General features: G+C 45.3%; 1 protein-coding gene across 1 annotated transcript; it reads right to left on the bottom strand.

Annotated features, from left to right (window-relative positions):
* Positions 1 to 8,772: 8,772 nt before the first annotated feature.
* Positions 8,773 to 149,131, bottom strand: FBXO41 (F-box protein 41). The gene is made up of 13 exons (XM_077478121.1): positions 148,966 to 149,131; positions 112,788 to 113,763; positions 66,173 to 66,398; positions 60,359 to 60,441; positions 56,124 to 56,455; positions 51,735 to 51,967; positions 49,019 to 49,134; positions 41,390 to 41,542; positions 38,984 to 39,079; positions 26,545 to 26,663; positions 24,002 to 24,160; positions 17,538 to 17,653; positions 8,773 to 12,159 (listed from the first exon to the last, which is right to left on the bottom strand). The coding sequence occupies exons 2-13, from the start codon at positions 113,522 to 113,524 to the stop codon at positions 12,097 to 12,099; spliced, it is 2,433 nt and encodes an 810-aa protein (XP_077334247.1). The 5' UTR covers positions 113,525 to 113,763; positions 148,966 to 149,131; the 3' UTR covers positions 8,773 to 12,096.
* Between the last annotated feature and the right edge of the window lie 77,664 nt (positions 149,132 to 226,795).

Below are 226,795 nucleotides of genomic sequence, written 5' to 3'. Positions count from 1 at the left end.
CGACGGATTTGAACGTGATGACCTATGACCGGACTAGAATAAAGAAGTTCATAGCCAGTAGCCAATAGCTGCCCTAGCGTTGGTTTTCGTCCGTCAGACTAGCATACAGATGAATGGATTTTTCGAATTGAGTCCTTCGGAAAGATTTGAAAAATTTTATTTCTAGGTCCATCTGACTTTTGGCAAAAAAAAAGTCCACTGGAGCCCATGCACGATCGTAATATCTGACAGATTCATTCAGTCGGACCTAGTCCATTGAAAAGTCGCGGCATATGGGTTGTTGGACCCGCAACTCTTTTCCTGACCTGGTGATGTAGGGTTGTCAGTCCCTGCAGCTCTTTTCCTGTCCTGGTGACATAGGGTTGATGGACCTGCAACTCTTTTCCTATCCTGGTGACATAGGGTTGTTAGACCCGTAATTTGTTTCCTGTCCTGGTGACGTAGGGTTGTTGGACCAGCAATTATTTTCCTGCCCTGGTGACGTAGGGTTGTTGGACCCGCAATTTGTTTCCTGTCCTGGTGACGTAGGGTTGTCAGTCCCTGCAGCTCTTTTCCTGTCCTGGTGACATAGGGTTGATGGACCTGCAACTCTTTTCCTATCCTGGTGACATAGGGTTGTTAGACCCGTAATTTGTTTCCTGTCCTGGTGACGTAGGGTTGTTGGACCAGCAATTATTTTCCTGCCCTGGTGACGTAGGGTTGTTGGACCCGCAATTTGTTTCCTGTCCTGGTGACGTAGGGTTGTCAGTCCCTGCAGCTATTTTCCTGTCCTGGTGACGTAGGGTTGTCAGTCCCTGCAGCTATTTTCCTGTCCTGGTGACATAGGACTGTTGGACCTGCAACTTTTTTCATGCCCTGGTGACGTAAGGTTGCCGCTCCCTGCAGCTCTTTGCCTGTCCTGGTGACATAGGGTTATTGGACCCACAATTTGTTTCCTGTCCTGATGACGTAGGGTTGTTGTACCTGCAACTCTTTTCCTGCCCTGGTGACGCAGAGTTGTTGGACCAGCAACTCTTTTCCTGCCCTGGTGACGTAGGGTAGTTGGACCTGCAACTCTTTTCCTGCCCTGGTGACGTAGGGTAGTTGGACCTGTAACTCTTTTCCTGTCCTGGTGACATAGGGTTGTTGGACCCATGATTTGTTTCCTGTCCTGGTGACGTAGGGTTGTCAGTCCCTGCAGCTATTTTCTTGTACTGGTGACATAGGACTGTTGGACCTGCCCTGGTGACGTAGGGTTACCGGTACCTGTAGCTCTTTGGAGGTCATGGTGATGTAGGCTTGTCCGTCCCTGCACCTCTTTTCATGCCCTGGTGACGTAGTGTTGTCACTGCCCCACTCTTGCAGCTCTTCTCTTGTCCTGATGACTTAGGGTTGTCCACCCCTGCAGCTCCTTTCCTTTAAATACGTTTAGTTATCCAGCCATTCTGCATAGCTCATTTCTGCTTTCAGGCTGACAACTCTAGATTGCCATGGTTTGAATGCTATTTCTTACTAGCAATTTCATCCCCCACAGCTCTTTTCCCACCCTGGTGACATAATGTTGTCAGCCCCTCATCATTCTTTTCCTGTCGACTCTTTTCCTGTCCTGGTGACATAGGGTTGTCAGTCCCCGCAGCTATTTTCCTGTCCTGGTGACATAGGGTTGTTGGACCCGCAATTTGTTTGCTGTCCTGGTGGCGTAGGGTTGTCAGTCCCTGCAGCTATTTTTTTGTCCTGGTGACATAGGACTGTTGGACCTGCAAATGTTTTCATGCCCTGGTGACGTAAGGTTGCCGGTCCCTGCAGCTCTTTGCTTGTCCTGGTGATGTAGTGTTATCACCGCCCCATGCAGCCCTTTTCCTGTCCGAGTGACATTGTGTTGTTACCCCCCCACAACGCTTTTCCTGTCCTATTTATTTCCGCTTTCAGGCTGACAACTCTAGATTGCTATGGTTTGAATGCTATTTCCTATTAGCATTGTCTTCCCCCCACAGCTCTTTTCATGTCCCGATGATGGAGTGTTGTTGCCTCCCTCAGCTCTTTTCCTTTCCCGATGATGGAGTGTTGTTGCCTCCCTCAGCTCTTTTCCTGTTGTGTATTTTTGATAGCTCCTGCAGCTCTTCTGCTATCCTGGTGACACAGCGTATTCACCTCACAGTCCTCAGGTCTTCTATAGCATTGTTGCCCCCCCCCCCCCCCCCACAACTCTTTTCCTGCCCTGACGATGTGGAGTTGTTGACTTCTGTAGCTCTTTTCCTGTCATGGCCGACACATGCGTGTCAGATGCAAACATCCGCTGCTGTTAGAGCTGGCGTTCTGTTGCATCAGAACTGGGCATACACCCACTGGCTGCTGAGGGAGTCTGATCTCTGGGAAATTATGGTTAAGTGACCATTTGATAAAATCTTATAAAAAGCTATCAGTACAAATTATTTTAAGTATTATGGTCTGTTGGATGCATTAAAAGGAGTTGTAAAGGCAGAAGGTTTCTTTTTTTCATCTTAATGCATTCTATGCATTAAGATGAAAAAAACTTTTTGTGTGTGTAGCAGCTTCCCCAGCACCCCCCTAATGCCACGTACACAAGATCGGACATTCCGACAACAAAATCCATGGGATTTTTTCAGATGGATGTTGGCTCAAACTTGTCTTGCATACACACGGTCACATAAAGTTGCCGGAAATTCCGAACGTCAAGAACGCGGTGATGTACAAGACGTACGACGAGCCGAGAAAATTGAAGTTCAATAGCCAGTGTGGCTCTTCTGCTTGATTTCGAGCATGCATGGAACTTTGTGCGTTGGAATTGTGCACACACAATTGGAATTTCCGTCAACGGATTTTGTTGTCGGAAAATTTGAGATCCAGATCTCAAATTTTGTGCGCCGGAAATTCCGATGGAAAATGTCTGATGGAGCCTACACAGAATTTCCTACAAAGGGCTCCCATCAAATATTTTCCATTGTAAAATCCGACCGTGTGTATGCGGCATTATATTTACCCTGAGCCCCTTCTCTATCCAGCATTGTCCACGATTCTCTCGGCCGTCTGAGACTCTCCTGATTGGCTGGGACACAGCCGTGCCCCGATTAGCTCCCGTGGCTGTCAAAGTTAGTTAACCAATCAGGGGAGGATGGGGCCGGGGCTCCGTGTCTGAATGGAAACACGGAGCTGCGACTTGGCTCGGGTGCCCCCCATAGCAAGCTGCTGGCTGTGGGGGGCACTGCACAGGAGGGAGGGGCCAGGAGCAGCGAAGAGGGACCCGAGAAGAGGAGGATTCCGGGCTGCTCTTTGCAAAACCATTATAACAGAGGAGGTAAGTATAACATGTTTGTTGTTTTATTTTATGTTTTTAAAGCAAGACTTTACAATCACTTTAAGGCTTTCATGACAAAGGGCTGTGTGCATGATTGCGGTTGACTAACCGTATGCATGATTAATAATGCAACAAATTCCCCGAAACAACCCCCGATGTCTTGTCCTGCAACCGAAGCATACATCAAACCTCAGGACGCTCCAAGATTGTAATCAATTATTCTTTATGCCAGTGCTCTCCAAACTGAGGTTGGATGTGGTCCTTTGCCTTTAGCTAGCCACTATTCCACCAACTGACACCAATGATGGGACATCATTCTTCCCACTGACATCATCAATGGCATTTTTTTTCCCATTTACACCAACCACGGGGTCTTATCCCCCCCCCCCCCCAATTAAAGCCAATGGGGCATTGTTCATGCTCACTAATGACGAGGCATTTTCTACTCCCACTGGCTACCCCCCAAAAAGCCTGAAGGAAACTGGCCCTTTGCTTAGAAAGTTTGGAGACCCCTGCTATATACCATCCTGTCTTCCAGCAATACCATTATCAAATCTACTCTTGTTAGGTATCTGTTGTAAGTAAATTAAGTATTACAGAGTATTAGAGTCAAGAGAGAACATTTTCACTTTGCTGTCTCTTTTATTCTCATCACCACACGGAAGGCTTTGTCCAGTTTGATGACCACTTCTTAAACCAATTACAAGCAGTCACCAATTTTATTGCATTGGGGTTAGAGAATATTTCATGATCAGGCATTTGTTTAGTGGTCTAAATCCTCAGAATGAAGGCACAAGTGATGCTGATAGGCTTGAGCTGCCTGCCCACGTACATGCAGGAGCAGTGTAAACAATGCAAGTAGAGGCCACCATTTTGCCAACTAGGCCTAATTCACAAAAGCATTGCACGTGGACAGGAGGTATGTTCTAGAGGCAGTCGTCCACCAGGAATGTATGGGAACAAGGCAGACAGGTACTCTTACGGACTCCTACCCCATGTAAAAAAAAAAAATTAATAAAGTAATTTTGCAGGAAAAAAAAATACCCATCTTACACCGGCTTCTCAATTAAATCACACTACTTACTGCCTAATGCAGGGGTGTCCAAACTACGGCCCTCCAGTTGTTCAGGAACTACAATCCCCATCATGCCTAGTCATGTCTTTGAATGTCAGAGTTTTACAATGCCTCATGGGATGTGTAGTTCTGCAACAGCTGGAGGGCCGTAGTTTGGACACCCCTGGCCTAATGGAAGCAGCTCTGGTGTAAGGGGAATTTTTTTTTTTTTTTTTACTTTTTATGCAATTTATACCTATATGTGTTTTTTTTTTTACATGGGGGAGGGATCTAAAACAGGGGTCTCCATACTATCTTCAGCAAAAATCCTCCGCCATCACAACTTTGGCTTTAATACATTGAAATCTATTGGACACCAGCTCTTCACTCAAAACTGTAGATGGGAACATGACTACTGGCTTTCACATGCCATAACAACACAGCACATCATGCTGACGTTGCTTATGGCAATCTCCCAACTGATGTTCATATCTGAGCTCATGCTACACACATACATAAGCTTGAAGGAAATCGGTTTTCATAAATTTCATTAATATGGAAAACAATTACAAATAAAATAATTGAAAGCAGTTTTTTGGTATCAATGGTGTGGAGCAGGTTCTGGATTTCTACCAACCGATCTTGGACAAACAAAATATTTCTATCTTGAAGTGAAGCTATCATTACCATTATTCCAGCACTGGGGGGTGCCTGAAATCTCGGGCCAATGTAAGATGTCAGTTTTAAAACTGCCTGATAGTGGAAACTATCTACCAGGCCTCCCTTTCCGACTTTTCATATGTCCCTTTTTGCTTATCACTATAGCAAAGTTGGCATCCATTGGCATATGGTTTGGTAGATCACTGACACTGAAGGGGTCCAGGTAAATACCATGTGGACACCTGAGCAGCACACGTCCCGATATGGCCAAAATGATGTGGACACGCCTCCAAATGGTTCAGGTGTTTCTAGTGAAGGGTACTGTTAATAACACAGCATACAAAGACATTTTAGACAGTTTGGCTCTTCCAATTTTGTGGCAACAGTTTGGGGAAGGTCTTTCCCCCCCCCCCCCCAGTATGACTGTGTACAGGGACACAGTCATACTGAAAAAAAAGACCTTCCCCAAAGCCAGCTCCATAAAGACATGGTTTAAATAGTTTGATGTGGATGAACTCAAATGACGTGCATAGGGCCCTGATCTCAACCCTACTGAACACAGAGCCCTGACCTCAACACTACTGAATACAGAGCCCTGAGTCCAAACCTACTGAACACAGAGCCCCAATCCCAACCCTACTGAACACAGAGCCCCAATCCCAACCCTACTGACCACAGAGCCCTGACCTCAACACTACTGAACACAGAGCAGAAAACAAATACTCTTGCGCACAAGTGAGTTAACCAAGTGGACTAAAGTTCGTAGTGGACAATGGCTCAGGCCTTGCTGTCCTCAAGGATAGGGGTATCCTAGCAGTCAAAAGAGAAATGGAAAAAAGAGGGAGCACCAACCTTGTGCATTATCCTTGGATATATTTTATTAAAAGAGTAAGGCCTCTTTCACACTAACGTCCCGTTCAGGCCCGCCTGTCAGTTTTTCAGGCGGACCTGAACGGGTGCTCCATAGAGCTCTATGGAGCGTCGGATGTCAGCGGTGACATGTCCGCTGACATCTGACCCGCTCCGATCCGAAAAAGTGTAACGGAGGAAAAAGCTATTTTTCCATCCGTCTGCGGATCGGGTGACGACGGGCACTGCGGTCCGTCGTCATCCGATCTCCCATAGGGGAGAGCGGCGCTGTGACAGGTCCTTCCCTGCGCAGTGTGCAGAGACAGACCTGTCATCTCCCTGCTCAGCGGGGATCGGCGGAGTGATCCCCGCTGAGCAAACGGATATCCACGGGGCGGATCAGAACTGATCCGCCCCGTGTGAAAGGACCCTAAATTAAAAACTACTCACAAATATGTGAAAGAAAACCGCAATATAAATAGCCTTCAGATAATGGAGAATATTTCACTGCCTTCTGACTCCTTTCAAAGGGATACCTTCTTCCTCAGAGCCCAGAGCTGTGGCCCTCAAAATCTTCTCCATTACCATTTGGAGTCTGTTGTCATCAGACTGATTGCCCCATCATCTGAAGTCTATTTATATTGTGGTTTTCTTTCACATGTTTGTGAGTAGTTTTTAATTTACTCGTTTTATAAAAATATACTGAACACAGAGCCCTGACCTCAACCCTACAAAGCGATGGCCTCAATCTTACTCAACACAGAGCTGTGACCTCAACCCTACTGAGCACAGACCCAGGAATTTAACCCTACTGAACACAGAGCCCTAACCTCACCCTACCGAACACAGAGCCCTGACCTCACCCTACCGAACACAGAGCCCTAACCTCACCCTACCGAACACAGAGCCCTAACCTCACCCTACCGAACACAAAGCCCTGGCCTCAAACCTACCGAAAACAGAGCCCTAACCTCAACCCTACCGAACACAGAGCACTGAACTCAACCCTACAGAACACAGAGCCCTGACCTCAACCCTACTGAACACAGAGCCCTGACCTCAACCCTACAGAACACAGAGCCCTGACCTCAACCCTACTGAACACAGAGCCCTGACCTCAACCCTACTGAACACAGAGCCCTGACCTCAACCCTACTGAATACACAGACCTTCGCTTAACCCTACTGAATGCCCAAGTGTCCAATATCAGTACCTGACCTCACAAATGCTCCTTTTGGCCTAATGGGCACAAATTCCCACAAGCACACTTTAAAACCATGCAGAAATCTTTTCAGAAGACTGGCAGACGAGTGGCCCTGTTAAAGCTGCAACAAAATGCAAAAAAAAAGTGGGGTCTTTGGGATGTCCATAAGGCTCATTTGCTGTAGATGTGATGGACAGGAATTTACATACTCTTGCCATTATACTGCACATGAAGGCACCAGCTGCTCCTGTGGTCTGTTCACGCTGGCAATTTTTTTTAAGCAGAAGTTCCACGTAACACTAAAAACCATTCATGCATAAAGGGGTGCAGACACTGCAGCTTTTCTCACTACAACACCATGACTGCTCAGGTAATGATAATGAAGGCTGACCTTTCCATTTAGCACATGATAAAACAAACAAAAGATTCTTTAGAACTGAGAAAATAAAAAGCCTCAACAATGTTTGCTAAAACCTTTACAATTTCGTAAAAATGTTTTTCTTATTCCAATAAAACTGGAGTTACCCTTACTTACAAGTTTGGTCCAGGACCAGAGCAATTTGTACCATACGAAAGCTATGATATTGGAAGGTCTGGGAGTATAGGATGTCACTTACACCCATCATGATGTTATCTGTCTCCTGGTATCCTTAACTAAGCACCATTACACCTGCTTCTCAAAGAGACTCTGCCACTTTTCTCACTCAGGACAAACATTAATGCCGCGTACACACGACCGGACTTTTCAACATCAAAAGTCAGACGGAATGATTCCGGCAGACCATTCGATCGTGTGTGGGCTGCAGCGGACTTTTGATTTGCAAAAGTCTGACAGACTTTAGAAATGGAACATGTTTAAAATTTTTCCACCAGAACTCCACCGGACTCAGTTCCTACCGAGAAATCCGCTTGTGTGTATGCTAGTCCGACGGACAAAAACCTACGCGAGGGCAGCTATTGGCTACTGGCTATGAACTTCCTTATTCTAGTCCGGTCGTACGTCATCACGTTCGAGTCCGTCGGACTTTGGTATGATTGTGTGTGGCCAAGTCCGTTCATTCGGAAAGTCCGTCAGAACTCTGTCAGAACTACGTCGAAAGTCTGTCGGACCTAGTCCCTCGAAAAGTCCGGTCGTGTGTATGTGGCATTAGAGCTCACCCCCAGACCATCTAAACCTATCTTCACAACACTCCCCCGATGCTCCTTCCTCCATTGCAACCTTTGCAAAATACCTGTTGTTAGCAATCTGACCTACTACGCTTGGAGCTCTGTTGATCTGGCACTTTCCCAAATCACGTGACTTCCTGTCTGTCCCATAATCCCTTGCTCCTAGCCCATAATATGCATACGTGTCCACTGTAGATGGCCTTCTACAAGCTCATTCCAGCCCAAAATACACATGCAGGCCCACTATAATACAATTATTTGGCTTCTTATGTCCTTCTGCCCAGCCCATAATTTGTTTGGTCTCCCACTGTAATACAATTGAGTGGGCTCCTGTATCCTTGCACCCATAATGCACATGTCTGCCTGATATAATAGGACTTCAGCAACCTTCATCATCTCAGTTCAGATCATGCCAGGATTGTGGACATCAGAGGAGTTCCAAGGAGACCCTGCATGCAAGTCTGGCCACTTTATAAGCAGAAATACAGGGGCCATAGATTTTGCTGCAAAAACAGGCTGTAGAGACAAAGGAGACAGTGACAGTAAACTTACGAGGTACTTTGTTTTAACATTTTAGGTCTCCTTCCAAGGTTGTTATACCTAATCAGCAAGCCAGTTTACATAAACAGATTTATAAATGACACTTGCAGGCATCTATTAAATAACTACAGGCATTTTTGTAACCAATATGACGTTTGCCACAATATTACTATTGTAGAGACAATGTTCCTGCGTACCATTCTTCTCCCAATTGGGGTGCAAGATGCTGCTGTTCTGAGCCTGTAATGGCACTCGGCTAGCGAAATATTAACGGCATTTTCAAACATTTGAACCACCATCTAAGTAGGGGGCATTTACTTCTGCTAAGACGAACACTCATGGTTCATTTTATTAGGTACACCTATACAGCACCCATAAAGGGGCGTTGTACTTGGCAAGGATGTTGTGATATTTAAATTACGCTCAATCATTGGTAATGTGTACCAAGAAATAATCCGCACAGCTCTGTCTCTTGTACCAGTACCACCAGCCTAAAACCCAGACACATGACAGGACACGTCCATGGATTCATGCTGTAGACCCCAAATTCTGACCCCGTCATCTGCCTGTCATGGTAGAACTTTGGACTGGTCAGTCCAAGTAGAGCTTCACCTGTTATCATTGATCCATATCAGGTGCCCCTGTGCCTACTATTGGCTCATTTTCCTGCTATGAACTTGTACTTCTATGGTTGGTCCTTATCGAGGATTGATGTGTTGAGCATTCACATATGGCCAGGGTCAAAGAAAACTCATAACAGCAGAACCCCAAGTAAAGCTAACAAGATAAAAATGAAAAACTCAACTCAACTCAACTCAACTGAATCCAGACATTTCCCCAACAGTTTTTTTTCTGTCACTAGAGGCCCCTGGTCTGATGGCCATTATTCTTCAACCACTTCCTCTGGGCCCATGTCATCCTGGACAAGCCTCCAGCCTATGCCCCTGTACACACGGTCGGAGATTTCAACAACCAAATCCGTCGGATTTTGCCTGTCGGATTGTGTCCAAAACTGTTGCATACACAAAGTCGGACTAAGTTGTCGAAAAATCCGATCATTCAGAACGTGATGACGTAATTTCATTATGATGGGACTATGTTCAGGCTAGTAGCCAATAGCTTTGATGTAGGAATTTGATCTGAGCATGTGTGGCACTTTGTCCGATCAAAATTCTCTACACATGATCGGAGTATGGCCGATCGAACCAGTTGGTCGGAAAATATTTCCAACAAGTTGGAAAATTGGGTCCGACGGATATTCCGATGGAATCAGTCCGATGCAGACCACACACAGTCGGATTATCCGACAACACGGTCCGATAGGACACATTCCGACGGATTCCCCGACCGTGTGTACAAGGGCTATGACTGGACAGTGAAAGGAGAAGCAGCACAGTGATGATTTCATCTCTCTGCTTTCTCCTTCTATCAATATGCTTCTTGTCACCACATGAACTGCCTGACTGCTTCTTCTTCTTCTCACACTAATGATTATGCACTAATGATTACAGAGCTGTATTCATGTATCTTTCATATAAGCCTAGAGTTCAGCTTTAAAGGCTCCCCTGCCACTCTAACCTCCATCTCAAAAACAATGTTTCTAATGACCAAGAAAAGGGTCCATAAGGATTGGGGCACCATGTATGTAGAGAGAAAGAGGTGCTGTGGACGTAGGAGGAAGGGGTGCAGTGGATGTAAGGGGATTAAGGTGCAGTGGATATAGGGGGAAGGGTGAGGGGGTGCTGTGGATGTAGGGGCAATGGGGTATAGTGGAAGTAGGGGCTTCAGTGGATGTAGGGGCAGGGGTGTTTTGGATGTAGGGGGAAGATTGCTTCCATTGCAATCTTCTAGAGGTTTTCAAACTGCATACACTCTTTTTTGCCAAGGGCAAATTTTTATCTGCATATAAGGCTGTGTAACCAGGCAGTTCTGGGCTCCCTCTTCTTCTGGGGTCTATGGGGTCTACACACTTGGATGTAGCCTTCTGCTCAGTAAACTGTGCTGTAAACAGTGGTTGTTGGTGCAAGTCTAGATTTCTTGCCAGCTTAACCCAGTTCAGGTGTTGTCCTCTCTCACTAACAGAACTACTGCCAGCCGGGTGCTTTCTTCACCACTCTCTGTAAACTCAACTCTGGACACCACAATGCCTGCAGTCTCAGAACATTATCTAAGATGTCTCTGACTCCAACAACTATTCTCCAATCAAGGATACTTAAACTGCACACCTTCCACTTGTGGTAGAACAAAAGAACCTCTTAACCATCTACTGAACCTCTAGGTGTACCTAATAAAGAAGCCAATGAGTTTACGATTATTCATGGCTTTTTCAGAAGTTTTGAAGGTTGGTGGTCCTTTCCAACTTCATGAATGGTTCACCATAAAGTGCTAATGTTTCCATCTGTCACTTGGACCCCAACTATCTGACCAACAGAACACCGTCTGCCATCTATGAAAAATAAATTGGATAATGAAGAAAAGAGGTCTGTTATAGCACCATGTACATACGAAGGCCGCTAGAGTCCTTGTAGAGAGCTTGACAAAACACTGGATGTATGCATGCTTCATGAAGGCTTCTTGAAAAGTTAGTAAACTGTTTTTCTTGGCTTGTGACTCCATGAAGACCGTGGCTGTAGCTCATGTGGATACACAGGATTCTTGAGGGTAATACATTGTATTATTATAACTGCCAACGGGTCTTACTGCCTTTCCGAAGATAGTCGGGGCACTTTGCACAGTGGACAGCTGATGGCCTTCATCCAAAACAAGGCTTCCTCTCTATATACTCTACCTCTGAACATAAATTAACTGGAATACCAACTGGCTTCCATTGATGCTTTTTTTTTTTTCTTAAATAATAGCATATATTTATATATTTATCTTTAAAATATTGATATATATTAATATACAGATTTATAAGTATATCTCACGTGACAGAAACACAAAGAATACGATCCACACAGACATTAGGAAAATCTCGGAATCGCCTGCAGTGCTACATATACCAGGGGCGGACCCGTCGGACGCCGCTCAATATTGGGCTGCTGCAGAGAAGTTACACTGAAAATGTATGATAAAGACTCTGTCTGAGAACCCTGGAGGTTAGTGTTACCCTTTTCGGCGCCAAGGGAGGGGCCCTGTCGGTGGGCGTGTCCCTCTATTGCACTGCTGTAGTCAGATGTTCCAAAGACACTTTCTTGGAAGCAGGTTTTTTTTTTTTTTTTTTTGGCAATTGGTCTTGGTGGCACTTTCCATGATGAGACGGCACGGTTCAGTCTAGGTGTCGGAGGAGACTTGAGGATCACAAAGTCTATTTCCTATGAAGCGGGATTAGCAGCCTTCCTCCACCTTAATGTGTAGAATCTTTGAGAAGCCCGGCCTCTTCTTAAGAGCCTAAAACACAGGAAAATAAAATTACTACACTGCTACCCGTAATTCAAGGCTCCACGTATGGAATCTGTCAGCTTAAAGTATATGTAAACCCCAACACTTAATTCTGTTAATTGTTCCATTGAGGTACGATTAATATACCATTCAAATAGCCGTTTGTTATCTCTGTTCTATAAATGCAAGGGAATACTTGCTGATCCTGCCATAAATCTTGTGAGCTTCTGCATTACCATTGTTTCTAGCTACCCATGAGAACTACAGAACAAGGTGGGGGGGGGGGGGTTTCCCCTGCAACTACGGAATGCAGAAAAGCAAATTGCTCGGATCCCCCATCAACCCAGTCAGGGTTTATGGGGGAAACCCTTCCGCAGAGCTATTATGTTCTCCTGACGGGGAAGGGGAGAGGACTTGGGGCGTGGGGAGCCCTCCCTGCTGGGGGAAAACAGTGATTACTGCTAGCGGCTATAGCCACTGGCAATAATCGCATGCTGGATGGATCGACATGGGGACAATCAGCTTGCCCGCAGATGGATCAAATCTCGGTTGGTCCGTGCTGAAATAGCCTAAATTTGATCCATCTATGGCCGGCTTAACAACGTTGCTCCTCGTAATTCCAGCACAGTGAAAGAATGTCAGAAAGTGTGTTACTGGAAGGACCACCAGGTGAAAAGCCTGTAAGAACAAACAAAATGATGAAGCCTTCACATCTGGATAGAGCTGGTCAACTGCAATATAATAGGGTTTTGGTAGTCACTATAAAAATTTTTTTTTTGGAATCCATCAAGGGACACACAAACACACAAAATATTATTCTGGTGGTTAATATTTACCTTGATATGGGCTTTATTGAGGTGGACACGTGTAAGCCCTTGTACACACGGTCGGAGATTCCGACAACCAAATCCGTCGGAGTTACTCCGACGGATTAATTCCGGACCAGGTCCGGAAGTGATGTTGCATACACGCGGTCGGACTAAGTTGTCGGAAAATCCGTTTGTACATAACATGATGACGTTATTTCATTACAACGGGTCTTCGTTCGGGCTAGTAGCCAATAGTTTTGGTCTAGGAATTTGATCTGAGCATGCGTGGCACTTTGTCCGTCGGAGTAGGCTACACATGATCGGAGTATGTCCGATATTTAAATATTAAATATTACCGGCAAGTTGGAAAAGTTGGTCCGGCGGATATTCCAACGGAAACAGTCTGATGCAGACCACTCACAGTCGTAATATCCGACAAAACGCTCCGATAGGAAACATTCCGACGGAATCTCCGACCGTGTGTACAAGGGCTAAGAGCTTTTCTCAGGGTGGCCTAACTGTTTTCCTATAATCTGTCTACATTTCACCAGATTTTCTTCACTTCCACGCTACAACTTTTAATTTAGAACTTTTATAAATTGCAGGACAACTGAGCAGTGGAAATTCAGTAAAGTGCTGCAAAATGAGAAGCAATTATATCCAACATGCATATAGCTGGGGAGAAACATGAATACGACTAGTTGACCATGTATAAGGGCTGCCAGGTGTCCAGTGGGAGTTTCCATTCCTATTTACATCTAGGAGTTCAGATCCGTATTTTTTGGTCCCACACACTTATTGTCAGGTCACCTGAGCCCAGTTGGGGTCAGGCGCACACCGCTAAGGTAGTGGACCCTACAGCTGACTGCTGCAGATGGAGCTCTGGGTGGTTCAGGAAAGCAGGTACTCTGGAGCACCAACACGGATCACACCGGCAGCTAGAGCATGAGATTTCCCAGGGTGCGGAATCTAAGAGCCAGCAGGTGTTCACCAGTAGCCCATGTAGGTGGGGATGGATTTCGCTACAGTCTGGCTCCAGCTTGTGGCTCCCAGGGTCTCCCAGCTCACGCTCACAGTAGGCTGCTGGAGGATAGAGGAAGCAGCAGCTTGGGACAACAAGGAATAGTCAGAAGATAGCCAAAAGGTCAGGGCAACAAGCAGATAAGGATAGTCAAGAACACGCCAAAGGTCGGGATATGAAGCAGACAAGGACAGTCAAGAACAAGCCAAGATCAGTAACCAGAATCAGACATAGAGCACATGGCGAGACACACACGCAGGAAGCCAAACACACAATATTGATCAACAAGGCTGGCTTGCAGTGCACAGGTTAATGTAGTGTTCCCAGTCGGAGGCTGGGGTGGAGCCATGCTCGAGGGGAGATTACTTAAGCAGCCAGGTAAAGGGCGGATGGTTGCTGAAGCTGAACACACAGAGAGGTAAGCAGACAGACATAAACATTACTGCAGATCCATGACACTTATTTGCTGACCCTGTGTAGTGCATCTGCGGCTCCCCCCCCCCCCCAAAGGCCGGGTAGACTTGTTTAAAGCCCCTTCTGGTTTCCACCTTTGGATTCCAGTCTGGCATAGGCACTGGAGGACAGGCAATGAGTGATTTTGTTATTAAAATTCCTTCTGATAAATATATGAAACCGGAAGAGTCCTGAGGAAGCGGCAACTTACACGAAACACGTAGACTGCAGTTCCCAAGACATACAACTTTGTATAAAAATTTGGCTTTTTTTTTTAAATTACTAAATGGGATGTTTTTTTAATTCTGAATATGTAATAAAAAATATGGTAATTTTTTTTTTAATATTCAGTAGTTTGTATTAGAAATGGACCAAAATTTTGGCATCCAAAACATATTGTCCGAAAATTGAGTATTCTGCATTTTGCCGATAAAGAAAAAGGTGCTGATAATGGCGGAGAAAATTAATGTGAATCTTCAGCGATTTTACTGTGCTTATGGTGTGTTTTTTCATAGGCCATGTAACTCAAAAACCACATCAAAAACGTAACACAGGTGCGTTATTGATGTGTTCTTGCTGCGTTTTCAAGTCAAAAATAGAAGGGACCCAGTGTAAAAAAATATATAACAAAAATAAAAAAATCGGGCTGACTTTACTGTTTTGTAATTTTTTTTAATTCGTGAAACCGTTTTTTTCCCCCAAAAAAGGCATTTGAATAATTATTGCGCAAATACCGTGTGAGATAAAAAGTTGCAATGACCGCCATTTTATTCCCTAAGGTGTCTGCTAAAAAAAAAAAAAAAAAATATATATATATATATATATATATATATATATATATATATATATATATATATATATATATATATATATATATATATATATATATATAATGTTTGGGGGTTCTGAGTAATTTTCTAGCAAAAAAAAATTATGATTTTTACATGAAGGAGAAAAGTGCCAAAATAGGCCCGGTATTGAAGTGGTTAAAGAGGGATTCCACCTAAAAAAAAAAAATATTAAAAGCCAGCAGCTATAAATACTACAGCTGCTGACTTTTAATAAATGGACACTCACCTGTCCCGGGTTCCAGCGATGCCGGCAGCCGAGGCCGATCGATCGCTCGGCCCTCGGCTGCTGCCGCCACCATTCTAGGTGAGGGAATCAGGAAGTGAAGCGAATCGGCTTCGCTTCCCGGTTCCCTACTGCGCATGCGCGAGTCACGCAGCGCAATAGGAAATCTCTGCGCTGTCTCTGAGACCCGTGTGTGTCCCAGCAGACAGTGTGGCAGGACAGGAAATGGCGTAGACTCCCACGGGAGTCTATGCCCGGAAGTGGGTGAAAATACCTGTCTTTGACAGGTATCTCCACCCCCCTCCCCCCTGAAAGGTGCCAATTGTGACACCGGAGGGGGGGGAGGGATCCGATCAGCGGAGGTTCCACTTTAGGGTGGAACCCCACTTTAAAGTCCTACCTCAAGGGGAACCCCTTTCTTTTCATATTCATATATTTGGATGTTGGCACTGTGAAACAATCACTGCTACCCTATTATATTATATTTAAATTTATGACATTAATTTAAAAATTGAATATAATACAAATATATATATAAAAAAATATATACCGTATTTGCTGGCGTATAAGACGACCTTTTACAGTAAAAAAAAATTAGCAAAAAGCTGGGGTCGTCTTATACGCCGGATATAAAGCCGAATACTCGCTGAGTGTGCGGTAATACTGTATACATACAATATACACCGCTGAGCCAATCCCGGCTGTATTCTATTAATGAATACAGCGCCTGCTCGGATTGGAGTAACAACCTCTGCAGCCTGCTCGGATTGGCTGTGAGAGTCAGAGGCGCGGGCTGATGATGTAACAGCCTCTGCCAATCCGAGCAGGCACTGTATGCAATAATAGAATGCATAGCTTTCCGTGATTGGCTCAGGGCGGTATACTATATGTATACTGTGAGACAGCATGTTACCCGGCGCCAACTTCGTTTCTGAACATACGGAATTCCTGCACAAGGGGGTCGTCTTATACAGTGAGTACAGCACAATACCAACTTTTTAAATTGAAAAGTAGGGGGTCGTCTTATATGCCCAGCCGCCTTATACGCCGGCAAATACGGTATATATATATATATATATATATATATTTTTTTTTAAAAGTAATTTTCGGTTTCGTTTTTCAGCCAAGTGCATGCTGAAATTTCAGGTTTTCGATTTCGGCACCTCAATTTCCATTTGGTGCACCTCTATTATTAAGGTCACTTATCAAAAACATAAAGCCCCATTTTTCTTGAGACATGGAGACGCAATTTTTTCCCCTCTCCATAAAAAGGACATAATAAGACTCAATTCACAAAGCTAACACACATGGACAAGTATCTCTATTTCCGAGATAGCGAGCTATTTTGGGTGGCGCCCAATGAAATATAAAATGACAGTCACATGGCTATAAATCAGATTGGTCAACAATTGCTTGACTTGACAATAGCTTGACCTTAAGGCATGTATGACACAACAGTGCCATCTAGAGGTCGAATTGGAGAATGCTTCTCTCATTGAAACACAGTATTGCGAAAGGGGCCTCACCCATGTGGGAATGGTAAAAACTTAACAAATAAAAAGCCAACAATCAAGACTAAAAGGGGGACTCTATAATAACTTTAAAAGTTGAATTTAATAAAAATATATAAAAAAAAATATATATATTTTTTAAAAAGTAATTTTCGGTTTCGTTTTTCAGCCAAGTGCATGCTGAAATTTCAGGTTTTCGATTTCGGCACCTCAATTTCCATTCGGTGCACCTCTATTATTAAGGTCACTTATCAAAAACATAAAGTCCCATTTTTCTTGAGACATGGAGACACAATTTTTTCCACTCTCCATAAAAAGGACATAATAAGACACAATTCACAAAGCTAACACACATGGACAAGTATCTCTATTTCCGAGATAGCGAGCTATTTTGGGTGGTGCCCAATGATATATAAAATGACAGTCACATGGCTATAAATCACGTGATTGAAGCATTGTTGAAACAAGACTATAGGCTTCACATAAAGAAAGAGGTTCACCGATGAATTAAGTAGCTACCTGCAACTTATTGACCATCTCCTCAAACAGCTTTCGGGCTTCAGGACTGCTCGGGTCCTTAAAATAATCCGCGATGCCCACCTGTACCACAATGGACTTCAGGTTGCGACAGACACCTGGAGACATACAGAGGGAGATGCAGAGGTCAGTCGCTGATTAAGAGATGCCTATTAAAAAGACTTACCAACTTCATAAGACCTCTGACTGGCCAAGTTCACCCTCATGGTCTCCAATGCGTCTCTTCTTCCATGGTTTGTCCATCCTCTGCATTTCCTCGTTCTTCAATGGATGATCCAAGTACAACTTTCATCGTTTTTACAAGGCCAGTATTACATTTGGCAGCTCCAACCACTTTAGAACCATTCAAGTCCAGGCAAGAACCCACCACTTTATTGTCACAAGGCATACTCTGCTTCTATATTGCAAAACACAACTACCTTAAAATCTTCCTTTCTACAGCACCTTCAAAAAGTATTCACACCCCTGGACATTTCCCACATTTTCTCATGTTACAACCAAAAACGTGAATGTGTTTTATTGGGATTTTATGTGATAGACCAACACAAAGTGGCACATAATTGTTAAGTGGAAGGAAAATGATAAATGGTTTTCAAAAATGTTAACAAATAAATATGTGAAAAGTGTGGGGGGTGCATTTGTATGGCGCCCCCCGGAGTCAATACTTTGTAGAACTGCCTTTCTCTGCAATTACAGCTGTAAGTCTTTTTGGGGACGTCTCTACCAGCTTTGCCCATCTAGAGAGGGACATTTTTGCCCATTCTTCTTTGCAGAATATCTCAAGCTCTGTCAGATTGGATGGAGAGCGTCTGTGATCAGCAATTTTCATGTCTTGCCACAAATTCTCAATTGGATTTAAGTATGGACTGTGACTGGGCCATTCTAACACATGAATAGGCTTTGATGTAAACCATTCCATTGTAGCTCTGGCTGTATGTTTCGGGTCATTGTCCTGCTGAAAGGTGAACCTCCGCCCCAGTCTCAAGTCTTTTGCAACAGGTTTTCTTCTAAGATTGCCCTGTATTTGGCTCCATCCATCTTCCCATCAACTCTGACCAGCTTCCCTGTCCCTGCTGAAGAAAAGAATCCCCACAACATGATGCTGCCACCACCATGTTTCACGGTGGGGATGGTGTGTTCAGGATGATGTGCAGTGCTAGTTTTCCGCCATACATACTGTAGTGTTTTGCCTTTAGGCCAAAAAATTCAATTTTGGTCTCCTCTGACCAGAGCACCTTCTTTCACATGTTTGCTGTGTCCCCCACATGGCTTCTCGCAAACTGCAAGCTGGACTTTTTATGGCTTTCTTTCCCCAATGTCTTTCTTCTTGTCACTCTTCCATAAAGGGCAGATTTGTGGAGAACACGACTAATAGTTGTCCTGTGGACAGATTCTCCCACCTGAGCTGTGGATCTCTGCAGCTCCTCCAGAGTTACCATGGACCTCTTGGCTGCTTCTCTGATGATTGTTCTCCTTGCCCGGCCGGTCAGTTTAGGTGGACGGCCATGTCTTGGTAGGTTTGCAGTTGTGCCATACTCTTTCCATTTTTGGATGATGGATTGAACAGAGCTCCGTGAGATGTTCAAAGCTTGGGAGATTTTTTTTATAACCTAACCCTACTTTAGTCTACTTCACAACTTTATCCTTGACCTGTCTAGTGTGTTCCTTGGCCATTCATGATGCTGTTTGTTCACTAAGGTTTTCTAACAAACTTCCGAGGGCTTCACAGAACAGCTGTATTTATACTGAGATTAAATGACACACAGGGGGACTCTATTTAATAATTAGGTGACTTCTAAAGGCAATTGGTTGCACTAGATTTTAGTTAGGGGTGGCAGAGTAAAGGGGGCTAAATACAAATGCCCCCCCCCCCCCCACTTTTCACATATTTATTTCTAAAAAAATGTTAAATCCATTTATCATTTTCCTTCCACTTCACAATTATGAGCCACTTTGTGTCTATCACATAAAATCCCAATAAAATACATTTACGTTTTTGGTTGTAACATGACAAAATGTGGAACATTTCAAGGGGTATGAATACTTTCTTAGGGGACAGTATATGCCAGCATATAAGGATCAGTTACTGCCATGTCGTTTTATTTGGCACCCCGTTGCAGACAGTCTACCCAAGCTCTGCTGCCGACGCATTTCACTGTGTTGCGTTTGATATACATATATGTCTGTTTTATGATTTTTTGTTCTCAGACTTTACTGTACATGAAAGAATCTGTTTGTTTAGTAGTTTGTCTTAGAAACAGAAATCAGGTTACTTGTGAATGAGTGGACTTCTCAAACAAACGCCTTGGTAACAATTACAAAAGCTGTCCTCAAACAATGGGAACTTGGATACCTATGTAATGTGGCTATCTAACTGATATCAACAGTTTATCAATGGTCAACAATTGCTTGACTTGATAACAGCTTGTATGACACAACAGTGCCATCTAGAGGTCGAATTGGAGAATACTTCTCCCATTGAAACACAGTAATGCGAAAGGGGCTGCACCTATGTGGGAATGGTAAAAACTTAACAAATAAAAAGCCAACAATCAAAACTGAAAGGGGGACTCGATAATGACTTAACACCAAGGAAGGTCTGTACAGCCAGAAGAAACTATACCCGAAGATGATCTCCAGCAACTGCTTAAAGATTAAGCCTGGGATCCTTGTTGCCAACGGAAATCGTGAACGCACAGTAACCTGAGTTAAATAACTTTTAAGCATCTTATTACTGTTTATAGACCATAGTTTCTGCTTATTTGCTAGGAAGTAGGTAGCATTTTGTTTGTTGTATGTATATCTACTAATCTTGTATAGTTTTTCCTATAATTGTAGCAGTTTATATGTACAGTATTTTTGTGTAGTAAAAGCACATTAACACACTCAAGAGGTCTAAGCTTCCTTGCTTTATTGCAACGTGACCTTAATAGATACCGTAGCAAAACATTCACTCATTAGGCGCTTACACCTTGTTGTGTCAGAGGAGATGCTTGGGTGCAGTGTCACCAATTCGGTGCAAGATAAAACTACAAGCCAGCAGGGGTGACCCATCCAATAAAGGGCGCATGGGTGCCGCCCCCCTCTATCCACACCATCCCCTATATGAATAATGGATAGATTCATGCATAGCATGAAACTATCCACGGCCACCGCGCTCACCCCCTCTTCATGCGTTTGGCCGCTTTCAGGACGCGGGTGCATGAATTACAGCTAGGGTATTTTTTGAAGCACCTGATTAGAGCCATAGGCTCTAATAAGCTTCAAAAGAGGGTGGACTCATGGCGCAGAGCATTGCGCCCGAAGCCCACCCAGGTGTGTTAGAAAAAGATAATGAATATTCGCTTTTCTAACAATGAAACTCCTCTCCACCAATTAGAACGCGCCAGCCTGGTACCCGTCACCTGATTGGCTGAAAGAACAGGCGATCCTATTAGACGCCTAGCAGGATGAAAGAAGAGACGCGTGGCAGAAGTATGGAGGACACAGCTTGCCGCTGCCTGACCCGCTGCCCCTCCCACAGCTCGGCGCTGCCTGACCCGCTGCTCATCCTGCAGCTTGCCGGCGTCACCCGCTGCCTGACCCATCACCAAGATGGAGAAAGTGCCGTGCAGACAATGAGCAGGCGGGCGGGATACTGGTTAAATGCCACTGGTGGGGTGGTTTAGGGTTGTGCTGGTTAAGTGCTGCAGGGGAGTTGTGCTGGTTAGGTGCAGACGGGGAGGTCACACAGTGAGGCTGCAATTGATGAACACAATGAGGTTGCAATTGACGTGCACAGTGGCTGCAATTGACGTGCACAGTGGCTGCAATTGATGTGCACAGTGGCTGCAATTGATGGGCACAGTGAGGTTGCAATTGATGGGCCCAGTGGCTGCAATGGATGGACACAGTGAGGTTGCAATTTATGGGCACAGTGGCTGCAATGGTTGGGCACAGTGGCTGCAATTGATGGGCACAGTGGCTGCAATTGATGGGCACAGTGAGGTTGCAATTGATGGGCACAGTGAGGTTGCAATTGATGGGCACAGTGGCTGCATTGGATGGACACAATGGTTGCAATGGATGGGCACAGTGGCTGCAATTGATGGACACAGTGAGGTTGCAATGGATGGGCACAGTGGCTGCAATGGATGGACACAGTGAGGTTGCAATGGATGGGCACAGTGGCTGCAATTGATGGGCACAGTGAAGTTGCATATGATGGGCACAGTGGTTGCAATTGATGGGCAAAGAGAGGCTGCAATTGATGTTTTTTTTTTTTTGATCACCAGCCGCCACTGCGACTCTTTTCTTTTTTGTTTTTATCAAGTTACTTGGGCAGTCGGGACAAGCTGTGATGTCAGCCAGTACCTGGGACTGAGTAGCTAGAGGAAAAAAGTTATCTGCTGGAACAGAAGAGTGTAACTGCATACTACAGGACCTTTTGTCAGGAATCAGCAGCAGAGACGGACAGATCTGTGTGGCTACAGACCAAACCATATATGTATATAATATATATATATATATATATATATATATATATATATATATATATATATACATATATATATATATATATATATATATATAAACTCCTTGACACCAACAGCACGCAGATATGCGGCCTCACTGGACTGGACTTTTTTGCCCGTAGGGCCGCATATCTGTGTATCTGCCCTTGTGCTGGGAGCGTGCCGCACAGTGCACTCCCAGTACAGAGACCGGAAATCTCATCGAGAGCCCTGGGTCCCTTACTAACGATCAGGACATGGAAATTCCGGCTCCAGGTCACCTGATCGCTGTGATAACCTCTGATTGGGGACCACAGTGATCAGTCCCTGTGAAGCCTGCCCCGTGTTTTTCTATCTGTGAATGGAAAGATACATTGCATCTCTCTCTCTCTCTCCTTGCAGAGAGAAAAAAAAAGTGTATGTAAAATAATAATAATAATCATAATATTATAAAATTAAAAATAAAGACAAAATACATAGATCACAGGTCATGGTCAGTATATTTTGAACAGGATTAAAAAAAAAAATAATAATTAAATTAGTATCAGTGCCAGTGTGTTTAAGGCAGGATAAAAAAAAAACGCAAAATGCGTACTAGTGTTCTGGGCTGTACTATGGGTACAAACAACAACTAACATACACATATGTCGGTATCACTGCGATCGTTGGGAGCAGGAAAATTTATTTTGGGTTGTTCTTTAGTGGAAGGTTCTGGTAGTAAAAAGAAATATACAGCTAAAACTGAAAATAAAGATTTTTTACTATTTTGGGCCAATTTTCCATTGATAATAAAATAAAATCAGGAGATATCCATTACTATTTACCACCGAGTGAAAGTCCAATTTGTCATGAAGAAAAACGTGGTGTACTCCCCCTGGATGACCCAAAGTAGTTGTGATCATATGTACCGTTTTACTAACACGTGTCACAGTTGCAAAATTGTGCTTAGGCATTATGATTTGTTTTACCCATAGGCGCGAAAGGGGTTAAAGTGAATTTATTAATAGTAAACACCAGCAAACAGCTAACAAAGATATAGGTGAACAATAACCCGAATTACAAAATACCCAACCACCTAACAATAACACAATATATACAATTTGTACTAGCAGAGGAGAGACTAAATACCTTCCCAACAACCAGCATCAGGAGGAGACTGATAACTAAAATCTGATCATGGTCTGCTGTGACATGTTCCATACTTATGATTTGTTTTACCCATAGGTGCGAAAGGGGTTAAAGTGAATTTATTAATAGTAAACACCAGCAAACAAAGATATAAGTGAACAATAACTGAATTACAAAATACCCAACCACCTAACAATAATACAATATATACAATTTGTACTAGCAGAGGAGAGACTAAATACCTTCCCAGCAACCAGCATCAGGAGACTGATAACTAAAATCTGATGATGGTCTGCTGTGACATGTTCCATACTTAGGGCTCATGCACATAGGAGCTTTTCGTCATACAACGTAAATTGCAGGCATATTTTTGTGCCTGGGATACACATCTGCTGGGTACAGCTACCCATAGAAACGAATGGCTGAATGTGGCTGTAGATAGGTTTGCACTACTACTTCCGTAAACCTGTGCCAGCGTACTTCTTTACGCATGCGCGTGTTTACACAAGTAGGGACATAAATCCTGCCACAGCTATGTACGGCCATTCATTACTACGAATGTATCGGTATACATCCCTGGCGTATTTCCAGAATTTACTTTGTATGCCTAAAAGCACCCAAGAACATGAGCCCTTACTGGTAAACAGGAGAGGAGAGCACCATTTCAAACCCTCCAGCCAATAACCGTGTCTGTACCCCCTACTTCCCAAACCTACGGCTACCACTGCACTTGCCACGACCTCAATCAGCAGCCTACTGTCACCATCCCAACCTACCCCATCCCCTTGCCAGTTCTGGAATGGACACAGGTCTGCTAGTACTTACTGTTGAAATGTAGAAGAGCTTTTGGCGTGACCGGCGTGGATGTTAAAACCAACATCTCCAGTCCCTTCAGGCCCTCCCTGCAGACCTCCGCAGCCACCTCTTGGTTGATCTCCGTCACGTGATCCAGCTCGAGCACCTGCAGGCGCATGCAGTTCCGGGCTGTGGGATCACATGATTAAAAGTAATGTACTTTGTACAAACTGTATAGCACTGAAAACAAATTGCACTGAATGGATTATCAGCAGGCATATTCTGCCTTAGTTGTCACCTCTTATGTGGCCACTTTTACTATGCAAATACATGAAGTCAACGGATACTGGGTGAAATAACAGACTTTCCTGGTGCCCACATGCGATATTCTGAGAAAAGAAAACCAAAATATGGCGCAAACGAGGACACCGAGCAGCCAAAATTCCAAAATTTGTACTAAAAGTCAATAAACATAAGTAGACCCTCAAAATAAGGATCAAAGTCCACTGTTTGAGTCCATAAATATAGATGAGGTCACTGAATTAGTGGCTTGCCCTACAAAGAGACAGGAGAAATACTAGCACAATACCCCGTGTTCTCCACTGACAGCTGAAAGTAAAAATAAAAAATAAAAATGTTGACACTAAAAACTAAGAAAAAAAAAAACAGCGTGCCCCCCCAGTATATACCAGGCCCTTCGGGTCTGGATTTTGAGGGGGAACCCCACACCAATTAAAAAAAATGGCATGGAGTCCCCCCCAAAATCCATACTAAACCCTTATCCGAGCATGCAGCTTGGCAGGTCAAGAAAGGGAGGGGGTGAGCGAGCACCCTCCTCCCTCCTGAACCATGCCAGGCCAAGTGCCCTCAACATGGGGTGGTGCTTTGGGGCAGGGGGGCTCTGCCCCCCTCCAAGCACTTTGTCCCCATGTTGATGGGGACAAGGGCCTCTTCCCACAAATCCTGGGCAGGTGACCCTGCCTCCTTGTGCTGTCTTTGGCCGAGGCATGCTGGGTTGATGAAGGGGGCGGGGTCACTTGGTGATGTCACCGGGTGGCCCACCCTGTAGTTATTTAAGACCTGTCAGATGACGAAGCTGGAAGCCTTTCGGCCGGAGCATACCTTTTTTTTCCAGGTAGGCAGTGGCGGCGGGCGGCGTGATTGACAATGGATTTACACCAGGGGACATTTTTTTTTTACCCCTACTCATTCACAAGGCGGGTGGGTTTAGGATCTGGGGGCTTTCAGATTCCGATAAGCCCCCCATCTGTAGACCCCCACAACCATAGCCTAGGGTTGTGGGGAAGAGCGCCTTGCCCCCCCCCACGCTCCACACCACCGCCCCCATGTTGCGAACATGGTATGGTTCAGGGGGGAGGGGTTAAGAGGCGCTCGCTCGTCTTCTTCCTTTCATAACCTGCCTGGCTCCATGCTTGGATAAGGGTCTAGTATGGATTTTGGGGGACACACCACGCCATTTTATTAAAAATGTTGGAGTGGGGGTTCGCCTCAAAATCCATACCAGATCCGAGGGGCCTGGTATGGAATGGGGGGACCCCACACCGTTCTTTTTCTTAATTATTATTGCTGCCATTTTTTTTTTACATTCAGCTGTCAGCGGTGTGACAGCTGTCTCATACTCATCTCATACTCAGATGCGCCAAGATACCCCTTTGTGAATGGAGCCCAGTATCTTTTGGCGAGTTGGTTGATCATGGGAACAGAAGTTTTATAATGGAAACTCGCGGTCATTGTAGAGATCACTTATAACATGCAGACCTGTCCCTCAGTGTTGTGCTGATACCAAAACACTATATAGCCTGGGGTTGGTCTTCTGGGTCAAAATAGATCATATAACACTCTCAAGCTCACTCTGTCAAGAAATTACTTAAAGCGGAGGTCCACCCTAAAGTGGACCTTCCACTCATTGGAATCCTCCCCCCCTCCGGCGCCACAATTGGCACCTTTCAGGGGGGAGGGGGGTGCAGGTACCTGTACAGTACAGGTATCTGCACCCACTTCCGGAGTAGATTCTGCAGAAAGGAACGCCCCTTTCCGCAGAATCTACGCCCCTTTCCGAAAGTCCCCCGCTGCCTGCTGGGAAACACACGGATCCCAGAGACAGCGGGGACCATCCTTATTGCGCAGCGCGACTCGCGCATGCGCAGTAGGGAACCTGGAAATGAAGCCGAAAGGCTCCACTTCCTGATTCCCATACCCAAGATGGCGGCGGCAGCACCCGAGAGACGATCGAGAGATCGGCTTCGGGTGCCGACATCGCGGGCGCGCTGGGCGGGTAAGTGTCCTTATTTTGAAAGTCAGCAGCTGCAGTATTTGTAGCTGCTGGCTTTAAAAAAAAAAAAAAAACGGCGGAACTCCCGGCGGACTCCCGCTTTAAAGGGTTGCCATATAAAAATGGCATTTACCCAGGAGTCATTTCTTCTCTATACAAGATTATGTATACGTTTTATTGTCAGGATTTTCCAAATTTACGTTAAAATGCCCATAAATAAAATAGCAAATACAATATCTTTTTTTTTATTACTAATATCAGAGAATGAAAGGTTTCTCACCCAGTGAGGACAGCCCTTGCACTCCGCAGCCTGCTCCCCCGACGCCCAGCGCCCTCAGGTGAGGCCAGCATCGTCCTATCATCTGCAGGCACCGGTTACTGAAACGCGTAGGCTGTTGGCTGTATGCAGAGGGAAGGAAACAGAGACATTATCAATGATGGCTGAATTTGTTTTCTTTTTTTTGGAATTTTAACCTGGGGATCTAGCCATTCACACTCCCACTGTCTTAGGGTGTCTCCAGTCTGGATGAAGGAGCAATGGAGGCACCATTGGACAGCAGCAATGTCAGTCTGGAGGGGAGGGGGGTAGTGTTAGATGTACTAGCAGATTTAGATTTGCCCCCTTCTATGCCACCCCGCCCCCCCTGTATCCCCTCCATAAACCTGCTTTATCCCCCCCATACACCTCTTGTATTCCAATATACTCTTTGTATCTGTATCTCCCCATACATACCTTTTATCTCCCATACACTCCCTGTATCCACCATACACCCCCTTATCCACCCATACACCCCTGTATCCACCCATACACCTCCTGTATCCACCCGCACACCCCCTGTATCCACCCATATACCCCTGTTTACACCCATACACCCCCTGTATCCACCCATATACCCCTGTATACACCCATACACCCCCTGTGTCCACCCATACACCCCTGTATCCACCCATACACCCCCTGTATCCACCCATACACCTCCTGTATCCACCCACACACCCCCTGTATCCACCCACACACCCCCTTATCCACCCATACACCTCCTGTATCCACCACACACCCCCTTATCCACCCATACACCCCCTGTATCCACCCATACACCCCCTTTATCCACCCATGCACTTCCTGTACCCACCCATGCACTTCCTGTATGCCTCTCATACAATCCTCTGTATCTACCTCATACATTGTATCCTCTATACATTGAATGTATACACCCCCTGTGGCCCTCTAATACACCCCCTATATCCCCTCATACACCCCATCATATCCATTATTACCCCCTGTACACCCATTGTATCCCTCTATACACCCCCTGTATCCCTCTATACATCTATTGTTTCCCACTATACACCCCCTGTATTCAGCCATACATCCACAATACACTTCCTGTACCCACCCACGCACTTCCTGTATCCACCATACACTTCCTGTATGCCTTGTACACTCATTGTATCCCCAATACATTGACTGTATACACCCCCTGGGGCCCTCTAATACACCCCCCATATCCACTCATACACCCCATCATATCCATTATTTAACCCTGTACACCCATTGTATCCCCCCAATACACTCCCTGTATCCCTCTATACATCTATTGTATCCCTCTATACATCTATTGTATCCCTCTATACACCCTCTGTATCCCTCTATACATTTATTGTATCCCTCTATACACCCCCTGTATCCCTCTATACACCCCCTGTATCCCTCTATACACCCCCTGTATCCCTCCATACACCCCTGTATCCCTCCATACATCTATTGTATCCCTCTATACATCTATTGTATCCCCCAATACACCCCCTTATATCCCACATACACCTACTGTATCCCCTCTATACATTTATTGTATCCGCCCATACACCCCCTAAATTTCCTCATGCATCCACCATACATCCCACATACACTTTTTGTACCCCCCTCCCTCACGTGATACATATACCATATACGCATAACAGGTATTTAACACAATGCTCGTTGCTCAACATTTTTCGCTTGTTTGCTTCTTCAGGAGCTGTAAAACACGTGCAACTACAAAAGAATGGAGATAATCAATATACTGGGAAACACAATAAATTAATACAGGTGTAATAAAAATTACCACTGAATGGATATTCATATATGAAAGGGTATAATAACAGATAAAAATCTGAATATATCACATACGTCAACATATCCGATAAAAAAAAAGTGTGTTTTTCAACCAATTTTATTGATGAAAGTCTGAACGCAAAACAGGAGGCAGATAATGTAATTTTGCTTACCATATGCATAAATGTGTATAGAATCAATTGAACAAAATTGGAGGTCCTGCAATAGACATAAGGAGGGGTGCCAGCAAAATACGGCAACCGAGGATCTCAGGGGAAGCAGAGCGGGTGCCAAATGGGACTATTGGAATATCAAAGGACAATATGTATAGTATCTCACAAAAGTGAGTACACCCCCTCACATTTTTGTAAATATTTGAGGGGACCATGAATGCCAACATGTACTGTGACATACTGAAGCAGAGCATGATCCCCTCCCTTCGGAGACTGGGCCGCAGGGCAGTTTGCCCACATAATGACCCCAACACACACCTCCAAGATGACCACTGCCTTGCTAAAGAAGCTGAGGGTAAAGGTGATGGACTGGCCAAGCATGTCTCCAGACCTAAACCCTATTGAGCATCTGTGGGGCATCCTCAAATGGAAGGTGGAAGAGCGCAAGGTCTTCAACATCCACCAGCTCCGTGATAGAAGAGTGAAAGAGGACTCCAGTGGCAACCTGTGAAGCTCTGGTGAACTCCATGCCCAAGGGGGTCAAGGCAGTGCTGGAAAATAATGGTGGCCACACAAAATATTGACACTTTGGGCCCAATTTGGACATTTTCACTTAGGGGTGTACTCACTTTTGTTGCCAGAGGTTTAGACATTAATGGCTGTGTGTTGAGTTATTCTGAGGGGACAGCAAATTTACACTGTTATACAAGCTGTACACTCACTACTTTACATTGTAGACGAGTGTCATTTCTTCAGTGTTGTCACATGAAAAGATAGAGGAAATATTTACAAAAATGTGAGGGGTGTACTCACTTTTGTGAGATAGTGTATGTACTGTATACATGTGCAGACAAAATACAGAGACAACCACATGTATATGTACCCACCTCACAGTGGAATACAAAATCAATTAAATTACCTGAGATTAAATAAAGGAAAAATCTTTCCAAAACAATAGGAGCCCGGCAGACAAAAAGGGAGCATTTATATCCAGGCCTCCAAGGATAATCAGCAATTTGCAGCCAAAGATAGAAAAGCGCCCGTTAGATAGTCAGCCAATCAATATCCCATGTGGATCCGGCAAGGCAAAGTAGATAATCACAATTACTGCTTAATAAAAAGGTTCTTACATCATTTACAGTGCCTTGCAAAAGTATTCACCCCCCACCCCCCCCTCCCCTCGGCATTTTTCGTATTTTGTTGCCTCAACCTGGAATTAACATGGATTTTTTGAGGATTTGCATCATTTAATTTACAGAACACGCCCACAACTTTGAGGATGTTTTTTTTTATTGTGAAGCAAACTACAAATAGAACAAAATAACAGAAAAAGTCAATGTGCATAACTATTCACTCCCCTAAAGTCAATACTTTTGTAGAGGCACCTTTTGCGGCTATCACAACTCCAACTCCACTTTGGATAAGTCTCTATAAGCTTGTCACATCTCACCACTGGGGTTTTTGCCCATTCCTCCTCCTCGCAAAACTGCTCCAGCTCCTTCAAGTTGGATGGTTTTGCGCTTGTGAACAGCAATCTTTAAGCCTAACCACAGATTTTCTATTGGATTGAGGTCTGGGCTTTGACTAGGCCATTCCAACACATTTACATGTTTCCCCTTAAGCCACTTAAGTGTTGCTTTAGCAGTGTGTTTGGGGTCATTGTCCTGCTGGAAGGTGAACCTCCGTCCTAGCCTCAAATCACACACAGAGTGGTACAGGTTTTGCTCAAGAATATCCCTGTATTTAGAACCATCCATCTTTCCCTCAACCCTGACCAGTTTCCCAGTCCTGACTGCTGAAAAACATCCTCGCAGCATGATGCCGCCACCACCATGTGTTCACGGTGGGGATGGTGTTCTTTGGGTGATGCGATGTGTTGTGTTTGCGCCAGACTTAGCGTTTTCTTTGATGGCCAAAAAGATCAATTTTAGTCTCATCAGACCAGAGCACCTTCCTCCATACATTTCGGGAGTCTCCCACATGCCTTTTCGCAAACTCAAAACGTGCCAATTAGTTTTTTGAAAGTAATGTCTTTCTTCTGGCCACTCTGCCATAAAGCCCAACTCTATGGAGCGTACAGCTTATTGTGGTCCTATGTACAGATACTGCAGTCTCTGCTGTGGAACTCTGCAGCTCCTCTAGGGTTACCTTAGGTCTCTGTGCTGCCTCTCTGATTAATGCCCTCCTTGCCCGGTCCGTGAGTTTTGGTGTGCGGCCGTCTCTTGGCAGGTTTGCTGTTGTGCCATCTTCTTTCCATTTGGTTATGATAGATTTGATGGTGCTCCTAGGGATCAGCAAAGATTTGGATATTTTTTGATAACCTGACCCTGACTTGTACTTCTCAACAACATTGTCCCTTACTTGTTTGGAGAGTTCCTTGGTCTTCACGGCTGTGTTTGGTTAGTGGCGCCTCTTGCTTAGGTGTTGCCGCCTCTGGGGCCTTTCAGAAAGGTGTGTCTATGTAATGACAGGTCATGTGACACTTAGATTGCACACAGGTGGACATCATTTCACTAATTATGTGACTTCTGAAGGTGATTGGTTGCACCAGAGCTTTTTATGGGCTTCAAAACAAAGAGGGTGAATACATACGCACATGGCAATTATCAGTTTTTTATTTCTGAAAAATAGTTTTATGTATATATTTTTCTAATTTTACTTCACCAACTTAGACTATTGTGTTCTGATCCATCACATATAATTCAGATGAAAAAAAATATTGAACTAAAGGCTGTAATGTAACAAAATAGGTAAACAACCAAGGGGGGTGAATACTTTTGCAAGGCACTGTACCATAGCGGCTCAAACCACAATTTTAAATACTGCTAAATACTCACCAAATAATTCGCTCAGTGTCCATAATCACGCAATCCAGGTTCCAGATAAGCATCAAGGCAGAGTTAATCTGCCTAGCTTATATGCTTCCCCCAATATGCCAGCGTCTGACGTAACCGGCAAATCGGGGACAGGCTTTTTCCCGCCGCCCATGCGTGAGCATCAAACGGTGATAACACAATGGCGCATGAGTTGCGGCCCCCCGTGGCCATCTTGGAACACCGAGCAGTGAAGCCAGACACCCTACAGACAGGAGGTGTCAACATGGAAACACCCTCGGACAGTCAAGGAGGAGATTGATGCAGGACAAGTCCCTACCCACCTGTCTGCCTATCTGCACATTCCTGGCCAGGGCTGGGGGGGGAGGGCCCTGCACCAGCGTGATGGGAAATGGTGCCCACCTCAGACAGGGATGGAGGTACAACAAAGGCAATGTAAGGCCGCGTACACACGGGCGGACTGTCTGCCCAACTTAGTCCGCCGAAACACATTTCAGCGGACAGTCCGCTCGTGTGTGGGCTTCAGCTGACTTTTTCAGCGGACTGTCTGACGAACAAAGTCTTACGGAATTTCCGTAAGATTGTCCGTCCAAACTTGGTTTGAGCGGACAGTCCGCCCGTGTGTGTGCCAGTCTGCTGTACTTTCGAAATGAGCGGACTTTTCCCGCCCGGAGAAAAGTCCGCTCATTTCGAGCGGGTATCCAGGTAGGCGGGGCCCGCGACGGAGACGACGCGGGCCCCGCCGCCTGGTATGGACTTAAAGGGGAACCCCAACGCCGAAAAAAATCGGCGTGGGGGTCCCCCCCAAGTCCACAACAGACCCCTGTCCGAGCACGCTACCCGGCCGGCCAGGAAAGGGGGGCGAGCGAGCGCCCCCCCGTCCTGAGCCGTACCAGGCCGCGTGCCCTCAACATGGGGGGTGCCTTGGGGAAGGGGGGGCCGCGCAACACAACACAGGGTTAAAATATTTTATTGCACAGCTCCGGGGGTCTTCCGTCTTCGGGAGTCTTCTCGCCGGACTCCTCCGCTATTTTCTTGTAGCTCTTTTACTAGCGGAGGAGTCCGGCTTTCTTCCTCCCCGCCGCCGGCCTCTTCTCCCGACTTCGGGGGTCTAGTCCCCCTCTTCGGTTCTTCTGCCGGGCCACCGCGCCTTCTTCTAGCTCTTTTACAGGCGGTGGCCCGGTCTTCTGTCGCCGCTGCCGCCTTCCGTTCTTCTTCTTCTTCCCCAGGAGATGTTGCCTCGACGCTCTCTCCGGCCGGAATGCCAGAGCCGCGCTGCGCGGCCACTTATATAGTGACAATGGGGCGGTGTCACATGGTATATGTCACATGGGTTGGTCACATGGGTTGATGTCACATGGGGACTATGACATCGTAAGGGGGCGGGGTCACCATGTGACACCAACCCATGTGACATATACCATGTGACACCGCCCCATTGTCACTATATAAGTGGCCGCGCAGCGCGGCTCTGGCATTCCGGCCGGAGAGATCGTCGAGGCAACATCTCCTGGGGAAGAAGAAGAAGAAGAAGAAGAACGGAAGGCGGCGGCGGCGACAGAAGACCGGGCCACCGCCTGTAAAAGAGCTAGAAGAAGGCGCGGTGGCCCGGCAGAAGAACGGAAGAGGGGGACAAGACCCCCGAAGTCGGGAGAAGAGGCCGGCGGCGGGGAGGAAGAAAGCCGGACTCCTCCGCTAGCAAAAGAGCTACAAGATAGCGGAGGAGTCCGGCGAGAAGACCCCCGAAGACGGAAGACCCCCGGAGCTGTGCAATAAAATATTTTAACCCCTCATTCACATAGGGTGGGGGGCCGGTATCCGGGGGCCCCCTTATTAAAGGGGGCTCCCGGATTCCGATAAGCCCCCTGTCCGCAGACCCCGACAACCAACGGCCAGGGTTGTCGGGAAGAGGCCCTTGTCCTCATCAACATGGGGACAAGGTGCTTTGGGGTGGGGGGGCCGCGCAGCCCCCCCTTCCCCAAGGCACCCCCCATGTTGAGGACACGCGGCCTGGTAAGGCTCAGGAGGGGGGGCGCTCGCTCGCCCCCCTTTCCTGGCCGGCCGGGTAGCGTGCTCGGACAAGGGTCTGTTGTGGACTTGGGGGTACCCCCACACCGATTTTTTTCGGCGTTGGGGTTCCCCTTTAAGTCCATACCAGGCGGCGGAGCCAGCGACGTCTCCTTCGCGGGCCCCGCCTACCTGGAGACGCGCTCGAAATGAGCGGACTTTCCTCCGCGTGTGTGGGCGAGTCCGTTCATTTCAAAAGTTGAGCGGATTGTATGGCGGACTTAGTCCGCTGTATTAGTCCGCTCAAAAAGTGCCGTGTGTGGGCAAGTCCGTTCATTCAAAAGTTTGGACGGACTGTCTGTCGGATTGTCTGACAAACTTAGTTGGGCAGACAATCCGCCCGTGTGTACGCTGCCTAACCATACTGTGAGGGGATACACCCCCACGTGCCCGTACGAGCCAAACTCCCCCACATGCAGTGAAAACAAGATAGAAAGACAAATACCCAAAAAGGATAAAGAAGGTTAATATTAAGAAAATAAAACTGCATAAAAGCAATTATTATAGTATCCGGACAATATCGGAACACCACAAAGTAAATATCTAGATGAATTCCAAAATGCCCCTCGGATGATCGATCAGACATTCAACAAAATACATTTTATACATATGGCAGAGGTTATGCCAATACACACATGGCAAACTGCAAAACAACAAATAATTGTATTTTAGAGATATGGCTTAAAGCTCATGGCCTCATTCAGGCCAGGATATTTGGTGGCTGATAATTTATATATCCATCTCGCCTCAATCTGTAGGTCTTTTTTTTTTTTATCAATGTTACCCCTTTCTTAGGGAGGGACATGATCCAAAGCAAAAAAAATAAACTTTGGATAAGTCAAAACCATGGTACAATCCTAGTAAGACCGATTTGCTCAGAAAAGTGGGACTTTGAATGGATCACAGACAAAGAGAATATAGAAAAATAATTGGATTTTTATTATTACATAAATAGACAACTCATGGTGAAAAGCAACAACAAAAACTGGCCACTGCTCACACCTATAACTGGCCTTCACAGCGAGAAGCCCATGGAGGGCATATACATATAAAACAAAGACAATTCCATAGCTCAACTCACCAACCAGTCTGCTGACCAACCAAATTAACCTGCCTAACTGTCTGTTAAAAGCAAGGGTTTAGTTAGCACACATTTGCACAGTATGGTCACACTGCCTTTGGTGTGCCTCCATCCCTATCTGAGGTGGGCACCGTTTCCCATCACGCTGGTGCTGGCCAGGGGTGTGCAGATAGGTGGGCAGGGACTTGTCCCGCATCAATCTCCTCCCTGATTGTCCGAAGGTGTTTCCATGTGTAAGCTGCAAGGCCTTGTCTCGGCACCCTGTGTTGCTTGCAGTCCTAATGCCTCGTACACACGTTCCGATTATCGTACGACAGATCGTTCACATTTTGTTGCATACAACTAAGATCGAATACAACAGTGCAAAATGTGTGTAAGATTTTTGTCGTACGATTCTGGAAAAATCTTCCGTTGTGCGTAGCTATGTATTTTAAATGATGTCAAATACGTGTGACCCGTGTGTACTTCTGGTTTATTTTTGTGTTTGTGATCATGCGTGGTGTTTATTGAACTACTTTTATCGGACGCATACTGTACTGACTACACGATTGTCGTACGATGGGCTGTCATCCGACCAAAGTTTTCCTTTTTGTCCCTTCGGATTTGGTTGGACGGACTGTCGTGATCGGCTGTCGAAAGCTGCGTACTAACGATCAGATTATCGAACGATCTGTCCGAAAGCGACTTTTGTGGTCCGATAATTGGAACGTGTGTACGGGGCATAACACTACACATTTATAAGTGTCTCTGCAGTGGAAGCACATGCATGGAATGGATAGATGCAGACAGGTGAGCCTGGAGACTGCCTGGTCAAGGTGAAAAGCACAATACAATGCATTGTATAAAACCAAGACATATTGTCAGGGAACCTCTGCAGCAAACGCTCCTTCCTGTGCACTGATCACCAACCTTCATCCCTCCGATGCGAACACGCGTGCGCCAAGTCGCAAGCAAGTCCCAGATCCAGTACGCACACTGGCGCATCCACCTGAACAGATATGCGCATTGGCGCATTCCATCGGAATAGATATGCACATTAGCGCATCTATCGGAACAGATATGCGTATCGGCACATCTATTGGAATGGATATGCACATTAGCGCATCTATCGGAACAGATATGCGTATCGGCGCATCTATTGGAATGGATATGCACATTAGCGCATCTATCGGAACAGATATGCGTATCGGCGCATCTATTGGTATGGATATGCACATTAGCGCATCTATCGGAACAGATATGCGTATCGGCACATCTATTGGAATGGATATGCACATTAGCACATCTATTAGAACAGATATGCGTATCGGCACATCTATTGGAATGGATATGCACATTAGCGCATCTATCGGAACAGATATGCGTATCGGCACATCTATTGGAATGGATATGCACATTAGCACATCTATTAGAACAGATATGCGCATCGGCGCATCCATCGGAACTGATATGCGTGCTAGGCACATCCTCTGGCTGACTTTATCTAACGGGCGCTTTTCTATCTTTGGCTGCAAATTGCTGATTATCCTTTGAGGCCTGGATATAAATGCTCCCTTTTTGTCTGCTGGGCTCCTATTGTTTTGGAAAGACTTTTGCTTTATTTAATCTCAGGTAATTTAATTGATTTTGTATTCCACTGTGAGGTGGGTATTTATACGTGTGGTTGTCTCTGTATCTGGTCTGCACATGTACATATTGTCCTTTGATATTCCCATTTGGCACCCGCTCTGCTTCCCCTGAGATCCTCGGTTGCCGTATTTTGCTGGCACCCCTCCTTATGTCTATTTCAGGACCTCCAATTTTGTTCAATTGATTCTATATAAATTTATGCATATGGTAAGCAAAATTACATTATCTGCCTCCTGTTTTGCGTTCAGACTTTCATCAGTAAACTTGAAAGTTGAAAAACCCTATTTTTTATCAGATATGTTGACATGCAGTGCCTTGAAAAAGTATTCACACCCCTTGACATTTTCCACATTTTCTCATGTTACAACCAAAAACATAAATGTAGTTTATGTGATAGACCAACACAAAGTGGCACATAATTGTGAAGTAGAAGGAAAATGATAAATGGTTTTGAAAATGTTTTACAAATAAATATGTGAAAAGTGTGTGTGTGTGGGGGGGGGGGGGGGGCATCTGTATGGCGCCCCCCAGAGTCAATACTTTGTAGAACCTCCTTTCACTGCAATTACAGCTTTTTGGGGATGTCTCTGCCAGCTTTGCACATCTAGAGAGGGACATTTCTGCCCATTCTTCTTCTTTGCAAAATATCTCAAGCTGTCAGATTGGATGGAGAGCGTCTGAACAGCAATTTTCAAGTCTTCCCACAAAATCTCAATTGGATTTAGGTCTGGATTTTGACTGGGCCATTCTAACACATGAATATGCTTTGATCTAAACCATTCCATTGTAGCTCTGGCTGGATGTTTCGGGTCGTTGTCCTGCTGGAAGGTGAACCTCCCCCCCAGTCTCAAGTCTTTTGCAGATTCTAAAAGGTTTTCTTCTAAGATTGTCCTGTATTTGGTTCCATCCATCTTCCCATCAACTCTAACCAGCTTCCCTGTCCCTGCTAAAGAAAAGCATCCCCACAACATGATTCTGCCACCACCATGTTTCACGGTTGGGTTGGTGTGTTCAGGGTGATGTGCAGTGTTAGTTTTCCGTCACACATAGCATTTTGCTTTTAGGCCAAAAAGTTCAATATTGGTCTCATCTGACCAGAGCACCTTCTTCCACATGTTTGCTGTGTCCCCCACATGGCTTCTCACAAACTGCAAACAGGACTTCTAATGCCTTTCTTTCAACAATGGCTTTCTTCTTGTCATTCTTCCATAAAGGGCAGATTTGTGGAGAGCACGACTGGTTGTCCAGTGGACAGATGCCGCCTGGTCCTCCGTAACACCCAGTCCAGGTTGCAGATTGTAGACACAGTTTTACTGGCTGTTGTACTGACAAGCTTTCTATCACGTCTGTACGTGAGTATGATCATTGCTGTTGCCCTGTAATAAATGTTATCTTTGGTAATGCACAAGGTCGGCGCGCCCTCCTTTCTTTTCTATATGTTTCAGTTCCAAGGATACTCATTGTTCTGAAGAGGGCAGCAAGACTAGTATCAACAAGGGTAGACTGCACCACACATTTATAGACTAGGCCCCCCAAACGCAGGAGATTGTGTTGTATGTTGTTTGGACAGATTCTCCCACCTGAGCTGTGGATCTCTGCAGCTCCTCCAGAGTTACCATGGACCTCTTGGCTGCTTCTCTGATGAATGCTCTCCTTGCCCGGCCGGTCAGTTTAGGTGGACGGTCATGTCTTGGTAGGTTTGCAGTTGTGCCATACTCTTTCCATTTTCGGATGATGGATTGAACAGAGCTCCGTGAGATGTTCAAAGCTTGGGGTATTTTTTTTATAACCTAACACTGCTTTAAACTTCTCCACAACGTTATCCCTGACCTGCCTGGTGTGTTCCTTGTCCTTCATGATGCTGAAAGTTCACTAAGGTTCTCTAACAAACCTCTGTGGGCTTCACAGAAGAGCTGTATTTATACTGAGATTAAATTGTACACAGGTGGACTCTATTTACTAATTAGGTGACTTCTGAAGGCAATTGGTTCCACTAGATTTTAGTTAGGGGTATCAGAGTAAAGGGGATTTAGAAATACAGAGGAATACAGATGCACGCCACCCTTTTCAGATATTTATTTTTAAAAGTAATTGAAAACAATTTATCATTTTCCTTCTACTACTACTACTACAAATATGTGCCACTTTGTGTTGGTCTATCACATAAAATCCCAATAAATTACATTTACATTTTTGGTTGTAACTTGACAATATGTGGAAAATGTCAAGGGGTATGAATACTTTTTCAAGGCACTGTATGTGATATATTGCGAGGTTTATCTTTTGTGATACCCTTCCATATATGAATATACATTCAGTGGTAATTTTTATTATACCTGTATTAATTAATTGTGCATTTCCCAATATATTAATTATCTCCATTCTTTTGTAGTTGCACATGCTTTACAGCTCCTAAAGAAGCAAACAAGCGAAACGTGTCGAACAATGAGCATTGTGATTGATACAGTGTTAAATGCCTGTTATGCGTATATGGTATATGTATCAAATTCTTTTATGAACGGCCAGTAATAAAACTGACCTAGCACTGGTTTTAACATGTTAAATATCAATAAAATATTCATGTTTTAACATATCTATCTTTGTGTTTTTTGCACCATTAAAATCCCCTTTCTTACGCTTTCCAAAAACAAATTACTTTTGGGATGAAGGTGCCTTTTGATCAATGGATGGTGGTGACCTTTCCAAGGTATAACTCATCTTAATACTTATTCCTGGTCTGTATCAAAGCCTGAGGCTCAGCATAATAGTCAAGCAACTAAGCATTATCAGGTGAGCAGTGGCAGCCCCTATTTATGGTGGTGTTAGGTGACTTCTCTTACCACGGATGTAATGGTGCCACCTGGAGGGAGATGATGTCTCTGCAGCCAGCTCCAAGTGCCCAGATCACCTCGTGGCCCACCGGATCTGTGGAGCTTCTGGAAGTGTGATGAACATACCAATAAGAACAGAGACCAGACAACAAATCTACCAGAGCACTGTACAGGAACTGAATGTACTAAGAGCCTCCAAATGTTCTACTACCATTAATGGAGGTTGTTGGGACTGGAGATCTAAGTTGAACTCCAGCAGATACTGAAGACATAAATAAATGCAACTCTGTAATCACTAATACATGACTAAATGTATTTTTAAATAAAAGTGTAAGTAACCGACTATGTTCTGGTTTCAACCTCTTGCAGTCCCTGTAACAGCAGAGCTCAGAATGGAGGAGGGAGAAGCAGCACATGGAGTCAGACTGACAATTGAGATGAGCTCATCAATCTGCTGCTTCTCCATTCTGTATTTGTATATGTCCCCTTCTTCTGTACCTGTATGTGTCCCCCTGCTTCCATACCTGTATATATCCTTTTGTACCTGTATGTGTCCTCCTGGTCCTGTACCTCTATGCATCCCCCTGCTTCTGTACCTGTATGTGTCCTCCTGCTTCTGTAGTGTATGTGAACTCCTGCTCCTGTACCTGTATGTGTCCTCCTGCTCCTGTACCTGTATGTGTCCTCCTGCTTCTGTACCTGTATATGTCCTCCTGGTCCTGTACCTCTATGTATCCCCCTGCTTCTGTACCTCTATGTGTTCTCCTGCTCCTGTACCTGTATGTGTCCTCCTGCTTCTATACCTGTATGTGTCCTCCTGTTTCTCTACCTGTATGTCTCCCCCCGCTTCCTTACCTGTATATGTCCTTCTGTACCTGTATGTGTTCTCCTGCTGCTCTACCTGTATGTGTCCCCCTGCTTCCGTACCTGTATGTGCCCCCCTGCTTCTTTACCTGTATATGTCCTTTTGTACCTGTATGTGTCCTCCTGCTCTGTACCTGTATGTGTCCTCCTGGTCCTGTACCTCTATGTACCCCCCTGCTTCTGTACCAGTATGTGTTCTCCTGCTCCTGTACCTCTATGTATCCCCCTGCTTCTTTACCTGTATATGCCCTTTTGTACCTGTATGTGTCCTCCTGCTTCTGTACCTGTATGTGTCCTCCTGGTCCTGTACCTCTATGTATCCCCCTGCTTCTGTACCTGTATGTGTCCTCCTGCTCCTGTACCTCTATGTGTCCCCCTGCTCCTTTACCTGTATGTGTCTCCCTGCTCCTTTACCTGTATGTGTCCCCCTGCTCCTTTACCTGTATGTGTCCCCCTGCTCTCTTACCTGTATATGTCCTTTTGTACCTGTATGTGTTCTCATGCTTCTGTACCTTTATGTGTCCCACTGCTTCTCTACCTGTATGTGTCCCCTAGTCTTGTACCTCTATGTGTTCTCCTGCTTCTGTACGTGTTCCCCTTCTTCTGTACCTCTATGTGTCCTCCTGCTTCTCTACCTCAATGTGTCCTCCTTGTTCTCTACCTGTATGTGTCCCCTTTTTTCTGTACTGTATGTGTGCCCTCGTTTATGTACCTGTATATTTCCTCCTGCTTCTGCCCCCCTGCTTCTGTACCTGTATGTGTCCCTCTTCTCTTGTACCTCTATGTGTCTTCCTGCTTCTCTACCTGTATGTGTCCCCTTGTTCCTGTACCTGTATGTGTCCTCCTGCACCTCTAAGTGTCACCCTGCTTTTTTACCTGTATATGTCCTTTTGTACCTGTATGTGTTCTCCTGCTTCTCTACCTGTATGTGTCTCCTTGTTTCTGTACTGTATGTGTCCCCTCATTTATGTACCTGTATAATTCCTCCTGCTTCTGCCCCCTGCTTCTGTACATGTATATGTCCGCCTGCTTCTGTACCTGTATGTGTCCCCTTGTTTCTGTACCTGTATGTGTTCTCCTGCTTCTGTAATGCATGTGTCCCCCTTCTTCTGTACCTCTATGTGTCCTCCTGCTTCTATACCTGTATGTGTCTCCCTGTGTCTGTACCTGTATGGTTCCCTCTGCTTCTGTACTTGTATGTGTCCCTCTTCTCTTGTACCTCTATGTGTCCTCCTGCTTCTATACCTGTATGTGTCCCCCTGCTTCTGTTACTGTATGTGTCCCCCTTCTCTTGTACCTCTATGTGTCCTCCTGCTTCTGCACCTCTATGTGTCCTCCTGCTTCTGTACCTGTATGTGTCCCCCTGCTTCTGTTACTGTATGTGTCCCCCTTCTCTTGTACCTCTATGTGTCCTCCTGCTTCTGTACCTCTATGTGTCCTCCTGCTTCTGTACCTGTATGTGTCCCTTTCTTCTGCACCTGTATGTGTCCCTTTCTTCTGCACCTGTATGTGTCCCTTTCTTCTGTACCTGTATGTGTCCTGCTTCCGTACCTGTATGTAACAGCTTGTAGTGCCCGGCAGTAGCAGCTGGCCAGCCAGAGGGAGCGATCGGTCAGGATGTTGGGACAGTGGGAGATCCGCAGGATCAGTAGGTTTCCTCCTGTGGCTTTTAGTAGAGCTTCTAGTCCGGCTTCCAGGCAGCCCCTGTAGAGCAGCACACACAGATACACCAACATGGAATCACTATGGCCGGTCATACTAGTGTGTGTCACATTGGGGACAGAGGAGTCTCTGCAGCCAGGCAGAACTAATTGTTTTAGAATAAGAGGTCAGTCAAACTATTTTTGGAGGGAGTAGGAAAGAGTCAGAGCTCCTATTAGGTTTTTAATCTAGACACCCCAACTGGGTATCTCCGCCAAGTAGGTGCTGAAGCAAGTGACTATAGCTTTGGCTACCCCACATAACTAGACAACACAAATTTATGGAGTAAACAACAAGAACGGCTGTACTTTAGAAAAAAACACTGAATTTATAGAAAAAAAAAAAGCCATCAAATAAGAGCTTGTGACGGAGCAATTGGCACCCCTCCTGGGTGATTCTGTCAGTATACAGCTTCCTCCAGTCTGGAACCAGGAACAAGGTATTATAGCGAAATATTGCATCCAAGATCTAGACAACACTAGCTTAGGTGCAAACTGGGACTGAATTTATTGCAAACTCACACAGAATAAATAACACACAAAATCAGGTAAGAGCTTGATCACATTATCCTAAACAATGCAAATTGTAAACAGTAAGATTATTAACATAGTTAACCACTTCGCATCCAGGCCAAATCTGACATTTCTCTCTTACATGTAAAATTCATAATTTTTTTTGCTAGAAAACTACATAGAACCCCCAAACAATATATATTTTTTTAGCAAAGACCCTAGAGAATACAATGGCGGTCATTGCTTTTTATCTCGCACGGTATTTGTGCAGCAATTTTTCGAACACGTTTTTTTTTATAAAAAAAACTGTTCCATGCTTTAAAAAAAAAAAAAAAAACAGTAAAGTTAGCCCATTTTTTTGGAATAATGTGAAAGAGGAAGATACGCCGAGTAAATAGATACCCAAATCGTCAGGCTTCAAAATTGCACGCGCTCGTGGAATGGCGCCAAACGTTGGTATTTAAAAATCCCCATAGGTGACACTTTACATTTTCTTACTGGTTACATGTTTTGGGTTACAGAGGAGATCTAGGGCTAGAATTATTGCTCTCGCTCTAACGTTCACGGCGATACCTCACATGTGTGGTTTAAACACCGTTTTCATATGTGGGCCGGACTTACGTATGCGCTCGCTTCTGCGTACGAGCTCACGGGACAGGGGTGCTTTAAATTTTTTTTTTTTTTTATTGTTAATTTTATTTTTATTTTTTAGTTTGACACTTAAAAAAAAAATATTTGATTACTTTTATTCCTATTACAAGGAATGTAAACATCCCTTGTAATAGGAATATGGCACGATCGGACATATTTACAGTGAGATATGGTGTCAATAAGACCCCACATCTCACCTCTAGGCTGGGAAGCCTAAAAAAAAAAAAAAAAAAATGATCCTGGCTTCCCAGCCAAAACGGCGCCGTTAATTTGAATGTAGAGGCCGGGTGTGACGTCATAACATCGCACCCGGCTTCCGAACGATCAGAGACTCCGGGGACGATCTGTTCCGCCAAAAATCTCTATGGTATCACCCGGGGGCCGGCGGATCTTGTGACCGACTCACAGATGGAAGCGTGAGTTGGTACAAGCACCGGAGGGCGGCGGGACGCCCCCTCCCGCTGCCCGTAAGAACGATCAAACGGAGGAACAACAGCTATGATCATTCTTATGATGCAGAGAATCGCCGGCTGAAAATGCCGATATCTGAATGATGTCTGTGGCCTCAGGCATCATTCAGATATTAAACCACAAAGCCCACGACGTCATATGACGTAGTATGGGCGCCAAGTGGTTAAGGAACAGCCAATATAAACAGCAAGCTAATTAACAACTAGGGGTGCGCCGAATGTTTTTTTTTGGTGCCGAAACTTATATGTAGAAAATGAAAAATACACTAGGCCGAAAAACCGAAACTGACCGATACTGAAACTTATTTAAAAAAAAAATATTTTTATACAGGAGATGGTCAGAGACTTGGGACATGGTACAGGAGATGGTCAGAGACTGAGGACATGGTACAGAAGATGGTCAGAGACTGAGGACATGGTACAGGAGATGGTCAGAGACTGAGGACATAGTACAGGAGATGGTCAGAGACTGAGGACATGGTACAGGAGATGGTCAGAGACTGAGGACATGGTACAGAAGATGGTCAGAGACTGAGGACATGGTAAAGGAGATGGTCAGAGACTGAGGACATGGTACAGAAGATGGTCAGAGACTGAGGACATGGTACAGGAGATGGTCAGAGACCGAGGACATGGTACAGGAGATGGTCAGAGGCTGAGGACATGGTACAGAAGATGGTCAGAGGCTGAGGACATGGTACAGAAGATGGTCAGAGGCTGAGGACATGGTACAGAAGATGGTCAGAGACTGCGGACATGGTACAGAAGATGGTCAGAGACTGGGGTCATGGTACAGAAGATGGTCAGAGACTAAAGACATGGTACAGAAGATGGTCAGAGACTGAGGACATGGTACAGGAGATGGTCAGAGACTGGGGTCATGGTACAGAAGATGGTCAGAGACTGAGGACATGGTACAGAAGATGGTCAGAGACTGGGGTCACGGTACAGGAGATGGTCAGAGACTGAGGACATGGTACAGGAGATGGTCAGAGACTGAGGACATGGTACAGAAGATGGTCAGAGACTGGGGTCACGGTACAGGAGATGGTCAGAGACTGAGGACATGGTACAGGAGATGGTCAGAGACTGAGGACATGGTACAGGAGATGGTCAGAGACTGAGGACATGGTACAGGAGATGGTCAGAGACTGAGGACATGGTACAGAAGATGGTCAGAGACAGGGGACATGGTACAGGAGATGGTCAGAGCCAGCCTGTGTCCCCATTGCAGCCAGCCTGTGTCCCCAGCGCAGCCAGCCTGTTTCCCCAGCGCAGCCAGCCTGTTTCCCCAGTGCAGCCAGCCTTCCAAAAGTCCTCTGTCCTAGTTGGGTCTCTTGCAGAGCTAATCACATTACCACAGACAATGCCCACCTGAGACAGTCCGGCACACACATAGGAATACATTACACATAGGAAGCCATATGTTACAATGATAGTTCTCCCAAGTCTGTGTGAGGCCCTGTTGGGGGAAGTACCCTATACTTCCTGTCCCAGTGACAACACTATTCCTCAGAAAGGAAGTGAGGGAACATCAGAGGAGACAGAGTGCCTTAATTAGTACCATGCAGCTGTCTATAGATGGGATGCTACAACTGTAAACAAAGCCCAAAAAAATGTATTGTCTTAAGTGAGCCTGGCGAACTACCTTCCAGTCAACCACACTTCTATTACGAGACCTCTTGGGCGGGGGGGGACGGGGGGACCTGAGTGTTAGCATCTTCAGCGGGGGGAGTGGCTGCCAAGAGAGGAGTAGGAATCAGTTTTGGCTTTCGCCAAACCCAACAGGTCTATTTTCAAGAAAAACTGTAGTCCCTCCAAGGCTGATTCTGCTATAAAAATGAAAGAGAAGTCAATGCCGGTGAAGGCTCTCACGTATTCAGGTCGTGGTATGTGTAGTAGACACATTTACCTGGATTTGTTCTGTAAAGTTGAACAGCTTCTCCAAGCCACTTCTTCAATTCTAATGAGTGTCAGGAACATACCACAACATTTATATCCACACAGGGTGGAGATCTACCGGACCAACATAAAAGAGATCAAAGATCATGGGGATTCAGGGCTCTTTTTTTTTTTTTATCTACTTAAGGCGTAAGTAAATATTAAGGAAAAGTACAAAAATATACTAAAGCCCCATGCACACTATCAGTTTTTCTGCTGAGTTTTTCCTTCAGATTTACCAAAACCATATAATATGAAGTCAAACCTTAGGAGTTTAAATTTGTATGCAATCAGGCAGGCCCTTCTACTACATGGTTTTGGTAAATCTGAAGGAAAAACTCAGCAGAAAATCTGATAGTGTGTATGGGGCTTTAGACACATGTCACTGTAAAAATATGAATTTAGCCTACCTTGTGGACAGTGTCAGTCAGTAGGGCAGTGGGTGGTGTCAGTAGGACCAGTGGGCGGCGTCAGTAGGGCAGTGGGTGGTGTCAGTGGTGTCAGTAGGACCAGTGGACGGCGTCAGTAGGGCAGTGGGTGGTGTCAGTAGGACCAGTGGACGGCGTCAGTAGGGCAGTGGGTGGTGTCAGTAGGACCAGTGGACGGCGTCAGTAGGGCAGTGGACAACGTCAATAAAGTAGAGGACAGTTATCAGTTCTAGTAAATGCCTCCCTCACCACCCCTCCTCTCTGGGTTCCAGGGTCAGCAACCAAGGGATGTGATCTACCTGTTACCTGTTTGCGATCAACGAGTAGATTTGCAATCGACGGGTTGCTGACCCCCAGCCTAGGTAGATGTTGATGGTCCAAGAACAAGTTGTGGAACCACCCTGTCCATGTTGCACAATCCCATTCTTGATCTTCATAGGTTTTAATTAATCAATTACATGGCTGAAGGTGTAAATTGTTGTCAGATTTCCAGGGTTAACGTGGTAAAACACCATTATAGGTAGAAGTACAGTCCTAAATCTCCTTCAGGGATGATTGTTCCAGTTTGAGTTAGATGACCTCTTTCACACTTCTTGCGAATCAGTTGTCCTCTGTGTCCAAAATGTGCAACCAGGGGCGGACTGACCATTGGGCAACTTGGGCACTGCCCGAGGGCCCCGAGCTACTAGGGGGCCCCATCAGGGTTGCCAGCCTTAGTAAAACCAGGGACAGTATGTAAAAATCTGTGTTTTTTTTACATCTGTCTCTGAAATGTACCTTACTGACATCCTTTAGGTGTAAAAATCCAGAGATTATAGCTGCCCCACCTCTCCAGAACCTTCTCAGCCAATAGAAACATGTCTGTGTATACTGTGTGGTCCCATAATCTCAGATTGCCTGGGGGCCCCATAATCTCCTATTGTCCAGGGGCCCCATGAGTTGTCAGTCCACCCCTGTGTGCAACTGTCTGTCCTCAAGAATTTCCCCTTCCCATAAGTCCTAACCTGTAGACTTTGCTCTTCTATGTTGGTCTGATTGTTAAGAGGGAATTTTCTTTCCTCAATGTTCAGGTCTTTGCATTCCTCATACACTGCTGCACTGAATATACCAAGATAATTCGCCCATATTTTGGTGTTGGGTCTTAAGGATGTACAAGCTTCTGTCTCAATGTATTGGTGGGCTTGAAGGACATCTATGTAGACTTACTCAATCAGAGTGCTAGGTTTGTGTGGCTCGAAAAGAGTGGTTCCAATACTTTCGAACCTCCTACCCTTTCCTTGGACAATCGTCATTTCACACATTAGATTAAGGCTCCGTTCACATCTCCGTGATCTGAATCGTGGGCGGAATCGCTGGGATTTGAAATAGTGAAATAGCGGCAAATTGGCCAAAAGAGCTTCTTTTGGGCAACAGGCGTCAACTGCCGAATCGCGGTAAAATAGCGCCGCAATTGGGGTGCTATCGGAAGTCACAGAGAAGGTACGGGCGTCCCGCGATTTGGAATTTGCGGGCAGAATTGCCGCAATTCAGAACGCGGAGATGTGTGAACGGAGCCTGAAGGGCTGTGCTTGGCCTCTCCCCAGCCTGTCTGAAAAACTCCTCGTCTTACATAGATGGCAAGATGGGCCAACCGCTGGTAGAGTGACTTCTACGCTGCAGGAACAAGCTCCTGGCTTCTCTCCTAATCTGAGCATACACAATGTGTTCTATTTAGCGGCTGAAGTGTGCAGCAGTGAGCTCATTACTTAAGCACAGGGAACACGTTTCCAATGGTCGGGGGACAGGCCATCAGACTAGGAGTTTTTCAGATAGACTCAGGAGAGGCTGAGCACAACGGACAGGTATGCAAGACAGCAAGCTTCCTTTGCACAACGAACAGGTATGCAGGACAGCAAGCTTCCTTTGCACAACGGACAGGTATGCAGGACAGCAAGCTTCCTTTGCACAACGGACAGGTATGCAGGACAGCAAGCTTCCTTTGCACAACGGACAGGTATGCAGGACAGCAAGCTTCCTTTGCACAACGAACAGGTATGCAGGACAGCAAGCTTCCTTTGCACAACGGACAGGTATGCAGGACAGCAAGCTTTCTTTGCACAACGGACAGGTATGCAGGACAGCAAGCTTCCTTTGCACAACGGACAGGTATGCAGGACAGCAAGCTTCCTTTGCACAACGAACAGGTATGCAGGACAGCAAGTTTCCTTTGCACAACGGACAGGTATGCAGGACAGCAAGCTTCCTTTGCACAACAGACATGTATGCAGGACAGCAAGCTTCCTTTGCACAACGGACAGGTATGCAGGACAGCAAGCTTCCTTTGCACAATGGACAGGTATGCAGGACAGCAAGCTTCCTTTGCACAACGGACAGGTATGCAGGACAGCAAGCTTCCTTTGCACAATTTAAAATATTTGTTTTTATTTTAGTGGGGATACATGAATGCACAGGTAATTGTAGCGGAAAGGTGAGTTATCCTGTTAAAGTGTCTGTTCTCCCTATGTGGATGTAAATCTGGGGGAATTTCCCTGACACTTATTAGGACTAAAGAAGTGGCTTGGAAAAGCTACAAAATGTCTTCAGCATCACAGAACAAGTCTGATTGAAAGTGACAAACTAGTACTAGCTAAAGGTAAGTCATACTTGCTGTTCCATATTTTCATCACTTACAGTGTTACTAAAACCCAGACCCTGCAGTCACTATATCTGGTCTCCCACAGTACACAGAACATGAAAATGCAATTATTTTATTAAATATAAACTGATAAATACCTTTTCTCATCAGCAGTATATAGCAGTCTTTGTGACTTCTATCAGTGTCCGGCCCAGCACTGGTTAAAGCTTGTAGGAGGAGTTTTCATTCTACGCTGACTGTCCTATGAGGCTGCAGGACCCCTGATCCTCTGGACAGTGCTGATTGGCCCTGTGCCAATGACATACACCCCCCCCCCCCCCAAAAAACTCTCTAGCAATACACTCCAAACGGAGCATGTGCAGAGTTCCCCCAAGGCTCTGTGCTATCAGGAGATGGATTGGGGACTGTGTAAGAAGGGGAGGATCAGAGAAGACAGCTCAAACAGCCTTTTTACACACAATGTGCAGGATTAACCCCTTAGATTCAACAGTGAGTATAACAAGCATGTTTTACTGCCTATACAGACCAATTTTACTGTTGTGGGTTTAGTAACACTATAATAATAGCTATAGTTTCCAACACTATCCCTCCTGTGATCTGCCTATCACATAAGTTCAATCAGCACCTTTGCTGAACACTGTTCGGGCATATGGTTACTTTTCCTTGGTCTAATTAACTGTCTTTATTAATATCACTTTACCATAAAATTTCCAATAATGCTGGCAATGCAGCTGAAACCACAATCATATTTCAGGCACTGGGTGCGATTACGGTAGGTGCGTTGAACAGTCAACATATTTGAGACACTAATTGAAAAGCATATGGGGGAAGTGGAGGCTCACCTTGTGCTTTTCATGTACTCCTCCTTGGTCTCTTTCTTCCCCCTCTGGCGAGGTTTGAGGTTCTGCAACGTCAGGGAGTGAGTCTGTGTGCACCACTGAGACAGAGTGAGCAGAAACTGCAGAAAAAGCAGGAACGCGTCAGAAAAGGGGTGGGGGGGGGGTGGTGTACAGAGGATATACCTACATGGTTATCAGAGACAAGTTTACAAGCCTGGTAGACCCAGGCTGTAGTGCACACATGTGCAAGTAGACCGCAATATTCAGCAAGCCTCTCCCCTCCAATCAGAACACAGCTACACTATATTGTCAAAAGTATTGGGACACCTGCATTTACACACACATGAAATTTAATGGCATCCCAGTCTTAGTCCATTGGGTTCAATATTGAGTTGGCCCGCCCTTTGCAGCTATAACAGCTTCAAATCTTCTGGGAAGGTCGTCCACAAGGTTTAGGAGGGTGTCTATGGGAATGTCTGACCATTCTTCCAGAAGAGCATTTGTGAGGTCAGGTACTGATGTTGGACAAGAAGGCCTGGCTCGCAGTCTCCACTCTAATTCATCCCAAAAGGTGTTCTATCAGGTTGAGATCAGGACTCCGTGCAGGCCAGTCAAGCTCCTCCACCCCAAACTCACTCATCCATGTCTTTATGGACCTTGCTTTGTGCCCTGGTGTGCAGTCATGTTGGAACAGGAAGGGGCCGTCCCCAAACTGTTCCCACAAAGTTGGGAGGATGAAATTGTCCAAAATGTCTTGGTATGCTGACACCTTAAGAGTTCCCTTCACTGGAACTATGGGGCCAACCCCAACCCCTGAAAAAAAAAACCTGACACCATAATCCCCCCCTCCACCAAATGATTTGGACCAGTGCGCAAAGCAAGGTCCATAAAGACATGGATGGGTGAGTTTGGGGTGGAGGAACTTGACTGGCCTGCACAGAGTCCTGCCCTTAACCCCCATAGAACACTTTTGGGATGAATTAGAGAAGAGCCTGGAAGCCAGGCCTTCTCGTTCAACATCAGTGCCTGACCTCACAAACGCGCTTCTGGAAGAATGGTGAAACATTCCCATAGACACATCTCCTAAATCTTGTGGACGGCCTTCCCAGAAGAGTGGAAGCTGTTATAGCTGCAAAGGGCGGGCCAACTCAATATTGAACCCTACGCACTAAGACTGGGATGCCATTACAGTTCATGTGTGTGTAAAGGCAAGTGTCCCAATACTTTTAACAATATAGTGTACCTCTTCTTTGTACAGTGCCTTGAAAAAGTATTCATACCCCTTGACATTTTCCACATTTTGTCAGGTTACAACAAAAATGTAAATGTCTTTTTTTGGGATTTTATGCGATATACACCAACACAAAGTGGCTCATAATTGTGAAGTGGAAGGAAAATGATAAATGGTTTCCAAATTTCTTACAAATAAATATCTGAAAAGTGTGGCGTACATTTGTATTCAGCCCCCTTTACTTTGATAGCCCTAACTAAAACCTAGTGGAACCGATTACCTTCAGAAATCACCTAATTAGTAAATAGAGTCCACCTGTTTAATTTAATCTCAGTATAAATGCAGCTGTTCTGTGAAGCCCTCAGAGGTTTGTTAGAGAACCTTAGTGAACAAACAGCATCATGAAGGCCAAGGAACACACCAGACAGGTCAGGGATAAAGTTGTGGGGAAGTATAAAGCAGGGTTGGGTTATAACAAAATATCCCAAGCTTTGAACATCTCATGGAGCTCTGTTCACACCATCATCAGAAAATGGAAAGAGTATGGCACAACTGCAAACCTACCAAGACATGGCCGTCCACCTAAACTGACCGGCCGGACAAGGAGAACATTCATCAGAGAAGCAGACAAGAGGCCCATGGTAACTCTGGAGGAGCTGCAGAGATCCACAGCTCAGGTGGGAGAATCTGTCCACAGGACAACTATTAGTCGTGTTCTCCACAAATCTGGTCTTTATGGAAGAGTGACAAGAAGAAAGACATTGGTGAAAGAAAGCCATAAGAAGTCCCATTTGCAGTTTGTGAGAAGCCATGTGGGGGACACAGCAAACATGTGGAAGAAGGTGCTCTGGTCAGATGAGACCAAAATTGAACTTTTTGGCCTAAAAGCAAAGCGCTATGTGTGGCGGAAAACTAACACTGCACATCACCCTGAACACACCATCCCCACCGTGAAACATGGTGGTGGCAGCTTCATGATGTAGAGATGATTTTCTTCAGCAGGGACAGGGAAGCTGGTCAGAGTTGATGGATGGAGCCAAATACAGGGCAATCTTAGAAGAAAACCTGCTGCAAAAGACTTGAGACCGGGGCGGAGGTTCACCTTCCAGCAGGACAACGACCCGAAACATACAGCGAGAGCTACAATGGAATGGTTTAGATCATGGGTGCTCAGATGTTTTGGAACTACATTTCCCATGATGCTCCACTATACTGCAGAGTGCATGAGCATCATGGGAAATGTAGTTCCAAAACATCTGGAGTGCCAAGGTTTGCCATCACTGGTCTATCACATAAAATCCCAATAAAATACATTTACGTTTTTTGGTTGTAAGATGACAAAATGTGGAAAATTTTAAGGGGTATGAATACTTTTTTTTAAGGCACTGTATGTGCAATGTTTTTATTGAACACTTCTGGTAATTGAACTATAGTAGCTGTGGCGCACCCACACTTGACGATCTTGCAGCCGTGATCGGAGGTGTTTACCTTTGTAGACACCCTGGCGTTCTCCAGGAAAACCCGAGTCCAGACCGCCGGGTGCCGGGCCACGAACTTCCAGTCGCGGCTGACCTCAGCCGCCCGCAGCAGAGTTTTAGTATCGAGGTAGGTGAATATACAGAACAGCGCTGCCCTCATCTTCAGGATCTCCGGGCTGATGACCTCATTGGTACGAGATGGACTCCCCTTCTCCGGCCTCAACATCCTGCCTTCGCAACGGCCTAAAGAAGGTGTACAAACAAAACCTTTTACACTCCAATGAGAATAGATCGGTCTGTAACTGTTATTGCCTGCAGTATTGGAGTTCTACCTATCCCAGATAAGCTGGCCAATTTTTTAAAATTTCGGGATCCTGGATCTGGGTCATGTTCCTCCTCAGATCTATAGGGAAAGTACACTTCCCTATAGAGTCCCAAGCAACTCCTATCACTTCCCTACGGCCTACGCAGACAGTCATAAGGTCACATAAGAGGGCGGGTGCATTATTACTATACACGATTTATATTGCGCCAATAGTTTGTGCAGCACTTTACAATGTAGAGGGGGGGACAGTACAATTACAATACAATACTGCTCATAAAGCTTATAATCTAAAGGGAGAAGGGAGGTGGTACAAAAGGTAATAGCTGCGGGGGATGGTCTGATGGAGGTGGCTCGGGTACAGATCTTAGGTGGGCGTGGGGTAGGCTTCCCTGAATAAAGGAGTTTTCAGGGATTGCCTAAAGGCAGACAGGCTAGGGGCTGACCGGACATACCAGGGCAGGGAGTTCCAAAGGATGGGAGAGGCCCTAGAGAAGTCCTGGAGGCGAGCATGGGAGGGGGTAACAAGAGAGCTAGAGAGCAGGAGGCCTTGCAAGGAGCGGTGAGAATGATATCTGCAGATGAGGTTGGTGACATAGATGGGGGTGATGTTGTGGATGGCCTTGTACGTTGTGGTTAGTATTTAGAATTTTATGTGGTGGGGTAGTGGAAGCCAGTGAAGGAATAGGCAGAGAGGGGCAGCAGTCACGGATCCGTTAGTAAAGTGTATGAGTCTAGCAGTGGCATTCATAATAGACTGGAGAGGGGATTGCCTGTGTAAGAGTAGGCCAGTGAGGAAGGGGTTCCAGTAGTCGAGGCGGGAAATAACCACGGAGTGAAATAGGTTGTTTTGTGGTGTCGTTAGTCAGGAAGGGGCAAATTCTGGAGATGTTGCGGAGGTCAAGGTGGCAAGATGTAGCCAGCGATTGGATGAGGGGGGCTGAAGGAGAGGTCAGAGTCCAGGATTACACCCATCACCCTGGCGTGTGTGGAGTGACCAATGGTTGTGCCGTTAATCTTAATGGTAAAGTCATGGGGGAGTGAATCGAGGAGAAGGAAATATTACAAGCTCAGTTTTAGAAAGATTGAGTTTGAGGAAGTGGGGTTATATACATACCGATATGTCATTCAATAAGTTTGTGATACGTGAGGAGATCAAAGGGGGGATATGAGGAGTGGAGAGATAGATCTGGGTATTGTCGGGATAAAGGTGGTACTGGAAACCATGGGAGGTTATGAACTGGCTCAGGGAAGAGGTATATAGAGAGAGCATAGAAGAGGCCCAAGGACGGAGCTTTGGGGTACCCCAACAGAAAGAGGAAGAAGAGCGCAGGAGATGGTGTTGTATGCAACAGTGAAAGATAGGCAGATAGGTAAGAGAACTAGGTTAAATCAGAATCATGGAGGCCAAGGGAGTGGAGTTTGTTTAGAAGGAGCAGGTGGTCAACTGTATCTAATACCGCGTACCCACGATCAGACTATCCGGCAGACTTAGTCTGGTGGGCAAACCTCCATAAAGTCCGCCGGACTGTCCGAACGAGCGGACTTGCCCACACACGTGACTTTTCCGGCGGACTAGATCCTACATAGTCCGCCGGATTATCCGCTGTACTTTTAAAATGAACGGACTTGCCCACACACACGAAGGAAAGTCCATTCATTTTGAGCGCGGCTCCAGGTAGCCGGGACCAGCGAAGCGTCCTCTGGGACTGTGACATCATAATGGGCGGGGACATCATCCGGCGATGTCCCTATATAAGTCGCCGCACGCCGCGTGCCTGTCATTGTGGCCAGAGACAGCGACGAGGCAACAGCTCAAGAAGAGAAGAAGAGAAGAACAGAAGGCGGCGATAGAAGACCGGGCAAACGCTTGTAAAAGAGCTAGAAGAAGGCGCAGAGCCCCAGCAAGAAGAACCGAAGAGCGGGAACAAGACCCCCGAAGAGGGGGACAAGACCCTCGAAGTCGGAAGAAGACCCCCGGACGGCGGCAAAGAAGAAATCCGGGCTCCTACGCTAGTAAAGGAGCTAACAAAAGAGCAGAAGATAGCGGAGGAGTCCGGCGAGAAGACCACCGAAGACGGAAGAAGACCCCCAGAGCTGTGCAATAAACTATTTTAACCCTTGTGTGTTGTGTTTTTTTTTTTTCACAGGTGAATGGGTAGGGGTACATTGTACCCCATACTCATTCACATAAGGTGGGGGGCCGGGATCCGGGGGCCCCCTTATTAAAGGGGACTCATGGATTCCGATAAGCCCCCCACCCGCAGACCCCGACAACCAACGGCCAGGGTTGTCGGGAAGAGGCCCTTGTCCTAATCAACATGGGGACAAGGTGCTTTGGGGTGCGGGGGCTCGCTCGTCCCCACCCCCTTTGCTGACCGGCCGGGTTGCGTGCTCAAATAAAGGTCTGATATGGACCTAGGAGGGGACCCCCACGCCGTTTTTTCGGCGTAGGGCTTCCCCTTTAACTCCATATCAGGTGATGGGGCCAGCGAAGCTTCCTTCGCTGGTCCCGGCTACCTGGAGCCACGCTCAAAATTAACACACTTTTCTCCGTGCGTCCGTTCAATTCAAAAGTACGGCGGACTAGCACACACACGGCCGTATTGTCTGCCGGACTCGCAGTCTGGCGGACAATATGGCCGTGTGTGTACTAGTTCGCGTACTTTTGTATTGAAACTTTGGTGCAAAACTACTTTCTTAGTCCGTCGGACTTTTGGGTAAAAAAAGTCCGCCGGAGCCCACACACGGGGGGATTGCTGGACTTTTCCACCGGATTGTTTGATCGTGTGTACGCCGCATTAGAGAGGTCCAAGAGTATGAGTATGGAGTACTAGCCATTGCTTTTAGCAGTTAGTAGGTCGTTGGTGAGTTTCAGTAGGGCAGTTTTAAGTGGAATGTTGTGGGCGGTAACCCGGACTGTAGGTTATGAGTGAGGTAGCAACTCATATGGTCATGGACAAGGCGGTCAAGAAGCTTGGAGGCAAACAGGAGCAGGGAGATGGGTCTTAGGTTATTTAAACAGGTAGGGTCCAGTGAGGGTTTTTTAAGTATGGGGGTACCTAGTGCATGTTTTTAGCAGGGAGGGAAAGGTTGAAAATGTGGGTTAGAGAGTTTAGGATAGACTAGGAAGATGGTTTCAGTAATTGTGAGGGGACAGGATCCAGGGGACAGGTGGTGAGGTAGGCCATGGAGAGGAGTTTGGCAACTTCCTCAATGGTAACAAGGCTGAAGGAGGAAAGTATCGAGTATGGTGTTGGATGTGTTGGTGGGGGGGAGGAAATTGGATGCTGGATATCTCATCAGGAATTGTGTCGATTTTGCTTTTGAAATGATTGGCAATCTCCTGGGCAGCAAGCAAGTTGGTGAGTGGGGGCAGTGGGGGGGTGAAGTAAGAAAAGAGTTGACGAGGTTTGGATGAGAGGATTTTGATGAGAGTGTTGTAATAGGTTTGTTTAGCAGTGTGGAGGCAGGAGTTGTATTTAAGAAGGGCAGATTTGTAGAGGGTAAAGTCTCTCAGGAATTTAGAATTATGCCAGGCTCGCCCAAGAGCATGGCTGCGTCTCTTGAGACTTCTGGTGTCATCTGTTTGCCAGGGGTTGTAGCAGACGAGGCCTGGTTCTGCGTATAGAAATGGGGGGCGCTCGTGTCCAGGGAAGATGACTATGTGTTGTTGTAGATGGCAGTAGTCAGGTCTGGGCAGGACAGAGGTGCGATTTTATCATAAAGGCCATCAGTAGCAGAATGAAGAAGGGAAGGGTTGAGGTGGCGAAGGTTCCTGCAAGTAACGGTTTACAGGTTGGCAGCATGGGAGGTAGGAGACAGGGAGAGTGTAAAACGGATAAGGTTGTGATCGGAGAGAGGAAAGAGAGTGTTAGAGAGATTGCGGGGAGTGCAGATGTGGGAGGATAAGAGGTCAAGAGTGTTACCATTGGAGTAGTGGTTTGTGTCCATTGCATTAGGTTAAAAGAGGAGGTTAAGTTGACTAGTTGGGTAGTAGGGCGCATGCCTGAAATTATGCCAATACAGACTTTCAGAGAGTCCGATATTTTGTATAAACCGATGCCCGGGACCCACCTTTCGGTCTGCAGCCCCCAGAATTGAGGTCTCCTGAGCCGATGCTCTCCTGCTCCCAGACCTCGGCCTCAGATTCCGTGGTCCGGGACCCAACGTCCGAGATGTCCCCTTCTTCTCCCTCTGTGCTATTATTGCGGTACGGCCGGCGGTGCCAGTTCTGGATGGCTTGGCGCCGCAGCCCTGAGCTGCGGCTATTGTTCCTCTCGAAGCTGCTGTCTCCCTGGTGGTTGTTCCCGGGATAATGGGGATCTAAGGTCTCGTCAATGGCCACCGGTTCCACTCCATCGCTGTCGTAGCAGCCGGAGCTCTGAGAGACGGTCTTCACTCTTCCTCTGCAGGCGAGACATGGAAAAAAAAAAAGATATAAAGAAACAACTGGCAACTGTTCTCAACACAATATCTTTGCTATAAACCATACGTCTGGATTGTTGACAATTACCCAATACACAGAGGGATCAGCATTTTATAAAAGCACCACGTCCTAATTTTGTATCCATTAGGGAAGACCCAAAAAGGACACTGTGGACTTGGTGTGTAAGGATGAAGAAACTAAAAACATTTTTTGTAACCTTTATTCACATGTAGTTAATCATCGAACACATGTATACATCATTATTAAAATGAGCACAATAAAAATCCCAATTAACATAGTGGACACCCCTTTCCTTTATCAGTATCATACACACAGTATTAGGTATGTTTTGGGGGTCCTTATCGACATTGTTACCGCCTCTACGCGTTTCACATTTCGGGGGCATCCCGTGAAACGTGAGGCAGTAACAAGGTGGATAAGGATCCTCGGCACACACCACAAATTGTGTGTATGATACTGATGAACAGTGCTGGGCAAGTGGTTCGCACCGAGCATAAGTTCGGCCAGAACCTTGCCCGTTCACCTACTCGGCGAAAACACCCGAATCCCGTTGAGCGCCCCACAATGCATCACGTGCTGCACCATGCATTCTAAGCCCCGATTGGCTGAAGAAATGCACCTGACCGCAAATTTGTGAAGCGTTCCATTTTTTTTTTTTTTATTCTTCTATATTATTCTTTATTTTGTGTAGCTTATACAAGAATTGAGTGTATAACCACTTCAGCCCCCCGGAAGAATGTACCCCCTTCCTGACCAGAGCACTTTCTGTGATTCGGCACTGCGTCGACTTAACTGACAATTGCGCGGTCGTGCGACGTGGCACCCAAACAAAATTGACGTCCTTTTTTCCCCACAAATAGAGCTTTCTTTTGGTGGTATTTGATCACCTCTGCTGTTTTTATTTTTTGCGCTATAAACAAAAAAAGAGTGACAATTTTGAAAAAAACACAATATTTTTTACTTTTTGCTATAATAAATATCCCCAAAAATATATATAAAAAAAAACGATTTTTTTCTTCAGTTTAGGCCGATACGTATTCTTTTACATATTTTTGGTAAAAATAAATTGCACTAAGCGTATATTGATTGGTTTGCACAAAAGTTATAGTGTCTACAAAATAGGGGATAGTTTTATGGCATTTTTATTATTCATTTTTTTTCATTAGTAATGGCGGCCATCTGTGATTTTTATCGTGACTGCGACATTATGGCGGACACATCGGACACTTTGACTCTATTTTGGGACCAGTGACATTTATACAGGGATCAGTGCTATAAAAATGCACTGATTACTGTGTAAATGACACTAGCAGGCAAAGGGTTAAACACTAGGGGGCGATCAAGGGGTTAAGTGTGTCCTAGGGAGTGATTCTAACTGGGGGGGGGTGGGCTTCCACTGACATGACAGCGGTCCCTGCTCCCAATGACAGGGAGCGGTGATCTCTGTCATATCACTAGGCAGAATGGGGAAATGCCTTGTTTACAAAGGCATCTCTCCGTTCTTCTGCTCTGTGACGCGATCGCGGGCACCCGGCGGACATCCAGTCCGCAGAACACAATGCCGTATCTTTAAGGGGACGTACCTGTACAACTTTTTGCCCACCCGTGCCATTCTGCCGACGTATATATAAGCATGCGGCAGTGGGGAAGGGGATAATGACTGAATAATTTTGAACAAATAATCAGATTAAATGCAAGCTAAGAAATAACGTTGATGATAGGTCAGGTTAGAGACAGTTTATCGATTGAATTAACAACCTACATTACATTGATTATTGCCTAACAATTGCTTTGGTGAATTCATGTACTCATTATCACACTTATGTCGCAAATATGTATTTGTACAAATGCTATTATCTTTTTCTCTTGCAATACATTTTTTTATTGAGAACATTTTTTTTTTTTCATTTTACAAAAAATCGTGACCACAAAATTGCAATCTCAAAAAATTAGCCATGCCTCTTACAAAATACCCCAGACTGTCTACTTTCCAAAAATGGGTAATTTGTGGGGTAATTGTACTGTCCTTGCATTTTAAAGCGGAATCCCGCCCACATCTTTCACTCCTCACCATGCAGCACTAATATGCATCCTTAAAATGAATTGGCAATTTATTTTATTGTTTTCTGTTCACTTACCTGATTTATGCCTATATCTAATTTCACTTCCTCCTTTAGGGGCCGCGGTGCAGTACGCTATTTCCAGTTTTGCATTGGCTCCTGGGAGATCTTGGTCAGCTTGGCACGGCACTGCTCACCTAACATTTAACATTGGCGTCTATGGAAAATCGCGGTCAGCTTGGCATGGCACAGCTCCCGTAACATTTAACATTGGCGTCTATGGAAAATCGTGGTCAGCTTGGCATGGCACTGCTCACCTAACATTTAACATTGGCGTCCATGGAAAATCGTGGTCAGCTTGGAATGGCATGGCTCAGGTAACATTTAACATTCGCGGCTAAGGAAATTCTTGGTCAGCTTGGCATGGCACGGCTCCTGTAACATTTAATATTGGCGTCTATGGAAAATCTTGGTCAGCTTGGCATGGCACGGCTCCTGTAACATTTAATATTGGCGTCTATGGAAAATCTTGGTCAGCTTGGCATGGCACGGCTCCCGTAACATTTAACATTGGCGTCTGTGGAAATTCTTGGTCAGCTTGGCATGGCACGGCTCCAGTAACATTTAACATTGTCGTCTATGGAAAATCCTGGTCAGCTTGGCATGGCTGTGCCATGTCAAGCTGACCAAGATTTAAACCGCACTGCAGATGCGTGAGATCGGCAGCTGCATGCTGGCTAGCCAGCATGCACGGAATCCAGGAAGAAGGATACTCTGGCTTCAGATGCCCACACTGGAGATGGCCGCGCTGTGCAGGGACTTCACAAAGTAAAAAAACGATGCTGCGCAAATAGAAAACTTGGCACAGTTTACATCATACCTTTGTTACATTGCACGAGGCATAAGTATTCTAGGGATATTTTTAACTTATTTATTAAATTATTATTTATTAAATAAATGTATTATTTTTATCATATTTCAGCCGGAACTCTGCTTTAAGGGCTCCAGGAAACGAGATAGGCCGTCGGTATATCAGACAGATCAATTTTTAAATATATCGACCATAGTTTGAAGACGCTATAACTTTCACACAGACCAATTCATTTAAACTTATTGGGATTTTTTATTTTTATTTTTACCAAAAACATGTACCAAAATTTATAAAGAAATTTGATTTTATCAGATATGTTTTATAACCGAAAATAGAAAATATAATTTGTTTGTTTTTCAAATTTTTTTGTCTTTTTTCCATGTATGTTGCAAAAAATAAAAAACACAGTAGTGATCAAATATCCCCAAAAGAAATCTCTATTTGTGAGAAAAAAAATTATATAAATTTAATTTGGGTACAGTGTTGCCTGACCGCGCGATTTCCAGTTAAAGCCACACAGTGCTAAATAGCAAAAAATGCCCTGGTCACGAAGGGGGTAAAACCTTCCGGAAGTCAAGTGGTTAACTAACTACATCTGAATAAAGGTTAGGAAAAAAGATTTTTAGTTTGTTCGGGCTTGCGCGCCAGTAAAAAGTCCACAGCGTCCTTCTCTTTTGAGTCTTCTCTATTGGGATAGGTGACAACACTAGAGCAAAATTCAAAGGCTGTTCCTGAGTGTTGTCACAAATCCAGAGCAGCCATAATGAACTTTATGGCAGGAATGACTAATGTGTTTGGGGTGAAAGCATTCTGAACAGCAAGGTTTAATGCACGGTGCACATATCATACAACATTCACATTTTTAACCGTGTGCACACTTTAGAAACATCTGACGAGGCTGCTGTTAATAAATAATAAATAACAAACTCACCCAACACAGGAGGAAGCTCGCTGATTGGATGCAGGATATGAACCATGGGTGGAGGAACCGGGGCCCTGGTGCCTGTCTATCCTCTAGGAGAAGAGAATAAACACTCAGATCAATAATATAGATTGATATTCCACACTGGAAGAATAAAAGAAAAATATATGATTAATTAGAATTAGTTATACCTCTGCATATGCAATTGAAGTATCCACTGTGGCCAAGGAGGGAATGCTGGCTCCATAAGTGCATGATTTTCTTACTGCTAGTCCACCTTAGCAATTCAGGTGCCACCGATGCCCACAATATGGATATTAAACTATTTATATATTAACACATGGTAAAAGAGCTATAAAAACAACCCCTCACTCACCTCTCTACCTGCTTGTACTGTGAAGTAATTCATTCTCAAACATCCTTAAGGATGGTTGGTCCTAAGGTTGGCCCCATGGCCAATTAGGAGAAGTTATTCATGGGTTTGTGTTCAAGCAACGTGTCACTATGCTTCAGCTGTGCCCTCCTCCAGCTACAGTACTCCCCTGTACATGCCTGCTTCCAACTGCCCTATTCACCTGTACTCTCTATGCTTGCTTCCAACTGCCCTATTTACCTGTACTCTCTATGCTTGCTTCCAACTGCTGTATTCACCTGTACTCTCTATGCTTGCTTCCAACTGCCATACGCACTTGTACTCTCTATGCTTGCTTCTAACTGCTGTACTCACCTGTACTCTCTATGCTTGCTTCCAATTGCCCTATTCATCTGTACTCTCTATGCTTGCTTCCAACTGCCGTACACACCTGTACTCTCTATGCTTGCTTCCAACTACTGTACTCACCTGTACTCTCTATGCTTGCTTCCAACTGCCCTATTCACCTGTACTCTCTATGCTTGCTTCCAACTGCTGTACTCACCTGTACTCTCTATGCTTGCTTCCAACTGCTGTACTCACCTGTACACTCTATGCTTGCTTCCAACTGCCCTATTCACCTGTACGCTCTATGCTTGCTTCCAACTGCTGTACTCACCTGTACTCTCTATGCTTGCTTCCAACTGCCCTATTCACCTGTACTCTCTATGCTTGCTTCCAACTTCTGTACTCACATGTACTCTCTATGCTTGCTTCCAACTGCCGTACGCACCTATACTCTTTATGCTTGCTTCCAACTGCCGTATGCACCTGTACTCTCTATGCTTGCTTCCAACTGCCGTACTCACCTGTACTCTCTATGCTTGCTTCCAACTGCTGTACTCACCTGTACTCTCTATGCTTGCTTCCAACTGACCTATTCACCTGTACTCTCTATGCTTGCTTCCAACTGCTGTACTCACCTGTACTCTCAGTGCTTGCTTCCAACTGCCCTATTCACCTGTACTCTCTATGCTTGCTTCCAACTGCCCTATTCACCTGTACTCTCTATGCTTGCTTCCAACTGCCCTATTTACCTGTACTCTCTATGCTTGCTTCCAACTGCCCTATTCACCTATACTCTCTATGCTTGCTTCCAACTGCCCTATTCACCTGTACTCTCTATGCTTGCTTCCAACTGCTGTACTCACCTGTACTCTCTATGCTTGCTTCCAACTGCTGTACTCCCCTGTACTCTCTATGTACTGCTGTACTCCCCTGTACTCTCTATGTACTGCTGTACTCTCCTGTACTCTCTATGCTTGCTTCCAACTGCTGTACTCCCCTGTATTCTCTATGCTTGCTTCCAACTGCTGTACTCACCTGTACTCTCTATGCTTGCTTCCAACTGCCCTATTCACCTGTACTCTCTATGCTTGCTTCCAACTGCTGTACTCACCTGTACTCTCTATGCTTGCTTCCAACTGCTGTACTCACCTGTACTCTCTATGCTTGCTTCCAACTGCCGTACACACCTGTACTCTCTATGCTTGCTTCCAACTGCTGTATGCACCTGTACTCTCTATGCTTACTTCCAACTGCCCTATTCACCTGTACGCTCTATGCTTGCTTCCAACTGCTGTACTCACCTGTACTCTCTATGCTTGCTTCCAACTGCCCTATTCACCTGTACTCTCTATGTTTGCTTCCAACTGCTGTACTCACATGTACTCTCTATGCTTGCTTCCAACTGCTGTACTCACCTGTACTCTCTATGCTTGCTTCCAACTGCCCTATTCACCTGTACTCTCTATGCTTGCTTCCAACTGCTGTACTCACCTGTACTCTCTATGCTTGCTTCCAACTGCTGTACTCACCTGTACTCTCTATGCTTGCTTCCAACTGCCGTACACACCTGTACTCTCTATGCTTGCTTCCAACTGCTGTATGCACCTGTACTCTCTATGCTTACTTCCAACTGCCCTATTCACCTGTACGCTCTATGCTTGCTTCCAACTGCTGTACTCACCTGTACTCTCTATGCTTGCTTCCAACTGCCCTATTCACCTGTACTCTCTATGTTTGCTTCCAACTGCTGTACTCACATGTACTCTCTATGCTTGCTTCCAACTGCTGTACTCACCTGTACTCTCTATGCTTGCTTCCAACTGCCCTATTCACCTGTACTCTCTATGCTTGCTTCCAACTGCTGTACACACCTGTACTCTCTATGCTTGCTTCCAACTGCTGTATGCACCTGTACTCTCTATGCTTACTTCCAACTGCCCTATTCACCTGTACGCTCTATGCTTGCTTCCAACTGCTGTACTCACCTGTACTCTCTATGCTTGCTTCCAACTGCCCTATTCACCTGTACTCTCTATGTTTGCTTCCAACTGCTGTACTCACATGTACTCTCTATGCTTGCTTCCAACTGCTGTACTCACCTGTACTCTCTATGCTTGCTTCCTACTGCTGTACTCACCTGTTCTCTCTATGCTTGCTTCCAACTGCCGTACACACCTGTACTTTCTATGCTTGCTTCCAACTGCTGTATGCACCTGTACTCTCTATGCTTACTTCCAACTGCCCTATTCACCTGTACGCTCTATGCTTGCTTCCAACTGCTGTACTCACCTGTACTCTCTATGCTTGCTTCCAACTGCCCTATTCACCTGTACTCTCTATGTTTGCTTCCAACTGCTGTACTCACATGTACTCTCTATGCTTGCTTCCAACTGCTGTACTCACCTGTACTCTCTATGCTTGCTTCCTTCTGCTGTACTCACCTGTTCTCTCTATGCTTGCTTCCAACTGCCGTACACACCTGTACTTTCTATGCTTGCTTCCAACTGCCGTATGCACCTGTACTCTCTATGCTTGCTTCCAACTGCCGTACTCACCTGTACTCTCTATGCTTGCTTCCAACTGCTGTATTCACCTGTACTTTCTATGCTTGCTTCCAACTGCTGTACTCACCTGTACTCTCTATGCTTGCTTCCAACTGCTGTACTCGCCTGTACTCTCTATGCTTGCTTCCAACTGCTGTACTCACCTGTACTCTCTATGCTTGCTTCCAACTGCCCTATTCACCTGTACTCTCTATGCTTGCTTCGAACTGCCCTATTCACCTGTACTCTCTATGCTTGCTTCCAACTGCCCTATTCACCTGTACTCTCTATGCTTGCTTCCAACTGCCCTATTCACCTATACTCTCTATGCTTGCTTCCAACTGCCCTATTCACCTGTACTCTCTATGCTTGCGTCCAACTGCTGTACTCGCCTGTACTCTCTATGCTTGCTTCCAACTGCTGTACTCACCTGTACTCTCTATGCTTGCTTCCAACTGCCCTATTCACCTGTACTCTCTATGCTTGCTTCCAACTGCCCTATTCACCTGTACTCTCTATGCTTGCGTCCAACTGCTGTACTCGCCTGTACTCTCTATGCTTGCTTCCAACTGCTGTACTCACCTGTACTCTCTATGCTTGCTTCCAACTGCCCTATTCACCTGTACTCTCTATGCTTGCTTCCAACTGCCCTATTCACCTGTACTCTCTATGCTTGCTTCCAACTGCCCTATTCACCTGTACTCTCTATGCTTGCGTCCAACTGCTGTACTCGCCTGTACTCTCTATGCTTGCTTTCAACTGCTGTATTTACCTGTACTCTCTATGTACTGCTGTACTCACCTGTACTCTCTATGCTTGCTTCCAACTGCTGTACTCCCCTGTACTCTCTATGTACTGCTGTACTCTCCTGTACTCTCTATGCTTGCTTCCAACTGCTGTACTCACCTGTACTCTCTATGTACTGCTGTACTCCCCTGTACTCTCTACGCTTGCTTCCTACTGCTGTACTCACCTGTTCTCTCTATGCTTGCTTCCAACTGCCGTACACACCTGTACTTTCTATGCTTGCTTCCAACTGCTGTATGCACCTGTACTTTCTATGCTTGCTTCCAACTGCCGTATGCACCTGTACTCTCTATGCTTGCTTCCAACTGCCGTACTCACCTGTACTCTCTATGCTTGCTTCCTGTATTCACCTGTACTTTCTATGCTTGCTTCCAACTGCTGTACTCACCTGTACTCTCTATGCTTGCTTCCAACTGCCCTATTCACCTGTACTCTCTATGCTTGCTTCCAACTGCCCTATTCACCTGTACTCTCTATGCTTGCGTCCAACTGCTGTACTCGCCTGTACTCTCTATGCTTGCTTCCAACTGCTGTACTCACCTGTACTCTCTATGCTTGCTTCCAACTGCCCTATTCACCTGTACTCTCTATGCTTGCTTCCAACTGCCCTATTCACCTGTACTCTCTATGCTTGCTTCCAACTGCCCTATTCACCTGTACTCTCTATGCTTGCTTCCAACTGCCCTATTCACCTATACTCTCTATGCTTGCTTCCAACTGCCCTATTCACCTGTACTCTCTATGCTTGCGTCCAACTGCTGTACTCGCCTGTACTCTCTATGCTTGCTTCCAACTGCTGTACTCACCTGTACTCTCTATGCTTGCTTCCAACTGCCCTATTCACCTGTACTCTCTATGCTTGCTTCCAACTGCCCTATTCACCTGTACTCTCTATGCTTGCGTCCAACTGCTGTACTCGCCTGTACTCTCTATGCTTGCTTCCAACTGCTGTACTCACCTGTACTCTCTATGCTTGCTTCCAACTGCCCTATTCACCTGTACTCTCTATGCTTGCTTCCAACTGCCCTATTCACCTGTACTCTCTATGCTTGCGTCCAACTGCTGTACTCACCTGTACTCTCTATGCTTGCTTCCAACTGCCCTATTCACCTGTACTCTCTATGCTTGCTTCCAACTGCCCTATTCACCTGTACTCTCTATGCTTGCTTCCAACTGCCCTATTCACCTGTACTCTCTATGCTTGCTTCCAACTGCCCTATTCACCTGTACTCTCTATGCTTCCGTCCAACTGCTGTACTCGCCTGTACTCTCTATGCTTGCTTTCAACTGCTGTATTTACCTGTACTCTCTATGTACTGCTGTACTCACCTGTACTCTCTATGCTTGCTTCCAACTGCTGTACTCCCCTGTACTCTCTATGTACTGCTGTACTCTCCTGTACTCTCTATGCTTGCTTCCAACTGCTGTACTCACCTGTACTCTCTATGTACTGCTGTACTCCCCTGTACTCTCTATGCTTGCTTCCAACTGGCGTACTCAGCCTTGCTCCCTACTCCATCCTCATTCTCAGGAAATCAGATTTTTATAAGTACCAAGGTATGCCTATATGTATTATAACAGTTTTTTTAGCTCATTGCCTAGAGCTCAGCTTTAAAGTTTGCACTTTTTTTCTGCCAACCACCACTTTACACATTTGTGCACTTGCAGAACTTTTTGCAGTGAAATAGGTTAGACTAGTAATACAGCAGCAACTTTCAGTAATAATACAGAGCGTGGTGTAGACTCTCAGTGTGTCCGTCTACATGGCCATACCTGCCTGGGTCCCTGGATGCGGGGCTCCTGTGCTTTGTATCCAGGGATGCTACACCTCCCCAAGCTGCCATTCGGAGTCGACCCGCAACTACTGATAATCTGCAGCTGCTTCTCGGCTCGGTCTGCTCGGTCCAGGAGCTCTTCGATGAACTGTTGCAGGCGCACCTTGGCGTTGGCTTCTCGGCTCGCCGTCTCTTTCAGGAACAGGTCGATCTCTACCACCTCCCTGCATGACAGGGCCAGAAAAGAGAGGAGCTGTAAGGATGGTAATATTTAGGGCATTGGTTGGTAACTTTCTCCTCGCCTCAAGTGTGAACCCTGTCACCACCAAAAGGCCACACATAATTTTCGGTAAATATAATGCTACCAAAAAGCTCTCAGAGAATGCATACATGCAACAAAAGCTAACCAGAGCCTGCAGACAGGCTACAGGAGTTGTTGGAGACTGGGACACATTAGATGGGACTGCTTGAGATCCCTGATATGGCATTTCCCTCAGTACAAAAACATAAAAAGGCAAAATAGATGAACAGTACAGCAAAACGTAAGAGAGTGAGAAAGAAATAAACCATTTACCCACCAGAACTCAGTCTAAAGAATACCTAGGTAAGGAAAACACAAACTATTGTCTACAGGAACCTTGAGGGTCACACAATATAAAGGGCCACAGGTTAGGCTCTAGGGATTTAAGGTCAGTCCACTCAAATCTGAAATTTCAATCCAATGTTTTTTTTTCTCTTGTGAATTCTATTGGTGAAATCTCTGCACTGAGTTCTGGCTCTGCACTTCTGCTGTGATCATTACAAAGGGTTCCCACCATCCCTGTGCTAAGTTCCTTGGTCTGTACACCTGCTGTGCCCATTATGAGGGATTCCCACCATCCCTGTGCTAAGTTTCTTGGTCTGTACACCTGCTGTGCCCATTATGAGGGATTCCCACCATCCCAGGGCTGAGTTTCTGGGTCTGTACACCTGCTGTGCCCATTATGAGGGATTCCCACCATCCCTGTGCCAAGTTCCTGGGTCTGTACACCTGCTGTGCCCATTATGAGGGATTCCCACCATCCCAGGGCTAAGTTCCTTGGTCTGTACACCTACTATACCCATTATGAGGGATTCCCACCACCTTTGCGCTAAGTTCCCGAGTCTGTACACCTGCTGTACCCATTATGAGGGATTTCCACCATCTCGGCACTAAGTTCCCGACTCTGTACACCTCTGTGCCCATTATAAAGGGGTTTCACTAAGTATTTTGGATTTTAAATCATATTATAGGATGTAAAATGCAGCTGAAGTTGTGAAAGCACCCAAATGTTAATAAGAACAGTGTCAGGAGCTATGGACAAGAGATCTCATTGCTGTAGTCCACAAAACACAGAAGCCAAACCACTGACTCAACTCATCAGTTGAAATGTAACTTTCAGATGGATTCATCCTTTAAAGCGGAGGTCCACCCTAAAGTGGACCTTCCGCTCATCGGAACCCTCCCCCCCTTCCGGCGCCACAATTGGCACCTTTCAGGGGGGAGGGGGGGTGCAGATACCTGTACAGTACAGGTATCTGCACCCACTTCCGGGATAGCTCTCTGCGGGAAGGGGCGTAGATTACGCCCCTTTCTGAAAGACCCCGCTGCCTGCTGGGAAACACACAGATCCCAGAGGCAGCGGGTCCATCCTTATTGCTCAGCGCGACTCGCGCATGCGCAGTAGGGAACCGGGAAATGAAGCCGAAAGGCTCCACTTCCTGATTCCCATACCCAAGATGGCGGCGGCAGCACCCGAGAGACGATCTAGAGATCGGCTTCGGGTGCCGACATCACGGGCGCGCTGGACAGGTAAGTGTCACTATTTTAAAGGTCAGCAGCTGCAGTATTTGTAGCTGCTGGCTTTTTAAAAAAAAAAAAAACGCGGAGTCCCGGCGGACTCCCGCTTTAAATCAGCCTTTCTCAATCTTTTTACCTCAGAGGAACCCTTTAAATAATTTATATATTTAGGGGGAACCCCTGCTGTAAAACAGTTTATTGGTGGTCAGTAGAGCTGCACGATTCTGGATAAAATGAGAATCATAAGTTTTTTGCTTAGAATAACGATCACGATTCTCGACGTAACATCATCTTTCACATTATACAAAAACATTGGGCTAACTTTTCCGTTTTGCTTTTTTAATTCATTGAAGTGTATTTTTTCCAAAAAAATTGCATTTGAAAGACCTCTGCGCAAATACAATGTGACATAAAATATGGCAACGACTGCCATTTAATTCTCTATGGTCTCTGCTAAAAAAATATAAAGAATGTTTCTAAGTAATTTTCTAGCAAATAATAATGATTTTATCTTCTAAGCAACAAGCATCAGAAAAAGGCTTAGGCTAGCTGCCAGGGGAAGAACTCCTCCAGTGAGAGTAGGGGGGGGGGGGGGAGCCAAGGGAAAGGTAAGACAGATTCTGGTGGTAGGGGACGTAATTCTTAGAAGGACAGAGAGGGCAATCTATAACAAGGACCTGAAGTGCCGAACTGTATGTTGTCTACCGGGGCGATTGGGTTCAGCACATCACGGATCTGATGGACAGATTACTGGGAGGGGCAGGGAAGACTCGGCTGTCATGGTGCACATTGGCATGACAAAGTCAGAGGAAGATGGAGTGTCCTTAAAGCGGGAGTCCGCCGTTTTTTTTTTTTTTAAAGCCAGCAGCTACAAATACTGCAGCTACTGACTTTTAAAATAGTGACACTTACCCGCCCAGCGCGCCCGCAATGTCGGCACCCGAAGCCGATCTCTCGATCGTCTCTCGGGTGCTGCCGCCGCCATCTTGGGTATGGGAATCAGGAAGTGGAGCCTTTCGGCTTCATTTCCCGGTTCCCTACTGCGCATGCGCGAGTCGCGCTGCACAATAAGGATGGTCCCCGCTGTCTCTGGGATCCGTGTGTTTCCCAGCAGGCAGCGGGGGACTTTCAGAAAGGGGCGTAGATTCTGCGGAAAGGGGCGTACCTTCTGCAGAATCTACGCTGGAAGTGGGTGCAGATACCTGTACTGTACAGATACCTGCACCCCCCTCCCCCCTGAAAGGTGCCAATTGTGGGAGAACTAGAGACACTGTTGTATGAGGAGGATTTCGATTTTGTAGAAATTCCAGAGACTTGGTTCAACAGCTTTCATGATTGTCTGGCAATCATTCAAGGGTATTCCTTATATTGCAGGGATAGAGGGGGGAAAAAGGGGGGAGGGGTATGCCTGTATATCAAGAATGATATACAAGTGAATGTGAGAGATGACATCACTAAGGGAGCAAGGGAGGAGGTGGAATTCTTATGGGTAGATCTACAAGGGGAGGAAACTAAGGGGAAAGTAATACTGGGAGTAGACTGCCTATCACAATCTGGATTAGCGACAAGGATGGGAAGTGTCATCATAATGGGGGATTTTAATTATCCAGACACAGACTTGGTGGAAGGAACCGCGCATTCGTCTAAGCCCTTGTACACACGGTCGGAGATTCCGACAACCAAATCCGACGGATTCTGTCCGTCGGATTTTGTTCCGACGGATCTTGTCCGAAACTGCTGCATACACACGGTCGGACGAAGTTGTCAGAAAATCCAATCGTTCAGAACGTGATGATGTTATTTCGTTATGACGGGACTACATTCAGGCTAGTAGCCAATAGCTTTGGTGTAGGAATTTGATCTGAGCATGCGTGCCACTTTGTCCGATCGGAATTCTCTACACATGATCGGACGAAGTCAGATCGGACCAGTTTGTCGGAAAATATTTCCAGCAAGTTGGAAAATTTGGTCCGACGGATATTCCGACGGAAACAGACCGATGCAGACCACACACAGTCGGATTATCCGATAAAATGGTCCGATAGGACACATTCCGATGGATTCTCCGACCGCGTGTACAAGGGCTAAGACTCACCAGTTCCTAAATGTCTTGCAGGACAATTTCATGGGTCAGAAGGTAAACACATCAACTAGAAACAAAGCGTTACTAGACCTACTGATTACCAACAATACAGACCTGATCACTGATGTGGAAAACGGGGCAATTTAGGAAACTGAGGTCAAACGTCAATTAGTTTTAATTATAAATCACACAAATAGGGAAATACAAAGACACTGAATTTCAAAAGAGCCAACTTCCCTAAACTACAAGCCTTGCTAGAAGATGATAAATGGGATAAAATCCTAGGAACAAAGAACACAGAGGAAAAATTGGTGTGCTTTAAGGACATATTAAATAAGGGTGTTAGCCACTGCATCCCATTGGGAATAGATTTAAAAGAGCTAATAAATGTCCTGAGTGGCTTAACTCCAAAGTAAAAATGCATAAAAAAACCAAAGAAGAAAGCCTTCAAAAAATACAAGGCTGAGGGATCATCAGCAGCATTCCAACATTACAAAGAATGCAACAAAAAATATAAGGGTGAAATCAGGGCGGCTAAGATAGAACACGAAAGGCACATAGCGGAGGAGAGTAAAATAAATCTCAATAAATTCTTTAAGTACATAAATAGTAAGAAAGGGAGGTCAGTTCATATTGGTCCCATAAAGAATGATGAAGAAAACCTGGCTACTAAGGATGGAGAGATGGCGAGGGTATTGAATTTATTCTTCTCCTCAGTCTTCACAAGGGAATCGGGGGGCTTCAGTAACCAAAACTGCAATGTTTAGCCTCATGAAACATCACTGGATGCACCCTCATGGCTTACAGAAGACGGAATTAGAAATAGACTTGAAAAACTTAACATTAATAAATCACCAGGACCAGACGGCTTGCACCCGAGGGTCTTTAAGGAACTCAGTCAAGTAATTGCCAGACCATTTTTCCTAATTCCTACAGACAGTCTACTGACTGGAATGGTACCAGCTGATTGGGGAAAATTCAATACAGCACCAATATTTAAAAAAGGGCCAAGATACATCCCTGGGAATTACAGACCAGTTAGCCTAACATCAATAGAATGCAAGCTCTTGGAGGGGATGATAAGGGACTATATACAAGATTTTAGTAATGACAACAGTATCATTAGCAGTAACCAGCATGGATTCATGAAGAATTGTTCTTGTCAAATCAATTTATTAACCTTCTATGAGGAGATGAGCTGCCATCTAGATAAGGGAAGGTTCGTAGATGCGGTGTACCTGGATTTTGCAAAGGCGTTTGATAAAGTTCCCCATAAACATCTACTGTACAAAGTAAGGTCTGTAGGTATGGACCATATGGTGAGTTAAAGGATTGAGAACTGGCTACAGGGGCAAGCTCAGAAGGTAGTGATAAATGGGGAGTGCTCGGAACGGTCTGGGGTGGAAAGTGGGGTCCCCTAGGGTTCTGTGCTGGAACCAATCATATTTAATTTATTCATAAACGACCTGGAGGATGGGGATGGGATAAACAGCTCAATCTCAGTATTTGTGGATGATACTAAGCTAAGCTGGGCAATAACTTCTCTGCAGCATGTGGAAACCTTGTAAGAAGATCTGAACAAATGAATGGGGTGGGCAACTACATGGCAAATGAGGTTTAATGTAGAAAAATGTAAAATAATGTATTTGGGTGGCAAAAATATGAATGCAATCTATAGACTGGGGGGAGAACATCTGGGGGAATCTACGATGGAAAAGGACCTGGGGGTCTTAGTAGATGATAGGCTCAGCAATGGCATGCAATGCCAAGCTGCTGCTAACAAAGCAAACAGAATATTGGCATATATTAAAAAGGGATCAACTCCAGAGATAAAACGATAATTCTCCCACTCCACAAGACTCTGGTCCGGCCGCACCTGGAGTATACTGTCCAGTTCTGGGCACCAGTCCTCAGGAAGGATGTACTGGAACTGGAGAGGGTCCAGAGAAGGGCAACAAAACTAATAAAGGGACTGGAGGATATTAGTTATGAGGAAAGGTTGTGAGCACTGAACTTATTCTCTCTGGAGAAGAGATGCTTGAGAGGGGATATGATTTCAATATACAAATACCGTACTGGTGACCCCACAATAGGAAGAAAACTTTTCAGGGAAAGGGAATTTAAAAAGACACATAGCCATTCAGCAAAATGAGAAGAAAAACTTTTTTTTCCTTAAACTGCGTAGAGGGTTCTTTACTGTAAGAGTGGCAAGGATGTGGAATTCTCTTCCACAGGTGGTGGTCTCAGCGGGGGGCATCGATAATTTAAAAAAACGATTAGATAAGCACCTGAACGACCGCAACATACAGGGATATACAATGTAATACTGACATAAAATCACACACATAGGTAGGACTTGATCGACTTGTGTCTTTTTTCAGCCTCGCCTACTATGTAACTATGTACTATGAAGGGGTTAAACTGACCTCATTTACAGACCAAAAGTTCACCCCTTTGTTCTAAAAGGACAAAATTATACAATGTTTCATTTTATCTCAGCACTGAACAATGTTGTGATAGTGGTAGCTGTCACTTGTGACCAGAGAAGGCTCTGCACTGTTTACATTGAATGGTGGAAATGATGAATCGAGAGCGCAATTTTTTAACCCATGGATAATTTCCTCAATTTAGGCTGATATGTATTCTTCTACATATTTTTGGTAAAAAAAAAATCGCAATAAGCGTTTATTGATTGGCTTGCACAAAAGTTTTAGCGTATACAAAATAGGGGATAGTTTTATGGCATTTTTATTAGACATTTTTGATTTTTAACTAGTAATGGCGACGATCAGCAATTTTTATCATGACTGCAACATTATGGTGGACAGATCGGACACTTTTGACGCTATTTTGGGACCATTCACATTAATGCACTGATCAGTGCATTTAAAACTGCATTGATTACTGTGTAAATGTGATTGGTAGTGAAGGGGATAACCACTAGGTGGCACTGTAGGGGTTAAGTGTGTCCTAGGCAGTGATTCTAATTGTGGGGGGCTATGTGTGACATGACACTGATCACCGCTCCCGATTACAGGGAGCAGAGATCAGTGACATTGTCACTAGGCAGAACGGGGAGATGCCTATTTACATCAGAATCCAACAGGCTGCGCTTATCTAAATAACGTATTAAAGTCCATAATCTCATAAAGTCCCAAAAACGACATTGCTCAAATAATCGCAGGGAAAGAAAGGGTTGTTGAAACCACTAATTTTTGATACCACAGTGCGCATGCATAAACTCCAGTAGGTGTAAGTTATGCTTACCGGATGGCAAGCAAGAAAGGCAGTTGGCTAAAGCCAGCCTAGGGCATTTATGCTTGCAGATGTCCACACCAGGTGTAATTGCACGCTAAATCCGTCCGGGTGTCCGTATGTTTTCACATAATACTCAAAGGAAAGAGAATGACTGCCATAGTGTAGTATTTTAAAAAGTAATAATTAAATTTATTTAAAAGTTGCACTTACAATTTTCATAAAAGCAGAATGCATGTAAACAGAAATGCCGGCCGGCATATGCGAACGGAGGCTGTCCTCCTCAACAAGCGGCGTGGTGATTTCACTGCGTTATCTGCATCAGCATTTCCCTGTTCTTCCTCTCCGTGAGAGAATCGCGGGTATCCCCACGGACGTCGAGTCTGCGGGACCCGTGATCACACTCACGGAGCTCACGCGCCCGCAGGCTGCTTCTTACAGGGCAAAGTACAGGTACGTTAATATGCCTGTACGTGCCCTTCTGCTGACGTATATCGGCATGAGCCGGTCGGCAATCAGTTAAGATGTTTCTTTCTATGTTATCTTGTCAGGAAACGTTTTTCTTTATTTGCTGATTTAAGCACACTTGTTTTTGTTTAGTTGTTTATTTTTTTATGTAAATATGTTTTTTTTAAGAGTCCGTTCACACAGGGGCAACACGACTTCCAGCGCGACTGTTGGAGGCAACTTGGACATGACTTGAGTATGAATAACAGCGAGACTTGGACCGACTTTAAACCGACTTGGGGCGACTTACAACGCGACTTTAAGTCGCCCCAGGCCAGGCGACTTTGGCCGTAGCCAATCAGAGAATAATCAGCACTCGAGGGGGAACTCCATGCCAAATTTTAAATAAAAAACGGTCATGGGTTCCCCCTCCAGGAGCATACCAGGCCCTTAGGTCTGGTATGGATTTTAAGGGGAACCCCCCCCCTACGCCGAAAAAAAACGACGTGGTGGTCCCTCCAAAATCCATACCAGACCCTTATCTGAGCACGCAGCCCGACTGGTCATGAAAGGGGTTGGGGACGAGCGAGAGCCCCCTCCCCTCCTGAACCGTACCAGGCTGCATGCCCTCAACTTGGGGGGTCTGTGCTTTGGGGAAGGGGAGTGCCCTGCGGCTCCCCACCCCAAAGCACCTTGTCCCCATGTTTATGAGGACAAAGGCCCCTTCCCTGCAACCCTGGCCGTTGGTTGTCGGGGTCTGCGGGCGGGGTCTTATAAGAATCCGGGAGCCCCCTTCAATAAGGCGGCCCCATATCCCGGCTCCCCATCCTATGTGAATGAGTATGGGGTACATCTTACCCCTACTCATTCACCTGGGGAAAAAAAGTGTCAATAAAAAAAAAACACAACACAGGTTTTTAAAGTAATTTATTAATCAGCTTTGGGTGTCTTCTTCTGACTTCGGGGGTCTTCTTCCAACTTCACTGCTCTGTTCAGCCTCTTCTCCCAGTGTCTGGCCTCTTCTCCCACTCTCCGGCGTCGTCTCCCGCACTCCGGTTCTTCTCCTGGCTCCTCCGCTATCTTCTTCCAGCTCTTTTACTAGAGGAGGAGCCCAGTCTCCTCCATCCTTCTTCCCTCTTCTCTGTTCTCTGTTGACACGACGCTCTCTTCCACTGTAATGGCTTGTGCCACGTGCGCGGCGACTTATATAGGTATGGGGCGTGCAACCCGGGTGATGTCACACGGTGACCCCACCCCTTATAACGTCAAGTCCCGGGGCATGCTGGGACTGTGACGTCATAAGGGGCGGAATCACCACGTGACATCACCCGGTGACCACGCCCCATTCCTAAATAAGTCGCCGCGCACGTCGCACAAGCCATTACAGTGGAAGAGAGTGTTGTGTCAACATCGGAAGAAGAAAGAAGAAAGAAGAGAGAAGAGGGGAGAAGAAGGACGGAAAAGACTGGGCTCCTCCACTAGTAAAAGAGCTGGAAGAAGATAGCAGAGGAGCCAGCAGAAGAACCGGAGACCGGGGGACGACGCCGGAGAGCGGGAGAAGAGGTCGGACACCGACAGAAGAGGCCGAACAGAGCGGAGAAGTCGGAAAAAGACCCCCAGAGCTGATTAATAAATTACTTTAAAAACCTATGGTGTGCTTTTTTTTTTATTGACACTTTTTTTCCCCAGGTGAATGGGTAGGGGTACGATGTACCCCGTACTCATTCACATAGGGTGGGGGGCCGGGATCTGGTGGCCCCCTTATTAAAGGGGGCTCCCGGATTCCGATAAGCCCCACGTCCGCAGACCCCGACAACCAACGGCCAGGGTTGTCAGGAAGAGACCCTTGGCCTCATCAACATGGGGACAAGGTGTTTTGGGGTGGGGCCCGCAGGGCGCACCCCCTTCCCAAAAGCACCCACCCCCCATGTTGAGGCCATACGGCCTGGTACGGTTCAGGAGGGTGCTCGCTCGTCCCCACTCCCTTTCCTGACCGGCCGGGGCTGCGTGCTTGGATAAGGGTCTGGTATGGATTTGGGGGGACCCCTTAAAATCCATACCAGACTTAAGGGCCTGGTATGCTCCTGGAAGGGGAGCCCATGTGTTTTTTTTTATTAAAATTTGGCGCAGAGTTGCCCCTCGAGAGCTGATTATTCTGTGAGAGGCGACATTGTCGCTTTAATATACAGTGGTGTGAAAAAGTGTTTGCCCCCTTCCTCATTTCCTGTTCCTTTGCATGTTTGTCACACTTAAGTGTTTCGGAACATCAAACCAATTTAAACAATAGTCAAGGACAACACAAGTAAACACAAAATGCAATTTGTAAATGAAGGTGTTTATTATTAAAGGTGAAAAAAAATCCAAACCATCATGGCCCTGTGTGAAAAAGTGATTGCCCCCTAAACCTAATAACTGGTTGGGCCAACCTTAGCAGCAACAACTGCAACCAAGCGTTTGCGATAACGTGCAATCAGGCTTTTACAGCGTCCTGGAGGAATTTTGGCCCACTCATCTTTGCAGAATTGTCCTAATTCAGTTACATTAGAGGGTTTTCGAGCATGAACGGCCTTTTTAAGGTCATACCACAACATCTCAATAGGATTCAGGTCAGGACTTTGGCTAGGCCACTCCAAAGTCTTCATTTTGTTTTTCTTCAGCCATTCGGTGATGGACTTGCTGGTGTGTTTAGGATCATTGTCCTGCTGCAGAACCCAAGTTCGTTTCAGCTTGAGTACACGAACAGATGGTCGGACATTCTCCTTCAGGATCTCTTGGTAGACAGCAGAATTCATAGTTCCTTTTATCACGGCAAGTCTTCCAGGTCCTGAAGCAGCAAAACAGCCCCAGACCATCACACTACCACCACCATATTTTACTGTTGGTATAATGTTCTTTTTATGAAATGCAGTGTTCCTTCTACGCCAGATATACTTGGACACACACCTTCCAAAGAGTTCCACTTTTGTCTCATCGGTCCACAGAATGTTGTCCCAAAAGTCTTGGGGATCATCAAGATGTGTTGTGGAGAAATTGAGACGAGCTTTGATGTTCTTTTTGCTCAGCAGTGATTTTCTCCTTGGAACTCTGCCATGCAGGCCATTTTTGCCCAGTCTTTTCCTGATGGTGGAGGCATGAACGCTGACCTTAACTGAGGCAAGTGAGGCCTGCAGTTCCTTGGACGTTGTTGTGGGGTCTTTTGTGACCTCTTGGATGAGTCGTCGCTGCGCTCTTGGGGTAATTTTGGGCGGCCGGCCACTCCTGGGAAGGTTCACCGCTGTTCCATGTCTTCGCCATTTGTGGATAATGGCTCTCACTGTGGTTCGCTGGATTCCCAAAGCTTTGGAAATGGCTTTATAACCCTTTCCAGACTGATAGATCTCAATTACTTTCTTTCTCAATTGTTCCTGAATTTCTTTGGGTCTCGGCATGATGTGTAGCTTTTAAGGATCTTCTGGTGGACCTTACTGTGTCAAGCAGCTCCTATTTAAGTGATGCCTTGATTGTGAACAGGTGTGGCAATAATCAGGCCTGGGTGTGGCTAGAGAAATTGAACTCAGGTGTGGACAACCACAGTTATAGTATAGAAATAAATTGGTCCACACTATCCCAGAAACACATTACTCTTATAGGTACCTCATCCCCTAATAATTCTGCAAATATTGTATCCAAAAGTAGGAAAAAAGGGGAGCAGGGGATTTTTATACGGTACACTTTATAAAGAAACAGAGATTTCTTATAAAAGAATTCATAGCTTTAATATTTAGAAATATATTAAAAATATTTTGTAAAGACAAAAATAGAAAATACACTATTTATACAAAACAGTACATGACATAAGGCATAGGGGATCCTGAAAATGTTAGTTGCTGAGAATGATCATATTTCCTCCCGACATGTTTCGCGTTTTTGCTTCTTCAGGGGAGTATGCAACTAACATGAACATAAACACAAAGAAATAGTTTAAGAATACAGAATGTACATCTATGCCGTACAATTAAGTACACATACAATTCAGGACATTAAATATGAAATTGGTCTCAATGTGCTTAGTCCGAGGAGGTACAATGCTTACCCAGGTATGGTCATTCCCAACATCGCAACACACAAGCCAATAGATGGTGGAATAGGTGGCAGAAATTATGGGACAGGATCAAGTGCTAAAAAATGCATCATGCCTTTGACCCCAACTGGATTCGATTCTCAGCCCTGGCCCATATACCTCTAAACTCAAGAGGTGGCTCAGTGGATAAGCTTCTTTTACAAACTGAAGCCAAGTGGATCTTTACCCTAAAAGCCACAAAATATCCTGGTTTCAATGAAAATATAAGCTACAGATCCTTTTTATAGCTAATTTTTGCTTGTCTGTTTCATGGACCCTCCCGCCTCAGCTGTGAGCCCCCGTGGAACCTGGCATGGAGAGAGAGAAGTGACATCCCTTTTTCCCTTTCTGTTCATCCTTTCCCCCCCCCCTTCCCCTTTTCTGTCCCCTTCCCTTACCCCCTTCCCAATTTATTTTATGTTAATTATTATTTGTTCAATTTTTATTTTTATTTTCTTTATTGCCATGTCTATGTCATATTTAAAAATACTTCTTTATATCAACAAATGTCATTTCTAAGTACTATTATTGTTTTACATGCACTATATGCTTCTTGATGTCTCGCTGTGCTTGGCCCAAGATGGGTTTCATGGTCTGCACACTTAGGGATCTCTGTTGCTCTCTATGAGTCCCATCCACATTGAGGAGCTTTGCTCTCTCCCTTCTTCCCTACACCGCATTCCTAAGCCTTACTATCCTGTGGTTTGGGACTGGATCCTTTGTTTTTTTCTCCTCTGGCTCCAAGTATGTAAGGGCATATGGACACCCAAGGGCGCCGCTGGGTTATTTCCCCAGGTGGCTCCCGATTTGAGGTGGACGGGGACATGTAATCCGCTTTTGGGTTAGAAGCCATGACAATCGTCGCTTTATCTGCCCCTTATGCTGGCCTTTGTCTTCCCGCCCCTTTAAGGGCGGAGAGCCAGCGCAGCCCCATCTCCATCAGCATTTATCCAAACAAACCTCGTGTCAGCACTGAGGCATTATGGGGTTGGTAGTTTAAATGCCGATTCGAAAGGCTTTGCACATGCTCACTGCTTCCACCTATGGCTGTCCGCATCGAGCCGGTGACGTCAGACGCCGGCTCGATGGATGGGGGATTTAAAAGGCAGCGCTGTTATTCCACCTGTAGTGCAGGTTCAGCACAGACACTGCCGCCACGCTGACCCTTTCTGTTTGGTAAATATATTTTTCAGTTGAACTCTATACTGCTGTAATATCTTTTCCTACTCATACATACCTATATCTATTTCATCCTTTCCCTTATCTGCTTGTAGGTTCAGCAAGCTTAGAGTGGCAGCATAGTGCTGCACTCTGTAACTTACAAAACACTACAATGAATCGATTGATTTTTTCATTGTGACCTGTTGCACCTGTACTGCATCAATATTATCATATGGAACTCATTTTTTCATCTTTGACTATAACTGCAGGTAAAAACAATTTTTATTCCTCTTTATTATTTATAACAGCATACAAGCTATATATCCCAAACAGTTACCTTTTATGACCTATATACTAATTAGGTGTAACCCTTATTATAATTACAATCAATTGTTTCACTCCTCTGATAATCAGTATTTCTTGTCTTAATATGGAGGCATGCTCTTCAGCCCCAATTCCCTCTTATAATTGAGGGAATGTTATCGTTTACCCTTTCTGTTACAAAGTAACACTTTTCAATGCCTGTGCTGGATTTGTAAATTCAGCACTTATCTCTGGATTTTGTTTTTGATTTTTTTAGCGCTTGTCTACCTCCATCTATGCCCTGCATGGGGCTGGGTTGTTTTTAGCACTTGATCCTGTCCCATAATTTCTGCCACCTATTCCACCATCTATTGGCTTGTGTGTTGCGATGTTGAGAATGACTATACCTGGGTAAGCATTGTACCTCCTCGGACTAAGCACATTGAGACCAATTTCATATTTAATGTCCTGAATTGTATGTGTACTTAATTGTACGGCATAGATGTACATTCTGTATTCTTAAACTATTTCTTTGTGTTTATGTTCATGTTAGTTGCATACTCCCCTGAAGAAGCAAAAACGCGAAACATGTCGGGAGGAAATATGATCATTCTCAGCAACTAACATTTTCAGGATCCCCTATGCCTTATGTCATGTACTGTTTTGTATAAATAGTGTATTTTCTATTTTTGTCTTTACAAAATATTTTTAATATATTTCTAAATATTAAAGCTATGAATTCTTTTATAAGAAATCTCTGTTTCTTTATAAAGTGTACCGTATAAAAATCCCCTGCTCCCCTTTTTTCCTACTTTTGGATACAATATTCACAGTTATAGTATGTTTTAACAAGGGGGGCAATCACTTTTTCACACAGGGCCATGATGGTTTGGATTTTTTTTCACCTTTAATAATAAACACCTTCATTTACAAATTGCATTTTGTGTTTACTTGTGTTGTCCTTGACTATTGTTTAAATTGGTTTGATGTTCCGAAACACTTAAGTGTGACAAACATGCAAAGGAACAGGAAATGAGGAAGGGGACACACACTTTTTCACACCACTGTAGATGGAGATCCGACTTGGAGGCGACTTCCATTGAAATCAATGGGTACAAGTCGCCTAGAAGTAGGATTGAAGTAGCACAGGAACCTTTTTTGAAGTCGGAGCGACTGCTGTAGTGTACATTAAGACGGCTCCATTAACTAACATTGATTTTCTCAACAGCGTGATTTGGGACGACCTGAAGTCGGATCTTATATTATAGTTGCCTCTTTGTGAACGGGCTCTTATAAGCTGCATGTTTGTATGATTTTTTTAATAAACAAAAATTTACACTCTAATGTCCCCATCATTATTATTATAGAATTGTGTAGCTCCAACATGCTTTGTAGTGCTGTACAGAGGATGCTAAGCCAGTCATATTCATCTCCAGGAATCGCATTACAGGGTTAATGCTCCTCCGGTATAAAATGGCAGCAACAGTTGTGTATTTTTAAACCCGTGAAGCACGCGCTCACAACACACACTACAGGAACACTCTGCCACCTAGGTTTCTTAGTGATATTTTATTCAGACGTAATGAGTAATAGATTCCTCAGTCACCTTCCCTATCTCTTTAAAGGAGAACTCTAGCTGAGCAGTAATAACTTCTAATAAGCATGTATGGACAGGAAAGAATTTATTGTGCTACAGGCCTTGGGCTGCTTTCATCAATTACCCACCTCACACCGTTCCCATGGGCTCCCCCTGTTGTGTGGATCTCTGGGCAGACACCCATTGTACCCTTGTTATATTCCACTACTACATGTTAGCCAAAATGGCTGTGCTCCATATCTGCCAGTTAGATTTCCCAAGTGGCTTCTGCAAAGAAACGATCTCAATCGGGCTCTAGAAACTCCAGCTTAAAAGGGGACCAGGAAACCCAGCTCTAGGTGACAACAGAGACCCGTATTCTACTGTAGCTCTCTACAGAAACCCCTAACCATCCCAGTTCTAAGAGGTTCTAGAAACCCCACCACCTTAAGCTTCAGAAACCCTAACTCTGGAAGGTTTCACAATAAAACTCTGTTCTAGGTGCTTCTAAAGCTCTAGTTTGGGTGGCTCCATAAACCTCAGCAATCTTGGCTCCATTAACATCAGCAATATTAGGCATTTCTAAAAGATCCAGGTTCCCCTCTAACCCCACCACTAGGGCGTTCAGAAACCCCAGCACCAGGTCATTCCAGAAACCCGGGATTTAAAAAAATATAGTAATCCCAGCTCTAGGAAATTCCAGAAACCAAAGATCCAGGTTCTCCAGTAATCTCACCACTGGCTGCAGAAACTCCAGTGCCATGTGAGTCTTGATAACCTAGGCTGAAATTAACCCAGCTTCAGAAACTTCAGTCCCAGGTGGCTCCTGAAACCCTAGCCATCCTTGGTCTAAGCGGTTCTAGAAACCCCACCACCATAAGCTTCAGGAATTTCATCTCTGGGAGGTTTCAGAAGCTCCTGCTCTAGGTGCTTCAAACTCTCGCTATAGGAGGCTGAAAATAACCAAGCTCTAGATCCTTCAGAAACTTCAGTTCCAGGTGGCTCCAGGAATCTAGCCATCCTTGTTCTAAGCGGTTCTAGAAACCCCACCACCATAAGCTTCAGGAATTTCATCTCTGGGAGGTTTCAGAAGCTCCTGCTCTAGGTGCTTCAAACTCTCGCTATAGGAGGCTGAAAATAACCAAGCTCTAGATCCTTCAGAAACTTCAGTTCCAGGTGGCTCCAGGAATCTAGCCATCCTTGTTCTAAGCGGTTCTAGAAACCCCACCACCATAAGCTTCAGGAATTTCATCTCTGGGAGGTTTCAGAAGCTCCTGCTCTAGGTGCTTCAAACTCTCGCTATAGGAGGCTGAAAATAACCAAGCTCTAGATCCTTCAGAAACTTCAGTTCCAGGTGGCTCCAGGAATCTAGCCATCCTTGTTCTAAGCGGTTCTAGAAACCCCACCACCATAAGCTTCAGGAATTTCATCTCTGGGAGGTTTCAGAAGCTCCTGCTCTAGGTGCTTCAAACTCTCGCTATAGGAGGCTGAAAATAACCAAGCTCTAGATCCTTCAGAAACTTCAGTTTCAGGTGGCTCCAGGAATCTAGCCATCCTTGTTCTAAGCGGTTCTAGAAACCCCACCACCATAAGCTTCAGGAATTTCATCTCTGGGAGGTTTCAGAAGCTCCTGCTCTAGGTGCTTCAAACTCTCGCTATAGGAGGCTGAAAATAACCAAGCTCTAGATCCTTCAGAAACTTCAGTTCCAGGTGGCTCCAGGAATCTAGCCATCCTTGTTCTAAGCGGTTCTAGAAGCCCCACCACCATAAGCTTCAGGAATTTCATCTCTGGGAGGTTTCAGAAGCTCCTGCTCTAGGTGCTTTAAAAGCTCTAGCTGAAACCCCAGCAATCTTAGCTCTGTGGATTTCTAAAATCCCAAGATTCAGGTTCTCCTGTAACCTCACCACTGGGGGCTTCAGAAATCCAAGCACCAGGTCATGCCAGAAACCCCAGCTCTTGGAAGCTGCAAAGACTCCAGCTCTGGGTGCTTGAAAACCTCAAGCTCTCAGGGCCCAATAAAATCCAGCAACCCCAGCTCTAGAACAGTCTAGAAATCCAAGATTCATGTTCTCCAAAAACCTCACCAACAGGGGCTTCAGAGAAACCAATGCCAGGTGACTCCTGAAAACATAACTGTAGGTGTTGAGAAGACCCCAGCTCTAGGTGCCTTAATAATTCCAGCTCTTGGAACTCAAGAAACCCCACAATGCCAGCTATAGTCAGTTCTAGAAACCCTAAATCCAATTTTTCCGTAATTTTACCACCAGGGGCGTCATAAAATTCTAGCTCCAGTTGACCCCAGAAGGCTCTCTGAACTCCATTAACCCCATCTCTAGAGGTTTCAGAATCCCCAACTCCAAATGGCAACAAGTAGTTCCAGAATCCACTAGATGAAGGTGCTTAAAGTGGAGGTCCACCCTAAAATGGACCTTCCGCTCATCGGATTCCTCCCCCCCTCCGGCGCCACAATTGGCACCTTTCAGGGGGGAGGGGGGTGCAGTTACCTGGATAATCCAGGTAACTGCACCCACTTCCGGGCTAGCTCTCTGCGGAAAGGGGCGTACATTACACCCCTTTCCGCAAGTGCCCGCCCCCTTCCGCAAGTGCCTCGCTGCCTGCTGGGAAACACACAGATCCCAGAGGCAGCGGGGACCGACCTCATTGCGCAGCGCGGCTCGCGCATGCGCAGTAGGGAACCGGGAAATGAAGCCGAAAGGCTCCATTTCCTGATTCCCATACCCAAGATGGCGGCGGCAGCACTCGAGTGTCGATCTAGAGATCGGCTTCAGGTGCCGACATCGCGGGCGCGCTGGACAGGTAAGTGTCACTATTTTAAAAGTCAGCAGCTGCAGTATTTGTAGCTGCTGACTTTAAAAAAAAAAAAAAAAACGCGGAGTCCCGGCGGACTCCCGCTTTAAGGTGGTTCCAGAATCCCCAGCTCCAAACAGTTCCAGTTGACATCCAGAATGCCCAGTTCCAGGTGCATCTCCGTAATCCCTGTCTCACCTTATGCAGGCCATACACGGTCGAATTTTCAAACAAATTTTCTTTTCAAAATCAGAAAGTTTGTTTTTTTTGTGATCAGATGGTGCCAGAATTGATTTTCGAAATTCGGCCGACCAAGCCTTCAATTTCACCTCATGTTGCTACAGAAAAGAATTTTCTTTTCTTATTACATTTCTCGCACGATTCTCCCATCATTGATTAGAATATCGTTCATTTTTTCAAAAATTTCCAACATGTGCGATTCCTCAAATTTGATTTCCGCATGAAAATCGGCTGTTGCTGCAGCCCACTAATGGTGCGAAATTCATACGAAAATTCTTAGATACGATTTTCGAAAGAAAATTCTTTCGAAATTCGAACCGTGTACGGCCAGCATTAGTCTTATTTTTGTTTATATAATTAAAAAAGTGGTGATCAAATGCCACTAAAAGAAAACTCTATTGTTGGAAGAAAAATTATATAAACTTTGTTTAGGTGCAATGTTACACGACCGCGTCATTGCCAGTTAAAGTAACGCAATGAATAGCAAAAAATGGCCTGGTCATGAAGGGGGTAAAACTTCCAGAGCTGAAGTTGAAATGTGCATACATTGCATAGATTTTTTTTTTATCTTGTCCTGACATTTATTTTAAAACTTATAAATACTCAAATAAAATAGACAACATTCCTGGATATATACTTGAGAAATTTGATTTGAATGAAATAAAAAGGGAACATAATATTTATTTGAATGACAAATTCGATCAGAACAGGCTGTAGAATGAAGTAGTACCATATTATGTGCACTAGATGGCAGCAGCTGTCACAAAAAGAGTATATACCAGTTCAATACAGAGTATTGGAGCTTATTGTGGCTCTCTTGGGACTGATATGATCCCAATGTTCTTCAACCTGTAAATCAAAATTTTAATGTCAGCCGCTACAGACACTGGCGAGGAGGAAAAGCAGAACTTCCCCTTTTGGACAAAGTTCTATCTTAACCACTTTCAGACCGGACCAATTTGCTGGTCAAAGACCAGACCACTTTTTGCGATTCGGCACTGCGTCGCTTTAACTGACAATTGCGCGGTCGTGCGACGTGGCTCCCAAACAAAATTGACTTCCTTTTTTTCCCACAAATAGAGCTTTCTTTTGGCGGTATTTGATCACCCCTGCGGTTTTTATTTTTTGCGCTATAAACAAAAATAGAGCGACAATTTTGAAAAAAACGCATTATTTTTTACTTTTTGTTATAATAAATATCCCCCAAAAATATATAAAAAAAACATTTTTTTCCCTCAGTTTAGGCCGATACGTATTCTTCTACATATTTTTGGTAAAAAAAATCGCAATAAGCGATTATTGATTGGTTTGCGCAAAAGTTATAGCGTTTACAAAATAGGGATAGTTTTATAGCATTTTTATTAATAATTTTTTATTATTTTTTTTTTTACTAGTAATGGCGGCGATCTGCGATTTTTATTGTGACTGCGACATTGTGGGGGACCCATCGGACATTTTTGACACATTTTTGGGACCATTGTCATTTATATAGTAATCACTGCTATATAAATGCAGTGATTCCTGTGTAAATGACACTGGCAGTGAAAGGGTTAACCAGTGGGTGGCAGTGTAGGGGTTAAGTGTTCCTAGGGGTGTGTTACTAACTGTGGGGGGGTTGGGCTTTCATTTAGTGTACACTGATCTCTGCTCCAATCACATGGAGCAGAGATCAGCGTCACTAGTTGCTAGGCAGAATGGAAAAATGTTGTTTACACAGCATTTCCTCCATTCGGCCGCTCCGTGAGACGATCGCGGGGATGCCCGCGGCGATCGAGTCCGCGGGTCCCGCGACCATACTCACGGGGGTCCCGACCAGCGTGGGAGCGCGCCACCGCCGGCGTGCTCCCGATGGCAGGGCAGCATCGAATATTGGACGTACCTATACGCCAATATGCCTGCCCGTGCCATTCTGTCGACGTACATCGTCGTGCGCTGGTCGGGAAGTGGTTAATATGGCACACACATGCATTGGAGTGCTACTGACCAATCATATTTTCACCCCAGGTCTTGATACGTTGTAAGATAGTGAAAGACCTATGCCGAGTATACACGACGAATCGGAATTTCCGCCAACAAATGTTTGAGAGCAGGTTCTCAAATTTTCTGACAACAAAACTTGTTGTCGAAAAGTCCAATCGTGTGTACACAAGTCCGTCGCACAAAAGTTCACGCATGCTCTGAATCAAGAGGAAGGAGCTGCACTGGCTATTGAACTTCCCTTTTCTTGACTCGTCGTACGTCTTGTACGTTACCGCGTTCTCATGCTCCGAATTTTTGGCCAACGTTTGTGTGACCGTGTGTATGCAAGACAAGTTTGTGCCAATATCCTTCGGAAAAAAATCCACGGTTTTGTTGTGGGAATGCCCGATCGTGTGTATGCGGCATTAGAGTTCCACTGGCCAGTGGTTGGCTAGGGTCTGTGCTTAGTACTTAGGTATTGGTATTACTGTTGTCAATCAAAGTCAGTGAGCCAATGAGGAGAGAGAGGGGGCCGGGCTACAGCTCCGTGTCTGAATGGACACAGGGAGCTGCAGCTCGGCTTGGTGCCCCCAGAGCAAGCTGGTTGCTGTGGGGGGGAACTCAACAGGAGGGAGGGAGGGTTCAGGAGCACCGAATAGGGACCCAAGAAGAGGAGGACCTGGGCTGCTCTGTGCAAAACCATTTCACAGAGCAGGTAAGTACCATGTTTGTTATTTTATAAAAAACAAGACTTTAGTATCACTTCAAGTGTAGCCCATGCAGATCTGGCCAGATCTGCTGTTGATTCCTGATAGATAGACCCAGTCAGCTTTGCGGGGTAGTGTGCAGATCAGATCAGAAAATCTGAGTTAAATGAGATGATAGACATCTCAGGTGACAGATGGACCAAGAATCGGATTTGCAAAGCAGCTAGTGATGGATCACCAAGTGATCGCCTCAGTCACTTTTCACCCCTACGCACTCCTAGCGTTTGAGAGAGGCATTGCAGAGTATTTTGAGGGCACAGATTTCAAAGCCCAGTGGATCCAACTGGGACAGCCAACAAGCAACTCAGAGAGTTCAAGTCCACCATCTTCAACACAGGGAACTTCTGTGCCAGCACCCATGGCAAGGCCAAAATTCATTGCCACCTTGGGAGACTGCAGAAGTTGGGAACTTCCTTGGGAATTCCCATGACTACAGGGGAAGAGAGCTTTTAGGAATGGATGAAGCAGGATGTTCAAGCATTGGATTATTGGATGCCCCTGAGGCCCAGAACAAACAGGGAATTACAGAAAGCTTAAGAAGGGCAGTGCCAGTTTGAGCACACCTTCTCTCTATCAGGACCAGGATCTGAACTCACAACCTCTGCTGAGTCCAGCAATAGCTCTCATTGGTGAGCCACTCGAGATGCTGGACAACAGCCTGTCTGAAACCTTGGATAATCTTCCCATATACCTTGTCTTTGGTGAACCTTGAACACCTTGTTCCTCCCGTGAACTTCCTATTTAAGCCATGCCTTTGCACTTCCTGTTTGCCAGATTATTGTTCCCACTCAGGCCAATATTTTCCTCCTTTGTGTACCTGCAGCTGTCCTTATCTCCACTAGCACTCATTAATGGCCTTTGGCTTGTTTAGTGGCTACGCTTCCGCTTGATCCCTACCTTCTATATCTGCTACTGGACCTCTTGGTGGGTCAATCTCGAGGACCTTGATCTGGTACTAACACATTGCAAAATCCATCTCCACCATCAGAAGCTCTGGTGAACACCAGTTAGTGTTAAGACTCCGCACCTCAGGTGAGCCCACATCCTCTGCCAGGGTGACCTACTTGTGTATTTATCCAGCTGGTTGGTGGAAGCCTCTCTACTTCTATAGCTACTGGTCTTTGAGCCTGCCCCCTGACCATGACACTCTCCTAGATAAGGAAAGAAGCTGTCCAAGTACATCAGATGCCTTTAAAAGATCCTACACCCGTCGATGAAGAACACCCTACATCCAAAGACAGTAGGCACAGTCAGAGTGCAAAAGGGGCTAAGAGGAACACAGTCTTTAGAGCCCATCATGATCCAGTTGAAAACAGGAGGCGGTAGTGGGAACCTGAAGTACCCTGAGTTGATAAGAATGATTCAAGAAGAAGCCAAGTTAGAAGAAAAGGAAAAAGGCAAAGGGCAGGAACTATCAGGGGGAGTTAGGACTGGCAAGTGTAGCTGATGTGAACTCAGAAATAGATGTGATAAAATTATGGTGACGATGACCCTACTAGCAAAAAGGACACCAAGCAACTTGGAGAGAGGTCAAGAACTACTCCAACTGAGCAGTCTCCAAATTTATGGACTTGCTACAATTGCAGAGTTGTAGAACAGTATAAGCGTGAATGCCCAAGTCAATCAAGGGATAAAGAGAGCCAGTAAAGGTTGCAAATTTTTTTGTAAGAGACAGTTAGGTGCCTGACAACTTTAGCCAGATTCTGATCATGTTGTGATGCAAGAAATAGGTAGAGGTCTGAGCCTTTGAGAATAACCTTACCTGATGGGTTTACTTCCTCTTTCATTCCCTGCAAAGGCAAAGCATAATGGACTACTATGCATCGCATAGTAGCCCATTATGTGTCACTTACCTGACACAGGAGCCAGCGATGTCACCGCTGTCCCATGTAGTCCGGAGCATCTATCTTCTCGGTGAGTCTCGCTGCTCCGCCGCTGTCATTCGGCGAAGCCGCGATGACATCACTCCCGCGCATGCGCATGGGAGCCGACACTCACAGCATATCGCCGTTGACCGCGGCGCGCTCTGTGCGCCGTAGACAGAGGTGCCTGTCTTTCAGCAAATATCTCCTAAATCGTGTAGGTTTAGGAGATATTTCTTGGACCTACAGGTAAGCCTTAATTTAGGCTTACCTGTAGGTCAAAGTTGGTTGTAAGGGTTTACAACCACTTTAAAGAGACAATTGAAGATACCTGACTCATCGTGTGTTGTCCACCAATCTCTAAAATGTCATCTGAAACATTGCTTTACACACTGTGGAAGAAGAGAATAGGTCCAGTCAACTACTACATCAACCAGTGCTACCAAAGTCCCTGTTGATTTGGTAGGAACGTAACCTATGGTACCTGTTCAAGGTGAAGGAATTTACACAAGAGCTCTTGGATTCCTACAACAAGCATCTGAAGTAGATGCCTCTATGAGAGCTCAATGACTTTAGGTTTAGGGCCTTATCTTTAAGAAGAACCTCAAAGAGACAATTGAATATGGCTGTTTCTGTACTGACTTATCAAGTATTTTTCACGATCTCTAAAATGGCATCTAAAACATTGCTTTAAGCACTCTGGAAGAAGGGAACAAGTCCAGTCAACTAGACCAGCTACATCAAATAATATTTCCAAAGTCCATGTTGATTTTGTAGGCCCTTCCACTGTGGTACCTGTTCAAGTTGAAGGAATCTACACAATCTCTTCTCAATTCAGGCGCACAATTGACTTTTCTGACTTCTACTACGACAAACACTTGAAGTACCTACATGCTTCTGTGGGAGCTCACTGACTTAAAGGTTTAGGGCAGTGGTCTACAAACTGCAGCCCAATGGATGAATGCCTTTATCTGGCTCTTCGGGCACTATTCCTTCCACTGATTTGAGGCACTATTCCTAACCCTGATACCAAATGTGAGGCATCATTTCCTAACTAACACCAACGATGGGACACTATTCCTCTCACTGACACCAATGAGGTGAGGGCACTATTCTTTCCGGTAATACCAATGACGGGGCACTATTTCTCCCACTGACATCAATGGTGGCGCACTATTCCTCCCACTGACACTAATGAGGGGCAGAATTCCTCCTGGTAATACCAACAATGGGGCACTATTCCTCCCACTGACACCAATGATGGGGCACTATTCTTCCCACTAACACCAATGAGGGGGGGGCATTATTCTTCCTGGTAATACCAACAATGGGGCACCATTCCTCCCACTGACATCAATGATGACGCACTTTTCCTCCCACTGACATCAATGAGGGGCACTGTTTCTCTCGGTAATTCCAATGACAGGGCACTATTTCTCTCACTGACACCAATGATAGGGCACTATTCCTCCCACTGACACCAATGATAGGGCACTATTCCTCTCACTGACACCAATGATAGGGCACTATTCCTCCCACTGACACCAATGATAGGGCACTATTCCTCCCACTGACACCAATTATAGGGCACTATTCCTCCCACTGACACCAATGATAGGGCACTATTCCTCCCACTGACACCAATGATAGGGCACTATTCCTCCCACAGAGACCAAGGATAAGGCACTATTCCTCCCACTGACACCAATGATAGGGCACTATTCCTCCCACTGACACCAATGATAGGGCACTATTCCTCCCACTGACACCAATGATAGGGCACTATTCCTCTCACTGACACCAATGAGGGGCATTGTTTCTCCCGGTAATACCAATGGCAGGGCACTATTCCTCCCACTGACACCAATGATAGGGCACTATTCCTCCCACTGACACCAATGATAGGGCACTATTCCTCTCACTGACACCAATGAGGGGCATTGTTTCTCCCGGTAATACCAATGGCAGGGCACTATTCCTCCCACTGACACCAATGATAGGGCACTATTCCTCCCACTGACACCAATGATAGGGCACTATTCCTCCCTCAGAGACCAAGGATAAGGCACTATTCCTCCCACTGACACCAATGATAGGGCACTATTCCTCCCACTGACACCAATGATAGGGCACTATTCCTCCCACTGACACCAATGAGGGGCATTGTTTCTCCCGGTAATACCAATGGCAGGGCACTATTCCTCCCACTGACACCAATGATAGGGCACTATTCCTCCCACTGAAACCAATGATAGGGCACTATTCCTCCCACAGAGACCAAGGATAAGGCACTATTCCTCCCACTGACACCAATGACTTGCACTATTTCTCCCACTGACACCAATGATGGGGGACTATTCCTCCCACTGACACCAATGATGGGGGACTATTCCTCCCACTGACACCAATGATAGGGCACTATTCCTCCCACAGAGACCAAGGATAAGGCACTATTCCTCCCACTGACACCAATGACTTGGCACTATTCCTCCCACTGACACCAATGATAAGGCACTATTCCTCCCACTGACACCAATGACTTGGCACTATTCCTCCCACTCACTTCAATGATGGGGTACTATCCCTTCCACTGACACCAATGACCCGGCATTATTCTTCCTCCCACTGACCACAGGCACTATGCAACTGAACACCGCATCTGAGACATTATTTACTCTCTTTGTCCGCTGAACAGTGTTTCAGCGGACAGTCCGCTCGTGTGTGGGCTTCAGCGGACAGTCTGACGAACAAAGTCTAACGGAATTTCCGTAAGACAGTCCGCTGAAACTTGGTTTTGTCCGTCCAAACTTGGTTTCAGCGGACAGTCCGCTCGTGTGTAGGCCAGTTGGACGGACTAAGTATCGCGCATACTCAGAAAGGGTTTACACAGCAGAAGGTTGCATTGCAGTGTATAGGACGTCGTTTTTCTAGTGCCGTCATACGTGCCGTTCACGTCATCGCGCACGCTTTCAGCGGACTGTTCGTTCATCGTGTGTGGTCAAGTCCGTTCATGCAAATTTTGAGCGGACTGTTTGTCGGATTGTTTGACGAACAAAGTTGGGCGAACAGTCCGCTCGTGTGTACGCGGCCTTACTGATACAAGGCCTGGAATTTTTTATACACCCGCTGACCACAATACGCCCCCCCACCCCCAAAAGTATGAAGGGCAGTAAATTGGCCCTTTGTTTTGAAAGTTTGGAGACCCCTGGTTTACGGCCCTCAGAGCAGAGAGGTTCTCCCATGACGATTACCTACAGATCAAGCTATCATTTGTCCCTCTCAATGTGAGACATCCATCCTTTATTAGAAGCTTCAAAAGATCAGTTCTGTTTAAAGCCCTGATGCAATATGATCAGGTGGCAGTCCCAAAAGAGCTTGTCCACAAAACACTGTAGAGATAGAGCAGAACTACGCACTGACAGCGTCAAAGAGTAAATCTTTTTTCAGCTATACCTGCATTCCTACAACAGTGAGCAGCGCCGCTAAATCAGGAACCCTTGACACACCGGCCATTGTGTGTTCTCGGCCACCATGATACTCAAGAAATTCTATGATCATGGGGACCAACATGGTTCTGGTGAAATGACTATTCAATTCTGTTGCCTACAGATGTGATTCACCAAAAGAGAATGTTTACCCCCCATGCTGTGGACAATGTACAGGTACAAGAGAAATATACTTCAACGGAGAAAGTGTCACAGAGCGAACAGGTGATCCGCAGACCTGACAGAACTCCCTCATCCATGTCTTTATGGACCTTGCTTTGTGCACTGGTGTGCAGTCACGTTGGAACAGGAAGGAGCCGTCCCCAAACTGTTCCCACAAAGTTGGGAGCATGAAATTGTCCAAAATGTCTTGGTATGATGACGCCTTATAAGTTCCCTTCACTGGAACTAAGGGGCCAAGCCCAACCCCTGAAAAACAACCCCGACACCATAATCCCCCCCCACACCATAATCCCCCCTCCACCACAAAATGATGTGGACCGGTGCACAAAGCAAGGTCCATAAAGACATGGATGAGCGGGTTTGAGGTGGAGGAACTTAATTGGCCTGCCTGACCTCAACACAATAGAACACCTTTGGGATGTATTAGAGCAGAGACTGCAAGATTAGCCTTCTCGTCCAACATCAGTACCTGACCTCACAAATGTGCTTCTGGAAGAATGGTCAAACATTACCATAGACACACTGCTAAACCTTGTGGACGGCATTCCCAGAAGAGTTGAAGCTGTTATAGCTGCAAAGGGTGGGCCAACTCAATATTGAACCCTACGGACTAAGACTGGGATGTCATTAAAGTTCATGTGAGTGTAAAGGCAGGCGTCACAATACTTTTGGCAATATAGTGTATATATATATATATATATATATATATATATATATATATATATATATATATATATATATATATATATATACTCTCTAAAATTGTTTCACAGTTTGCAGATTGTAATTAAAGATTCATTTTTGACAGAACGCTGGCTGTAGGCTTATACACTATCACTATTCCCATTATCAGGCTCAGGATGGAATTACTGTCGGTCTCAGTAATAAGGAGGAAGATATTCTAATTCTGATTAAATAATATTTGATTCAAGCTGAGTCAGCAGCCTCTGTAGATGAAGCAAGAAAAGACAAGAATCTCTCCCTCGGAATGGAGCCAACTACAGTGATCCCAGGACAAGATGGCGGCTCCACTATTGTCTGCTCTAATAAAGAATGGCAGAGCCGCTCATATGATAGAGGCTCAAATCCGCCATTTCCCCCATGATCACTATTGGTGAATGGATATGGGAAAGATTAGGCCTTTTTTACAATCCGCTTTTTAACTCCCAACCCTTTAACCACAGAGGAACCCTTAAAAAAAATCTGGCCATACAAAACCCATGTAATGGGGGTTAGTTGGAAAAATGCTCCTTGCATTGGTGGCCAATGGAAAGAAAGCCCATTATTTGGTAGCCAATGGAAAGAAAGCTCATTACTTTGGTGGTCAATGGAAAGAAAGCTCATTACTTTGGTGGTCAATGGGAAGATTCCTCAATACATTAGTGGCCATTGGGAAAAATATCCCTTACATTGTTGGATCAGTGGGAAGAATTCTCCTTACATTGTTGGATAGGGGGAAGAATTCTCCTTACATTGGTGGTCAGTGGGAAGACTGATCCTTACATTGGTGGGTAATGGGAAAAATGCTTCCCTATGTTGCGGTCATTGGGAAGAATGCTCCTTACATTGGTGGTCAGTGGGCAAAATGCTCCTTACATTGGTGATCAGTGGGAAGAATGCTCCTTACATTGGTGATCAGTGGGAAGAATGCTCCTTACATTGGTGATCAGTGGGAAGAATGTCCCTTACATTGGTGATCAGTGGGAAGAATGCTCCTTACATTGGTGATCAGTGGGAAGAATGTCCCTTACATTGGTGATCAGTGGGAAGAATGCCCTTACACTGGAGGTCAGTGGGAAGAATGATCCTTACATTGGTGGTTCATGGGAAGAATGCACCTTACATTGGTGGCTAATGGGAAGAACATCCCTAACATGCTTCCCTATGTTGCGGTCATTGGGAAGAATGCTCCTTGCATTGGTGGTCAGTGGGCAAAATGCTCCTTACAATGGTGATCAGTGGGAAGCATGTTCCTTACATTGGTGGTCAGTGCGAAGAATGCTCCTTACAATGCTCTGGATGGTGGTCTGAGGAGGCTTGTAATGCACACAGTGCTCTGGACATGGACAGTTTGAGGAGGAGGCCTGTAATGCATTGCACGCCATGCTCTGGACATTCTGAGGAGGCTTGTAATGCACACGGTGGTCTGAGGGGAGACCGGCATTGTAAACACAGTGATCTGCTGTGGACGGTCGTGAGTCGGGGCTCTCGTCGGGAGGCCTGTAATGCACAGAAAATGTGGAGTACTTTTCGTTTCATTTTTCGTCACTGGTTAGCTAAAGGACCTTAGGCAAGCCATACTTTAACTCCTATTCAATAAAGTTATTAATAAAGGGTTATGAAGGGTTAGGGTGGGTTGGGTTAGGGTAGGTTAGGAGTTTGAGTTAGGGTTTGAGAAAGAAACACTACATCCAAGTCTTGCATTGAAGCTCCCACAAAGCTGAGGCCTTTTTCCACACTAGAATGTGACAGTGCTTGAACAATCACCAAGCACCAGCACCCATTCTACGACTAAGATCTATTGCATAGTGGAACGCATCAGATAAAGGAGCCTAGGCAAGCCATGCTTTGACTCCTATTCAATAAAGTTGTTTATGCAGGGTTATGAAGAGTTAGGGTGGGTTAGGATAGGGTAGGTTAGGGTTTGAGATAAGGTTAGGGTTCAAAGAAACACTGAGTAACATCCAAGTCTTGACTTGAAGCTCACAAGAAGCTGAGGACTTTATCCACACTCAAATGTGACAGTGCTTGACCAATCGGCAAGCACCAGCGCATATTCTATGACTAAAATCTATTGCAGAGTGGAACGCATCAGCTAAAGGAGCCTAGACAAGCCATGCTTTCACTCCTATTCAATAAAGTTGTTTATGCAGGTTTATGAAGAGTTACGGAGGGTTGGGTTAGGGTAGGTTAGGGGTTTTGGTTAAGGTAAGTTAGGGGTTAGGGTTAGGGTTTGAGATAGGGTTAGGGTTCAAAGAAACACTAAGTAACATCCAAGTCTTGACTTTAAACTCACACGAAGCTGAGGACTTTATCCACACTCGAATGTGACAGTGCTTGACCAATCATTGCAGAGTGAAATGCGTCAGTTAAAGGAACCTAGGCAAGCCATACTTTGACTCCTATTCAATATAATTTTTAATGTAGGGTTATGAAGGGTTAGGGTGGGTTGGGTTAGGGTAGGTTAGGGGTTTGGGTTAAGGTAGGTTAGGGTTTGAGATAGGGTTAGGGTTCAAAGAAACACTACACTATGTAGGGTTATGAAGGGTTAGGGTAGGTTAGGGGTTTTGGTTAAGGTAGGTAAGGGTTAGGGTTTGATATAGGGTTAGGGTTCAAAGAAACACTAAGTAACATCCAAGTGTTGACTTAAAGCTCACAAGAAGCTGAGAACTTTATCCACACTCGATTGTGACAGTGCTTGACCAATCACCAAGCACCAGCACCCATTCAACGACTAAGATCTATTGCAGAGTGAGTTGCGTCAGTTAAAGAAACCTAGACAAGCCATACTTTGACTCATATTCAATATCATTTTTAATGTAGGGTTATGAAGGGTTAGGGTGGGTTGGGTTAGGGGTTTTGGTTAAGGTAGGTTAGAGTTTGAGATAGGGTTAGGGTTCAAAGAAACACTACACTATGTAGGGTTATGAAGGGTTAGGGTAGGTTGGGTTAGGGTAGGTTAGGGGTTTTAGTTAAGGTAGGTTAGGGGTTAGGGGTTAGGGTTTGAGATAGGGTTAGGGTTCAAAGAAACACTAAGTAACATCCAAGTCTTGACTTGAAGCTCACACGAAGCTGAGGACTTTATCCACACTCGATTGGGACAGTGCTTGACCAATCACCAAGCACCAGCACGCATTCTACGACCTATTCTACAACCAATTCTTCACTATTGCAGAGTGAATTGCGTCAGTTAAAAGAGCCTAGGCAAGCCATACTTTAACTCCTATTCAATATAATTTTTAATGTAGGGTTATGAAGGGTTAGGGTGGGTTGGTTTAGGTTAGGTTAGGGGTTTAGGTTAGGGTTAGAGTGCGTTAGGGGTTAGGGATAAAAGTTAGGGATTAGGGTTTACGTTTGGGTTAGGGCTAATGCTAGCGCTAGGGTTCAAAGAAAATCTAAGTACCATCCAAGTTGCAACTTGAAGCGTACACAAAACTGAAGACTTTCTCGGCACTCCAATGTGACAGTGACTGACCAATCACCAAGCACCCATTCTATGACTAAGAGCTATTGCAGAGTGAAACGCGTCAAATGGAGGAGCTGAATCATGCAAGGTTATGAAGGGTAAAGCTGGTAAAAGCTAACATTTGCCTTCATCTTTATCAGCATGGTCCCCCCTGGTGACCCGAAGGTAGGTTCCCAACGCGGAAAGGTCTCAGCTTCGGTGATGCTGGGTTATTATCAGAGCCACCGTGCCGCTCTCTATAATTATAACTTTGATCAAAGGAGGGAATTAACACCTCTGAGCCTCCTGCGTCATGCAAATGAGGTGAAGTCGCGCTCGCCTCGGCTGGAAGGAAATGCCTGGCGTTTATTAACTGTTTCGCGGGAGCAGCCGGTGGCCGGGGTTATCTGTTGGCATACAGGTAGGGCAGGTTAAAGGCTCATTCACACCTCCTATGTCATACACGTGTTGGCGTGTCGAGATCGCATTCATCTTCAATGGCACACCAACGCCCGTGTGTTGCAGCACAATGCATGGTACTGTACATTGGTGTGTGTTACAATGATAAAATGACGCATGCTCATTTTTTGGGGTTTTTGCCGACTTAACAAAATGAGTGAGGTGAAAGTGCGACAAACAACGGACCAGAACGGAAAGGTGTAAATGTTCCTTTAAGGCCGAATCACGTTGCACTGGAGTACCCAGTGTAATTTACACTATATTACCAAAAGTATTACCAAAAGTATTGGGACACCTGCCTTTACATGCACAGTCTTAGTGCGTAGGGTTCAATATTGAGTTGGCCCGCCCTTTGCAGCTATAACAGCTTCAACTCTTCTGGGAAGGCTGTCCACAAGGTTTAGGGGTGTGTCTATGGGAACATCTGACCATTCTTCCAGAAGAGCATTTGTGAGGTCAGGTGCTGATGTTGAAAGAGAAGGCCTGGCTCGCAGTCTCCACTCTAATTCATCCCAAAGGTGTTCTATCAGGTTGAGGCCAGGACTCTGTGCAGGCCAGTCAAGTTCCTCCACCCCAAACTCGCTCATCCATGTCTTTATGGACCTGCGCAGTCATGTTGGAACAGGAAGGGGCCATCTCCAAACTGTTCCCACAAAGTTGGGAGCATGAAATTGTCCAAAATATCTTGGTATGCTGATGCCTTAAGAGTTCCCTTCACTGGAACTAAGGGGCCAAGCCCAACCCCTGAAAAACAACCCTGCACCCAGGGGAGTTGCTAGGTGTCAAAAAGACCACGGGCTTCAGCCCAAAGTCCAAGGCCGGCACTGCCCACACCATAATCCCCCCTCCACCAAATGATTTGGACCAGTGCACAATGCAAGGTCCATGAAGACATGATGAGGGAGTTTGGGGTGGAGGAACTTGACCAGCCTGCACCTCAACCCGATAGAACTCCTTTGGGATGAATTAGAGCTGCCTATAATGCAATGCAAAATGCAGATGGAACCTCAAAGCTGAGCTCCAGGAGTATGGAAAAAACAAACAAAGTCTAAGGCTGACGGGAAGGGGGGTTGGTTTGGGGGAGGCGTTTGGGTTATGCGGTAGTGGCGCAGGGTTCTTTGGCTGGGCGGTGGGGTTGTGTGGTGAGGGGTAAGCTCACTTGCTGGCCCTAGCTTAGCAGTGCCCATCAATGCTGACCACTAAACTCACTGACATACACAAACTGACCTACCTGACATACACTGACCTACCTGACATACTGTACACACAGTGACCAACCTGACATACACTGACCTACCTACCTGACATACACTGACCTACCTGACACATAAACTGACCCACCTATCTGACACACACTGACCTACCTGACATACACTGACCTACTTGACATACACTGACCTACTTGACATACACTGACCTACTTGACATACACTGACCTACTTGACATACACTGACCTACCTACCTGACACACACTGACCTACTTGACATACACTGACCTACTTGACATACACTAACCTACCTACCTGACACACACTGACCTACCTGACATACACTGACCTACATACCTGACACATACACTGACCCACCTACCTGACATACACTGACCTGCCTACCTGACATACACTGACCTACCTGACACATACACTGACCTACCTACCTGACACACACTGACCTACCTACCTGACACACACTGACCTACCTGACATACACACTGACCCACCTACCTGACATACACTGACCTACCTGACACATGCACTGACCTACCCACCTGACATACAGTGACCTACCTGACACATACACTGACCTACCTACCTGACATACACACAATGACCTACCTGACCAGGAGACAGACTTCATGTGTCCTGCAGCAGCAGCTCAGTTCAGCCGTGGTGTGCGAGGTAGCCAGAGTAGAGGAGGAGAGCCGCCCGCCCGAGCACTGAGCGGGGATCGATTTAGCGCGGCGGCCGCACTGTAATTCCCGCCTCCTATTACGGACGCCACGTGCCCCGCGGTCCCGCCATTGGACCAGCGGGACATCCATCATAGGCGCCGCAGGCTCCAGAAGGCGGGACCTGCTATGTGACTCGGCTGAACTCTGAACCAGATCGGTCCCTGCTCGGCAGTGGGCGGCAGCGCTTGGGGCTAATAATAGAACAGTGCCCACCCAAGACCGGGGGCTTTTTGGGGACCCACTCGGGGCTTCAGACACTGTCAGACACCATATAATCCCCCCTCCACCAAATGATTCGGACCAGTGCACAACACAAGGTCCATGAAGAGTTTGGGGGTGGAGTAACTTGACCGGCCTGCACCTCAAACTGATAGAAAACCTTTGGGATGAATTAGAGCTGCCGATAAACGTGCAACAACCCACGTGCCTTTATGCAACGCACAATGCAGATGGAACCTCAAAGCTGAGCTCCAGGAATACGAAGAAGCCATAGGTCTCCCTCTACACTGCGAGGAGTCATTTGATGGATTTGTGCAGGCAGCCCGTGTAAGTGTGTGAGGGCACATCGGCTGAACAGACACATTCACTCATCTTAATGTGACAAGCGTGCGGGCGAGCAGCCCCCCCCCCCCCCGGGGGCGCAGACAGCGTTCATTTGCTTATCAGCACGCCTGTCGAATTAGGATGAATGACACGTTGTACGTGCGGCCCCCTACGTCCCCATACACTTTACATGGGCTGCCTGCACGCAGCGACCTGATGGCTCACGCTGAATACACAGATGGCCCATGCCCGGGCCTCCGCGCCCACCTCCCCCCCCCCCCCCCCCCCGGTGTGAATGTCTACAGGTCCTTATACCAAAAAAATTGGGTTATCTCTTGTGTTTCCTGGCCTTCAATGAATGAAAGTGTATTTTTCTCCCAAAACAAATTGCGTTTGAAAAAAAAAAAAAAAGCGTGACGTAAAAAGTTGCAACGACCGCCTTTTTTTTACCCTCTAGGGCAGGGATCCTCAAACTACGACCCTCCAGCTGTTGTGAAACTACACATCCCATGAGGCATTGTAAAACTCTGACATTCACAGACATGACTAGGCATGATGGGAATTGTAGTTCCTGAACAACTGGAGGGCCATAGTTTGAAGACCCATGCTCTAGGGTCTCTGCTAAAAAAAAAAAAAATAGAATACAGTCTATAGGACTCGGTAATAATGTTCACCCCTTGCCACCCGAACCAATTCTGGCAATTCTCTTCTACGTGTAAAAAATATATAAAAAAAATTTTTTTGATAGAAAATGAGTCAGAACCCCCCAAACATTATATATCATTTTTTTTTTAGCAGAGACCCTGTTTTGGGGAAAAAAAATACACTTTCATTCACCTGCTCAGTAGTACTCCCAGCTCTGCCGATCCCCCATCATTCAGTAGTAACCCCCAGCTCTGCTGATCTCCCCACTTAGTAGTAACCCCCAAGCTCTGCTGATCTCCCCACTTAGTAGTAACCCCCAAGCTCTGCTGATCTCCCGCTTTTTAGTAACCCCCAGCTCTGCTGATCCCCCGTTCAGTAATAACCCCCAGCTCTGCTGATCCCCCCTTCAGTAATAACCCCCAGCTCTGCTGATCCCCCGTTCAGTAGTAACCCCCAGCTCAGTAGTAACCCCCATGAACTGCTTCATGGTCCCCAGCCATGAACCTATAGACAGGTGCAGTCTAGTCTATTTGTTCTGCACACTGCTTCATGGTCTCCAGCCATGAACCTACAGACAGTTGCAGTCTAGTCTATTTGTTCTGCAAACTACATCATGGTCCCCAGCCATGAACCTATAGACAGGTGCAGTCTAGTCTATTTGTTCTGCAAACTACATCATGGTCCCCAGCCATGAACCTATGGAAAACTGCAGTCTACTCTATTTGTTCTGAAAACTACTTCATGGTCCACAGCCATGAACCTATAGACAGTTGGAGTCTAGTCTATTTGTTCTGCAAACTGCTTCATCATCCCCAGCCATGAACCTACAAACAGTTGCAGTCTAGTCTATTTGTTCTGCAAACTACTTCATGGTCATTTGACAATAGGCGTGGCGGGAAGTGGTTAAAAGGTGCTGCACCTGTGGACTGACCCTGTTCCTGGAAAGTCTCATATCTGTTCTATTTCATGGTCCCCAGCCATGAACCTATAGACAGTTTCAGTCTAGTCTATTTGTTCTGCAAACTGCTTCATCATCCCCAGCCATGAACATACAGTTCCTTGAAAAAGTATTCATACCCCTTGAAATGTTCCACATTTTGTCATGTTACTAAAAACGTAAATTGATTCTATTGAGATTTTATGTGATAGACCAACACAAAGTGGCACATAATTGTGAAGTGGAAGGAAAATGATAAATGGTTTTCAACATTTTTTTTACAAATACCGGTAAATATCTGAAAAGTGTGGCGTGCATTTGTATTCAGCCCTCCCCGCCCCTTTACTCTGATACCCCTAACTAAAATCTAGTAGAACCAATTGCCTTCATAAGTCACCTAAATAGTAAATAGAGTCCACCTGTGTGTAATTTAAGCTCAGTATGATTACATAATTACAGCTGTACTGTGAAGCCCTCAGAGGATTGTTAGAGAACCTCAGTGAACAAACAGCATTATGAAGGCCAAGGAACACACCGGACAGGGCAGGGATAAAGTTGGGGAGAAGTTTAAAGCAGGATTAGGTTATAAAAAAATATCCCAAGCTTTGAACATCTCACGCATCACACGCACGGTTCAAACCATCATCTGAAAATGGAAAGAGTATGGCACAACTGCAAACCTACAAGACATGGCCGTCCACCTAAACTAACAGGCCGGGCAAGGAGAGCATTCATCAGAGAAGCAGCCAAGAGGTCCATGGTAACTCTGGAGGAGCTACAGAGATCCACAGCTCAGGGGGGAGAATCTGTCCACAGTCTTTTTGTTCTGCAAACTACTTCATGGTCCCCAGCCATGAACCTATATATGCAGTTGCGTTCTAGCCTATTTGTTCTGAAAACTGCTTCATGGCCCATAGCGGTGAACCTATAGAAAGTTGGAGTCTGTCTAGCCTATCTGTGTTATGCAAGTTAACCAGCCATGAATCTGAAGACTGTTCCAGTCTTGCTGCATCTGATTTACAAAATATCTCACGGTCCCCAGCTGTGAGTGAAAGGGAAACTGTTGTTTGAAGAATTGTCCTCCAAAGACTTGTGTCCAAGCATTTTTGAGTATTTCGCGCCACACCTAATCCCATCCCCAGTTCCTTTAATCAATAAAATACAGAAAAGACTATTGCTGTGTGCCTGGCTGCCTTTGTACTGCAGTGGGAATAACCTGTCACATCTAAGTGGCCTTTGCGGGGAGGGGTAGCACTACATAAAGTTGATCTCTTACATTGATATCTAAAAATCGTTAAGCATTAAAATACATTTGCTTGAAGAGGTTAATGGACATTCTGTACATCTCCAAGCTAAAGTGCATTTGTCCTCACTTTAAAATAAATAAATAATAAAAAAAAACACCCCGTGGGAATGTCAGCTCCTCAAGTTGAGCTCTTCGTATTTATAGACATGCCAGGCAATGGTGGTATCTTGGGGCAGTCGGGTGTCTCGGAAATCTACTTTATCATGCATGGCTAGCTCTAAAATATTAAAAAAAATAAAAAATAATTCCCTGCAAAGACACTGAATGCTCATTGCTCCTCCTGCTGCCAAAAAAGGAACCACTGGGTGAAGTGCACTGTATTTCCAAAAGTATTGGGACACCTGCCTTTACACACACATGAAATTTAATGGAATCCCAGTCTTAGTCCGTAGGGTTCAATATTGAGTTGGCCCACCCTTTGCAGCTATAACAGCTTCAACTTAAGTTCCTCCACCCCAAACTCCCTCATCCATGTTTTTATGGACCTTGCTTTGTGCACTGGTGCACAGTCATGCTGGAACAAAAAGAGGTCATCCCCAAACTTCCCAGAAAGTTGGGAGCATGAAATTGTCTTGGTATGCCCTTCACTGGAGCTAAGGGGCCAAGTGCAACTCCTGAAAAACAACCCCACGCCATAATCCCCCCTCCACCAACTGATTTGGACCAGTGCACAAAGCAAGGTTCATAAAGACATGGATGAGCGAGTTCAGGGTGGAGGAACTTAATTGGCCTGCACAGAGCCCTGATCTCAACCCGATAGAACACCTTTGGGATGAATTCGAGCGGAGATTGCGAGCCAGGCCTTCTTGTCCAACATCAGTACCTGACCTCACAAATGCACTTCTGGAAGAATGGTTAAACATTCCCCATAGACACACTCCTAAACCTTGTGGACGGCCTTCCCAGAAGAGTTGAAGCTGTTATAGCTGCAAAAGGTGGGCCAACTCAGTATTGAACCCTATGGACTAATGCCGCATACACATGGTTGGATTTTGCGATGGAAAATGTTCGATGGGAGCTTTTCGTCGGAAATTCTGACCGTGTGTATGTAGGCTCCATCGGACATTTTCCATTGGAATTTCCGACACACAAAATTTGAGATCTGGATCTCAAATTTTCCGACAAACAAAATCCGTTGTCGGAAATTCCGATCGTGTGTACACAATTCCGACGCACAAAGCTCTGCGCATGCTCGGAATCAAGCAGAAGAGCCGCACTGGCTTTGGAACGTCAATATTCTCTGCTCGTCACACGTCACCACGTTCTTGACGTTCAGAATTTCCGGCAACATTTGTGTGACCGTGTGTATGCAAGACAAGTTTGAACCAACATCAATCGGAAAAAATCCCATGGATTTTGTTGTCGGAATGTCCGATCGTGTGTACGTGGCATAACACTGGGATGCCATTAAAGTTCATGTGAGTGTAAAGGCAGGTGTCCCAAGACTTTTGGCAATATAGTGTATATGTACTCTCTAAAATTGTTACAGTTTCACAGTTTGCAGATTGTAATTAAAGATTCCTTTTTGACAGAATGCTGGCTGTAGGCTTATACACTATCACTATTCCCATTATCAGGCTCAGGATGGAATTACTTAATAATTAATTCCCAGAAGAGTTGAAGCTGTTATAGCTGCAAAGGGCGGGCCAACTCAATATTGAACCCTACGGACTAAGACTGGGATGCCATTAAAGTTCATGTGTGTGTAAAGGCAAGTGAAGGGAACTCTTAGCCCTTGTACACACGGTCAGAGATTCCGACAACCAAATCCGTCGGAGTAATTCCAACGGATTAATTCCGGAAGAGGTCCGGAAGTGATGTTGCATACACACAGTCGGACTACATTGTCGGAAAATCAGATTGTACATAACGTGATGACGTTATTTCGTTATGATGGGACTACGTTCAGGCTAGTAGCCAATAGCTTTGGTCTAGGAATTTGATCTGAGCATGCGTGGCACTTTGTCCATCGGAGTAGGCTACACATGATCGGAGTATGTCCGATAGGAGCATTTTGTCAGAAAATGTTACCGGCAAGTTGTAAAAATTGGTCCGTCGGATATTCCGATGGAAACAGTCCGATGCAGACCACACACAGTCGGAATATCCAACAAAACGGTCTGATAGGACACATTCCGACGGAATCTCCGACCGTGTGTTCAAGGGCTTAAGGCATCACCATACCAAGACATTTTGGACAATTTCATGTTCCCAACTTTGTGGGAACAGTTTGGGGGTGGCCCCTTCCTGTTCCATCATGACTGCGCACCACAGCACAAAGCAAGGTCCATAAAGACATGGATGAGGGAGTTTGGGGTGGAGGAACTTGACTGTCCTACACAGAGTCCTGACCTCAAACCATTATAACACCTTTGGGATGAATTAGAACAGAGACTGCGAGCCAGGCCTTCTCGTCCAACATCACTGCCTGACCTCACAAATGCACTTCCCGGAAGAATAGGCAAATTCTGAATGCTGGACTCGGGAGCGCGCCCGCAAGGTAACCCCCCTCAGGGAAGCGCTTCTCCTAGGGGGTTATCAGATGTGGGGAGGAGCCGCGAGAGCCGCCGAAGGACCCCAGAAGAGCAGGTTCGGGGCCACTCTCCAAAACGAGATGCACAGTAGAGGTAAGTATGATATGTTTGTTATTTTTTTATTTACACCTTTACAATCACTTTAAGGCTAGGTTCACAATCTATGCAGGTTGTGGTCGATGCGTTTTTCTGGCACGTTTTGCGGTGCATATTGCACTTTTTGAACATGTTTTTGATACGTTTTTATTTAGCCAATCAGTGCCTCACATGATCAGCTGTGTCCAATGACAATCAGCCGGTTATTGGCAGTCCTTTTCTTATGCTGACAGCACGAGGAGAGGAAAAGAGGAGCCATCTTCTCTAAAAGGGACATGTACAGTACACTTATTATTACTGCAGTCCCAACAGTGCCCACCAGTACCTCCAGTGTTGCCCATCAGTGTCCATCAGTGCAGCCTATCAGTGCCACCTATTAGAGCTGCACAATTAATCGTTAAAAAATCGTGATCTCGATTCAACCCCCCTGACAATCTCTATTGCAGAGTTTGCCAATTCTTTCATATAACAAGTGGAGAGACTTATCTGCTCACTCAGCTGTCAAAAGAAAATATCTGGGCAGTCTGCCAAGTTTTTAACATGAAACATTGTAACAAACTCTTCCTTCTTAGATCAAAGGGATAACCTTCTGTGTGTAAAGAAAAAATCCAGGCAGTCTGCCAAGTTTTTAACAAGGTGAAAATGCAGGAAGTTTCTCAAATGATTCTCATTTTAGCCAGAACAGTGCAGCTCTAGTACCTATCAGTGCAGCCTATCAGTGCCCATCAATGCCCATCAGTACCGCCTCATCAGCGCACATCAGTGAAGGACAGAAATTACTTGTTTGCAAAATTTTACAACATAAAATATTTTTTTTTATGTGAAAACGGGCAGCCCGCCGTTTAATAAAATACCGGGGGGCTATGGCAGCTATCTGCTACCATTACCCCGGTATTTAAAGGCAAAGTAGTGACGTAAATACTCGGTGGGCGGTCCCGGAAGTGGCAAAGTAATGGCAAAGTTGTTGCCGAATAATCAGGCCCATTGTGGATATGTAAAATTTGCTCCGGTCCAGAAAAGCTACAGTAAAGTAAAGTTTTAACATTGTTAGCAAGCAAGTCATTTGTATCTCTAATAAAACCCGCAGAGACGGGAGCCGTGACTCAGACTCTGATGAAATGATACATTATGTGTTCAGAGCATTGTACACGGGGCGCGCTCTGTGACTGGTACCCACCGCCGGGGTACAGATCATCCCAACGTGACTACAACTCCCCATTGTCTCCTTACAGAGTCACTCCGAGAACGCCACTGAGATCACGACCCCGCTGGTTCTATTGTTTCTGTAAGCCAGCTGAAAGTGTATTTTACTGCAAAAAATTGGAATAATGAGAATTTGGAGTGCGGTGGGGGGGGGGGGGGGGGGGTCAATTTTCTGCATTCTGCTATCAACTATCAATTTGCAGCAGCTAGAGGATGCAGACAACCAAGTCGGGCCTCAAGGTACACAACCTTTGGTGCCCAAAGCAAACCCCCACTGCTAGCATCATCTTTTATACTCTTGTTTTACTGGTTCTATTCTGGTTTAGTAGACAGCAAAGTATACTGGGGGGGAAAGGTCTGAACTAGAAATAGAGATCTGTATTGGTGGGGGGAAAGGTCTGTACTGGGGGGGAAGTTCATACTAGAGGGATAGGTCTGTATTGATGGGGGGAAAGGTCTGTACTGGGGGGGGGGGAGGGTTCATATTAGAGGGATAGGTCTGTACTGGGGGGAGGGGAGTTCATACTAGTGGGATAGGTCTGTATTGATGGGGGGAAAGGTCTGTACTGGGGGGAAGTTCATACTAGAGGGATAGGTCTGTATTGATGTGGGGGAAGGTCTGTACTGGGGGGAAGTTCATACTAGAGGGATAGGTCTGTACTGATGGGGGGAAAGGTCTGTATTGGGGGGGGTTCAGACTAGAGGGATAGGTCTGTATTGATGGGAGGAAAGGTCTGTACTGGGGGGGGGGGGGGGGGTCATACTAGAGGAATAGGTGTTCTGTACTGCGGAGGAAAGCTCTGTACTAGGGGAGAGGTCTGTACTGGGGAGGAAAAGTTGTACTAGAGGAACAGGTTTGAACGGGGGGTGTTCGGTACTGCAGGGGAAAGGTCTGTCCTGAGGGTGGTGAAGTCTGTATTGGTTGGGGGGAAGGTCTGTACTGGGGGGAAGTTCATACTAGAGGGATAGGTCTGTATTGATGGGGGGGGGGAGGTCTGTACTGGGGGGAAGTTCATACTAGAGGGATAGGTCTGTATTGATGGGGGGAAAGGTCTGTACTGGGGGGAAGTTCATACTAGACAGATAGGTCTGTACTGGGGGGGGGGGGGTTCAAACCAGAGGGATAGGTCTGTATTGATGGGGGGAAAGGTCTGTACTGGGGGGGGGGGGGGGAGTTCATACTAAAGGGATAGGTGTTCTGTACTGCGGAGGAAAGCTCTGTACTAGGGGAGAGGTCTGTACTGGGGAGGAAAAGTTGTACTAGAGGAACAAGTTTGAACGGGGGGTGTGTGTTCGGTACTGCAGGGGAAAGGTCTGTCCTGAGGGTGGTGAGATCTGTATTGGTTGGGGGAAGGTCTGTACTGGGGGCCTGTGTTTGTGTTTTTGTTTTTTATTGGGTGTGCTGTGGTCTAAAAAAAGGAAGGGGGGGGGGTTCAAACCAGAGGGATAGGTCTGTATTGATGGGGGGAAAGGTCTGTACTGGGGGGGGGGGGAGTTCATACTAAAGGGATAGGTGTTCTGCACTGCGGAGGAAAGCTCTGTACTAGGGGAGAGGTCTGTACTGGGGAGGAAAAGTTGTACTAGAGGAACAGGTTTGAACTGGGGGTGTGTGTTCGGTACTGCAGGGGAAAGGTCTGTCCTGAGGGTGGTGAGGTCTGTATTGGTTGGGGAAAGGTCTGTATTGGGGGCCTGTGTTTTGTATTGGGTGTGCTGTGGTCTAAAAAAAGGAAGGGGGGGGGGGGTAAAGGTCTATACTGTGTGGGTCTGATTTTTGCATTGGGAGGAAATGTCTGCACTTGCAGGATTGGTGGTCAGTACTGGGGAGCAGGTCTGCATTGGGAGAGGGGGGTCTTTACTGGGGAGGAAAGGTCTGTACTAGAGGGAGAGGTCTGTATTGGTGGGGGGAAAGGCCTGAAATGGGGAGGAAATGTTGTACTATTGGGATAGGTCTGAACTGGGGGTCTGTGTTCTGTACTGTGGAAAAAAGCTCTGTACTGGGGGGAGAGGCCTGTACTGGGGAGGAAAAGTTGTATTGGAGGAACAGGGGAGGGTCTGTGTTCGGTACTGCGGAGGAAAGGTCTGTGCTTGGGGTGGGAGGGGGAGAGGTCTGTATTGGTGGGAGGAGAGGTCTGTACTGGTTGGGAAAAAGTCTGCACTGGGGATCTGTACTGGGTGTTCTGTGGTCTGAACAGGGGAAGGAGGGGGTTGAAGTTCTGTACTGGAAGGAAATGTCTATACTTGCAGGATTGGTGGAATGTACTGGGAGGCAGGTCTGTAATGGGAGGGGTCTTTACTGGACAGGAAAGCTCTGTACTGGAGGGACAGGTCTGTATTGGAGGGGGGGGAGGTCTGTACTGGGGGTCTGTGGTCTGTACCACTGGGGAAGGATGGGGGGGGGGGGGTGGAGAGGTCTGTACTGTGTGGGTCTTTTTTTTTGTACTGGGAGGAAAGGTCTGTACTGGGGGGGAGGTAGCACTACATTTTTACCGGGTTTTGTTTCCCTTCCACAGAATGACCTGATGATCCTATCATTACCACTTACTGCCCTAGGGTGACAACGTTCACTCATTGCACTGTATCTATGGAGGGAACAGAGCATCAGTGTCACCCTAAGACGGGACTACAGACGACTCCCTTATCTTATCATCTCTGTAAAAATATGGGGAGGTGTACTGGGCAGTGTTGATAACTTCATTTGAGTTAACACAGCAGAGTACACAGGACAGCACTGGATTTCTGTCAGGATCAACATGTATTTCTCGTGTCAGGTATAACAAAACACTTTCAGTGGTATATTTAACAGACTGAAAAGGAGCAAATAAGAAAAGCTCCTTATTAGGGCTTACATACGCTTTCAAGATACAACAGGACACAAGCTCAAAGGCAGACCATATCAAATATAAGATACTTCACAAAGCCGTCTTATGTTTTCTGCATGGAAAGGATGGAGACCTCCATACAAAAGGAAATACAGGTCCACAAATGTTTTGGTGCTTGGGAATCTTCCAGTCAAACCTTGCTATTGACACCCAACAATCCACGGAACAATATTTCCCATAAACTTAAAGGTATCCGACCAGACTATTAACTAATGACCCTCCATTTGATCTTCTACCCCCCCCCCCCCCCCCACCTAAACTTAATTTTTAAGTCTATTGGCCAAGGCTCCACCCCAATTCCTTCAGCCGCTAGATAACAGACCAACTGCCATCCATCCAACAAGCACCGTCTAAGGCCGCGTACACACGGGCGGACTGTTCGCCCAACTTTGTTCGTCAAACAGTTTCGGCAAACAGTCCGCTCAAAATTAGCATGGACGGACATGGCCACACACGGCACTTTTTGAGCGGACTGTTTCAGCGAACTGTTTGCCAAACAGTTCGCTCAACTTTTGAAATGAACGGACTCGCCCACGTAAGGCGGAGGCAAATCCGCCCATTTCGAGCGCGTGTACAGGTAGGCGGGGCCCGCGAAGGAGACGTCACGGGCTCCGCCGCCTGGAATGGACTTAAAGGGGAACCCCAACGCCGAAAAAAATCGGCGTGGGGTCCCCCCAAAGTCCACAACAGACCCTTGTCCGAGCACGCTACCCGGCCGGCCAGGAAAGGGGGGCAAGCGAGCGCGCCCCCCCTCCTGAGCCGTACCAGGCCGCGTGCCCTCAACATGGGGGGGTGCCTTGGGGAAGGGGGGGCCGCGCGGCCCCCCCACCCCAAAGCACCTTGTCCCCATGTTGATGAGGACAAGGGCCTCTTCCCGACAACCCTGGCCGTTGGTTGTCGGGGTCTGCGGGCGGGGGGCTTATCGGAATCCGGGAGCCCCCTTTAAGAAGGGGGCCCCCGGATACCGGCCCCCCACCCTTTGTGAATGAGTATGGGGTACAATGTACCCCTACCCATTCACCTGTGAAATAAAAGTACCCAAAAAAAAAAACACAACACACGAGAAAAAATATTTTATTGCACAGCTCCGGGGGTCTTCCGTCTTCGGGGGTCTTCTCGCCGGACTCCTCCGCTATCTTCGTGTAGCTCTTTTGCTAGCGGAGGAGTCCGGCTTTCTTCCTCCCCGCCGCCGGCCTCTTCTCCCGACTTCGGGGGTCTTGTCCCCCTCTTCGGTTCTTCTGCCGGGCCACCGCGCCTTCTTGTAGCTCTTTTGCAGGCGGTGGCCCGGTCTTCTGTCGCCGCTGCCTTCCGTTCTTCTGTCGCCGCCTTCGGTTCTTCTGCCGGGCCACCGCGCCTTCTTGTAGCTCTTTTACAGGCGGTGGCCCGGTCTTCTGTCGCCGCTGTCGCTGTCGCCGCCTTCCGTTCTTCTTCTTCTTCTTGTTCTTCTTCTTCTTCTCCAGGAGATGTTGACACGTCGCTCTCTCCGGCCGGAATGCCAGAGCCGCGCTGTGCGGTCACTTATATAGTGACAATGGGGCGGTGTCACATGGTATATGTCACATGGGTTGGTCACATGGGTTGATGTCACATGGGGACTATGACATCGTAAGGGGGCGGGGTCACCATGTGACCAACCCATGTGACATATACCATGTGACCCCGCCCCATTGTCACTATATAAGTGACCGCACAGCGCGGCTCTGGCATTCCGGCCGGAGAGAGCGACGTGTCAACATCTCCTGGAGAAGAAGAAGAAGAACAAGAAGAAGAAGAAGAACGGAAGGCGGCGACGGCAACAGCGGCGACAGAAGACCGGGCCACCGCCTGTAAAAGAGCTACAAGAAGGCGCGGTGGCCCGGCAGAAGAACCGAAGGCGGCGACAGAAGAACGGAAGGCAGCGGCGACAGAAAAACCGAAGGCGGCGGCGACAGAAGAACGGAAGGCAGCGGCGACAGAAGACCGGGCCACCGCCTGCAAAAGAGCTACAAGAAGGCGCGGTGGCCCGGCAGAAGAACCGAAGAGGGGGACAAGACCCCTGAAGTCGGGAGAAGAGGCCGGCGGCGGGGAGGAAGAAAGCCGGACTCCTCCGCTAGCAAAAGAGCTACACGAAGATAGCGGAGGAGTCCGGCGAGAAGACCCCCGAAGACGGAAGACCCCCGGAGCTGTGCAATAAAATATTTTTTCCCTGTGTTGTGTTTTTTTTTGTACTTTATTTCACAGGTGAATGGGTAGGGGTACATTGTACCCCATACTCATTCACATAGGGTGGGGGGCCGGTATCCGGGGGCCCCCTTCTTAAAGGGGGCTCCCGGATTCCGATAAGCCCCCCGCCCGCAGACCCCGACAACCAACGGCCAGGGTTGTCGGGAAGAGGCCCTTGTCCTCATCAACATGGGGACAAGGTGCTTTGGGGTGGGGGGGCCGCGCGGCCCCCCCTTCCCCAAGGCACCCCCCATGTTGAGGGCACGCGGCCTGGTACGGCTCAGGAGGGGGGGCGCGCTCGCTCGCCCCCCTTTCCTGGCCGGCCGGGTAGCGTGCTCGGACAAGGGTCTGTTGTGGACTTTGGGGGAACCCCCACGCCGATTTTTTTCGGCGTTGGGGTTCCCCTTTAAGCCCATTCCAGGCGGCGGAGCCCGCGACGTCTCCGTCGCGGGCCCCGCCTACCTTCACACGCGCTCGAAATGAGCAGACTTTCCTCCGAGCGGGAACAGTTTGCTCATTTCGAAAGTAGCCTACACACGGGCAGACTGTTCGCTCAAACACAGTTTCAGCGGACAGTTTTTCGGAATTTCCGAAAGACTTTGTCCGTCAAACTGTCCGTCAAACTGTCCGCTGAAACTGTCCGCTGAAAGCCCACACACGAGCGGACTGTCCGCCCAAACACTGTTCAGCGGACAAGGTTGGGCGAACAGTCCGCCCGTGTGTACGCGGCCTAAGCCCTTGTACACACGGTCGGAGATTTCGACAACCAAATCCGACGGATTCTGTCCATCGGATTTTGTCCGATGGATCTTGTCCGAAACTGTTGCATAGACACGGTCGGACGAAGTTGTCGGAAAATCCAATTGTTTGAAATAACGTGATGACGTTATTTCGTTACGACGGGACTACGTTCAGGCTAGTAGCCAATAGCTTTGGTGTAGGAATTTGATCTGAGCATGCGTGGCACTTTGTCCGATCGGAATTCTCTACACATGATCGGAGTATGTCCGATCAGACCAGTTTGTCAGAAAATATTTCCAGCAAGTTGGAAGATTTGGTCCGACGGATATTCCGACGGAAACAGTCCGATGCAGACCACACACAGTCGGAATATCCGACAAAACGGTCCGATAGGACACATTCCGACGGATTCTCCGACCGTGTGTACAAGGGCTAAGATCTACCACTAGACCCAGTACCACCAGTTCAATCTTAACTATACTATCAGAAAAAATACTGTTATTCTTTTATCGTTATATTGGCCAAATGTTGTGGTTACCTTCATTGTCAACTGCATTATCACTTAAAAAAAACAAAAAAAAAAAACAAAGATATAGAATTGACCACAGTGGCCAAAGAAAGATAGAAAATTAAAGTTGAACTGAAAAACAAAAACAAGGGCTGCCATAGTTGAGGCCTCTTTCTGATATTGACAACTGCTTGGCTGTCATGCTGACCCAATGACTTCAGTTTCTGAGGCACTGACCTAGAATGAAGTCAGATCTCTGAGTTTCTAATCTGCATGCTTGATACGAGTCAATGGCTCAAAAAGTTCTTAGAAGGTCAGCAATGGCAGCCATATTTTTCCCCCCTACAGGTTTCCATCGCAAAGATATAGAAACAACTATTCAGATAAATACTCACTGCTGTTTCTTGCCCAGTTCCTGCTCCTTTTGGACCAGGTCCTGCTTGAGGGACGCCAACATTTCCACACTAACGTCCACCTGCCTGGTGAGCTCCGAGGCCCGGTCCTCCAGTTCTTGCTTTTCCCGCCCCAGCCTCAAACTCTCCTGCTTGGCCTTTTCCAGCTCCGAACTTTTCTTCTCCAGCTCCACCTGCAGCCTCCCAACCTGCGTGGCGATCTTCTGCTCCACCTCCTCCGTCAGCTTCTCCAGTCGCTTGTCCACCTCGAGCTTCTCGAAGGCTCTCACCTTCAGCCGCGCCAGGCCTTCTTCGTAGGCCGCATCCACGGCGGCGGAGGCCGCGGCAGCAGCCGCCACGGCTGCTGGCGGTGGGGTGTGAGAGGTTGCCATGGTGGTTTTGGTGAATATCTCTCCAAGGGGGATCTCCACCTCCTGGGTGTATCGAGGGGACGTCGGGCTGAATTCCTCAGACTGAACTAAGTCCTGAGTGAACCTCTGCTCCTTGCCTTGGAACGATGTGCTTTCAAAGACTTCCCGGCGGTGGGCTGGGGTCAACAAAGCGGCCTCGCTGGTCAGTGGGAAGACGGCAGCATCGCAAATGCTGTTGGTCTTGGACAGAACGTAAAGGGTCTCATAGGTGTGGTTGTATTCCAGGTGGGCCCTCAACGAGGACAGGCTCCTGAAACGCTTGTGCTCTCCGCACCTCGGACACCGATAAGGCAGGTCCAAAGAGGCCATCCCTCAGCTCCTAATATGGTGACTGTCCCTTAGCCCTGAACAGAGCAGGCAGATGGTGAGGGTCATGGCGTGCCAGGGACTCGGGAGAAGTCAAAGATCGGGGGCAAACACTCTTTTAGAAGGCATTGGGTCAACGGAATCATCTTCTGTGGTCAATGGTCAGATCCTCTATACCGATATTGGGAAAGATATTAAAGCTGGTAAAGTTCTGAGGCCGTATCATCCAAATGGTCACCAGACTGTGGAGGAGAAGAAAAAAAAAAGCCACCATCAGATACAATGTAGACATCTATATATGCAGCAATATGCAACGATAAGTTTAAATTTATAGAAGTTTTTTTTTTTTTTTTTTGCAGAAGATCTAAGCCAAATTTGTGAAATCTCATATAAATTTTACATAACATGTTAAAAATAAAAAATAAAAAGTCTTTCTAAATCTGCAGCTTTGCCTAAAATAAAATAATAAAATTGCCCCTTCCTTTTTAGATTGTAAGCTCTAACGAGCAGGACCCTCTGTTTTCTCATGTACCAAATTGTAATGTAAATGTAATGTCTGCCCTCATGTTGTAAAGCGCTGAGCAAACTGTTGGCGCTATATAAAACCTGTATAATAATAATAATAATAAAAAAAAATAACACTAGGTGATCAGGCCATGAAGATCCTCGTGCAGGCCCTTATGTGACAACTGACACTATGGTGTGACAATTGCCTCCTAACCGTGCCCCATGTTGTTACCCTATCTTAGGCATTACTGGTGAAGAATACAAGCAGCCAAGACACACATTACTCAACCATGGTCCACCGTTGTCACTATTAGGTAGCTGTTACAGAGTAAAGAATTACTGGAGCTCTACTTTAAACAATTAAAAAAAAATTTTTTAAATTATTTTTATTGATTATTTTCGCATTTGACATAACAACAAGGTGGCGACAATACAATAGGGTTCGCCATTGAGTTGGCCATGCATAGCCGTACAACAAAACAACAATTGGTAGGCATTCTAGAAAAAAAACAGGGACCTACTATCTAACTGATATAGGGCACTTTCCTATTTTAACCACTTAAGGACCGGAAGAATTTCTCCCTTAATGACCAGGCCATTTTTTCGTTACGGCACTGCGTCGCTTTAACTGACAATTGCGCGGTCGCGCGACATTGTACCAAAACAAAACTGATGCCCTTTTTTTTCCCCACAAATAGAGCTTTCTTTTGGTGGTATTTTATCTGCAGATTAATTTTTTTTTTGCGCTATAAACAAAAAAAAAAAAGAGCGACAATTTTGAAAACAAAAAGGAAAATTTTTCACTTTTTGCCATAATAAATTTCCCCCATTAAATATAAAAAAACAAATGTCTTCCTTAGTTTAGGCCGATATATATTCTACATTTTTTTGGTAAAAAAATAAAGATTTTAAAAAATTCGCAATAAGCGTATATTGATTGGTTTGCGCAAAAGTTATAGCGTCTACAAAATAGGGAATAGATTTATGGCATTATTATGGCATTTTTATTATTATTATTTTTTTTTTACTAGTAATGGTGCGGTCTGCGATTTTTAGCGGGACTGCGACATGGACAGATCGGACACTTTTGACACATTTTTGGGACCACTGACATTTATACAGCGATCAGTGCTATAAAAATGCACTGATTACTTTGTAAATGTGACTGGTAGGGAAGGGGTTAACACTAGGGGGCGATCAAGGGGTTAAATGTGTTCCTTGCTAGGTGTTTCTAACTGTGGGGGGATGTGACTTACTAGAGGAGGAGCCAGATTGCTGTTCCTACTTAGTTAAACACACAAACGGTCTCTCCTCTCCTAACAGAATGGGGATGTGTGTGTGTGTTTACACACACACACACACACACACACACACACATCTCCATTTTGTCTCTTGTGCCTGTGAGCACATGTGGTCGGTAGACATCCCAGTACTGCATCTTTTAGCCCCTGTACACACGGTCGGAGATTTCGACAACCAAATCCATCGGATTTTGCCCGTCGGATTTTGTCCGTCGGATCTTGTCCGAAACTGTTGCATGCACACGGTCGGCCTAAGTTGTCGAAAAATCCGATCTTTCAGAACGTGATGACGTAATTTCGTTACGATGGGACTACATTCAGGCTAGTAGCCAATAGCTTTGATGTAGGAATTTGATCTGAGCATGTGTGGCACTTGATCCGATCAAAATTCTCTACACATGATCGGAGTATGTCCGATCGAACCAGTTGGTCGGGAAATATTTCCAACAAGTTGGAAATTTGGGTCCGACGGATATTCCGACGGAAACAGTCCGATGCATACCACACACAGTCGGATTATCCGACAACACGGTCCGATAGGACACATTCCGACGGATTCTCCGATCGTGTGTACAAGGCTTTAGAGAATAGAAAACCAAGTATCATTTTGCTGTGCTAATTTGTATGTAATTTGTTAATGATAACAGGAAAGGCAGTAAAATAGATCCTTAGCAGCTAGCAACAATAGACCCCCCAACAACAATAGATCCACCCCAACAAGAAAACAATAGACTCCCAACAGTCAGCAACAATAGACCCCCCCAGCAACAATGGACCCTCCCCCCAGCAACAAGGACCCCCCAGCAACAATAGATCCACCCCAGCAATAATATACTCCCAACAGCCAGCATCAATAGACCCTCCTGCAGCAACTATAGATCCCCTCCTCAACAGTAGACCCCCTCCAGCAATGACTGACCCTCCAGTAACAATAGACCCCCTCCAGAAACCATTGATCCTTCAGCAGCCAGCATCAATAGATCCTTCAACATCACTTGCCATGTCATACATTCAGTGATGGAGGTACCAGAACTGGGTTCTCCAGTTTCCCCCAGTGAAAAAAGCCCTGATTATAACCCAATTCAGTCCTTATGTGTGTTGAAAGTAGAAAGTACAGAAGAAGACGAGAGAGATAGAGAAAGAGAGAAGGAGAGAGAGAGAGATAACCTACCAAGACCAACCCAAAATAGACTCCAGCTTTGCCATTTTCAACCAGATATCTGTGGAACCCTAATATTCCTCCAAAGGTTTTTAGGGATTCACTAAGCTGTGACTGACCGACCTCCCATCTGATGGTACCTGCTAGTTCCAGGACCAACAAAACTTGGCAGAACCTACAGCCTGAACCCAATGATCCCATTCTGAACACCACTATAGGGGATTTATTATTCCTACAGACCACCAATATAGGCGACATATTTTGCCATTGACCCTTAATGCATTGGTTTTAATAAGAGTTCCCAAGACCTGAAAATTATATTAGGGGTTCCTCTGGGGGGCAAACATGTTATGAAAGACTGATCCAACTCAAAGAAATGGTCTATCTGGAATGCTGTCAACCTAAATGAGATGACAGCTCAACTATTCTTAACCAGGGATCAGCGGAATCCTAGGGTTCCTCCAGAGGTTTTTAGCGAAAGGGACTCTGGCTTACAAATCTCCAGCTATTAACAGAAGGAGGAGAGAGAGAGGAAGAGGTATGGAGCCTGCTCACCAACCCAGACCAACCCAAATAAGACTCCAGACTAGCCATTCTCAACCAGGTTTTAGTGGAACCTTAGGATTCCTCCAAAGGTTGTTAGGGGTTCTTGGAGGTGTTGCTGATTAACCTCCCATAGGATAGTGCCAGCATAGCTCCAGGGCCAACCCCACTTGGCAGAGCCAGCAGCATGATCCCAGCTATCCTTTTAGCGGTCTGTAGAGTGGCATTTTGAACACCACTATAGGGTTTTATTTTTCTTCCTTCCCTGAAAGCTGAAAATTTTAGGGGTTTCTCTGGGGTAAATAGGTTATGAAAGACTGATCCAACTCAACAGAAATATTCCATCTGGAATTCTGCCAACCCAATTAAGACACCGCCTCAACCACTCTCAACCAGGAATCAATGGAATCCTAGGGTTCCTCTAGAGCAGGGGTCTCCAAACTTTTTAAATAAAAGGGTCAGTTTACTGTCCTTCACACTTTAGGGGGGCCGGACTGTGGCCATCGGGGGTTGGAAAATGACCTAGTGGTAGTAAACGGTTCCCCGTCTTTATTATTAGTGGGAGGAATACTGCTTCATCATTAGTGTCAGTTGGGGTAATAGTTTCCCATAGCTGATGTGCCCCTTCACTGGTGTCAGTGGAAGGAATAGTGCCCCATCACTGGTGTAAGTGGAAGGAATAGTGCCCCATCACTGGTGTCAGTGGAAGGAATAGTGCCCCATCACTGGTGTAAGTGGAAGGAATAGTGCCCCATCACTGGTGTCAGTGGAAGGAATAGTGCCCCATCACTGGTGTCAGTGGAAGGAATAGTGCCCCATCACTGGTGTCAGTGGAAGGAATAGTGTCCCATCACTGGTGTCAGTGGAAGGAATAATGGCCCATCACTAGTGTCAGTGGAAGGAATAGTGCCCCATCACTGGTGTCAGTGGAAGGAATAGTGGCCCATCACTGGGGTCAGTGGAAGGAATAGTGCCCCATCACTGGTGTCAGTGGAAGGAATAGTGGCCCATCACTGGTGTCAGTGGAAGGAATAATGGCCCATCACTGGTGTCAGTGGAAGGAATAGTGCCCCTTCACTGGTGTCAGTTGAAGGAATAGTGCCCCATCACTGGTGTCAGTGGAAGGAATAGTGGCCCATCACTGGGGTCAGTGGAAGGAATAGTGCCCCATCACTGGTGTCAGTGTAAGGAATAGTGCCCCTTCACTGGTGTCAGTGGAAGGAATAGTGCCCCATCACTGGTGTCAGTGGAAGGAATAGTGCCCCATCACTGGTGTCAGTGGAAGGAATAGTGCCCCATCATTGGTGTCAGTGGAAGGAATAGTGCCCCATCACTGGTGTCAGTGGAAGGAATAATGCCCTGTCACTGCTGTCAGTGGAAGGAATAGTGCCCCATCACTGGTGTCAGTGGAAGGAATAGTAGCCCATTGTTGGTGCCAGTGTCACAAAAAAACAAAAGGCCCTTTAACAAAACAAAAAAATACAGCGCACTATGGGAAGCGCGGTATCTATGCAATCACGTGATTGCAGAGGAGGCGCTTCACTTGCAGTGTCTTGACCTGCATTGTGGCGCAATTCATTGCGCTAGAATATTTCCGCCCCGTACTATTACTGTTTGCTAGCCTTGCAGGATGTCCCTGCACTGCTGGACATGAAGAAGAAGGGGGACAGGGTGCTGGACAGTACAGACTCAGGACTCCCCCCAAGTCCTTGTCCCAGCAACTGGCTCCTCAGCCCAGCAACAGCAGACAAGTCCTCTGATCAGGAGGTGTCCGGGCAGACAGTGAAATGGTTCTCCAGTCTCAGGGAACCACTGCAAAGAATGTGAAATCTACAACTCATGATACATTAGTGTGATGGTCAGTGGGAAGAATGCTCCTCAAACTTGTGGTCATAGGGAAGAATTACCTCCTTACAGAGAGCTAAAAAGATGAATGGTGTCAGTGGAAACTTATCTGAGAGGCAGAAATTGCCCAAAGCTGAAGGAACCCCTACAACCTCTGGAGGAACCCTGGTTGAGAATCACTGTTCTGGAAGGTTCTCCTCTTTCCACAGAGAAATACTGGAGCTCTGTCAAGAGTGACCATCAGGTTCTTGGTCACCTCCCTGGCTAAGGCCCTTGGTTCATGTTTGCCCAGGGGAGGTCCACTCTAGGAAGAGTCCTGGTGGTTCCAAACTTCTTCCTTTTACAGATGAGGCCACCTTACCTTCATTGCTGCAGAAATGTTTCTGTACCCTTCTCCAGATCTGTGCCTCCAAACAATCCTGTCTCGGAGGTCTACAGACCGTTCCTTGGACTTCATGGCTTGGTTTGTGCTCTGACATGCACTGTTACCTGTGGGACCTTATATATAGACAGGTTGTGTGCGCCTTTCCAAATCACGTCCAGTTGACTGAATGTACCTCAGGTGTGGACTCCAAACAAGTTGTAGAAACCGGAGGCACCTGAGCTCAATTCTAAGCCCCCTGTACACACGGTCGGAGATTTCGACAACCAAATCCGTCGAATTTTGTCCGTCGGATCTTGTCCGAAACTGTTGCATGCACACGGTCGGACTAAGTTGTCGAAAAATCCGATCGTTCAGAACGCGATGTTGTAATTCCGTTACGACGGGACTACGTTCAGGTTAGTAGCCAATAGCTTTGATGTAGGAATTTGATCTGAGCATGCGTGGCACTTGGTCCGATCGGAATTCTCTACACATGATCGGAGTATGTCCTATCGGACCAGTTGGTCAGAAAATATTTCCAACAAGTTGGAAAATTTGGTCCGACGGATATTCCGACGGAAACAGTCCAATGCATACCACACACAGTCGGATTATCCGACAAAACGCTCCGATAGGACACATTCCGACGGATTCTCCGACCGGGTGTACAAGGGCTAAGTGTCGTGACAAAGGCTGTGAATACACGTAGGTTGGACTTGGTGGACTTGGGTCTTTTTTCGACCTCACCTACTATGTAACTATGTAATACTTATGTACATGAGATTTATTTTTTTTTTTTTCATTTTTAATAAATTTGCAAAGAGTTCAAACAAATTTCTTTCACGTTGTCATTATGGGGGATTGTTTGTAGAACTTTGAGAAAGATAATGAATTTAATTTATTTTGGAATAAGGCTGTAACATAACAAAATGTGGAAAAAAAATGTGGAATCCACGTTCATCACGTACTTCACGTGTTTTCCTCCAGCCCCACGGACGGAGAACGTGTCACGCTGTGTCGGTTGCTAAGCAGCGTGCGTTCACCTGAATCCTCACGTACCATGGCGGAGCGCTTCTCACACACGCTCCCGCCTGTGATTGGATATCATTACAAGGAGGTCAAGTAAGTAATTGCTGCCGCTGCGGCTGATCTGGGATGCCTTGTCGATCAGAGCCGCGAGAGCAACTTCCTGACGCCGCGACGGAGGCTTTCATGTCTCGTTAGTCTACACCGAGCATCATGGAGGGGGTCACGCCTGAGGATGACAATCGGCGCACGCCGCGCACCGCTCGACTAATAAGATCCCTTTACTGCATTTCTCTTTTATGCTGAGTGCAGCGAAATTGCGTATTTTTATTTTTATTTTTTGAGGGGTTGGAGTGTTTTTCGCTCGTCGTTTTTCGCTTATCGCGCCCGGGGCAGCCCATCCACTTTGAAACGCCCCGAGGAAGCTTCAAAACCTTTTTGGACCCATTCACACCTCAGCGTTGTGGAGCTTTAATATGTAGTTAAAATCGGGCAAATTTTTAAATTTTTGGCGCACTTTTATTTCCATAGAAATTAAAGAAGATGCGCCACGCACAGGTTTTTGTGCGCTTTGTTACGCGTTTTTGCACGATTTTCTGCTCAAATGATTAATGTATAAAAAATATATGAAGAAATAAATGTAAAATAAATACACAAATATCTAAAATTTATCATAAATGAATAAAATGAATTGATAATATATAATGTATAAATAAATAATAATTAACCCCAAACTTACATTTTTTAAAAATAAATGAGTATTAAAATTATTGTTATTAATAATAATAATAATAATAAAAATAAATAAACATCCAAACCCCCTCCCCCCCCAATTAATAATAATAATAATTATTATTATTATTTCTGTAACTGTTTGTTATGTGTTATGGTTAAAGGTTTAGATATTTTTTTTATTATTATTTTTTTTAAGGGTTAGAGCTTAAGGTTAGGGATTAATTATTTATTTCTTAATGCTCAATGTTAATTTATTGAATGTATTTATGATTTTTATTATTTGGGTATTATTTTACATTTATTTAGTCACATATTATAAATTTAAAATAATGTAAATAATAATAAATAATGTAAATAATGTAAAATAAATAAAAATAAATAAACATCCAAACCCCCTCCCCCCCCAAATGAATAATAATAATTATTATTATTATTATTTCTGTAACTGTTTGTTATGTGTTATGGTTAAAGGTTTAGATATTTTTTTTATTATTTTTTTTTTTTAAGGGTTAGAGCTTAAGGTTAGGGATTAATTATTTATTTCTTAATACTCAATGTTAATTTATTGAATGTATTTATGATTTTTATTAATTTGTGTATTATTTTACATTTATTTAGTCACATATTATAAATGTAAAATAATGTAAATAATAATAAATAATGTAAATAATGTAAAATAAATAAAAATAAATAAACATCCAAACCCCCTCCCCCCCCCCAAATTAATAATAATAATAATAATTTTTCCAAATGAAAAAAATATAAAAAAAAATAATAATAATAATAATAATAATATATGACTAAATAAATGTAAAATAAATACACAAATAACTAAAATGTATCATAAATGAATAAAATGAAATGATAATATGTAACAATACATAAATAAATAATAATAATTAACCCCAACCTTAAAAAATGCAAATAAATGAGTATTAATATTATTAATGATAATATCAATAATAATAATAATAATAATAATATATAATAATACATAAATAATAATTAACCCCAACTTTAAAAAAAAATGTAATAAATGAGTATCAATATTATTAATGATAATATCAATAATAATAATAATAATAATAATAATAATAATAATATATAATAATACATAAATAATAATTAACCCCAACTTTAAAAAAATATTAAATAAATGAGTATTAATATTATTAATAATAATAATAGTAAAAATAAATAAACATCCAACCCCCCCCCCCCAAAAAAAACATATTAATAATAATAATAATAATAATAATAATAATAATTTATGTAACTATTTATTATGTGTTAGGGTTTAGATATTTATTTTATTTTTTTAAGGGTTAGGGCTTAAGGTTAGGGATTAATTATTTATTTGTTAATACTTAATGTTCATTTATTGAATTTATTTACGATTTTTATTAATTTGTGTATTTATCTTACATTTTTTATTATTATTATTATTATTAATATTATTAGTATTAGTATTAACACCCTAACCCTAACAAAAAATAATTAAAATAAATAACTCTAACCACTAATCCTAACCATAGCCAAATCAAACAAAAAATAAAAAATAAATGAATAATAATAATTAAAAAAGAAATAAATGCTAAGGGAAAAGCTAAAAAAGTTGAAATACCGAGCAACAAATGATGCAACGGATGATAGTTTTCTCTTTTGGCTAATAAAAAAAACGCCAAAGCTCAAAAGCGCTCTGTAAAAATGCGCAAGTCACACATAACAATGTGCCAAAGTCGCATATAAAAACGCAAAAAAAAAGTCAGTCAGGGCTCTTGAGAGAAATGCTGAGCCCCTCCCACAAGCCGTGATCTGCCCGCATTGCATAGAGAAGCACAGAGATCCAGTGATGATGTCACTGGGGTTAAAATAAGGAATCTAATGAAAATGGAAAGATTTTAATTAAAAATGTCATTATCATATTGATGGGGGTGGGGCAGGGAAGGCAAAAAAACTTCAGCTTTAATAATCACAAATCCTTTTCTCTGATTACATCCCCAGAGGACATTAAAAACATACATCACACTGATGATCCTCTGTACTGATGGCGTCTCGTTTAGTAAGGCCCCCCGGGGTATGATATTTCCAGGACCCGAGGGAGACAGGATCCTGCCGTTCATCCTGCAATGCGTCGGTGACAGATCACTCATTTTTATTTCCAGAGCCGTGTACAGTGAGGCAGGAATGTGCCGATCACTCCCTCCGGGACCCTCCGGCACAACTGCCAGTTACAAAGCATGTGACTCCACCAACGTGACTCCACCAACGTGACTCCACCAATGTGACTCCACCAATGTGACTCCACCACTGTGACTCCACCACTGTGACTCCACCACTGTGACTCCACCAACGTGACTCCACCAACGTGACTCCACCAACGTGACTCCACCAACGTGACTCCACCAATGTGACTCCACCACTGTGACTCCACCAACGTGACTCCACCAACGTGACTCCACCACTGTGACTCCACCAACGTGACTCCACCAACGTGACTCCACCACTGTGACTCCACCAACGTGACTCCACCAACGTGACTCCACCACTGTGACTCCACCAACGTGACTCCACCAACGTGACTCCACCAACGTGACTCCACCAATGTGACTCCACCAATGTGACTCCACCACTGTAACTCCACAGATGTGACTCCACCAATGTGACTCCACCAACGTGACTCCACCAATGTGACTCCACCAATGTGACTCCACCAATGTGACTCCACCACTGTAACTCCACAGATGTGACTCCACCAATGTGACTTCACCGACGTGACTCCACCGACGTGACTCCACTGTGACTCCAGCGACGTGACTTCACCAATGTGACTCCACTGACGTGACTCCACCAACGTGACTTCACCAACATGACTCAACCAATGTGACTCCACCAACGTGACTCCACTGTGACTCCAGCGACGTGACTTCACCAATGTGACTCCACAGATGTGACTTCACCAATGTGACTCCACCAATATGACTCCACTGATGTGACTTCACCAACATGACTCCACCGATGTGACTCCACCAATGTGACTCCACCAATGTGACTCCACCACTGTAACTCCACAGATGTGACTCCACCAATGTGACTCCACCACTGTAACTCCACAGATGTGACTTCACCGACGTGACTCCACCGACGTGACTCCACTGTGACTCCAGCGACGTGACTTCACCAATGTGACTCCACTGACGTGACTCCACCAACGTGACTTCACCAACATGACTCAACCAATGTGACTCCACCAACGTGACTCCACCGTGACTCCAGCGACGTGACTTCACCAATGTGACTCCACAGATGTGACTTCACCAACGTGACTCCACCAATATGACTCCACTGATGTGACTTCACCAACATGACTCCACCGATGTTTCTCCACCAACGTGACTTCACCAACATGACTCCACCAACGTGACTCCACCGATTTATTATTACTCTTTCCAGAGCCATGTACAGCGAGGCAGGAATGTGACGATCACTCCTTCCGGGAACCGCCAGTTACAAAACATGTGACTCCACCAATGTGACTTCACCAACGTGACTTCACCGACGTGACTCCACTGTGACTCCAGCGACGTGACTTCACCAATGTGACTCCACTGACGTGACTCCACCAACGTGACTTCACCAACATGACTCAACCAATGTGACTCCACCAACGTGACTCCACAGTGACTCCAGCGACGTGACTTCACCAACGTGACTCCACCAACGTGACTCCAGCGACGTGACTCCACCAATGTGACTCCACTGATGTGACTTCACCAACGTGACTCCACCAACGTGACTTCACCAACATGACTCCACCGATGTGACTTCACCAATGTGACTCCCCCAACGTGACTCCACCGATTTTATTATTACTCTTTCCAGAGCCATGTACAGTGAGGCAGGAATGTGACGATAACTCCTTCCGGGGACCCTCCGGCACAACCGCCAGTTACAAAACATGTGACTTCACCAACGTGACTCCACCGACATGAATCCACCGACGTGACTTCACCGATGTGACTCCACCAATGTGACTCCACCAACATGACTCCACCAACATGACTCCACCAACATGACTCCACCAATGTGACTTCACCAATGTTACTCTATGATTAACATCCAATATCAGAATAAGAACAGATACTGAGAATTACACCCGGCATACAGGACAAGAGAAGTGGTACTGTGCAGAGTCTTTACATATAGAAGTGGGTGGTAGTGTGGCGGGCACTGTGACGTGCTGGTATATCTCAGGTGAGCGCAGTGTGTGGATGGCTGGGTCCGGGCTCTGGACTGTCAGGGTGGATTCCTCCAATCTTCACATGATAACCTTCTGAGACGGGCGCAGAGCGGGGGATGGGGGGCCTCGGGGAGAAGATATTGTGTGTGACAAGCGGGGAGAGGAGACATGAGAGAGCAGAATACAACGATTTATGGCTCTGTCGTTCCTCATCAGCCACAGGGGGGTCCTGTCACCTCGATCACACCGGCCTGGCCGTGACTTAGCACTACCTGGGGGCCCCAAACCAGTCAGAGCTGCTTGTCTGTACAGCATGGTGGCTATGGGGGGCTCCTACCGGACTATAGAGAGCGGGGAGACCTGATCATAACAATACACTGTTCAGAATATTTTATACATCCCCTGCACCCCAATATCTCTCACATTATCCAGTACAAGTATCCCCTCCACCCCAATATCTCTCTCATTATCAGTACAGGTATCCCCTGCACCCCAATATCTCTCACATTATCCAGTACAAATATCCCCTGCACCCCAATATCTCTCACATTATCTAGTACAGGTATCCCCTGCACCCCAATATCTCTCACATTATCCAGTACAGGTATCCCATGCACCCCAATATCTCTCACATTATCCAGTACAAGTATCCCCTGCACCCCAATATCTCTCACATTATCCAGTACAGGTATCCCATGCACCCCAATATCTCTCACATTATCCAGTACAGGTATCCCATGCACCCCAATATCTCTCACATTATCCAGTACAAGTATCCCCTGCACCCCAATATTTCTCACATTATACAGTACAAATATCCCCTGCACCCCAATATCTCTCACATTATCAGTACAGGTATCCCCTGCACCCCAATATCTCTCACATTATCCAGTACAAATATCCCCTGCACCCCAATATCTCTCACATTATCAGTACAGGTATCCCCTGCACCCCAATATCTCTCACATTATCTAGTACAGGTATCCGCTGCACCCCAATATCTCTCACATTATCCAGTACAGGTATCCCATGCACCCCAATATCTCTCACATTATCCAGTACAAGTATCCCCTGCACCCCAATATCTCTCACATTATCCAGTACAGGTATCCCATGCACCCCAATATCTCTCACATTATCCAGTACAGGTATCCCCTGCACCCCAATATTTCTCACATTATACAGTACAGGTATTCCCTGCACCCCAATATGTCTCCTATTATACAGTAGAGGTATCCCTGCACCCCAATATCTCTCACATTATCCAGTACAGGTATCCCCTGCACCCCAATAGCTCTCCCATTATCCAGTACAAATACCCCCTGCACCCCAACATCTCTCCCATTATCCAGTACAAGTATCCCCTACACCCCAATATCTCTCCCATTATTCAGTACAAGTATCCCCTGCACCCCAATATCTCTCACATTTTCCAGTACAGGTATCTCATGCACCCCAATATCTCTCACATTATCCAGTACAAGTATCCCCTGCACCCCAATATTTCTCACATTATACAGTACAGGTAACCCCTGCACCCCAATATCTCTCACATTATACAGTACAGGTATTCCCTGCACACCAATATCTCTCACATTATACAGTAAAGGTATCTCTGCACCCCAATATCTCTCACATTATCCAGTACAAGTATCCCCTCCACCCCAATATCTCTCTCATTATCAGTACAGGTATCCCCTGCACCCCAATATCTCTCACATTATCCAGTACAAATATCCCCTGCACCCCAATATCTCTCACATTATCTAGTACAGGTATCCCCTGCACCCCAATATCTCTCACATTATCCAGTACAGGTATCCCATGCACCCCAATATCTCTCACATTATACAGTACAGGTAACCCCTGCACCCCAATATCTCTCACATTATACAGTACAGGTATTCTCTGCACCCCAATATCTCTCACATTATCCAGTACAAGTATCCCCTCCACCCCAATATCTCTCTCATTATCAGTACAGGTATCCCCTGCACCCCAATATCTCTCACATTATCCAGTACAAATATCCCCTGCACCCCAATATCTCTCACATTATCTAGTACAGGTATCCCCTGCACCCCAATATCTCTCACATTATCCAGTACAGGTATCCCATGCACCCCAATATCTCTCACATTATCCAGTACAAGTATCCCCTGCACCCCAATATCTCTCACATTATCCAGTACAGGTATCCCATGCACCCCAATATCTCTCACATTATCCAGTACAAGTATCCCCTGCACCCCAATATTTCTCACATTATACAGTACAAATATCCCCTGCACCCCAATATCTCTCACATTATCAGTACAGGTATCCCCTGCACCCCAATATCTCTCACATTATCCAGTATAAATATCCCCTGCACCCCAATATCTCTCACATTATCAGTACAGGTATCCCCTGCACCCCAATATCTCTCACATTATCTAGTACAGGTATCCCCTGCACCCCAATATCTCTCACATTATCCAGTACAGGTATCCCATGCACCCCAATATCTCTCACATTATCCAGTACAAGTATCCCCTGCACCCCAATATCTCTCACATTATCCAGTACAGGTATCCCATGCACCCCAATATCTCTCACATTATCCAGTACAAGTATCCCCTGCACCCCAATATTTCTCACATACAGTACAGGTATTCCCTGCACCCCAATATGTCTCCTATTATACAGTAGAGGTATCCCTGCACCCCAATATCTCTCACATTATCCAGTACAGGTATCCCCTGCACCCCAATAGCTCTCCCATTATCCAGTACAAATACCCCCTGCACCCCAACATCTCTCCCATTATCCAGTACAAGTATCCCCTACACCCCAATATCTCTCCCATTATTCAGTACAAGTATCCCCTGCACCCCAATATCTCTCACATTTTCCAGTACAGGTATCTCATGCACCCCAATATCTCTCACATTATCCAGTACAAGTATCCCCTGCACCCCAATATTTCTCACATTATACAGTACAGGTAACCCCTGCACCCCAATATCTCTCACATTATACAGTACAGGTATCCCCTGCACCCCAATATCTCTCACATTATACAGTACAGGTATTCCCTGCACACCAATATCTCTCACATTATACAGTAAAGGTATCTCTGCACCCCAATATCTCTCACATTATCCAGTACAGGTATCCCCTGCACCCCAATATCGCTCCCATTATCCAGTACAAGTATCCCCTGCACCCCAATATCTCTCCCATTATCCAGTACAAGTATCCCCTGCACCCCAATATCTCTCACATTATACAGTACAGGTATCCCCTGCACCCCAATATCTCTCACATTATACAGTACAGGTATCCGCTGCACCCCAACATCTCTCCCATTATCCAGTGTAGACATTTCCTGCACCCCACTACCTCTCTCATTATCCAGTATAGGCATCGTCTGCACCCCATGATCTTCCTCAATATCCAATATGGAAACAATGTTCCCCCCTTGGGGAGATGGGACTTTAAAGGCACATGAGATCTAAACAAGATTGGTATTTAAATCTCTGTGCCTTTTAAAGTCCCATCTCCCCAAGGGGGGAACATTGTTTCCATATATTTTGGGGATTTTGGCCCATAAAAGCAGATAATATTACCTCCAATTGTTATATTCATTATCCAATATAGTATACAGCACAGGCATCCCCTGAACCCCAATATCTCTCTTCATATAGTACACATTATCTAGTACAGGAATCCCCTGCACCCCATTATCTCTCCCATTATCTAGTACAGGAATCCCCTGCACCCCTTTATCTCTCCAATTATCCAGTATAGACATTTTTTGGACCCTATTATCTCTCTCATTATAGGTATCCCCTGAACCCCATCATCTTACACTATCCAGTATAGGTATCCCCTGTACCCCATTATCTCCCTCATTATCAAATATAGTATACAGTACAGGCATACTCTGCACCCCATTATGTCCCTTATTCAATATAGTATACAGTCCAGGCATTCCCTGTGCCCCAAAAGGCAACCCCAGCAGCCCATTATGTCCCTCATTATCCAGTACAGCATGCATTTCCAGTATCCTCTGAACCCCATTATCTCACGTTATCCAGTACAGACATCTCCTGCACCCCATAATCATATTCATTATCCAGGACAATATAATATTAGAGGCATTCCCCGCACCCCATCATCCATTTCATTATCCAGTGTAGGTATCCCCTGCACCCCATTATCACCCTCGTTAATGCCAGCATTGCCCCTGATTTCACCTGGAGTCAGCCTATTCCAATTCCTGCACAGCAGAGCTCAGACTGGAGGAGGCGGAAACAGCACAAGGAACCGAACCGTTGTGCTGCAGCGCTGGGCCGGGGCTTAAGGCCGCCCTAGTGGGGACCCTGTGGAACTGCACTCACTAAGGCCTAAACACTAGGCAGCAGTTTGCGCTCATGTGAAATCAACATCGATGCAAAACTCCAGACTTGCAACATTAACTTTTTTGTAACCCGTGGCCAAACTCCTAAAGCAGGGATATGCAATTAGCGAACCTACAGCTGTTGCAGAACTACAAGTCCCATGAGGTATAGCAAGACTCGGACAGCCACAAGCATGACACCCAGAGGCAGAGGCATGATGGGACTTGTAGTTTTGCAACAGCTGGAGGTCCGCTAATTGCATATCCCTGTCCTAAAGAAATAAACCTCCCAGTAATGCTATTTCCAGGCTGCAGCTAGGGGGAGCTCTAATGATTTGTAGTGTGACCTTAGGAAACTGAAAGTAATAGGTGTCTGGTGAGCTAAATAAAACTAATAATCAGATATGTTATAAAAATGTAAGCAGCCAGCGCAATATTGGTGAACGACAATAAAACAATATATAGAATAGGTGCAATAAAAGTGTCCATAGACCCTCCGATCATCAAATGTGGAATATAGTAGAAGAGTATAAAGGAGAGGATAACCACCACCAGCAACCCAGACACTCTGCCTCTTACCCTCCTCTTCGGACCCTTATTAGAGGGGTCAAATAGGCATTGAATAAGAAAGGAATACTTCGATCAGCCACGATCAATCAGGTACTAGCAGGTATAATAAGATGGAAACAGGATCGCCACACCAATTTCCACACTCGATCTCCGTATTCACAACATTGATTCTACACACATAGTATAGCCCATGTAATAAAGATAAATATATATGGTGCAGTATTCTTTTAAAGTAAACGATAATGCACTCACATGTTCCAAGTATAAAGAAAGCTCACATCACAAGCTCATCCCTACGCGTTTCGTCATAGGTTGACATCATCAGTGGCCTCATGCCATTAGGCATATTTATCTTTACTACATGGCATTTTGCCATTTTTGAAAGACTCAGCCAATTGTTTTCTTTTACATGTTTTGACATTTCTGTGGCACTAATACAAGTTAAATTTTTATCTCATCAGTGTGTATATGTGTTTATCCTTTGTGTGACACCTAGGCAGTAACCTGGCCAAGGTATTTCGGTGCTGTCAGAAGGGACAATACTCTGCTCAGGGCTCAGTAGTGATCAGGATATGCAGAATACTCAGCGGCTCCTAAGGGGGTAGCGCTACATACAGTACACACCACAAATACTCTTGCATAGGTTGATTTTCATCCAACACGTTTCTCTGAACAATGTTCACTGCTTCAAGGACGCACATGCAATACAAATAATGAGAATAAAAAAAAAATAAAAAATTGATAAAAATAGAAATCTCATAGAACAGATTTTTGGAGAACAATTCTGCAAGTATCCATTGATGAGATTCTCATTACGTAAATGGCATGTGCATCCTTGAAGAAAGTGAATGTTTATTCCACGGAATGCGTTGGATAAGAGCCAGCTTATGCAAGACTATTTGTGATATACACTGCCTAGAGGCGATTCAGTTCGCATTGTGCGCTATACAAGTATTTCATTCATTCATTCATAACAATGATGTTACAATGGGCTTTGCAGATAATAGGAAAAAGAGCTGCGCCAAAAAAACATATATAAAAAACTACACCAATAGAAAAAAACAAATAAATAAACCAATACTATAAATAAAAGTCCATAAATAATTTTGTGTATTGAAGAGAAAGAAGTCGATCGCACCACAGTGATTCCACACTTCCTTATCACTACTGTGCCCAGCCACCGACAAATAAATGCGCTTACCAGACGGTAAAGCATAAGGAGCGTTTATGATATCAAGGTTTAAAGTGAATGTAAAGCCTTACATATACCCAGAGCAGTGACTGGTCTGTATCTGGTCTATAAACCAGAAGCTATAGATAGTTGGATATATGGTTGTATATTTAGAATGTATCTGGTCTATAAACCAGAGGCTCTGGATATACAGTTGGATAAATGGTTCTATATTTAGGATGTACCCAGTCTATAAACCAGAGGCTCTGGATGGATAGTTGGTAAAATGGCTCTATGTTTAGGATGTATCTGGACTATAAACCAGAGGCTCTGGATGGATAGTTGGTAAAATGGCTCTATGTTTAGGATGTATCTGGACTATAAACCAGAGGCTCTGGATGGACAGTTGGATAACTTGTTCTGTATTTAGGATGTATCTGGTCTATAAACCAGAGGCTCTGGATGGGGACTTGGATAAATGTCTCTATATTTCGAATGTATCTAGTCTATAAACCAGAGGCTCTGGATGGATAGTTGGTAAAATGGCTGTATATTAAGGATGTATCTGGACTATAAACAAGAGGTTCTGGATGGACAGTTGGATACATGGTTCTATATTTAGGATGTATCCAATCTATAAACCAGAAGCTCCTGATGGACAGTTGGTAGAATGGCTCTATATTAAGGATGTATCTGGTCTATAAACCAGAGGCTCTGGATATACAGTTGGATAAATGGTTCTTTATTTAGGATGAATCCGGTCTATAAACCAGAGGCTCTGGATGGACAGTTGGATAAATGGCTCTATATTTAGGATGTATCCGGTCTATAAACCAGAGGCTCTGGATGGACAGTTGGTAGAATGGCTCTATATTAAGGATGTATCTGGTCTATAAACCAGAGGCTCTGGATGGACAGTTGGATAAATGGTTCTATATTTAGGATGAATCCGGTCTATAAACCAGAGGCTCTGGATGGACAGTTGGATACATGGTTCTATATTTAGGATGTATCCAATCTATAAACCAGAAGCTCCTGATGGACAGTTGGTAGAATGGCTCTATATTAAGGATGTATCTGGTCTATAAACCAGAGGCTCTGGATATATAGTTGGATAAATGGTTCTTTATTTAGGATGAATCCGGTCTATAAACCAGAGGCTCTGGATGGACAGTTGGATAAATGGTTCTATATTTAGGATGAATCCGGTCTATAAACCAGAGGCTCTGGATGGACAGTTGGATAAATGGCTCTATATTTAGGATGTATCCGGTCTATAAACCAGAGGCTCTGGATGGACAGTTGGTAGAATGGCTCTATATTAAGGATGTATCTGGTCTATAAACCAGAGGCTCTGGATGGACAGTTGGATAAATGGTTCTATATTTAGGATGTATCCGGTCTATAAACCAGAGGCTCTGGATGGACAGTTGGATAAATGGTTCTATATTTAGGATGAATCCGGTCTATAAACCAGAGGCTCTGGATGGACAGTTGGATAAATGGTTCTATATTTAGGATGAATCCGGTCTATAAACCAGAGGCTCTGGATGGACAGTTGGATAAATGGTTCTATATTTAGGATGAATCCGGTCTATAAACCAGAGGCTCTGGATGGACAGTTGGATAAATGGCTCTATATTTAGGATGTATCCGGTCTATAAACCAGAGGCTCTGGATGGACAGTTGGATAAATGGTTCTATATTTAGGATGAATCCGGTCTATAAACCAGAGGCTCTGGACGGACAGTTGGATAAATGGTTCTATATTTAGGATGTATCCGGTCTATAAACCAGAGGCTCTGGATGGACAGTTGGATAAATGGCTCTATATTTAGGATGTATCCGGTCTATAAACCAGAGGCTCTGGATGGACAGTTGGTAGAATGGCTCTATATTTAGGATGAATCCGGTCTATAAACCAGAGGCTCTGGATGGACAGTTGGATAAATGGTTCTATATTTAGGATGAATCCGGTCTATAAACCAAAGGCTCTGGATGGACAGTTGGATAAATGGCTCTATATTTAGGATGTATCCGGTCTATAAACCAGAGGCTCTGGACGGACAGTTGGATAAACAGGTCTATATTTTGGCTGTATGTGGTTATTATAGCAGATCAGAAAGGACAGTTGAGCCCTCCTCACCCTTTGGATATTGCAGGGATGTGATGATTCATGAATTCCTCTACTTCTAAGCCTGCACTGCTCTACTCAGCTCGTTCTATCCCACGGCACGGCATGAAGTTTGCACAAAGTGTGGAGGAAAAATATATAAGTATATATAATAAATTTGATGGAAAAAAAAAAACAGCGTGACAAATAAGCCATGTTCATGTATAATCCAACATAAGCCTGTATGTATTAAGAGCCGAGCAAATCTTCCATATCACGGTTCTCCATTACCGGGAGAATTATGAAGGATTTGGAAAAAAATGGCCTCAGCAGTGGCCCGGCCTTTCATGCTATTAATAGATAATGTAATATGTTCATTTTCCGAGGTGAAATCATTTCTGAATGTGATTTCTATAAAAGTTCCAGGTTATTAATACTGCGGGTTGCCATGGATAGTTATTACAGATCCTTCTATACAGAGAGTTTCCAACAGATTTCACAAGACCGTTAAAAGAGAGCGATAGATATATATACAGAAAAACTATTTTTCAGAAACAAAAAACTGATAATTGTCATGTGCGTATGTATTCACCCCCTGTGTTATGAAGCCCATAAAAAGCTCTGGTGCAACTAATTACCTTCAGAAGTCACATGATTAGTGAAATGATGTCCACCTGTGTGCAATCTAAGTGTCACATGACCTGTCATTACATATACACACCTTTCTGAAAGGCCCCAGAGGCGGCAACACCTAAGCAAGAGGCACCACTAACCAAACACCAAACACTGCCATGAAGACCAAGGAACTGTCCAAACAAGTAAGGGACAATGTTGTTGAGAAGTACAAGTCAGGGTCGGGTTATAAAAAAATATCCAGATCTTTGATGATCCCTAGGAGCACCATCAAATCTATCATAACCAAATGGAAAGAACATGGCACAACAGCAAACCTGCCAAGAGACGGGCGCACACCAAAACTCACGGAGCGGGCAAGGAGGGCATTAATCAGAGAGGAGCACAGAGACCTAAGGTAACCCTGGAGGAGCTTCAGAGTTCCACAGCAGAGACTGGAGTATCTGTACATAGGAGGACAATAAGCCGTACGCTCCATAGAGTTGGGCTTTATGGCAGAGTGGCCAGAAGAAAGACATTACTTTCAGAAAAAAACTAATTGGCACATTTTTGAGTTTGCGAAAAGGCATGTGGGAGACTCCCAAAATGTATGGAGGAAGGTGCTCTGGTCTGACGAGACTAGAATTGAAATTTTTGGCCATCAAAGAAAACGCTGTGTCTGGTGCAAACCCAACACATCACATCACCCAAAGAACACCATCCCCACTGTGAAACATGGTGGTGGTAACATCATGATGTGGGGATATTTTTCAGCAGTCAGGGCTGGGACACTGGTCAGAGTTGAGGGAAAGATGGACGGTGCTAAATACAGGGATATTCTTGAGCAAAACCTGTACCACTCTGTGTGTGATTTGAGGCTAGGACGGAGGTTCACCTTCCAGCAGGACAATGACCCCAAACACACTGCTAAAGCAACACTTGAGTGGTTTAAGGGGAAACATGTAAATGTGTTGGAATGGCCTAGTCAAAGCCCAGACCTCAATCCAATAGAAAATCTGTGGTCAGACTTAAAGATTGCTGTTCACAAGTGCAAACCATCCAACTTGAAGGAGCTGGAGCAGTTTTGCAAGGAGGAGGAATGGGCAAAAACCCCAGTGGTAAGATGTGGCAAGACTCATAGAGACTTATCCAAAGTGACTTGGAGCTGTGATAGACGCAAAAGGTGGCTCTACAAAGTATTGACTTTAGTGGGGGTGAATAGTTATGCACATTGACTTTTTCTGTTATTTTTTGTCCTATTTGTTATTTGCTTCACAATAAAAAATAAAAAATTCAAAGTTGTGAGAGTGTTCTGTAAATGAAATTATGCAAATCCTCAAACAATTCATGTTAATTCCAGCAACAAAATAAGCCAAGGGGGTGAATACTTTTGCAAGGCACGATAGATAGATAGATAGATAGATAGATAGATAGATAGATAGATAGATAGATAGATAGATAGATAGATAGATAGGTTCTACAGATAGATAGATAGATAGATAGATAGATAGATAGATAGATAGATAGATAGATAGATAGATAGATAGATAGATAGATAGATAGATAGCAATATTTCATGTCTACCACTAGATGTCCTCAGTCTTCCAGGTTAACTGAAAGGCAACCTCAATCTACCCACTTCCTCTGTGCCAAGGCTGTCACGGACCCGCCCCCAGCCTGAGAATGGGCAGTGAAGGGAGAAGAAGCACAGTGATGAGCTCCTCTCACTGTCACTCACCTCTTTCCTCCAATCAGCATGCTTCTTGCCCAATAAAATATCCAAAAAAAAGAGCATCTTTCATTGCAATACTCATTTTCAATCTGGAGCTCTCCCCAGCAATACTTCCTGTCTGCCACTAGATGCCCTCAGTCTTCCTAGATAAAATAATGGTCAACCTCATTCAACCCACTTCCTCCGTGCCAAGGCTGTCATTGACCCGCCCCCCAGCCTGAGAATGGACAGTGAAAGGAGAAACAGCACAATTGTAACCTCAAACTTGCTGTCACTCAACTCTTTCCTCCAATCAGCATGCTTCTTGTCTAAAGATCAAAAAAAAAAAAGGAGCAGCTTTTATTGCAATAACACCTTCCAATCTGGAGCTGCCCCAGGCAAAACTTCATATCTGCCACTAGATGTCCTCGGTCTTCCAGATAAAATAATGGTCAACCTCATTCAACCCACTTCCTCCGTGCCAAGGCTGTATTGACCCGCCCCCAGCCTGAGAATGGACAGTGAAAAGAGAAGAAGCAAAATTGTGAGCTCAAACTCGCTGTCACTCAACTCTTTCCTCCAATCAGCATGCTTCTTGCCTAATTAAAGACTGAATACAAAGAGCAGCTTTTATTGCAATCCTCATTTTCAATCCTGGGCTACCCCAAGCAATACTTCATTTCTGCCACCAGATGTCCTCAGTCTTCCAGGTTAACTGATGGTCAACCTCATTCAACCCACTTCCTCTATGCCAAGGCTGTCATTGACCCGCCCCCCCCCCCCCCGCCTGAGAATGGGCAGTGAAAGGAGAAGCAGCACAGTGATGAGCTCCTCTCGCTGTTACTCAACTCTCTCCTCCAGCACATGAACTGACTGGACCCTTACGCTGCTCCTCTCCCATTCTGAGCTCTGCTGTACAGTGGATTGCAAGAGGCTGATAAAAATGTAAAATTCAGATACTTCTATAAAAAATAAAAACGAATACATTTAATGAATGTCAAGAATAATTTGTGTCTTTCCGGAGCTTTAAGCGGCACCCCATGTCACAGCCTTTCGTTGGGATTTTGTTCTATATCCTAGGCGGGCTGACCCCCTCACCTCTATAATACACACATAATACTCTCTGCCTCGCTCATGGAGGGAATATTGTTCCGATGTAGTGTTTACACCTTCTTCATTGGTTGACACACTTTCCCTTTGTCGCCGTGGAAGTTATTACTTGTTTCCATGGATACGTGCGCTACATGAAATCTGAGGGGTTTTTTTTTTTCAGATGTATTTTTCAAGTACTTTTCCTTATTCATGGCCTATTTACATTGTGATCAAAGCCAGGATCGCGGGAAAGGAATGCTTAAAGAGGTTCTTTGCCCATGAAATGAACCTCCTCGCCTCTCTTCTTCTTCCCTCACTATTATATAATCAGATACTTTGTATATTTTGGGAGAAATTGATTATATACTGTTTATTTTCTCTTTCTTAGGCTGCATTCACACCTGACCGTAGCATCTTTCCGTTTTTTTTTTGCGCGTTTTAATGCGTAAAAAAACAAAAAATCAATAAATTAATACTAATAATAATAAATAAATAATGAACCCCTAATCTTAACCCCTGACCCTTAAAAAAAAATTAAATAATAATAATAATAAATAACTAAATAACTAAACTATTTAACCCTAATACAAAATAAATAAATACATTATTATTATTATTATTTTATCAGGTTTGTGTGTTTATTATTTTATTATTTTTTTTTTAATTAATAATAATTTATTTTATATTTTTTAAGGTTAGGGGTTAATTATTATTTATTTTTATATATTATATTTTTTATGATTAAACCGTCCTCTCTCCGCTCCTCCCAAGATCTCCTGTTCTCTAGCTCCCTTGTCTCCTCCCCCTCTCCCATCCTCTGAAACTCCTTACCCCAGGGCAATCTATCTGCCCAGGGAGGAGGGACAAAGACAGGAGAGCCACAGCTCTCATGCTAGACATGTGCACTGCCGAAAAATGTCTTTGTTTTTCATTTTTTTTTTCCACTTCTTGGGTCATTCGTTATGATCGCAATTCGAAAATTTATTCGTAAATTCAAAAGTCCATAAATTCAAAAATCCGAGAACCCGAAAATAAGAAAGAAAATCCAAAAATTCGAAAGAACTAACTAATAATAACTAACTAATAACTAACTATTAAAAATATAGGTATTGGAACGGAACAAATTAATAATAAATAATAATAAAACATTTTTATTATTATTTATTATTAATTAGTTACATTCCATTCACTTAGATACGGCATGCGTCATTTTGAATAAATTCGTATTCGTCACGTTCACTAACAGCCAAATTTGAAAGGAAATTCCAATACCTATCATTTAATAGTTAGTAATAGTTAAGTTATTATTAGTTAGTTATTATTTCAGATTCAAATTCGGTAAACGGGTTTTCGCTGATTCGGATGTTTCTGAATTAAGGAATTTGTCGAAAATTCGGAACTAAACGTCTATCTTATGCACAATGCTGGACCATGATGGGGCAAGCGAGTATAAGTAAAGAGGGGGGTGAGGGGGCAAGTCTGTGACACTTGAAGACCAGGCTTTTTCTTGCACCTTTTGTTTACAAGTTTAAATCAGTATTTTTGGCTAAAACATTACATGTAACCCTCAAACATTATACAGTATATATATATATATATATATATATTTTTTTTTTATTATTATTATTTATTTATTTTTTCCATATATTTTTACAGTATATATATATATATATATATATATATATATATTATACATACACACACACACATATATATACATATACATATATATATATATATTTTTATTTATTTTTTTTTTTTTTTTATATTTATTTATTTTTTCTACTATATATATATATATATATATATATATATATATATATATATATATATATATATATATATCGATAAAATGGCATCGATCGCCATTTTATTCCCTAGGGTCTCTGCAAAAAAATAATAATAATTTATATATATATATATATATATATATATATATATATATATATATACACACACACACACATATATATATATATATATATATATATACACACACATATATACATATATAGATATATATGTATATATAATTTTTTTTTTTTTTTAAATTTGCAGAGACCCTAGGGAATAAAATGGCGATCGATACAGTTTATTTATGTCACGCGGTATTTGCGCACCGGTTTTTCAAACATAATTTTTGGGGATAAAATACATTTGAATAAATAAAAAAAAATAAAAAAACATAATATATGACCCTTTTTTTGTATAAATATGAAAGATGAAGTTACGCCGAGTTTAATATTGCACACACACTTGTGGAATGGCGACAGTCTACGGTACTTAAAAATCTCTTTTTTTTTTTTTTTTGGTCTGTGTTTTTCCTTTCTTTCTTTTCCCCTTTAATGTTTTGTTAGTGTGAAAATGTACCAATAATTTGTGTGATGAAATGACCATGACCATTCTATTTATGCTTGAACTTGTTCATGTCTGAACTTTGTACAAAAATTTACAATAAAATTAGAAAATCTCCACAGGCGATACTTTAAATGCCTTTGCAGGTTACCAGTTTAGAGTTACAGAGGAGGTCTAGCGCTAGAATTATTGCTCTCGCTCTACCGTTTGCGACGATACCTCACATGTACATGGTATACGTTCGCTTCTGCACGCAAGCACAGAAAGATGGGGGCGCTTTACATTTTTTTTCTTATTTATTTTATTTTTTATTTTAACACTGTCCCTTTTTATTTGTTTATTCTTTTTTTTTATTTAATCACTTTTATTCCTATTGCAAGGAATGTAACAGAAATAAAGCTGACAGGTCCTCTTTATAGAGAGATCTCTTGGGTCAAAAAAAAACCCCCATCAAAAAGCCTAGCGCTGGAATTATTGCTCTCGCTCTCACGATCGCGGTGACACCTCACATGTGTGGTGCGAACGTCGTTTATGCGCGAACTTATGTATGCGCACGAGCACAGAAGGATTGGGGCGCTTTACTTTTTTAATAAATTTTTTTTTTTTTTTTTTTTTTACTGTCACTTTTATTTTATTTATTGATCACTTTTATTCCTATTACAAGGAATTGAATCACTTTGTGATAGAAATAAGGATGACAGGTCCTCTAAATGGGTCAAAAAGACCCCAAATCTTTAATCTTCCTTAATCTTTAAAAGGAAAAAAATCAATGAAAAAAATAACAATTTTTTAAATGATTTTTTTAAATTACAATTTTATTTTATTTTTTATTGCATTTTAGTGTAAATATGAGATCTGAGGACTTTTTAAAATAAAGGATGCAAAGCAGGCGAGGAACGAATATGCTTTTTCTGATAGGTGGACCTCGGGAGTTCTACCTCCGTTGGAAGCCACGTGGAAGTCACGGCGGGCTGCGCAGAGAAGCAGATGGAGCCGCGGAACAGACTGCCGTTTGTGCCAATAACAATTCTAGCAATTGACTCGTCTGCAGAACTTCATTCGAGTGATTCACGGCCGCCATTGTCACCTTATCTGCGCTCCTCTTACTCAAAACGCAGAGCGGCTTTAACAATCGCCGGACGTTTATATTTATGAGCCGAAATAAACTCACCGAGGAGCGTGGCGGGAGCTAGACAGGTCCGTAAAGGGTCACTCCGACCAAAACTGAGGTCTCTGTATCCGGTCTTTCCGTTGGAACGTTAAACCCCATGATGGGTTTCTTCTATGTGGTCTATCTGGTGTTCCATTGGTGAGATGCACCACCAGACCCATGGGGGGGGAAAAAGGAATATACTGTATATTGTATTTGTCAGAGCCAGTGCACATACACTATATTGTCAAAAGTATTGGGACACCTGCCTTTACACGCACATGAACTTTAATGGCATCCCAGTCTTAGTCCGTAGGGTTCAATATTGAGTTGGCCCGCCCTTTGCAGCTATAACAGCTTCAACTCTTCTGGGAAGGCCGTCCACAAGGTTTAGGAGTGTGTCTATGGGAATGTTTGACCATTTTTCCAGAAGTGCATTTGTGGGGTCAGACACTGATGTTGGACAAGAAGGCCTGGCTCACAGTCTCCACTCTAATTCATCCCAAAAGGTGTTCTATCGGGTTGAGATCAGAACTCTGTGCAGACCAGTCAAGTTCCTTCAGCCCAAACTCGCTCATCCATTCTTTCTGGACCTTGCTTTGTGCGCTGGTCCAAATCATTTGGGACCATCCCCAAACTGTTCCCACAAAGTTGGAAGCATGAAATTGTCCAAAAATGTCTTGGTATGCTGATACCTTAAGAGTTCCCTTCACTGGAACTAAGGGGCCGAACCCAACCCCTAAAAAACAACACCACACCATAACACCAGTGCACATAGCAAGGTCCATAAAGACATGGATGAGCGAGTTTGGGGTGGAGGAACTTGACTGGCCTGCACAGAGCCCTGACCTCAACCTGATAGAAGACCTTTGGGATGAATTAGAGCAGAGACTGCGAGCCAGGCCTTCTCATCAAACATCAGTGCTTGACCTCACAAATGCACTTCTGGAAGAATGGTCAAACATTCCCCATAGACACACTCCTAAACCTTGTGGACGGCCTTCCCAGAAGAGTTGAAGCTGTTATAGCTGCAAAGGGTGGGCCAACTCAATATTGAACCCTATGGACTAAGACTGGGATTCCATTAAAGTTCATGTGCGTGTAAAGGTAGGTGTCACAATACTTTTGACAATATAGTGTATCTGCACAGGTTATAACAAATAGAATATACAGTATATTCCTTTTTTTCCCATGGGTCTGGTGGTGATATCAGGGCCTCCTTCCTCTCATGTGTGGGAAGGTGCTGCTGTTATGAGGACTGGTTAGTGCAGTGATACCTGAGTCCATTGTACACCCCTAGGGGGAGGGTCCTGGATAGCCCCGCCTCCGAGGAAATGGGCTGTTTGGTGCTGCCCTTAATTTAACCATCTACTGGTGGAAAAGAAGTACTGCAGGCAACAGGCCTAGATTGCAGGGGCGAGGGGGGGGGGTGTTGCATTTGTGTTTGTAGAATACGATTTACTTGAATGCAAGATAGATGGCGCCGGCTATAATTCAACCTGGGAGACTGAGGACATCTAGTGAGGGAAAAGAAGTATTGCAGGGGACAGCGTTGGATTGAAAGTGTCGCAAAATGCCCGGTGTGAAGAAGCGTCTCTTCCAATCATATAAAATAGAAAAAAAAGAAATCTCACACACAACATAAAACATTGCTTTATGCTTTAGTACAGAAGACTCAAAACTACAGGCTGCTGTAAGATTTTATGCAGCCTTCTGATGTGGATGGGACTCTGTTGGGGACTTTGAAGTAAGGGGTGACTCTGGTGGGGACCCTGATGTGAGAGTGGACTATGATAGGGACTGTTATGTACAGGAGCAGGGAAACTCTGATGTGAGGGGGGACCCTGATGTAAGAGGGTGCTATGATAGGGCCTCTGATGTAACAGGGAACCATGATGTAGGTAAGGAGGAACTCTGATGTAAGGGGGGATTCTGATGGGGACCCTGATGTGAAGGGGGACTCTGATGAAGACTGCAATGTATGGAGGCAGGGGAACTCTGGTGGGGACCCTGATGCAAAGTGGGACTCTGATGGAGATCCTGATATAAGGCGGGACTCTGATGGGAACTGTAATGTACGGAAATGGGGAAACTCTGATGGAAGAGGGAACCCTGATGTAAGGGAGGACTATGATAGGGGCTTTGATGTAAAAGGGGGACTCTGTGGGGACCCTGATGTAAGGGGGGACTCTGATATAAAAGGTACTCTTTTAGGGACTCTGACATAAGGTGGGGACTCTGATGGGGACCCTGATGTAAAGGGGAACTCTGATATAAAAGGTACTCTTTTAGGGACTCTGACATAAGGTGGGGACTCTGATGGGGACCCTGATGTAAAGGGGAACTCTGATGGGGACCCTGATGTAAAAGGTACTGTGTTAGGGACTCTGACATAAGGGGGGACTCTGGTGGGGACCCTGATGTAAGAGGGGACTATGATAGGGCCTCTGATGTAATGTGGGACTCTGATGGGGACCCTGATGTAAGGGGGGACACTGATGGGGACCCTGATGTAACGTGGATGACTACCTAAAGGTCACTCTGCGCACTCACCGTCCAATCCAGATTGTTGTTTTACAACTTTTAGGCCAGGAGCTGCAGCCATTACAGCCTTACATCAGAGTTCCTAACAGAGTACCTTTTACATCAGGGTCCCCATCTGCAGCCCCACCACTGCCATGAATGCAGCCCCACCACTGCCATGAATGCAGCCCCACCACTGCCATGAATGCAGCCCCACCACTGCTATGAATGCAGCCCCACCACTGCTATGAATGCAGCCCCACCACTGCCATGAATGCAGCCTCACCATTGCCATGAATGCAGCCCCACCACTGCCATGAATGCAGCCCCACCACTGCTATGAATGCAGCCCCACCACTGCCATGAATGCAGCCCCACCACTGCCATGAATGCAGCCCCACCACTGCCATGAATGAAGCCTCACCACTGCCATCAGTACAGCCTGATCGATGCCCATCTGCAGCCTCGGATGGGAAAAGGGGGGGGGGGGGGTTGGGACAAGCGCCAACAGATTACATACCGGAGAATCTCCTGTTTACTCAGTGGCCTCTTTAATACAAAGTCCCACCTCCTATGATAGACAGAACAGTCATCCAATGGCAGCCCAGGAGACGAGACCTCCTATTACAGATGCCGCAAAGTAAACAGGAGATTCTCCTGTATGTCATCTGACAGCGCTCATCCCGCCCGCTCCCTGTCCCCTCCGAGGCAGTGCCGATAAATACAGTATATATCTATATCCAAATCACCACGGGGCCATATTAAACTGGGCAGCAATTGTCCCGCGGGCCGGACTTTGGACAGTGTGGGAGGGTCTAGTTTGCAGTGTGGAAGGGTCTAGCTTTCAGTGTGGGAGGGTCTAGTGTGCACTGTTGGAGGGTCTAGTTTGCAATGTGGGAGAGTCTAGTTTGCAATAGGAGGGTCTAGTTTGCTGTGGGACGGTCTAGTTTGAAATAGGAGGGTCTAGTTTTCAGTGTGGGAGGGTCTAGTTTTCAGTGTGGGAGGGTCTAGTTTGCAATCGGAGGGTCTAGTTTTCACTGTGTGAGGGTCTAGTTTTCACTGTGGGAGGGTCTAGTTCGCACTGTGGGAGGGTCTAGTTTTCACTGTGGGAGGGTCTAGTTGTCACTGTGGGAGGGTTTAGTTTTCACTGTGGGAGGGTCTAGTTCGCACTGTGGGAGGGTCTAGTTTGCAGTGTGGGAGGGTGTAGTTTGCACTGTGGGAGGGTCTAGTTTTCAGTGTGGGAGGGTCTAGTTTTCAGTGTGGGAGGGTCAAGTTTGCAATCAGAGGGTCTAGTTTTCACTGTGGGAAGGTCTAGTTTGCACTGTGGGAGGGTCTAGTTTGCAATCGGAGGGGCTAGTTTGCACTGTGGGAGGGTCTAGTTTTCAGTGTGGGAGGGTCTAGTTTGCACTGTGGGAGGGTCTAGTTTGCAATCGGAGGGTCTAGTTTACACTGTGGGAGGGTCTAGTTTTCAGTGTGGGAGGGTCTAGTTTGCACTGTGGGAGGGTCTAGTTTGCACTGTGGGAGGGTCTAGTTTGAAATAGGAGGGTCTAGTTTTCAGTGTGGGAGGGTCTAGTTTGCACTGTGGGAGGGTCTAGTTTGCACTGTGGGAGGGTCTAGTTTGCAATCGGAGGGTCTAGTTTTCAGTGTGGGAGGGTCTAGTTTTCAGTGTGGGAGGGTCTAGTTTGCAGTGTGGGAGGGTCTAGTTTGCAGTGTGGGAGGGTCTAGTTTGCACTGTGGGAAGGTCTAGTTTGCACTGTGGGAGGGTCTAGTTTTCAGTGTGGGAGGGTCTAGTTTTCAGTGTGGGAGGGTCTAGTTTGCAATCGGAGGGTCTAGTTTACACTGTGGGAGGGTCTAGTTTTCAGTGTGGGAGGGTCTAGTTTGCACTGTGGGAGGGTCTAGTTTGCACTGTGGGAGGGTCTAGTTTGAAATAGGAGGGTCTAGTTTTCAGTGTGGGAGGGTCTAGTTTGCACTGTGGGAGGGTCTAGTTTGCACTGTGGGAGGGTCTAGTTTGCAATCGGAGGGTCTAGTTTTCAGTGTGGGAGGGTCTAGTTTTCAGTGTGGGAGGGTCTAGTTTTCAGTGTGGGAGGGTCTAGTTTGCAGTGTGGGAGGGTCTAGTTTGCAGTGTGGGAGGGTCTAGTTTGCACTGTGGGAAGGTCTAGTTTGCACTGTGGGAGGGTCTAGTTTTCAGTGTGGGAGGGTCTAGTTTTCAGTGTGGGAGGGTCTAGTTTTCAGTGTGGGAGGGTCTAGTTTGCAGTGTGGGAGGGTCTAGTTTGCAGTGTGGGAGGGTCTAGTTTGCACTGTGGGAAGGTCTAGTTTGCACTGTGGGAGGGTCTAGTTTTCAGTGTGGGAGGGTCTAGTTTGCAATCGGAGGGTCTAGTTTGCAGCATAGGAGGGTCTAGTCTGCAGTGGGAGATAGGGCTAGGGAAAAAATTTATCTAAATCTTGAATCGAGTTGAGAGATCAATTAGATAAAAATTTCAGCAAATCGATTTTTTTTTTCCACCAGGACCGACGCGGTGTCAGGTGCTGCGGGCAGGAGTTTTTAGGCGAGGCCGCGGCCTAGTCTGCGAGGACGGACGCCGCAAACTAGGCCGAAGCCGGAGCCTTGCCTAAAAACTCCTGCCCGCAGCTCCTCAGGACTGGAGCGGTGTCCATCAAAAAAAAAAATTTGAATCGTGAATTGAGTTTTTTTTTTTTTTTTTTTATCGCAGATGGTCTAGTTTGCTGATAGAACGTATAGATAGACCAGATCAATAGTCTAGTTTGCAATAGATCCCTGCAACAAAATACCCACAATAGCAAACAATAGACCCAAACCTCCCCTCATAAAAATAGATCTCCCAGCGGTCAGCAACAATAGACCCCTCCCTCAACAGTAGATTCCTCCCAGCATCAATTGACCTCCCAAGAAACTAAGATCCACCTGCAACATAAAACATCACCCAGAAACAATAGATCCCCAGCAACAATAGATCCATGCAACCAAATACCTATACAGGGACAATTCATCCACCCTAGCAACAATAAACCCCCCCCCCCACTAAAAATAGGCCACACACAGCAACAATCTCTGAAACAAAATACCCCCAAGCAACAATAGATCCCTGCAAAAAAATACCCCCAGTAACAATAGAGCCCACAGTTAAAAAATACATCTCCCAGGAGCCCGCACTGATAGACCCTCCAGCAACCAGCAACAACAGACCCCTCCCTTAACAGTAGATCCCTCCCATCAACAATTGACCCTCCGGAACATAAGATCTACCCAGCAACAAGAGACCCCCAGAGACAAAAGATGCCCTCAGCATGTCCATTACATTCATACAGAAGCCATGTACTAAAACAGGCACAGGATCCCTACTGAGACATGTACTTGTATGGGGCGTATATATATATATATATATATATATATATAAAGCAGTGAATGTGGCACTTGCTGTGTGTGAATCTTGGTGGTACATGCGGTGAATGTTTGGTGAATGTCACATTCGGTGCTCTATGGTGAGGTGTTGTTCTGCACGTTCCCCGCTGGTGAATGATCACTTCTGTCTCCAGCAGAGAGCCGGTACTTTATTTCCAGGGAAGGATGTCCACCTGCATTTATCTTCATTTATGACCTCTCAGCAGCGGTCCCTGTGCCCCCCCCATCCCCCGCCATCACTAGCAGTGCCCCTTTGGGCACCATAAAAACCACCATCGCCTCTAAGGCTAGGATCACATTGAGCATTTCCTGAACGAGTATTTTTTGTGCCGCATGCCTAGGGCAACCCATTCATATTCATACGTGACAAATGCACCAAAGTATCTCATTGGGCATTGAGCTTCACGCCCCTTTTTGTGTAAATGACATATTTTTGATGCATCTGTTGCAGAATCGGATGCGCACCAAAAAGCGCCATCTGCTTGATGCATGTCGGGTGCCGTTAACAATGAGTGCCACTGCAAGCATGACGTGTATTTTTTGTGCGTTTCAGGAATGCGTTGCAAAAAAAAAACCATGCACTTCTGCATCCATTCGTGAAATGTGAATGCAGCCTAAACCTCGCCATACAACCTCGCCATACAAGATTTGTACAATCAACATTTACCACTTGCCTACTGGGCACTTTCATCCCCTTCCTGGCCAGGCCAAGTTGAATGACAATTGCGTGCACCGATAGGCAGTACTGATGGGCACTAATGGGCACCGATAGGCGACACAGATGGTGGCACTAATAGGCAGCACTGATGGGTAGCACCGATGGGAACTGATAAGCAACAATGATGGGCACTAATAGATGGCACTGATAGCTGGCACTAAAGGGCACTGATAGGCAGAACTAATAGGAAATGATAGGCAGCACTGATGGGCACAATAGGCAGCACAGATGGGTACTAATAGGTGGCACTAATAGGCAGTACTGATGGGCACTAATATGTAGTTCTAATGGGCACTAATAGGTGGCACTGATAGGTGGCACTAAAGGGAACTGATGGGTAGCACTAATGGGAACTGATAGGCAACACTGATGGGCACTGATAGGCGGCACAGATGGGTACTAATAGGTGGCACTAATAGGCAGTACTGATGGGCACTAATATGTAGTTCTGATGGGCACTAATAGGTGGCACTAAAGGGCACTGATACGTAGCACTAATGGGAACTGATAGGCAGCACTGATGGGCACAATAGGCAGCACAGATGGGTACTAATAGGTGTCACTAATAGGCAGTACTGATGGGCACTAATATGTAGTTCTGATGGGCACTAATAGGTGGCAATGATAGGTGGCACTAAAGGGCACTGATGGGTAGCACTAATGGGAACTGATAGGCAACACTGATGGGCACTGATAGGCGACACAGATGGGCACTAATAGATGGCACTGAAAGGCACTGATGGGTACTAATAGGTGGCACTGATAGGCAGAACTGATGGGCACTAATATGTAGCACTGATGGGCACTGATAGGCATCACTGATGGGCACTAATATGTAGCACTGATGGGCACTAATAGGTGGCGCTGAGAGGTGGCACTAAAGGGCGCTGATGGGTAGCACTGATGGGAACTGATAGGCAACACAAATGGGCACTAATAGCTGGCACTAAAGGGCACTGACAGGCAGCACTGATGGGCACTAATGGGCACCGATAGGCAGCTCAGATGGGTTCTAATCGGTGGCACTAAATTGCACTGATAAGCAACCCTGATGGGCACTAACAGGTGTCACTGATGGGCACTGATAGGTGGCACTAAATGGCACTGATAGGCAGCACTGATGGGTGGCACTAATAGGTGGCACTAAAGGGCACTGATAGGCAGCACTGATGGGAACTGATAGGCAGCACTGATGGGCACTGATAGGCGGCACAGATGGGCACTAATAGGCAGCACTAATGGGAACTGATAGGGGGCACTAAAGGGCACCAATTGGCAGCACTGATGGACACTGGTAGAGGGCACTGATGAGGAGGCACTGATTGGCAGCACCAGTTGGCACTGATTGGCAACACTGATTGGCAGCACTGATGGGCACTGATTGGCAGCACTAATTGGCAGAACTGACAGGTGACACTGATGGGCACTGATTGGAAGCACTGAATGCTAGCAATGGTGGGCAGTGATTGGCAGCACTGGTGGGCACTGTTGGGACTGCACTAATAATCGGGACACTGATAATAGTGCCCTGATTATCAGTGTAGATGTCCCTCTCCCACAAGCCGGCTATCGGCCCTCTTCTCCTCACGCTGTCAGTGTGAGGAAAGTAATGCTGATAACCGGCTTGCGTTTGTATGATGATCAGCTGTGATTGGACACAGCTGATCACATGCTAAAGGGCCCCTGTGATTGGTCTTTTAACCTGATCTGTGATCAGCTGTGTCCCAAGGACCCACCAATCACAGAGTGTGCCACGGCAGGGGTGATCACGGAAGGACGTTATATGACGCCCTCCCAGAACTGGCTGGCCACACTGTAGCCGTCATTCGGCTATATATCGCAGTCGGCAAGTGGTTAAAGCAGTATTAATCCCAAAAGAGAACATTTATTATATTGCACCTTACCAAATCTTAGGTGTGGTGGCTGCATTCGTTTTCTTTTTTTGTCTTTCTATCTTCTATTTTCATCGGGTGATGAAAGCTCTTTTGCAGTTACAGGAATGGGACAAAGCAGTTATGACTGGTAGGAGTGCTTACAACGATCAGCTTTTATTTATTTATGTAAAATCTTTATCCTAAAAGTAAAAAGAAAAACAGTTTGCTGTAACTGTATATAAAGTATTAGCCAGGTAGTACGTCTAACCCTTCCCTCCCCCTCCAGACTGACAACGTTCCTGTCCAGAAGTGCCACCTGTGCTCCTTCCTCCAGAGTGGGGTGCTCTAATACAGATGTGTTACTGGCCAGATCCCCAGGTGAAAAGCAGTAATTTATTAATGCTTTAAGGGCAACATTTAAATTGCAAGATTCCTTTAAAAACATGGCTGGGTGTCCTGACACCGCCCACTATCGCAACACTGACATGTGCAAAAAAAAAATGCTGATAAAGTTGCCGATCGATGATGACAGATGACAGATGAGCACAGATGATGACAGACGAGGACAGACGACAACAGATGTAAGGAAGGGAAATGAAAAGGAGGAAAGGGAATGAATGGAAATGAGTGAAGGAAGGAAGGAAAAGGAAAAGAATTAAAAACGAAAGGAAAGGAAGGAAGCAAAAGGAAGGGAAATGAAAGTGAAAGAAGGAAGGGAAATGAAAGTGAAAGAAGGAAGGGAAATGAAAGGCAGGCAAAGAAGGAAGAGAACATGAAGGAAGAAAGGGAAATGAAGGGTAAGGAAAGGGAAAGGTGGAAAGGGAATGGAAGTAGGAAAGGAAAGGAGTGAAGGGAAAGGAAAAGAATGAAAGGAAAGGGAAGCAAGTAAGGAAAGGGAAGGGAAAGGAAGAGAAAAGGAAGGGAGGAAGGAAGGAAGAAAGGAAGAGGAAAGTGAAAGAAGGTAGGGAAATGAAAGGCAAGGAAAGAAGGAAAAGGACACGAAGGAAGAAAGGGAAATGAAGGGTAAGGAAAGGGAAGGAAAAGGTGGAAAGGGAATGAAAGTAGGGAAAGGAAAGGAGTGAAGGGAAAGGAAAAGAATGAAAGGAAAGGGAAGCAAGTAAGGAAAAGGAAGGGAAAGGGGAAAAAAGAAAAGGATGGAAGGAAAAGGATATGAAAGGAAGGAAGGAAAAGGAAGGTAAAGGAAAGTGAAAGAAGTAAGGGAAATAAAAGGCATGGAAAGAAGGAAGAGGACATGAAGGAAGGAAGAGGAATGAAAGGAAAGGAAAAGAAGGGAAGGGAATAGAAGTAGGAAAGGAGTGAAGGGTAAATAATAGAATGAAAGGAAGGGGAAGCGAGTAAGGAAAGGGAAGGGGAAGAAAAAGAAAAGGAAGGAAAGGATAGGATAGTAAAGGAAGAAAGGGAAAGCAAAAGAAGGAAAGGAAAGTGAAGGTAGGAAGGCAAATGAAAAGAAGGAAAGGAAGGAAAGGAAAGTGAAAGAAGGAAGGGAAATTGAAGGCAGGGAAAGAAGGAAGAGGACATGAAGGAAGGGAAATGAAGGGTAAGGATAGGAAAGGAAAAGGTGCAAAGGGAATGGAAGTAGGGAAAGAAAAAGAATGAAAGGAAAGGGAAGCAAGTAAGGAAAGGGAAGGGAAAGGGGGGAAAAAAGAAAAGGAAGGAAGGGAAAGGATAAGGAAGGAGGGAAGGAAGGAAAGAAAAAGAAGGAAGAGGACATGAAAGAAGGAAGAGAAATGAAGGAAAGGAAATGAAGGGAAGGGAATGGAAGTAGGAAAGGAAAGGAGTGAAGGGAAAAGAAAATAATGAAAGGAAAGGGAAGGAAGTAAGGAAAGGGAAGGGTAGGGGAAGAAAAAGATAGGATAGGAAAGGAAGAAAGGTAAAGGAAATTGAAGGAAGGAAGGCAAATGAAAAGAAGGAAAGGAAGGGAAAGGAAGGAAAGGAAAGGAAGGGATGGAAGGAAAGGGAAGGAGGTTTTCAATGGATTTCGATGTTGGATATCAATCCCAGATCAATCGGTGTATGGCCACCTTCAGCCCTTCTCCCTGGCCCGCCCTCTGCCATCTACATAAGAATTAACCATCTTCATCTTCCGCTTCTCTGATTTTTATATAACACACTAATAGACATTTAGGGAAAAGAAATGGATTCTCTGTGAGAACCTTGTAATGAGCGGCGTGTACAATCCGGCAGGAAGGAGTAGGTGTCCGAAAAGTGGCGTCACGCCTCTGCGCTCACACTGGGCTCCACGCCCCGAGAACACGGCTGTACAGTAAGATCAATACCGGAGCGTACAGTAAGCGGGAAATTATGATTGGCTCTAATCTTATATAAGAGGCAGAGTCGCCGTTAATGCATCTCAGGTAGGTGATTCATCAGGCCACGAGCTGTTAATTCCGCCGGTAAGGAGCTCTTAACCCCTCCCCCCTCCATACACTGAGATGGGATTTGTGAGTTGAACACGGGGCACGTTGCAGAGTTGATGGATGATTCACGGCGCTGAGGCTTCGCTCTGCATATATTTATCACATCACCAATGATGTTTTATTTATGACGGAACTTCACCATCCGAATCAGACGGTTTGGGCCGCTAAATAAACGTTTGATATGCACATTTGGTATCAGCCTGACCTGCCAAAGAATTCAGTCCATCCACACCTGAGGTTTACACTGCTCCGCCAAGCCGGTGACCTGCCTCTTCTATGCCGGAGATAAGGCAACACAGCCTGGTCACCTCCCCACCCCCAGCCTAGGACTAGCTGGTTGCCAGTGGCCATAAGCATAAATGTTAATAATAATAATAAAAATAATAATAAAATTGACCCCTCTCCATAAAGTTAACCTGTCATGCTTATTTCTATTACAAGAGATGTTTACATTCCTTGTAATAGCAATAAAAGTGCTAAATAATATATATGTATATATAACAGGGACAGTGTAAAAACTAAATAAATAATAATAATAATAATAATACAATTGACCCCTCTCCATAAAGTTAACCTGGCATGCTTATTTATATTACAAGAGATGTTTACATTCCTTGTAATATAAATAAAAGTGCTAAAAAAAATTATAATAACATGGATAGTGTAAAAACAAAATAAATGAAAATAATAATAATAATAATAATAATAATAATAAAATTTACCCCTCTCCATAAAGATAACCTATCATGCTTATTTCTATTACAAGGGATGTTTACATTCCTTGTAATATAAATAAAAGTGCTAAAAAAAATAATCATAACAGGGATAGTGTAAAAACAAAATAAATGAAAATAATAATAATAATAATAATAATAATAATAATACAAATAATACAAATAATACAAATAATAATAATAATAATAATAATAATATTGACCCCTCTCCATAAAGATAACCAATAATCCTTTTTTCTATTACAAGGGATGTTTACATTCCTTGTAATACCAATAAAAGTGCTAAAAAAAACAAAACAAAAATAACATGGACAGTGTAAAAACAAAATAAATAATAATAATAATAATAGTAAAATTGACCCCTCTCCAAGAAAGATAACCTGGCATGCTTATTTGTATTACAATGGATGTTTACATTCCTTGTAAATGAAATAAAAGTGCTAAAAAAAAAAAAAGAAATAACAAGGACAGTGTAAAAACAAAATTAATAATAATAATAATAATAATAATAAAATTGACCCCTCTCCAAGAAAGATAACCTGTCATGCTTATTTCTATTACAAGGGATGTTTACATTCCTTGTAATAGAAATAAAAGTGCTAAAAAAATTAAAAAAATAAAAATAAAAATAAATAATAATAATAATAATAAAATTGACCCCTCTCTATAAAGATAACCTGTCATGCTTATTTCTATTACAAGGGATGTTTACATTCCTTGTAATAGCAATACAAATGCTAAACAATCAATAAATAACATGGACAGTTTAAAGTGGAAGTAAACCCACTTTTTTAACTTTTACCTACAGGAAAGCCTATAATAAGGCTTACCTGTAGGTAAAAAAAATATCTCCTAAACCTGTACGGTTTAGGAGATATTCCCCTCGGTATGCGCCGCTGACTGCAGCGGCGCATGCGCACAAGGGGGTTCTCTCCGCGAAAATCCGGCAGCGCTCGTCCGGCCGGATTTAAATCTCCCGCGCGCATGCGCGGGAGTGACGATATCGCGGCTCCGGCCACTCACAGCGCCGGAGCCGCGATACCCGGAAGAGACGCCGAGGGAGCATGTCGGCTTCCTCGGCGTGGATCGGGCGAGATGTCGGGGCCTCGTTCTAAGGTAAGTATTTCATAATGCGCTAGTATGCGGTGCATACTAGCTCATTATGCCTTTTGCTTTGCAGGTTTTTAAAAAAAAAAAAAATGCGGGTTTACTACCGCTTTAAAAACAAAATAAATAATAATAATAATAATAATAATAATAAAATTGATCCCTCTCCAAGAAAGATAACCTGTCATGCTTATTTCTATTACAATGAATGTTTACATTCCTTTTAATATAAATAAAAATGCTAAATAAAATAAAAAATAATAAAGGGACAGTGTAAAAATAAAAATAAAAGAAATAAATAATAATAACAATGATAATAAAAAAAAAATGCCCCTAAATTTTTGTATATACCCTAAATACAGTGAATGTGAATTGTATCCATTCAGGATGAATGTCGCGGGCAGTGTGGGGGTCAGGGGGCGATCTGTCGGTCTGTGGGGGGGGGGGGGGGTCTGACTGTACTATAATTAGTAAACAGCCCGTAGTGTACTCGGCGTCTGCTGGCACCGCGCTCGCTCCTGTCAGTATGGATGCTTTTTAAGATCTCCCAGCTCTCCGCCGCTGCCATGGCAACCATTGTACTGCCATGCTTACGAGAGTTAACCCCCTCCTCTCCGCCGGCCATCTGCTCGGAGAGCACAGGCACACAGCCCGGCACCGGTCGTCGTTTTGTGTGCGGGCGCACGCCAGAGCTGGCGCCGAGAGCACAGCGAAATCCAGGCCAGAAAACTCTGCCGTATCGCAGAAAAAATGATATTAGCGAAAGCACTTCGTCTGCCAACAGATTTCTAACGTAACACCGGAGGGTGACAACTAATTTTTTTTTTTTAGAAACTACCGTTCTGTGTCACTGACCCGCCTCCTATGCCTGCTGTGTGCTACCTCCCCCTCCCTCCTTGGTACCTCCCGTGCCTGCTGTGTGCTACCTCCCCCTCCCTCCTTGGTACCTCCCACCTCCTATGCCTGCTGTGTGCTACCTCCCCCTCCCTCCTTGGTACCTCCCACCTCCTATGCCTGCTGTGTGCTACCTCCCCCTCCCTCCTTGGTACCTCCCACCTCCTGTGCCTGCTGTGTGCTACCTCCCCCTCCCTCCTTGGTACCTCCCACCACCACACCATAGAGAATAAAATGGCGTATTTATAAATATTATTATAATAAAAGATTTTTTTTTCCAAACACCCTAGAGAATAAAATGGCATATTTATAAATATTATATATAAATACTAGGATAACATATTTTTTTTTTCAAACACCCTAGAGCAGTGATGGCGAACCTTGGCACCCCAGATGTTTTGGAACTACATTTCCCATGATGCCCATGCACTATGCAGTGTAGTTGAGCATCATGGGAAATGTAGTTCCAAAACATCTGGGGTGCCAAGGTTCGCCATCACTGCCCTAGAGAATAAAATGGTGATCATTGCAATACTTTGTCACACCGTATTTGCGCAGCGGTCTTACAAATGCAATTTTTTTGGGGGGGGGGTGATACACCTTTTTTCATTAAAAAAGAAGAAAACAGTAAAGTTAGCCCAATTTATTTTTAGATTGCGAAAGATAATGTTACGCCGAGTAAATTGATACCCAACATGACACGTCTTCATAATTGCGCCGGCTCGTGGAATGGCGACAAACTTCGGCACTTGAAAATCTCCATAGGCGACGTTTAATCATTTCTACAGGTTACCAGTTTTAAGATTCACAGGAGATCAGAAACATTTAAAAAAAGAAAAGTCTTTTTTTTTAAAAAGTCTTTAAAAAAGCAATAAAAAAAAAGTCTTTAAAAAAGAAATAAAAAACAAATGTCTTTAAAAAAGAAATGAAAAAAACAAATGTCTTTAAAAAAGAAATGAAAAAAACAAATGTCTTTAAAAAAAGAAATAAAAACATATGTCTTTAAAAAAGAAATAAAAGCAAATGTCTTTAAAAAAGAAATAAAAACAAATGTCTTTAAAAAAGAAATGAAAAAAACAAATGTCTTTAAAAAAGAAATGAAAAAAAACAAATGTCTAAAAAAGAAATGAAAAAAAACAAATGTCTTTAAAAAAAAAGAAATGAAAAAAACAAATGTCTTTAAAAAAAAGAAATAAAAACAAATGTCTTTAAAAAAGAAATGAAAAAAACAAATGTCTTTAAAAAAGAAATGAAAAAAACAAATGTCTTTAAAAAAAAGAAATAAAAACAAATGTCTTTAAAAAAAAGAAATAAAAACAAATGTCTTTAAAAAAGAAATAAAAACAAATGTCTTGTAAAAAAAAAATTAAAAAGTATAAAAAAAAAAGAAAAAAATAATAATTTCCCCTTTGAGACCATTGGGCAGAAATGACTTTTGACGTTCCTGCCATCATCCAATGGTATGGAGTTGAGTGGGGGCAGCTGAGACGACCTGAGGGCAGTGATCTCGCAGCGAATCTGCCACAGAGACCACTTTTATCTTAAAGCTGACTTTAAAAAAAAAAAATATCGGGGTTATGGCAGCTTTTTTGCTGCCATAACCCCGGTATTTAGCATCAAAGTACCGACGAATAACGACGGCGGGCGGTCTCCGGAAGTGGTTAAGTAGTTATACTGACTGTGCTGATTACATTTCATGAGACTTTAAGGGCTTGTTCACACCCAATGCGTGCCTGCGGGTGTGCTCTGTGTACAGCTGGTAAGATTCGTTCATAAACATGCTGCGGTTCGTTGCATTCCGAATTGAAATTGGGACAGATTTTTTCGTTGTTCGCAAATTCCGATGTATCCAAATGACAACAGTAACAAATTTAAACTAATCCAATATAACAAAGCTAAATTCGTCCGAAATGTTAATTTAATTTAATTCAGTTTTTGGGGAGACCAAGAACAGATACCGAGAATTACACTCGGGATACAGGACAAGAGAAGTAGAACTGTGCAGTCTATACATACGGAATAAGAACAGATACTGAGAATTACACCCGGCATACATAACAAGAGAAGTGGTACTGTGCAGAGTCCATACATACAGAATAAGAACAGATACCGAGAATTACACCCGGCATACAGGACTAGAGAAATAGTACTGTGCAGAGTCCATACATACAGAATAAGAACAGATACCGAGAATTACACCCAGCATACAGGACAAGAGAAGTGGTACTGTGCAGACTCCATACATACGGAATAAGATCAGATACTGAGAATTACACCCGGCATACAGGACAAGAGAAGTGGTACTGTGCAATCTGATTGTATGCTATCTATACAGTCTGATCAATGTTTTAGGTTTCAATAGCTTGGGGAAGTGGTTGAACCCTTCTCAGAGGTTGTGACTGCTGTCTGAGGCCTTATTTTGGAGCTTTTGATCCTACTTCCTGTCTCGGTGACAACGCTGTCCCTAAAACAGAAAATGAGTTCAAATCTAGACTGGGGACAAGGACAATAATGAAAATCTTGTGAGCTGCTACTTCCCATGCTCCCTGCTTGTGCTGCATTGTCATCAATGCTCTTAGGTCTCTATGTGGGCTACATGTTTTGGAGATGAGAAAAGTGGGAGGTGTGACGGCAGGCACTTTGGGTGGGGCTTGTGGAGCCCAGCTTACCTTGGAGAACACTGGAGACGCCTTGTCCAGCTCCCCTGCCCCCTCCCCCCATGTGTAAGTAACCCTGTGTCTATTAGGAGCACAGGGTGACCGAGAACCCCAGTCAGGTCTGCCTAACCAGACTCGCCATAAAACCACACCGGACTCAGCATTTCCTTTTACCCCTGTTATCCAGGGTTCTATATATGTGTGGTTTGTGCTGAAATAAGGAAAGGGCTCTTTCGTTCACTTGGGGCATTAATATTTCTGAGCAATGTCCCTCAAGAAATATGAAGATAAATAATTTCACCTTTCAGACTGCTGGATTGTTTGAGGTGTGGCTGTATCCCAGCGTTCTATTGTTTCTGTCTGCCTTGGGAGCAACCTATTATGGGATGTATATGTGTATGTGGATTATCTGGGAGAGGGGGGGTGGTTCTCCTGCAGCCCTTCCTGTCTGTGTGTCTCTTTAACCACTTGCTTACTGGGCACTTAAACCCCCCTCAGTCCCAGACCAATTTTCAGCTTTCAGCGCTGATGCACTTTGAATGACAATTGCGCGGGCATACAACACTGTACCCAAATGAAATTTTTATCATTTTTTTCCCACAAATAGAGCTTTCTTTTGGTGGTATTTAGTTACAGCTCGGAGTTTTATTTTTTGCTAAACAAACAAAAAAAGATGCAAAAAAAAAAAAAAAATCATGTTTTAATAGTTTGTTATAAAATTTTGCAAACGGGTCATTTTTCTCCTTCATTGAAGTGCGCTGATTAGGCGGCACTGATGGCTGCATTGGTGGGCACTGATGGGCTGCATTGGTGGGCACTGATGGGCTGCATTGGTGGGCACTGATAGGCTGCACTGGTGGGCACTGATAGGCATAGTTAAGGCGGCACTAATAGGCACAGATAAGGCGGCACCGATGGGCACAGATAAGGCGGCACTGATGGGCAAAGATGGGCACAGATAAGATGGCATGGATGGGTAGCACAGATAAGTGGCACGGATGGGTGGCACGGATGGGCACTGATAGGTACCACTGATAGATGGGACTGATGGGCACTGATAGGTGGCACTGATAGGTGGCTCTGATAGGTGGCACTGCTGGGCACTGATGGGCGGCACTGCTGGGCACTGATGGGCGGCACTGGGGTGCAGCACCTTTGAGGCACATTGTGGGCACTGTGGGTGGCACTGTTGGTGGCACTGCTGGATGGCACTGTGGGTGGCACTGTGGGTGGCACTGTGGGTGGCACTGTGGGCACTGCTGGGGGGCACTGATGGGGGGCACTTACTTTTATTCAGGATGGCACTGCGGTGGGCAGGTGGGCACTGGCAGGGGGCAGGTGGTCAGCTGTATTGCTGGCCGTGATCGGGACTGATGTCCCGATCACGGCCGCCGGTGATCGGCTTTTTTTTTCTCTCCTCGCGCTGTCAGCGCGAGGAGGAATAATAGCCGATTACCGGCTCCGTTCTATCACATGATCAGCTGTCATTGGCTGACAGCTGATCACGTGATAAGGGGTCGGGATCGACCCCTTGCACGGATCGGTGATCAGGCGAGTCTCACGGACTCGCGATCACAGAGCGCGCCGCGCGCGCCCCTCAGGCCGCTCGTACCCGGGAAGACGTCAATAGACGTAGTCCCGGAAAAGTAGATCCGCGCTAATGCCGTCATTTGGCAATAGCGCGGATCCCAAGTGGTTAAAGTTTACCCCACCATTATGCAAAGAGGAGGGAATGTCCTTCTCAAGTGTATAAAAGCCTGTACTCTTGTTCAATTAAACAGTTCCAGCTTTGCAGCCAAACGAGTCCTGCCTAGTTCTTGTTTGTAATATGCGGCTATAATATCTGATATCTATGTTCAGACTGGAGGAAGTGGTATATGACAGAAGCACTCAAGCGGAGTGTGGGGCGTTCCGTTACAGGAGGTGTTTGTAGTCATAGGGTGACAACACTTTTCCCCCATAGATACAGTATGGTGGGTGTTGTCACCCTAGGAAAAGAAGTGTAGGGTCCCCAGGAGAAAATAAAGGAAACATTTGGAAAAGTAATGCAATGCCCCCCCAATGTAAAGACTGGTGATCTGAAATAGGCAGCATTTGTGTCCTTGGGTGTGGAGACACTTTAAGGGAGCTTTTCTGGAGGCCTATAACTTGGTTCTCACCAGACTGTTGACATTCAGGCATTGGTAGCTTGAGTCAGATGACAGCCGTCATGACAGGTTCTCTATAATGAATAATGATGGAGACACTTTAAGGACTCCTGGTCTGCGGGACAGCAGAGAACACCTATGGATTAGTGGGGTGGAAGGATTAGCCGTATTGTCCCAGGATTCCTCTGGACTGGTCAGGTCTGTAGAGTGCGGTGGAGTGTCTGAACACCATCTAATGACCGCAGGGCTGTGATGAGAAGACATAATCACATTATATAAGTCCCCGGTGAGCCATTCCTCTAATACCTGACAGGACGCCGACCGCTGCACTCCGCATAACGCTGAGCAAGCCTTTCCCCGACCCGGACACTTCACACTTCATACACCTTATAGTCTCATATCTTCTGCTGGAGACGTTTATTGGCATATCTTATTATGTTATATCTCACATTATTATATCTTATATTATTATGTCTCACATTATAACATCTTATTATGTTATAGCTCACATTATAATATTTTATATTATTATATCTCATGTTATTATATATTATATTATTATTATTACTATACAGGATTTATATAGCGCCAACATTAATATATCTCACATTATTATATCTATATTATTATATTTCACAATATTACATTTGATATTGTTTCATATAACTGTTCATTGTTTACATTTTACTTTGTATTATTTCAGATGCTGTTGTGTTTTCAATGCTTGTTATGTTGCTTGTATTTTAAGGTGTTGGTTGGGGGAGGGAGGAAGGAAGAGAAAGAAAGGGGAAAGGAAAAAGGGAAGAGGAAAGGGGAAAAAAAAGAGGTAAGGAAAAAGGAAAGGAAAAGGGAAAGAGGAAAGGAAACAGGAAGAGAAGGAAGGGGAAGAGGAAAAAGGAAAGGAGAAAAAAAAGGAAAGGGAAAAGGAAGAGAAGGAAAGGGAAAAGGAAGAGAAGGAAAGGGGAAAGGAAAAAGGAAAGAGGAAAGGAAAAGCGAAAAGGAAAAGCGAAAAGGGAAAGAGGAAAGGAAAGGAAAGGAAAGGAAAGGAAAAAGAAAGAGAATGAAGGGGGAGAGGAAAAAGGAAATGAGAAAGGAAAGGGGAAAGGAAGAGAAGGAAAGAGGAAATAAAGAGAAGGAAAAAGGAAAGAGGAAAGGAAAGAAAAAAGGAAAGAGGAAAGGAAATAGGAAAGGAAAAGAGGAAAGGAAAAGAAAAGAGGAAAGGAAAAGGGAAAGGAAATAGGAAAGGAAAAGAGGAAAGGAAATGGGAAAGGAAAAGGGAAAGGAAATGGGAAAGGAAAAGGGAAAGGAAAAGGGAAAGGGGAAAGGAAAAAGGAAAGAAAAAAAGGAAAGCAAAGAGGAAAGGGAAAAGGGAAAGAGGAAAGGAGAAAGGAAAGGGGTAGGGAAAGAGGAAAGGGAAAGGGAAAAGGAAAGGGGAGGGGAAAAAGGAAACGAAAGGGGAAAGGAAAGGGGAAGGCAAAGAGAAAAGGGGTAGGGAAAGAAGAAAGGAAAAGGGAATGGAAAAAGGTAAGAGTAAAGGAAAGGAAAAGAAAAAGGAAAGTGAAAAGGAAAGGGGAAAGGAAAAGAGGAAAAAAGAGGGGAGGAAATGAAAGGGGAAGGGGAAGAAAAGAATTCCAGTTGTAATTTGTTGCTTAGCATCAGATTGTTGAAGACATTATGAAAAACTCAATAAAACGTTATTGTGTATATATAAAAAAAAAAAGTTAAGAAAGGAAGAAGGTGATAAGGAAGGATTGAAGGAAGAAGAGAAGGGAGGAAGGGAAGACGGTTTGAAGGAAAGAAAGAGGTAAGGTGAGAAGGAAAAGAAGGGGGGAAGGGAGGAAGAAAGGAAGGAAGGAAGGAAGGAAGGAGGGGCAAGGAAAGAAGGAAAGTTAGACAAAGGCAAGAAGAAAAGAATGAGGAAGGATGGAAGGCTAGAAGGAAGGAGGGAAGAAAGGGATGGGAGAAGAAAAGATGGGGGGGGTAAATAAGGAGGGGAGGTAGGCAGAAATAAAGGAGAAAAGGAAGAAAGGAGGGTGGTAGGGGAGGAGAGAAGAAGAGAAGGAAGAGAAGAAGGGAAGGAAGAGGAGAAGGAAGGAAGAGGAGAAGGAAGGAAGAGGAGAAGGAAGGAAGGGGTGAGAGAAGCAGGGAAGGAAGGAACGGAGGGATTCTGTCCCTGATGAGGGCCATGCACACCCCTGACTCTCTGATGCCGTGTTTGGTGTCACTCTCCTCGGTGATCTCATGAAAGGCTCTGTCATGTCCCCGGCATCTGGTTGGATCGCTTTGAAGAGATTCTGTTTAATTATTCCTAAAGAATAAGTGATGTTTGTTCTTCGCAGACACAGCACAACAACTTATTTTTAGCATTTGTTAATTAAAGCATGTGACAAGGAAGATCAGCTCTGGAGACCCGCTGATGGTTTATTCTGAGTCACTGGGTGCCCCCTTCCCCCCTCCGCTGTGCAGTCTGGTAATAAACATTCCAGGGGGTACGGGGGGGGGGGGGGAGATATCTTAGACATCTTATCACTGTTGGGATCAGGATCTGGGGTGGGGGACAATGGCTGCATTGTGTATGGGGCACAAGACTGGGGCCATCACTGAGGCCTAGCCTACCATTCTAGGGTCTGGGACTGAAGTTACCACCTATTCTGGGAGAAAATACCAGCCTTCCACCACATCATTTACAACCAATAAAAACCCCAAACTTCAGATGATGACATCAGAGGCCCCAGGAAGGGAAGAGCCGCCCTATCGGGTGGTCAGATCTCAGGCTCCTCGCTCATTGTTGGAGAATTTGCTGCAACACGCCATTGTATATCAAAGCACTACAGTACGATAAATAATGGAAGAGCGCAGAGGATTCCACCTTCCTATAGAGACACATACAGTATATACTCTACGCAGAGATAATAAATACTCAGCAAGGAAAACTCCAGGTATAATGGTGCACACCCCACTACAACAAATCCCCATATCCTTCCTTTATAAAAATAAACTAAAAAAAATCACCAAATTCAGTAAAGTGTTCAGAAGACGAGCATTGAAACCAATCCATGGTGGGAGCGACCCGAGACCAATAATCCATGCCTGTCCGTCCATATATCACCACATTATAACCTAACTACCCCTTTACTACCTCACTACATTATAACCTAATACCCCTCTACTACCTCACTACATTATAAAATAACTACTCCTCTACTACTTTACTACATTATAACCTAACTACCCCTCTTCTACATTATAACCTAATTACCCCTCTACCCCCTTACTACATTATAACCTAACTACTCCTCTACTACTTTACTACATTATGAACTAACTAACACTCTACTACTCTACTACATTATAACCTAACTACCCCTCTACCCCCTCACTACATTATAACCTAACTACCCCTCTACTACTTTACTACATTATAACCTAACTAACCCTCTACTACTCTACTACATTATAACCTAACTACCCCTCTACCCCCTCACTACATTATAACCTAACTACCCCTCTACTACCTCACTACATTATAACCTAATACCCCTCTACTACTTCACTACATTATAACCTAATACCTCTCTACCTCCTCACTACATTATAACCTAATTACTCCTCTACCCCCTCACTACATTATAACCTAACTACTCCTCTACTACATTATAACCTAACTACCCCTGCACCCCCTCACTACATTATAACCTAACTACCCCTCTACTACTCTACTACATTATAAACAAACTATCTCTCTACTACATTATGACCTAAATACCTCTCTACTACTTTGGTACATTATAACCTAACTACCTCTCTACTACTCTACTACATTACAACCTAACTACCTCTCTACTACTTCACTACATTATAACCTAACTACCTATCTGCCCCCTCACAACAATATAACCTAACTACCTCTCTGCCCCTCACTACATTATAACCTACATTATAACTACCTCTCTACTACCTAACTACATTATAACCTAACTAACTCTCTACTACATTATAACCTAACTACCTCTCTGCCCCCTCACTACATTATAACCCAACTACCTCTCTACTACTTCACAAAATTATAACCTAACTACCTCTCTGCCCCCTCACTACATTATAACTTAACTACCCCTCTACTACCTCACTACATTATAACCTAATACCCATCTACTACCTCACTACATTATAACCGAACTACTCTTCTACTACTTTACTACATTATAACCTAACTACCCCTCTACTACATTATAACCTAATTACCCCTCTACCCCCTCACTACATTATAACCTAACTACTCCTCTACTACTTTACTACATTATAACCTAATACCCCTCTACTACTTCACTACATTATAACCTAACTACCTCTTTACTACCTATCTACATTATAACCTGACTACCTCTCTGCCCCCTCACTACATTATAACCTAACTACCTCTTTACTACCTATCTACATTATAACCTAACTACCTCTCTACTACTTCACTACATTATAACCTAACTACCTCACTACATTATAACTAACTACAGTATTTTCTACTACCTCATTGCACTGTCATCTAGCTACCTCTCACCTACCTCACTACATTTTAACCTTACTACCTCTCTACTGCCTTACTACTTTATAACCTAACTACCTCTCTACTGCCTTACTACATTATAACCTAACTGTCTCTCTACTACTTCATTACATATTAACCTATCTACTGTGACAGACAAAACTGTGACAGGGGCTTTTGGAGGGGACTGCAGGGTAGCCTCTTGCCTACTAACTACGGGCCGTGGCTTTTGAGGGGGCTCTATTCTTTGGGAGTTGTGTGCCTGGGGGACCCTTGGAATGGTTTTGCTTCGGATTCTGGTCCATGTCTCAGCGAAACACACAGGCTCTGGGAACCTAGGCCCTGGATACAGATTTGGTGTGTCTGTGTCCAAACAAGCAATGACTGCTTTAACCCTTACTCCAGGACTCAGAACAGATGTTAATATAATCAGCTCAAAACAACCTGATGCTGGGGTCTCCGCTATAATCTGTTTAGTAAGGGGTCTTTCTCTCATGGTATAATTTCCCCATTGTGTGCCTACTACGTGTGAATTCCCATTGTTCATTGAGTCACCTATTGATTCTGTCTGTCTGCTAATCCTTTTAGAAATTTGGACAGCCCAGTTTTACTGCGCCATACTGGGGGAACTGGCGCAGAACAGTCTGGGTACCTAGGCTTGTTTAAGTGACTAGTGGTTGATTAGCCTAGTGTTTGTATTTATGTTAATGTGATCAAGCTTTCACCTGATCTTGTGTGGTATATATTCTGTATGACTTTACAATAAGGTCAGTTCCAGTTTGCATCCAAGCTAGTGTTGTCTAGTCCTTGCGTGCAATATTTAGCTATAATACCTGGCTCCTGGTTCCAGATTGGAGGAAGCTGTATACTGGCAGAAGCATCCAAGAGAGGTGCTAGGTGGTCCGTCACATTTGGTTGCAAGCAGTAGGATTCGTTTCCTTCCTACGGGCAGTCCAAATCACCACCAGGACACAGTGTTAGGTGGTATTGAAAAAGTGTTCCAGGAGCCGGTCGCCATGGAAGTGGAGTTCCAGTAGCAAATGCAAAAGATGCTCACCAAGTATTGAGAGCCTGGTTCTGCCCTGGATGTGCTGGAATTGAGAGACGTGATCCACCGGGAGCTCTGGATGGAGGCTCTCAAACTGGAGCAAGACTATTATGGAAAGGTCCTCCCTACATCCATGGAATGGTACTGGCTGCAGTTGGACTTGCGTATACCATTCCTATGGTTGATGGAGACGGATAGGCTGGTCCTGACGGAAATGGTGCTGGAAGATGGTTTTCCGGCACTGCAATGGTATGCTACCCAAGTATGTCCATGAATGAAGAACAGCAATCATATAGAAGGCTATGACTATGGCGGCCCGGGATTGATATTAGAGACGTTTCAGGAGGATCCACATTTTGGTAGTGCAGTGGAGTGGAGATAGAAGGAAATCAGAGATTTTAGGGAGTTGGAACTTCCCAGTGAGCTTGGATTGAGAAAGGACTTGGACTTTATACTTACACAAGAATGAGAGCTGGAACAAGCATGTAAAAGAAGCTCAACAGTATGCCCCAGCACCCATGAATGTTCTGGATTACGAGTACCCACCAAAGTGCTGTTAACTGGGCTCAAGTGCTGCCAGCCTGTACCCTGAATTTTTCGCAATTCCAGAGACTGGGGATTACTGACCTATGCCTTCAACATTCGGTGGCCCTAGAGGATTTGTGCGAGGCCCCTGAATTTTACATTTTTCTTCCCAGTGGAAGAGCGGGCATCGGGGCAGAACATCGCTGGGCTCAGCCCAGCACCAACAGCAGCTTCAGCCTTCCTGAGAGAAGAGGCAGTCAACCTTGCTCCCACACCACCTACAGCAACATGGGATTTCAGGCCAGCAGCATCTGTTGAGTTACAACAAACCTCTCCAGTCAAAGCACTGGCCGCGAGGCAGAGTGCTGCCCAGCTCTGCCCACCCTTGTCTGCAAACCCAGCAAAAGCACTGAGATCAGGGAAAAGTGCTACCAACCTCTGCCCTGCATCTGGGCAGCCTCTTCCCAATCAACAGGCTGATGCAGCGAATCTTGAACTACCAGCTGAAGTTCTGGCAACTGGACATAGGGTCCAAAACCTGTGCCCCACATCCGCAGTAGTTTCAGGGGCCCAGGGTGAGAAGGTGGCAGTTCTTCGTCCTCAGCAGCAGACCAGGATTCTAGGGGTGAAGGGAGAGAAGTTAGCCCTCCTCCCTCCCCAGCAGCAGATCCACAGTCCAGGAGAGGAGGTGGTCACCCTCCCTCCCCAGCAGCAGATCCACAGTCCAGGAGAGGTGGTGGTCACCCTCCCTCCCCAGCAGCAGATCCACAGTCCAGGAGAGGAGGTGGCCACCCTCCCTCCCTAGCGGCAGATCCACAGTCCAGGAGAGGAGGTGGTCACCCTCCCTCCCCAGCAGCAGATCCACAGTCCAGGAGAGGAGGTGGTCACCCTCCCTCCCCAGCAGCAGATCCACAGTCCAGGAGAGGAGGTGGCCACCCTCCCTCCCTAGCGGCAGATCCACAGTCCAGGAGAGGAGGTGGTCACCCTCCCTCCCCAGCAGCAGATCCACAGTCCAGGAGAGGAGGTGGTCACCCTCCCTCCCCAGCAGCAGATCCACAGTCCAGGAGAGGAGGTGGTCACCCTCCCTCCCCAGCAGCAGATCCACAGTCCAGGAGAGGAGGTGGTCACCCTCCCTCCCCAGCAGCAGATCCACAGTCCAGGAGAGGTGGTGGTCACCCTCCCTCCCCAGCAGCAGATCCACAGTCCAGGAGAGGAGGTGGTCACCCTCCCTCCCCAGCAGCAGATCCACAGTCCAGGAGAGGTGGTGGTCACCCTCCCTCCCCAGCAGCAGATCCACAGTCCAGGAGAGGAGGTGGTCACCCTCCCTCCCCAGCAGCAGATCCACAGTCCAGGAGAGGAGGTGGTCACCCTCCCTCCCCAGCAGCAGATCCACAGTCCAGGAGAGGTGGTGGTCACCCTCCCTCCCCAGCAGCAGATCCACAGTCTGGGAACAGAGGAAGCCAACCTTCTTCCCCAACAGTCAGCCCCGAGTGGAGGAAACTGTCTTCCCTCCCCAGCAAGGATCCATGCACCTGAGTACCAGAGAAATGTCATCCCAGCAGCTGAATGAAGGTATGGGAGATGGAGCAGCCAGCTCGTCCCCCCAGCAGCAGATCAAGGACCAGGGAGAGGAGGAAGCTATCCTAACTCCCCAGCAGCAGATCCACACTCTGGGAGTAAAGAAAGCCGGTCTCCATTACCAACAGTTAGACAGAGCAGATGATGTGGGGTCCACAGTAGAAGTGCTGGCAACAGGGCACAATACCGCTGGCCTTTGCCTAGCACCTACAGTGTCTCCACAGCTCCAGGGAGTCAGGGCAGTGAGCCCCTCTCCCCAGCAGCAGGCCGAGCCCCAGAAAGGCAAAGACCTCCCAGCTGAAGCGCTGGCAGCTGGACAGAGAGTTTACAACCTCTGCCCCATACCTACTGATGACAATTATTCCCTGCGGCCAAGAATGGAAACCATGTGGACCAACTATGTGGGTTCACTCTGCCCGACTAATCATCTCCAGACCTGTTGGAGGTCTATGATCTGGTTAGTCTACTTTGGATGGGGCCTGGGGTGTGTGCCTGGGGGACCCTTGGAGTGGTTTTTCTTCGGATTCAGGTTCATTTCTATCGGAGAAAAAAAGGGGATTGCTTTTTGCCACAGATAAATGATTGCTAAAAAAAAAAAAACGTTTTTGCGGCCCTCCGGCGCAATTTTACCACTAGCTGATCAGCCTCCGTCATTGTACTGCGGCAGGTCGGCTCGTTCCCGTGAATCATCGTCATTGTATGTCGGCTCGGGAACCCCAGTTTGTGGGCGTGTGCGCCCAGTGGCCACCGGGTGGAGCCAATCAGTGGATGGGTCAGACTCGATGTCCGCCGGCCACTCGCCATTGTTTCCCGCAGAGACCGAACAGGGTAAACAAGGCAAATCTCCGTTCTGACAGGGGAGATCACACAGATCCTATCTTTATGCTATTAAAGAAGACGGATCTGTGTTTCCCCAGGCAGACCATCCCCCCATACAGTTAGAAAACACCTTCAGGGAACACATTTAACCCCTTGATCGCCCCTGACGTTAACCCCTTCCCTGCCACTGTCATTAGTACAGTGACCGTGCATATTTTTAGCACTGATCACTGTAATAATGTCACTGGTTCCCAAAAAAGTGTCAAAAATGTCAGTTAGGTGTCCGACCTGTCTGCCACAATCTCGCTAAAAAAATCACAGATCACTGCCATTACTAGTGAAAAAAATAATAATAATAAAAATGGCATAAATCTATTCCCTATTTTGTAGATGCTAAAACTTTTGCGCAAACCATATCGCTTATCGCTATTTTTTTTTTACCAAAAATATGTAGAAGAATACGTTTCGGCCTAAACTGAAGAAGAATTTTTTTTAATATTTTTTGGGGGATATTTATTATAGCAAAAAGTAAAAAATATTGCTTTTTTTTCAAAACTGTTGCTTTATTTTTTTGGTTATAGCACAAAAAATTAAAACCGCAGAGGTGATCAAATACCACCAAAAGAAAGCTCTATTTGTGGTAAATAAAAGATATAAATTTTGTTTGTGTACAGCATCGCAAGACCACGCAATTGTCAGTTAAAGCGACGCAGTGCCGAATCGCAAAAAATGGCCTGGTCAATAAGGCATTCCTTACATTGGGTAAAAAATGTTTAGGTGTCAGCATCCCCCCTTCACCCCCCCCATATACTTACCTGAGCCCCCATTTGATCCAGCACTGTGCACGTCTGCAGTTCTTCTCTCCCCTCACTTCCGGGCCTCTCTGACTTTGCTGGGGCAGCCGGAGCCATTGGCTCCCAGTGCTGTCAATCAAAGGCAGTGTCAAAAGAGAGGGGGCGGGGGGCGTGGCAGAGTCCCGCTGTCTATGTCCATGGACACAGCAGTGGGTGACCAAAGAGAGGGGGCAGGGGGCGTGGCAGAGTCCCGCTGTCTATGTCCATGGACACAGCAGTGGGTGACCAAAGAGAGGGGGCGGGGGGCGTGGCAGAGTCCCGCTGTCTATGTCCATGGACACAGCAGTGGGTGACCAAAGAGAGGGGGCGGGGGGCGTGGCAGAGTCCCGCTGTCTATGTCCGTGGATTCCCATGGGAGGGGGTCACTGGACAGAAGGGAGGGGTCAGGAGCTGTGGCAGGGGACCTGAAAAGAGGAGGTTTGCGGCCGCTCTGTGCAATTCTATAGCACAGAGCAGGTAAATATAGACATGCTTGTTATTACTTTATTTTTTTAATTTAGCTTTACAATCACTTTAGAGCTTTATACTCTAACAATTGCCAAAATCTTAAGAGAATGAAACCTCTTAGTTGTGATCATCCCTTACCATGAACCCCAGTTACAAACAGCAACTGCCCCAACCTATACCTGGCCTTAACAACAAGGATCCCATAGAAGGGGGATGCATGTCAAACAAAAACAAAGAAAAATTCCCAGCTCAACTTACCAATCAGCCTGCAATAAACTGAATTATCCTGTTTACCAGTTCACATTAAAACCAGGGGTTTAGTTTCACACATTTGCAAATACACTATATTACCAAAAGTATTGGGACACCTGCCTTTACACGCCCATGAACTTTAATGGCATCCCAGTCTAAGTCCGTAGGGTTCAATATTGAGTTGGTCCACCCTTTGCAGCTATAACAGCTTCAACTCTTCTGGGAAGGGGTCGACAAGGTTTAGGAGTGTGTCTATGGGAGTGTCTGACCATTCTTCCAGAAGTGCATCTGTGAGGTCAGGCACTGATGTTGGACGAGAAGGCCTGGCTTGCAGTTTCCACTCGAATTCATCCCAAAGGTTCTCTATTAGGTTGAGATTAGGACTCTGTACAGGCCAGTCAAGTTCCTCCACCCCAAACTCTCCCATCCATGTCTTTATGGACCACTGGTGTGCAGTCATGTTGGAACAGGAAGAGGCCATCCACAAACTGTTCCCTCAAAGTTAGGAGCATGAAATTGTCCAAAATGTCTTGGTATGCTGACGCCTTAAAGTGGTGTTTCCACCCCCCAAAAGAAAGCAGCTTAAATTTCATTAAAAAATTGTTGCTCACCTCTAAATGCCTGTTGCTAGGGGGTCCCTCGTAGTCTGCCTCCTTCAGTGCCGGGCATTGACGTCACTTCCCCTCGGCGCCGTACAGTCATCAGGGATACGTGACAGGTCCCAGATGACTGCGTGCCATTTCGCGGTGCGTGGCGCCGCTCGCACATGCGCAGTGGGTGACCGGCTGTGAAGCCGGGTGCCCACAGTAAGAATGCCTGCACCGTGAGCAGAGCGGAGAACGAGGGGGGGGGGGGGCTTTGTTCCCCCGCATCACTGGACCCTGGGACAGGTAAGTGTCTGATTATTAAAAGTCAGCAGCTGCAGTATTTGTAGCTGCTGACTTTTAAAAAAAACTTTTTTAAGGGGCACCCCACTTTAAGAGTTCCCTGTACTGGAACTAAGGGGCCAAGCCCAGCCCCTGAAAAACAACCCCCACACCATAATCCCCCCTCCACCAAATGATTTGGACCAGTGCACAAAGCAAGGTCCATAAAGACAAGGATGGGCAAGTTTGTTGTGGAGGAACTTGATTTTGACCTGACCTCAACCCCATAGAACATCTTTGGGATGAATTAGAGTGGAGACTGCGAGCCAGGCCTTCTCATCCAACATCAGTGCCTGACCTCACAAATGCACTTCTAGAATAATGGTCAGACATTCCCATAGACACACTCCTAAACCTTGTGGACAGCCTTCCCAGAAGAGTTGAAGCTGTTATAGCTGCAAAGGGTGGGCTAACTCAATATTGAACCCTACGGACTAAGACTGGGGAGCCATTAAAATTCATGTGTGTGTAAAGGCAGGGCGTCCCAATACTTTTGGTAATATAGTATACGTTCGTACCTGCAGAGGCAACTTCACGGCACCCCAGTATTATCTGCCTTTCTAACTCTATAAATGTTGACAGCCTCCATAGTAGAAGCACATGTACTGCATAATAATGGATAGGCAGAGGGCAGGTTTGCCTGGCGGGAGCCCACCCCTCCTTAAAAGCACAAGAGCGCACTGGACACCCAGCACAAAGCACAATGGCAGCAATGATAACCAATGTGGCCCTTTGCCTTTAAGGAGGGCTGGGCTCCCTCCAGCCATACCTGCCCTCAATCTATCCATTATTATATATGTGCTCCTACTATGGAGGCTATCAAAATTTATAGAGTCAGAACTGCAGAAAATACTGGGGTGCCGTGGCCTCTGTAAGCTTACACATGTATTTGCAAATGTGTGTGAACTAAACCCCAGGTTTTTAATGTGAACAGGATAATTTGGTTTGTTGCAGACTTGCTGGTAAGTTGAGCTGGGAATTTTTCCCTGTTGTTCTTTGACATGAACCCCAGTTATCTATTGCAATACTGTACAAGGGTTATCTCAGCCGTTATAGAAGACTGTCCCTCGGAGTCATCCTCTGACCTCTTATCCCTCACCTTCCCTTCATGAGCTTTTATGTATCTGCCAGAGGAAGAGGGACAGGGGATTACTGTAGAGAAGACTGTCCACCTTTTTACCTCAGTGGAACCCTTGAAATAATTTAGAGGTCTTGGGGAACCCTTGCTAAAACCAATTCATTGTTGATCAGTGGGAAGAATGCCCCTTACATTGGTGGTCAGTGGGAAGCAGAATGCCCCTTACATTGGTGGTACATTGGTGGTCAGTGGGAGGAAGAATGTTCCTTACTTTGGTGGTCAGTGGGATTTAGAATGCCCCTTACGCTGGTGGTCAGTGGAAGGAAGAAAGTCCCTTAACATTGGTGGTCAGTGGAATGAAGAATGTCCCTTACACTGGTAGTAAGTGGAAGGCAAAATGCCCCCTTACATTGGTGGTCAGTGGAATGAAGAATGTTCCTTACTTTGGTGGTCAGTGGGAGGAAGACTGCTCCTTACTTTGGTGGTCAGTGGAAGGAAGAATGCTCCCTTACACTGGTGGTCAGTGGAAAGCAAAATGCCCCCTTAAACCGGTGGTCAATGGGAGGAAGAATGCTTCTTATATTGGTGGTCAGTGGAATGAAGAAAGTCCTTTGCATTGGTGGCCAGTGGGACAAAGAATGCTCCTTACTTTGGTGGTCAGTGGGAGGAAAAATGCCCCATATATTGGTGGACAGTGGGAGGCAGAATGCCCCCTTACATTGGTGGTCAGTGTAATGAAGTATGCTCCTTACATTGGTGGTCAGTGGGAGAAAGAATGCCCCTTACACTGCTGGTCAGTGGTAGGAAGAATGCTCCTTACATTGGTGGTCTGTGGGTGGAACAATGCCCCATATATTGGTGGTCAGTGGGAGGCAGAATGCCCCCTTATATTGGTGGTCAGTGGAATGAAGAATGATCCTTCCTTTGGTGGTCAGGGGGATGAGGGATGTCCCATACACTGGTGGTCAGTGGGAGGAAGAATACCCCCTTACACTGGTGGTCAGTGGAAGGAAGAATGCTCCTTACTTTGGTGGTCAGTGGGAGGAAAAATGCCCCCTTAAACCGGTGGTCAATGGGAGTTAGAATGCTTCTTATATTGGTGGTCAGTGGAATGAAGAAAGTCCTTTGCATTGGTGGCCAGTGGGACAAAGAATGCTCCTGGTGGTCAGTGGAAGGAAGAATGCTCCTTACTTTGGTGGTCAGTGGGAGGAAAAATGCTCCTTACATTGGTAGTCAGTGGGAGGAAAAATGCTCCTTACATTGGTAGTCAGTGGGAGGAAAAATGCCCCATATATTGGTGGTCTGTGGGAGGCAGAATGCCCCCTTACATTGGTTGTTAGTATAATGAAGAATGCTCCTTACATTGGTGGTCAGTGTAATGAAGAAGAATGCTCCTTACATTGTTGGTCAGTGTAATGAAGAAGAATGCTCCTTACATTGGTGGTCAGTGGAATGAAGAAGAATGCTCCTTACATTGGTGGTCAGTGGAATGAGGAATGTTCCTTACATTGGAGGTCAATGAGAAGACTGCTCCTTACATTGGTGGTCACTAGGAAGCATGTTTCTTACATTCACGATCAGTGGGAAGAATGCCTTTCTTACTGTGGTGGTCAGATTGCCCCCCTTGCAGACAGATAAAAAAATTGTTGGGCTTATGCAGTTGACATCGACTCGGGAACTACACGGGCACCAGGAGATGGGAGGTCAATCAGCCCCAGCTCGAGGGGCCTCCAGCAACTTCTGGAGAAACCCTGGTTGAGAACGTTTACTATAGAGTGTCACTTGCTGGGGCAGCCAACATCATACCCAAGATGGCGGCACCCAGTGGCCGTCTCAGGACTTTTGGATGTCTACACAAGGGACGATTTTACAGATAAATAACACACTGAAAACATGTTGAATGCATAAATTACTACTGAAAACCACACACACTTATCCCTTAATGAAGGGGGCGGAGAGAGGCAACAACGTTATTATTACAAAAGTTAAAAAGCCAAAAGGCATATAAACATGTTTTGACCATCAACCACGATAGACCTCAAAATATAGTGTAGCAATCTGTATACTATATTGTCAACCTACGGCATCGCAATGATCGACGCATTTCGTAAACACATCACTTCCCCAGGGTCAATGCCAATGTCTGGATTTAATAACACCCATGGCACATTCTTGCTAAAATTCATAAGGCAAAAAAAATGGAAGGATGGAAAAATAGGCCCACACCACAATCAAAACACATACTCATGAGCCAAGGAGCGGGGGGTAAGGGAAACATCCCACGAGGGGTTTATTCAAGAAGCTGAGATTATAGAGGACACTTTATTATGAACCAACTACAGATGGTTACCTTGGAAGGGAATTTATGGCTACTCCAAGCAGTATCATCCTCCAACAAAGCTTTACCTAAGATGAAAACAGCCTCCTGTCCAGTCACCTACAACAAAATGGTTGAGTAGAGTAATGCAGAAAAGAAATGATCCACACTCTGGTTGTTGCTCTTAAAATTTCTTCATTTTATTGAATAGCCACAGTGAACAAATGCCGTTTAAGTCAGTTGACGCGTTTCGGCCTATAGGGCCTTAGTCATAACTACCGTGGTTATGACTAAGGCTTTATAGGCTGAAACACGTCAACTGACTAAATCTGCTTTTTCTCACTGTGGCTATTCAATAAAATGAAGAAATTCTAAGAGCAATAACTGGAGTGCGGATCATTTTTTCTACATTACTCTACTCAGCCAGCGACTGTGGCCTGAGCACCCGGGAGCTCTGCTATCTATGTGGTGTATGGGTAGTAGCACTGACTTTTCTGTTTATACATACAACAAAATGGAGCCACGACGTTGCTGATTGGACAGTGAAGGAGAAGCCCCACACTGATGAGCTCATGCCTCTGTTCAGGGCTGTCTTTTTTGTTGATTGGGCCCTGGGAAAACATTTTCTCCGGGCCCCCCAACCGCTATTAGACATATAACAAATAGCAGTATGATCCAAATCAGTTTACTGCAGCAGATCAGGCAGCAATTGCAACTGGTTGCCAGAGGATACAGCATATTATTACCGATCACTGACTGGTTGCTAGAGGTTACAACACATAATTTGACCAGAGACTGCGAATCCTATACAGCAGATGACCAGAGACTGCAAATCTAATACAGGAGATGACCATAGACTGCAAATCTAATACAGGAGATGACCAGGGACTGCGGATCTAATACAGGAGATGACCAGAGACTGCGGATCTAATACAGGAGATGACCAGAGACTGCAGATCTATTACAGGAGATGACCAGAGACTGCAAGTCTAATACAGAAGATGACAAGAGACTGCGAATCTAATACAGGAGATGACCAGAGACTGAAAATAGAATACAGGAGATGACCAGAGACTGCAAATCTAATACAGAAGATGACCAGAGACTGCGGGCCTAATACAGGAGATGACCAGAGACTGCGGGTCTAATACAGGAGATGACCAGAGACTGCAAATCTAATACAGGAGATGACCAGAGACTGCGGATCTATTACAGGAGATGACCAGAGACTGAAAATAGAATACAGGAGATGACCAGAGACTGCAAATCTAATACAGGAGATGACCAGAGACTGCGGATCTAATACAGGAAATGACCAGAGATTGCAGATCTATTACAGGAGATGACCAGAGACTGCAAATCTAAAGGCCCGTACACACGGTCGGACTTTTTGACAACAAACATGCAAATTAGCTGTTTTGGAGCAACATCCGACTGTGTGTACGCTCCATCGGACAAACTTTTTCTGTTTTCATCGGACTTTTGTTGTCTGTGCGAACGGACAAACTTTCTGGCAACAAAAGTCCGATGGAGCAAAGTCCGACCGTGTGTACGCAAAAGCATCGGACTTTTGTACAAGGTACAAACACGCATGCTCAGAACTTATGCAAACGATCAGACTACAATACAGAAGTTGACCAAAGGTGGCGCTGGAGTCATTGAACGTCCTCTTTTGATGTGGCGTCCGTACGTTGTGACGTCACCACGTTCGTGTTTGTTGTCAAAAAGTCCGACCGTGTGTATGCAATACAAACTTGTGGACCACGCCCTTTGTACAAAAGTCCACGGAAAAGTTTGTACAAGTCCGACCGTGTGTATGAGGCTTAATACAGAAGATGACCAGAGACTGCGGGCCTAATACAGGAGATGACCAGAGACTGCGGGTCTAATATAGGAGATGACCAGAGACTGCAAATCTAATACAGGAGATGAGCAGAGACTGCAGATCTATTATAGGAGATGACCAGAGACTGAAAATAGAATACAGGAGATGACCAGAGACTGCAAATCTAATACAGGAGATGACCAGAGACTGCGGATCTAATACAGGAGATGACCAGAGACTGCGGATCTAATACAGGAAATGAGCAGAGACTGCAGATCTATTACAGGAGATGACCAGAGACTGAAAATAGAATACAGGAGATGACCAGAGACTGCAAATCTAATACAGGAGATGACCAAAGACTGCGGATCTAATACAGGAGATGACCAGAGACTGCAAATCTAATACAAGAGATGATCAGAGACTGCAAATCTAATACAGGAGATGACCAGGGACTGCGGATCTAATACAGGAGATGACCAGAGACTGCGGGTCTAATACAGGAGATGACCAGAGACTGCGGGTCTAATACAGGAGATGACCAGAGACTGCGGGTCTAATACAGGAGATGACCAGAGACTGCAAATCTAATACAGGAGATGACCAGAGACTGCGGATCTAATACAGGAGATGACCAGAGACTGCAAATCTAATACAGGAGATGACCAGAGACTGCAAATCTAATACAGGAGATGACCAGAGACTGCGAATCTAATACAGGAGATGACCAGAGACTGCGGGTCTAATACAGGAGATGACCAGAGACTGCGGATCTAATACAGGAGATGACCAGAGAATGCAACTCTAATACAGGAGATGACCAGAGACTGTAACTCTAATATAGGAGATGACCAGAGACTGCAAATCTAACACATGAGATGACCAGAGACTGCAAATCTAATACAGGAGATGACCAGAGACTGCGAATCTAATCCAGGAGATGACCAGAGACTGCAAATCTAATACAGGAGATGACCAGAGACTGCAAATCTAATACAGGAGATGACCAGAGACTGCGGATGTAATACAGGAGATGACCAGAGACTGCAAATCTAATACAAGAGATGACCAGAGGCTGCGGATGTAATACAAGAGATGACCAGAGACTGCAAATCTAATACAGGAGATGACCAGAGGCTGCGGATGTAATACAAGAGATGACCAGAGACTGCAAATCTAATACAAGAGATGACCAGAGGCTGCGGATGTAATACAAGAGATGACCAAAGACTGCAAATCTAATACAGGAGATGACCAGAGACTGCGGATCTAATACAGGAGATGACCAGAGACTGCAAATCTAATACAGGAGATGACCAGAGACTGCAAATCTAATACAGGAGATGACCAGAGACAGCAAATCTAATACAAGAGATGATCAGAGACTGCAACTCTAATACAAGAGATGACCAGAGACTGCGGATCTAATACAGGAGATGACCAGAGACTGCAAATCTAATACAGTAGATGACCAGAGACTGCAAATCTAATACAGGAGATGACCAGAGACTGAAAATCTAATACAAGAGATGACCAGAGACTGCAAATCTAATACAGGAGATGACCAGAGACTGCGGATCTAATACAGGAGATGATCAGAGACTGCAAATCTAATACAGGAGATGACCAGAGACTGCGGATCTAATACAGGAGATGACCAGAGACTGCAAATCTAATACAGGAGATGACCAGAGACTGCGGATCTAATACAGGAGATGACCAGAGACTGCGGATCTAATACAGGAGATGACCAGAGACTGCAAATCTAATAAAGGAGATGACCAGAGACTGCGGATCTAATACAGGAGATGACCAGAGACTGCGGATCTAATACAGGAGATGACCAGAGACTGCGGATCTAATACAGGAGATGACTAGAGACTGCGGGTCTAATACAGGAGATGACCAGAGACTGCAAATCTAATACAGGAGATGACCAGAGACTGCGGATCTAATACAGGAGATGACCAGAGACTGCAAATCTAATACATGAGATGACCAGAGACTGCAAATCTAATACAGGAGATGACCAGAGACTGCGAATCTAATACAGGAGATGACCAGAGACTGCGGGTCTAATACAGGAGATGACCAGAGACTGCAACTCTAATACAGGAGATGACCAGAGACTGCGGGTCTAATACAGGAGATGACCAGAGACTGCGGGTCTAATACAGGAGATGACCAGAGACTGCAACTCTAATACAGGAGATGACCAGAGACTGCAACTCTAAAATAGGAGATGACCAGAGACTGCAAATCTAACACATGAGATGACCAGAGACTGCAAATCTAATACAGGAGATGACCAGAGACTGCAAATCTAATACAGGAGATGACCAGAGACTGCGAATCTAATCCAGGAGATGACCAGAGACTGCAAATCTAATACAGGAGATGACCAGAGACTGCAAATCTAATACAGGAGATGACCAGAGACTGCGGATGTAATACAGGAGATGACCAGAGACTGCAAATCTAATACAAGAGATGACCAGAGGCTGCGGATGTAATACAAGAGATGACCAGAGACTGCAAATCTAATACAGGAGATGACCAGAGACTGCGGATCTAATACAGGAGATGACCAGAGACTGCGGATCTAATACAGGAGATGATCAGAGACTGCGGATATAATACAGGAGATGACCAGAGACTGCGGATCTAATACAGGAGATGACTAGAGACTGCGGGTCTAATACAGGAGATGACCAGAGACTGCAAATCTAATACAGGAGATGACCAGAGACTGCGGATCTAATACAGGAGATGACCAGAGACTGCAAATCTAATACATGAGATGACCAGAGACTGCAAATCTAATACAGGAGATGACCAGAGACTGCGAATCTAATACAGGAGATGACCAGAGACTGCGGGTCTAATACAGGAGATGACCAGAGACTGCAACTCTAATACAGGAGATGACCAGAGACTGCGGGTCTAATACAGGAGATGACCAGAGACTGCGGGTCTAATACAGGAGATGACCAGAGACTGCAACTCTAATACAGGAGATGACCAGAGACTGCAACTCTAAAATAGGAGATGACCAGAGACTGCAAATCTAACACATGAGATGACCAGAGACTGCAAATCTAATACAGGAGATGACCAGAGACTGCAAATCTAATACAGGAGATGACCAGAGACTGCGAATCTAATCCAGGAGATGACCAGAGACTGCAAATCTAATACAGGAGATGACCAGAGACTGCAAATCTAATACAGGAGATGACCAGAGACTGCGGATGTAATACAGGAGATGACCAGAGACTGCAAATCTAATACAAGAGATGACCAGAGGCTGCGGATGTAATACAAGAGATGACCAGAGACTGCAAATCTAATACAGGAGATGACCAGAGACTGCGGATCTAATACAGGAGATGACCAGAGACAGCAAATTTAATACAGGAGATGACCAGAGACTGCAAATTTAATACAGGAGATGACCAGAGACTGCAAATCTAATACAGTAGATGACCAGAGACTGCAAATCTAATACAAGAGATGATCAGAGACTGCAGATCTAATACAGGAGATGACCAGAGACTGCGGATCTAATACAGGAGATGATCAGAGACTGCAAATCTAATACAGGAGATGACCAGAGACTGCGGATCTAATACAGGAGATGACCAGAGACTGCAAATCTAATACAGGAGATGACCAGAGACTGCGGATCTAATACAGGAGATAACCAGAGACTGCGTATCTAATACAGGAGATGACCAGAGACTGCAAATCTAATACAGGAGATGACCAGAGACTGCGGATCTAATACAGGAGATGACCAGAGACTGCGGATCTAATACAGGAGATGACCAGAGACTGCGGATCTAATACAGGAGATGACCAGAGACTGCGGATCTAATACAGGAGATGACCAGAGACTGCGGATCTAATACAGGAGATGACCAGAGACTGCGGATCTAATACAGGAGATGACCAGAGACTGCAAATCTAATACAGGAGATGACCAGAGACTGCGGATCTAATACAGGAGATGACCAGAGACTGCGGATCTAATACAGGAGATGACCAGAGACTGCGGATCTAATACAGGAGATGACCAGAGACTGCGGATCTAATACAGGAGATGATCAGAGACTGCGGATATAATACAGGAGATGACCAGAGACTGCGGATCTAATACAGGAGATGACTAGAGACTGCGGGTCTAATACAGGAGATGACCAGAGACTGCAAATCTAATACAGGAGATGATCAGAGACTGCAAATCTAATACAGGAGATGACCAGAGACTGCGGATCTAATACAGGAGATGACCAGAGACTGCAAATCTAATACAGGAGATGACCAGAGACTGCGGATCTAATACAGGAGATGACCAGAGACTGCGGATCTAATACAGGAGATGACCAGAGACTGCGGATCTAATACAGGAGATGACCAGAGACTGCGGATCTAATACAGGAGATGACCAGAGACTGCGGATCTAATACAGGAGATGACCAGAGACTGCAAATCTAATACAGGAGATGACCAGAGACTGCGGATCTAATACAGGAGATGACCAGAGACTGCGGATATAATACAGGAGATGACCAGAGACTGCGGATCTAATACAGGAGATGACTAGAGACTGAGGGTCTAATACAGGAGATGACCAGAGACTGCAAATCTAATACAGGAGATGACCAGAGACTGCGGATCTAATACAGGAGATGACCAGAGACTGCAAATCTAATACATGAGATGACCAGAGACTGCAAATCTAATACAGGAGATGACCAGAGACTGCGAATCTAATACAGGAGATGACCAGAGACTGCGGGTCTAATACAGGAGATGACCAGAGACTGCAACTCTAATACAGGAGATGACCAGAGACTGCGGGTCTAATACAGGAGATGACCAGAGACTGCGGGTCTAATACAGGAGATGACCAGAGACTGCAACTCTAATACAGGAGATGACCAGAGACTGCAACTCTAAAATAGGAGATGACCAGAGGCTGCAAATCTAACACATGAGATGACCAGAGACTGCAAATCTAATACAGGAGATGACCAGAGACTGCAAATCTAATACAGGAGATGACCAGAGACTGCGAATCTAATCCAGGAGATGACCAGAGACTGCAAATCTAATACAGGAGATGACCAGAGACTGCAAATCTAATACAGGAGATGACCAGAGACTGCGGATGTAATACAAGAGATGACCAGAGACTGCAAATCTAATACAGGAGATGACCAGAGACTGCAAATCTAATACAAGAGATGACCAGAGGCTGCGGATGTAATACAAGAGATGACCAGAGACTGCAAATCTAATACAGGAGATGACCAGAGACTGCGGATCTAATACAGGAGATGACCAGAGACTGCAAATTTAATACAGGAGATGACCAGAGACTGCAAATTTAATACAGGAGATGACCAGAGACTGCAAATCTAATACAGGAGATGACCAGAGACTGCAAATCTAATACAAGAGATGATCAGAGACTGCAGATCTAATACAGGAGATGACCAGAGACTGCGGATCTAATACAGGAGATGATCAGAGACTGCAAATCTAATACAGGAGATGACCAGAGACTGCGGATCTAATACAGGAGATGACCAGAGACTGCAAATCTAATACAGGAGATGACCAGAGACTGCGGATCTAATACAGGAGATGACCAGAGACTGCGGATCTAATACAGGAGATGACCAGAGACTGCGGATCTAATACAGGAGATGACCAGAGACTGAGGATCTAATACAGGAGATGACCAGAGACTGCGGATCTAATACAGGAGATGACCAGAGACTGCGGATCTAATACAGGAGATGACTAGAGACTGCGGATCTAATACAGGAGATGACCAGAGACTGCGGATCTAATACAGGAGATGACCAGAGACTGCGGGTCTAATACAGGAGATGACCAGAGACTGCGGATCTAATACAGGAGATGACCAGAGACTGCAAATCTAATACATGAGATGACCAGAGACTGCAAATCTAATACAGGAGATGACCAGAGACTGCGAATCTAATACAGGAGATGACCAGAGACTGCGGGTCTAATACAGGAGATGACCAGAGACTGCAACTCTAATACAGGAGATGACCAGAGACTGCGGATATAATACAGGAGATGACCAGAGACTGCGGGTCTAATACAGGAGATGACCAGAGACTGCAACTCTAATACAGGAGATGACCAGAGACTGCAACTCTAAAATAGGAGATGACCAGAGACTGCAAATCTAACACATGAGATGACCAGAGACTGCAAATCTAATACAGGAGATGACCAGAGACTGCAAATCTAATACAGGAGATGACCAGAGACTGCGAATCTAATCCAGGAGATGACCAGAGACTGCAAATCTAATACAGGAGATGACCAGAGACTGCAAATCTAATACAGGAGATGACCAGAGACTGCGGATGTAATACAGGAGATGACCAGAGACTGCAAATCTAATACAAGAGATGACCAGAGGCTGCGGATGTAATACAAGAGATGACCAGAGACTGCAAATCTAATACAGGAGATGACCAGAGACTGCAAATCTAATACAGGAGATGACCAGAGACTGCAAATCTAATACAAGAGATGATCAGAGACTGCGGATCTAATACAGGAGATGACCAGAGACTGCGGATCTAATACAGGAGATGACCAGAGACTGCGGATCTAATACAGGAGATGACCAGAGACTGCAAATCTAATACAGGAGATGACCAGAGACTGCGGATCTAATACAAGAGATGACCAGAGACTGCAGATCTAATACAGGAGATGACCAGAGACTGCGGATCTAATACAAGAGATGACCAGAGACTGCAGATCTAATACAGGAGATAACCAGAGACTGCGGATCTAATACAGGAGATGACCAGAGACTGCGGATCTAATACAGGAGATGACCAGAGACTGCAAATCTAATACAGGAGATGACCAGAGACTGCAAATCTAATACAAGAGATGATCAGAGACTGCAGATCTAATACAGGAGATGACCAGAGACTGCGGATCTAATACAGGAGATGATCAGAGACTGCAAATCTAATACAGGAGATGACCAGAGACTGCGGATCTAATACAGGAGATGACCAGAGACTGCAAATCTAATACAGGAGATGACCAGAGACTGCGGATCTAATACAGGAGATGACCAGAGACTGCAAATCTAATACAGTTGATGACCAGAGACTGCGGATCTAATACAAGAGATGACCAGAGACTGCGGATCTAATACAGGAGATGACCAGAGACTGCGGATCTAATACAGGAGATGACCAGAGACTGTGGATCTAATACAGGAGATGACCAGAGACTGCAAATCTAATACAAGAGATGACCAGAGACTGCGGATCTAATACAAGAGATGACCAGAGACTGCGGATCTAATACAGGAGATGACCAGAGACTGCAAATCTAATACAGGAGATGACCAGAGACTGCAAATCTAATACAAGAGATGATCAGAGACTGCAGATCTAATACAGGAGATGACCAGAGACTGCGGATCTAATACAGGAGATGATCAGAGACTGCAAATCTAATACAGGAGATGACCAGAGACTGCGGATCTAATACAGGAGATGACCAGAGACTGCAAATCTAATACAGGAGATGACCAGAGACTGCGGATCTAATACAGGAGATGACCAGAGACTGCAAATCTAATACAGTTGATGACCAGAGACTGCGGATCTAATACAAGAGATGACCAGAGACTGCGGATCTAATACAGGAGATGACCAGAGACTGCGGATCTAATACAGGAGATGACCAGAGACTGTGGATCTAATACAGGAGATGACCAGAGACTGCAAATCTAATACAAGAGATGACCAGAGACTGCGGATCTAATACAAGAGATGACCAGAGACTGCGGATCTAATACAGGAGATGACCAGAGACTGCGGATCTAATACAGGAGATGACCAGAGACCAGAGTACAGGAGGTGATTAACCAAGTAAACATTTAAAAATTTTACATAGCAGTGTATAGCTATACTGTTCATAAACAACAGTTTAGGGTTAATATAACAGTCCACAAGCAGTCTATGGAGAAAATGACCGATCTAGCCAGCCAGGCTCACCACCCACTCTCATTGATTCAGGCATAGGGCCCTCAGGGGTCTGGAGGCAGAGCTTGCAAAGTTCTGGGGGCGGGACTCACAAAGGTCTGGGGGCGGGACTCAAAGAGGTCTGGAGGCGGGGCTCTCATCTCTCCTACTCTGATGTCAGCTGTGGCAGTGGAGCTCCGGGCCCCACCCCCATCCCTGGCCGGGGAATACAGCAAATTATTTCTGCGCTCGGCTGGGTTATCATGGCATGGTTGGGGCTCCAGTTTGCAGGCAGCGCGGGCACAAGGGACAGCTGACAATGACAGGGGCCAGGGCAGCTGCCCCTTTTGCCCTGCGTTAAAGACGGCCCTGCCTCTGTTCACTCCGCTCTCTCCTCCCATCAGCATGTCCCTGGTTAGAAAGTGTTCTTGTAGCAATTTGAAGAATCTTACCAGCCCCCAGTGTTGCCTATCTATCTCCCAGTCTAAGTTCTGCTGCACAGGAGTCTGCTTCCATTACTTACATTAGTCGCGTTTAGAAATGAATATGAATGAATAACCGGTGTGACATGTTACCCGGGGTTCAAATTTAAAACCCGATCACTAAAATCTCACTGCCAATCCTTTTTAAAGCTTTAGCTGTTATGAAAAAAAAAATCTCTGGTGATCCTGCCATAAAAGTCTTTGTACAGGCACTTCCTGATATAGGGTGACAACACTCTGCCCCTGTCACCCAATTGCTTTCCTGTGTTGTCACCCTATCCAATAAGCGGGCATGCCAATTTCTTTATTCATCATCAGGAAACCTGCCCTGAGAAATGCCATCCAGCAATAGCTGGAGTGAGTGCATGATCAGCAGCACTGAGATACCGGAGATCAGCAGCACTGAGATACCGGAGATCAGCAGCACTGAGATACCGGAGATCAGCAGCACTGAGATACCGGAGATCAGCAGCACTGAGGTGCAGAAAATCAGCAGCTCTGATATACAGGAGATCAGCAACACCAAGGCGCGGGAAATCAACAGCTCTGATGTGCAGGAGATCAGCAGCTCTGAGATACAGGGGATGAGCAGCTCTGAAGTGCAGGAGATCAGCAGCTCTGAGGTGCAGGAGATCAGCAGCACCGAGATGCAGGAGATCAGCAGCACTGAAGTGCAGGAGATCAGCAGCTCTGAGGTGCAGGAGATCAGCAGCTCTGAGGCGCAGGAGATCAGCAGCTCTGATATACAGGAGATCAGCAGCTCTGAGGTGCAGGAGGTCAGCAGCTCTGAGATGAAGGGGATCAGCAGCTCTGAGGTGCAGGAGATCAACAGCTCAGAGATACAGGAGATCAGCAGCTCTGGGGTGCAGGAGATCAGCAGAAGCGAGGTGCAGGAGATCAGCAGCACCGAAGTGCAGGAGATCAGCAGCACCGAAGTGCAGGAGATCAGCAGCTCGGATGTACAGGAGATCAGCAGCTCTGAGATACAGGGGATCAGCAGCTCCGAGGTGCAGGAGATCAGCAGCTCTGAAGTGCAGGAGATCAGCAGCACCGAGGTGCAGGAGATCAGCAGCTCCGAGGTGCAGGAGATCAGCAGCTCTGAAGTGCAGGAGATCAGCAGCACCGAGGTGCAAGAGATCAGCAGCACCGAGATGCAGGAGATCAGCAGCTCTGAGGTGCAGGAGGTCAGCAGCACCGAGGTGCAGGAGATCAGCAGAACCGAGGTGCAGGAGATCACCAGCACCGAGGTGCAGGAGATCACCAGAACCGAGGTGCAGAAGATCAGCAGAACCGAGGTGCAGGAGATCACCAGCACCGAGGTGCAGGAGATCAGCAGCTCCGAGATACAGGAGATCAGCAGCTCTGGGGTGCAGGAGATCAGCAGCACCGAGGTGCAGGAGATCAGCAGCTCTGAGATACAGGGGATCAGCAGCACCGAGGTTTACACTTAAATGAAGAAATCTGGGGTACCTGTACCAAAGCTCTGATTATTTTACCCTATCATGGCTTTTACAGTAAAGAACCCTTCTGCCGGCCGTAGATGACCCCATTTTCTTCCAGCCTCCTGCCTATCACAGTGGCCGGTTTCCAATGAAAAAAAAAACCTTTAAAAAGCAGCTTAGAGATGATTGTAGAATTTGGAGGTATTGAGTATAGATTCATCTGGGGGGGGGGGGGGGTTAGAAGATCAAACCCCCCCCCCATCTATCTAGAGCCACTGTCCAGGATTCTCTGCATTCCGAGCGTCGCTGGGGGGGGGAGTGACATTTAAATGCTTTGCACTTGGTGATGTATGGATGGATGGATGGATGGATAGAAGGATGGATGGATGTATATATGGATGTATGTATGTATGTATGTATGTATGTATGTATGTATGGATGTATAGATAGAAGGATGTATGTATATATGTATATATGTATGGATGGATGGATGTATGGATAGATAGAAGGATGGATAGAAGGATGGATGGATGGATAGATAGAAGGATGGATAGAAGGATGGATGGATGGATAGATAGAAGGATGGATGGATGGATAGATAGATAGAAGGATGGATGGATGGATGAATGGATACATAGAAGGATAGATGGATGGATGTATGGATGGATGGCCTCATTCCAGCACACCTCTTCTCCATCATTCATCACCGGCTCTTCCCAGCCCGAGGCTCCTCCGCTCTCCTCCTCGGATCTTCCCGGTCCCCCCCTCCTCCCCTCCCCCCATCTTAATCCCCCCTGATCCCATAATTGGCATTATTAGCTGGCGATACATGTCACCCACCTCTTGCATGTTGCTGGGGGGGGGGTGGGGGGGTGTCTGGACGCTGCAGAAATCTCTCCTCCACCTCTCCTTCCTCCCGACATCAGATCTCACGTCTTCTCCTATCCAAGCGGCGACGTCGCGGCGGCCCCCCGGGTGACCCCCACCCCTGCAAAAAAAAAAAAAAAAAAGGATGGTAACATAGGTGTCAATACAAGATTATTTCTGATCACCCCCCTCCCTCACCAAGGGCAACTGCAAGAATGGCCTTTTTTTTTTTGCACTAGGATTGGCACCCTGGTGGACGATGGAGGAAGGCGAATCCTCCCCCCCACCCAATCAGAGGGCATGCATGCCAAGGCGGTGGGGTTAGAGCATGGTGTGCCCCCCCTCCCCCCACCGTGCCCAGCACCTCCATCAGGAGCCATGCACTACCATGAGTCTGCATTGCCTCCATTCTGCAGAATTATTTTTTATTATTATTTAAAGGGCCCCCCCCCCCCCATCACCCTGGCATTAACCCTTTGCCAGGCTAGGATTGCAGGCCCTGCTCACCCCACAGATGCAGGGTATTACCCCCTCCTCCTCCTCCCTCCTCTCCTCTCCTATAGGATCAGATGGCCGCAGTGTCTCCTCTCTCCTCCAGCGCTGCATGTGGGACCTTCACTGATGCCCAGATGTGCTCCACACCTCGGGGAGCGTCACACAATACACCCTCCGCGCCGCCGCCGCACCGCAGCCACAGCCTGGTGCGGGGAAAAGAAGGGGACGGAGCGTGCGTCTCCCGCCGGCGCCGGATATTGGCAGACCGTCCCTAACGCGGGGTCTGTGTAGCTGCGCTGACCGTGTCTTGCAAAGGGTGAGACCGAATCCACAGCGAATCTACAGCGAATTCACAGCGGGCGGTGTGAGCAGCACCTGCGGGGGGGGGGGGGGGGCTGACCATGATAAAATATAAAAAATACCCCCCCACACACCTTTTATATCCATTACATGCCCCCCCAATGCCTGCACCAGTCTGCCAATTGCAGCTCAGGGGGTATCAATACTCATTAGAGGTCCGGGGATCATCATTCATCCTCCAAGCAGGTCCTCTGCTACACAATCACACTGTAATGTGGCTGCCGTACACTGTGGATGTGGTGTGCATAGAGGGGCAGGGAAACAAGATGGGCCCAAGAGCTGACAATCCATTTGGGTAAATGACAGCACAGAACGAAATTTTCATCATTATTATAAACAACCCGCTAATTGAAAACTTTAATGGTTACAGGGGCTCCAAGAGCTGACAATCCATTGGTTGAATGATAGTAAGGCACACAGTTAGGGCATTATTGTACACATTAAATGCAACCCCCCCCCCCCCCCCCGAACTGAAACGGTTCCAGGTAGTTCAAGATGGGCCCTAGAGCTGACAATCCATTGGGTAAATGACAGCATTATTATAAACACCCCACAAACTGGAAGCTGTAATTGTCACAAGTGCTCAAAGATGGGCCCAAGAGCTGACAATCCATTTGGGTAAATGACAGCACAGAACGCATTTACTATCATTATCAAACATATAAATTCCACCCCCCCCCCCCCACTGGAAACTCATTATTAAACATATGTAGTGCACCCCCCCCAACTGGGAACTGTAACTGCCACAGATGCTCCAAGAGCTGACAATCTATTGGGTAAATGACAGCATGGAACACAATTTTCATCATTACTATAAATATTCCCTTAACTGGAAACTAACTGTCACAGGTGCTCCAAGATGGACCCAAGAGCTGACAATCCATTGGGTAAATGACAGCACGTAGAGCATTTTCCATCATTATTATAAACAACACACTAATTGAAAACTTTAATGGACACAGGTGCTCCAAGATGGGCCCAAGAGCTGACAATCCATTGGGTGAATGATAACAAGGTACACAGTTGGCATCATTTTTGTAAACATTAAATGCAAACCTTAAGAATAATTATTATTACATGCACACCCTCCCCCCCCCCCCCCAACTGGGAACTGAAACAGTTACAGGTACTCCAAGATGGACCCAAGAGCTGACAATCCATTTGGGTAAATGACAGCACAGAGCGCAGTTTCCATCATTATTATAAACAACCCGCTAATTTAAAACTTTAATGGTTACAGGAGCTCCAAGAGCTGACAATCCATTGGGTAAATGACAGCATTATTATAAACAACCCCCCTCCCCCCACCAACTGGAAACTGTAACTGTCACAAGTGCTCAAAGACGGGCCCAAGAGCTGTCAATCCATTGGGTAAATGATAGGAAGGTACACAGCTGACATTATTGTAAATATTTAATGCCCCCCCCACCCCCCCACTGAGAACTAAAATGGTTACAGGTAGTTCAAGATGGACCCAAGAGCTGACACTCCATTGGGTAAATGACAGCATGACAAATGACACTTCCTGTCCTAGGGTGACAACACTCACTGTACTGTATCTATGGAGGGGCAGCGTTGCCACCCTGAAGTGAGTTGGGCAGGGGCGGACTGACAACTTAGGGGGCCCCCGGGCAATAGGCGATTATGGGCCCCCAGGCAATCAGAGATTATTGGGCCACACAGTATACACACACACAGTATACAATCACACAGTACACACAGACATGTTTCTATCGGCTGAGAAGGTACTGGAGAGGTGGGGCAGCTATAATCTCTGGATTTTTAGACCAAAAGGATGTCGGTAAGGGACAATTCAAAGACAGATGTAAAAAAAAAACTAATTTTTTACATACTGTCCCTGGTTTTACTGAGGCTGGCAACCCAGATGGGGCCCCCTAGTGGCATGGGGCCCTCGGGCATTGCCCGAGTAGCCCAATGGTCAGTCCGCCCCTGGAGTTGGGACTACACTGGAGGTGTTCTGTAGTCCACAGAGGTGAACTTGTCACACCTGTTAGCAATGTCTGAGACTTCATTGAGCTTACTACAGGTAGCTAGGAGCTCACTGGATTTCTGGAAGGATCTAGAGCTTCTAGAGCTATGTTTGCATTTATGGATCAGATACAATAGAACAAAACACTTTCAATTGGATATATAATACAGTAACAGACCTAAAGGAAGCAAATAAGGGAAGCTGAGGGCCCATTCATACTTGTGGTACCCCGCACTATACCGTACATATCATTGCAGGCTGCCACCTGCTCTATGTGCGTTGTGGTGGCATTCATTGTGAATAGCACCCCGACCCATTTATAGTAATGCCCAATGCACCACATTCATGTATTTTTTTTTTTTTTTTTGCATTGTTGTGGTACGTTGCCATTTTATTTATAAGGAATGTGCCGCCATAATGCAACACTTGTTAACACTTTACATGACGCGGGTGCGTTAATACACTGCAACAGATCACTGGAGTATGAAGAGGCCGCCATTGTGCGGGTTTGTTGGAATACAATGTTCGTTTGTATTTTGTGCAACAACTACATCAGCCAGTAGATGGCAGTGTTTATCAGTTAGTAGCTGCATCTAAGGTTAACTGCTGACACTTTTACCCCCTTCCTGCCCAGGCCAATTTTCAGCTTTCAGTGCTGTCAAATTTTGAATGACAATTGCGCGGTCATTCAACGCTGTAGCCAAATTAAGTGTGTATCATTCTTTTGTTTGGAGATAGATAGAGCTTTCTTTTGGTGGTATTTAATCACCACTGGGTTTTTCATTTATTTATTTGCGAAAAAAGCACAAGAAGACCAAAAATTTAGAAAAAAAACAAAACGTTTTTCTTACTTTCGGTTATGAAATGTTGTAAATAAGTAATTTTTCTCTTTTAAGGATGAGCGCTGATGAGGATGCACTGAAGGGCACTGATGAGGTGGCACTGATGAGGTGGCACCAATATGCAGCACTCATAAGCGACACTGATAGGCAGCACTGATGGGGACTGATAGGTGGCACTGGTGGGCACTGAGGCTGCACTGATGAGCAGGTACTGATGCGCACTGAAAGGTAGCACTGACTGGCATCACTAATGGGCACTAATTGGCATCACTGATGGGCAACACTGATGGGTGTCACTGATGAGCAGGCACTGTTGCACACTGAAAGGCAGCACTGACTCGCATCACTGCTGGGCACTGTTGGGGCTGCACTGATGATCAATGCCCAGATGTGCCTATTTTTTCCCACCATCCCTGTGCTGAGTTCCCGGGTCTGTACACCCGCTGTGCCCATTATGGGGTTTCCCACCATCCCTGTGCTGAGTTCCTGGGTCTGTACGATTGCTGTGCCCATTATGAGGGGTTCCCACCATCCCTGTGCTGAGTTCCCAAGTCTGTATACCTGCTGTGCCCATTATGAGGGGTTCCCTCCATCCCTGTGCTGAGTTTCCAGGTCTGTACACCCGCTGTGCCCATTATGGGGTTTCCCACCATCCCTGTGCTGAGTTCCCGGATCTGTAAACTTGCTGTGCCCATTATGAGGGATTCCCACCATCCCTGTGCTGAGTTCCTGGGTCTGTACACCTGCCGTGCCCATTAGGAGGGGTTCCCACCATCCCTGTGCTGGGTTCCCAGGTCTGTACACCTGCTGTGCCCATTATGGGGTTTCCCACCATCCCTGTGCTGGGTTCCCAGGTCTGTACACCCGCTGTGCCCATTATGGGGTTTCCCACCATCCCTGTGCTGAGTTCTGGGTCTGTACAACTGCTGTGCCCATTATTAGGGGTCCCCACCATCCCTGTGCTGAGTTCCTGGGTCTGTACACCTGCCATGCCCATTATGAGGGGTTCCCTCCATCCCTGTGCTGAGTTACCAGCTCTGTACACCCGCTGTGCCCATTATGGGGTTTCCCACCATCCCTGTGCTGAGTTCCCCGGTCTGTACACCCGCTGTGCCCATTATGAGGGGTTCCCACCATCCCTGTGCTGAGTTCCTGGGTCTGTACACCCGCTGTGCCCATTATGAGGGGCTCCCACCATCCCTGTGCTGAGTTCCTGGGTCTGTACACCTGCTGTGCCCATTATGGGGTTTCCCACCATCCCTGTGCTGAGTTCCCGGGTCTGTACACCTGCTGTGCCCATTATGGGGTTTCCCACCATCCCTGTGCTGAGTTCCTGGGTCTGTACACCTGCTGTGCCCATTATGGGGTTTCCCACCATCCCTGTGCTAAGTTCCTGGGTCTGTACACCTGCTGTGCCCATTATGAGGGGTTCCCACCATCCCTGGGCTGAGTTCCTGGGTCTGTACACCTGCTGTGTCCATTATGAGGGGTTCCCACCATCCCTGCTGGGTTATTTATTTTATAATATGGAGACTATAACAGGAACAGGTGAGACACATAAAGGTTGGCTGATACTCTCCCAGGTGGACAGGAACAGAACGGGGAATTACGGGAGGCAGATCTCACTCTTGGAATACGAAGTTCATAACTCAGCCCATCAGGCTCCACCAATAACTAAATTATTATATTTTTGGTGACTCTCCCTAAAAGCTGAGCTCCGGGATGATGATCTTTGGTCTGGATCCATTCATCATGTGACTTGAGCTTTGTGTATTCCTTCCAGATCTGTACAGTGTGAGACCTCCTGTAATGAAGACCGCTCACTGCTGCTCTCTCTCCCTGTGCTGGGGGACTGGTCTTGTCTCTGCCTGTAGGAAACATCACAGTGCCACCTTCAGGTTGGCAGATTTACTGCAGCCGACCACTACACGCTCCCTCCTGCCGTTTTCTGTAGTTGGTGGAGCCCGCTGGGCCCTTCCAACAGCTCCGCTCTCTGCACAGGCCATGTACCAATCACTGTGGTGATGTTACTGCTACATTTACAAGGTAATATCTGGGTTTCCAAAGGCCTTTTGGTGCACACAAAAAAAATGTATATTTTTTGCGGATATTGTTTAATACACACAGGCCACTTTATTAGGTACACCTCGCTAGTACCGGGTTGGACCCCCTTTTTGCCTTCATCCTTCGTGGGCTAAGATTCAACAAGGTGTTGGAAACGTTCCTCAGAGACTTTCCTCCATAGTGACATGATAGCATCACACAGTTGCTGCAGATTTGTCGGCTGCACATCCATGATGCCAATCTCCCGTTCCACCGCATCCCAAAGGTGCTCTATTGGATGAGATCTGGTGAGTGTGGAGGACATTGGAGTACAGGGACCTCATTGTCCAGTGGTGAGATGATCTGATCTTTGTGACATGGTGCATTATCCTGCTGGAAGGAGCCATCAGAAGATGGGGACAATGTAGTCATAAAGGGATGGACATGGTCAGCAACAATACTCGGGTAGGCCTTGGCATTTAATCGATGCTCAATTGGTACTAAGGGGTCCAAAGTGTGCCAAGAAAATATCCCGCATACCATTACACCACCACCAGCCTGAACCGGTGATACAAGACATGGATCCATGCACCAAATTCTGACCCCACCATCTGAATGTCGCAGCTGAAATCCAGACTCATCAGACCAGGCAACGTTTTTCCAATCTTCTATTGTTCAATTTTGGTGATCCTGTGCGAATTGTAGCCTCAGTTTCCTGTTCTTAGTTGACAGGAGTGGCACCCGGTGTGGTCTTCTGCTGCTGTAACCCATCTGCTTCAAGGTTGGATGTGTTGTGCATTCAGAGATGGTATTCTGCATATCTTGGGTGTAAGAAGTGGTTATTTGAGTTACTGTTGCCTTTCTATCATCTGCCCATTTCATCGTCTGCCCATTCTCCTCTGACATCAACAAGGCATTTTCCTCCACACAACTGCCGCTCACTGGATATTTTCTCTTTTCCCCACCATTCTCTGGAAAGACTATGACTACAACTAAATTGTAATTACTGAAATGTACTGGAGATTTTAGTTGACTAAATACGACTAAAACTAAAACAATTGCAGAAGACTAAAATGGGACTAAAACTAAAATGCCATTTTAGTCCTAAGACTAAAATTAACACTGTATAAGTGGTGCCTATCAGTAAAACCTATCAGTGCCCATCAGTGCCACCCATCAGGGCCCATCAGTGCCATCTTATCAGTGGCCATCAGTGCCCATTAGAGCCGCCTTATTTGTGCCTATCAGTGCCACCTTATCTGTGCCTATCAGTGCCCACCAGTGCAGCCTATCAGTGCCCACCAGTGCTGCCTCATCAGTGCATATCAATGAAAGAGAAAAATTACCTGTTTGCAAAATTTTATAACAAACTATGAAACATGATTTTTTATTTTTTTTTCAAAATGTTCCTTGTCTTTTTTTGTTTAGCAAAAAATAAAAACCCCCAACTGTGATTAAATACCCCCAAAAGAAAGCTCTATTTGTGGGAAAAAAAATTATAAAAATGTAATTTAGGTACAGTGTTATATGACCGCGCCATTGTCATTCAAAGTGCGACAGCGCTGAAAGTTGAAAATTGGTCTGGACAGGAGGGGGGGGGGGGGGGGGGGCTGTTTAAGTGCCCGGTAAGCAAGTGGTTAAACAAAGTCACTTAAATCCCCGTTCCTCCCCATTCTGAAGCTCAGTTTGAACATCAGCAAGTCGTCTTCACCACGTCTAGATGCCTAAATGCATTGAGATGCTGCCCAATGCGATTGGCTGATTACCAAATTGTTACCAAGCATTTGAACAGGTGTACCCAGTAAAGTGGCCGTTGAGTTTATTATATTTGGATTAAACTTTTTTGCCCCCCGGAGTTCTGCTTTAACTCTAAGAATTTTACAGAGTGCAAGAAAGGCGTTCTGTCTTATTAGGTGCTTTCATGGTAGAAGCTGGGGGGGGGGGGGAGAGGGGGGGAGGAAGCTTTAACAACACTCATTGAATGCCATTTAAGTACTTACCTGTCCCTGAATGCGCACTCACGGCATGCTCTGTAATGAGGGGATTTGCGGGCTATTGGAAGTCTTTGTGAGCGGCGGATGAAAGGAAAGCTGCATTAAATCCAAGACATCCAAGCAGAGGTGAGCCTACTCACAGCCTTTCACTGGTCACCTCTGGATATTCCTTCCTACTAAATGAATTCCTTTTGTGATTTAGTACTTTGGAGCTATGTACTAAATACTTAAAGTGGCACTGAAGTTCCAATGTAACAAATAGCAAGCGGGCAGCCTTGTATAGCAGAAGCTGCATGCAATGCCCCTACCTGCCCGCTCGCCACCAGCCCCATCGCTGTGCATGTGCAGCATAGCTCCCAACTGTCTCTGATTCGAGGGACTGTCCCCATAGATCCCAACTGTCCCTGATTCCGAGGGATTGTCCCCATAGCTCCCAACTGTCTCTGATTTCGAGGGACTGTCCCCATAGCTCCCAACTGTCTCTGATTTCGAGGGACTGTCCTCATAGCTCCCAACTGTCCCTGATTCAGAGGGACTGTCCCCATAGCTCCCAACTGTCTCTGATTTCGAGGGACTGTCCCCATAGCTCCCAACTGTCCCTGATTCAGAGGGACTGTCCCCATAGCTCCCAACTGTCTCTGATTCGAGGAACTGTCCCCATAGATCCCAACTGTCCCTGATTCCGAGGGATTGTCCCCATAGCTCCCAACTGTCTCTGATTTCGAGGGACTGTCCCCATAGCTCCCAACTGTCCCTGATTCAGAGGAACTGTCCCCATAGCTCCCAACTGTCTCTGATTTCGAGGGACTGTCCCCATAGCTCCCAACTGTCTCTGATTCTGAGGGACTGTCCCCATAGCTCCCAACTGTCTCTGATTTAGAGGGACTGTCCCCATAGCTCCCAACTGTCCCTGATTCCGAGGGACTGTCCCCATAGCTCCTAACTGTCCCTGATTTTGAGGGACTGTCCCCATAGCTCCCAACTGTCCCTGATTTGGAGGGACTGTCCCTGATTCCGAGGGACTGTCCCTGATTTGGAGCAATGTCCCTCTGTCCCTCATTCCTCCTCATTTGCCCCTCATTTTGGTCTGATTTATATAGTTGTATATAAAATGCACTTTTTCTCTTTCAAAAAGTGTTTCCCAGCGCTAAACCTTTCATCTGATTTCTAAATTGCTGCATTTGTAAATTTCAAAAGCCAATATAAAGGAATAGTAGTGGTAAAAAAAGCACTTGTGGGTTTAACTAATCTTGTTTTTTTGCACAATTCTCCTTTAAAGGGGCGTGGCAATGGGGTGTGTCCTATGCCTGTATACTTTTGCTGATAGGTGTCCCTCGTTCCCATCTCAAAATGTTGGGAGGTATGCGTGAAGCTCAGATCACCGTGCCAGCACCCTCTCTCCGTGTGCCTGAATGTGCATGGAGGGAACATCATCCCGTACCGGGCCACTGAACACTGGCACGCAGCAGACGAGGCCGGCATCGGCGAGGGACAGGACAGTTGAAGGAAAGGTGATTATTTTTGCTCCCTTTAGTTCAGCTTTTAGGCTGTTCACACACTGGAACGGCGTGCTTTTTTTCCGCACTGCATTAAAAAAAAATGCAGTGCCCTTGCGGTCTGCAGTGGGTGTCAGTGTAATGTTAGCAACACCCCACACCTCCCAACATTTTAAGATGGGAATGAGCGACACCTGCTAGCAAATGTATGTAGACATAGGACACGCCCCTCTGCCACACCCTCTTAAAGGAGAATTAACCAAAAAAAGGGTTAATTAAATCCAGAAGTATTTTTATCACTACTATTCCTTTATATTGGCTTTTAAAATGTAACAAATGCAACAATTTAGAAATTGGATGAAAGGTTTAGCTCTGGGAATCACTTTTTGAAAGATAAAAAGTGCATTTTATATACAACTATATAGATCAGACCAAAATGAGGGGTGGAATGAGGGACAGAGGGATATTGCTCCAAATCAGGGATAGTCCATCGAAATCAGGGACAGCTGGGAGCTATCACACCCCCAAACGCAGGTGCGTTTGCCTGCGCCGGATCGCATGGTGCAATACTACCATGCGATCTGGTTGCAGTGCCTTTCCAAAATATTGTGCAAAATGAACGGGCTCAAATTGCACCACACTGAATCGCATGTGAATTGCGCAGGAATGTGGTGTGGTTCACGTGAGATTCATAGGTGATTTGTAGCATGATCCAGGGCTCGGGGCCGGTTCGCACCACGATTTCTGCATTCTGGACACATTTCTGCATGTGTGTTTTTGAAGCGTTTTGGTTTGTATTTTCCTGTCTTTTTTTTTCTTTTATCTCAATTCAGGACGTTTTAATGTGTTCTGGTGTGTTTTCCACAATCCAGATGCGTTTCATAAAGAAAAAAAATGCGACATGATCTACTTTTGTGGACTGTATTCGAACACACTGAAGTGGTGCCGACTAGGACCATGGGAAACACTGTGCATGTATTTTTGATGCAGATTAACAACTTACTTACTATACATCGGCACAATGGCAGCGGTGGGCAAATGAGCATACTTGAACATACCCCTTTAATTGGCGTGGCTAGTGGGCGCGCGCGTGCCCGCCACATACTGTATGACCATGCCCGCGGGTCCCGCAGACTCGATTTCCGACGCTCTCCCGACGATCATGTCACGGAGCGACGGAACAGGGAAGTGCCTATGTAAACAAGGCATTTCCTCTGTTCTGCCTAGTGACATGACAGGGATCATCGCTCACTGTCATCGGGAGCAGTGATCTCTGTCATGTCAGTAGTAGCCCATCCCCCCCACAGTGAGAATCACTCCCTAGGACACACTTAACCCCTTAATCGCCCCTAGCCTTTAACCCCTTCCCTGCCAGTGCCATTTACACAGTAATAAGTGCTTTTTTATAGAACTGCTCGCTGTATAAATGACAATGGTCCCAAAATAGTGTCAAAAGTGTCCGATGTGTCCGCCATAATTTGGCAGTCACGATAAAAATCACAGATCACCGCCATTACTAATAAAAAAAAATAATAATAATAAAAATGCCATAAAACTATTGCCTATTTTGTAGATGCGATAACTTTTCCGCAAATAATATACGCTTATTGCGATTTTTTTTTTTTTTACCAAAAATAAGTTGAAGAATACATATCGGCCTAAACTGAAAAAATTTGTTTTTTTATATATTTTGGGGGGTATTTATTATAGTAAAAAGTAAAAAATATTTATTTTATTAGCTTATTTTTCAAAATTGTCTCTCTTTTTTTTTTATAGCGCAAAAAAATAAAAACCGCAGAGGTGATCAAATACCACCAAAAGAAAGCCCTATTTGTGGGGAAAAAAAGTGCATCAATTTTGTTTGGGTGTAACGTCGCACGACCGCGCAATTGCCAGTTAAAACGACGCAGTGCCGAATTGCAAAAAAAGTGCTCTGGTCAGGAAGGGGGGTAAAATCTTCCGGGGGCTGAAGCGGTTAAAAATGCACCACAAGCGCCAGTTCACACCAGAAAGCGCTGCAGGAAACTTGCATTCTGTGCGTTCTATTTCCTGCACCGCACTTGCTGTCTGCAGGTTATGTATCAGTGTTAACCTAAAGACTCCCTCAAATGCAGCGTGTTTGCCTTGCCTCTTCTGAAGGGGTAGACATGCTCTAATGCAGGGATATGCAATTAGCGGCCCTCCAGCTTTTGCAGAACTACAAGTCCCATGAGGCATAGCAAGGGTCTAACAGCCACAAGCATGACACCCAGAGGCAGAGGCATGATGGGACTTGTAGTTTTGCAACAGCTGGAGGTCCGCTAATTGCATATCCCTGCTCTAACGGGTGTCAACTATTATTACAGCAGGAAGAATCTATAATTACGTGTAATTCAGCAAAACCTGTTACTACTTTACGTACACACGATCAGATTTTCGGACGACCGAACGTCTGTTTTTTTGTGGCATGCTAGTCTCATGTCGGAAGTGAGGAGGTTACTCACCATACAAAAATTCTCATACGACAGAATACAACGTCCGAAGTGACGTAACACGTCGAATAGTTTTGTATGTATCCTTTTTGTTTCTAAGCAAGCGTAGTCTTGCTCTTACGTTTTTTAAGACGAAAACCGTACTGATTAAACGAAAATCGGAAGTTGAGTTCACGTACGACAAAAATTTTATAGTCTGCACATCAAGCTTTTGTCTGACGAAAAAACAGAATCGGCTGTCGAAAGCACCGTACTAACGACCCGAAAATCGTCAGATCGTTTGTCGGGCAAAGTTATGCTTTCCGTATCGAGTGTACGGGCCTTAAAGGGGCGTTCCGGCCGTGATGTGTTTTTTTTTTAAAGTCAGCAGCTACAAACACTGTAGCTGCTGACTTTTAATAAGGACGCTTACCTGTCCAGCGAGCCCGCGATGTTGGCCCCCCTGAGGCCCGGCCGTCCATCGGATCAGGATCCGGCGCCGCCATCTTAACGAAGGGAAACAGACAGTGGAGCCTTGCGGCTTCACTGCCCCTTTTCCTACTGCACATGTGCGAGTTGCGCTGCGCTTTGTGAATGGCCCCGTTGTGTTCTGGGACACGCACATGTCCCAGAAGGCAACGGGGGGCGCTCGCCGAAGAGGAGGAAGCGCAGCAGAATAGGAAGAGGCAGATTAGGAAGACTGCCTAGCAACAGGGGTTTCTGGTAAGTTAAAAAAAAAAATGTTTTCTTTCATTTATTTTTACAATTTTTTTAAGAATATTAATGCTATTTTTATTTTTGGGGTGGCCCTCCGCTTTAAGGCACAATTAGGCCGCGTACACACGCGGGGACTGTTCGCCCAACTTTGTCCGTCAAACAGTTTCAGCAAACAGTCCGCTCAAAATTAGCATGGACGGACATGGCCACACACGACGAACGAACAGTTTGCTGAAACCGTGCGCGATGACGTGAACGGCACGTACGACGGGACGAAAAATACGACGTCCTATACACTGCATTATAACTTTCGGCGTGTAAATCCTTTCTGAGCATGCGCGGAACTTAGTTTGACGAACAAGCCTACACACGAGGGGACTGTTCGCTGAAACAAAGTTTCAGCGGACAGTTTTTCGGAATTTCCGAAAAACCTTGTTCAGCGGACTGTTCGCTGAAACTGTCCGCTGAAAGCCCACACACAGGCGGACTGTCCGCCGAAACACTGTTCAGCGGACAAAGTTGGCCGAACAGTCCCCGCGTGTGTACGCGGCCTTACAGTATTTCTTGATCTTCTGTAGTTATACAAAATGGTCATTAGGTGGCACTGTCTAACCTGCAGAGCAATGACCAATGATACACCATTGGAATGATTTATAAATCAGGAAAATGTACTTCTCTTATTATTGTGGCCACTAGCTACAGGCTGGAGCTGAATTATTATAAAAGAGTCTGAGAAGAACGTATTACCATATAGCAGGGATAGGCAATCTAAAGCATGATGTGGCCCATGGAAATATAGTCATGTGGCATGGGTGCACTTTTAAAATCTTTCAAATAGGACTTCCGCACCCCCAGGCCCCCCGACCCCTGTATAGACAAATGACCGTGATGGATCGGCTCTCTCTCATTATGGGAAGACATCATATGATGTCATCTCACTCTCACTGCGCTTCCTGGGACGTGACGCATCTCCGATCTCAGTAAAGAGCCGATACCGAGTCTTTTTACCCAAGTGATCAACTGTGTCCAATCACAGCTATGTAATATGGAAATGCTGGTGATCGGCTCTCCTCTCCTCATACTGACAGAGTGTGAGGAGAGGAGAGCCAATCAGTGGCATCTCCTCACAGGTATGATCTGTACAGGTAATCAGGGCACTGATCATCAGTGCAGCCTCAACAGTGCCCAGTATTGATATCAATCGGTGCTGCCTTTCAGTGTTCATCTGGGCCCTTTTTATGAGTGCCTCCCACCAGTGCCACCTATCTGCGGTGCCTATCAATGCCCATCAGTGCCACCTATCAGTGCCCATCAGTGCAACCCATTAGTGCTAACCAGTGCTGCATATCAGTGACCATTAGTGCAACCTATCAGTGCCCATCAATGCCACCTATTAGTGCTCATCAATATCACCTATTAGTGCTCATCAGTGCTGCCTATTAGTGTTGCATATTAGTGCCTTCCCATCAGTGCCCATCAGTGCAGCCTCATCAGTGCCCATCAGTGCAGCCTCATTAGTGCAGCCTCATCAGTGCCCATCAGTGCAGCCTCATCAGTGCAGCTTCATCAGTGACACCTATCAGTGCCCATCTGTGCCACCTATTAGTGCTCATCAGTGCCACCTATTAGTGCTCATCGGTGCTACCTATTAGTACTCATCAGTGCCACCTATTAGTGCTACATATCAGTGCTGCCTCATCAGTGCCCATCAGTGCAACCTCAGCAGCGCCCATCAGTGCAGCCTCATCAGGGCCACCTATCAGTGTCCATCAGTGCCACTTATTAGTGCTCATCAGTGTCACCTTTTAGTGCTCATCAGTACTTCTATTAGTGCTGCATATCAGTGCTACCTCATCAGTGCCCATCAGTGCAACCTAATCAGTGCAGCCTCATCAGTGTCACATATCAGTGCCCATCAGTGCCACCTTTTAGTGCTCATCAGTGCCACCTATTACAAAATTTTCTAACAGAAACAAATAAAATCTTTTTTTTTCTTAAAAATTTCTGGTCTTTTTTCGTGTTATATGGCCACACAATTGTCATTCAAAGTGTAACAGCGCTGAAAATTGGGGCAGGAAGGGGGTGAAAGTGCCTGGTATTGAAGAAATTAAAGGTGACAAATTTATATTACATGTAAAATGATTTCCTCTTTATTTATGTACGTTAAAATATCATGTGTTTAAAAACAGGCAATAATAGTTGAAAGTTTGCACAGATAAAATATAGTAGCCAAACCAAATTTTGACCCGGGTAGGACTCTATACATACAAACTATATTTTATTTCTTCATTTAAGTCCTTCGGCTAACCAAACGCGTTTCAATGTCTTATCTTCCTCAGGGGCAATCCCATAAATTAAATATGCAACTGCTCCAAGTATATGGGCAAGTGCTTAGTGCACAACACCCCTCCTTAAAGCTACATATCGCTAAAAGAAGGCAGAACATTTTAATAATAACAAAGGGGCAATTAATACCTTCTATAAATCTTGAAATTATGTCTCAAAAATCAATTATGCAACCGTATATGATCTATTGTATCAAAGGTTCTCAAAACGTAAATAGCAAATGGACTATACAAAGAAAACAATAGTCCCCTCGCTCTTTCTTTTTGGTTGACATTTCTGGTTGGGGACCCGATCTTTTCAACAATTTATCTTATACAAAGAAAACCTCTGCGTATAAAACCCCTGAAGAAGTCATGTGGCCATGATGTAACGCGTAGGGTGGAGCTGGAGATGTCATCACATTGTCCGGGAAGTGAGCAGGCACCAGGAAGAGCTGTGCTGACCGCTCTGTTTTTCTTAATGGGAAATATGCGTACCTATGATATACCGCTGTGCACTAGAATAGCGCACATAGTGTATTTTTTATTATTGTTAACAAAGGGATGATTTTAACAGAGAGCACTATGATGGCGATATCTTTATTATGCACTGAAGTGTTGGTGGAGGCACAGATACATAGTTAAAGCGGAGTTCCACCCAAAAATTGAACTTCCGCTTTAAGTGCTAGGAGGGCTTGATTTGACCTATATCATATATGTGTAAGCAGGTCCAGGGCTACAGCAATATGGAGAAGGAGACATTGCCTTTTATTGTATTTTCTTCTCTCCCACTACTGAGATACTGACGTTATGTGGCACCATTCTCCTCCGGCCAGCAGGCGGAGAGTTAAAGCTAAGCAAGCCCATAGACTTCTATGCAGAGCACTGTGAATCATGGGAGTTTTAACTTGAAATTGCAGCCATATAATAGGACAAATAGACTCCTAACACCACGTGTCAAACACAAGACCCGCAGGCCGAATCTGGCCTGTCAGGCCTTGTCATGTGGCCCTCTCATCCAGTTTTGCAGCCAGAACGTGGTGGAGCTCTATTGTGCCACCTCCTGCTCTCACCGTCTGTTCCCGAAGCTGTCTGTGTTTACAAGGGACAGCTTTGTTTTTCAACAGTTTTCAGATATAACCGATCCATGATCATGTGTCCCGGATTTCCAGGGACAGTCACTCATTAGGCAGGTCCGTCCTGGGTCCCAGGCACCTTCATTCCGGGACAATACAGTGTCCCAGAATTGCCCCCTGGACCGATCTGATGCCCCCTAAAAAGGCTGCCTTGTACTACAATCCTGGCCAGCCGAGACCCATTTTACCTTGTTCCACTGACTGCTGGCTCTACACTGCCCAAAATGGTTGCTAGGACCGCCTGGCGCCTAGCAACCAGTGACACCACCAGAGAGCAAAGGCCCCAGCATTCAGAGCGGAGGAGGATTTAACTTTCTCCTCCGCCTCCTCACCTAGTGCTTAGTTCCACCCACCCCCTCCTCAATATTCTCCAGCAGCATGCAGAGGGGAAGGGAACTGCCAAGATTATTTCAGAGCAACTGTCAGGTGAGGCCTGGCCTGGGTACCAGGGATGGATGGATGGAACACCAAGTGTCATCATGAGGCACTGACTAGAGTGCAGAGAGGTTGGCAGATGAGTAAGCTGACAGCAGAGGAGAGGACAGATGACACCCTCGGAGGGATGGGAGAAGGACATATCCTTAGATCTCGGGTTCATGCTGGGACTTGTAGTCCATCCCTTCCCCCATAAGTGAAGGACTACAGGTCCCAACATGAACCCCTCAGAGCTGAAGATGTGACACCCCCTGCCCCCGCATGGGAGAAGTCACATTGGCAGCCAGGGGCTGGAGGGGCATTCGCCTTCCCGGGTCTCTGGTGTGTTGGACTGGTGCAGGCTGAGGGTGGCAAGTGACACTGCATCTGGTAGCAGGCTATGGATGGCAAGTCACACAGCTGCAGGTGGCAAGTGGCACACTGCATTTGGTGGCAGGCTATGGGTGGAATGTGGCACACTGCCTCTGGTGGCAGGCTATGAGTGGAAAGTGGCACACTGCCTCTGGTGGCAGGCTACGAGTGGAAAGTGGCACCCTGCCTCTGGTGGCAGGCTACGAGTGGAAAGTGGCACCCTGCATCTGGTGGCAGAATACAAGTGGAAAGTGCAGTACTGCATCTTGCAGCAGGCTATGGTGGGAAGTGACACGCTGCATCTGGCAGCAGGTGGCAGTGGCAAGTGACATACTGCATCTGGTGGCAGGCGACGGTGGCAAGTAACAAGATGCATCTGATGGCAAGTGACGGTGGCAGTGACACACTGCATCTGGTAGCAGGCGATGGTGGCAACTGAAACACTGCATCTGGTGGCAGGTGACAGTGGCAAGTAACAAGCTGCATCTGGTAGCAGGCAACAGTGAGACACTGCACCTGGTGGCAAGTGACAAGCTCAGTGTTCCATTGATTATGCATTATGGTGAGTTGAACTACTAACTTATATAGTACAATGTGGTAATAGAAATAGTGTGATTTGATCATCCTGACACCATATCAAGCATGGTGTCGGGGTGATTTAAGTGCTAACACCAGCCATTTGCCCGACAAATCACCCGAATTCCCCACCAACCCTGAGACTACACCCCCCCCCCTCATCTTTTTTTGGGAAGTGGGTGTCCCCAAATGGCAACTTGGAAATGTGGTCACCCTACTCACGCCGGGGCACGACAAGGACAGCTTTCCAGAATGTGGATAGCGCACCCCTAAACCCTGCACTCCGTACACAGCGAACCTCTGAACTCTGCGCTTTGTACGCAGCACACCCCTAAACCCTGCACTCTGTATGTAGTACACCCCTAAACTCTGTGTATAGAGCACCCCTGAACCCTGCACTCTGTACATAACACACTCCTGAACTCTGTATGTAGAGTAATCTTGAACTTTACACTCTGTGTTTAATGCACTCCTGGACTCTGTTCGTGGCACTTCCCAAATACAATCGGCCCTTTGAAGACAACCATTCTGCTGAAGCCGCCTGCAATGAAATTACGTTTAACACCCCTGCCTTACACTATAGATCCCAAACGGCTCGATGCTGTAGGAGGGGTGAGAGAAAAGTTCTTCCTCTTGTCACAGAGGAAGTTAGAGAGCGAGCACCTATGTCTTGATATTCACATGCCATTGCTATTCCCTCGTTGCTGATACTGCTGGCAGGAAATGAGCCACTCAGAGCAGGACATCAAGTGTTCCCAATCAATACCACACCCGTATTTGACCCTATACAGCACTTATTCCAAACCTAGACTGCACCTATACCATCCCTATACTGATCCTATACTTAATCAGAAGGGAGCAAAGCAGGGTCAAAACTAGCCGGGTCATACACGATATACACAGAGCAGATATCAGCTGGGTCAAGCAGGAGCACACAAGGTAACAATGCTATCACAGGCACTGGTGGTATGCTGATACAGGTAATTTAAAGGTGAACTGGCCAATCACCATTGTTTCCCAGGCAAAGGCTGTGTCAGGTGAGTTTTGCTGGGTCTTATAGGGATCCTAGTACTGACAGTACCCCTCCCCCTTCCTCGAGGGGTTGCTCCTGCACCCCTAGGCTTACTTGGATAATGAAGATGGAACTTCTTCTTAAGTTGGTCAGCATGAAGATCACGAACTGGAACCCGAGATTGATCCTCTGGGCCGTAACCTTTCCAATGAACGAGATATTGTAAGGAATTGTGTCCTCTTTTGGAACCAAGAATCAGGGCCGTCTTTAAGGCAGGGCAAAAGGGGCAGCTGCCCTGGGCCCTGTCATTGTTGTGGGGCCCAAAGCAGCTGCTTCATACTTGCAAACTATCCCAGTTTAAATTGCCTTGTTTTAGTCCTGTGCTGTGTCCCCATATCTCAGTGTGAAGTGCTGGTACTAATGCTGTCCAGCTCTGTGCTATTGTTGTGTACAAATGACTCATCTGCAGACCCTGTGTTTACATGTAAATAATCAGAATTCATATGTAAATAGCGGCAGCATTACTAAGTAAATAGCTGCGACCAGCGGCATTGATATGTAAATAAAGGTGGCATTCATATGTATATCATGCTCCCCTGCAGTGAGGAGATGATGTACTGTAACCTCTAGCAACCAATCAGTGAGCAGTATTACTGTACAGTAATCTCTAGCGACCAATTAACAAGCAGAAATCATTTGCTGTAACCTCTAGCAACCAATCAGTGAGCAGTATTACTGTACAGTAATCTCTAGAAACCAATTAAGAAGCAGAAATCATTTGCTGTAACCTCTAGCAACCAATCGGTGAGCAGTATTACTGTACAGTAATCTCTAGAAACAAATTAACAAGCAGAAATCATTTGCTGTAACCTCTAGCAACTAATCAGTGAGCCAGAATGTGTGCTGTAACCTCTAGCAACCAATCAGTAAGCAGTAATGATATGCTGTAACCACTGCCAACCAATCACAATTGCTGCCTGATCTGATAAAGTTTAAGTCTAGCTGCTATTTATTGTATGTCTCAGAGCAGGTGGAGAGTGAAATTGCATGGGGGGCAAGAAAATTTTTGCCCAGGGTCCAATCAATATTAAGGATGGCCCTGCCAAGAATATATGCCACTTCATATTCCTGACTGTCCAAAATGTCCACAGGTTCTGGTTCATTTACTTGGAGGCTGGAATGAACAGGCTTCATCTATGACACACGAAAGACATTTGGAATGCGCATAGATGGGGGGAAGTTTTAATCTACAGGCCACAGGATTAACAATCTCAATTTTCATAGGGCCCGATGAATTTTGGGTCAAGTTTTTTAGATGGTACATGCAGGGACAGATTCCTAGAAGATAGCCCCACTTTGTCACCAACTTTATATCCTGGTGTCTTTGAGTGCCTCTTGTCAGCCATTCTCTTACAAGCCTGCACAGAGCAAGAAATAGCACGATTAACATTGGACCAGATTTTGGAGAAATTTTCAATCGTAGCGTTGGCATCTGGAACATCGGAGGGTGGAAGATGAAAGGAGCACACACGAGGATGCAACCCGTAAACACAGAAGAAAGGAAAGGTCCCTGTAGACGTGCTGGCACAATTATTAGATTCAAACTCCGCCCACGGAAGGATGTTGACCCACTCCACGTCATCACTGGCCATTAGACAACGCACCATCTTCTCTAGAGTCTGTTTTGCCATTTCTGTTTTGCCATTTCTGTTTTGCCATTTCTGTTTTGCCATTTGTCTCAGTGGTGTAGTGGTTAGTACTCTCACCTAGCAGTAACAAGGGTCACTGGTTCAAATCCCAACCACAACACTACCTGCCTGGAGTTTACATGTTCTCCATGTGCCTGCGTGGGTTTCCTCCCACTTTCCAAAGATATGCATGTAGGTTAATTGGCTTTATGGACAGCACAGTGGTGTGGTGGTTAGCACACTCACCTAGCAGTAAAAAGGGTCACTGGTTCAAATCCCAAACACAACACCACCTGCCTGGAGTTTGCATGTTCTCCCTGTGCCTGTGTGGGTTTCCTCCGGGTACTCTGGTTTCCTCCCACACACCAAAGACATGCAGGTAGGTTAATTGGCTTCTGTCCAAAATTGGCCCTAGTATATGAATGGGGACCTTGGATTGTGGGCTCCTTGAGGGTAGGGACGGATGTGAGTGTGCAATGTACAGGGATTGGGACAATTGTAGACACTCACTCAGGATGGACTGTGTCTTTATTCAACCTTACTAACTATGTAACTATGATATGCTGAAGAATACAATAACTTAATCCCCATCTGAGAGCAAAGGGCCTTCCAAAACGGGCCTATAAACGGAGACCCACCGTCTGAGACAATGCTAATTGGTGCCCCCTGGAGCCCGAAGACATGTTTAACGAATAAAGATGCCAGTTCTTTAGCCGATGGAAGTTTCAGAAGCGGAACGAAGTGGGCCATCTTACTGATTCTGTCTACCACCACCCAGATCGTGGAACATCCCTGGGATGGAGGCAAATCAGTGATAAAGTCCATAGATAAATGGGTCCGTGGACAGGTAGGTATCGGAAGAGGACGTAGGACCCCGGAGGGCTTAGAGGTACTGCTCTTGCTTCTGGCACAAACCTCACAGGGCTGGATGAAGGCTAAAACATCCTGCCTAATCGATGGCCACCAGAGGTTGCGAGAGATAATCTCAAAAGTCTGTCTAAATCCCGGATGTGCTGCAGGTTTTGATACATGTACCTGCAGCAGGTACCTGCCAGGGGCACAAAAAGCATACCAGAGGGCAGGGGCGTTGCTAGGGGGTGGCTATTGGAGCTATAGCCCCGAATCTGGGGTTTTAATCTTGGTTGTTGTTTTTTTTTTATTACCAGCTAAGAGTGTGTTTAAATCTATAGCGTGGGCACATGGAATGCTTCAGGTGGTCGTAAAGCTGCCCAATCACCTCCACAGCCCACCTAAGCTAACAAGCCACCCCCCCCCCCCGGCCAACTGCCACTTCCACGTATCCTAAGCTCTGTCATGGCAGCTGCGGACCTGGGACTGGCATGGTGGGTGCTAGTGCACTAATTCCGTTAGCTGATCTCCCCTCTGGCAACATGTAGTATTACATCACCTCCAGGTTTGGTTGCCACTTTCAACGGCTGTTGTGGCCAGGGAAGGTGGAGATCAGGGGTCTAATAGACCCCTGATGTCTCAATAAAAAGAAGCAAAATGCTATCACGCAGGGTTGCTATTATTGGCCCACTATGTGTTAGCAATATATTTAAAGTGGTTCTAAAGTCAAACATTTTTTATCCTAATGCATTCCCTTCACTAGGGTAAAAAAAGTCCCACTACTTGTTCTCCCCCCCCCCCTCCCTAAACACTTACCTGAGTCCTCTCTTTATCCAGTTCTGTCCCATCTGCAGAATCGTTCTCCTCTTTTCCTGGTCTCACAGGAGACTCATTGGCTCCTGCTGCTGTCAGTCAAATCCTTTGAGGAGGGAGCAGTTGGCATAACCGAGCTGTGCGGTTTGTGTGTCCATGGATGCACACAGCTTGGGTCAGGACCACACGCACGCCTAAAGTGTCCCCTCAGCACAGAGCTTGCTGAAGGGGGCACTCAGCGTAGAGGAGGAAACACACAGTGCCAGAGGTAATGGGCACCTTTGTGCAATACCATTTTAGGAAATAAAATGACCTTTAGAGACACAAAAAAAAAAAACATAAAAAAACAGAGAAGGTAAAAAATAAGGTTACAAGAACATCAAAAAGATGTTTACAGTCTTCCTCCTCCACATAAATGCATTGAAGAACATTGCAAGAATAAATTGCAACTACCACAATTTTATTCTCCAGGTTCTTAGCTTTCAGAAAATATATATTATCTGGAGGGGGAAGTGGGGTAACTAATCTTCAGGTCTAAAATGTGCATTTGACCATGAGTGCAAAAAATGGAAGGAATAGTGCCCCATCATTGGTGTCAGTGAAAGGAAGGGTAGCCCCATCACTGGTGTCAGTGAAAGGAATAGTGGCCCATCATTGGTGTTAGTGGAAGGAATAGTGTCCCATCATTGGTGTCAGTGAAAGGAATAGTGCCCCATCATTGCTGTTAGTGGAAGGAATTGTGGCCCATCATTGGTGTTAGTGGAGTGAATAGTGGCCCCATCACTGGTGTCAGTGGAAGGAATAGTGCCCCATCATTGGTGTTAGTGGAAGGAATAGTGCCCCATCATAGGTGTCAGTGGAAGAAATAGTGCCCCATCATTGGTGTTAGTGGAAGGAATAGTGTCCCATCATTGGTGTCAGTGAAAGGAATAGTGCCCCATCATTGCTGTTAGTGGAAGGAATTGTGGCCCATCATTGGTGTTAGTGGAGTGAATAGTGGCCCCATCACTGGTGTCAGTGGAAGGAATAGTGCCCCATCATTGGTGTTAGTGGAAGGAATAGTGCCCCATCATAGGTGTCAGTGGAAGGAATAGTGCCCCATCATTGGTGTTAGTGGAAGGAATAGTGCCCCATCATAGGTGTCAGTGGAAGGAATAGTGGTCTCATCATTGGTGTCAGTGAAAGGAATAGTGCCCCATCATTGGTGTTAGTGGAAGGAATAGTGCCCCATCATTGGTGTCAGTGAAAGGAATAGTGCCCCATCATTGGTGTCAGTGGGAGGAATAGTGGCCCATCATTGGTATCAATGGAGAAATAGTGCCCCATTGTTGGAATCAGTGACAGGAATTATGCCCTAATGTGGGTGTCAGTGGAAAGAATAGTGCCTCAAGGGTCAGATATAGGCAAGCAAAGTTTGGAGACCACTGATATAAGGTATAGAATACTATTTTTCTCATAAGGACCACACCATTTATGTTCAGCCATTATTCAAGGTCACCATTTATTTCCTGGAATGGGATGCAGGCTCTGAGAAATGTCGGTCACAGATCAGCCCCTGTAGTAGCCTCTCACCTTGTGACTTGCTACAAAGTAAAATGTTGCAGTCTAATCGCTGGGGCAGGGCTGTCACCATCTCCCTGGTAGGGGTGCCCAGTGCATTACTTTGCCCAGGAGCCCATGATGCTTGTCACAAGAAGTACTTACTGAGGCCGAGATGCCGAGAGCGGTTCGCCCTTGCGACTACACGCACACCGTCCCCCGGAGGTGGTACAGGGAGCGGGTGGCACGCAGAGGCACGGGCCACCAGCAGGTGTAAAGTTTGTGAAGAAGGCTGTAGAGCTGTGCAGAGGGTTACCCGAGGTTCAGGAACTGACTGAGGGTCCGGTGCAGAGTTTAGCGGACAATCCGAAACACAGCAAGGGATCAGGCACAAGAGGAAGTAAACAAGTCCGTAAAGCAGGCCAAGGGTCAAATCCATGTAAGCAAGTCCGTTGGGCAGGCCGAAGGTCAAACACTTGTAAGCAGGTTGAGCAGAGTTCATAAAGCAGGCCGAGGGTCAAACACGTGTAGGCAGATCAGGCAAAGTCTGTTAAGCAAGCCAAGGGCCACATCAAAGAGAACAACAGCGTAGTCAGGAACAGTCCGGGTCACAGCAGGTAGTCATATATGGCAAAACTGGAAACAAGTACAAAGCTGACGACAAACCAGCAACCTGTTTTGCCAGAGCCGTTTGAAATATCCCATAGCCGCACCATCGGGCCGCGCACGTGCGTGCACGGGAGCGCCAATCCGCCGCGCAGGAGCATGGCAGGCCTGGATGGACAAAGTCCTTCTCTGACAATGCTGTTAAGGTGGTAATGTACTGGGGTGGAGGAAATGCCTCGTCTTGTCTGCAGATAACTGATGGCATCATCCCAGCCTAAGCAAAGTCACTGACTGGGGCTCAAGGATAAACTTTTTGATAAAGGGTGGAAAATGATATTGTTGTAGTATATTATATCATGTCAGGAATTTATTCATGTAGACTTGTGAAATTACGGAAAGGTCCACTTTAAATTGCGCATCTCTCTGACCCCAGGGGTAGATGAGATCCAAATGGATAAAGCCATATCACGTCTTTTCGGTAATCAGGGTGCGCAGGTACACCGCGCGCTAACCATCTGCCTGTCACAAGTGACAGACGCCACATGTTCTCTAATAGATGTGCTTTTAAAGTTTTCTTTTTTTTTTTTTTTTTTTCATTTTGACTCATTTGGAAAAAAAAAAAAAAAAACGTAAAACAGCTGAGCACCCAACTGAATGTTGACCTGCAATTCCTCAGATGTATGATTTGATTAATAATCGCTATAATTGTTAATTACTATGATTAATTATTTTTCTCTATATTACGAGGAAGAATTGCGGTGGCTGGTGGTTTCTACATGGCAGGTAGCACGCATGAGTGATTCGCAGGAATAATTGCTTCAATTAAAAAGAGCCTGTTGTAGTGTACGAGTGACGTCAGATGGGACATTTGGTTAAAGGGTCAGTCCACCCAAAAGCAGCTGGAAAGTCAATAAGGAAAATCATTTTTAGTCATATCCTTTACTATACCAATAATAATTTTTTTTTTCTTTCAACAAAGTTTGTTGAAATTTTGAAGGTACTAACATATAAGCGACAAAGAAAAAGTAACATACCACCAAGGCATGTTGCCTATATAAGTACAAAAATCACAAAATCACAAGAATAACATTGCTGGAGGTATAAAGTAGTGCAATAACATTGTTTCCATGTTTAAGTAGAACTTTAGCATAGACGTAGATTGATGGAGTCATTTATAGTCATATAGGTTCATACACAGTCAAAGTCAATGGAACCTTTGAGTTGGAATCAATATGGAGCCATTGTGTTGAGAGTTAATATGGAGACTTTGTGCTGGAGTCAATATGGAGCCATTGTGTTGGAGTCAATATGGAGCCATTGTATTGAGAGTCAATATGGAGCCATTGTGTTGAGAATCAATATGCAGCCATTGTGTTGAGAGTCAATATGGAGCCATTGTATTGAGAGTCAATATGGAGCCATTGTGCTGGAGTCAATATGGAGCCATTGTGTTAGAGTCAATAGGGAGCCATTGTGTTGAGAGTCAATATGGAGCCATTGTGCTGGAGTCAATATGGAGCCATTGTGTTGAAAGTCAATATGGAGCCATTGTGCTGGAGTCAATATGGAGCCATTGTGTTGGAGTCAATGTGGAGCCATTGTTTTGGAGTCAATATGGAGTCATTGAGTAGGAGTCAACATGGAGTCATTGAGTTGGATTTAATATGGAACCATGGAGTTGGAGTCAATTTGGAGCAATTGAGCAGACGTCAATATGGAGCCATTGAGTAGGAGTCAACATGGAGTCAGTGGGTTGGAGTCAATATGGAGTCATTCAATTAGAGTCACTATGAATTAGTAGGGGAACTCAAGTAGTTTTGGCTCATTTACAGTAGGAGCCAACATGGATCCAATAAGTTGGAGTCAATGTAGAGCCATGGAGTTGGAGTCAATATGGAGTCCTTAAATAGGAGTCAATATGGAGCCACTGAATTGGCGTTAATATGGTAGTCGAAAGATATCTCTCATGGGACTTTGTTGCAGCAATAGAAATCACACAATTACAAATTTATATATAAAAAAATTAGGGCTGTGGAAATGAAAGATTAATTGCTTGATCAATCAATTTTTTTTATCGATCAAAATTCTTTTGCTCAGTACTCACCTCTCCGCCAGCTTCCGGGTCTTCAGGGAGTTCCGTCGGAGATCCAGTGACGTCACGGACATCAACGTCACTGGATTCCTCCCCCCTTCCCCAAGTGCCTCCGTCTGCTATCGAAGGGAAGGGGGGAGGAGTCCGGTGATGTTGAAGTTCTTATTAGACCTTTCGTTTCTGTCAATGAGGGGTTGACTGAAAATTTGAGTCAAGTAATTGATGCATATCTTCAACCACATGTTACTTCTCTACCCTCTTTCACAAAAGACACAATTCATTTTCTTCAGGTCATCGATAACCTTTCAGTTCCAGCCAATCAGGGACGTCTTTAAGACAGGGCAAAAGGGGCAGCTGCCCTGGCCTTGTCATTGTTGTGGGCCCCAAAGTAGCTGCCTCATACTTGCCAACTATCCCAGTTTAAATTCCCTTGTCCCTTGAAGTTTTAGTCCTGTGCTGTGTCCTGATATCTCAGTGTGCAGTGCTTCTACTAATGCTGCCCTATTGTTGTGTACAGATGACTCACCTGCAGACCCTGTGTTTACATGTAGATTACCTTCATTCATATGTAAATAGCTGCATCCAGTGGCATATATATGTAAATAAAGGCGGCATTCATATGTATATCATGCCCCCTGCAGTGAGGAGATGATGTGCTGTAACCTCTAACAACCAATCAATGAGCAGTATTACTGTACAGTAATCTCTAGCAACCAATCAACAAACAGAAATCATGTGCTGTAACATCTAGCAACTAATCAGAGAGCCGTAATGTGTGATGTAACCTCTAGCAACCAGTCAGTAATGGTAATGATACAGTGCAACCTCTGGCAACCAATCGCAATCGCTTCCTCATCTGATACAGTAAACTGATTTTAAGTCTAGTTGCTATTTATTGTATATCTCAGAGCAGGTGGAGAGCGAAACTGTATGAGGGGGGCCAAGAAAACATGTGCCCAGGGTCCAATCAATATTAAAGAAGGCCCTGCAGTCAATGCCTACCTCGTCACAATTGACGTGGAGGTATTGTACAGCTCAATACCATACAACCTTGGCTTAGCAGCTGTAAGATCTTGTCCCAAAGGAGCATGCACGATTGGTCTCTAAATGAGTTCATACTTTTAGAACTTGAATTCATCCTGCCATCCTGCACCATAACTTTTTTCTGTTTGATGGCTCCCACTACCTCCAGGATTGGGAGCGTAGTGATGGGCAGTGGCGGAACTACCAGAGTCGCAGCAGTCACACTTGCAACTGGGCCCTGGTGTTCCACCATTGCTGACTTCTCTAGTTACGCTCGGGGTCGGAACAGGGACACTCATTGCACAACGCAGCGGACCACACACACTGTCTCTCCGCCGGGTCTATCCATTCCATTTGCAGCCGCAGGTTGATGATGGGGCCTGCAGTTGGGGAGCTGAATCTAGAAGAGTGCCAGCTGACCCAGTACAGTGATGGGAGAGGAGCTGCAGGAGGTCATGGCCGCTGTGTGGGGAGATCACATCTCCTAACAGATGTAAGTAGATACACGTGGAGCGGAGGGAGCTGAGAGAGATATGGAGCAATGCAGGGGAAACCGAGTGGACACTGACAGCAAGTAAGTGTCTCTGATCCTGGCGCCCAGCGCTGCCAATGAACCCAGTCTCCACCACCACCACCGCTGATTCCATCCCACCCCCCTAGCACTGCCACTCACCCGCCCATCACAGCCACTCATCCCTCCCCCCACCACTGCCACTCATCCCCCCAGCACTGCCACTGATACCATCCTCCCCAGCACTGACACTGATCCCACCCCCCACACTGCCACTCATGCCCCCCCCACACCACTGCCACTCATTCTCACCCCCACACCACTAATCCCTCCCCCCTCCACTGCCACTCATCCCCCCCAGCACTGCCACTCATCCCACCCCCCCAGAACTGCCACTCATCCCATACCCCCAGCACTGTCACTCACCCCCCAATACCGTCACTCATCCTATCCCACCAGCAGGGGCATATGTGTAGGAGTTGCAGGGGTCACAATTGCATGCTCCAGGTTTCCTGTGAAGCCCCCTGTACACCTGGATAGGAGGGGTGGCATATAGAGGAACTCATCCCCTTAATTTTCCTCCTTTCAGCTTCTGCAGGAGGAAAATAAAGGTGAATGGTACTCCTATATGCCACCCCCCCCTGCTATCCACCACCTGCTGCCCCAAGCTCCTGTGTACTCTTTGACCTCCCCCCCTTCCCCCACAGTGCTGCCAGGTTCCCCTCTCCTTCCCGGCTGCTGCAGGAGATGGAGAGTGGGGAAGGGGCTGGTAAATGTGTAATTTACCGGCTCCTTCCCTGTCTTCATGATTAGAGTCAGTGATCCGCAGGGATCACTGACCCAGTTCCTTTATAACTGAGGCATAGTAAACTATGCCTCAGTTATACCTATGCCTCAGTTCATTCAGTTTGTGAATAAATAGGAAGCTCTGTATGGAGCTATTTCTGTCCATTCATTCTGTGGAGCTCAGGTTGCAGAGATGGAGATTGTGGGCTGTGTCCTCAATCTCATTTCTCTGTTTCAAGGATGAAACATCAGAGGTCTGTTTAGACCTCTGATATCACACCCACAGTCCATATTCCCATCGCACACATTCCTGGAATGAGCTCTTGAGGTACTGGATGCTGTAGCGACCGCCAGCTGGATACTGGAACCTGTACGATATGTAGATATTGGCCACGTTTCGGAGCCACGCAGGAGCCCTTTGTCAGGCATGTCTTATCAAATGCCTGACAAAGGGGTCTTGCGTGGCTCTGAAATGTAATGTGAGCTTTCTTGAATAAAAAAATGTTTGGACGAAATTGACGATCCTTGGTGTGCTGGCGAATATCTTCGTATGATATCTCACCCAACCCCTCCCACCCCCAATGGGCTCCTAAAAAATTTTTAAATAATAAAAAGATGTAATTGTAAAAAAATTAAAAAAATGGTAACAAACAAAATAACTTAAATAAAAAATAGTGACACCATTGGCGGTACTATCAGGGACCCAAAGGTCGCACTTGCGACCGAGCTCTGGCGTTCTGCCGCCATGAGTGCACCCCGGTGGTCAGGGGGGCCCTTTATGGTTTCTTGCACCCGGGCCCTGAAGGTTCTAGTTACACCTCTGGTGATGGGGACATGTTGTGCCCCATCCTGCGTCAATCTGTACCTGGAGGAGTGGGAGCGATATTTTCTCTCAGACGAGGAACTGTCCGTGTACACTTGCCATGCCTCTATTTGGCAAAGGTACATAGACGACATATTCCTCGTCTGGGAGGGCCCAGAGGGCATTTTATGTCAATGTCTTGAAGCTATAAACAACAATTCATTCAGTCTAAAATTTACAATGACTTATGACCTAACCACTGTGACCTTTTTGAAAACGAGTATTACTAAAATGTCAGATAGACATCTTACCAGTGGCCTCTATCGCAAGAGTACCGCTGGTAATACCATACTCCATACTCATAGCTTTCATCCTACTAGTCTTGTTAGCTCAATACCTTTCAGTCAGTATTTACGACTGAGAAGGAATTGCTCCATGGATTCAACTTTCAAATTAGAAGCTGATAAATTAAAGAATAGTTTTTTGGGGACAGGTTAGAGTAAAATCTGTCTTCAAAAAGCTCTCATCGTGAGGAGCTACTCTTCAAACATAAAAAAGCCCCCAGTGATCTTCCATCTACGCATGTAATACTAATGCCGCGTACACACGACCGGACTTTCAGGCAGACTAGGTCCAACAGTCTTCCCGACTGACTTTCAGCGGAGTTCCGACGGGTTTTCCAAACAAATGGACTTGGCCACACACGAACGGACTAAGTCCGTTCATATGTTTGTTTTGAACGTGATGACGTAAAAGGGGCTAAACAAGGAAGTTCAATAGACAGTAGCCAATAGTTTCCCTTGTGTCGTATTTAGTCCATTGGAATTGAGTCCGTCGGATAGATTTGAAACATGTTCTATTTCTAGGTCCGTCGGATTTATTTGTCGAAAAACGATCGGACTAGCCCACACACAATCGGATTGTCCAACAAACTAATCCGTTTTGGTCCTAGTTTGGCGGAAAGTCCAGTTGTGTGTACACAGCATTAGACATACCAATCAACAATCAGAAGTGAAAAGAATTCTGAATAGGCATTGGCCTATTCTGTAAGATACTGGAATTAAGCAGTTCATCAATGAAAGACCAGTCAATACTTTCAGAAGGGTTGCTTCATAGAAGGACAAACTTGTGAGTAGTGAATTTCGGAATGGAAAGGGTGATCCATGTCGAGATGGTGGCATGTTTGCCTGTGGTGGATGCTCTTATTGTCTTATTGTACCTACATGTTAGAGAAAAGTCATTTAACTCTTCCCAATGTTGAATCTTTTGATTTAAAACACTTTGCAAATTGTCGCACGCAAGGAGTAGTATACATGATCACATGCGATTGTGATTCGTTCTATATTGGTAAAACCAGCCAAGAACTGTGGCAACACTTATATAGACATATACGTTGTATGCAAACATGCAACCCGGATTTACCACTGGTGAGGCATGTCACGAAGGTCCTTGGGGGCAAATTTCCAAAAATCTAAGTTACAGCATTGGATAGAATCCATATACCCCAAAGAAAGGGGGATTGGAATAAGATACTCTTGCAAACAGAACAGAGATGGATTTACAAATTAAGGGTCACTTCCCCTCCAGGGTTAAATGACGCTATCACCTTCCAGCCCTCTCTAAAGGGATTTGCATCAGGAAAAACTGATTAACTATCCATCAAGGAATTTCATTCTAATGCCCCGTACACACAATCAGAATTTTGGTCGGAGATAGCTCTGATGGTTTTCCTGATGGAATTCCGACGGGATTTCGCTCGAGCTGTCTTGCATACACACGGTCACACCAAATTCCGACCGGCAAGAAGCGGTGACGTACAACACATACGATGGGACTAGAAAAGGGAAGTTCAATAGCCAGTAGCCAATAGCTTCCGTGTCATAGTTGAATCTGAGCATGCATGAGTTTTGGCGCGTCGGAATTACATACACACGATCGGAATTTTCGTCTGAAAAATTGAGAACCTGCTCTCAACCTTTTGCTGGCAGAAATTTGGCCAGCAAAATTCCGATGGAGCATACACACGGTCGCATTTTCCATTTTCTGAAAGCTCTCATCGGTCTTTTGCTGGCCGAAATTCCGACCGTGTGTACGCGGCATAACAGAGATTTTTTTCCAATTTTCTTTGTTATTGTTATTGTTGTTTTTAATATTTTTTGGCACAGCTTCATGAATTTCTAACTGTGAATTTTTTTTTTTATAATACTAAATAAATTGTGCAAGATTTGATTTTGCTAGTATTCATATGATTTCAGGTTAATGGCTCGTTTGGTATGGCTGCTTGTAGCGGCCCATGTGGGCTTTCAGGTCCCCCAGCGCTAGGGTGACCACATTTCCAAGCTGCCATACAGGGACACCCCCACTATCCAAAAATCAGCTTGTGCTGTAATGAATCACAACACAGCCAGGGCAGCTGGTGCACGCTCTACACAGAAGCACTGATCATGCTCCCCAAAAAGGCCGCCGCATCAGGGATTGTGCCTCTGCAGACATTTCCAGGATACTGTCAAAGTACTGAAGTACTGTCAGTGAGTAAAGCAGTGATGTGGCGGACTTTTTTGGGGGGGCATCAGGGGAGATGGCTGTGTCAGTTTCATTCCAGGACACTGTATTGTCCTGGAATGAAGGTGCCCGGGACTCGGGATAGACCTGCAAAATGTGGGACTGTCCTGGGCAATCCAGGACATGTGGTCACCTTACTCAGTGCAGGTCCCCCTTCTTGCCTTTCTGGCTGCTTTCCGCTGGCAGTTTTGGGAACACGTCCACGCTGTTGGTGCCCCCATCATGTTTCCGCCGATTTTCGGGTTTACTGCACAATAACTATCTCCTTTTTGGCTGCGCTGTTTGGAGCGCTTGGTGTAAGCAGCAGCAGCTAAATCACGTTCCCGGGAGACGGCTGAGAGGAGATTGGGTGCCAGGGGAGATCAATTTGAATGGCATCAGCTGGAGGTGTTGATGCAGACTTGCATTACTATACATATATATATAGAGCTCCCTCCCTTTTCACTTTCAGCCAGTGGAGTACATATTGTCAATGCCAACTCATGCTGGATGTGAGTATGAAAAGCCCTTTTTTCTCAACAAACTGAAACTTTGAATGTCTTTTTATAGCCTCCCTTTTCCTTGACTGACTATAGGGCTTTATAGGAGGCTATTTTTTCTTTTGCTGTGTTTGCATATGTTCCAGATTCATATATGTTTTATAGAATTTCACTCTTCGATTATCAGGTATGTTTCACCTGTGCATTGCTATGTTTGATATAGTTGATCAAATGTTTTTTACATATACACAGTATTACATTCATCCTGATTCCTACAATCATTGAAAATGTCCATAAGAACCTATAGATAATAACACCTTCAAAAATGTTATGGATCAATTGAAGAGTGTCCCTATGTTTTGATTTAATTTAGTGAATGTGAGCAAGCCGTCTCTGTTGCCTTGTCCTTGGTGGCCATTGATCCTCTGTGGGGCTTGAGGTCTGGGTTGGGCTGAGACCCATGTATTCTGCACCACTGAGCCATTTACTGTCGGTCTGGACATTTGCTGATGTCCACATATTTGTAAGCATATCATACTTGTTATGATTGTCATATGAAATAATAAAATCATGCATAATCTAGTAAAATGTAATATGAATTTAATTGTGCATTTTTACTTGCTCTTTTGATATGTGTAGGATTGCTTCCACTTCCTTATCCCCTGATGAAGACTTTGTATACGTTGAAATGCGTTGGGTTTACTTGGTGGATATGCAATTTATTTGATATATTCCTACAAGATGTGTACATAATAGGAATGTTCCAAGATCAGGACGTGAATTGTCTAGACCCGTCAATTTTTAAGCTTGTGGTACAATAAAAAAATTCTATTTTTTACAAACAAATTTGCAATTGTGTGATTTGTATTACTGCAACAAAGTTCCATGGGAGATATCTTTTGAAATAGTGCATCAGGGATGAAGCATCCTTTTTCCCATGATATAATTGCTACTTGCTGTCTGGAGTCAATATGGAGCCATTGAATTGGAGTCCATATTGAGCCATTGAGCTGGCGTCAATATGGAGTCATTAAGTTAGAGCTAATATGGAGCCATTGATTTGGAATCAATATGAAGTCCTTGAGTAGGAGTCAATGTGGAGCCCTTCAATAGGAGTCAATATAAAGCCACTGAGTAAGCCCTTGTACACATGGTCGGAGATTCCGACGGAATGTTTCCTATCGGACCGTTTTGACGGATATTCCGATGGTGTGTGGTCTGGATCGGACTGTTTCCGTCTGAATATCCGACGGACCAAGTTTTCCAACTTGCTGGTAAAATTTTCCGACAAAATGCTCCTATCGGACATACTCCGATCACGTGTAGCTTACTCCGACGGACAAAGTGCCACGCATGCTCAGATCAAACTCCTAGACCAAAGCTATTGGCTACTAGCCTGAACGTAGTCCCGTCGTTACGAAATAACTTCATCACGTTATGTACAATCGGATTTTCCGACAACTTAGTCCGACCGTGTGTATGCAACATCACTTCCAGACCTCTTCCGGAATTAATCAGTCGGAATTACTCCGACAGATTTGGTTGTCGGAATCTCCGACTGTGTGTACAAGGGCTAAGAGTCAATATGGGGCCATGGAGCCATTGGGTAGGAGTCAATATGAAGCCTTTGGGTAGGAGTCAATATAGAGTTTGAGGTAATATGCACCCATTGAGTTGGAGTCACTGTAAAGTAGTAGGTGAATTTGAATCATATTGCATCATTTACAGTAGGAGCCAACATGGAGCCATTAAGTTGGAGCCAACGGGGAGCCATGGAGTTGGTGTCAATATGGAGCCACAGAGTTGGAGCCAATATGGAGCCATTGGGTAGAGGTAAATATTGAGCTATCAGGTTGGAGGTATATGGAGCCATCCAGTAGGAGTCATTATGGAGCCACTGAGTAGGAGTCAATATGGAGCCACTGAGTAGGAGTCAATATAGAGCTTCTGCATAGGAATCAATATGGAGCCACAGAGTTGGAGTCAATATGGAGTCACTGAGTAGGAGTCAATGTGGAGCCACTGAGTAGGAGTCAATGTGGAGCCACTGAGTAGGAGTCAATATGGAGCCATTGGGTAGAAGTAAATATTGAGCTATTAGGTTAGAGTCATATGGAGCCATCAAGTAGGAGTCAATATGGATCCACTGGGTAGGAGTCAATATGGAGCCATTGAGTAGGAAACAATATGGAGCTATTGAGTAGAAGTCAATATGGCGCTATTGAGTAGGAGTCAATATGGAGTCAATGATTAGGACTTATTATGAATCCAATGAGATAGAATCACTGTGAAGTAATATTAAGCAGGTGACACACCTAATCTTGAGGTGAGTAAAAGACAACCTTGGCTAAGAGGAAGCGAGTTGAATGATGCTGGCCTTCAGGACATCTAGTGGCAGAAATCTGTGGAGGATACATCTCTATATTGAAGATGAGCATTACAGCAAAAACTAGTTTGATTATTTTATCTTATAATTAGCTATTCATTTTTATATATTTTTGGCTGGAGGTTGGCGTTAACTCCTGAGCATCTACCAATCGCTGAAGTATTTGTTTCTGGTGGACTGGTCCCTTACATCTCTGAGTTGGAATTACTTGATCACAAACCATAAAGTCTCTTAATTTCCCTCTGATTTTTTGGATTCTTTGGGCCTGAAATGTACACATATATTTATATCGTTTCTGGCAAGTCTTCCTCCCCTCTGGAAGCTGATAAACATATTATAAGACATTGTTCTTCCTCCAGCGTTTCCTAATGACATTTCATCATAGCAAGAGGCTGTATAATGAATTATTTACATCTCTCTCTATTAAATCTTTCTAAGATTGGATCTGAAGCTCGCAAACTGCAAATTAATTAAGGCCACGCTACGGGAACGCTTGCACCGAATTACAAAACAGGCGAACAAACAAACACAATCTCAACGTGTTTCCAAAAACAGCGGATAGAAAAAAAAAGTTACACTATTAAAGAAAACTCCTGGAGATCATCTACAGGAGATTCAGATGTCAGGTTATGCGCACATCATCTCTCTATTCTGATCACAAGCTGCAGCATGTGCCTGCGTAACCTATACAAGGTCCAATGAAAGTGCCAGACGAAAGGGTGGAAAGTGAAAGTCCAAATGCTTTTAATATTTGTATGAAGTCATAAAAAATATAAAACATCCAACATGTTTCGGAGGGCCAGAATTTATTCTTCAGGGCTTGGGTATTATAAGTCGTTGAGAGCAATCAAAAATGGCACAATACGGGATAAATTGTTTGGTGTATTTACAATTAACTAAGAACAGTCTGTAAGCAAATTGCATTCTGCTGGCTGCCTGTTTCTGGTTAATTGTAATGTTATTGTGACATTTTTTTAGTTCTCTATTCATAGTGTCCAAGCCCTGAAGAAGGGGATATTTTGGGCCCTCGAGCTGCATTGGCTGTTTTATTTTTTTCTGCTATGAATTTATACAAATAATAAAATATTTTGGATGCTTCGACCTTTTGTCTGGCGCTCTCAATGACCTTTGCATGTATGGATCTTTATGGTGTGACAGGGCCAGCATCTGAACCCATGACCTCTGCTGCATCCAGCAGAAGCTCTTCTTCCTGAGCCACCTGGGATGTTGGACAGCTCCCTGTATGATCTCCTAGAAACATTTTGCCTTACTTGTCTCTGATAAACCTTGAACCCCTTGCTCCTCCCATGAACGTAATATTTAAGCCATGACTTTTGCACTTCCTGTGTGCCAGATTTTTGTGCTCTCTTCAGCCAATGTCCTGCTCTTGTCCATATCATTGCTAGCAATCATTACTGACCCTGGGCTTGTTCCTAGACTATGCTTCCATTTGATCCCAACCTGCCATCACTTGTTACTGACCTTTGGCTTGTCCCCAGCCTACGCCTCCATTTGATCTCAACCTGCCACCGCTTGTTACTGACCTTTGGCTTGTTCCTAGCCTATGCCTCCATTTGATCTCAACCTGCCACCACTTGTTACTGACCTTAGGCTTGTTTCTAGACTATGCTTCAATTTGATCCCAACCTGCCACCACTTGTTACTGACCTTTGGCTTGTTCCTAGACTAGGCTTCATTTGATCCCAACCTGCAACCACTTGTTGCTGACCCTTTGGCTTGTTTACCGACTACGCTTCTGCTTATCTCTACCTGCTATTGCTGCTACTGGACCCTGTCTTTCTCCCCTCCTTATGGGGCAATCCGGAGGGCTGCAACCTGGCACTAACATGCAGCAAACCCATCTCCACCATCAGGATCTCTGGTGAACATCAATTAGTACTTAGACCCTGCACCTCATCCAGCAGGGTGACCTGCTTGTTTACTTATCCAGCTGATCGGTGGGAGTCTTTCTACTGCTATATATAAAAAAATGCCGCTGACAACGTCTTTTGATGATGAACCGAGTAGGGTGAAGTGACATTATCAATCACCGGCATGGACCACAGCTATCTTGTTGGTTTGATACAATACTCTGGCATGCTGTTTTTTTATATTGACAAATGTAAGTGCAATACTTTGAATACATTTCTGTTTGCGGTTTTACTAGACCAGGAGATGGCCTTGTTCCCTTTGATGTATGTCATCTTGAGAGAGATCTGACTTATCTGGAATTGGAAGGAGTGGTGCATACTGAGCGAACCGATTGATGACTCATATCTGGAGGTCTGATTACCACTTTTGGGTTCAAAACTGCACTGACCAATCCTTGGGGTGGTCAATTCCTTATGGTAAGAGGCTGTGTGATAGGTTTGACGGTGGAGGACTTTCTTATGTTGTGTCTCATTTTTCAAGCACCAGCACCCACTGATTTTTATATGAGGATTTTGCATGGACTTGTGTTTGCACCTTTCCACCCCTATTTTGTTGGGGTTGCATGTTTACCAACTTTTGTTACTTGAAGGCTGATAGCACTGCACTTATTTTTTTATATGATGTGTTTTGCCTACAAAATGTGCTAGCTGCTTTACTTTTTAGTGTTTTGTACCTGAGCCCAGGCGTCTTCTTGTATTTCTCAGTTTTCTACTGCTATAGCTACTGGTCTCTGATCCTGACCCCTGATCATGACATGATGGCAGTTACAGTTTTATAGGTGAAGCGTTAAATGTTCTAAGTTTTAGAAAATCTATATTTATAGTGAAAACTACATTTTAATGAATTACAGTGCGCACAAATGCAATATATGAGCTTGAGTCAAGTAAATAAACACCAAAGCGCATGCGCACGAAACGCGTCATCACGGCAACAGATCAACCCACGCTTTGCGCTGGTCCCCAAGTCTGCCTCAACCTGCAGATTTGGTTAACCTTGTAAAGCTCCCGTACGGCCTCCACATGAGCCCAGACCAACTCCAGCTCTCTCTCCCTGGCCTTTCAGGGTGATTGGGTTGTCATCTACACCCTAAACATCCACGGTAGCAATCCGTGGTCTGCATACCTATCAGAGGCAAGCAGCTTATCAGCCGCCCACGGATCGCGGTTCTCCTTCCTTCCTCGTCCACACATCAGCCAGCCCAGCCAGCAGGCTCTTGAAGCGCCCCCATACCCCACCATTCCATCTGAGGATGCCATAAGCTCCTCACTGCCCCAGGGACCTCCAGTGTAACAGTAGGCTTCTTTCTAATTATTTTAACATTTATCCATATACCAGTTTTTAAGAAAATAACTTTTTTCAAGAGCTTCATTATCATCTTAATTATCATCACCATTACTATTGCTACTGAGTAAACTTGCAATTTTATTACTGCTACTGAGGGACACATTTGACATTATCATCTACCCACTGTGCGCTGACCATCATTGTTCTTATTGCACATCTTGAAACAGCCATACCACGTGTTTTCAAAGAGTCCTGTATTTCACCTGAATTTATTCGTGGGTTTTTCTTTGCATCCCAAACTATATTCCTGGCAGTTGTGGCTGAAATTTTAGTTGGTCTACCTGACCGTGGTTTGGTTTCAACAGAACCCCTCATTTTCCACTTCTTGATTAGAGTTTGAACACTGCTGATTGGCATTCTCAATTCCTTGGATATCTTTTTATATCCCTCTCCAGTTTTATACAGTTCAACTACTTTTTCCCGTAGATCTTAAGACAATTCTTTTGCTTTCCCCGTGACTCAAAATCCAGAAACGTCAGGGCAGCACTGGATGAAAGATGCAAGGGTCTGTCAGGAGTCCAGAAACTCATTGACCTTTTATACACACACACTAATTACAAGCAAACAGATCACAGATGAGGATGGTTACCTTTAATGGCCATTCAAACCCCTTTGTGTCAACTTGTGTGCATGTTATCAGGCCGAAATCACCAGGGTATGTAAACTTTTGATCAGGGTCATTTGGGAAGTTTCTGTTGTGATTATGATTTTAAAAGAGTAAACACAGTTGATTGATAATAAATGGCTGCAGTCAAACACTAACCATGAGTTGAAGAAAATGTTTTTGTGTTATCATTCATATTCTCTGAAAAATGGCCAAGAAATCATAAATTCTGCCAGGGTATGTAAACTTATGAGCACAACTGTACCTGTGCCAGGTGGCTAGAGTTTTTTTTTTGCTTTTTTATATATAAAACTTTAAATTTTTATTGACATTTTTTACCATACAACCAATAGAAATGAGAAAATAATGAAAAAGTATATCCAGATTGCCTCTTTTTTTCTGTTTCAATAATTGTCTTTTTTTTTTTCATTTAACCTTATTGCTATCAGCAATAGCTGTCCTTATATTATTCATAAGCTCCCGCACTTGATAGCATTTTTTAAGTAACAGGTACTGTTTAAGAAGACATTAGGGGTCTTTAGGACTACAGAAGCCTCCCCGACTCTGATTGGTGACACATTGTCTTTGACTGCAGCCTAGGGTTGCCACCTTTTTTTTCAAGCCAAATCCGAACACTTTAGCGGCCTGGAACATCTTTGGGTGCCCCCCAAGGAGAGTAGTAATGTGGTGCGCATAGCGTGCCGCAGCGAACAGTGGGTGTGGCCAAATTGCTCTGGTTGACATCATCGCCCTGCCCCCCACCCCAGTGATGCCAAACCTGCCCCCAGACAGCTGCCTACACCTCCCGGATTGCAACAGATTTGTGCGTGACTATCTTGGTTACTTGGGGAGCCACAGCCCAGTCTGAATAATGTGTCTGGGTTTCAGTCCGCCTGAAACCCAGACACATGATTTGAAACCCGGCAACCCTACTACAGCCTCACCCTGCTCTCCAAGCCAGAGGTCTCTGAACCCAGAAGTGCTCAGAGCTAACACTTCACAGGAGAGATGGAGAAACAAATGTTCCCCACCTCTCCCCACTCGCCAATCTGATGTTCTCTTTTAGGGTGCAAGGAGGTTGGGTACCCAGGAAGGGTGAAGGGTGCCTATGGTTGCCCACAGCGTGACTCAGCTTGCTAAGGGGGAGCACTCGCAGAAGAGAAGGAGGGGAAAGCACCGGCGGAGGGGGGGGGTGTCCAGAGGAGGAGCTAAGAGGCTGCTCTGTGCAATGGTTTTGGATGGTGAGCTTTATGGGATTTCCACCAGACATAGAGTTTAGTGTTGAGGCCAAATAATTCTATTTTAGTCTCATCTCACCATAAAACCTCACCATATCTCACCATATCTCACCATAACACCATAAGACCTCAGCATATTCACGATACGTTTAAGGTGGTCAAATGAGACTAAAATTGAATTACTTGGCCGCAACACCAAACAATATGTCTGGTGGAAATCAGTGATTCCAGCTGCGTTTTTGGTGCACCCGGAAGACCTCCTGGTCAAAGTGAAGTGAAGTGGGCGGAGCCAGAATGGCACAGCAAAGTGAGGGTCAGGGGCGGACTGACAACTCATGGGGCCCCCGGGCAATAGGAGATTATGGGGCCCACAGGCAATCAGAGATTATGGGGCCACACAGTATACACACACACACACAGTATACAATCACACAGTATACACAGACATGTTTCTATTGGCTGAGAATGTACTGGAGAGGTGGGGCAGCTATAATCTTGGGATTTTTAGACCAAACGGATGTCGGTAAGGGACATTTCAGAGATGGATGTAGAAAAAACAATTTACATACTGTCTCTGGTTTTACTGAGGCTGGCAACCCTAATGGGGCCCCCTAGTGGCATGGGGCCCTCGGGCAGTACTAATGGTCAGTCCGCCCCTGGTGAGGGTACGTTCACACCCGAACTCGCATGATTTCAAACCCGCATTTCAGTGTGAGTTTGGGGGCTATTTGAAAGACCTCTGTGTGGGTTCATGCACAGATGTCTATTGAAATCCCTCCCCCCCGCCCCGAAGTCGCTAAATGTAGTGCAGGAACTACTTTTGGAAATCAGTGTAGCACCACAAAGTTGGCACCGCAGCGATTTGGACAGTGCCGTTGCACAATAGACTGCCGAGGCATGCGATTTGACATGTCAAATCACGCCGATGTGAACTGGGGCTGAAGGGTGAATATAACAGAGGAAATGAAAGGTTATAAAGGTGAGTGGAGAACGGGTCTGTCTGTCCCTCCTGCTCATTAGTACATCTAATTTATCTCGTTACTACTTAATCCGATCTTCTGTGAAGCCGGCCAGCCATTAACCCCTTGTGGTCACCAACCTGGCCCGGGTTTTACTGACCGCAGCGAACATGAATAATCCGCGCCGGATGTTTATATTATATCACGGGAGGCACTCCAGACAGGGCACAGTGCGTACACCGCCATGAATGTAGGTGACTGGACGTCTCCGCTAAATTAATGGGTCAGCGCGCCTTTCATTAGTTTTCTCTGCCAGAAACCATCTCGGGGATGACTAAGTGGAGCGCTGATTAATGAGCAGATTGGCACACGGCGTAACGCCTTTGCGATCGATGGAAAAA

Source organism: Lithobates pipiens, unplaced genomic scaffold (genome assembly GCF_037356315.1).
Source record: "Lithobates pipiens isolate NorthernLeopardFrog02 unplaced genomic scaffold, aLitPip1_a1.2 Scaffold_13, whole genome shotgun sequence".
NCBI lineage: Eukaryota > Metazoa > Chordata > Amphibia > Anura > Ranidae > Lithobates > Lithobates pipiens.
Note: the sequence above shows the minus strand (reverse complement) of the source record. Positions and strands in the feature narration are given on the sequence as shown.

Coding starts and splice junctions, on each gene's coding strand:
- FBXO41 (XM_077478121.1), bottom strand. CDS start 113,524: ATGGCCTCTTTGGACCTGCCTTATCGGTGTCCGAGGTGCGGAGAGCAC. Junction 49,135..51,734: donor ACGCCAGGGTGTCTACAAAG/GTAAACACCTCC, acceptor CTTTTTCTGCAG/TTTCTGCTCACTCTGTCTCA. Junction 12,160..17,537: donor AGATGGTCAATAAGTTGCAG/GTAGCTACTTAA, acceptor CCTGTGTTTTAG/GCTCTTAAGAAGAGGCCGGG.